Raw genomic sequence first — 223,080 nt, 5'->3', positions numbered from 1 at the left:
CATGAAGCCTGTCCTGCCAAGAGCTCGTGGAGATGCAGAGCCAAGCAGTGCTGAAGTTCTGGTGTTACAAAGCACACAGGAACACCCTCCTGTGTGGCTCTGCCCCAGCCATCTCAAAGCAGCTGAGCCTTTGTGCCTCTGCCACCATCAGAGAGCCCAGGAGCAGCAGAGCAGTGCCTGCCAAGCCTGATGCACTGGCAGCAGCTGCCTGCTTATTAGCAGAGAGGATTAGACTCCTCTCTCTTTCAAAGCCCCCTGGTTGCTCTGCTCCAGCTCCCAGCCATCCTGTTTTCAGATGTCATTATCTGAACACGCTCCTAATCCGACCTTGGAGCGCAGAGGGTTGTTCTCACTGGAGCTCTGCCCACAGCACATGCAATATTTACATGGCCTGTTTCCGGGGGGCACAGGGACAGCAGTGACACGACTTGCTGCTTGAGAGCTCTTGTTGCAACTTGCCTGCTCTCTGTGGAGCTCTGCCTGCACCTCAGAGCAGAATGACTAAGCCAGGGGAGAAGCTGCAGTTGAGCAAGTCAAAGTCTCACTGCCACATTCATTCCAAGCCCTTGCAGCTGGTGATGGTGCAGCCCTGCACCCTCAGCACCCTCAGCACCCTCAGCCCCTGCACCCTCAGCACCCTCAGCCCCTGCACCCTCAGCCCCTGCACCCTCAGCCCCTGCACCCACAGCCCCTGCACCCACAGTCCTGCACTTGGTGAGCCCTGGGAAGCACAGAACACCAGGGGATGCCACTTGTTCTAATGTGAGCACAAAACCTGGGCAGGTTTTGCTGTTGCTGTCCTTTGATACCTCAAGTGTAAGAGCATTTTTGTGAGTGCAGGACTCACAAGTGACACAGCCACAAACCCACACTGCCTGTTCCACACAAGGCACTGGATATCCCCCCTCAGACTCCTGCAGCACCCACAGGGGAGGATCCCTGGGCACCAGCCAAACACAGAACTGAACCAGCAGCACTGCCTTCCCCTCTCCAAACAATTCAAGACTTTAAACCAACAGAGGCAGCAAAAGTTCAATCGCCTCAAACATAAACAAGCAGCATCCAAGGTATTCCAGGACACAGAATGGGAGAGCAGATGGTTCTGCTGCTGCTTTCAATCACTCTGGTTTTCAGATGTCATTAACAAACATGCCTGGGCCAGCCTTGACTCATGGAGACCTGTCCTTGCTGGAGCCAGAAGGGCCAACAAGGACAGAAATAAAGACAGCAGATTACTGGCCAAAAGTTAAGGTAATTGACTGGCCAAAAATGAAGGTAATTGCCATCACTGGTTTAGAAAGACAATCACTGCTGTTCACCCAAGAGCTGCTCACAGGAGGTGCAGCAACAGCACTTCTAGGATCACTAGGAGAGCAGTACTTTGGGTTACCCCTCTCCTTATGTCCCAGGGCCAGGAGGAACTGTTGTTCTCACACTGCACTGGGCACTCATTTCATTTGCAGGACTCTTCCTTACAAGCTCTTCCCAGCTCCAGCCCTGGAGAGGGGCTACAACCAGATCTCTCTCCTCCCCAGCCTGCACACAAGACTGAGGCTCTCACACATGACAGTAACACCACAGCATCATCAGGAGAACATGAACATTAAAGACTTCTCTGGAAGTCACTGAGCAGCTCATTCCTATCCTGAACAAAAACCATGCAGGCTGTTGGGAATCTCTATGGAGTTTCATGTACACTAATAAATAAATAATTTCTGCCTTCAGAAATCAAGGGAGAACTTTGCTTAATATGACCAAACTTGGAAAGAGAAGAGCAGTGTGAATATATCTGTCCACCAGACTTGTACAGGCACAGCTACAGTAAAATACATGGGTTTGCCCCACCCTGGGACAAGGAAAGAGGCCAGTCCCAGGGAAAGCATGTGAAGGAACTGCATGTGTGATTTACTACACCTGGTGCATTTTATGGGTATCTATAAAGAGTAAGGTTAAGCAAGATGCCTTTTGGTCCTCTGTGACAGACAAAGAAATCCAATGTTCAGGCAGGAAGCCCTCACTTTTGGGGTCTCTTTCTGCTGTCTTGAACAAACTTCACCAGTACATGAAAGCTGACAAGACCCAACTCGAGGCAACAATCCCTCCCCAAGGGGTGAGGGCAGAGAGGGCACTAAACAGCATTTGTAGGTACAGGAGGTGCTGGAAGGGATGACAAGTTCTTGGTGCCAGCCCTGGAGCAACAAGTGGGTCACTGGAGTCCCTCAGACACACCTTCCCTCACCAGGGCCAAGCATTGCTCCGATGGGAATCCGTTCCCTGTCCCTGGGGTGGGTTGGGTGCCCTGGCCCCCAGTCCTGCTCTTGCCCCTCAAGTGCCCAGGCCCATCCTGGCTGAGGAGGGGTGGTCAGCAGAGGCAGCTTCCCTCCTTCCTTTTGCTCTTTTTTGGCAGGGAAACTCTTAAACAAACAAATGAAGAAACACTGAGGATTTAAGTAAACAGCTGAAGATTTATCTGACAGGCAGGCTGGGCTGCTCCCTGCCCCTTCCCTTCCCACAAGGCTGGTGCTGCCCCTGCTCTCTGCAGCCCCACGGGCCCTGCTGGCACCCAGGGCACGGCCAAGCTCTGCCTGAGCACCAGAGCTCTGCCCCCAACTCACTGGAGAGGACACAGCAAAGCCTCCTGGTTGGGGCCAGAGCCAGAGAGCCTTTGGAGGGAGGGGAGAGCCTTCCCTGAGGCACCAACACCCCGGGAAGAGCCGGCTGTGCCCGCAGGAGGGAGGGAAGGGCAGCAGCTCTGTGGCTGTGCCCACCATACCCACTGTGTGTGCCCAGGGCACTGACACAGCACCTGTGAGGGTTCCCCAGGGCTGGCAGAGCTGCAGTCCCTCCACATCCCTCTGCACAGAGGAGCAGGCTCTGCCTGTGCGGTTCGGAGTTGGGGAAAAAAGGAGGTAAGAAAGGGATGCAATAATGCTCATTCCAGGGAATGAGGGAGCCCCAAGCTCCATCTCCCACCCAAAACTGCTGCTGGGGAAGTGCTGCTATTACTGCACAGGCACAGAAGCAGCCAGGGAAAGAGTTCCACAGCAATGGGATCTGCTGCAGACATGCTAAGAGGGCAAAGAAGGATTCACCTGCAGCACCCAGCCCTTTGTGCAGACACAGCTCTTGGAACTGCTAAAGGAAAGCAAATCTGTTCAAAGAGATGGAAGAATGTCCACCCCAGAATTTGCTCTGGTTTAATTAAATCAGTTAAAGAAATTCATTTTAAAGAGGTGTTCTGTAGCTGCACACAGACAAAAGCTCAGCAGTAGCTACAGAGGCAGAGGGATGAAGTTGAAAGCAGCCTGTGAGCTGTTAGAGAGGGAAGAGCATGAGGAGACAGGCACGAGGGGAGTGGAAAACCAGCCCCAGGGATGCTGCCCAGAGCAGCCACCCAGGCACAGGGACCCAGACACAGACAGGCTGGCACAGGGACAGGCACAGAAAGGAAAACAGGCAACAAATACACCAGGTCCTCAGAATCAGCCCTACCCAGCCAGTCACCTTCTCACACAGGAGACACAGTCCTAAAGAAAAGCAAGTATTTTACCTAAAACAGAAAAAAATACAGTGTCAACTTCCTCCCCATTCCTCTTCAGGCTGTTTCTGCAGCCAGCATCATAAAACATCTCTCACTATTTGTGCAAATATAGAAAAAATAAAATCCTGAAGGATGAAATCCTTCAGCAGATGCAGGGAAGGAGGGTTTGGTAGGAAAACAGGGGGATCTCTGAAGATGCTCCATCCTGTAAGTAACCCCTGAGCAGTCCCTGCAAAGCATCTGGGGAGATTTTTAGCCTGAAAGGGGCTTTACAAAAATAAATTGTAATTGAGTTTTAATAATCTTCCCCTTTTCAGAAAGGGCCTGACAGATGCTGCCTAGTGCTCACTTCTGCCCCATTTCAAATATTTTTACCTTATTTGGATGAAATATATTATTTTTCTAATGAAAGGAGGTTGGGTTTTTTTTCTTCCAAAGAGCTGGTTTTGCCTTCGTCCAGCTGGTGCCTTTATTAGGTTAGTGCTCGCTCCCTTTTGGGGATGGGATTGTTTTTCTCCCTGAGCTGGGCCAGACCATGCCAGCCCCTCAGTCCACAAGGGCACAGCTCAGAGTTTGTGCTGCACAGCAAGAGGAGGAGGCAGGCCCTGACCCCCATCTGCCCCACACCCCAGCATTCACCTTAGGCACAATTCTAATATTTTATTTCCCTTTTATGAGCATAAACAGTGGCAAGAGCCAGCCCTTCATCAGCAGAGTAGGTGGACACAGCTCCAAAGGTGCCTACCAAGCTGACTCCTGAGGAAGCAGCATAGGCTGGGAACAAGACAATGAAAGGGAAAACGAAGAAAGCTGGAAGGTCTCTCCTGTGCCCTGAGTAAATAACTTCCTGTTTCCCCTCCCAGCATCCCTGTATTTATGTTTCCAATCCCTGCAGGCCAAGCCCTTCTCCTGCTCTGCCCTCACACAGCACCCAGTGGTGGGAGAGGTGCAGTCCAGGCTAAGGCTCCCCAAGCTCAGGTGGCTTTGGAGTGCAGGGCCACCAACAGTTTGTGTTTAATGTAAAGCACCAGCACAGAGGAAGGGCCTTCCACAGCTTCCTGTGCAAAGCCCTTGGCACACACATTCCCCAAGCCAGTTCCCCCACCTACTGAAGACAAAATCAAGGGAGAACATAGCAATAAAAAGCACTTACTTGCCAGAAGAACCCAAGTTGCAGCAAGCAAAGACCAGAGCTGAAGTGTGTCCAGGCTGCTGCAGGTGCTGGGCAGCTCCTCACCCACCTGTGCAGCCCAGCCCTTGGGGGCTCCTCAGGATCAGTGGCCACAGGGTGGGGTGGCCAGAGCAGGGGCTGGGGCTCCTCAGGGTCAGTGGCCACAGGGTGGGGTGGCCAGAGCAGGGGCTGGGGCTCCTCAGGGTCAGTGGCCACAGGGTGGGGTGGCCAGAGCAGGGGCTGGGGCTCCTCAGGGTCAGTGGCCACAGGGTGGGGTGGCCAGAGCAGGGGCTGGGGCTCTCCTTCCAGGACAGAGCTCATGGTGGGGCTGTGTGAGCTGCAGGACCAGCACCACACCTGGTTCCCAAAGTTGGCTTTTTCAGCAACTTGTCTGTGTCACAGCTCTGTATTTACCACACTCTGTATTTGTTACCAACACATGTGAAATCCAAGGCACACTCCTAAGTAAAATACTTTGCAAAGTCATCCTCTTCCTCCTGATCCCAAACACTGTTGGTTACACCCCCAACACACAAAAGGAAATCAAAAAACATTCTTCCTGTTTTTGACAAAGATGTACATAGGACTAATTTGTCACATCTGGGGTGAGGAAGGTTGGACCATGATCAGTTGTCTCTCTTAACCCCTTCCCCTTTGGTCACATTTTTGAGTTGCCCACACTTCTCTTGCAGGTATTGGAAAGGGAACTTTGATATTCTCCAATTACTGGGAAGCACAGGCTGATCTTGTTTCCTCTAGGAGAGAGCAGAGGCCCACAAGGATTCACTGCCATGTGCCCACATGGCACTGCTAGAGGAATCTCCCTTCATCTGCTCTCTGTATGCTCTCAAAAACCTACAGAAACCACGTTATAAACCACTGAACTCACTCCCTGGGGGGTTCTTCTTCCCATATAACATACAGTAAAATAAGAGTTCACAGCAAAACCAAGCACTTGACTAAGCCAAGTGGTGGGAACTGCTGTCTTGTTCTGCAGGAAAAAGGTTCCCTACCTGCTCATCTTTCAGCTAACAGGATGCCTTTCTCAGTGTCAACTGGCCCGTGGGGGAATCATTGCACAGGGCAGCTAAGGAGGTTGTTTCTAGTAAGAAAAAGAGGAAAAAAATTACAAGTTAGCAGTCAGGCTACAAGGACCAAACTCCTCTCCCTACAACTGTTGCTTTGCTGGAAAGACAAGGAGCACAAGACTGAGGAATAAAACTCATGACTCATGACAGTACCTGCTGGAGGGAAGGTCTGGCTTCTTCCAAATTCTCTGCTGGTGGGTTGGGCCCTTCAACAAAGTACACAAACACCCCACCAGCAGCCATGGGCACAGAGTTACATTTTTTGAGCAACAGTGGCCTTGATGGAGTTTTCTGGGATTTATCAGGTTAGGGTAAAAGAGTCATCTATCAAATTGGTAAAGGTGGTAAGAAGGAAACACTAAGGGCTAGAAAAGGGCAGTTAAAGAAAGCTGCCTTTGACCAGAAATCCTGAGGTAAATGAATTGAACACTGGCAATATGGAGGAAAAGGAGGGAAAATGAACCCAGGGATGCCTGTACTGTAAACCTCGTAAGTCACTCTGCAAGGCACATACCTCAGCAACATATTTTCCACATTTCACCAACTGCTGTTGTCCAGGCACTTTCTATTTTCAAAACCTTCTATGTATATAAAATGTACACAGGCAGGACAATACTTTTTCATCACATCCCTGCATTGTCGTGTTTTCTTTTCCCAAAGATTCTTGGCTTGGAGAAATGCAAAGTGCCATCTCTTCAGCAAAGCCTTTCCTTTTAAACACTTTCAAATTTGCCCTGTTTTAGCTAAACGTGACGTTCTTTGTGAACGTTAAACAGTGGAGAGAGAGACTGAGAGGGAGAGGGACACACACACACTCACTCCCTCCTGGGGAAGATATTCGTCCATTTAAGGCATGAGAAATCATCACATCCAGCAGCAGGTCTAAATACAGTAATATGAAGGTCCCTTTCGCTCCCCCAGAGCAGGAAAATGTCACTGTGTACCAGACACCCAAATACTCAGGAATCAAGTAAATCCCTGATTTTTCAGAAGGGAGCCAAATCCTTCTGTTGAACGACGATGGGACTGTAGTAGCTACAAATTACTTGCTGCACTCCCTTTCCTTGAGTAGCTTCTGGCCTGGGATGGCAGGTCAGGCAGTCATGGGACCCAGCACTGCATTCCCTCCTGGCAGACAAGGCCAAGGGCTGGGATGTCACAGCTCCCTTCAGCACCTCCTGCTGCCGGGGTGGAAGGAGCAGGACGAGCCATTCCACACCCTGCAGAGCCTCCTGCTGGGAGCAAAGGCACTGGAATAGCTGCATTCCACCTGCTGGGGATCCATCCATCCCAATCTCTGCCCCATGGGGAGCTGTTCATGGTGCACCTTACACTGCTCCCTGCTCTGCCTCCTGCAGATTCCACCCAGGACTGGGACAGCCACAAACCAGAAACATTTCAGAAAGACCAAGTTTCTGGAACCATCCTGTTTCCTTCCCCTTACCACCCTGCATGCGTATTTCTCCCCAGAATAAGAGCCACAGTAACCCAGTGATAGCCTGGTGTTAAATAGTGGTAACTCATATTTATTACAATTATATACAATCATATTTTATATTTGGAATCTATACATGATCACACAGACGAGCACACTTGCTTGGTGAGGACAGTGAGACTCAGTTGTTACAAGAATTGCTCTGCTAAGAGGCTCTGATGCAGTGAATAATATCATTGGACACCACCACTTTACCAGCTGAGAACACAATGCTGCAAATGAGAGGTTTCAAAATTCACTGGTTTGATTTCTGTATGGCCCCAACGGGGCAAAGAAAGGCTGGACTGGGCAAGAAAGGCCAGTGGTTAAACCTCAGAGCTGGAGCTGTTCTCTCTGCTGCAGAGACTGCTTTGCTGTAGCAGGTGCCTGTCACTGGAGAGATAAAGGTCTGAGCTAACCATTTGAGATTGGTTTTCTTCTCATTTAGGGAGAAAAACAAGCTAAAAACCATTGCAAACTTACAGAATTAACCAATTTCAGGATCTGATATCACTCCATTCATTTATCGATTGATTCATTTGTTCAGGGCAGCTATAAATGAAATATAAGATGTCAAAAACTGATGTGAGCTCCTTGTCTTTGGAGGAGGAGGAGTAAAAATTGGGGTAATTGGAGTCAACTTCTTTTACTGGGGAGCAATCAGCGACAAAGCCACCTGTTCCCATGGGTTTTGCTGTGGCCCTGACACCTGGACTTGGTCCCTAGTGAGAGCCACTCTGCTGAGTGCAAGCACATGGGGTGGAAATAGTGTTCTTTGGATCCCACAGAAATTCAGTGAGTTTGGATGCTGGGTAGCTTCAGGAATTTGAGGCTTGGCAAAAGATTTGGAAGAGCCAAGACTGAGCTCTGGTGAGGAATTCAGGGTTAAAACACTCTTTTTTTTTTTTCCTTTTTTTTGGCAACAGAATATCAAGTAGTTTGAGAAATAAACCAGAGGGTTATTTTGGGAATCAGAGAACTGGTCTGGGCCTTATGTGGGGATTAAAGGCTTGTGAAACCAAGGAGCTCAGGACAGATTTCTGAAGTTGGACAGGAGGGCTCTGGGATGCAGCAAGAGGCCGATTGTTTGAGGAGAGATGGTGTTTCTGTAGGGGTTGTTGTAGCTGTGGTGCATGGTAAGGCGATCGGTCTTCCAGCCCAGCAGTGACCCCAGTGCAGGGCAGAAGGCCTGGGAGGGGACAAGAAGCCACTGCAACCCTGCAAAGCCCTGTGAGGAAACAGGGCCCAGCTTGTCCACCAGGCAATCATGACCCTGCTCGAGGTCAGTCATGGGAGAATCACTGGAGGGGATGGCAGCACTTCTCTCCACAAACAGGAGAGGCTCTGGGGGCAGTGCAGCAGCCAGGGGAGATGGACAGCAGCAGCAGCAGCAGCAGCCAGGGGGGCCTCAGTCAATCTCGTTCTCGTTGCTGGCCCCCTCAGGTCTTCGTAGCTTCTCCACCTGCTCATTAATCTGCCCATCCCCTCCTCGCCGGTCCTCAGTCTGGACCCCCAGACACTCCTCCTCATCCACGTGGCTAACGTCATCATCCTCATCGTCCTCCTCCTCCTCCTCCTCGTTCCTCTGGGTCTCCCTCTTCTCCTCCTCGCCCTGCACCTCCATGCGCACCTGGCCCGTGACATCGATGGTGGCCGCGGTGGCCTCCTCGGGGCCCAGCAGGTGGCAGCTGCCCTGGGCACCCTCGGGGCTGTGACTCTCCTTCACCGGCGACGCCGCGCTCGACTCGTTGCTGACCGGGGAGATGTCGCTGCTGCTGTTGTGGTTGGCGGCCACGGCGCTGGAGGGAGAGCTCGGCTTCACCGGGATCTGCCACGACGGGATCTTGGGGGCCGAAGGGGAGGGAGGGAACTGCCTCCTTGGGGAGGGAAGAGGGGGAGAAAAGGAGAGAAAGGGGCTTTTATTATAAATACTGAGGGGTTATCACTGGTGGCACTTGCGCTGGGGAAGTCACGTAAAGCAGGGCTGAAACTGCAAGTCTCTTTGCCATAAATGAACAAAACCAAGGGTGCTTCATTTCTCCAGCCAGATTCTCCAAGTGCTTTACAAGCACCCAGCAAGTGAGCCTGTACACAGGGAAAATGTCCCAGCTGGGCAGTCTGAAGCACTAAAATGACCTGATTTGGCCAATTTACAGGAATGCTGCCTGCAAAAAGACATGGGTGTCCCTTTATAGAACAATCACTTATTAATTGGTAACAAAAATTCCCACTGGAGCAGGAAGTCAGACACAGCAGGTCCTTGTGCCAAGGAATTTCACCACCTGGCCCTCACCTCCACAGAGATACACCACGATTGCATTCTGGCTCATGCAATGCAGAGCCTTTCTCCCAGTCCCAGCAGGCACTTTGCATGTTTGGGCCAGGCCCTGGCTGCCACAAACTGGTTCTGCTCCTCTGACCTGAATGGAGTCACACCAGCTGGCAAAGCTGCTCCATCTCCGAGTCCTTCCAGGTGGCTCTGTGGGTATGATAGTGGCTAAATAATGCCCAGCCCTAACAGGAGAATCCAGGAAACAGACAGGACAAATCTCAGTGCAAGGGCAGCACTGGTGCCCTCAGAGTCATGAAGAGCAAAGCAAAGAAGCACGCCTGGTCTAGCACTCCCCACACACCTTGCCTGTGTATGTGCAAAGTGGGAGTCATTTGGCCACGCTCTCCCCCCAGCAGTGGGGCTGGCATGGCCCAGCCTAACAGACAGCACCTGAATATGTGCCCTCCTCCTCCACAGCTCCCTGCCAACACTCCTGGGAGGAGCGAGAGGTGCAGCAGGAATTGGAAAGGGTATCAAAGACAATATACTTTTCAGACTTCTGAAAAGCCACTTGCTGAGATCCAGAGCATGTTTAGTTCAATCTTAGACTGACATTTGAGATCTATCTCTCAGGAAAGAGGTGACTTGAGAAGACTTAGTTCCATGCAGAAGGAGGGAAGGGAGTCTCATCTGAGTGAAGGGATCAATAGCTGAAAAGCTGGATAAACTAAAAATTAACATACTTGGAAAAAAGAATTTTCTCAAGAACTGAGATCTGATCCTTGTTCTTATGACTGCCCCACAGGCTGGGACTTCCATCACCTCGTTTCAGAGCTCTGCTGCACTGCAAGATGTCTGTATCTGAGCTATCTGATTGAGAGGAGCAGGGTCTGCTGTGGGGAGACTCTTTCCATCCTGGCTGTGCCCTGACCAGGAACTGCAGCAAAGTGACTCTTCCTACAACAGGATGCAGGTGCAGTCAATGCCTCAGGTGAGGTGAGAGGCATCCTGACTGTGGGCAATGGCTGAGATCCCCTCCATCACAAACAAAAAGGAAAAATCTTATTAATTCTGCCAAGCACTCTGTGATTTAAGGCAAGTTTGAAAAGCATTTTGAGACCTGCAAATAGAAAGTGATAGTGGAGTGCAAAGTGGTATTATTAAAATAGCAGTAACAGGATATAGAGCTGGTTCCTGTTGGAAATGCCTTTCCTCTCCATGACTGAGAGAATCCCAGAAAGCAGCCCCTTTCCCACCACAATGTGCTCTCACATTCTGTCCATACCTGTTCAGGAGAAGTCCTTTCAAAGAGTAGATCTCAGATTTCAACTCATTAATATTCTGTGACTCCAGGATCCAGTTGGTGGAAGTTGTGGCCTGGAACATGAAAAACAAAACATAAAGATCAAAGTCTGAACTGGATGATAGTTCACCAATGTCACTTTTTCCTATGTTATGCTACTTCCACTCCCATCTGGCAATCTCGAGTCCTGTGCATAACATACATAAGCTCTATCATCTAAAATCTCTCAGATCTGAGCAGAACAACTTCCACAAAAAAAGAAGGTCCTCAGCTGATCCCCACAGTGATCAGAAATAATAATTGTCTCAAGGTGCCAAGACTATTCAAATATTTGTTGTCTGTTTGGGGGACTAACTAATCTTGTTTCCAATGCACAACCATTGCTGAAGTATCTCAAGTGGCCATTTCTTTTTCCAGGAGCACTTATGAGAATTCAGACAAAGCTGGGTCCACATGGGATGTTTTCCACCAACATATCAGACAGAGAACAATACACAAAGAGATAAATTAAATCCTTTGGCACTGACCTAACGAATTTCTAGAGAACTGGAATTAAGATCCTGAACAACAGCAGAAGTTGCCCTGAATCATGTCCTTTACTCCTTCCTGACTGCACTTAGCTGAGGCAACAGGTTCAAGTATATACATTAACAACTATTTTAAAACCATTTGTTCATTTCTCCTAAATCATGACAGAAAGAATCGATTATCTGCACTCTGTGGTGTTTAGAGGTGGCTGATCAATCAGTGCTTTGGAAGTGGCACAAACTTTCCCTGCTCAACCTGAAGACTCAGAGCTGTGCTCGAGTCACCAGCTCCTCTCTCCAGGAGCAGCTGGACTGGCCACCACCTCTTGGGTATTCCAAGGCAGTGAATGCAGTTTGGTGGGGAAAGATGGTGAGTAACTGCTGGAAGCCTGTCCAGCTGCTGTCAGCACTGCACCAGAACTGCCATGGGGTATCAGGCAGGAATTAGAGCAAGTAACTGAGGAGAACAGGCTGCAGACAATACTTTTGGCACCTTTTCTTTTAACCCTTTTGGGAACCTGAGAAATGGGAGGGGCTCTTTTAGGATAGATCATGCATGGCCTTGGTTACCCCATCTATTGCTCCAGCAGCTCCCGTAGCTGTGGGACCAGAGCACACTCAGGCCTGGCACTTCCCACAGTAATTCCTGCTAAAAGCCATTTGGAATGAACCCATTTGTGAGCACCACTCCAGAGATACTTCTAATAAATTCCCCACCAAAGGAAGCCAGGACTGGGATAACACAGAACTGCTCCTCAGCAGTTCCCAGGAGATGTAGCCAGAACTGGTTGTCCCTCCTTACTCTTTAACCAGAGCTCAGCTGGTGCTGAGTGACCCTGAGCACCCTCCCAGCCAGCCCTGCTCCCAGTCAGTGCTGGGCTCTGGCCCCAGGAGCTGGGAGAGGCTGTGGGAGCTGAGACACACACAGATGCTTCCCCTGGGAGTCACACTCCCAGCCTCAGACAGCAGGAATCCAGGAGCCACTGTTCTGGCTTTCCAAGACCTTGAAAGCTACGGCAGCACATTAACAAGGGAGTGATTTCCACTCACTGGCCTGCAAAGGACTCAAATTTCCAAAACACATATGGTGCCAGATGCCTAGGATTTAGAAATAAAATCTGACATCTGGGGCTTTTTAGCCAGTCTCTTTAAAAACAGTTGTAGAAAATTCAAGCCTTGAATTTTTATGTACGTTTTTTAATTACTTAAAGTCCCTCTTTTTAATTTTTTACAGCATGCCAGTAGGAGTTTGAAAAGCAGATATAAAAACTTACATTACAGCTGAGAAAACACAGCTTTTATTCCTTGGTTTGTGGGGTTGCCCAAGTTTTTCTTTGTACACATGAGGTTTAGATATCATAACAATGTGTGCTACCATTTCAGTGCAGGGGGTAGAGAGGGGGGAGGAAAGACTTCTTCAAGACTCTCTAAACCACCAAGACTCTTGTGGCCTTTTTCCTTCTTAAAGCTCAACATGTGTTCTTAATCTTAACACTTAAGACCCGAAAACAGTTTTCCAATTTCCGGGCTGGCTCCAGGCCACAGTCAGGCCACAGTTCCCAAGGAAAATTGAAGCAGAGTGTTGTGACCATAAAGTGGCTTTCATGGTTGGGTTTACAGCTGTGCCACTGAGGGATTCCTACTGCACAGAGTGCACAGCACAGTCAGCTGTGGCCCACCAGTGACACACCATCAAAGGGCCTGCAGGAGATTAAAGTGCAGGGAAGGGGAGAAGGCAATTCCTGCTACAGGTAGCAGGCTGCAAGCTTTGCCCAAGGGATCTCACAGGAAAATCTCTCCCTGCACAGAGATGACTGGGCCCTAAATAATCCCAAGTTTATGAGTCAAAGAAGACTTAATCTCCAAGGGACTGGTGCAAATCCACCCCACCTCACAAGTCACCAGCAGTTTCTGCCTGTAGAATGCTTAAGCCAAGGGCTGCAAAGTACTCTGGAGATGCAAAGCACTAATTCTCATTGGCAGAAAGAAAATCAATTTTGGTGAAAAGTGGTTACTTTATTTACACATGTAACAACACAAACTAGTCAGAACTGATGGTTTTATTGCCAGGGTCAAGTCAGGAGTCAAAGGGAATGGGTCACTGTGTGTCACTGATGGGGTTGTGATGTGACTGAGCTGTCCAAGATCATTGACACAAGAACTCAAAAGGAAGAGTATTTGACCATTACCTGGCCTGGATCTGAAAAAGTGACTTAAATACAGTCCTTCAAGTCTATGCTTGTCTGAACAGGACTAAGTATTTGTTTTGACAAATTATGAGAGTAGAGGAGAAATACAAACAGGTAGAATTAGGTATTACACACAAACAAAACCTCTGCACAACTGGTCCCTGCCTCTTTTGGTCTGTGGACTGACAGCACAATTATTCCATCTCCAATGCAGTACAGAAGGTGCAGAGCTGAGAACAGGCCCAAGGCCTCAGCCACATGTGCTGCACCCAAAGCTCCACAGAAAGCCCTCCCCAAAGTCAGATGCACCCACTGAGCACCCAACCCACAGCCAGTGCTTTAACCAGCACCTCTGGACACATCAGATGGAGAGAAACGGGCTGGGGGTATGACAGAGCTGGTGGCTGGGCTGTGAACCCAGGGGGTGCTTTCCAGCTGCCCACAAAAGAAGCCATCAATGTTCCAGGGGTTGTGATGCTCTAGAGGTGAAGCTGGGAGTGGATATACCTTAGAAGCAGCCAGTTCTTGGGTGAGGTCCTGGATTTTCTGCTGTTGCTGGATTAGCAGCTCCTGGACAGCTGCTAAAGTTGTCTGTAACTGAGTCACTGTGAGGGAGAAAGCAGGAGATCAAGCTGAGCTCCCTGCACACACACTCACACAGCCCTTCCTGCTGTCTAGCCACAGAGATGCCTCTATTCCTACTGTATTTAATTTATCTGTGCCCGCCTGCTCACTTTAATCCATGTGATTTATCTGCACTATGGGTAATCTACCTGCACTGCATCTAACCCCCAGTATTTCTAGTTTATCTTTCCATTGTATAGATGTCTATAGCCCACAGTATATCCGTCCAAAACCTCTCCCTTCTAATTATATTGGTTTATGATTTGTACATCTCCCTGAACTTATACAATGTTTGTATCATTTATCTATCTCGGGGCTCTTGCAGGCAAACACTCCAGCCTGGGAGGAGCTGCTCTCAGGACTGACCTCGGGGTATCAGGAGAAATGAAAGGTGCTTTTCTTCTCACCCTTCACTAAAAGGTCTAATTAGCATCCTCCCACTCTCAACCCACCAGCTCCTTCAACCCCAACATCTTTGACAAACTTACTGCTAAAATCACACCTTTTTCCTCCCTACTGAATATACTTTTACTTTCCCCCTTTTATTTGAAGAGGGCACCCTACATTCCCCTCCTACACCCCGGCACACACTGAACAACTTCTGCTGGATTCCATCTCCAGCTGGAGAACTTTTCTACTTTGGTACTTTATCTAAAGCTTCCAGATAGTAAACAAGCTGGTAAAATAAATAAAATTAAAAACTCTATTGGTGTGACAGGTACCAGCTAATCCAGACCATCATTAGGGCGCTGGGTAATGAACAGACACCCAATGGAGTCAATAACAGAGAAGGTGGCCAAGGCCAGGGAGGCACAGTAATTACAGACTCTCCCGACCCTTGCTCGGATTTTCAGATGGAAGGTGGGGGGAAACCACCAAAAAAAAGCCCCTGAAAACATCAGAGAAGCAGAAATTAAAACTGAACTTTACAGCCCTCCAAAAGGCTGTCATTTTATTCCCCTTATTAATATTCTGAGGTTGGGAGCCTTTCCGTAAAAACATAATTAATTGAGGCCGTGCCGACAGTAAACAAGCAATTTCAAATTAAACCGAAATGACGGCGGCTTCATTTGCAAATGTGAACAGATTCTCAGAGCAGATAAATGAAGTCACCACAGAAAGTGGAGATGGAGGGGAAGAAAAGGGTGGGGGTCTTGGCAGAGTGGAGGAGACAGAGAGAAAGGCTTTGAGGGGTGAATTGATGGAGTCATTAATCTTTACCTGTCTGTGTCACACTGCCACTCATCTCAGAAATGTTGGACTCAATCCTCTGAAGTTGTTTCCTGTCTTCTTTGCCTCCCATGATGAGAGGAACCAGGTATTTCTGCATGGAGTACAGAAACTTTTTTAGGAAATAGGGGCATGCAAAGCATTCTTTCTAATCCACCAGAAACATCCTCAAATCCCACTCCCCAAACCTCAGCCTCTATCACAGAACCAGTGATCATTTATTCCCACATGTGGCTGAGAAAAGAAATTCCCTCTGCAGGAGTTGTTACAGCAGCAGCAGCAGCAGCAGCAGCAGCAGCAGCAGCAGCAGCAGCAGCAGCAGCAGAGTGTTGTGGTTACACTTTTCAGGGTGCCAAGAACCAGCTCCTAACTGTGCCCAGCCATGCAATCCACCTCATCCTGCCTTGCAGAGGATGGGCTGGGTCCAACAGGGCACAACTCTCCCCTACTGCCACCGATCCTTCTGCAGCTCTGGGCCCAGGAACTGAGCGTGCTCTTCACCAACAGCACTCACCATGAGAAGGACCTTGTTTGTAGCAGTTTGAGAGTCACAGCTCAAACTGTGACTGGTTTTGTTTGCTTGCCACTTTTCTTTTTGACTCTGCATTTTCATGTAAAGTGTCTGCATTTCTCAAACACAGCAATGGCAGTGCCAGTGAGAAGAGAGATGCTTCCCCAGCTTGGAATCAACACGATGATTTGGACACAAGCAGCACAACACGGTGCTCTCAAACATTACCTTGTAGAGCTGGTGGAATCCAAAGGCAATTCCTGCCATTATGATGGCCAAAGCCCCATAGTCCCGCCATCTGGAGCCAGGGGGACCTAAAAGCCAAAATCAAGAAATACTTACAGTCAGAACTGCAGGTGACAACATTTCTGTACACCCATTTTATCATCAGAGAAAAGAGCAATGAATAACACACAGTGTTATTCTGGCAGGAGGACACAGACACCCGGCCAGACCTCTGGCCCTGCACAAAGTGTCACAGGGACACAAATCACAGCAGCAATTTAAAAGGCTCCATCAGGCTGCTTTGCCCTCCTCTTCCCTTGCAGAGGGCACTGTGAACCCACACAACCATCTAAGGGCTTGGCACCACCTCAGGTGAACTCCTTACCTGAATACCTATTACTGTCCACTATCATAATTGTTGGAAATGGTAACACAGCCAGAGACACAGAGGGGAGCAGGAAAAAGGAAAGAAGGGAGTGTTTTGAGAAAGAAGAGAAATCTATCAGGGCAATAAATGAAAACTGTGTCAGCAATTATGGACCATTTCAATAAGGAAGGATCCAGTGTCTTTCAAGCTTAAATTACAAATAGGGACCAAAGCACACATAAGGAGCAGAAAGAACATATGCAATTAAATATCTACAGAGAGAGGTAAAGAAGTAGATAAAAGCTTGAGATATTTAACACACTGTTCTGCACAGAAGCTCAGAGACTGCACAGAGCAAAGCAAAGGCACAGTGTGCTCTGCTCCTTCCAGCAGAACCAAAGATACCTGGAGTTTGGCATCAGCTTTATCCTTTCACCTCCCTCAGTTCCCTGAATGAATCTTGGACTGCCCCTGGTTTTCTTTAATAATAAAGAGGATGCAGGATGATGTTGCCCAAAGTTCAGTGGCAGGATGTGGGCAGGTCTGATGAGATGGAGGTTGGTGTGGTCTCCAGACAGACAGTCCAACCTGCCTGTGGCTACAGCGCCTCACAAAGGCATCATACTCTCCAAAGTTTCACTGTGGCTTTCACAGGGAGGCTCAGCTGCCTAAAATGGGTGGACACCACTCTCCTCTCTGCTCTGCTCACCTCCTGCCAGCTTGCTTGTTGCCGAGTTCTTCTACAGACACTTCACTGCAAGAGTTACCCCCAGTCCCAGCCCTCAAGGTCCACAGACGGGCACTGACTCCCAAATCCTGGCACTCAGAGCTTCTGACTGTGTTTTAGGAAACAGCTCCTGAAATTATCCACTGACTAGAAATCTGAACAAATTAAAGCATCTCTGTCAGAGCTGGTGAATAGTGTCACCAGGAGTATTTTGGGTTGCTGCAGTTGCAGTTTTGGAGCTTAGGCACATGATCAAATTATCATAACTTTTTAACTTAATGAGTTAACACACGTCAGCTAAGCAGCAGTAACTGGCTGTGTACATGTCAGGATTGAAAATGATCTCTGGCTTATCTGGATGCAAACCCCAGCCACCCACCCCACTTTCCCTCCACACTCTGCTCCCACTGTCATTGCTGCTGTCTGAAGTCTCCTGGTTGTCCAGTTCTCTGCCCTGAACTTCTGACTAAAAATATCTATGGGAACACACCTCGTTCCTGGCTGACCTGCCCAAGGTAAAGGGTTAATGATCCCAGAGGGGCTGTGGGTCCAGCTGGGCCCTGTCCAAGTGTCCTTGAGTGGCTGTCCCAAACCCCCTCCCAGCTGTGCCCTCTGAGCAGGAAGGAGACCCACCTGTAGGAATCTGCCCACTTCGCCCTTTCACCTCCCTCCTCTCTCGCTCCACTCCTGTAAAGCTCCAGCTAAGAACATTTTATTGCCCCCTGGTTTTCATTATTAATGAAAAGGGACCAGAATGATCTTTCCTAAAGTTCAGAGAGTCTATAAAGACAAGAAGCTGAAATGCCATTTTACTCATTTTAGAGATGTGTGAAATAATTCTGTCTTGTGGCAAAAAAAAAAAAAAGTGAGGGGGGTGGAGAGAAGTGAGAGATGCAGTAAAGGCTCTGCACTGACCACAGCAACTTTACAGTTACAGAGAATGTCACAGCTCTGCCTAAAATTCACACTCAACCTTCCTTTTCCTCTGCCATTCTCTAACCTAAAACGTGGGGTGGGAGAGGCTTTGGAGCCTCCCTGTTGTAACCTCTGCTCACACTGATTGCTTCACATACCCTCAATTTCTCCAAATAAAATTCAGGTAAAGTGAAGCAGCACTGACAGCCCAGTCACCCTCCAGTTCAAGCACTGGGGAAGTAACAACCTACATAAGGGACCCTCAAAAGGCAAATGGAAGGGACAGACATTTTCTCCAGCTGGATGTCTTTTTCTATGTTTAATTTTCACAGCAGCAACTGTAAATTGCACTTCCACAGTAAACACCTACTATTTTTAAGATCCCCACTCATCTCAGAATTAACTTCCCTGACTCCAATTAATTAGGCCTTGTGCATCCAAGTTAAGGTCAGCCTCAGCAGAATCCACATTTAAAACTGCAGAAACTGAGGCTGGAAGGGGAGGGAAAAGAAGACCCACATGGCACAAAAAAAGTCACTGGAGCTGATTTTTAAGCAGGTGTAAAATGTGCACAAACCCCCATAAATGGAGCCCATCAGTACCACAGGGGACAACCCAGACAACGCCTGGCTGAGAAGCTGCAGCTTTGCACACCTTGCTTGGAAACTCCCCTGAGTTTGCCTGTAATTATATGGGTTAGAAAGGTAAAAAAACATAAACCCAATTAATCATTTAAATGCTTAAAGTCAGATTTTTGCCCTCACTGCTGGATTAGTGTATTTCATAATGCCATCAGCAGACAGCCCTGGGTTTTTACTGGGGGTTCACTTTAGAGCATGTTTAAACTAGTCAGATTGAGTGATGCTTCCAGCAACTAATCGCATGTCAAATAAAAGATATTTTATGTAATAAATTACTGCTACAAGTAATTCAAATGTCATTTATCAGTTTTATTATCAGTCAGGCAAAGTCTTGTTTCTCTATATTAATCAAATTCAAGCTTTTTTTAAGCTTTTTTTTTAAGCAGTTTTGACACCTCTTGGCAAAAGTACAAACTGGAGGGAAGGAATTGCTCCTCCAGAACAGGGGGAGAAACAGTAGAGATGCCATTGACCTAAAATAGGAGAAACTTCATTCCTGCCTCTTCCCCCAAAAGTTTTTATAGTTTCTCTTGAACCAAACCCAGCAGGAGATCAGTACACAAGGACTGTGTGAGTGAAGGCTCACAGGTCTGCTTCCTTCTGGTTAACTCCTCAAGAACAAGGACGTGTTTGTTCAGGTAACGCCGCTGCCAACAGGACACGAGAACATGAAGTCACAGATACAGCAGCAATTCAGCTGTACAGAAGGAAGAGGGACTTCAGAAACAGCCCAGACTGGGGTGGCAACAGCAGGAGATAAGGAAGTGAAATGCACAGGTGTGCCCAGGGTTTGCTGCAGTGGCTCACAGGAGTGGGCACCTCAGGCTGGCACTGCTGGCAGGATCCCCAGCTCGGCTCTGTCTCATCCCAGCTCGGCTCTTTGCTGCACTGCTGAACAAACCCTGAGATGGTTCTGAACCTCCTGCACTTCTGCACTTGGAGCCCACAGTTTTAACGTAATTTTTAAACATGAAGCAGCAACACCTTGTGAGGAGGAGGGGAGGCAGAGAGGAATTAGGATTTCTCAAACACCTCTGCCTTTCAGCACACAACCCTCCCCTACGGACTCTCCTTTTTGCTCTGGGGGGGTAATTCCTTCTCTCTGTTCTCTCTAGTTTTGTGGGTTTGTGTAGAGGTGTCAAAACTACTCATGAAAAAGCTTAAAAAGAACCAAAAACATCAAACAAAGTGGTTCACAGTCTTCAGGACCTAAACTGGAGCAGATCAGGTGCTGCTTCACAAGCAACTCATGTTTTCTTTGGGAAGGCAAATACAGCTTGCCACGTTTTTCAGTCCAAGCTCCCCAGCATGAGCTGTTCCCACCAACCAGTCGGTGTGCAGGCTCAGCACTCCCCTCTCTCTCTGCTCCTCCAGATATTCTTTCAAACTTCAAACCTTGCAGCATTCCAACACAGTGTCACAAACACTCTGGGAGAAGATAAGCACAACAGACAGACAGAAAAGGAGCATCTGTCTGTCTCTGTACATGACAAGCCCTGACAAACCTGTGAAAGATAAACTGACTTAGTGAACTATCACAGGAACAACTGTCCTGGAGCACATTTGGACCAATTCAGAAATATTCACTCCAGGATTAGCATCCAACTGATGAAACAACCTCCAGCACACAAGACACCTCGAGGAGCACTGAGCCACTGCACAGTCTCACCCACAGCTCTGGGAAATCCACATATTCCTTTTGCAGTTCTGACACCATGGAAAGCACTTTATAGGAAGACACAAAGATGGATCCACCATTACCACCACCAGCCAAGGACAACAGGGCACAGAGGAGAATTAATCCAAACAAGTATTTTGGCCAAACAAATACCATGATGTTCAGCTATTTATTCTTTTTATACTTCCATTTAGAGGTCAAGATTAAATAGAAGGTCCACAAAGAATGGCCAGAGTGGGGGCAAACAATACCTAATGAACTCACTGTCACCTTTCCCCAGTTTTGGGGGCTGCTAAAAAGGACTGGCTCACAGGAAAAAGCTTTGGGTTCACAGTATTTAAAAGAGGCCAACCAGATCACAAAGTTAGAGCACCAATTTAGTTTACAATTATATCCCCTAAAAAGGCTTTACTTTGGTGGTATTTTTAGTCACCTTTGGTTTCTGAGCATCACAGAATGATATTTTCAAAATTCTCTTTGGAGCTGTTACTGAGAACATTCTGATGTTTAAATGGTAGTGGAGAAGTAAGAAGGAATTTGGAACTGGTGCTTTGTGGAAGGCCAAAAGAGTGAAAGGAAAACAACCAGAGAGTGATAAAGCTGCAAGGATTAACAGTGGTGACTGTTTCCTGGGCTGAACTCTGTGTCTCTTCCCTGCCCTACTCATGTTAGTGCAACACTGAAATGAGGGAAGATGAACTCTTCAGTTTTGGCTTCTGGTAAGAGTTTGCTGAATGACCCATGGACAGCACCAGGAGAGCAGATTGTGCTTTCCTGGCATTTCTGTGGGCTGTGTCAGACAGGTATCAGCCCAGGAGGCAGAATCCACCCTGGAGTTCACCTGCACACCCAGCAGAACAGTTAGAAATATTCCACTTCTGAGACCAACTTTATCACAAATGTTCTTCTTCTCAAACTGTGCAAAACCCAGAGCAGTTAAAAACTCATAAAGCAAATCTAGTATTGTCTCCAGCAATAGCAAAACTGTGCCTTAAACCAACAAACACAGCTCTAAGGGAACTGTTTTATCAGTCAGTATCTGACACAGAGCTGTTCAGGAGCCGTAACAGAATCCTATTTTTAATACTTGGCAGGTAAGTGAAGAGATTTTCAAACTGCCAGACACACATGTGAGCTGAACAGCTTCTCTTGATGGATTTTTAATGGTGTATACTTTGGTTTTTATTGTCTGGAGCTTAGATACTTTTTTGTGAGGTTTGTTTTAAAATGCAAATATATATGTAAATTTTGAATCTACACAGATTATGGTGGGACTTTAAAAATTCTTTGAGAGTGTATTTTGTACACAGAAATCACACAATCACATCCACACAGTCTACACAGAATTTCTGCTGTCACATCTCAGATAGTTTAAGATCACAGAGAGAAGTTCCTTAAGTTTTAAAAGGGAAGAGTCCCAGAGAGTGCTAATGTTGACTCAATGCCTTTTTCACATCCTTACAGTGCCTCAGAACCTGATTTGTACTGACTACACACCTTCAGGTCACAATCACACAGACTGTTCTGAGTTGGAAGGGACCCACAAGGTGAGGAGGTGCCACAGGCTGGCCTGGATGCTGTTTGTTTGTGTCTCATCTTCCTCATGCAACACAAACTTGTCTCAGGCACCAACACCCACCAAGTGCATTCGAAGTAACACCAGTGCCCAATTCCGACAGAAAGAATGGCATGAGATCAGCTCAGCTGGTTAAAACTTGGCTGTAATAACACCAAGGTCAGGGGTTCAATCCCCTGTGTGGGCCACTGACTTGAGAGTTGGACTCGATGGTCCTGGTGGGTCCCTCCCAGCTCAGAACAGTCTGTGAGTCTGCGATTTGTGGGTTCCCTCCAGCTCAGAACGGTCTGTGATTCTGTGACTGTGACCAGCTGAGCTGCAGTGCAGGGCCCGTGCAGGTGCTGCAGGGCTCAGGGCAGAGCAGGAGGGGCAGGGCAGGCTGTGCCCGCTGTCACTCACCGTAGGGCGCGGGGTGCGGGGGCTGCGCGGGCAGCGCGTGCGTGGCGGGCACCGACGGCTCCTCCGTGCCCATCCCCGTGCCCGTCCCCGACTGCTGCAGGGCCAGGTCGATCTCCTCATCTGTCAGGCCTGGGGGAGCAGAGCAAACCGAGCAGTTTAGCACCTTGACCCACCTGATGCACACACAATTAAATCCTCGAGGCAGGCAGAACCCTTCCGAGCTGACTCCAGCAGCAATGCCTCCCCAATTTGGGATTCACTGGAATGTCTCCCTCTCTCTTTCTCTGTTGCAATTTAACCTTAAGCGACAGAATATTAGCCTCGACGCTGCTTCCAAATGTGGCTCATTCAATTTCCTTAATTTATCCTTGAGTTTATTGCTGCTTTTGAAGTAGCTTTCTATTGCAATTCTCCATTCTTCCCCCGAAAAAAAGATACCATCAACTGCAAATGTGGCTCATTTTAATCTGTAATGGTGTAAAAAAAAAAAAGAGGGGAAAAAACTAACAATAATGCATGAAAACAGACAGGGAAACAAAAAACTAATTATTGGGTTAGACGACTAATTAGTCTAGATCGTTTCCGAAGACGGGAATAATTTGCTTTATTTTATGACAAATGCAGAAATAAAAAGAAAAAAATCAGGACTGACTGTGATTAGTATGAATGGGACACAGAATGTAAGGAGGAAATAAAACTATAACAAAACAGATCAAAACAAGGCCAAGCCCAAACTTTGAGCTGAGCATTGCCCCGGCCTCGTGCTGCAGGATTAGACTGGATGGCCCCAGGGCAGCCTGGTCTGTGCTCCACACAGGGCTGGGCAGACACTGCACACATGGCACAGGCTGGGCAGGCACTGCTGCCACCAGGAAACGCCAGGACAGCCTTCAGTAATTGGCCACAACACATGGAAAGGATTTGGCCAACAAGGGGGAACAGAAAAGCAGCTCAAGCACTCCCAATGACCAACATCTGTGAAGAGGGAAGCACAGCTGGAATATTTTTTCCAACAACAGGAGAAAACACCCTCCAGAAAAAGAATTTAGTACTGAGATGGCAGCCATGAAGTGGGACCTGGGCAGCTGGGTATTATTATTTGCTGTGTCACTGCCCTGCACAGAGCACACACAACACCAGCCAGTGTCCCTGCCTGAGGAACACCGGGAGGGATTCAGACCCTTCACTGCACATGCAGCGTGTGCAAAAACATTCCAAGCAGCTGGAACTGAGAACGTGCATTCAAGGAATGAGGTTTAGAAGAGGCAGATCCCCTGATTCTCACACCATCGTAGGACATGAGCACAGTGAGGAAAATGGCAGGAATAGGACAGCACTGGGAGAAAAGGGGGGGATACTTTCTCTCCATCACCCCACTCGAGATCCACAAGGCATTGCTGGTAGATAAAATTCCTCAACTTAATCCTTTAAAACACTTCCCTTTTTAACAGCACAGGAAATGGCCAAGCCACTGGGCATATTAGCAAAGTTTGAAGGAAATTTTTCAGGATCTTCAGCTTCACTGCACACTGGGGGTCTGGACAGAGTAATCTGTAGCACAAACAATATTGCCAGAAATAAATACACAAGGCTGCCTCAGAACTGTTAATATCATAAGCACTAACACATTCAGAAGGCTTTATAACTATTAACAGATTCCTGTGAGTTCCTGTGGGACACTGCTCATCAATCCACAGAGCAGATGCTGATGATGCACAGACAAGTTGGGTGATTTCTCCAACAACAGAACACTGTCAGTGTCAGAATCACCATCAGAAATCTGAAGTTCTGATCTTTGCTCCTGAAATCTCAGAGTCACCCCATGAGCTGTAGTTGATGAATGCCTCAAATAGTAAGGAACCAAAACCACACATAACAATAAGGAACAAGACTTCCAGTGAGAGTAATAAACACAACTCAGCCTCCTGCTCTAGTCACAAAAGCAATATTTATGGTGTTTAATCCATGTTAAAAAGCAAAGTCCTAATCAGAAAGAAACTGCTTAAACCAGCTCCTAATTATCCAGTGTAGGAGAACACATAAACAGATGCCAACGCTGCAGATCACCAGCAACTGTGGGATTTCATAAAGATGGAGACAACATTAGCTGCTGGCTGCAACGTGGCTCCCACTGTAACTGGGCATTTTGCTCTATCTCCATGCAAAGACAGCAAATCTGACCATAGTTAACACTTAGAAGCATCAGAAATAACAGAGGATCCTTTACTTCATTCTGCAAAAAGAGCAGAAAACAATGTCTATTGTTTCCTAACCATACTGCCCCTTCTATTCTCATCCTGTTTGAGAAAAAACCCAAAATCTTCTGCAGATAAAATGCACATCTCAGATTATTCTGACCTCACCAACTAGGGACACCCAAGTAACACTGTTTGCATTTAAACCCTGCTGTGCTCTGAAGGAAAAGCTGCTGTGAGTGACAGAAGGATGGGAAACCTTTCACATTGTAATTCCTGGTTTGAACAATGTGCAAAGTAGATAAAATTGGAACTGTTCTAACTTCCCTGGACTGTCCTCCTGCCTGGTGAAGTGGCCCTGGCCCTGGTGCTGGTGGCATTACACAAAGGAGCATCCCAAACTACATCCCTTCTTTCTGATCAGAGAAGAGTGGGAGGGTCACCACCTTGGAACACCTCAGTCCATCTGCACAAGGGGCTTTTGAGGCTCAGCATCTCTGGCCTCCAAACACCTCCCAGGGCTGATTCCTTCAGCACACACATGGAGCAAGTCTGCACTGTGGAGACTCAGCAGTGAGGAGGAGTCCTTGTGCATTCAGGAATCCACCTGTCCCTTCATGCTGGTCATTTTCACACACTGAACAAAAATGGTCAAGATACTCTAAGAGTGTCCTCAGGCAACTACAACCAACTCATCCCAATTCCCTTTGGCCTCAACTGTTTTCTGATTCACCAGCTACACACAAATATGCACACACTGTGAGTCTTCCATGCCCAAATTATTCAACCTCAACATATTAATTACACAGAAAAGTGGGAATTTCCAAACCAGAGGAAAGTGTCATCTGTTCCAATATCTCACCTGGCTTTATTTTATCACAGACATGAAGAAGTGTCCATGGTCACTCATTGCTCTAATCTAGCAGGAAGTTGGCAACCCAAACCCAACACCACTTCCCTTGGAAGCAAAAGCAGCACCACAAAAACTGAACCTTTGTGTCAAACATAACTCTCAAAGTTATGTCAAGAAATTCACCTCAAGTGTGTCAAGAAATTCACCTCAATTCAAAAGAGGAACTGCTCTAAATCCACTTTCCAACACTTTGGAAAACAAACCTTTTTGCTGTTCTGCAGTTGCAGCAAGATCAAGCCCCTGCAGGAAGCAAAAGGTTAAAAGGAACAATAAAGGAAACTGCCAATTGTAAGTGAATTATATTTGGCTTTGAAAGCTGAGCCACGGCTATATTATAAAAGGCATCTCCTTGCGTTGTTTACCATCACCCTGACTAATGCAGACCTTTTTTTTTGTTTTAAATAATCTCATGCAAATTAGACACACACTTCCTTCCAGTTGATTGCTATCTGCAAGGAATAATCTAACTGCAGAGGGTACTGAGCAAGGACTGAGCCGAGGAGGATGCAGGAAACTGCCTCAGAGCCCCACAGAATGCAAACTGCTCCCTTCCCCCAGCCACTGCCTCCTTCCTCCTCAGCCACTGCAAAGAATTAGTCATAATTTTCACAAAGCCTTAAAATTCCCTTTTCAGGCTTCAGGGTGTTGATTTGAATAATCCAGCACCCATGATTGTTTTGCACTCAAAGGTTCCTGCTGACCCTCTTTTGTGACTGTCAGTGCTGCCATTCAGTCTGCAGGGATCACTCAGCCCCTGTAAACTGTAGTCAGACACAGAATCGGAGCAAGCTGGGAAATAAAACAGTTGTCACAAACCCCTCTTGGTGCCTGCACCTCACTCTCCTTTTCCCAAGAACTTTTAGGACTCATCTGTCTGTTTCTGTCCTTCTATAGTATCTGTTCCTGTTTGTTATAAGGACCTCATGGACACCAACACTGCTCCTCTGCTGCCCACTCTGAGGCAGAGCAGCACTGACAGTCCTGGGATCCACTCCCCACGGATGAGGAACAGGTGAGACACACAGATAGGAGAAGTGCTCCAAGGTCAGAACTGAACCTCTGACAGTCAGAAAACAGAACTCAGGAGATGTGAGTCCCAGCCCCTTGTTTAATCTACTCTCTGCCCAAACCCCACAGCAATACTTGCAATGCAAAACCATCGCATGAGCTTAACTAGACAGGCCACCCAGTTTATTCTTCTGACACAGGCTCTGACATTTCAGTGACAACTCTTCCCATCCCAGGCACTAAGGATATATTTTTCTTCATTATATTCCTCTTTCCACTCCTCAATCCAGTAACTCACGCAAGACTTTCACAACCTGAAGGCAGCACCAGTTTTAGGGAGAAAATTTCTGTTTAGGTGAACTTAAGAATTGTGCCATAATAGGAGAAGGTGGTGGAAGGAATTCAGCTCCTTTGTGGGTTTCCAAAGGCAGCTTTACTCCCCCTGAGAGACCACCCCGGAGCAAACCTCCCACCCACCCACCCTGCACAGGGACAAAAGGCAGGGAGGGTGAGGGGCAGGGGGTGGCAGCTGCTGTTGTTTTCCCCACAAACTTTCTATTAAGAAGAAAAAGGAAAAAAAGAAAGGACAAGTTGTTTAGCTACAACAAACTACGTGACCATTGTGTGAGTAAAACGAAGATCTCCTGGCGGGTACCCTGAACTGATGGTGCACTCCTGTTCCTGGAAGCCACTGAGTCAACTCTGCTCAGAAAAAACACGGCCACATTTTAAAAGAACCATCACAAAATCCTTCTGGGATCTGATCCAGTGATGATTCCACCTGTTCAGTCAGTTAAATGCAGTGCTGGGTGACTGTTGTCAGATGTTTGTCCTGTATCCTCCTCTGGGCTTAGCTGAAAGGTCAGAAAGGCAAAGTCTCCTGATCCATTTTCTTTCACAGATGGGTCATTCCTGAAGCTGAGCCCAATCCAACATTTGAACAAACCCCAAGGTTTCAGAAACATCACTCTGATGTTTTTAGCCCTGATTTACACTGAGACACTGCATTTCAATGCAAACATCCTCCTGCTGCACTTCCAGCCCAAACTTCAGCAAAGGAACACACTCATCAAAGGGACATGGGCTGGCTTCAACTGCCAGGCTGAAAAATGCAGAAATAAAAGTAATTTGAAAAGTTGCTGAAAGGGCTTTGGAGTCTCACAGCTTTATTCAGCCACGAGACTGTTAATTATGCAAGAGCAATCTTTAAGAACATGATACACTTTAACCCCTCAGGGTGACTGAGCAGCAATCAGAACTGATAAAGGTGCTCTCACCTCAGCTGCACAGCACTGAAATGAGGAGGGAAAATCCGACCTACAGAACAATGCCAAGAATTACAGGGAGTCAACCAGCACGGAAAAGGTTAAAATAAAAAGTATTTTGGCATAACAAGTATAAATAAATAAATAAACCAGCAGCAGTTTCTCTTCCTGGCCAAGCTTTTTGGAGTCTATAATAAAATGAAGTGTAATGGAGGAGAGGAGGGCAATGTCAGAGGGTGAGGGTTTGGGAGGGAGGTTGTTAAGTATCTCCCTCTCCTCAGCTGTGTTTACTCCATTTACAGGACCTCGGGTGATTGATAGACAGACAAAAGAAAAGCAAGCAGAGAGTAACCCCCCTCTGGGAGCAGCAGCAGAGGGGACAACTCCTGACATCACCCACAGCCCCAAAGTCTCCTCAGCCACTTGTAATTAAAAAGACGGAGCAAGATATGCAAACTGGAGAAAAAGAGGATTTTTTTATTATTTATTATTAACATTTTGTTGGAACAGTGGAGTGCAATAAGGACTCTCAGAGCCGTTAAAAGTCGTCGGGTGACCTGCAGACCCCTATTTCCCAGAGCCTTGTATAAAATTGAATTTTTTAAACATAAATTACACGTAATGACGACACTGTAAAAACTAACAGTAATGGAAAGCTGTGCTGTATTTCATTAGCCTGTATTATTCCGTGCCACCTGATCCAGCCGGGCCTTGTTTATGAGTTAGTGTGTTAGCAGATGCCGATGGAAGCATTTGCTTCGACCTTGCTCTTCTCATTGGGGCATGAAATTACGACGGCAGCACCTTGATATTACAGCCATAAATACAGTAAACTGCAAATTTAAGCCAACGGCTCCTATTGTCTCTGAACATAAAGCTGATCGGTATTTATTTAAAAGGAGAACGAAAAAAAATATTATATATCACCTTGTTTATGGGTCCAGGTCCCCCCCTTCCCCTAATCTGCCTTATTCACTTGGTTAAATACTAAACAAACAAACTAAATCCTCCCTATTTTCTACTGATTAAATATTCTTATGAAATGAGTATTGTCTTCAGAAAACTGGATCAAAGTATTTTCACTCTGAATAAGAAAGGGCAAGTGACTTGCTTAGCATGTCTTGGAAGGGAAAAACAGGAACAAGTACTACAACTTTTCTTCTCAGTTTTCTATACATGAGAAGTTCAAAATGTAAAATGAAAAAGTTGCTTCTGGTCACTCATTCTCACTTGTGTGTAACACGTGTGTGTGCACAGAAAAGAGAAGTAGGTTTTCTTCTATATGTTTTCTATTTAAAAATATCTCCCCTGTTAATACTATTTCAAAACAAGGAGGAAAGAGATAGAACAAAAAAAAAGCAGTAAGATTAAAGGGAGGGGGGAAAAGGAGAGGATTCCTTCTGTGAGGCAGCAAACCCAGGGAGAGTGCCCCACTCTCCTGTGGGCATCCTGGGTGAATACCCCAACCCTGACAACATTCCCACTACAATTTATTGAGGGGGAAAATCAAACACAAAGGCAAAAGGACATTGTAATATCCCAAAGCATATCACAGCATAAATCACAGCATTATAAGCCAGTGTAAAATGTATTTCACTGGTAGTTTCAAGGCAGGGAAAATTCAGTTTCACTTGCATGTACTAAGAGAGGTCAGGTCTTTCTCTTCTAATGTAAACTCCTTGCTTATATGAACTATGTGATCTCTGTTCCACAAAGGGAAAAAAGGAAGGGATACCTTAAGCAAAGGCACACAATAGCAAGCTACACATTTGAGGGGCCAAAGCACTAAGAGGAAAATTCAAGGAACAAATTGCAGGATGAAAATGGGACTCTCACTCTGGACTCAGAAACAGCCCCAGTAGATGGAGGGCTGTCACACCTCAGTGGATTTGGACACCCCATTCTGAGTTAATCCACACCAAACCTGCTGGCAGCAGGCAGCACAGCTCAACAGGCACAGTTTCTGCTTCTCAAGAAGTTCAAAATAGAAAAAAAAGCAGACACCAGCAGGACTCTAAATCAAACAAGATGATCAGGTCCAGATGTCCTGGAATTACAGAACCAGAAGTTTTGTTACAGAGCCCAGTTACATTCCTACACAACGAGTATATGCAAACACACAGCAACAATTCAAGCTTGGGTACCTTCCTCTGAAGACCTTCTATTACAGAATCATTCTCAGAATACCACAGTCAACAAAAAAGACAGAAGAAACAAGTCTTTCTGTAACATAAATAAAAATCTCTCTTTCTAAAAATGGAGGGAGATTTGATTTTCTCATCAATGATGATGATACTTTTATTTTTAGGTCTCTTGCCTCCAGCTTTTCCTTTCTGTTGCCACCCAAGCACAAGCACAGTACCTGATGGAAGCCTCCTTAGAGTGGACACGAGTTGTGTCTGAGTCCCCCGCTTGGCTGGAGGTGCAGAGACAGAGCAGGTGACTAAGCTGGAGCCAGAGTTGTCACACAGGACATCCCAGCCAGCCAGTCAGTGGGAGACACTACAGACAAACAAAAACCTCTGCGTGTGTGAAATTATTTGAAATGAGTATCCACTTGGGGCTTCAGGCTTTGCCAGGATGCCACTTCCAAGGCAGCATGTCAGGAATGGAACACAACCAGGGCTCTGGCATTTGGGCACGAGTCTGCACAGGGCAGAAAATGCAGCCAATGGAAGGGACACTGCTCAGAAACCACAGTGCTTTGGGATTTGTCACCACATCTCACAACCTCCCTAGACAGAGCCCAGGCACTCAGAGAAAACAACTATTAGATACACTAACGGGGGAAGTTTCCAAACACACCCAACCTGTGCCCCACACACTTCAGATCAGTTGTGCTTCAGATCCATCCACTCTGTGTGAACAAAATACATTCTGTTAAACAGCTTGTTGAGCAATAGTAACAAAATGATTGGCCTTTGGCTACTCTTTGATCCGTGATATTATCTTTGGGAGCTTCTGAGGAGAAAGCCAGAGGTTGTCTTAAATTCCAGTAAGGTAAAACACCTTCAGAACTCTGACTTCAAACTGTATTTCCAACCCCCTGAGCCAGCACGACACAAGAACTCCAGCAGCAAAGTGGAAGGAGCTGCCCTGGGGATCTGCAGCCAACCAGACACCTGTAACTCCAACACCTCCTTTGTTAGGGCAGAAAAGCCTCCCCAGGCCCTCCCCGGGTCTGGGCCTGAGCACAGTCTGTGTTAGACCCGACCTGTGTTAGACCCGACCTCCCCTGTGGAGCTCTGGATTAGCAGCCTCTGCTGATCTGCTGTTCCTGCACTGGGCTGGCCTCAACTTCTAGAAAGTGCCTCCCTTTCTGCCCAGCTCTGCATTCAAAAGAAAGGAATTGTGCAAAAAAGGACATCAAACCATTTAAAGAAATTCTTTAAGCAGATTTGTTGGAGTATCTGAAGGATGACTTAGTTTTTACATGTAAGAACAAGAAAGTCTTTCCTGATGCATCATTCTCAGCTCCTTGAGTTGCTCTGGAATCACTGATCTCCCCAAACACACCAGAGCACCTGCCTGTTTTCTGTGTTAGACAACCTGTGACAGAGCAGCCTCTGCAGACTAAGATGATCTGCAATGTAAAGAGCAACTTGCCTCAATGTAATTTATTTCCTCTTTAAACTTTAGAGAGGAATTAAAAAAACCCCTTTGCACAGACTTATCACAGGAAAACCCATATAAAGGGTGTGTAAGTGAAGTCTGAGTGTTTGAGGAACACACAGAACGGAGCCCTGAGCTCTGACAGGGCTCCTCTGTCAGGAGGTGACACGGTGAGCAGGAGCTGCATGTTCCAAGAGAATGTGGAAACACATGGAAACATGCATGGAAAAATGTATGGAAGTGTAAAGAAACCAGCACGGGGTGAGGAACCAAGAACACAGGAGGCTGAGTCCTTTTTTTGACAGGTATTTTCCCACAACCTCACAGAGCATTTGGCTCCTCAAACCCAGTTTCTGTGAAGAGGAATCAGGGGTAGACACCTGGGAGTCAGGTATCATCTCACTGAGAAGATAAGTTGAATTAAGAAAATTACATCTAAATGCTAAATATTTGAGTATTATGGTACAAATGTTTCAGGTAATTCTGGTTTGCTCTTCCCCCAGAAAGACAGAGATGCTCCAGCACTGTTAGAAAAAGACATGTCAGCGTATTCACTGCAGATTATAAATCACCCTCAGTCTTCGTTCTTTTGTTTTAGAGAAATTTTTTTACATGCCATTAAAATATTGTTTGCTGAATGCTACTACAAAGGTAGCCACCTGTAAAATTAAAGGCTGATGCTGCCAATAACAGTGTTGAAATACCTTCTGTTTAAAAGGCAAACCTACTTTGTAATTTTTAACACAAGTATATAAATATTTCTCCACCCACCCTTCACAATTTGTTGGTTACAGTGAGTCCATTTAGACAACAACCACCCATGGCATCACACAGGATGTTAATCTTGGGTGGAGAAGAAAGAAACAACAGTAAATGAACTTTTCAGAAACCAAGATTACACATTCAAGCAGGGTCCTTCATGATAAAAGAATAGCAGAGACAAAAACCATCAGGGGACAAGTCAACAAAACAGCAGAAGTTTTAAAAGATCATTTTTCACCCTTTGATTTGTTTATTGTTATTTTTTTTCTCCCCCTGTGCCGTCAACAGCCCTTCAGAGCTCTGGAGAGAATTAAAGAGCCTGGATTAAACGCCCAAAGGACAACTAATGCTAACAATACTAAAAATAACGAGGTTAAGTGGTGGAAAAACTGTGGTGACCACACAGGGAGAACTGGAGTGGTGAGGCAGAGAAGGAGTTTCATCATTGCTCCCCGGGGCCATGCACAGAACACACGAACTGCTCCTGGTTCTCTGGGGTTCCGATTACCGAGCCAAACACACCTCCAGAGTTTCCTTATTAGTATAATAAAAAGCCTCCACACATTTGTGTTCTATTCCCAGCCTTGCTATTGACCTTGTCTAGGTCATTTAACCTCCATCTGCCTCAGTTTCTACATCTGTAAAACAGGAATATTATTACACAATATTGTTTCTAAAATGTTTCAGACCTCCACAGCCATCATGGACAAAGACTGACTGACAGGTTCAGAATCTGTACATTATACACACTTGAGTTAGGTAAGGCATTTGCAACAATTTATTAAAGCAACATATTTATCCCTTTTTTTGGGTGTAGATCACCCACAGAAATACTTCCAGATTTCTAACTCTCATCCAGGAACTCAAATTCATGCATTGCTTTGATTGGGTGCAAAAATAAATGGCATTTCTCTGGTCTCCATCAGTCAAGTGTTGCCCTTCAAATCCTGTCACTGGGGTTGAAGGTTCAAAGCAGAAATATGGAAAGATCTGTACTTTTAACACTGCCAGTTGTCTTCTAAAAAGAAGTTCCAGCTCAGGAGTTAAGATGGGAGTGGCTACACAGAATTCACACAGAAACCAGAGTGAAGATTAAGAAACATTTATGGGCATGTTCCTGCAATGTAACACAAGTCAGATCAGCAGGTGAGGCAGCTGGAGCAGCTGAAAGGATGAGGATTGCTCCTGGAGTTCCTGGACTAGGAAATATCCCCTGAACACAGAAATCCCCACACAAATAAACAGGGAGTGAATGAAAACAGGAGGTACTCCCTTCTGGGCAGTCCATAAGGTCCTGTCTCCTCTCTGGGATGCCAGAAGGTGAATCAACAGCACCGTGTGGGGCTGCCCAAAGAGCTTTCCAGAGTCAGGGTCAGAAATGAAGGGCCGAGGACACCCCTTGCAGATCCCTCTCTCTCCAGCCAAGCACAGGGATCATGCCAGGCACAGGAACAACACTGCTGAGGGGGGTGTTGCTGTGCTTTTTAAGGGGCAGATCCCTGAGCAGCAGCTCCATCCTTGGTCCCCAGGGATGCCACAGCCCCAATTCCTGAGTGCCACCTGCACGACCCACCCTTTACAGTCACCTCAAGAGATACAGCTCACCACCAAAGAGCTCTGATTCTTTCCTGCCTTCATTTCCTGCCTGGTTTTCTCTCACTGCTAGCCCTGTCTCAGGTGCCCTGGCACAACAAAAGCCCTCCTCTGATGTCATGTGTGTGGCCAGGTGAGGCCCTGGCCCTGCAGACACCCAGCAAAGGGGCAGGAGCAGCTCGTGTTGCTGTTCCCAGAGCACGTGCTGGCAAAGAGCAGCCCCCGGGGCACTGTGAGCACACCCAGAGCCATCCCAGCCCTAAGACACACTCACAGGCACTTGCTCTACCCGACACTGAACTCACACCTCACAAACAAATTATTTAACTGCTCTATCCCCCAAGGAAGACAGTGATCATTTCAAATGCAGCTCCCTGCTCGTCTCTCACATACACGCAACGGCCTGATAGGTTAAATGCTGCCATTTAATTACAGTAATGGAACCTGCTATTTTTTGGTTCCCTTGAATCCTCTCTCGCTCTCTTTTTTAAACACATACAGAGTCATCTTTTAAACATGTGTTTTATATTTTGAGTTTAACAGCTGCATTCTCCTGGTTCCTTGAAGAGCAGGAGTAATGGCATTCTGATATTCCTCTCTGTACCTCTGAGCAGGCAGCCTTTTAAACACTACATAACAAAGACAGGCCAGGGGATGCTGCAAGAAGGGCTCCAGGCCAACACTGCAGAGGCAAATCTGCCCCTCCAGTCACTGAGATGGTTTGTGTTGATTTTATTGAAACCAGCATAACCTCTCCCACCCCCCTGGGGTCTGGAGTGGTGCATAAATATGAAAACATTTTAAGTAGTTTTACTGAAAATGCCATAAACATCAGTACATCACAATGCACAGTATGGTTACAGTTACAGGTCTATGGCTGGCAGTCAGAATTATCTCACAGCCAACAGTTCCTGCCATATCTGCCCTCAGTGCCCCATCCAAAATGGGGATGGTATTTCCTCTTTCCCACTGAAATCTGGAATTTGCAAACCGTTTTGAGAATAGAAATGTCTAATGAAGAAGAAAAAATGTGATCAGAAGTGCCTTAAATTGATCTTCTAATCTTGCCATTTCACAAAAGGTGTCAGAAGTTTAGTCAGTTACTATTTGTAGAGCACTCTGCCTATGCCAAGTGGCACAGAAATCAGGACTGGAGGTGTGTGGAATGCTGGAGGATGGTGCAGAACACTCTTCTCAGGTGAATCTGGGGAGAGGCTGCAGGTCCCAAAGCCCAGCAGGGTTTGCTGTTGGGTGTTACTGAGGGAGGACACAGAACACAGAGCCACAGGGAGCACAGTCACTGCCTGTGGGTCTCACATTTTATACTGCACAGCAGTTAGAAAAAAACAAAAGGCAAAGAGTAAGTACTTCCAAGTCAAAATAAATTCTTACCTTTGCTAAGGCCACAACAGTCCTAGAAAAATACCCATATTACCCCTATCCTCAGCTTTATTTGTCCTCTAAATGTGCAAAGCTTATTTATTTGCTGCGTGGTAGTTGGCTCACAGTCAGCCAGCCAGCCATGCAGGGATATTGCCCATCTTCACTCTCTGGTACAGATACCCACCGGTGTCTCTAAAGGATGGAATCTTAAAAGGTGAGGCAAGGCAGAGACAAAGACAAATTTAATTTTATCACCATAAAAAGGGACATTTCCACATGGGCAGCAAGGACATGAATATCGTGTGCGTGCGGGGGCGGGGGATTATAAACGCATTTTTGGCGAAATTCAATAAAGCTGATTCCACTGCATAAGGTCAGCAATTTACTTTTAAAAAATGATATGATTGCAACTTTTAATATAACCCATGTATTTGCTGCAAGATGCTCTAGAAGATTGTGTAATGTAACCACCCGACCTCTCCACAGGAGCAGAGATCACCCCATTTACCCTTTATTGTCTTGCTAAAAGCAATGCACATTTGCACAGGATGACAAAGTCAACAGCTTCTACCTCAGAGAGCCTCAGATTTCAGGAGAATGAATTCCCTGCTCTGCTCCTGGGGGAGTGGAGTCGCCCGGACCAGGCTCCATCAGACAGAACAGCAAGGAATGCACCCAAATTCCCCCTTTAGCCAAGGAAAGAATGATTGCACTCCAGATCAAAATTAAGAGGGAATAATGTGCAGCAGGAAAGCAAACTGAAGGACTTTCCATTCACAGGTACCAAAGACATTGTTTTAAATGGAGTAGAAACATTGCCTGAGAGATCCTAAAGAATTATCTCATGCAGGAACTTATTTTATCTTCCCTAGCAGAAAGTATCATTAGGTCTGAGATGGATTTCAGCAGAAGAGCAACACAGATTATCCCAATTACACTCCCTGGTTTAGCCCCAGGAGGGAAGGCTGTCTCTTTACACTTAGAGTACCAGGCTCACTAACAGAGCAGGTCAGCAGCTGAATCCCTTCACTTGCTCCAGGAAGACAGTGGAGAAACCCTGGGCTGGATGACCATGAAGAGCAAATTCCTTCTATCACAAAAATATTTTTATACAAACCTACACAGATTTCCTCAACTGTCTCAAGGTGACTCTTGCTTCAAAGGTCAAAGCTGCAGGGCTGGATTAGGATTGCACGCAATCTGCCTGAGCCCTGACACGGTGACATTCTCGGGCTTGCAGCTCTCCCCTCCCAGCCCTCTGATGGAATTCTCAATCTCTCTGCCAGTGTGGCTGTTCCTGCAGCACCAGAGCTCCAAAAACAAGCACACCAGAACAGTTTATAAACATGGCTAATACAAACCTTGCCAATAAGGCAAATTAACCCCATTCCACAGATGGGCAAACTGAGCTCAGGACATGCCCTCAAAGCAAACAAGCATCATGTCTCAGGTCTCCCATGCCTGCTCTTAGTTTGTAACTCCAGAAGTGACTTTCACCTACAAACATGGTAAATAAATGATTACATCTACAACTCAGACTTAGGGACTGTGCCTTTTTTGCCCATCACTGTCTAACAATTTCAGGACTCAGAATATAACTATTGTAGCATTATCTTCTAGAATAGACTTCAACTCCCTCTGCTGTAATCATCTTATTTTCTCAATGCTACCAGGAATGGAAATATTACTCTGTCAGTAAACAAGGCAGATATGACTCAAAGTACACCCAGTGAGCAACAGGAGTTAATTCTGCAAAGCCATTTTTAACGGCTCTTTTACATTACACAGTTACTGTCAGAGAGCCAAGTGGAGAGACATCATTAAACCCATGACATTCCAATTATTTGTTAAAATTAAGCTTACAACCAGTGTTTTGTAGCATGCACAACTTCCTCAGCATCAAACTGGCCTGTTTCAATTTATTGATAATTTTCAAGCTACAAAAACGTGGCAAAGGTGATTCTGGACTCTTTGCTGAAATCCTGAGGAATTTCTTTGGTCCTGCAGAAACAGGAGATGTGGCAACTTTACCCAACACACTCTGAATGAATCACCTCTCTCATTCTGTGCAATATAGATCTAAATGGCTCAAGATCACTGCAGGCTGAGCCTGGGGACAGAGGAAGGATATTACCATTAATTTGACTTGTATCCTCTGTTGTAGAAAACACAAACAGCCATTTAGAGGATGCAAAATTTGAGTCACCTCCTCAACGTTCACAACATCATTAAAAATCAAAGGGGTGCTCTCATACACCTCAACACTTTCCACAGAAACCAAAGAGAAAGTCACTGATATTTTCATGGTTTTAATACTAAATAGCAGGTCTTGTATGGAACTGTCTTGTTTAAACAAACACACTGTGGGGATTAGTGGGGTTTAGGTTTTCCATGATTTTTTCCCTTTAAACAGGGTCAGGCAGGATGTTGTTCCTCACATTCAGCAGCAGAGCAGAGTGTTCAAGCCAAAGGTGAAGTACAAAGCCCTGCACTATGACAAGCTTGTTGGAACTATCCAGTAACAACAATGATAGATTTTACTGCCAGAGAAAAGCATTTCTATGAAAGAGTTCTTTAGTTCCAAGTACAGCTCATCAATAAACTCCTAAACATTGTTTTTTCATACAGAAAATGTTTCTTCAAAAAACCCCAAAATGTTACAGAGAAAAGTAATGATTTTGAAACAATTAAAAAAGCCTTTTTCCAACTGTTTCCACTGTAATATTACTGTACATATTATATTATTCTATTAATCTCTTTGCATTGATTAGACTCCAGTCTAATCAATACAGAGTGATCTGACAGGTCTATAATATTTCATTTTTTAAATATGATTTTAAATGTTAATCCCTTTTTAATACAAACACAACTTTCCAAATCTCAGAATTTCCAGTGGGATGGAAATTTGGTTCAACCCAGCACTAAAACCCAGTTGTTACAGAACAATGAAATGCACACAAGTACAACGTTCCTCTAACCCAGCAAACTCACTGATCAGTAACTACAGTTTCCACCATACACTCTCTTTCCTTCATCACCTGAGTATTAGACATTAAAAGGCAGAAGAAGAAAGAATTGCCTTCCTTTGTCCACTGCATCACATGGTTAGTTATTCCTAACCTGATGTCAGGGGGGTTTCTGCCCTCATGAGCCACTGGGGACTGGGGAGGAGTCCAAGGGGAGCTACTGACTGATTTCTCCATGTGCACAGGGACTAAATAGGTTACTTCTTCCAAACCTCCTTTCAAATCTTGAGGAATGAATCTGCTATTAAGATTTTCTTCCCCAAACCCTGACAACTCTGAAGAAGCACCATATCTGACCTGCAGGATGTTCTAAGGCTGAGCAGTTCATCACATTTTCTTGGCTCTGCTGCAGGTCCCTTCTCACCAAGGAAGCCAAAAAAATCCATGAAGTTCATGACAAGTTCAGACACCACAAACAGGAGTAAAATTGATGGGGGAAAGGAGTCAGGGTGATGAATAGGCTGAACAGCAAGTGGCAGATCTGCACATGGAAGAGTGGCAGGACAGGGAGGCACCTCCTCCCCAGCAGATGGACAGAGACTGTCAATGATTTTCAGGACTAAAAAGAACTAAGACAAAATACACAACAGTGGAACTAACTTCTGGATCACAAACACATCTATTCTTCTGGACCCTGATACTCCAGCAGTGGAATCTCAGCTGCCTGTTGAAGATCATCAGCACTGGGCAAACACAGCAGAGTGCCACAAATGGATGTGACCAGTGCTGACTCAGACTGAGCTGGTGAGGGTTTGTCAGACATGGCAGCCTTCAGTCTCTCCCTCCTTATTCTTCAGGTCCCTGATAAGCAACCTGGGAGAGAACCAACCACATTTCCCCATCTGGGCAGGGTTGTGTAGAGTCACCTAGAGAACAAACTGGTTGTATGAACAGGTGTAGGACATATTTCTGTTTAACCCAGCAGATATTGTAAGGCACATTAGCTGTCTTGTACAGTCATAAACAGAGGCCTAACCATCTTTAGTAATTAAATATCCCATAGTGCTTTTCAAGAATCTTAGTAAATTTTTTACTCAGTAATTACATTCTCTATCCCTAAAGCTCCCTCTGCAAGATCACTTAGATAAAATATTCTTCATTTCCTCTCCTAAAAACCACGTAGTGATGTTGAGCAGCTGCTGTCCTCTGCTCAGAGGTGGATGCTTTTCAGTGGAAAGCACAGTGAGCTCCAGATTGCAGAATCCCAGAGTGATGCTGGTAGTGACAGATAACCCTGGAAGCTGCACCCCCAAACACGCTCCGTGCCACCAGCTGCAGAGTTTCCATGGTTAATGGGACAGTGTGCTCTGTGACCCTCAAATGAAACCACTGTCAACGTGCAGAACACACTTCCTTTAACCTCCCCAGTCATTTCTGTGAGTTTACACAAGCTCCCAGACTTACTTTATGCCACTTGAACACCTGCTGCAAAATTCTTTAGAAAGCAGCAAGCACACCCTCCCTGCCTCCACCTGTCCCAGGGAACTTGTTCTCGTTCTGTGTTGATTTGTTGCAGAAGTTTAAAACACTGAGCATCTTCTTGCCATAAATTTTTGCCATCAGCATCTGAATTCCAGGTCTCACTTGTAGATTTTCAAGTGCAAGTGATGAGGTCTGTGCAGGCATTGGTGCAAAACACAGAGGCAGCAGGTGCTGAACAAGGTACCTGAGCTGCAAGTGCAAAGCAGGACAACCCCACACACAACCAGCTGGGCAGCTGTGCTGGGTTTGGCTGCCGTGGAATGGGGTTTTCACAGGAGCTGGTGTGGGGCTGTGCTTTGGATCTGTGCTAGAACAGTGCACAGATGGTTTGGAACATCCCTTTGGTCAGGTGGGGTCAGCTGGCCCGACTTCTTGTGCCCCCCCAGCCTCCCCAGGGGTTGGTGTGATGAGAGGCAGAAAAGGCCGTGGCTCTGTGTGGGCCCTGCTCAGCCACAGCTAAAACATCTCTGGATTACCCACACTGCCCTCAGCACAAACCCAAACACAGCCCACACCACTGTGGAGAAGCCAATACAGCTGTGAAATAAAGTCCTCACTCCTTTTCTTCTCCATCTCTCAAATCCACATCCCGTCAGGAGTTTGCAGAGAAGGACAAGTCACCCAGCACTCCTCAAAGGGTCACCACATTCACCCTAATCCCACAGCTGGGGATCCAACAAGGCAATTTCTAGAACAGCACAGTGCTTGGGGGGCTGCAGCAGTTTGGCCCAAACAGGTATTTTGACAGCACAGGTTACTAACTCTATTTTTCTGAGCTGGCACTGGACCCTATTGGCTTGCACTGCATTTTCTTCTCAAGAAAAAGCTTTGTAAAAACTGTTCGAGCTTCACTGAGACATGTTAAAGAATTAATTACAAAGTAAAGCTGAAGGAGAAAATTAATTTTGGAAACACAAGAGGTTACTTTTCTTTTCCTCCCTTTTCTGGAAGTGGGGGAGGAAAGGCAGTTATTTTCATCTCCATGCTGGGGCAGGAGCTGGGAGCTGTCCAGTCGATAACCTGGCCATCAGAACAAGGTTTGTAATTAAAAGGTCAGTGACCTGGAAAGCTGGGGCCTCACTCTCAGGGCTTCTCACTAATGACGCCGCTATTAAATTAAGACTGTTATGAAATCAATGCTAAAAAAGCTTTCATGGTAACGAGATTCCATTCAAGGACATGCAAACTGCCTCATGAAATGGACTTAAATTATAAAAAAAGAAAAGTAATGAAAGAGGGTTAAACTGAAATCTGCTGAAGAATTTGCTTCCTTTAAAGCCCTCCAGCAGTGGGCTGTGCTCCCTTCCCTCAGGTCCTCAAGGAGATCCACTTGGGTTTCTTGGGCAGAGGAGAAAAGGCAGGGGTGCAACTTCCCAAAATACAGACTACAGAAAGAGGAAGAAAATGTTCTGCTGCAGATTCTGGGGCTGGCAGCATTGGCATCCAAGGAATCAAGCACTTTAGAGCTCTGACTGGAAAGGGGCATGTAGAATTAAATAATTGTCTCATCTCTTCAGAAATCACCCCAGTCTGGCACCTTGACACCAGCAAAATTTTCTGGAACTCTGAAGCACTGCAAAAAACCTTCTGGGTGGACATTGTCCCAACATAACTTAACAATTATACATTAACTTGCTCTAATGCACTTCTGTTCTCCCATCACCATTATTTCTGAGCTCCTGATATGCTTCTGTCTGTTCCCACAATCCCACTCTGGGAAGGCATTACTGTACTCGTTTTACTGATGAAGAGAACAAGCAACTAAGAGAACAGCTCTGCATCCAAGATGACACAAGTCTGTAACCTGGCAGTGCTTCCCTTCTCTGCCCCCAAAACCCAGAGTGTGCAAACAGCTCCTCGTGTATCGTTCACTTCCACCCCTTTCTCTGGAAGTCAGAGATTCAGAGCACACAAAATGAACAAGCCACATGGGTTACAGGACGGGTAAGTGAGCAGGGCAGGACATCTGAGGCACAACAGTGAGATGACAGCCACATTTCCACAAGGGTTTAAGCCCCACATGCTGTCTAATTACTCCCAAGGCGCCGCTGATTCTGTGGCGTGTCATCAGCAGAATCAGCGGGTTGGACAAAAAACAAACAGCATCTTTTTTTCCTTTCTTTTCTTTCAGATACTCTGAGGGGAAACAGCTGTTTTTTCCCTTCATCTGAAGAAGTTCATGATAAAAAGGAGGAAATGTCATAAATTACACAAAATGCCAGTGTAAGCTTCAAAGAAAATGATAAATGATTCTAATAACTTCATGTTTCTCATTAATGCCTCTGTATATGGGAGTTTAAAAGTGCTTAAGACAACAGAGAAATCTCATCCAACTTTTGAAAGCCTTTTCACAAATCCAGGACACCCTCACTCTCCCAACTGTCAACACAACCACCCCATGTGCCAGAGGAGCAGCTCAGCACCCCCTGACCTGCATGGAACCAGAACCCCCCCTGCTTTCAGCCTCTGCAGCTGCTGCTTCACCACACACCAAACCCAGCCCAGCTGATGATCCTGCACAAACTTTCATTTCCACTGCCCTGAAAGAGATTCACCCAAGTCCAGTTCCTATATTAAATATTAAATAATGCTAAAAGGAAATAAAATTTGGTTGGCCTTTTTTTCAGAAGGAGATTCTTATAGAAAAAGAAGAAAAAATTCTAATTCAAGGTGGAGGCATCTCTGCAAGTCTCAGAAGTGACACTTCCCAGGCAAAGTTGGGATTGCAGGACCTTTTGGACTGGCAGTGAGGATTTCTCTACCAGACAGCCTAAACTGGGGATAAACATCATTTTGGGGAATGGCAGGGGCTGTGTATGAGAGAACAGGGGGCACGACCAACATCATTTTGGGGAATGGCAGGGGCTGTGTATGAGAGAACAGGGGGCACAGCCCACCAAACCTGCCATCCCTCATCTATTGGGACTAAGGCAGCCACGACACCGACGTTTCAGAACAGCTGCCCCATCTGCCCGAGCACAGAGGCACCACAGCAGGTGAACCTCCTGCTCTCCAGCACTGGACAGGTCAGACTCCACACACACCTCTCCAGTGACTGCTGGGTACAGGCACTACTGGACCCTGCTCCTTCCTATCTCCTACTGCTAAGTTTTCAAACAAACAATTAGCACAAAGGGAAGGAGGGCTAATTAACAAACAGGAACAAACAAACAGTTCTACCAAACCGTTTCAGCTCTTTAGTAATTATTAGGCAAGTAATTCATAAGAAGTATTAGTTGGGCCACAGTTTCTCTGTGCCTCCATCTCCCAACCCTTTCTCTTCTCCCAGTCAGGGATTTATTAAAATTAAACAGATTAGATGGAGCTCCTGATACTAAACACTGTTCAGCAAAGCCTGCGGTGGGGAAGTGCAGAGCAAACACCAGAGACATTTGTCTCTAAATTGCTCTAAATACCTTCTGCAAATGAAATTCTAACCCAGCTGAGTTGAGCGAGAAAATGAGGAGTAACTGGTCATTGTCAGCACAGAAGCAGATCAGGCAGTTATAATATTGCACGATATACTGGGGGCTAAGGATCTCTCGGCAACAATAGATTTTGTATCAGGTTACCTCGGGTAATCAGCACGGCTTTTAGGCTCAGCTTTCCCTTGCTTCATTGCTTCCATGATAGAGCTGAAATCCCCAAGCTTTTATGATTAATTACTCCCCGTAGGTCCACATATTTCAAGGAAAACCTCACGGAGCACAGCGACCAACAGGCTCCAAATTTTAATGTCACGCTGCTGGCAGGGCAGGGCAGGGCAGGGCAGGGCAGGGCAGGGCAGGGCAGCAACAACCTCTGTGACTGGAATGTCCTGTTGACTGGCACTGGGACAGGCTGGGAGAGGATCACACTCCAAACCACCTGAACTACTTGCCAGGACATCAGTGCCAAAACACAAGGCTGCCATTCCCTTCCAGGTCCTTTGCTACTCAAGAGGAGCAAAGTGGTGCATAGCCTTGAACTCTCCATCTCATGACATCAGGTCTCAGGCATCTCCATAAACAGTTCTTAACTCCAAACAGAATAATGTATATTCCTTAGGCTTCCCTACTCTTCAAAACTCCAGATCTTTAGCTCCAGAATTTGATGTACCCTAAAGTACTTGTGACCTCAGCATGTAAGTGGGTCACTCCCCTCTGAAGTCTGGAGTTTGTATTTTCAGTATCATTTCAACACTTAAAGTGCTCCACAGTGCATGTAATTAACTCCAAGTTAAAACTGGCCTTCTTACTTCCATCCTGTGGGAAGGATCTAAGCAAGGTGGTCCCAGGAGAGTAGCAAAATATGGAGCGAACTTCACCTGAAATGCACTGCAAGTTGTGGAATAAAAACTTTGGAAAATAATAAAGGAACAAAAGGCAGTTCCACTATGAGACAGAAAGTAAAATAAACTCTCAGTAAGCAGTGGCTGATGTTCCATCTGACTGAGACGATATAGGATTTGTCAGGATCTGTTCTGTCTGTGCTACACAAAAGGGCTAAACTCAGTCAGGAGTTTACCATTTCAGCCTCAAAGTCAGGTTGACCCCAAGCCTGACCTTAACCTGACCTTGTTTACTTCCACCGAGTCCTTTGCCCTTCACTGTTCTCTCTGGCTCTCTTTGGAAACATTTGACCTTTTCACCCACAAGTTGGCCATTCTAAAGCCAGTGCCAGTAAGGCTGGAACTGACCAACCAGTCCACAGCTCTGAACTCTCCTCACTGCAGAAAAGAGTTGATAACAGTTAACCCAAAAGCTCCCCATGTGTCTTTTGTAATCCACAACTCCACATCTGGGGCCAATATTGCTCGAGGCAGTTGGGAAGAGCCTGATACTCCTTAAACACTTCAGATCTCTTTTTTGAGGCAGATTTCTTGCTTTGTCTTTAACATTTAATTTTCCACAGCAAACATTTTGGCTTCACACTACCTCAAGGTGCCTCATTATCACCAAGATCACAAACTCAAGAGTCCATACCTTTTTTCTTCAGGAATGCTCTTCTGGTTGCAAGAGGACTTTGGCGGACCCGTGGATTCTGTAAGAACTTCACTGCTGTCACAATCTGAGGAGGGCAGGAGGGTGGGAGAAAGAGAAAAGACCCAAGTTAGGAATGGCCAACCCCTGTTACACATTATGTACTGCAAGGTAAGGCTTTGCATCCATCACATGGGTGGTCTGGAGCCAAAACCCACCCAGCTTTCAGAAATGGTTCAATGAGTATCAGAGCCTGTGGCTCAAATCTAATCAGACAGAACAATTATGGTGTTTCAACCTACAAGTTCTTGTTGAATTACTCTTGGAGCAGCTCAACCTCTATAAAAAACTCCATTAAGATTCTTCGGGGGTTCTGTCATTTATATGGTGATGTTCTTACCCAGGTTGGCTCCTACAGTTAAGGGCAACCTTGAGTCAATGCACGTGATCTCTAAGAGTTGGCTTACTGTAAAATGCTTCCTTTCTATCTGACTTAAACCTCCCTGGGAATTCTAAGAGATTAAAGCCATTTCTGCCATCATTCTAATTTACTGAAAGCAATAAATAAACCTCAGCCTGTCATGACTACAAAAGAAACAACTTCACATCTTTTGGATCCCATAACAAAAATACCAAAAAGAGTCACTTTTAGTGACATAAATGGGTAGACAGATGACTTTTGTCTGCACTGACTTCTACATCCTTCGTGAAGATGAGAGAGAACCTAAACCAGCACTCAGCCCAACAAAGGGCAGTACCCAATGGCATCAACAACAGCACTAATTTTTACATTTCCACTGAGTGCCAGTGAAAGGTATTTGATTTTTTTCTTCCAATGGTAGTTCCACTTTCCACATACTCTCCCATACCATTACACAGGTTATTACATGTTGCTGTACCACTGATTCACTCTTTTTCTATACAAAGACATCTGTTCCAGACATGGATCAAGAGGAACAAGGTGTTACCAGCACAGGTGATGGACACCTCCATGTGAACCAGTGGAAAACATTATTTCCCTCCTCCAGAGCTGGAAATTACCATCCTAATATGCTAAACCTACATTAGGCAGCTCTTGAAGAGCTTATCTCAAAACACAGTTTCTGGGATTCAGTTCCAAAAAGGTTTCCAAAACTTCCACAGCAGCAAAAGAAGGGAAAATACAGCCCCACTCCTGGAATCACTGAAGTTTCACTTTGTGTTTGAATCAAACGCTTCGAATGTGCATTTCTGGTCAGAGAGCAAAGTTCTGATGGGTTTAATGGCACTTTCAATGTACTCCTCAGTGCATTCCATCAATGTTTTTTTCTTTTAAATTGCATCTCTTATTTCTTTAAATACATTAATCAGGCTGGTGTAGGCAAAACGGATCCATTGGACAATGCAATAAACATGAATTATCATCTATCCAACATGCATAATGGCTTAAAAATACATAATAGCAGGTGTAGTTTAAATGATTAGTTATTACACCTGTGGTGGGTCTGATTCAATTGGGGAAAATCATCTTTAATAGGTTAAAAGGTTTAGATCACCAGGCTTCCCTTAAAGTGGCTGTAGAGAGGGGATGATGGAGTACACTGTCATTACTAATTCATTTAAGAAAAACATGGGGGATACAGCAAAGAACAGCATAAACCAGCGAATCCAATTTAAACCTCAGGTAAAGCAGAAAACACCTTTTAAAAAAGCATGATAAATGAATTTGGAAGGGAGATGAAATTGGCAGATTTATTTTAACGGGAATTTGACAAAGTCCCAGCACACCTCCAAGCTGGGAGGATAAACTGAAGGGGGGATTTTTAATTCTTTCCCTTTTCTTCTCTTCCTGTATTTTTTTCCTTAAGTTTGCATTTGGTAATTTTGAACCATAAAATACCAAAGCAAAACACCCCACATAAAGCACACTTAGGCCTCGTTTATGTGCACTTGATCTGTCTGCAGGTGAAATGCAGGTGACAGGCAAATCACAGGTTTAAACTGTGCTGAGATTGCTGTGCCAGATGCAGAAATGCAAAGAGCCCAAACTAATAACTTCAGATAATCTGCTGAATAAGAAAGATGCCCAGATGAACAGACCAACAGACATGTGAACATATCAACACCACTCTCCTCCTAACAATAACAACTCGTGTCTGCAGAAGCTCCTCAACACTCCCTCCCTCACTGTGAGCCAGAGACACGAAGGGCCTGCAGAGCTGCAGTTCTGAGAGCCCTTATATTGAATTATCCATTTTTAAGCATTGAAAAAACTGTAAAAAACAAGCAGTATTTTTCACTGTGCTATTTCAATCACAACCATGTGAACGTTTCATTGATTCTAACCCTTTACTAAAACTTATTTTTGCCATGTAAAAATGTAAACATTTCAGTAGTAAATTTCACTCCAAAATAAACTTCTGTTTTATCTCTCCCTGCACCATTTCCTCCATTATTCACAACCTTTTTAATCTTAAAACAAAATGAAATTACAAGCAACAGCAAACTCCATAAAAAGAATCCTGTATTCCTCCTCCCAATAATCCCACGTTTCTCATACTTGTGCATGCCTTTGCCTCTGAGCATCCCTCCTATAGGCTGAGCAGGAACATCTTCATTTTTATAATCCATCTTGTATACACCAGCAACTTACAAAGCAATTTTGGGCATGTCAAAATGCCAATATTTTCAGCAAACATACACAAGAACTTCCCTACCTTCTATGGATCATTTTCTTTGCACAAACAAGGGCAACTGCAGTCCATAATTTAAACAAGAGAAAAAGGAAGAGGAAGATGAGAAGACTTGCAGTCCTGTGCATAGCCAAAAACATCATGTGGCAAACAGCTCTCTGACTCAGCTGCTAACATTGTTCCACACTATTTCTGTAGCATTTGTCACACTTATCCAAATTTTTATGGCATTAGGACACTGCCAAACAATGAGCATTGTATCACTGCTCTGGTTCCTGGATTGCCAGCACACACACTGGCTGTGTCCAGTGGGTCAGGTCCATATTTCTGTTAAAGACAGACAGTAAATTTGGCTTTTAGAAGCCAGAGAATTCCTTAAACTTGCTTTCCCACCACCACCTCTCCTGCAGGGACACGATCCACAAAGACACCTTTCTGACTGAGTGGAGATGGGTGGAATCCTGCAGCAGGTCTTGTCCTACAGTTTGATTTTCCCATTAAAAGATGAATGCCACTGTTCATGGATTATATTTGCAACTGGCCAAATTACATAAATTCAGGCCAAATATTCTGTTTCAATGTCAAAGATATAAAACGGAGACAGGAACTTTATTGCAGATGTTGTAGGAGTGCAGCAGGCTGGCAAAATTCTGGGCCAAAGCACAGACCTGGATGTTACTGCCAAGGTCCCTCATTGCTGATTTCCCTCCTCTTTGTGTTAATGGCCAAGATAAGGGCAGCCTTATTTCTTACTGTGCTCAGAGCTGCAGGGTTTCCAATAAAGCAATCTGAACGACTTCATCAGTTATTAGCACTAGAAAAATAAGCCATGAAATTTAAAATACTGTGGCAAATGCCCATTTTCTACCATCTCAAAAGAAAAAAGGAAAAAAAGGGCAACAATTAAATGTAAAAGAAAATGATCTTCATCAATAAAAGTTCCAGAGGATTTGGTAAGAGAGTTGCACGTGGAAAACAGACTCAAAAGCCACCAGCAGTGCAGCCCGTAAGAGCTCTAATAGATTTCCTAATACTGGGAACCCTCTGTAGGTTATTACTAAAGAGCATTTGTTGATAGACTGAGACTTTGAGATGACCTGTGATGTAAAGGTTGGGTCTGAATTATACGTTGCAAGGGCTGGTATTTTGTCTTTCTGAGTGGCTCTGTATCTGTTTAAATGCAACACTTCTTTTCATTAAGCAGAGGCGGCGGGGCCATGAACTGTGCACAGACAGTTTGCATTCCACGTGCGGAAGCAATCAACGCTGGCGAGATCCATGACGTATGTAAAACAAGTTGGGATTCATTTTTTCCCAGTGTATTAAAAAATAATAATATGGCAGTATCAACAAACACTCAGCCTATTTCAGCCAGAGCAGGAGGCCACGGCTACAGGGCAAATGGAACTGATCAATATATTAGCCTACAGCAACACCCCCTCAGTGTACGGCTCTGTGTTTGCAAGGCTCGGGAGATTAAATTGTCTGTGAAAGGTTTCTGCACTCCTACTCCAGAGGAGATACCCAGAATCCTGTTAACAAGCATCAGGCTAAAGCCAACTTACGTTTTAACAAGGGCTGACTTAAAAGCCTGGCACGGCAGAGAACAAGAAAACCCCTTCCAACAGAAACGCCGCGTTTTAGCAAGAAATCAGTGCCCTGCCAGGACTAACTTGACAAATATGGTTATCGGTGGCACACGGAAATAGTTGCAAAGCAGCTGTTAATCAGGGAAACACATCATAGAACGCTGATGCCAGCACTCGGAAAAAATGCACGGGGCTAATTATGAAGCCGTATATCTCGGTAAGGAGGCAGCGCTCCCGCAGCGCTCCCGCCCCGCCGGCCGGGACACGCTCAGCCTCCGCCCAGCACAGCCCGGCCCAATCCACCCCAAACCCTGCAAAACCCACGGAAAACCCTCGCTGTTCCTGCGGGAATTACCTGCAGGGCAGCAGGGCAGGGGGGATGCGTTAAAGCGCCTGTGGTTTCATTGAGGTTTAACATTAAAACAGGCAGAACCCCAGGAATTATTTTGGTTGAGACGTAACCTACAAATCTGCAGTTTGGGGGATCTCGAAGTTGGATGGAGAAAAGTTTGAAAATGGCAGGAACAACAATAACAAAGCCCTCATGTAAAACGGGGAGGGAAAAGTACAATTTAAAGCAAGAGTCACAGGAAGGAGGAGAGCAAGATTCACAGGAACAAAGGCAAGGAAAAAACAGGCTTTGAACCATATCTGAGATTAAGGACCTGGAACTAAGGGAATACAGAATAGCAACCAGGGAAAAGAAAAAAAAAAAAAAAAAAGAAAAAAAAAGATAAAAAATGGTAGTACAAGATGAAAAGGGAAAATCCCAGGTGCTGGGAGCTCTGGCTCCAGATTACAGTGAACTCATCACTCTCAACTACCTGTGAGGACGCTGTACCAGGTGGAACTCGGGCTCTTCTCCCGGAGAACAAGGGACAGGATGAGAGGACAGTCTTAAGCTGCACCAGGGGAGGTTTTGGTGGGACATTAGGAGGAATTTCCTCACAGAAAGCGTGACTACACAGTGGAACAGGCTGTGCAGGGCAGTGGAGTCACCGTCCCTGAGGGTGTTCCAGGACAGCCTCAGTGCCACAGTCTGGCTGACAACGAGTGTTGGGTCAGGGGCTGGACTGGATGATCTCAGAAGTCCTTTTTTCAACCTGGTTCTGTGATTCTGTGAGGGCGAAGCCCCACAGCAACCTCGGGCTCCCCGGGCCTCTCTCAGCGTCTCTGACTCCCTCACTCCCCCTCAGTCCCCTTACTCATCTCGTTCTCCCTCACTCCCCTTCACTCTCCTCACTTTCTCCCAGTCTCCCTCAACTTGTCTCCCTCAGTCTCTCATTTTCCCTCACTCTCACTCTCCCTCACTCCCCTCACGACTCCCCGGCCCGGGGGTCTCTTTCAGTCTCCCTCACTCTCTTCCCCATTCCCCTCACGCTTCCCCGCCTGGGAATCTCCCTCACTCTCCCTCAGCCCGGGGGTCTCTCTGTCCCCCTCATTCCCCTCACTCTCCCCCAGCCCGGGGGTCTCTCTGTGTCCCCCTCACTCTCCCTCAGCCCGGGGGTCTCTCAGTCTCTCCCCTCACTCTCCCTCAGCCCGGGGGTCTCTCTCAGTCTCTCCCCTCACTCTCCCCCAGCCCGGGGGTCTCTCAGTCTCTCCCCCAGCCCGGGGGTCTCTCTCAGTCTCTCCCCTCACTCTCCCCCAGCCCTGGGGTCTCTCTCAGTCTCTCCCCTCACTCTCCCCCAGCCCTGGGGTCTCTCTCAGTCTCTCCCCTCACTCTCCCCCAGCCCGGGGGTCTCTCTCAGTCTCTCCCCCAGCCCGGGGGTCTCTCAGTCTCTCCCCTCACTCTCCCCCAGCCCGGGGGTCTCTCCCCCCCCCCCCCCCCCCCCGCCCGGCGCCGCTCGCAGACCCCGCGCGCCCCCTGCCGGCGCCGCCGCCCGCGCGCCCAAATTAAGTGTTTTCACTCAGTGGAAATGAAATGTTTTGCAAGATGAAACAGAAAGAAAATTGAGGTTTTAGGTAATTACTAGTTGGCATTTACATATCACAGGCTGGTTCAACACCTATTCATTTTCCTCTTTTATTTTCAATTTTTTAAAATTGCTCATTAAAACGAACACATGACAGGGACAGGGGGAAAAAAATTGCTCTCCCTCTTTTTCCTGAGGACTACAAAATCCAGATCTACTTTAAATACATTTATCTATAATTATCACATACAAAAAAGCCTCACTTAATTTACATGAATAGGGTGACCAAAAAAAAAATTTAAAAAATGAAAATTATGAGAGCCAAGAAAAAGCCCCTGTGAGCTGTCAGCGTGTTGTGCCTGCACAGTGCCAGGGCCAGGCTGGGGTGAGCAGAGAGGGAGCAGTGAGATTCCCTGGGTGCTGCCAGCCCAAACCAGCCCAGTGCCATCCCAATGCCAACCCGCTGCTATCCCAATATTGTCCCAATGCCATCCCAAACACCTCCCAAAGCCAACCCAATGCTATCTCAATAGTGTCCCAATGCCTCCCAAACCTGTCCCAATGCCAACTCAATCCCATCCCAATGCCATCCTAAACCTATCCCAATCTCATCCCAATGCCATACTAATGTCATCCCAACCCGACTCCAATGCCATCCCAATGCCACCCATCCCACATTGCTCGGCTGCAGCTCCTCTGCCTTCCTCCCCCACGGCACATCCTCCCCCTCACTTCTCCTGTTCCACTCCAAAGCAGTGGCTCCCCATGGTCCCTGTTCCCAACTCCTTTGTTCAGAGCTGCTTGGGGGCTGTGGCCCTGCCTCTGCCTCCCCCCAGTGCCAGCCCTTCTCCCCAGTGCCAGCCTTTCCCCCCAGTGCCAGCCATTCCCCCCCAGTGCCAGCCTTTCCCCCCAGTGCCAGCCCTTCCTCCCAGTGCCAGCCATTCCCCCTGTGCCAGCCCTTCCTCCCAGTGCCAGCCTTTTCCCCCTGTGCCAGCCTTTCCTCCTAGTGCCAGCCTTTCCCCCCAGTGCCAGCCTTTCCCCCCAGTGCCAGCCTTTCCTCCTAGTGCCAGCCCTTCCTCCCAGTGCCAGCCTTTCCCCCCAGTGCCAGCCCTTCCCCCAGTGCCAGCCTTTCCTCCTAGTGCCAGCCCTTCCTCCCAGTGCCAGCCTTTCCCCCCAGTGCCAGCCCTTCCCCCTGTGCCAGCCTTTCCCCCCTGTGCCAGCCATTCCCCCCCTGTGCCAGCCCTTCCTCCCAGTGCCAGCCTTTCCCCCAGTGCCAGCCTTCCCCCCCCAGTGCCAGCCTTTCCCCCAGTGCCACCCTTTCCCCCCAGTGCCACCCTTTCCCCCCCAGTGCCACCCTTTCCCCCCCAGTGCCAGTCTTCCCCCCCCAGTGCCAGCCTTTCCCCCCCAGTGCCAGCCTTTCCCTCCAGTGCCAGCCCTTCCCCCTGTGCCAGCCCTTCTCCCCCGTGCCAGCCTTTCCCCCTGTGCCAGCCCTTCCTCCCAGTGCCAGCCATTCCCCCCCAGTGCCAGCCTTCCCCCCCCAGTGCCAGCCTTTCCCCCCAGTGCCAGCCCTTCCCCCCAGTGCCAGCCTTTTCCCCCAGTGCCAGCCTTTCCCCTCTGTGCCAGCCTTTCCCCCCAGTGCCAGCCTTTCCCCCCAGTGCCAGCCTTGCCCCCCCAGTGCCAGCCTTGCCTCCCCAGTGCCAGCCTTTCCTCCCCAGTGCCAGCCTTTCCCCCCAGTGCCAGCCTTTCCCCCCAGTGCCAGCCATTCCCCCTGTGCCAGCCTTTCCCCCCAGTGCCAGCCTTGCCCCCCCAGTGCCAGCCCTTCCTCCCAGTGCCAGCCTTTCCCCCTGTGCCAGCCTTTCCCCCCAGTGCCAGCCTTGCCCCCCCAGTGCCAGCCTTTCCCCCCAGTGCCAGCCTTTCCCCCCGTCCCTCCCCATTCAGGGTCCTGGGCTGCAGCTCCAGCCACACTCGGCACATTCTCCATTCCCTTTGCTCACTTACACACACCTGCCCTATGCAAAGCCCTTCATTTCCTGCACCCTTCAGCTTTGCCTAATTTTAACCTTGTGCAAGTCTTGTTTAACCTCACAAGGCATTGTAGGATACAATTTGTATGAAAAATGCTACATAAAATAAAGTTTTATTGTATCATATGTTAGGGGCATAAAACACCCCGGATAGAAGTACAGGAGCTGACATGATAGACTAATATATTTTAAGGTCTATTGTGTAAATATGTATTTAGGGAATTCTAAGGCATGGTATTATTGACCCAAGTCTCTCTTAAAACACATTGATATATGGAATAAAAGCCCTTATGAAAAGTAGCAACTTCGTCTGTGTAGTAGTCACCTTTCAAAGTGAAATATCTCTGTCATCTTCAGTTTTTTATAATTTGATTGAAAACACAGTGGACATCTTGACAAAACTCCTGTCTTTTTAAGAGGAATAATATCCAAGTTAAACTTAAAAAGAACCAGAAACTTTTACATGTTCATTAAAAGAAATGTACAACAGCTATTTCTATTTGCTGAGAAAATGTGCTAGCTATGTAATTTTTTTTATTTCAGGAAGAAATACACCTCCAAAAGAGACTTCATAACATCAGGTTTAACACAATAAAAACTGTTAGGGAGAAGTGATAAATGCCAGAAAAACATCTTACAAGAAATATGAGGAGAGGAGCAAACTAAATGAATTAAACTGATAATGCAGCCATAATAAATTTAACCAGTGAGCAGCATGAACCTTTTTTCTAGAGTTCAAACATTTTAACTTTTCACTGAAATCATCTCACTTTCGGAGGGAAAATAGACTTGAAGAATCCCCTTTCTGCACTTCTGCCTACACTGAGGCTGCAGTGCCAGAACCACCAAAGAAGGAATTGCAGAGGGATGAATGAGCAGGGTGGGGAAGTGCCTGCAAAGCAACAGGCAGCAAAGTGCTGGAAGTTCTGTTTGCACAGAAATGGCAACAACCTGCACAGTGAGTGGATAACCTGAGGGTAACCCATGGACAGCAGCCCAGGGCCTCCTGCCCCAGGTGAGGGATCTGCTCCCACACCAAAGCCAACAAACTGACCCCACAGCAGCCAAGAAAGATGCCAGGCAGAAGGTCAGAGCTCAAAACTTCATAAAAACCCCTGAGTTTTGTAACTTTTCATGACCCAATTTACACACCTTGCTCCTCCCTTCTGGCAGGAGGAAGCTCAGGGATCACTGGGGCTCTGTGTGCAGTAAAATTAATGCAAGTGTCAAGCTGTTGGGCTCAATCACCCCACAGGAATGTCCTGACTCGTGTCCAAGGTGCAGAACCAAGATCAGTGCCTGGCTCCACAGCTGCAAAAATGCACAATCCAGGTGCCAGAGGGGCAGCACCTCCTCTCACCTTCCCCCTCCTCTCTCCACATCACCATCACTGCAGGGCTCAGGCACAGCAGCTCTCAAAGAAACCCCTTTTGCCCTGTTACCTTCTCATGTGTAGAAAGCAAAAACCAACAAGGCTGTAATTGATTTCACTTTCATTCTTTTAACTACAAGGACTGCTGGAGGTTCATTCCCATTCCAGGGAGCTGGAGGAGGAGGATGGAAGGACAGGAAGTCCATGTCACACCCAACAGTTGTGCCTGTTGAGCAGGAGACTGAGTCAATCAGAGGCACCAGAACAGGATCTCTGGTCACACTCAGGTGCTTCTGAGTCCAGTCAAAGGACTGGAAATCCCAGTGACACAAAGGTTTAGATTCAGTGCAAGAGGATTGAAAGTAGAACCTGTCTGTGGAAAATGCTATCAAGTTGTTTCAGACTGAGAAGGCTCCAGTGGACAAGCAAACCCACCAAGTTCAACCTGCTATTTCAAGAACCCCATTTCACAGAATGTTTAATCCATGGGAAACAGAGATTAGAAAATGAGTGTTTTCCTTTCAGCAATAAACCCCCAAACAATTAGTGAAGCCAGGGGGCTGTGATGGCATTATGGCAGAATAAATAGGAAACTATTTGTATCACCAGAATCTGAGAAACAAAAGGTTTCATGTTGGAAACACGAAACAAGCTGGAAATTGTGACAGATGCACAATAAATCATGCAAAACACAACAGTTGGAAAGAAATAGCAAAAAGGGAAGAACTTAAAACACTGGAAGACCTTTTTGTAAATTTAGTATTTTACTCAGAGCTCTTTGGGACCAGAATGGTCCTTTTACTTTGCATGTGCACAGAGCCTGGTGCTGGTCTGCAACTGCCTCCTCACCATTTATTACAACACAAATAATAATAAAGACTGAGCAGACCATGCACTTTGTTCCTGCTGTTAATTGCCCCATTAAGGGAAAAACAAGGTAAGGAGCAAGGAACCTGATTGGCCAGAGCTGCCTCGTCTGTGGGGACTGCGAGTGGAATAATTTTATAGATCCAGAAGCAGCTGCGTCCCTTGTCTTTGTCCAGTTCCCAGAGAAAAGAGCTCCCAGCCCACCATTCCTCCTCCAGAGGGAGGAACCTGCATGACCAGCCTGAAAAGCACCTCAGCTTCCCTGTCAGCTCTCAGGATGCTTCTTCCTCTACAGCAGCAGAGAAACAGTAACAGGGCAAACACAGGAGCATTTCCACAGGAGCTGCCCAGACTGTGCCAACAACGGGTCCACTTCATTCCCTACAGTCACTTTGGTGCTTCTCGTGGATGTGACATCCACTCCTTAAAGACACAAGGCATAGAGGTGTGTCCTAGTTCAGCAGGAGGGACCAGCTAACCCTGTGTCAGGACAAATCCAGGATGCTGCTCCACCAGGACAGTGTCCCCAGAAATCCCAGGCACTCATCACCTACTCCTCCCTCCTGAAACACTTCAGTAGGATGGCACTGCCCTAAACTGAGTTAAAACATCCAAGAGAATTAGTTCTACAGAGAATTAAACTGACACCAGGGTGCTTCTCCCTAATTCCTACACAGAAATTTAGGTCCAAAGCAGGAAGGCCTAAAAAAATCCGAGAAGGTTCAAAATGGCATTTCTACGTTTTTTTATTTTCCTTAAACCTTGGCACAGCCAGTACATGTCAGGGACTATTATAATTATACTCTTTACGTGCTGAAAAATTAATAAACAATTACTCACTTCGGGGAAAAAAAGAAAGCAGCCATTTCCTTGACAAATGCTGCAGAAAGCATCAACAATCTCTCTGAAATCTGGGTCCACAGCAGGGAATGAACACCACGGGAAGAACGGCCGGTGCTGCTGCAGAGCTGGCACCACAGGAAACCTGAGGCTGAAACCCACTTTGCTCAGGACCTGCACCTGATCCAGAGCAGCTACAAAGCACTTTGGTATCTCTGGATAACAGAAAAAAAGTAGATTTGGTTTTTAATGCTGCTTTGGCCCAACCACAGGCTGGTCAATGGATTCCCTCAAGCCACAAGGTCCAAAACTGGGGTAGGTGTTTGGAATGCTCAAGTTTCAGTCCTGGGGCAAAAAGGGTTCCAGGCTGCCCTGGTGGCTGCAAACTGAGGGTCTCCTCTGCTGGGGGAGGAAGGCAAGTTCCCCTTCCCAGGAAAAAGGTAAAATACAGACTTTTCTGAAGAAAGGAACAAGACAGCAAAAATATGAGACCTTGGAAAACTCTTACAGAAATTTATCTGCAGCCTAAATTTTCAGTAAAATCTGCAATTCAGTCAGTTCTGCCCTAAAGTATTGGCAAGTTCTGTATCAACCTTCTTGAGAATACAGAGGCAACTCATGTGCACTTGCACTGAAAGGCTTCCAATACTCTTTAAAAAATTTAATAAAGCCAAATAAATGCTGCGTATCCCTTTCTAAGCAGCCCCACACTGCTTGGTTTTCTCCCCACCTTAAATCAATGGTAACCCAATTCCAATGCCTTGCAGCTCTGTCTGAGAACTGGTGTGGAGATCAACACTTTTTATCTTAAGGGTTCTGGATCACTCCCTGGCACACCCAAACCCATCAGAGCCACCACAGGGTCCCCCTGCTCCTTCTGCCCCCTCTGCCTGGGAGAGCAGCACAGAAACCTCACCCCTCCACGCTGCAGCTCTTGGCCTGCCTGCCTTGTTTCATCCTCTAAACACACCAAGATTTATTAACCTTTACAGTAAAAACAAATAAAATGATGATGAAGTAAAGCCACAGTGATGTCAGGGCTGCAGCTACCACCGTTTATCTGGGGAAATCCAATTAGTGCTCAAGTGGCAGAGATACCTGGAAAAGTGCTCACAATCAAATCAAAAAAAGATACAAAAACATTAACTTGATGGCTAAAAACTCCACATTTAAACATTTAAAGTAATAAAGGTGCTTTTATTGAGTATTTTCTATATTTCATTAGGTCCCAAATGGATGAGGAGACCTAGAGATGCATTTCCTGGGCTTTTGGATCCTCAGACCAAGAGCTTGACTTTGTTGTTGTTGTTGAGAGACACAAAGAGTGTTTCTTGCTAGAATGACAAACTTCTTTCTGCAGCAGCAACTGCACATGCAGGAAATGCTGGGAAGCTTGTGAAGATCCTCTTTGATGTGCCACACTCATTCTGTACTCACCATGACGTGAGCAGAAAGGTTGGGTGAATTGTTTCTGCACAGGAGGGTGTCTGGATTCACCCTCTGTGCTTCACCAGAAACTCCTCTCCACAGCCACGGCCTCCTGTGCCTTGGCTGGGAAAGAACTGGAGATGAGAGGGGTCCCACTGCACCCCCTGCCTCAGAAAGGAAGAAGGGACCCAAATAATGAATGGGATTAGTCCAGCCCCAGCAGCAGGACCCTCAGAATGGGTCTGATTACAAGAGTTCCAGAAAAAGCACCCAGCAAAACATCCCGAGTTCTGAGCCTGCTGCTTGTTGTCAGCATTAAATTCACTTAAATTTATGAAAAGAGGAATCAGTGAACAGAAGAGCAAACTTCTGAATAACAACCTCTGTGAAAGCACAGAACAGGAGACAGCAACACCTCACAGCTTTGGGAGCACCTGACAGAACCTCACCCTCTGGTTTGCTTCCAGCAGAATGGGGCACTCAGCCCCAGTCCCCCTTCTCATGCTGCTTCCAGGCTGTACCCAGAGCAGCTCAATGTACACACACAGAACAGCTGCATTAATGCAAAATAAAATGCACTGAAATCCCACTCCAAGGGTAAAGGAAACAAACTTCCTTAACCACACAGGAAAATTAGTTTTATTTTGTGTTTTTCCATCTGGTTTTAGAAGTTTAAAAGTCTTCACTACCTTTCCAGGGAGAGGATTTCATGACAGTTCAGTCAGGATTTTTACTTGATGCTAATTCTTAACTTCTTTTTTTTTGGACTATGAATCCACTGCTCAGAAATAAATTTAAGACTTAAGAATATCCTATGAATGGTTTGGACTGTGCTGGGTACCAGAAAAATAGTTATTTCCTGCCTTTGCTGTTTCCCTGGGCTGCTCCTCACACTCTCATGCTCTGAAGGGACTGGCCCTACGTGTGGCATTCCCCTTCTGCAGAGAATATTCATGAATTAGATGCCAAAGACTGCAACTTGTCTTCAGGGAGCAATTTCTGCCTCTCTTTAACTTTTGTGCTTGGTATGTAGCAAATTACAAAGAGGAATGTCATACCTTGAATCTGCAAGCTGAAATATAAAGTGTTTAAAATAAAAAAATTAGCCAAAACCCCCCTCTATCAGACAGATTGAACACAGTAATGTTCAGATTCCCCTCCTCTCCACCCCCTGTAACCAACAGGGATGAGCTCAGGGTAAGAATCAGTGGTGAGAGACCTCCTGCTCCTGTCTGGAGTATAAAGAGTCCTGGTTTATTATTCTGCATTTGCATGTGGCAGCAAATGTGTAAATGTTTTAATAATACAAAAATCCCAATAGAGTGGAGGAGGAGGATATGAAAGAAAGAAATACAAGGACATTTACTTTCTTGAGAGTGAGACAGAAAGGAAGAGAGAGCAGGAAGATGACACGATAAGGGACAAAGCTTTCTGGGGTGTATCTGGAAAAAGCTAAAAGAGGAATCATTAGGAAGCCCACAGAGCATCTCTAGTGCAGATCAATTCATTTAACACTGCCCTGTACATTTACAGAAAAGTACTTTTGATATAATAAAGGCTCATAAACACACAGAAATTGGGTTAGACCTGTTTCGAATTCCTGCCAAACAATGGTTCAGAAAAATGAAGCTCTATTTTAATTAGCTGACTCAAGAGTGATTTGATAACAGCAGATGCTGTCTGGATGCTTTCAGCTTGATGGGCTCCACATACATGAACTTCAGAGTGGCTTTGATGCAATTAGGTGTCTCTCTCTGTGTAACATGTGTTAGGCTGAACCAAAGCCTTGTGTCTATTGAGCATCTTGAACCAGGATATCGACACTTCTCAGTGCTCTTCTCCAAATGAGAGGAGCTGAAGAGAAGAGAAGCAGCTTGTTTGGGGCTTCCCCACAGTTCCAACAACCTGAGCACAGAGAGGAACAGGCACCAGCACAGAGCCCACAGCACAATATTAAGGTCTGTTCCTACCACAAACCACATTTCCTGGCATGTCATGTTTACAGGCTTGGTTAGTCCCAGTCAGAAAACTGCCCTGTCAACTGCAGCTGCAATTCATGCCATTTTCTGTAAAACAGGAGGGATTCAGTAATATTTCCACACACCCCCCTCAGTCCTGTATTCCCAGACCCTCCACACACTCTGTTCCATTGGAGGAGCTCCCACTCAGTCATGGTATGACCCACACCTCCCTTCCTTTTAGACACAACTTCTATTCCTGGAAATATTTGTGCATTGACATCTCAGAGATCCCTTTGCCTTTCTGGGAGGATGTGCCCACCTCACTCTGCAGCCAGAAAGCACAGGCATTTGCTAAAGGACACATGCAACATAGGAGCTGTTTAATGCATCAGGGACAAGGCTAATAGGAGGTCTTGATTTGTTAATTATCTGTCAGTTTGTCACAGCTGGGCTGCAAGGAGTGGGTGAGGGGGAATCTTTCTGCTTGGTTCTTTCTCTAAATGCTGAATTAGGCTGTCAAAACCTTCATCCCACCACAAGAGGCTGTGAAAAGAAGAGCCAGACTATCCTTTTCTTCCCCCTTTTCCCAGCAGGATATGCTGCTTCAGATGCCCTACCCTCCCACCACGCCTGCAGAGATGGATATGGCACATATAAAGTGACCTTCACACCACCAGACCGTGCCCAGTTTAGTCAAGGGCCATGAGCAGACCCGAGCAGGATAAACAGAGAGGAAATCCCAGTGCCAGAGGAGCACACAGGAGGCATTTATTCTGTAAGGAGCCCTAAAGTTGCTCCCTGCTTGAATCAGCAGTTTCCAGGCAGGGGTTTGGAAGGCAGGAGAGGCTTGGCCCCTGTGAGAGAGACAGAGAGATGCACATGGAGTTACTGAGATACAAAGGTGGAGTGGTGTCAAGATTCCCTTCCTCCTTACATCTCTGCCCCACGTAAATAGGGGGAAGAGTTCAGGCTGTGAAATGGGATAATGCACAGAATACCCCACAGAGACAAAGCCAGAAAAGCAGAAAGCAGGCTGAGATACAGCCCAGAATTCACCATAAACGCCTGTGCCTCCCCAGTCCAGCCCAACACTGAGCCCCGGCAGCCTGGGGACATCCCACCCACTGCTCTGCTTCCCCTGCAGGTCCAGAGCACCCCATCGCTCCAGTCCTCTCTCCAACAGGCCCTGGATTATGAAAAATCCCCTGCAGGAGCTTCCCACATGCAGGAGACACACCCCTGGCTCCCCCCAGGAGGCTGCGCCGGGCAGGTGTGGGAGGCTCGGGATGTGCTCGGGGCACCGCCTGCTCCCGGTGGGAAAACCCAGGGATTCGGCTGATCTGAGCCAAGGACTCGCCTCAGCTGGGAGAAAGGACCATGAGAAGAGAATTCCTCATCATCACAACCACTAAAAACAGGGCACATGAGCATGTTCTACACTCAGGACAGCCAAGGAGCACAAGGACAGATGCTCAGAGCAGTTTGTTCCGTGGACCATCTTCTCCTCCTCTGGCAAAACTGGAGCTTTGCACCTTTTGACCCCAAATCCTTGGAAATAACATTTCCTTTTCTAGTGTGATCCACCCATACAGCACCCAGCAGTGAGGGCAGTGTAAGACCTACTGTTTCCTAGACTGATTATTTAGTCCTGAGCACTAAAACTAATGATATGTTTTGCACAGACAGTGCTCCCTTCCACAGATGGGGCCTACTGAGAAATCCACTGGGGACAAAATAACTGTCTCTGTCTGTCATCAGGGGAAGTTAATAAATCCATCTGGGGCAGTATTTGCAGAGCTTGTCCCTGGAAGACAAAATTGGCCAAAGCTTCTCAAACTTCATGCAAGCTTGACTCTCTTTTTCACTCATCTGTTGTGGTGGCTCATCCCACATCCCTCAGCTGAGATGGCAGCAAGTTCCTTCAGGAAAAGGAGAAACTGGAATAAATGCTGCCTCCTGAAAGCAGGAGGAGCAGAGCCCCTAACAGCCATCACAGGTACAAAGCTGTTCACTGGTGAGTGACTTGGTGACTTCCTTTGAAGCCCTTTCATCCCTAAGTTTGAGAAATTCTGCTTTAAAGAACTTCCCTGTGAAGAGACCTGGCCCTGTGATGACAGGTGGGGACACAGCACTGTCCCCCACCCCTCCAGCAGAGTGCAGGGGGGTTTCCCCAGCAGGTCCTGGTGGGCTCACCCTGTGCCTTCAGCTCTGCCCCACAGGGATGGGGCAGATTCCTGGAGCTGGGATGGGGCTGGAATAACGACCCAGAGCATTGATAATGCAGCCAGGCAGCATTAATTAGCCCAAACCACCACAGGGCAAGGCCTGTGTCTCTTCAAACATCTGTCTCTCAATCTTCTGGTCTGTAATAAAATCACCCTCCCAGCCACAGGGTGGAACTGGAATGGAACATACACATGTGCATGCAAAAACACAAATGCGTAAGGAGACATCCAGGGCCTCATTAAAAAATGGAATAAATAAGAATTCACCAAGGAATTCTGCCAGAGTCTGATTTTCAGATCTGGTTCTGCTGCATTCTTGCCCACAGCCTGCAGAGCTCTGGGTGCCTCCCTACCCTTCTCCAGCTGCACCATCCTCTTCAAATTCAGACTTCTTGCACCTATAATTACTAGGTGCCCTGTGCCAGGCTCCTTTAATTAACCAACCCAACTCTTCTCCCTTTGGGATCAGACTAAGCTCTTTTTTATTAGTTCCATCATTAGCTCCATCAGTATCTAGGCCTAAGCAGGATCCCTTAAACCACTCCACGAGTGGGGCTGTGGGGTGCAGGTGACCTCCAGAGCACCTGCCTGCAGGAGAGGTGAGGACAGCAGGGCCAAGAACTGAGCACAAGTGGCATCAGGGGTGGAAACACCACCCCTCAAATTTAATCACATCAGCAAAAACACCACAGCTCAAAATCCTCAGGAAAACACCTTGTGTGAGGAGCCCTTTGTGTTCCCCCAGGTGCTGCTACAGTGATTCAATCCAAAGAGGGGCAAAAATTGAATAAACCCCCTTATTTGTCATGACACCAGAGCCAACCCTGTGACTGTCAGGGCTCCAAGAAAGAGCCAAGAGTTCCTGGAGAGCACTGTCTGCCCAGGCCTCACTCTCTCCAACAGCCTCACCAGTTTCCACCCTCTGAAGTTGCTCCACCTGATTTCTGGACAAACTGCAGCCCACAGGGCAAGAATAATGTCCAGAAGCACCGTGGCCCCTGAGACAGATCCTGTGTGTGTGTTCCCACGTGGTGGGGAGAGCAGGGGAGGTGGAGGCAGAGCTGGGGAGTGCCCTGGGATTTCCGAGGACAGGTCACTGCAGTGACACAGCCTGTTGTCCCCTGGGAGTTCTCTCAAGGAGAAACCAGCCATCGATCCTGGGACACACACAACTTCCAGGCCCGTCCCTTATCTCAGAGCAGCTTCTGCCACGGATTCCTGAATGCGCTTTAATGTTTAAATTATTAAATGCATTAATGTATTTACATTATTCAAGTCTTATGTGCATTTTTCTAAGATAATTTATGTATAAGAGCTTGAATGTCCATGACTGTTAATGTCTACAACCCTTCCTGTTCATTATTGATTCTGGAAGGGGAAAAAAAAAAAGGCAGTGTTTTAATGCCTTATTTTTAATGTATTAAGAGTCTGAATAAGTGCATTCTCTTTTTTCTTTTGTAATTTCATAATTTAAGTAGTGCATTTATTAAACTGACACAGTATGAATTGTGGTGAAGGCTGGCACAGGTCCACACTGCCAGCACAGCCCGGCCGACCATCACTCGCTCTGCAAACCCAGCTCAGGCTCAGCTCCCCAGGCTCCCATCCACTCCCCACCCAGAGCTACACAAGCTACAAAGTCTGTTTAAAACACAGTTTCTTTGCTATTTATATATTTTTTCTTTCTCATATCCATTTTAAGCTTTTGATTTTTTTTATGCTATTGATGAACTGTTTGAATGCAAACCTGGTTTTTCAATGAGCTCTGGCACACACACTACAGTTTAAACCTGTGTATGGTACATTTTAGGCCCTGCAGCTCCCAAGCTCTTCAAAAACCTAAACTGAATATTATTTTGCTGTTCCTACACCACAGTTGTTGCATCACAAACCCAAAAATGTGCTCACGGCTTGAAGTGCACAGGAAAATTACAAACAGAAATCAGGTCACCTCCAGAGCAGGATGCAAAGCCACTCAGCAGCAGCTGCCCATCCTGCAGGGAGTCTGGGACACGAATCTGGAGTGGGCACCAGAAACTGCAAAGAAAGATCAGCTCACACACCACAGAGCTACCTCTGCTCACTCCACCCACACTTACTGGTGTGTACGGACATGCACTATATATATAAATTATGTGTAAATGCCTTAGATGTTTATAGCCAAAAATACTACTTCCAAAGTCCAGTTTGAGCTGCCAGACAAACCCCGAGCCGGGCGAGGAGGCTGCACAGAGCAACAGTGACACCCGATGGCCTGGAGCTCATCCCCGGGCCACCTTCCCTGCAGCAGCACAACCGGGGGCTGCTCTGCCAGCCTGGTGGCCCCGGCCCCAATCACACATCACAGCAACTCATCAAGGAGCTGAGCTGCACAGAGATAAAACTTGCTGTACGTAGGCACTGCATGTAATTAAGAGTGTGCATAAGTTTCCCAGTGCATTCTGCATAATTACAGCCCTGCCTGGCACGGCTGCCAGTGCGAGCATGAACACACACGCACACACATAATGTATGCACAATACTGTGCATATGGACTTGGGAAAAGCAGGGAACAGGGAAAGTTGCTGGCTGTTGTTTTAAGAGCTGACTCTGCCATTTCTAAGGTTAAGTTTGTGTTTTTTTGCTTCTCATTACCATTCTTTAACTGTTACAATTTATATCAGCATATAATGTTAAATAATTACAGGGAGCGGAGCTCACTCTAGCGAGGATATAAATGCGCTGTGGGATTCTACAGATTTAAACAAATAACACTCACAGCAGGGGGTGAGCAGATGAATTAGCATTAATATCCTGCCTGGGAGATCCCAGCGCAGTGTTATGGCTTAAATACAGATCTTTTCTGTCCCAGTCAGTGTGACAGCTCCCGGCAATAGCGCCCGGCTCAGCCCCGTCAATATCCAGGGGCAGCCCGAGGAGCGGCCGGAACAGCCCAGTTAACATAAATAACTCCCCTTTAACAGTCTATATCGCAGCCAACTGCATTAAAACCTTCCCTTTTAAGGTCTATACAATAGGCAGCTAAATGGAAAAATTGGCATCCTCCTTGGCAGCTCCAGAGGGAATTCAGGCACCGAGTGGGCGAGAGGCTGAGCCCTCCTCTCCTGGGGGACAGACAGAGGGTCCCTGGAGGGGGAACCCTGCCCTGCTGCTACCTCGGGTTGCACTGAAAGCACAATTTAAGCCTCCAAAGCCATTGCTTCACTACCTTGCACAAGCAAACTTTGGAAAAATAAAGATCAGAACCTATTTCTTTCAAGGTCAGAGTAGAATCCGGCAGCCCAGCAGCGGCCGGCACAGACCCACCCTCCTCTGAGAAAGGCAGGAGCTTCACCACCCCAGAGATGCCCCCTCCCTCCTCTGAGAAAGGCAGGAGCTTTGCCAGCACAGAGATGCCCCATCCCTCCTCTGAGAAAGGCAGCAGCTTTGCCAGCACAGAGATGCCCCCTCCCTCCTCTGAGAAAGGCAGCAGCTTTGCCAGCACAGAGATGCCCCATCCCTCCTCTGAGAAAGGCCATGTGCCTTTTCCAGCAGCTTCACCACCCCAGAGATGCCCCCTCCCTCCTCTGAGAAAGCCAATGTGCCTTTTCCAGCAGCTTCACCACCCCAGAGATGCCCCATCTCAGGCTAAAAGCAGAGCCAAACTTGAACTCTCTGTTTTAAACCAGGAGCTGCTTTTTCACTCTCTAACAAGAAGCAACAGGCTGGGGTAGGTTGGGGATCTGGAGCAGAGCACAGCACCTCGTTGTGCAACAGCAATTGCAACAGCCCCGAATATAAATCAGGGCAGAAATGGTTACAAAGCTCCCCAATTCTGAGAAACAACTGGAGGAAAATCCATGACCACAATGACTTCTGTGCCCAGGTCTCTGCCCACACTTTTCCATCTCTGTTCCCACACACACAGATTTTCTCCAGTGCCCCCCTGTCCAGCCAGGAGGGAGTGGCTGTGAATTCTCACTGTGAAGTCACTGACCTGCAAAACAAACCTGTAGAACTTCCACAAATTACAACAACACTTCTTGAGGCAAATTAGAGAGTAAAACACACAAAAATCTCATAAAGCACTTAATACTGAGCTGAGAGTTTACAAACTGCTGTACAAGCAGTAATAAATCTCTAGAAAATTAAATGTGTAGATATTTTCATATTTTCCATACTGCTACAGGGCTTTATTGATAGGGAATTCTGCCATTAAAATAATACATTTGCTAGCTTCTTACAAAAGAAAGGAGATAGATGACAATTTTGTTAGAAATTGAAATGATAAAGCAGGAATGGCATTTATTCTTTAAAACTCCACAAATTAAAAACATCTGCCTGAGTTCTTTTTAAGAAACCTGTCCCTTTGGGTGTATATTAAAAAGCATAAACATAAACCAGGGGCCTACAATCCCACCAGATGTTTGGCACCTGGAGCCTTTTTGAGTAATTGATCAAGAAAATAAATATTTTTGCAGGTAACAGGAAAAAAAATTATCTCCAGAATCTTTCACACTGTCAGTGCTTTAATTTCTTTTACCTCAGACTTTAAGGGAAGACTCTGCAGCTACAAACACATTCCACAGCCTCCCAAATTAGAAATAAATACACACCAGCCCTGCTCCAGAAGTCATGGTTTGAAGCTTTGACCATATTTTGCAAAATGACAGTTATTAAAAACAACAAACATGCATCTCTGTGAGTCATCTGGTTTCCAAGTCGTGAGTCAAAAGGGGCCGATTCCACCCAAAGTGAAACCTGGCGCTGCGACAGCCGCCGGTTCCACGATGGTATCTCTGCCCCGCAGCCCCGACAGGATGTGGAGGGACAGAGGGAGGAGGACTCGGGACACAGGGGAGGGAGGGGAGCAGAAAAAACCCCTTTTACTGGTCCCAGTGTCGCTGCAAATAAAGAGCATGTCAAGATTTAAACCATAATAATGGAAAGGCTATAAGGTCCCTGCTCTAATGTTTCCTCTGCTATTCCCCTTCATAAATGCTCTTTATGCTGCATGTTTGCAATAACACAGGTAATGTTTGTGCCCCAGCCCCGCTGGGGAAGCTGCAGCCTGAGAAGCCTCACAGAACACACATTACAAGGCAGGCACCTCATTTACCAGTTCCCCAACTTCAGTTTTCCCACCTCCTTCAGGGCAATGCCACAAACCTGAGGAGACAAGTCACCCAAAGCACCTCCAGATCTGCTCAGCTGGGAACAGATCCCTGTGCACCAGCACATGGACATGCCACTGCCTCTTCCTCCAGTGCAACACCTTCCTGGGTGAGACTAAAAGCCTCTTCCCAGATCCTGCAAGTACAAGCAAGAACCTGAACTCGTTCACAGGCTCAGGGATTGGTGGCATCCTCCTGGCAGAGACAGGGAAGGACCTTTCCCTGCAAGGAGCTCAGCTCTGCCTTCCCCCAAGGAACGGCCCTGGCAGCCTGAGGCACCTGCAGGGCTGGCAAGGGCAGCACAGGGAATGCACCAGCTCCATAAGAATTCCGAGTGGAATGCACAGGGTGACTTCCCCAGGTGACCTGACACCACTGCTGAGTCCTACAGTGCCTGGCACTGACCACTGGGCTGCAAACCAAGTCCATCCTCATGGAATTGTGGAAACCTGAGGCTGGAAAAGGGCTTTTCAAAACTCCAGTGTTGGGGGGCAGGGGCAGGCTCGTCTCAGCCCTGTCTGTAATTCTCAATCACTGCACAGAAAGTATTTATATCCTGTTGGCAGCATGTGCAACCAATGTCAGAGCTGTCAATTATGGGCTTGACTTACGAGGAAAGATTAAATGAGCTAAATATGTAGAGCTTGGCTGAGAGACCAGGATGGGGGTGGGGGAAGAGAAATGATGTGATAACTGTCTGCAAACATCTGAGGGGTGCAGATGCTGGAGGAGGAAAGGAACCACTTAGGGTGGCACACAAAACAAACAGAAAACTGGGAGGAAGACACAGGGAATTCTCACTGTAAGCAGGGAAGCTCCATTCCAGCAGGTTGTACTCTGCTGTGGGACTGTATCCCTGGGAACACCATCAGTCAGGCCACTCAGGTGCTCTGAAAACAGCAGAGGAAAATCCTGCTCTGACCAGGAGATGAAACAGATAATGTAAAGAAGTGGGGCATTCTGTGAGAGTGGCTGATGATGTGAAACTCTCTTGCTTCTCTCCAGCTGTAAAATCCTTTTACTACAAATCTCTGCATATGTGCCTTGTTACTTCTCCAGAAAGGCAACTGCCAAGTTGCAGTGGTGTGTTATGGGCTCACAGCTGGGAACAGGACATGGTCTGTACAACCAGAACAAGAAGAGCTGTGGAAACCTGCACTCAAAACCAAAACAAACAGAAAACCCCAACTGTTCAATCTGCTTGGAAGGATTTGCCATGTAAGTGGCACATGGAGAAATACAAGACACAAGGGAAAGTCCCTTCTCCAGTAAGTTTGCCAGAGACTCCAAACCCAAGAATTCCTTGGCAGTTTGGCCAGCCTTGGTTCTGAAGGTGCTGCCATCAGGGGCATCTGAAGGAGACATTCCCGTGCACCGAGGTTGGAGTTTGAACAAGCCACTCTACCTCTTGTGCTCCTGCTACCTCACTTTTAACATGATCATCATATCTGAGGCACCACAAAGATGCCACAGACAGTGCAAACCTTTGCTCATGGCATGATCTCCCAGGTAAAAGCAGGAGGAAGCCAAGAAGTGACGAGAAGTTTTCGGTTCTAACCTCGTGAGGATCACAAGCTGTCAGTAATTGCAGTGACAATGACAGAGGCAGCAGCACCTGGGCAAAGCTGTCCAACTGCTCAGTGGAATTACAGGAATTAATAATCTCTAGCAACGTTTTTCAGAGTAGGAATTTAATAATGTGGAGTCAAGAGGTGCTCCAAAGAACAAGTTCCTGCACAAAGTTATTTCAAGAAGCTAAAAAGGCAGTCAGACACGCGGGTGAAGTTCTTCAGCTGGTCCCTCCTCTCCCAGGCAGGAACTGTGGGCCATTGCTGCCCTCTACAAGCTGCTCTGCACATTGCACAGCCCCACTCACCGAGCTGCAGGATGCCTGTAGCCCACCCTGAGCCCGGAACCAGCTCTGCTCAAGGAGAAAATACCGAGTATTAAGCATTTCCTAACTATGTGCCAGTGTGTTCCTCCAGTGTCTCAAAGCACTGCAACCTCCACTTTACCTTCAGGAGGAGATCTGGGATCTCTGGAAGTCCAACCATGACTCTGACCTAACTCCCTGTGCTTCAGTTTCCTTTTGTAAAGAACAACCTGGAGTGTCCCAACTATTTTAAACCCATCTTGAAAGTCTTCTGACCAGTAATGTTGGTTTGTCTGCAAACAAAGCAGGAATTGCTTTTAGAGCTCTTTTCTGCACAAGTGCACAGAAAATACTGTAACCCACTAACTCACCCCCACTGGTGACACAGGACTGTCCCTGTCCTGGTTGTGCCACCTCACCCACTGCTCTGAAGTGTCATTTAATCTGTCATTTAACCTGTGCATTTTGTACAGACTGAAGGGGTCTTAACCTGCTTTGGTCTGTGACTACTGCAAGTTTCTGACTCTCATGAACATACAGTGCTACAACACAAGTTACATCCCAAACTACTACAGTCCATCCTCTTTTAAAATTGGGATTTAAAGGGAATTCCAAACAAACTTTCCCATTGATCTCAAACAAGCAATTTAACTTGGTCTGATGGTGTTTCTTTCACCACCCTCAGTAAGTAAATTTGCATCTGTGAGCTTTGCACATATTAATATATTTGTCTAAATCAACAGAGTAAAAGGAATTGACAGATTAAGTGAGTGCACTTTGCAGGGGTGACAGAAGTCAATGAACACCCAGAAGAAAGAGAGAAAAACAGGCAAAAAACCAATAATCTCAAACTTATCAGAAGGTCAGACAGAGGAGAGCTCTGCTCAGTGAATCACAGAGCTCCCTGTGCAGCAAACCCAGGGATGGTGTGCAGGGCACAATGAACCAACAAATGGGTTTACTGGGAGCCAACAAACCCCAAAGCTGCTCTGCCACTGCCCTGCTGGCAGCACTGGGAGCCCCAGCAGCACCCACGGGCCCCGCTGGGCAGCACTGGGAGCCCCAGCAGCGCCCACGGGCCCCGCTGGGCAGCACTGGGAGCCCCAGCAGCGCCCACGGGCCCCGCTGGGCAGCACTGGGAGCCCCAGCAGCGCCCACGGGCCCCGCTGGGCAGCACTGGGAGCCCCAGCAGCGCCCACGGGCCCCGCTGGGCAGCACTGGGAGCCCCAGCAGCGCCCACGGGCCCCGCTGGGCAGCACTGGGAGCCCCAGCAGCGCCCACGGGCCCCGCTGGGCAGCACTGGGAGCCCCAGCAGCGCCCACGGGCCCCGCTGGGCAGCACTGGGAGCCCCAGCAGCGCCCACGGGCCCCGCTGGGCAGCACTGGGAGCCCCAGCAGCGCCCACGGGCCCCGCTGGGCAGCACTGGGAGCCCCAGCAGCGCCCACGGGCCCCGCTGGGCAGCACTGGGAGCCCCAGCAGCGCCCACGGGCCCCGCTGGGCAGCACTGGGAGCCCCAGCAGCGCCCACGGGCCCCGCTGGGCAGCACTGGGAGCCCCAGCAGCGCCCACGGGCCCCGCTGGGCAGCACTGGGAGCCCCAGCAGCGCCCACGGGCCCCGCTGGGCAGCACTGGGAGCCCCAGCAGCGCCCACGGGCCCCGCTGGGCAGCACTGGGAGCCCCAGCAGCGCCCACGGGCCCCGCTGGGCAGCACTGGGAGCCCCAGCAGCGCCCACGGGCCCCGCTGGGCAGCACTGGGAGCCCCAGCAGCGCCCACGGGCCCCGCTGGGCAGCACTGGGAGCCCCAGCAGCGCCCACGGGCCCCGCTGGGCAGCACTGGGAGCCCCAGCAGCGCCCACGGGCCCCGCTGGGCAGCACTGGGAGCCCCAGCAGCGCCCACGGGCCCCGCTGGGCAGCACTGGGAGCCCCAGCAGCGCCCACGGGCCCCGCTGGGCAGCACTGGGAGCCCCAGCAGCGCCCACGGGCCCCGCTGGGCAGCACTGGGAGCCCCAGCAGCGCCCACGGGCCCCGCTGGGCAGCACTGGGAGCCCCAGCAGCGCCCACGGGCCCCGCTGGGCAGCACTGGGAGCCCCAGCAGCGCCCACGGGCCCCGCTGGGCAGCACTGGGAGCCCCAGCAGCGCCCACGGGCCCCGCTGGGCAGCACTGGGAGCCCCAGCAGCGCCCACGGGCCCCGCTGGGCAGCACTGGGAGCCCCAGCAGCGCCCACGGGCCCCGCTGGGCAGCACTGGGAGCCCCAGCAGCGCCCACGGGCCCCGCTGGGCAGCACTGGGAGCCCCAGCAGCACCCACGGGACCCGCTGGGCAGCACTGGGACCCCCAGCAGCACCCACGGGACCCGCTGGGCAGCACTGGGAGCCCCAGCAGCACCCACGGGCCCTGCCCAGACCATGAGCAGCCTCATCACACGCAGCTCTCAGCCCTGTCACCAGTTAAGTCAAAAAAGGTGAGGGGGTGCAGAGCAGAATTTGGCCATGAGACTCTTTTCTCCCTCCTCTGGATTCCTCACCTTGTTGAGCCCCACACCTGAAGCCCAGGATGGCACCCCTGAGCTCCCCACACAGACCCCCTGGCAGAGCTCCTGCCAGTTTGCCCTGGAGGCTCCAGGAGCACTTTTATGGCCCAGCACCACCTGCCTACAGGTCTGTTTGGTGGCCCAGGCACTCCTGTGGGTGTGGAAGGCCCCAGGCACAGCCCTGGCCACAGGGAGGGCACAGCAGGATGGGGAGCTCAGCTCCTCTGGCTCCCAGAGCTGCACTGCTCGTTTAACAAGGCACCTACAGAGGAGCAGCTGGGAGCAATAATAACTCCTAAACAAATGTGACAAAGACTGAGAGTTTATTATTAAAAAAAATCCAATTAATGAAAAAATAAGGAGGAAACCTCAACCTTTCAAAGGGCTCTAATTAGCTGACAGGTAAGACTCACCATCGTGGGAGTAAAGTTTACGTTGGAACTCTTAAAGTGTATAAATAATTTTCTGTAGTAAGAATATCCACCCAAACAGAAGCTGCACAACTGCTACACCTGCTCCCTCTGAGCAGCTCTGCAGCCACACACACAGCAAGGAATTAATGAAGTCAAGGGCAATGCAAGAACCTGCCTTGAGGAAGAACAAACTGTTGAGCAGAACAGGTTGTGATGCTCTGCTGCCTCCTGTGACCTTCCCAAGGCAGGATGGGAGGGCAACCAACCCCCCCAGAAACAAACCACCAAATCCATCACAGGGCACAGGGTGTCAATAACAACTCCAGCTAATCTCACCTACAGACAGCCCTGCAATTAAGGATGGCACAGGGTTACCAGACAGGGATTGTCACTGCAGAGCTTCACAGAATTCACAAGCAGTGAATTGTATTGACCTTCCCCAGTTCACAGCCTTGACTCACGTCTCTCTCCTTTAAAACCATCTCCTGAGCTCCCCAGGTGAGAGTTCCCCAGTACAAACACTTTGGTGTGGGCAGTGCCATGAGTGTCCTCCCTGCCAGCAGTTTGTACTCACTGGGAGCAACAAAGGAAAGCCAGGGAAGAAACTCAGAGATTTATACATTGAGGACAATAACACTGGCTAAGAATTTTGGCAAGGTTTTGACTGAGTTATAGATGGCTGAAGAGGAAGGAAAGAAAGAAATTAAAACAAGGTTGTAAAAAACAATATTCTGCAGCTCCAGGACCAGTGGCTCACTGCCCACTCTGTGTCACCACAAAAGAGCAAACAAAACAGGGTTCTCTCAGTTATCATCACAACCAAAAATCCCAGAGCACTTTCCAAAATGCTTCTAGAGCAAAAACATTGGATCACATGCACTTGCAGTTGATAAACACTTCCAAGCTCACTCTGAGGGCCTCTGGACACAAAGACAGCATGAAGGAGGTCTCTGAGCAGCAGAGGGGGATTATTGGACAACAGCATCAAGAATTTCAGTTTCAGTTCTGATGCACGAGGCTTTTCTTTTCTTCAGACTCTTCCCTGAATCAGCCCTGACAGGAGCACCCCCTGCAGCCCCCAGGACAGGCTGCCTGAGCTCCAGCCCAGGGCAGTGGCCCAGGGGTGGCTTTGGGTCACAGCTCCGGGGGAACAGCAGGGCCACCTACGGCCCTTCACACCTTCTCCACAAAGCCCCAGCTCCTCAGGAAAGCCAAACAATGGGTGAAAACTGAGGTGGCAAAGAGAACAGCTCACGAGTATTATGTCATAAACAAGCAATGCTGTGTGGGCTGAGCAGGGACTCACCAGCGGCTCCCGAGACGCGGCGGTGTCAGAGGCGGGGCAGGGGCCGGCCTGGAACACAAACACAGCAATGAGCACACACAGGGACACCCCAGGGACACCCCGGAAACTGCCTGGGAACGGGGCTCTGGGAGCAGCACTGGGGGACAGGCATCTGTCTCTGCCATCAGCAGCACTGCTGGGAAGGACTGAAGACTAAAAGCTCAGAAGCACAGAAAAAATAATGTTAATTCCAGCAGTCCCCATTTAAAACAAGAGGATTCACAGAACTCACTTCAGGAGCCCCCAGTGAGAGCCAGCAACATTCCTGACAGATGCCACATGGTCACCTGAACCCAAATTCTGAAATATTTCAATCACTTCTATGATCTACTAATGCCCCCTTTGTCTTCTGCACTGTCGTTTCAGAGATTTCACACCAGGCAGGATTCACCCAAACCTCCCAAACTGCCCCAGCACCAGGACCATCCCTGCTTCCCACACGGGATCAGGAGGTGGAGTTTTAGGGCAGGTGCTGAACACTGAACCTTGCACAGCAGGAACAGGTGGTGGACAGGAGGAAAGAGAAGCCTTTTGATCAAAGCAGGACAGTCAGCCAAAGCTTGGACTAGACCTGAACTCCCAGAGCCTCCACTCTCCAGGCTCACCTTCGGTTTTGCTCCTGTTCACTCACTTCTCCAGAAGAGGCACAACATTCACCACAGTCCCAGGTCTCACAGAGTGACTCTCTGGGCTTCCCTTCACTGCCAAACCCCCACCAGACTGGTCTGTGTGTAACCAGAATGGACCAGCTCTCACATGGCACAGACATTTCACCATAAAATAAACTCATCCTGGTCAACCAGCTGCTTCCAAAAGGGACCACCCCGGTGTTAGGATGGTCTAAACCACGCTGTCTTCACCTGAGGTGTCCTGTCCTAGCAGGGGTGACACAGTCTGGTGACCTCAGGGGGGAAAAGATGCACTTTGATTAGCAATGAAGGCAAGTTTTGAGGCTCAGTTAGAGGAAAGGGAACCCATTCACCAGGTCCAGCAGCCAGGTCCTTAAATCACCTTTTGTCCTCCAATTCTATTCATCTCTTTTACTCAACACACCAAACCTTCACAGTGTTTCAAGTTTGGGTTTCTTTCCCATCTACAAACTACACCAAAAAAAACGGAGATAAAACCAAGTTTTTACCACAAGAGGGTGCCAGAAACTCAAATATCCTGCACCTCCCTCTGCTCCCAGCCAGGGCCCATCCCCGGGGCACAAGGCAGGGACTGTCACCCTCTGGAACGTGCCAGCCCTGGGACAAGTCAGGGAAGATTCCACCCTTTCCAGCAGTGCCTGTGCTTAAGGAAAACAAGGGACACCCACAGAGCATTTACCTTCATGAAAACCTCCCCTTCAGGCCCAGAATCCAGAGGCTCAACAGCCAAGAAGAGCTACAGGAGGCAAGTGGGGAGGAAAATCCACCTGTGCCTTGGCTAATGATGCAGCTGAGAATTGTCTCTGCAGCAACAAATCAGGCACCTGCCAACACCTGGGAAATTCCCTTTAACTCCTTCCTCACACAAAGGAAACAAACAGCTGGGGGGGACTCAACCCAAAGGGGGCATAATGAAGCTTTGGAAAGAGAAGGGGATTTGGCTCCCCACTCAACTGTGAGACCTTCAGCAGGACAGCAGCTGTTCTGCTCCCAGCTACACCACCATCCTGCCCTCCCCTTTCTTCTACTATAAAGAGCAGTGACAGACAGACAGGGTCTTTTCTTCTGCTTATTTTTAGTAAGGACATTGCTAGAGGCCCAAAGAACATCATTTCTAAACAAAACATTTTAAAATCTCTGGTAAAATGTTTATTGCCTTCAGAACATAATTCTATCCACACAAATGATTCCATTTGAGCTGCAACACTCCCCCCTGGCCACAGTGCTTGAGGCAATGTATTAATTCATGAGAATGAGAAAATTAAACTAAGAAAAACAAGTAATAAGCCATAAGACATCTGACACTCCCTTTTCAGCATCTAAACTAACTCGATTTGGAACAGCAAACACAACGGGACCCAAACATAAACAAGTTAAGTGAGGCAGTGCCACCACTCACAGCCTCCTGCCCAAAGCCTGGCAATAAATACACAAACACCCCCAGGGGCAGAAAGCAAATATTTTATTACATTCTCTGTGCAATGGGCACAGCTTTCTTTTCTACAGGCATTGATAACAGTGTCAAACTGCCAGGGCTGGGTGACAGGAGTGGTGTTTGTCTTCTCTGAGACCAACAGGTGTTTGAGTGCTTTGTTTCATTCCAGAATTGTCCCCTTGGGAATTCATCCACTGCTACACACGGATCAGTCACACCCTTTTTCCAGCCAAAGCTACAAGAGTCTCTCAAATCCCAACCAAGCCCACAGAGCTGGAGGGCACTGAAGTTCCCAGAGGAATGTGCACCAGTGGGAGATGAGAAGAGACCCCACATGTTTCTCAGGCCACCACATTTGCCAGTTAACCTGATTTGTTTCTCAGAAATTGTCAGCCCTGCAGACTGCCCAGGGGGTTTCAGGTCTCCCCTCTCTGAAAGGACTCCCTGGAGTGGGAGGGTGGATTATTGTAACATCTGCCCCACTGTGGGGCTGAGGGGAGCACTGGGGTGATGCAAAGCTGCCCATTCTCTGGGGCTTTGGCAACTCAGCCTTTCCCAACCCACACTGTGCTGGTTACCCAAGTGTGGATTTTGTGTGATTTATTCCCATTCAGTTTAGTTCAAGAGTGTTCCCTCCAAACTCAGCCCGCCCAGTCCCAAACAAAGGCAGAGCAGGAGGCTCCAGTGAGTGGGCACAGCAGGGCAGGCTGGGGGGCTGCACATGGAGCTGTGCCCTGGCACACTCAGTGTCCTGGCACACTCAGTGTCCTGGCACACTCAGCCCTGTGTCCTGGCACACTCAGTGTCCTGGCACACTCAGTGTCCTGGCACACTCAGCTCTGTGCCCTGGCACACTCAGTGTCCTGGCACACTCAGCTCTGTCCTGGCACACTCAGTGTCCTGGCACACTCAGCCCTGTGTCCTGGCACACTCAGTGTCCTGGCACACTCAGCTCAGTGCCCTGGCACACTCAGCTCAGTGTCCTGGCACACTCAGCCCTGTGCCCTGGCACACTCAGTGTCCTGGCACACTCAGCCCTGTGTCCTGGCACACTCAGTGTCCTGGCACACTTAGCTCAGTGCCCTGGCACACTCAGCTCAGTGTCCTGGCACACTCAGCCCTGTGCCCTGGCACACTCAGTGTCCTGGCACACTCAGCTCTGAGTCCTGGCACACTCAGCTCTGAGTCCTGGCAGGCTCTGCCCTGTTCTCCCCCTCCAGCTGCTCACACAGTCAGACCTTTCCCCTCCCTCCTGCAGGCACTGACAGGCCTCTCCCAAGCCCCACCTCTCGGGAGCCTCTCTGGGACACTGGGATTGCTCCAGAGGCCACTGGTTTGAGGTGGGCTGAGTTGGCAGAGGCAGAGAAGTGACCCCGGACCGCGGGCAGGGCGGTGGCAGTGACAGAGCCCCCTCACCCACAGAGGGCAGGGAGGCTGGAGGAGACCTTTCCAAACACAAGAACAGGCACTGAACACAACGCACCGCGTTCCTGCTGCCCTGGGGCTGCCCCGGGGCACAGACAGCTGTGGTGCCCGTCCCTGGTACCCCTGCCCGGGGCACAGACAGCTGTGGTGCCCGTCCCTGGTACCCCTGCCCGGGGCACAGCTGTGGGGCCCGTCCCCGGTACCCCTGCCCGGGGCACAGACAGCTGTGGTGCCCGTCCCTGGTACCCCTGCCCGGGGCACAGACAGCTGTGGTGCCCGTCCCTGGTACCCCTGCCCGGGGCACAGACAGCTGTGGTGCCCGTCCCTGGTACCCCTGCCCGGGGCATAGCTGTGGGGCCATGTCTGGTACCCGGGGCTGTGGGGCCCTCTCAGGGGCGGCAGGGACAGCACTGAGTGCCCAGAGCCTGGGGGGCTCCCTGGCCCGCCGTGCCCCTTCTCCTCAGCTGTATTTGCCTTTATTTCCCCTTTATTCGGGAGCCGCGCGCCTTTCACTCCCACAGCCTCTCCCTGCCCGTGCCCAGGCTCGGCCTGCACCCTGCGCGCTCCGCCGCCGCTCGGGCAGGGCAGGGCAGGACTCTCGGGCGCTGCCCGGACCCCGGGGGTGTGCCCGGACCCCCCTGAGCCCTCCCAGGCCCCCCGATCGGCCCGGCCCGGCCCTGCCCTCACCTGCCCCGGCTGCTCCGCTCGCTCCGCCGCCGCTCGGGCAGGGCAGGGCAGGGCTCTCGGGCGCTGCCCGGACCCCGGGGGTGTGCCCGAACCCTCCCGGCCCCCGCTGAGCCCTCCCAGGCCCCCCGATCGGCCCGGCCCGGCCCGGCCCTGCCCTCACCTGCCCCGGCTGCTCCGCTCGCTCCGCCGCCGCCATCTTCCCAGGCGCGACCAATCCACCGCCGAGCGCGCGGGGCAGCGCCCGCCCCTGCCGCAGGCGCGGCGAACCGAGCGCCGGCGCATCGCTGCGCCCCGAGGGTGTCGCGCGTGAGCTGCGGGTACACCGCGGGGACAGCCCGGGACACCCCCGGGACACCCCCGGCTGCCGTGAGCTGCGGGGACACCGCGGGGACAGCCCGGGACACCCCCGGGACACCCCCGGGACACCCCCGGGACACGCCCGGGACACGCCCGGGACACCCCCGGGACACCCCCGGGACACCCCCGGGACACGCCCGGGACACCCCCGGCTGCCGTGAGCTGCGGGGACACCCCTGAGACGCCCCCGAGTGTCGTGAGCTGCAGGGACACTGCGGGGACACCCACGGGACACCCCCGCGTGTCGGGAGCTGCGGGGACACTGCGGGGACACCCCGGAACGCCCCTGGGACACCCCCGCGTGCCGGGAGCTGCAGGGACACTGCGGGGACACCCCTGGGACACCCCCGGGACACCGCCGCGTGCCGGGAGCTGCGGGGACACCGCCGGGCCCCCCGGGTGTGCCCCTGTCCCGCATCCCCCATGGCCGCGCGCCCCAAGCCGTGCGTGGTGCGGCGCCGGGACGGGCCCGAGCAGCGCGGGGTGGCCGCGTCCTGTCTGCGGGAGCTGCGGGACAAGGGTGCGTGAGCCGCGGGGATGGGGCTGAGCCCCGGGAAGGGCTCCGGGAAGGGCTGCGGGGCCGGCGGGGCGGGGGAACAGCCGCTGTCCCGCAGCCCGACCGGGGGAGCAGCCCCGAAGGGAGACGGGGAGGGTCGGGTGGGGATCAGACCGAAATGAGCCCCAAACTGAGATGGGAGATTCAGGCAGGGATGAAAGAGAAAAAAGTCCGGAAGACCCTCAGATTTTTCCCCAGTCCATGCTCTTCCTGTTTGACCTTCTCAACTTTCTTTCTTAAGTGTCCTTGCCAAAATCTTGTAAAAAATCTTGGCTTTCTACCCTTTCATGCTGTTGATGTGTCTGGGTTACCTCAGTGTGTGACCTCCAGTCCGTGGTACGTTGGGCTCTAACACTTGCCCAGCACTTCATGCTGGTTCTTTACTAACATGAGTTAAACGATTTTGCCATTTCCAGAGGGGAAACCCAAACGTTTGTGCTGACAAAGAGCTGATGTGCAGAGCTGTGAGCAGACAGCTCAGGGCTCCAGCCTGTCCCTCACAGTTGCCTGGCTCTGTGCTGGGGGGAATAAAAGGGCAGTGCTATGTCACTTTTGGCATTTAATTAAGTTTTTCTATTTCTGTTGTGCAGCTTGTGATGTTCTGGCCATTGACAAGGCCAGAGAGCCCATCACCTTGGTGCTGGCAGAGGATGGGACCATTGTGGATGATGAGGATTACTTCTCGTGTTTGCCACCCAACACCAAGTTTGTGGCACTGGCCAAGGATGAGAAATGGCCTGGCAAGAGCTTAGGTGGGCTGTGGGTGAAGGGGAGGGGTGTCTGGGCTGTCTCAGGGGCACCAGGGCTGGCCCAGGACACTGATGGCTCTTGTGTCAGACAGAGGAACATCCTGGCTCTCGGGGGCTGTGGATGAAGTGGACAGTGCTGGGGAGAAGTGGAAGCAGCTGGCCAGGCAGCTGAGGGATGACCTGTCCAGCATCATCCTGGTGTCAGAAGAAGATCTCCAGGTACAGTGGGGAGACCCCCAGTCTCTGTCCTTGGCTTCACACCTTGTCTGTGGGGAGGGATGGCAAGAACTGCCCCTTGTCCTCCTGCAGCTTCCCAGGTGCCTTTCCTTTGAGTATCCTCACCCCTCTGAAGGGCTGGTACCTTGCCAGGAGTTGTCAGGACTTCTGTTAAAACTGCACATGATTCCACAGCTGCCTGGATGGCTTTTGGCTTCTGGTGAAGAAGGGAGTCTTGTCCAGGATCCTTGTGGAACATGCTGGGTGTCAGGAGGGTTTGTCCCTGCCATGGAATGAGCTGCTCAGGAGCACTGTCGTTGCTTTCAGGTGCTCATTGATGTGCCACGTTCAGACCTGGCAGAAGAACTTGGCCAAAGTGAAACCCAAACTCAGGTGCTGCAGGAGACTCTGCAGCAGGTGCTGGACAGGAGGGAGGAGGAGCGACAGTCGAGGCAGCTCCTGCAGCTCTACCTGGAGGCCTTGAAAACTGAGGACAGTGTCCTGAGCAAAGCAGCAGGTAGGGAGCATGGGGATGCTGGAGATCTCCAGAGGTGCCTGAAATAGTTGGGTGGAGTGAAGGACTGGAGTGATCAGTTGCTCAGCAGCTGTTAATGGGGCTGATGGACAAGCTGGTGGTGTGTTTGTATCATGTAAACAGTGTGAGAATTCTCTGGCCAGGTGAGTCCTCTCACTGCTGTGTCACATTTCTAACAGTTCTTGAAAGTAGAATACTGGGAGAAAACTTAAATCATGTTTAGCATTATGGATTTCTTAAGCTAGAGGATGCACCTAAATAGAATGCATATTTTGTTATCTTACAACCATCAGAGCAGTTCAGGTCACTTGTCAGGGACTGTGTTGATTCTGCTCCTTTTCAGAACCTGAGGCTGCACCGAGGAAGGAGGTGGATGTGGTTGACACAGGAACCAGCAGCACAGGCACCCCAGCCAGAACTGCCCTCAGTGAGAAGGTCCTTGCTGCTCTGAGAGGGAAACCTGCCCCAGAGCTCTGCCTGGACAGTCAGGATCTGGAGGTGGGTGAGAATGACACAGCCACATTCAGGGAAATCTCTGCCTCTGGAGAGAGAGGCTGTAGGGGAAGCTGACCTTGCCCTGATGTCAGTAGATCTCAGTCTCAATGGGGTGAGGTTGAATCTCCCTCCCTCAGTAACTGCTCTGGGACTAGCTGATGCTGTTCCACATCTCTGAGAAGCCACAGAATAATCCTGGCTCTGGTCTCTGACCAGTCAGTCAGTTGTCTCACCAGCAGGGTGGAGTTTTGTATGCAGATGCATCAGGCTCTACTTCTTTTAGACATCCCAAATGAACAACTGACTATTTTTGAAAACTGTAAATAAACCCACAGCTGGGGAAGTCCAGCCAAACTGCAACCATTAGAAAGGTGTCCCTTCAAGCTGTGAACTCCTGCCCTTGCTTTTCCCTGATGGAGAAATGAAGTAACTGCTTTCTGTTCCTCTGAACAGAGCAGAGCTTCAGGCTCTGAGTGTTGGCAGAACACTGGGAATCCAGTAGCCCCCAGAGTAGGTGATGGAAGGTGGGAACACAGAATCACAGACAGAATCACAGACTGTTCTGAGCTGGAAGGGACCCACAAGGATCATCGAGTCCAACTCTTAAGTGAATGGCCCACACAGGGGATTGAACCCATGACCTTGGTGTTATTACAACCAAGTTTTAACCAACTGAGCCAATCTCTGGGTCCTTCAGTGCCAAAGAGCCAGTGCTGCACAGGCACCTCGTTCCTGTTAATGAGGGCACAGGGCTGGTGGTGGGGAATCAGTAGCAAAGACTCTCAGGAATCTGTTTTGCTGCAGCTGGTGCTGAAGGAGGAGAGAGCAGCCCTGGCCTGGGCCCTGGGCTGGGACAAGCAGAAGGCTGGAGCTCTGCAGGCTGCCTGTGACCAGGAGCTCTCCAAGCGCCTCCAGCAGGTGCAGACCCTGCAGTCCCTCCGGAGCACGTCCAGGGGCAAGAAAGCCCTGCCCTGGGGGGACTGGCCCAGCTCCAAACGCAGGAAATAACCCTGCACTGCTCTGGGCAGCTCAGCTTTGGCATCACAATCAGGACAGAGACACACCCTGGCAGCCACAGCGTGCTGGGCAGTGTGGTCTGGCCATACACGGGGGAAATGTGGACATTGTCCCGAGGCTTAGGCTCCTGTGATGATTCAGATCATGTGTGACCAAAGGGATTTGGGCTTTTTGCAGCATACTGGAACAATGGTACTGCTAAACACAGCATGCAGAGGTTTAGCTTTGAAAACCTGCTTGGGAGCCAGAAGGTTCCATCTGATACTGGTGGATGCAGCTCCTGGAGCTCACCTTGTTCCCCACCATTTGCAGTGCAAAGGTGGAGGATCTCCAGGAGACACTGAGGCACAGCTCTGGACAGGCAGAGGGTTTAGGCAGCTGCTGCCTGGCTTTAAGCTCCAGCCTGGACCTGGGAACTTGAATTCTCATGATGATTTCAGCAGTTAAAGGAAATTCAAAGTCCTTAAACTTTGGTGCTTTTTCTTGGGTGCTGTGTAAGAACTTGTAAAACCCAACAAAGGTAGAAATAATTGCTTTGTAATGCTGTGGGACAGACTTGTATTGGCCTGCTGTGTTATTCCCCTAATCATTAGTGTGACATCATGATGCATTTGTATTAACTGGCTTACTTTTAAATTTGTTACAGGCTTTTTCTAATACAAATAAAAGCTTTTATCTTGCTGTTGAGCCAGTTTTGATATTTCCACCAGCTGCTGTAATTGAAGGATGTGCTGATTCTTCTCAAAGAAACCTCATCCCTGAAGGGGGAACAGTCTGGGATGGGGAAAGGGAGGGGATTGAAGAGCCACTGTGCAAAGTTTCCCACACAGAGATGGGGATTCCTGGCATTCCTGTTTCTTCTGCACTGCAGCACTTGCTTTTATTTGGTCAGTATTGGATAGTTGCAGCCTACAAAAGGCATGGGGGGGTTTCCTTATCCACTCCTGCTTAGCAGCTCCAATCCAGAGCAGGAATGAAAGGCTGCCTGTGGGCACTGCTCTTTTTCCACTGTCAGGAACAGCCAAGGGACTCAAGTCTAGAAAGTGCACTCCTTTCTTCAAACAAAGTCCACATCTAGAACTTCCTAAGTGCAATCAAAAATATTCTGTCATCTGGTACCTTCTCTATCCTGGGATAGTGTTTAACATACAAGTCTAACTAAAATGAGAACCTGCTGATTCTAAACTTGGTTTGGAAGAACTGCCCTAAGCTGTGTCCTGCAGGAAGGACTAAGTGGCTTCAAGGAAGAGTCTGACTCTTGAATCAAGGGCTGAGCAAGAGAAACATGCTCAAGCCTTCCCTCTCTTGCTGCATGTTTTAGACTGAGCTTGGCAATATTCCTGCTGGATCAAGCTGGCCCAGGCAGCAGCTTGAGCAGCTCCCCATTTCACTGGCTATTTCTGTCTATTCACTTACTTATGTCTTTAAATCTGCTTATTTTGAATCAAATTATTTTGTAATCCTTTTTTACAACTCTTTTGGACCCTGTAAGGCTCTGCCAGCCCAGCAGAGGGCAATGGGGATCCCTGTCTGCCTCTGCTCCAGGGCCACGGTGCTCCCTGGAAATGGGAATGACTGGCAGGAAAGATGGAAGTGTCACACAACATGTTTTGGTTGCCAAGACAACAAATGAGAGATAGGGCTGTAAAAACAAACCCAGAGTATTCAAAATGCCTGAGCAAAAGTATCAAAACTGGAGGCAGGGAGAAAATCAGACAGTTCCTGGAGAAATTAAATAGCAGCACGGAGGGTGTTCCACATACTGAGTTATTATAGTTCAGTGAGAATGCTCTGCTTTAAACTCTTTATTTAAAAAAAAAATCATTTTAGTAACAGTCAGATACTTTTTGTGAGCAATTAAGGCATTTTGGCCACAAGTTTTACTGAATTGTGACAGAGCTTTCATTTTTGGAACAACAAAAATCCAACTAACAGTGCTCACCTACACCCTAAAGATTCATGGCTGGTGTTACCCTGCAAGAGGAATCTTAAACGTGCTAATGGTGGTTCCTTCAGGAAAATAAGAGAAAATGACCTGAGGCATTTCTTGAAAGGTAAATCATGACATGTTGGAATCTTCACTTTCAGTCACAGCTGTTTCTTTTTCCCTGGGAGTTCTCTCCCCCTTGGCTGCACTGGATTTCTTTTTCTTCTTCTCCTTTTGCTCCATGTTACTTGATGCAAGTTCTTCACTCTTCTGGGTGATATATTTTAGCTGAGAACAATAAACTGATCAGTCCTCTACTGAAATTAGAGAGAAATGTTGAACAGAAAGTAACAGGGCAAATTCTTATTACAAGAAAGATGACAGACTCCAAAAAAAAACATTTACTCTGCCTTTTCAGGCAAGTTCATCTTGCATATTTCAAATCACATATGAAAGGGAAAAATCTCCTCACATAAAATTAAATTCAGTATTGGAGGCATTTTTCTCCATGGATCCATGCACAGGATGCCCCAATATTAGTGAGTTCAACCCACTGAACTTCACAGAGATGAGCACAAGGGAGAACACAGTGATTCCATGATCCCTGGATTCATGTCAGGGCACTCAGCACCCCGAGGCAGACTCAAAGTATTCCTGAGATTAGACTAAAACAAAGGCACACAAAGTCAGGAAGAAGCAAAGTGATTCATGTGCAGGATTGATGATGTTTGTTGCACTTTTGTACTTGGAATCTCAGCAACCCTTCTGCAATTCCTGAATTGCAATTAGATCTGTGTTCCCACACTGGGGGGAGTGTCAGCAAGTGAAATAAGATGAAAGTTTAGAAATCACTGGATTGTGCCCATTCAGCATCAGCAGGGCAGTGAAATTGCCTAAACAACAGTTGCTTCACCATCTACATCCTTCATTCAAATGCTCTTAACTGGTTTCAGAATGCTGTGAGAGAGAAAATACAGTGATCTCACCAAAGAACTGCTCCTTCTGGCCAAAAGCTTCACATCTTCTGTGTTGATTGTGCTTCGTTTTGCATGCCTGCAGAAAATTAAACCCAGCCCTTACCATGTTTGTCAGCACTGTCTGTAAGAGGCCACACAGCACCTCACTGAGAGCACTGAATAATTCAGTGACTGAAGGGGCTCAGTGTGGGCCCAGCAAACCACACCTGCCTCTCTTTGCTAACTATGCACAAAGAACTGCCCTATCAAGCTTGTTTGTGTACATCTTCATTCCCACACTTCCTGTGTGAAAATTTAGCAACCAGAACTTCAGGCACCACTGTCCTGTTCCCTCTTACTTGTCAGCAGGTCACTGTGTGAGGTTTGAACCAAAAACAGCCCTTGGAGCAACCAGGTGAAGCACAGACAGGTTGGCAATGCCCTGACAGCCCCAAACCATCCAGCACTAATCCATTTAACAGCTACATACAGTCACTCATCTAAACAAGCACTGGCACCACAGAAATGACCTTCTCAGATCAGAAAATACCTACAGGGAATATCTATTTCTGAACTTCACAGCCACTATTTAAGCAGCCAATGGAGCCCTATAAACCTTGAATTACAAGTTCTAAAAATTATGTAAGAGCTAACACAAAAGAAGAAAGCCTTTGTAACAGGCCATGCCTACCTTGCAAACATTTCCAGGTCTCTTGCAAAGATTTCTAGAGAAAACACAAAGAGGGCACATATTTTACAATGACACAACAGCTGTCACAAAGGTGTAACTGCAGGTCACCCAGGTCGGTTAGAGACTGGTTATGAGGTGCCACCCTCGCACAGGCAGGAACCCACACAATAGTTCCACCTACATTTAAATGCTTTCTCCAAGTCTGAAAAGTAGAAACACTACTTTTTGTGCTTTTAATGCAGTGATGTAGTTCAGTGCTATTATCTTAAAGACCCGCGTCTCCTGCAGTGGCTCCAGGACAGACAGGGAGCATCGCTGTAACCATGGTAACCCAGGTAAGGTAACACCAGGTAATCCAAGTAACCCCAGGTAACCCAAGCAACCCCAGGCGACCCAGGAGGTACCACACTGCCGGAAGGTGATCTCGGAGATGGCCGCGATGCTCTGTTTGCTGAACTGCACGTCCTTGTCCTCCTCCACCTCCTGGCACAGGCACCCCACCGTGTAGTGAACGGCCGCCTTGAGCCTCTGCAGGGAGCAGGGCAGGGGCAGCAGTGACACACTCGCTCTGCCCGAGCCCCGGAGCCCCAGCGGCTCACGGCCCAGCACCCCCCGGTACCTGCGTGAGCAGCTCCCGCTCCTCGCCGCCCGCCTCGGCCGCCATCGCGCCCTCACAGTTCCCGCCCCTCAGTTTCCCGCCCCCCGCCCGGTTCCCGCCCCCCGCCCGGTTCCCGCCCCCCGCCGGGTTCCCGCCCCCCGCCGGGTTCCCGCCCCCCGCCGGGTTCCCGCCCCCCGCCGGGTTCCCGCCCCCCGCCGGGTTCCCGCCCCCCGCCCGGTTCCCGCCCCCCGCCGGGTTCCCGCCCCCCGCCGGTGCCCGCCCCCCGCCCGGTTCCCGCCCCCCGCCGGGTTCCCGCCCCTCGCCGGGTTCCCGCCCCTCGCCGTTCCCGCCCCCCGCCGGGTTCCCGCCCCTCGCCGGGTTCCCGCCCCTCAGCCCTTCATTGCAGGGGGGCTGTAACGCAGAGCCAGCTCTGCGAGCTGCTGCAGGGATCTGTAATTCCCCGTGGGAGGAGGAGACACAGAACGAGGGAGAGTGGGGAAAAACGGCCGAGTGTCTCTGCCAGAGCTCGGAACTGGGAACAGCAGCTGAGGGGAGAACGACATTCCTGTCCCAAACCAGCCCTGTCCCTCTGCAGCCTCCCACAGGGAGCACCCAGAGCTGTAAGAACCAAGTTCCTGCCTGTCACAACCAACCACGGCACCAAAGGGAAGCCTTTACCTCCTGGCCCCTGGGCAGCGGTGCTGGGCTGTGCTGTCTGACACTCCACCTCAGGAAAGACTCAACTCCTCTGCCTCGATCCCTATGGCTCTATGTACTACAATACCACAAAAATGCCATAATTATAAATTGTAGGCTATTAAATACTGCACCAAGACACTCTGGCTAGCAGTAGTGAAAAGAAAATACATCAGTACCTTTATACTAAATTTATTTAGCTTTCATATATGATATATATATATTGAGATATACATTTACATATGAAATATTCCCACAAGTTATTACAAAAGTGTCCAAACACAAGTTCTAGCCCAGTACAGTAAAAAGTGACGTTCTAGGAGAAATCTCTGAGATCTACAGTATCTTGGCTTCCAGTGGCAGGGTCTCCATCACACATTGTAGGCAGAAGAGGACACGTTCCCTCCGTGGCCTGTCCAGTTGGTGTGGACAAAAACCCCAGGCTTGGAGAGCAACTCATATGTGTGTGCACCAAAGTAATCCCTCTGTGCCTGGAGTGAGAGCACACACAGGAATGAGTGTCACAGCCTCAGGAACACAGAGACATGAGTGTCACAGCCTCAGGAGCACAGAGACACGAGTGTCACAGCCTCAGGAGCACAGAGACAGGAGTGTCACAGCCACAGGAACACACAGACACGAGTGTCACAGCCACAGGAGCACAGAGACACGAGTGTCACAGCCTCAGGAGCACAGACACGAGTGTCACAGCCTCAGGAGCACAGAGACACGAGTGTCACAGCCTCAGGAGCACAGACACGAGTGTCACAGCCTCAGGAGCACAGAGACACGAGTGTCACAGCCACAGGAGCACAGAGACACGAGTGTCACAGCCACAGGAGCACAGACACGAGTGTCACAGCCTCAGGAACACAGAGACACGAGTGTCACAGCCTCAGGAGCACAGACACGAGTGTCACAGCCACAGGAGCACAGAGACACGAGTGTCACAGCCACAGGAGCACAGAGACACGAGTGTCACAGCCTCAGGAGCACAGAGACACGAGTGTCACAGCCACAGGAGCACAGAGACACGAGTGTCACAGCCACAGGAGCACAGACACGAGTGTCACAGCCACAGGAGCACAGAGACACGAGTGTCACAGCCACAGGAGCACAGAGACACGAGTGTCACAGCCACAGGAGCACAGAGACACGAGTGTCACAGCCACAGGAGCACAGAGACACGAGTGTCACAGCCACAGGAGCACAGAGACACGAGTGTCACAGCCACAGGAGCACAGAGACACGAGTGTCACAGCCACAGGAGCACAGAGACACGAGTGTCACAGCCACAGGAACACACAGACACGAGTGTCACAGCCACAGGAACACACAGACACGAGTGTCACAGCCACAGGAGCACAGAGACACGAGTGTCACAGCCACAGGAGCACAGAGACACGAGTGTCACAGCCACAGGAGCACAGAGACACGAGTGTCACAGCCACAGGAGCACAGAGACACGAGTGTCACAGCCACAGGAGCACAGAGACACGAGTGTCACAGCCACAGGAGCACAGAGACACGAGTGTCACAGCCACAGGAGCACAGAGACACGAGTGTCACAGCCACAGGAGCACAGAGACACGAGTGTCACAGCCACAGGAACACACAGACACGAGTGTCACAGCCACAGGAACACACAGACACGAGTGTCACAGCCACAGGAGCACAGAGACACGAGTGTCACAGCCACAGGAACACACAGACACGAGTGTCACAGCCACAGGAACACAGAGACACGAGTGTCACAGCCTCAGGAGCACACAGACACGAGTGTCACAGCCACAGGAGCACAGAGACACGAGTGTCACAGCCACAGGAGCACAGACACGAGTGTCACAGCCTCAGGAGCACACAGACACGAGTGTCACAGCCACAGGAGCACAGAGACACGAGTGTCACAGCCACAGGAGCACAGAGACACGAGTGTCACAGCCTCAGGAGCACAGAGACACGAGTGTCACAGCCACAGGAGCACAGAGACACGAGTGTCACAGCCTCAGGAGCACAGACACAAGTGTCACAGCCACAGGAACACAGAGACACGAGTGTCACAGCCTCAGGAGCACAGACACGAGTGTCACAGCCACAGCAGCACTAGGATTGCACCCACTGACACTTGACTGTGGGAGTACTAAAAATAAGTCATAACATTTAAACTTATTTCCTCATTATTAGCAAACTCACTGCAATGAAACATTTACTGCTATCTAGTATTATGAGTTCTGTAGAAACAAAAGTATATTACTTCTGCTTGGTACTAATCTAAAAAGCAAGCACTTACATACATGTAAACATTCAAAGATACTTCTCTTCAAACCACTTTGATTCCAAGGTATCACTACCCCTGGTTCACAGATGGGACACTGACACATGCTGGGCACTGCCACACCAGTATCTCTGGTGTTCTTTATCCAGGTACCTCTAAATGTTTTATTGTGATGAATATCAGGTGTAGCAGAAACATACTGGGCAATCTGTACTGTGAGTGATTAGGCCATACTGGGGCCTTGAAAGCTGTGTTTAAATAACATGAGGATATTGCTCTTTCAGCACCCACCTGAATCAGGTTAGCTGGCAGTACCTCATGCCTGTATCCATCATAAAAAGAAAGTGCTGTGGTGAAGCAGGGCATAGGGATTCCAAGCTGCACTCCAGTACTGATCACACGGCGCCAGGAGTCCTGGGAGAGGGGAAAGGAGGGGGGAAAAAGAGGAAAAACAAACTAATCAGTGCTTGCTCAGAGCTAAGTGCAGGCACAGGAATAATTTTAGTACAACTGCATGTGCTGTCTCATGTTCTGTGAAATCCAATAACCAAGTCTGTGCAAATGCAGCAGGAGATTCCTGATTTTACATGACCAGGTTGATCCAAAATAATGGCAAGTAAGATAAGAGTTACCAACAGGACAAGAAGAGCTGAGGCACACACTGAAACCACAGCCTGGAGCAAGGATGCTGTCCTTTCACATAAACACCATCAGAGCACCCCAAAAGCACAAACCCAGCAGGGAATGTTCTGACCAAACACAGAGGCACTTCCAGGACCTGTCAGCAAGCCCAGGACGAGGCTCACCCAGGGGCATAAGAGGTCAGTGTGATACTTCACACAGACATGGATAATCCTCAGTATGATTGTTCCTCTGATCTAGTAACTTGCATGGACTATTCAGATTCAGTTACAAGAATTATTAATGACAATATATGAGTTCTTTGTTGGCCACATCATCTGGTTTGAATTCTGCCTGTCAGCTCCATCAGAGCCAGGGCACTGTTTGGCCAGACCCAGGCCTAAAGAAGGCTGTTCTGGGGGTGCTGCAAACAATGGTACTGGAACAGAAATCCGTGTGCATCACAATGTTCACACAGGCCAGGCAGTTCTGCCTCATACTGTGGTTCTTCTGAACTGGTAGAGCTCAAGGCTCTTCTGTAACAGTAAAATGGAAACCTTGAGTTTGCAATCACAGCTTGGCCAATTTCAAAGAGAAGAACCACAACAGTCCTCACTGTAAACTATTGTTTTTATGCTCCCCTTTCCTTGGAACTCACCTGGCACTTCTCTACAGCTGTCTTAAAGAAATCATCCAACAGCAAATTCTGGAGGTCGGGGTTCCTATCAAAAGCATCTTTGATTTTTCCCAGGAACACACTAGGCAGAAGGAAACCAGGTATAAATTTCACAGCTTCCAACAAAGGCCCAGAATCCAAAACTTACAGTGCCACATCGTCATTCAGCCAGACAGACTCCAAACATTACAAAGACCAAAGAAAGTCTGCAGCAGATTTTCTAAGCCCCCAGAACAGTGGGTTCATCTGGTCACCTTTAGCACTGTCTCTGTACAGAAACAGCCTCTCAGGATCCCATCAGCAGAGTAACTCCATGGATATTCCAGGGAAATCTCCAGGCTTGTCAGCCAAGCACTGCACAAACTAAACTAAAGAGCCTGATCTTCCCCCCTCAGCCACAAAGCCACCCCTGGCCTGCAGTACCTCCTGATGATGCAGCCGCCCCTCCACATCAGCGCAATGGCCCCATAGTTCAGTGTCCAGCCAAACTCCCTGGCTGCTTGTCTGAGCAGCATGAAGCCTTGAGCATAGGAGATGATCTTGGAGGCATACAGGGCCTAAAAAACCAAATCCACACTCTGAGAGGAGTCCCACGAGGCTGAACAAGAAACTTCACAGCATACATGCTCTGTTTAGTCCATGTCTCATCAGTGATAAGCTATTTGAGAACCAAAACGTCCTTTCTAGTTGTTGGAAGGTTTGGTCTCAGCAGAGAGAGACATCAAGAGACCATACCCACTGCAGAGACAGGAGTGTTGAGGGGTGGAAAAGCTCCTGTGCATGAATTCTGCCCTCTGCACCCCAGGCAGTGACCACTGCCCTCTGTGGCTTAGACCTGAACTCCCTCAGGACTATTCTTTGGTCAGGAACAGGCCACACGATGCTTTGTGGGCATCACTAGACAATGCACAACACTGAAATTCAGGAAGCAGCTGGTCTGAAACAGCAGGAGCTGCTCCCCAGGGCCCACAGCATCCCACCCTGCTCTGGGGCAGCTCAAACCACCCAGGCTCACCTTGCGGATGTCCTCCAGGAAGGCCTTCTTGTCCCCACTGAACTGGGCCAGCCTGGGCCCAGCCAGCAGCTGGCTGGCCTGCACTCTCTCCTCCTTGAGGGACGACAGGCACCGTGCAAACACAGCCTCACCTGGGGGCAGAGTTAGAGAGCTGAGCACCACTGGCAGTGTCTGAGATGCTCAGCACACAGTCAGTGCCTCTGGGTGATGAGCCACACACAGGGAAACACAGTCACAATGGCAAAAAAATCAAATAAATCAGCAGGTTAACTTACAAAAGGAAATAAGATTCACATTCTGGTGGGGCCCTATCACTAGTGTTCAGAAGCCCATAGGAAAGTTTTATAACATCACTAAGCAGGTTAATCAATGTGGTTTGCCAGGGCTAAAAGGAGAAAGCCTAACTGACAATCTCTTGATCTGGCTCAGGCAATTCCTAATCATGCTGGTCTAAGTTGAAGTTATTTGCAATTGATGACAGTATTGTAAAATTGGAGAGGAAAAGAAGTTTCCCTATCAGGGTCTGGGAGAAGGAAAGGAAGCAAGTCCTAATCTGTGCTTCTGTTCCAGTTTCAAGTGAGTTGTGAATTACCAAAGGAAAAAAAAAACACACCCCAAAATCAAATCAACAACAATAAAAAAAGAAGAATGAGTAATGTTTTCACAGGATTCTGGATCCTCCCTGCAGCAGGATTGACATATCACATCTAACTCACAACTGGCTCCTTTCCATTTCTGCAGAAACTTCCTTCTGCCCTGGGGAGGAGCAGCATGGAAGAGCAGGAACAGCGTGACTGTGCAGGAGTTTGCCAAGTCATGCTTATGTAGTAAAACCCCACAGAGCCACTGCCCTGGGAGCAGCCACGTTTGCACAAGGGCCATGGCACACACCTCCCTATCAGCTCATCATCCCTCAGAGGCTCCTGGAACTGCAGAGCACCAATCAGGGTGTGTCTCCTCCACCCTCGATCTCTGCAGGACCCCCAAACAGGAGAGCATTACCAGCACAAGCAAGAAACACTGTTTCAAGTCTAGAACTGAAAGGCTACAGCTGCAGCAGAGTATTAAAACCATTTACAGAACTTGCTTTGTTGCTGGAATGCAACCATGTTTCCTTGATAGCTACACTGCAGTTACACTTTTACCTACTGAATATAATTCTTATCTTCAGGATATGACCAGCCAAGGCAAAGGAAAAGCAGTGGAGAAAGCATGAAAATGAAAGCAATTCTAGGAGCAAAGCACCTGGTGAGTCATTGAATTACTGAATGGGAAGCCCACACTGGACCTGTGGTATTATTAGGGCACTGTAACTGTGCTGCAGGTGTGTTACAGCTCCTGTGTCCCAGCACTGCCAGCACAGCATGACGTGTCCACCTGTCCCCCCAGTGCTCACAGCACCCTGGGGACACCACGGACACAGGGGTGACAACTGTACCACCAGCAAAGGAACAAGGTCAAACCAAGCCCAGCAGCCACAATCAGCAAGGGCAGAAAGGCTGCAACAGCTACACCCAGAAAAGCCTCTTGTGTGAGCCAAGCCCTGCAGTGGGAGAGCTGGAGAACACTCACCTATGAGTGTGACAGGGACTCCATACTCCAGGGCAGAAATGGCTGTCCACTTCCCTGTGCCTTTTTGTCCTGCACTGTCCCTGATCTTTGGGAGGAGGAATTTGCCATCACTGTCTTTGAATTTGAGAATATTGGCTGTGATTTCAATCAGGAAAGAGTCCAACTCTGTCTTATTCCATTCCTGAAACACCTGGAAAAGGAGAAAAAATGTTTATGCATATATATATACACACACACTCATACACACACACCAATCTGCTACACATCTACAATATATATCAAATGATTTATTGATTTATGTATCCATTTGCCTGTTTGATTATAATGCTCAGTGCTTCACCAGCTCTTTTCAGGTAAGGTAACTGATAACTCCACACAAGCAGGTGGTTCTGGGGAGGAATCAGCTGTAAAATCGAGAGTTTAGACACCTCCTCTAATGTTCAGCTGTACGTGCTTGCTGCTCCCTCCCTCCTGGGAAGCTCGGGAATGTGCTCTGCCCTTGCAGGAGGCAGGTCAGGAGGATCCCTGACATGATGTGCAGCAGATTTACCCCCCCAGGGCAGACAGCCCAGGGCACAGGGCAAGGCAAGGCCCCAGACATGCAGCTCACCTTTGCCATCTCGTCGTGCTCCATGCCCACCACGTCCTTCATCAGGTGATAGGCCTCGCAGATCAGCTGCATGTCCCCATACTCTATGCCATTGTGCACCATCTTCACAAAGTGTCCAGCACCTTCATCTCCCACCTGCCAGGGAACATCCCCCAGGCCCATCAGCACCAGCACCACTCCCAGGGCCTGGCACTGCCCACGGCCTCCTTGGCCTGAGGGAAGGCAGCAAACCCACTGCTAACCCAAACCAGGGGGGCACAGGCCCACTGAGCTCCCCCAACCATAAAACTTTGTCTTCCCTTGGCATGGTGTGAGTTATCAGAGATGGCAGACTGGAAACAAACCCAGTGAGCCAGGAAATCAACCTGAGGGCACTGGGTTTGTTATGGACAAACATCTGAGCCTCAGCACCCAAACTCCCTAAGCAGGGATGTAACCCCAGGTTAAGGTCAGTGTCAAAGGAATATTTACCCAGTCACAACAGGGCTCCCCAGATCCCACTTTAGCAGCAATGCTCTGAAAGATGGTCTTGATGTGGGGCCTGTGGGGAGAAACAACACACCTCAGCACACAGGCAGGGGGCACAAACACCACGAAAGAAAAGCATAATATCCATCAGTATGGATGGGATTCCTCCTCCTGTAACCTGCCAGAAGGCAGTCTGGGCTGAGGGCAGCTGGCAGGCTGAGAACACACCACACAGACATGTCAATATATGGCTCTCAAAAAAAGACAGTTTATGCAAGACATTGGGACAATCAAGTCACGTTTGCAACACTTAACGGACTCAAATATCTTCTCCCTTTGGAAACAGAAGCTGTCCTTGCTGAGCTGTTCGTGGCAAAAAGATGATCAGGCAGCAAATTACTGTTGTTGATGGCTTTGTGCCATCAGATTTGAACAGGCTGACACAGGTATGAAACACTAATGCAAATGGACAGGGACTCAAGAGATTCTAAAGCTCAGGTAGAGCCTGGACACACCTTTTCTTTCTGTACTTCCAGAGAGAATGGGCACCCAGGGATAAAGTGATATGAGCACTGGTGCACAGTCCCTGACAGCACCACGAGCACAAAGCATGCAGGAACTTGCAATGAACTGATGTGTTCAACACTCAGAGCAAACATGTACTGGAGCCTCCTTTCACAATGTGTCACTGCAGGACTTGTGCTGCTGCCCAGTTCATGGTTAGCAGCTTCCCCAGTGCACAGGGCCTCAAAAGAGAAAAATAAACATGAAACTGTACTTGTTTCAAATTCAAACAAAATTCCTTTCTCCCCAGGCACACATTTCTCCCTGCAGATTTCTGTAGGTCCTGCTTTTGCCTGTGAAAGAAAAACCTGCCTTTGTTCTGCTTGCCATGAAGGCTCAGCTTTGCCCCATGACCCAGGACTTCTCTAGGTTGAGAAATCTCAAGCCTTGAGGAAGTGAGATGGCAACATATCTTGTTCCCTCCACACCCACACCCTGCTCCTTCCCTCCCTCAGATCTCGTTGGGAAGAGATGATTATTGCATTCTGAAGAAGGAAATACAGCAGCTCCTGCTTACCAGGCTTCTTTGGCTCCTCCTGGCATGAGTGAAGGTCCATACCTGGCACCCTCCTCCCCACCACTGACGCCACTTCCCACAAATAAGATGCCCTTTGCCTGCAGTTCCTTACAACGTCTCTGGAACAAAGAGCAGAGCAGCATTATTTAGTTTTGTTTAATACCAGAGCTTTACCAACAAAGGTTAGCAATTCACACCTAAAAATAATTTTCCAGTTCTGCTTTGGACATGTGAGGAGCCAACCTTGAGAAAGCCTGTGCAGACACCAAAGTGAGCATTGGGAAACTTCCTGTGGCTTTGAGGGGGATCCCTGCAAAAGGGACTGGCTGAGAAAACAAGTCCTTAAGCACCAGAGAGAAGAGAGCAGCACTGAGGCTGGAAAAGGCTCAGAATTAGGTGTCAGGTGGCACCTGTTGTGTGTAAAGGTGTGGGGGAGGCAGATTAGGCCCAAGGTGGAGCTGCAGAACTCATGGCAGAGTGAAGGTGGAAGCACAGGCAACCACAAGACAGATAATTCCCTCAGAGAGAGGCACAGGCTGAGATCACTCAGGAGAGCTGCAAGATCCCCAGGGATTAATCCTCACTGGCACAGCCAACTCACTGATCCAAGATCAGGATGTCAAAGCAGAAAGATGAACACCAGCAGCCCTTACCAGATGTAGAAATACCAATCTGAATGCAGTATTTTCCTGTGAGCATCCCAGATATCTAAGTGTAGCTTCTGTAACCACCACAGTGACAGCCTGATCACAAGCAGATAATTACTCTGCTGCTTCCATCAACCAAGACAGCCAAACCAGCAGTTCTGTCCTACTGGATTGTCCTGTGACCATGTAGGACTGAGAAATAACAACAAAACCACAAAGCCTTCACTCTTTAAAAGATGTCAATAAAAATATTCTCTAATTATTTAAATAACTTCTTTAAAATATTCCTGTAGAACAGCCCATAACTACTGTAACAATTGCTTTTTAATGATCTAATTTTGCAGAAATAATTCAGTTTGGCTTTCCCTGACCAGAGAGGTGATGGCATCTTTTTGACTGACTCTTCTGATGATCAGAGGAGAAAGAACTGTGTGTGTTTGACTCCCTCACTCTGGGCAGCAAACAGGCCTACCGTGGTGTCTCTGTACTCAGAATTCCCACCATCAATTATGATGTCTCCAGTCTCCAACAAAGGCACCTGCAAAAAATAAACCAGCATTTTGATTTTCTCCATGTATTCAAAATCTAATTAATGATGAACAAGTGAGAGCTTCCAGAGGAAACTCCTCTAAAAGACAGCAAGCAGGCCCAGGCAGAAGGAATGTTTGGCTCACCAGTTTATTGATGAAATCATCCACTGCACTCCCAGCCTTCACCAGCAAGATAACTCGACGGGGCTTCTTCAGCTTGGAGACCATCTCCTGCAGGCTGTGAGCCCCAATCACTTGGGTGCCCTTGGCCTCGTTGGCCAGGAAATCATCCACTTTGGAGACAGTCCTGTTAAAAGCACAGACCTGGGAGAGGAGGAAAACACGTTAATAAAAGCTGCCAACAGAACAGTTGCTTTAGCTCAGAATACAAATCATACAAGCAAAGATCAACATTTTGTGCTCTCCCAGTTCCACCTTCCCTGCAGAGACAGAGCAGGGATGAAGCTGAGCATGTCCCTGCAGGTGCCTTGGGAAGCCCAAGGCAAACGTCAGGAAAATTCATGCCTAACAAACATATCGGGGCCAGCTGAGTGCAGGCCTGCACTGCTGCTCTTCCCTGCCACAGGGCAAAGGGCAGCACAGGTTAGAGCTGCAAGGAGGAAACAGCACCTGTTAGATCATCACACAAGAAGGGAAAAAGTACCCACAAAATGTTCAGCTCCAATCCCAAGGGCTACTGAGTCAGCTTTTCTGAGCAAGGTTTCCTTTGCTTACCACGAAGCCGTGGTCATTCATGTTCAGAATCAGGTTCTGCCCCATCACAGCCAGTCCAATCAAAGCAATGTCAGCTCTGGAATGTGGAACAAAAAGGCCAGGTTAGTCCCATTAGCAGTGACCCAGCAGCAGCAGCCAACGCTCTGTCAGGCTGTTCTGCCCCTGCCAGCCCAGCCCAGCCCCTCCTAAACGCTGTGCCTGGAGCTGATCCTGACAGACAGGACTGCGAGAGAGCACAGAGTCAATCACAGAGCACCCCGAGCTGGAAGGGACCCACCGAGAACACCCAGGCCAAGCCCTGGCCCTGCACAGACTCGCAGAGAACCCAACCTGTCCCCTCCGGGCCTGGGCTCACAGCACCTTCCTGCTCCCGGCTCTGACATAGACACAGACTCACACACGGCCTCACACACGGCCCCACAGACTCACACACAGCCCCACAGCCCCACAGACTCACACACAGCCCCACAGACTCACACACAGCCCCACAGACTCACAGACTCACACACAGCCCCACAGACACACATACACAGCCCCACACCTCACACACGGCCCCACAGACACACATACACAGCCCCACAGACACACATACACAGCCCCACAGACACACATACACAGCCCCACAGACACACATACACAGCCCCACACCTCACACACGGCCCCACACACAGCCCCACACCTCACACACAGCCCCACAGACTCACGGCCCCACAGTTCCATAACCTCACAGTCCTACATCCCCCCACACAGCCACACGGCCTCACATACAGGCCCACACTCGCCTCACAGCCCTACGATCTCACAGTCCCACGGCCCCACAGCCTCCCGCCCACCGGTGTGGTCCCCGCTCGGGCCCTGCCCGCCCCTTCCCTCTCCCCACCGCGGCCCTCGCCACGCAGGACAGCGAGCCCACGGCAGATCCCACGGCAGCACCCGCTGCCGGCCCGCACTCACTCGGCCATGGCTGCGGCTCCGCCGGGGTTCTCTCGGTGCTCTCAGGACTCTCTGGGTTCCCTCTCTCGGTGCTCTCAGGACTCTCTGGGTTCCCTCTCTCGGTGCTCTCAGGGCTCTCTGTTCTCTCTCTGGGGCTCTCAGGACTCTCTGGGTTCTCTCTCTGGGGCTCCTTCGGTCCCCCCTCAGCCGCGTGGGCGGGGCCGAGCGCGCCCATTGGCTGTCCCGGCAAGCCCCGCCCCACGCCCATGGGCCGATGGCGCGAGAGCCACGCCCCCTTAAAGGGGCAACGCCGGGGGGGGGGGGGGGGGGCGGCACCGGGATGGTCCTGCCTGTCCCCCCAGATTGTCCCTCCCTGTCCCCCCGGGGATGTCCCTCCCTGTCCCCCGGATGTCCCGCACTGTCCCCCAGGATGGCCCTCCCTGTCCCCCCGGATGTCCCGCATTGACCCCCAGGATGTCCCTCCCTGTCCCCCGGGATGTCCCTCCCTGTCCCCCCGGATGTCCCGCACTGTCCCCCAGGATGGCCCTCCCTGTCCCCCCGGATGTCCCGCACTGTCCCCCAGGATGGCCCTCCCTGTCTCCCCGGATGGCCCTCCCTGTCCCCCCGGATGGCCCTCCCTGTCCCCCCGGATGTCCCGCACTGTCCCCCCGGATGACCCTCCCTGTCCCCCGGGATGTCATTCCACAGGGACTCCCCGACACCGCAGGGCTGGTGCCTCAGACTTTGCTGTTGTGTTTGGGTGGTTCGATTTCACCCATTCCCCCTCATTTTTAACCATCACCCCCAGATAAGCGAGTTCAGTGCTGGCAGCTGTGACAAGATTAATCTTTCAAGCAAAAGAGTCCTTTGAAGCAGCCACAAAGTACTCAGAAATGCTGTGTAAGACACGAGAGGGGAAAGGATGAACCCCAAGAAGGGCTTCCCATCTTTCTCTAACAAATCTTCTCATCAAAGCATCAGCTTGTTCAGGACAGGTTCTGTAAACAGGTAACCAAGGTAAGACACCAGCAGTGAACCCGCAGTGAAGGAGCACACACCATACCTGCTGATGCACTGGTTGTACCTTTATTGTTTCACCTCGTTCACTAACAGTTCAGTGGTGCAAGGTTACCATACACAGTTAGATATCTGCATTGCACACCTAAGGCTATACAGCAAATGGATCAGAATTAGTACAAATACATGAACTGTATTTACATTTTGTATACTCAAGCTCCAAATATCAGATATATTTACAAAATAAAATAAGAAAATGAAAACCTGAAATTAATGTACAGTGTTGCTGATACACTCCTTCGCTGGGATGAAATCAGTTTGCAGAGAGTTGTTCGAGAAGGCCACTTATACAGCAAGTACCTCGAAGAGCTGTGTACAGAGATGACAGGACAGGGCCCTGCAGGGCAGGGTGCAGGGCAGAGCACAGCAGGGCTGGTGTCACACCGGGGAGCCACAGCCAACTGCACGGGAAGGAGGGACAGGCAGCTGGGAATTAACGCTGGTCCTGGGCAGTGCTGGGCACTCAGGACTCCCTCCCTCTGCTGCCAGGCTGGTTCCCACCAAGCAGGAGGCCAAGCACTGCCCAGGCTCAGCCATTCACTGGGACAGTCGGGAACTGAAGGCTCAGGAGCTCCACCCGCTCAGCTTTCTGAATGCACAGCCACTGAAATGGCCATTGAAAACCTGTTCCCACAACACTGACACAACCACCTGCTTGGTGCTGGACTGGTTCTGGTTTCCAACACTCCAAACGCATAAATGGCCTTCTGAACAAAAACAAGTCAGTCCTGTTCTTGAACAGCTGATTTTTTTTTAAACAAGGAAGCACAAAGTTAATACATTCCTGCTACAGACAGCACAGCCAGACCACGACTGGGTTGGGAACTACAACAGGGAGATGTGACACACACGGAACACCCAGTCCAAGGGACACCCAGTCCAAGGGACACCCAGCAAACCTTCCGAAACAGCAGCAGCAGGACCCTCCTCCTTCCCCCTGCAGGACCCATCTTCTTCCACCTGCAGGACCCTCCCTGCTCCTTCCACCTGCAGGACCCTCCTCTTTCCTCCTGCAGGACCCCCCTCCTCCTCCTTCCCCCTGCAGGTCCCTCCTCCTTCCCCCTGCAGGTCCCTCCTCTTTCCCCCTGCAGGACCCTCCCTGCTCCTTCCACCTGCAGGACCCTCCCTGCTCCTTCCACCTGCAGGACCCTCCCTGCTCCTTCCACCTGCAGGACCCTCCCTTCTCCTTCCACCTGCAGGACCCTCCTCCTCCTTCCCCCTGCAGGACCCTCCCTGCTCCTCCCAGCTGCAGGGCAAGAGCTGCACCTCCCACAAAGAGCCACCAGAGCCCCAAGGACACGGCTCAGGCTGTGCAGCAGACCCAGACAGAGGTGTGTGCATGGGCAGTTATTTGTGTGGTACCAGGGGGTGTTAGATCCTCTTTGTTATCTAATGTGCAATTATTACAGATGTATAAATATACAATACATTACATAAAATTAAATCCCTGTAAATTAGATAACAAGCAGCAAAAAGTAAAGTCTTTGCTTTGAAATACCTTGCTAATTAGTCATCAGGATTATTAGATATTGACAAGAAAACCTTTCTCAGCAGTCTGGAAATAGGACTCCCTTCACTTCTGCATCCCAGAATAGAGGAATCTTCTTTAGAAAGGGGTATAAAGTGCATTTCTAAAATACAGTATAGGTTTAGCTTAGTTTTAAAATATCCAGGCAGCTTCAACAGCGTAATTTTCAATGGACCAAAAGCACAGTTTTCTCCTTCCCTGCAGAGGACATAAAGACCCAAACCCAGCAGTTTCTCCCCACAGGAGCCCACCAGGCTCAGGCTGTGGTGCCCCCTGGGCTGGCAGGCCCAGAGCAGGTGCCTCGTGCCAGAGGCTGAGCCCAAGAGCTGTTTGACTCTGGACTCCACACACACAGCCAGAGTGGGCTGGGCAGTGGCAGGAGAAAACAGCTCAGCACACGTTCCCCTCCTGGCTCTGTTTCCAAAGAGACATTTCTGATATGATGGGCTAAGCTTGTAAGTGAATGGAAATTCACTTTTGGGTTTTTTTGCTTTGTTATCTTTGCAAAGAAAACTTGGATTGATTTCAGTCCACCTTTAAGTAGGGGAACTCAACTAAATGCCTCAGAGCAGGATTCAGTAACTGGAGAAAAACTTTGTTAGCCTTTATGTCAGACTAGAAAACAGTAAAGCCCATTGGAACTCCACACAACAGGACCTGTTTTGCCACAGGTTGTGCAGCTTTACAAGCAACTGATGCTCAAAACCAGAATTCTGCTCCTCTGATGATCTGTTGTCCACACAGACATCCAGTCACCAGAAGCTGCTTGGTGGGTTTGGATAGAAGAGCAACATTTGTGCAGCACAGCTGTAACATTTCAGCTCTGCACAAAGGAGGCATCAGCCTCTTTCTTTCCTGCTTTCAAGGGGAGATCCTTCATCAGCATTCTGTGCAATGCCTACATCCACTTGGTTCACTCTCTGGCTCATCCAAAGCAAAGACTTAGCAAACTAGTTTTCTTCTAGTTAAAAAAAGAAAAAGATAAACGTTAAAATGCTCTCGTTGTGTCACAACCCACCACCACCTAAACCACTCTGCTCTCCAACTGGTGCCACTTCCATCATAAACAGCAGTGGTGGCAGCAACAACTTAATGCTCAGAATTAACCCAGTTCTTGAGATCAGCTCCAGTGTGAGGAGCCCTCCTGCAGGACAGTCTTATCCACACACTGGAAGTGCTTTATCATCCTTGCATAACAAAGGAATCTCATCACTGTATTTAGAGTCACACACAGTTAAACAAGACAAAAAACAGAAGGGAAAAAGTGGAAAAAACGCCAAACCAACAAACCATCCCTACCACACTCCTGGGTCCCCAGGATGCTCCCCCACTCTGGCTTCCAGTTCTGAGATAAAGCTGAGGACCACAGAGGCAGCAGAGAGTGGGATTCAGCTTGAGAACCACCTCGAGATACACAAAGAGAGATCCCAGCAGGTGCCAGGCTGCCCTCCCTGCTGGCAGGAGGTCTCACTGATTTGCTCTCCACTGACCAACGGACACCCCACACTGCCAAAACCTGCTCAGGGGATTCCAGTCCCACAGACACTTGGCCACAGAACTCCCAAAGCACAGCATGACCAGCTGAGGTGTGACCTGAATCTAAAGGACCCTCTGGAGCTGGATTGTGCAAGATGTGCCCACTGGAACAGTGGAACAAAGCCCTTTTACCTCTCCCTTGAGATGCTGGAACCTCTGGGTGGAATTCCTGCACATCCCTGGGCTCACAGCCCTCCCAGAGCCCAGGGAAGCAGAACACAACAGTCTGAAACACAGAAAAAAACACACACAGCCCCAACCTCCGTCAAACGCTGGCAGGGAGAGGAGTTCACTCCTCTGAAAGGAAATCTCTTCTCTTTTCCTTTCTTGGGGCAAAGGCCAAAGCTTTGGCCACGAGGAGAACTTAAAACTGTAGGTCAAGAACTGACCCCACCCAGCTGATGTCCAGGAAGCCAATTATGCCACTCCACTGACCAGGACCAGGGGCCACTGATCTGTCCTCCAGGAAGGATTAACTCTGGAGCTCCAATTCACCAGTGGGTTCAGCTGATGAAAACTGAGGGAAATGAGGAGAGCTGTTCCAAAAGGAACTGGGGATGTCCTGCTGCTCCCTGGAGCTGCCTGGGTGTGCTGGGAGTGGGAAGGGCCCCCAAGGCCAAGGGTGCTCCCCACGGGCAGGTGGGGTCACAGCTGAGTGTTACAGGTGAGGGAGGCACCACCAGGCCACGGTTCCAGCCCCCCCTGACACAGCAGGGACAGCCCTGAACCTCCTCCCCGGGAGGTGAGAACTGTTCCTGCACAACTCAGGAGGACCAGGAGCAGCAGGAGGAGCCCTGGGGATCTCCTGCTCCAGGGAACATCCACACTTCCATTCCTATTTAACCCTCTCCAGCTGTTAAATTCAAGGCTGAGCATCTCAAACCAGGGGGATTTTATCTCATACTTCAGCCACATGACCTATTTCTCCTCACAGCAGCACAGTCTGCTCAGCTTAACCAGAAGCAGAGGAGTGTTGGTGGAAACTCTTCTGAGAAAGAGTTCATCTGCAACCCCACAGCAAGAGTTTCAAGGCAGATTTTTTGAGCCAGTCCTTCCTGGTTTGTTCTTTATCTTTTTCCAGCTCATCCCTTTGCCTGTTGGACCCTGGAAACCCAAAAACTTGCACAAATTCCAAAATCCAGTCTGCCCAGACAGATTTGTCTAATACCAGCTTTCAATAGAGTTTAAATCAGAGGCTGGATCCAGAAAGCCTGAGGAGCTATTGCAGTTCCTGGCTGGGTAATGTCTACATTGAAGAATTTCTCTTTCCCTGGCACTGGAACTTTGCCCTGAGGGAACAATGACCATGCCAAGTCCCAGAGTGAATGAAAACCCTGCAGCAGTCCAGGCAGACAACAACAGACAGTGGGACAGACACCAAAAGGTCAGTTGAGATGGGAAAACAACTGTTATAAGAAAAAATAAATATTTTTTTTTCTTTTTAGAGTCGTGCATTATCACTCCTTTTTTGATTTTTTTTTTCTTTCTCTTTTTGTTTGGCCACATGCTACGAGTACAGTTCTGGTACAGGTGAAAAGAAACAAGGGGGGGTTAGAATACCTAGAAAATGTGCTGAAGGAGTGGGCAGGGGGTGTTAAGCCACAGGATTACATACAAGAGAACTGTCAAGAATCACAAAGAGGAATGAGGGGGAACACTGTGTGTGCCAGGGCTGGGCAGGGACAGGTGACACCCCCCATGGCCTCAGTACTTCATCTGCCCCGTGCGCCTCCGGGCCAGCTTGGACCTGCACAGAGAGAAGAGGAAAGGAGCTGGTGAGTCCTGGAAGGTTATTTTGCTTCCCTCCCCACAGTTTGTCCACCTTTTTTAAAAAATCTCTTCCTACAGTCCTGGTTTACTCTATATATTAAGAAAGTAAAACTTCTCCAGGGCTACAACGAGAGCAAATTGTCACTGCTCTGCTGTGCTCCTTTAAAGGGAGACAGAATCTTTCCAGGGCTACACTGCTCAAGAATTATTTGGTGCTGGACAGTGACAGCTTAGTTTTCAGGTTTTTCTAATTGAAGGAAGAGTTACTGCAATGGATTAATATCTATCCAGCAATCAGGGGCTGTGTGGGGCCTGTGTTAATGGGGAAGCTGCTGGAGAAGCTCAAAAAAGGGAAGGAAATGAGAATTTGTGCTTTAGCTCATCACCAGGAGCCTGCAGAGGCAGAGCAGACCTGGATGCACAGAGACAGCAGGAAACTGCAATACAAGGAAACCATTCTGTGGCCTCCACATGGAGCATCCCACCCATGCCCAGACTGGGTGTTCAGAACGTCACAAGGCAGAGCAGCAGCCCCTGCAACCCAGGGCTTGTTTTCTGCTTGTTTGGGGGTTTTGCCTACTCTCCTCCCTCCTTCAGTCCCTCAATTCTTCCAAACAAGATCAAACCCTGTGGCCTGCCCTGTGCTGGTGGTGTGTCCCCCTCCCTGTCTCCCCTGTGCCCAGACCCCTGCCCGTGGTGCGTCCCCCTCCCTGCCCCAGTGGTGTGCCCCCCTCCCTGCACCTGTGCCCAGCCCTGTGCTGGTGGTGTGCCCATTCCCTGCCTCTGCCCTGCCCAGCCAGAGCTCTGCTCATGCTGTGTCCCCTCCTTGTCCCCACTGTGCCCAGCCCTCTGCTCATGGAGTGTCCACTCCCTGCCCCGGTGTCCCCTCCCTGCCCCTGTGCCCCCCCTGTCCCCTCCCTGCCCCTGTGCCCCCCTGTGCCCCCTCCCTGCCCCTGTGCCCCCCTGTGCCCCCCCGCCCCTGCCCCTGTGCCCCCCTGTGCCCCCTCCCTGCCCCTGTGCCCCCCTGTGCCCCCTCCCTGCCCCTGCCCCTGTGCCCCCCCTGCCCCTGCCCCTGTGCCCCCCCTGCCCCTGCCCCTGTGCCCCCCCGCCCCTGCCCCTGTGCCCCTCTCACCGGATGGTGCCCGCCAGCAGCGGGTTGAACGCGTACAGCCAGTCGTTCATGTCCCTGTCGTGCAGCGCCTGCAGCAGCACCCCCCGGTACCTCGTGCACACCCCGAACGTGTTGGGCGTCTGAGGGGAGAGATTGGGGCATGGAGGGCTCAGCTCAGAGCCTGAGGCACCAGAGGGTTCCCAGAGCCTGAGGCACCATCAGTTCCCCTCTGGCAGACTCTGCCCTGCCACCCTCCTCAGCCCCACAAGACCTACTGTCTTTCTTTTAAGTTTCTCTGGTCATTTCCAGAACATTATTGGTCATTAACTTCTACACAATGTTGTTTTAACTTGTGAGTGTGGACTTGGATGGAGCAGTGTTTGTGTGTCTTGTTCCGTGGCTTTGTCTTTAAATAAACACAACACACAACCCAAAACACCACACAGAGGAAGCTCCACAAACCAAACACAGGGTGATGATACCAACAGACGCTGCTCAAAGCTGATCTGATGTGTAAGAGCAGTCAGGTTCAGGCCCTGGCTGTGTCCAACACACAAGAAACCCAGAAATCCCAGAATCAGCAGATGCCAAACATCCTCCAAGCTGCATTTTCCTTGGCCCAGAGATGACACACCTGACATTAAGGATCCACTACCTGTAATGTTCCTGCTCTGTGGGAAAGCCAACAACAGCTCTCAGACTGACCTTCACCATGGCCTGCTGATCCTCACTGTATTCCACCTGGGCCGTGGATAAGTTGATGATTCCCCTTTCTACAGGATCTTTGTCACTGTTGTAAATAAAAACGTAGGGACGGCGAACCACCACGAAGTGCTTGGCCCAGGAGCTGGACAGAGGCTCCTTGAAGTGCAGGTATCCTTTCTTGGAGACCACAGAGCTGAAAAAACAAACCCACAGATTAACAGGAAGAGATTTCCCCCTAAATCAGGCACCTACTGAGTATCCCTATTCACTGCAAACACTGTGTAAGGCATTGGGTCTTTAGGATGCTTTGCCTGCAACAGGACTCAGAGAAAGCTCTTCTAGAACAAGCTGAATTGTGTCTTCAATCTTTATGCAAAAGTCTGGCAGAAACAAGGACCCTAAAGATCTTTCAGTGAACTTCAGCCATGGTTTGATAACAAACATCCTATTTAAGTCGCTGGAATTGCTGCTCTTTAAGAAGATGCAGAGGAGGAAACCTGCAGAGATCAAACCCCAACAGAGGCTCCCCCAGTCCTGCCTCTTCCACACAGGGCTCTGCAGCTTTGTCATCACCTGCTCATCCTCCTCCTCTAAGGGGGCACAGAACCCACAGGAAGCCCCTGAGACAGCTCAGGGAGCCACAGCCACACAGTGGCAACACTTACCCTGGTCTGATCTCCTCAATATCAGGAACCAGGTTGAGGAACTCATTCTTCCCAGCTCTGGCCAGGTAGGAAGTTTCTACTGCAGGAATTATCTGGAACTGTTCCACCTCATGGCAGGGACTGGAGGCACGAGAATTTGCTTCTGGTGTCCTTTAAAAAACGTGGAAAAGGAAAAGTAAATCCCAAGAAAGCAACTGAATGTGACAGTGGAATTCAAGGTGCCTTTACAGCACAGCCTGACTTAGGAGTTCCATCCTCCAGCCCAGAATTTTTGTAGGACATTGGGATCCTTTTGCATAACATCAAATAGCCTTTTTTCTTGGTATGTGTGGAATACAACTTACAATAACACAGACTATTGTTTGAGGTGAAATCTCTGAGGGATGTTAAACTGAGAAGGTGCAAACTGCATGTCTTTCACTAAGTTGTTATTCCCAACTCAACAAAAAATATCTGCTATAGATGCAACTGAGAAAGATAAACAGAGATTACTGGCCAAACTGGTTGATTTGGGTTGTTATAACAGACATCTGAAAAAACTTGTGGACTCTGCACACTGCAGATGCACTGGCCACTGGAATGACAAGCATCTGAGTGTTCCTCCAGCACAGAGGGGAAAAAAGCACTTCAAAAGAACAAAACGGGGCAAAATAATTGTGCAGAGGGACTGGAGAAGTGAGGCAAGGGGGGGCTGTACAGAGAAGGGCCTGAAAGCAGGGAAAGGAAGGAAAGAGGAGGGAAAAATCAGCAAACAGCCAAGAGGTCTGTGAAGCACCAAAAAGTGGTGTTTTCCTGTTAATACACTGCACTTACTTCTGATCAATGGAATTGCATCTGGAGTCCACCAGAGAGGGGCAGGTGGAGGAAGGGGTGAGGGTGGCACTGCTGAAACTGGACACTGACGGGTCGCGCCCGATGGGAGAGATGTCTGAGAGCTGCAGGGACAGAGAGGGGACAGTCACAGGGACAGTCACAGGGACAGTCTCAGCAGATTCCAGGACCCACAAACACAGTGTATGTCCCACAGGGAACCCTCACCTTGCAGTCACTGATGCTGTTGTACACCTGGTTGAACTCTCGGTTGAAGGTGTGAGTCAGAAGCTGCAGACACTGCAGAGAGGCAGAAACAAAGGAGAGACAAGAAAGAATTGTACAGTCAGGTTTTCAGGGCAATCTGAACACAACAGGCAACTTGCTAAGACACACTTGGCAGCTCATGAAAGAATAAGGAAATTCTAAACTGCTGTGGAAAATCCCAGGAGAAGAGAGGAATAATCACTTCCCCTGATAACATGAGGAAGAAGAGGAGGGGAATAATCACTTCCCCTGGAAATATTAGGAAGAAGAAGAGGGGAATAATCACTTCCCCTGGAAATATTAGGAAGAAGAAGAGGGGAATAATCACTTCTCTTGATAAAATTAGGAAGTTTCATTGACAGAATTGTTCATGAAGGGGGATGAGCTGAGTGAACAGCCAGAGCACAACCTTCCCAGCAGCAGTGGCTGGTGGGAATGGATGATTTCACTGCAGAGCACATTAACCTGAGGCTCTCACAGCCCTGGGTGTTCACTGTGCCACCTGAGCAGCTGAGCAGTGCTCTGCAGTGCCTCGTGGCAGCCCGGGGAGGCCTGCCCTGCCCTGCCCTGCCCTGCCCTGCCAGGCCCACCTTGGTGGCCAGCTCCTTCTCACGGTCCACCAGGCTCTCGATGTCGGCCGAGTCGTAGCCGCTGCTCTCGCTGGGCGTCACGGCGCTCTCGAAGGTCGTGGTGGACATCTGGGAGGAGATGCTGGTGGAGGTGCTGAGGGTGCCACTGCTCAGGCTGGGGGACAGTGAGTCACTCAGGGACTTGGGGATGCTGTCCCCGAGCTTCTCCCGCAGCAGCAGGAAGTGCCGCGTCTTCTCCACCTGGTGAGAGAAGCCATCAGTGTCCTCTGCTCCGGGGTGGGGCCTGTTCTGCACACACTGAATTCTCAGTCACTCCTTCCATTGGCACCTGAGAGCCCAAGGCTGCCACCTTTTATCTTCCCAGGGAAGGGAGTTGATAATGGCACTAGAAATTGAATCTGCCTTTGTTGAATACACTGAGACAGAGCTGAAGATTTGACTCAGCAGTCACACACTTTGGATCTTCTCTGCTGGGAGAATTCATTCCAGTCTTGACTTTGATCCCTTTACTTACCTCGTGCAGCAGCTCCAGTTTCTCCAGTTCCCACTGATGCTCCAGGATGAGGCTGTCACCCCTTGGCCTCCAGCCTGCCAGGTTCTCTTCTCCCCTCACATAAGCCACAGATGTATCCAGGACTTTCCTCCTCCTCCTCTGCATTCCTGAGCAGGGCAAACCAACATGAGACACATTAAAATCACAGCCAGGGGGATGTCACTGAGAAACAATCAGCAACCTGCAAAGAACCAACACTGCTGCTCTTTGGCTGGAAATGCACAAGGCAAGGATTTCACTTGCTGCAATTACACATTCCAAAGATACTTGGTTTAGTCTTTCTTGCTTCATTCAGATGTTTTCTATTGACCAAGACACAATGAAAGCTCCTGGCCAGTCTAATTCAACACAAGGACTTGCCACATTTTGGAAGAGCAACACTCCAACACTGCATGAACTACATTCCTTTCAAGCTATGAATCTTTGCAGCAGGTCCCAGCAACACCTTCCAAAGGCCAAGAGAGAACTCCCCTGCTGCCAAACCCAGTCTCCACTTCAGTGAAGGGCCAGCAATTGTGCCCCTAAGTGTAAGACTCGGGTCCATGCCCAGTTTCCTGAGTACCCACATCAGAAATGCCAAGTTCTCAGTAAATCCTCCTTCACACAAACCTGAGCCTGAAGTAAAAGCCTGAGTCAGTTTTTTTCAAGTTGCAATGTTCCCTTCCTCCTGTGAAACACCAGAGCTGCTTCCCACTAGGACAGAAGTGTTCCCTCTGTTCTGCCTGTGATTCTTTGCAGTGTTTCAGACCCACACCTGAGCCCCAGCCAGGCTTACCTGGACTGCCTGTGTCTGCCATCTTGCACAAACTGAGCTCATAGATCCCCGTTACTCGGTTGCTGTTCACAGGAGAGCAGAAGGAAAGAAAAACACACCATTATCTTCAGAAAGAAAGTGCATCAGCTCTGATTCAGTGAGCCCCAAAGCAGAAGTTTAAGAATAGATGTTAGTTAGAACTGGATCTGAATTGTAATGTTTCATAAAACAGACAGGACAGACTCCAGGATCTCTAAAATGTTCCCCCCACCCTGCACTGGACTCAGAGAGCAGCTGCTGCAGTGAATTCCAGCTCAGCATCAGGGTCATCTACATGCAAGCTTGACAAATGGAACTCTCTTCCCAACTGTCAGTCTGGAAAAGAGGTCAGTAAAGAGAGAAACCATCAGAGTTTCACTGAAATAAAGGCAAGAGAGAATGTTCAAAATCAGACTGGAGAGCCCATGAGTGGGTAGAGTTTCAAGGAAGAAACAAAGCAAACTAAGCTACACCCTCCCCATGCCCTCTGAGAAGAAAAGCCCCCATGTAGCAATGCATTCTCAATACATGGCTTGGAGAATGTCATGTCAGAAATGGGCTGATGAAGAAAATACACCAGCCACTGAGAATGCTTTAACAACTTATGTTTTTAATGTGGTTTGAATGTACTGAATGTAAAAACTGCATTGTCAGGCCAGGGGGCTGGGAGAAGGACTGTGACCTTGTATTTCCTGTAACCTTCTCCCATTGAATGTAAATCCCCTTACTCCTATTGGCACAAATCCAGACTCCCCTCTTGTCCCTTATTGGTGAATTTGTATCCTTCCAAAGTCCATATAAACCTGTACCCCTGATTAAACCTCCTCTTTGTTCCTGCCTTCACTGGTGGTCCCTGCGTGTCCTTTCTGGGGGCTCTCAGAGACCGCATGGTCGGGGTGAGCAGAGAGCACACACTTCTCCCGGGTTAATGGACTAATGATCCAGGACCAGGAGATTCCATATCGTTGCATATTTCCTTCAGCACACAACACAACGAGGCTACAAGAAGCCAACCCTCACACCCCCAGCCATGGAACCCTGAGGGCAGAGTGGGAGCAGCACTCACGAGTCGGGGCACTTGGCGTAGCCGCTGCCGAAGAGGCTGCGCAGGGAGCGCGGCGGGGAGATCTTGGCGTCGCGCGAGTAGAACACCATGCACACGTCCTTGGTGATGACGGCGGGCTGGATGCAGTGGTCCAGCTGAGGGCACAGCACACAGAGTGAGGCAGGGGCTGCAGCAGCTGTGCCAGCCACGCTGCTGCCCTCTGAGTGGGGCAGCTCTGAGAGCTGCTCGTGTTGGGGCGTTCGGTGGAAGGGTTTTGGTGGAAAGGTTTTGTTTGTGGTGCTGGGACAGAGAACAGCCACGTTTCCTGAGGCAGCTCTGGGTGGAATAATTAATTGCACTACACAAAGCAAAGTGCCTGGCACACAGGGCAGTGTTGGTAACACCAGGGGCACTGCCACAGCACCCTCCTCTGATCTCAGAGGATTTTCAGATACATAGAGGGTACAACGAGGCACAGAAAGGGAAAGCCCCAGTTTCACATCACGTGTGTTGCCAGGCAGGAATACCCTGAAATTAAGACCTTAACTGTGAATAGTTTTTCCACCCAGTTCTCAGCACATGAATGAAGACTTGGCCTGGCTGCTGGGCTGGAGTGGCTCAGCCCAGCCAGGTTTATCTGGGGCACACACCATGCCCTGCCTCAAATGGCACAGGAGGGCACAGGGTCTCACCTCCAGGTAAGCAGAGAGGGTCATGTAGATCTTCTCTCCATATGGTGTCACCCTGTTGAGGAGGAGGGAGTTGTGCAGGGAACTGTCCCAAACTGCTTCAAACCGGTAGAAGGTCCTGGAAAAAAGGAGAGGAGAAGCTCAATAGTAAAAGTTCCTTTGCATTCCTCCCATCACTCAGTGTAAGTGATTCAGACAACAAATACTTGAAGCAAAAACCTTCTTTTCCAAGATTATTTATGTCTGCCTCAAATAGTTTGTTGCCTGTTATGGAAAAGACTCCTCTAAAAGAGAAAAGGGAATGCAGAAGAGAACAAAAGCTGTCATAGCACTACAGAGAAGTGGGCACTGAAGAACAGTGTTCCTGAACAGACAGGATTCATCTCTTATTGCTCCAGGTGCAGTTCAGCCCAGCTGGACCTTCAAAGTGCATGGGAAGGTCCATTTTTATAAGCAACTCTCATTCTACACCACATTTTAGGACTAACACATGGCAACAGAGGAGATCCCTCAAATACTTAGTCTTATAAAACCAGCAGTTTCTGACAGCAAATCAGGATGATTCAGACAGGGCTCATCCTATATCCAAGTGATAAATATTTCCTTCTATGCTGCAATAGCTTCAAGAGAAAACTTGCAGCTCTAACACAAACTTCTTACAGAAGTTTCCTCAGTTTGGAACACAGAAAGAAAGGAGCTGAAGACTCCCACAATTCCACCCCACCAAGGAAGGTTCTTCTGTTGAAGCAAAAAGTGAGAGACAGCACAGCTAAAGCACCAGATCCAGAGGATTGTTACACTCCTCCCTCTCTGTGAGCTCAGGGAAATGAGCTCCCTCCTTTCCCACTGGCTGATCTCAGGCAGGTCCCTTTGGAAAGAAGAGCTGTGCCCTCATCCAGGAGCTCAGAATGCCTTTTCACCACAGAAACAGAACATACCCTTTCTTCATCACCTCTATAGAATTTCCCCCCTATATCCCATTGCTGTTGAGGTTTCTCATCCCATTCTGAGTCCAAATGATGTGCTAAAAGCAAGAAAGCATTTCATGTATATTATTTTTTAAAAGTAATTCTATCTCCAAAGAGTTTCTGTACTAATGCCCAAGGCCAACTTGGAAAAACAGAAAATCAAACTAAAGACAAAGGACATGAAGTAGGGTGGAGGCAGAAGAAATAGCAAAACACAAAGCAAAACAAGACACATGAAACAGCCTAAGAGCAGGCATGTCAGAAACAGAGAGTGCTGGTCTCAAACAGAGCTCCCAAGAATCCCCTTTTCCTGATACCACTTACACAGTTCCAAGCTAATAAAGACAGCAGGAGCTGTGCAGTCAGGTGCTGAACACTGTCTGCATCTGAAGCAGCACACTTAGGAATTAGTCCTAAATACCTTGTGTCTGTTAAAAATGGTACAGAGAAACTTATTCTACAGGCCAAGTAATCCTGGTCCTCACTGGGGTTGGACTGGGCAAACAGCACAGGTTGTCCTCTAACCCTTCACACACCTGTGTCAAATCCTTGTGTTTTAAACTTTCATCACGACTGAGTTATTACAGCAACTTTTTGAACTTCCAGCAAGTTCCAGATCTGCTGTCAGGGTGGGAGAGAAAGCAGTGAAACCTGGTTGTGCACACGTGGGCAAAGCAGTGCAGGAGCCTCTGCATCAGCCCTGCCCCTTGTGCCAACCGTGACGTGTCCCCCACGGGGACAGAACGTGGGGACGAATGTCCATCAGGGCAGAGCCACCACCACCCCTGGGCAGGACTGGGCAGCTCTGGGACTCACTCCAGCTCTGAGGCTCTGCCTGCAGGGTTTGTGCAGCCAGGAGTGACTGATCCCAGCCCTGCCTGCCCCAGGCAGTGGACACCACAGTGAGACAGGGAGAAACAACCAGCAGGGAGCAAACCCCGCTCAGCAGCACAAGGGGACAGGGGGCAGGACAAGCCAAGCACAGGAAACAGGAGAAACAGGTTAAAAGTGTGTTAGAACTGCCCCTTCAGTGGGTTTTGGAGTCAGGGAGAGGGGGTGAACTGAGAGCACTGCAGGGAGGGGCAGAGCAGTGCAAAGTGCCCACTGTGGCCAACTCTCACCCCACCTGAAGGGAGGCACCAACCCAGCCTGGGCAGCTCCTCTGCCAGCTGGAACTGAGCAGCAGCAACCACAGGGTGACATTTCAGATGCAAATCCAGCCCAGAACAGAGGCTGAAAGGCCCTCACATGGCAGCCACTGCTTTTTGTTCAGTGCAACTCTGAGCTGGAATTTCAAGTAACCTCATCATTCAGTCCTTGATACTTCAAACACATCCCAGACTCTGAGACAGTGAGAGATTCCAAATTTAGTTCTCTGATACAGAACAAAGGAAGAAAATAGCAAGGACCACAAATAGGGGCTATATTTGATGGCACATTTAGAGACTCAGAAAGACTGAAGGAGGGAAAGTTCTCTTACATGTGAAGGAAATTTCACCTCACAAGATCCCCTGTGAACTGCACCTGAATAAACCCCTGACACAGAGGAGGAGGAAGAGGAGGAGGAGGAGGAGGAGGGGGAATACTAGTTCTGGGAGAGCTAAGAGATGTGCTAATGGAACTCCACAAAAGCCAAGAGAGAGGTGGCAGCAACACAACCAGGACATAAAGCATTCTATTTTCAAGAATCTTTATGCACAAAGGAAGCAAACAGAAATACCTAGGCATATCCTTATCAAGAAAGAGCCTGTAAAAACATAGAGAGAGCTCCAGTTAGTGCAGCCAAAAGCACAACAGAAAAGCAACAGCTCAGAGGAACAGAACATGTGGACTTCAAAAACAAAACAAAGCAAAAAACCCCAGAGGAAGCAGAAAAGAGTGTGCAGACAATGAGCAAACACCAGACACATGGAATCCTACATTTAATATTAACCACAGTCCCAACTTCCCAAACATCCTGCCAGCAGCTCAGAGGTTGAATGAATGTCAGATTCCTGTTCCCACCTGTTGGAGCTGTGAGAGGACTTCAGGTACTTTGCAGAGATGATATTCAAGGACAGAATGGCATCCACAGCAGCTTCATCTACCTCTGCTTTATTCCTTATACGCCCTGGAAAGGGGAGGAGGAATCAATTAGAACTCAACCTGCAACACAACAGGAATTTGTTTTCCCAAACATCCTTTCAAGACTAACAAGCAGCTCCAAGTGGAAGCTGCAAAACTTGAGTTTTTCCTCTGGGCCTTTTTCAAAATCCTCTCACCAGCAACACTCATAGAAATGACAGAATCTCATACAAAGAGAAATCACCATTAATAGTTTTTCTTCCTTACAGAGTAAGATGCCCAAAAATGCACTCACCCACAACCAGCTCTCTGACATCCTTCCAGTGCAGCTCACTGCCCTTCTCGTGGATGATGGTGACTGTGATCCTCCTCTGGATCCCCTGGAGAGTTCCAAACAAAGCTCTGCTGAAGGATTCATCCCCCCAGCTGTCTGGCACTTACATTGCCAAAGGGAGGCAAATTAGCTCATTTAAACTAGGCAGTAATGGAACTTCTGTATTTCAGGGCCCTAAAATCAACTTCAAAGGGATGTTAAATTCTCATATGTAACAGAAATGAAACGATTCCCTCTCCTCACTCCACAAAGGCAGAGGTATTTTAACTAAAAATAGTCCTGAAACTGTTGCTCTGCTCTCAAAGATAGGGATGAGGACACTGGTAAAGCCAGGACTGAGTAATTTTAGTTTTCAAGGGAATTACTGGAATATGACCATTATGCCTAAGCTCTAAGAACTATTCCCATTATTTTAAGAACAGGAGGAAATTCAAGTCACTGGTAAACTCCATGAAAAGGAACTGAGAATTTGGGAGTAGAAAAGCTGTAACTTTAAACCTATAAAGCACATTTAACCAGGATTATCTTCAGAATCCAGCTGAAGACAAACAGTTCTGAAGAATTTTAAGAGGCATTTCCAGTGCACTGAGATATGGGCAGTTGGTGGATCTGTCTCAGCCATGAGCAGTGAGAGGGAGAATGGAAGGTGGGTCCTCATGACCCTTCTGTGTCCTTGGCAGAGATCTGGAGAACACTGAGGGCACAAACCTGGGCCCAAAGGTTCCTGCTTTTCAAGAGGCTTTCACCTCTCTGAGTGGGATTCACCCTGATAAGCACCAGGAACAGGAACATCCTGGGGCCAAACCTGCTCTCCTGGTACCCTAAGGCACCAGACTGAGAGGAGACTGCCCTGCAGCTGCCAGGACAGGACAGGAGAGATGCCAGTGCCAGCCACCTGTGCCCCTGCAGAGAGGAAACCTGCTGTGCCACAGCTTTGGCAGTACCTGGTGCAGCAGGAAGGTCCCCTGGCAGGGCAGGCCCCCGGTGTGATCCACAATGGCAGGGATGTACCTGTGGGAGACAGGGGGGTCAGAGGGGAAGGTCCCCAGCACACACTCACCCCCCACAGAGCACCTGAACACAAAGAAGGTTTCCTTCTGCCTACTCAGCCTCCTCAGGGCTCCTAAAGGCACCACAGCATCAGTGAAATACAGAAATACTGTTTGTTGTACTTCCAGTACTTCTGGAAATCCCTGTGGAACTAAAGAGCCCAAACCTATCAGGGGAAACCCTTCTTTGTGTCAGACATGAACAGGAAACAGGACCTGCCAGATGATTTCTGGAGCATAAAGTCTCTGGTGACCCAAGGAATAAAAGACTCATGGCCCACACAGACTAAGTTCTCACAGTGCCTGTTCTGCTCATGTTCTCAGGAGTTCTCAGTTGAAAGACCACTTAAGTGTGAAAAAATATCATTATAACTCTTCAGTCCTTTTCAATGGGGGTGACAGAATGTCATTCTGTGTCCTTGGTCCTTTCCACTGAAGACAACTAATGCCAGCACTGTTTATACCCCACCACTACAAACCAGCCAGGCCCCCACCCAATGGCAACTGCCAAACATCAACCTGCTCTGAACAGAACAAAAAGGGAAAAAAACCCCAAAACTCCCCTGAGCCCGTTCTCAAAACATGAAATAGGAATGCAGGACTTACTCCCCTGTTGGCTCCAACTCACTGATCTCAAACCACACCAGGAGGTCGTATTTGCTCACACTCTGGCCCAGGCTGGGCTTGCTCATGGTGTTCAGCTTTGTGGCTGGCACTTAAAGACAGAAAAGAGAGAAAGGAGGAAAACCAGAGTGGTTTACAAAGCCTGAGCAGGTAAAGCTCCCTCAGGGCTCAGGGAACGTGCCCTCTGAGTGGCCCCACATGTTGCAGGCAGAGCACAGCTCTCTCCATGAAAATCAGGGTGTTCACACACCCCTTAGTTCTCAAAGGGCTGTCTTTTAAATCCAGGTCACTGGAATAACAGAAGGTTAAATAATGAAACAGAAGTGTGTCCAAAGAGCTTGGGAGGATGTGCAGCCTCTCCAGATCCACAGAAGATTCCTCAAAGGTGCAGCAGTTCCTTTATGGCTTCACACTCTGTGCTTTAGAATTGCTCAGGCCTGTTCACCTGCAGCTTTACTCACTCAAAAAGTACATTTCCCCTTCCCCACACAAGAGGAAAAATAAAGAACTTAAAACTTCAGTCTTCACTTCTTCCTCTCCCAAACTGCCAGACTCTGCACACTTGGATGAGACACTGTATGTGTGAAAAGGCTGAACAAGAGCTATTGCAGAGCCTTAATCCTGCCCAAGGATGTTTCTGAGCTCCTTATCTCTCACTATTAGTGATTATTACTGGCAGATCCTCTCTAATTCCTTTCATACAAATGTAGGGATAAAGCATGATAAAAAATAATGGGATAACTGGAATTCTGGAAATAACCTGATGCTCCCTTACACACACTCACACCACTCCTTCTATCATTGCATCAATCTCTTACCTGTTCACTCATTACATTTTTGCAAATGGGAACATTTAAAAGCTCAGTTCCTGTGTCCTCTGACAGGGATTTTTGCATCTCTGTGACTGCTTTTCCATTTTCTCTCTTTTCACATACTAACCTCACTGTTTCATTAGGCCAAATAATTATTCTCCCTTCTGGCCTCTCCAACCCATTCTTCCCTTGCTCCTCTTTAGGTTCTCCCACCTCCACACCTCTGTGTATCCTTCAACATCCACCATGACTAAACTTCCCAAGAGCTGGAAGGGCACAGCAGCCCCCAGGTAAGGAATGGCCCCTCCAGGTGTGGCTGTGTGGCCTCAGCTCTGTGTGTGTGTCCTGGGTGGGACAGCAGAACCTCAGAGGGACACACTGCACAGGGATCAGTCACTGCCAGCACAGCTCCATCCTGTGGGGCAGCAACACCAGGGCCCATCATTTCCTCTTCCATTCACTCCTCAGGGAGGTAACTGTTGGACCCACCACACCTGAAGCTGCCCATGAGCTCCTCACAGAGGACTGAGCCCTGGTGGCAGCAGAAGAACATGAGGAACATGAAACAGTCACAGAGGACTGAGCCCTGGTGGCAGCAGAGGAACATGAGGAACACTCCAGGCACTTCACTTGGTTGCTGAGCAGAGAAACTCAAAAGCACCAGAAGAGACAAACAACAGAAAGACACATTTCACTAAACATGAAAGCTGGTTCTAGACATTCTCACAGACTTGCTCTGGCACAATCAATAACCAGCATGCCTCTTTTTTTTAGTAAAACAGAACACAAATGGCAGTGAGGAACAGCACTGTTAGAGGAAGGTGAGCAAGAAGGAAAGCTCTCTAGAACACAGCAGAGTGTTTCCTCAACAACTGGCTGTGTTTTCATTTGCATCTCTCATCCCAGGATCACAAAACTATGTGTAGAACACAGAAAAAGAATCACAGGCCCCAGGAAGTTTCAGGAAATAAATGCAGTGCCAGAGAAAAATCTGTGACTGGAGTCTACAGACTGTCCACATGGCTCTCTCTAAAACAGCCCTAAACTTCAGCACAGCATCATCTTTCCATGACCACAACCATGGCAGCTTCTAAGTGCTAAGAACACTACAAGAGAAGGGGGAAAAAGGAGTTCTGGAGCACATTTTGGAACTACTTCTACCTCTACCACAGATGCAGTTTGGCTACTAACCATCTCTCCTGGGAGCCCTCTCGCTCTGGCAAGGGGGCACGGGCAGGAGGAGGAAGGGGGGCAGCTGCTCTGCCCCGTCCTGGAAGGCAGCCCTGGCAGAGGAGGCCAGCAGGGTGGCGTGTGCCGACAGCGCGTCCAGCACGGGCACGCTGACATAGCCCGACATCAGGTACCTGAGCAACTCAATTTTCCTCTCATGGTCTGCAGAGGCAACAGACACACACACAGGGAGGAGGATGGTGGGAATGGGCGGGTGGGACACACAGAGAAGGAGGAAATTAAAAGGGGAAATGGAAAAAGAAAATCGCAGCAGAGTTCAGTGTGTGTTAGTCAAAGGAAAGTGAGGATGGTTCCAATGAGACTGACTCACTAAATGGGAATGGGAGACAGCAGGGACATGGAGTGGTTAATGAACAAGCAAATCTCCAGTCAAGTGCTCAGTAAGCACAGGAAGAGCCACAGGCAGATCTCCTGGAATATGGGCAACCCTCAGGAATGGAATTCTACCCTCTAAGGAACTGAGCAGCACTTCCTGCACAGGAGGGAGGAAAGAAATGAAAGTAAAACACACAAAGAGGAAGAGAGCCAGAGGCAGCTCCAAAGCCCTTCCCAACACTCACTCCACTCCACTGCACTCCTGGGTGTCCTGCACACCTCAGGAACACACTCAGCCTCAGGCAGAGCAGACTGTGATGTGCAGAACAAGAGCTGTGCTCACCTGGCTTGGACAGTGGCATTGGGGGAGGGAAGAACCTTCTGGAAGGCTGTGGAGGGCTAGAGAGGAATGGAAAGAGTTGTCAGTACAGAGGCAGCTGAACATAAAAACCATGTTTTATTTAAACACACACACCTGCATTTTTGTAGGCACACAACCATTTTTGTCTCTAAAAACTCTCCCAGAGTTTTTTGTCTCTAAAAACACCCTTCCAGTTCTATGAAGGCAGGTGAGTATCACCTGTCAGGAAAAGCAGGGGACTCAGCACACAGGCATATCCCAAAATAATTTGAAAAGCAACAAGCCTCACTTGCCATTTCCTCTAAAAATCAGCTTCTTCAACAGCCACTCCCCTACAAAGACAGGGATGAACAAGGTCCTTTCCCTCACTCCAAAACTTCAAATGCTTGGCAGCTTCGGCACTGACATGTCAAAGGGTTGAGAACCTTCTGTTTTCCCTCAATATCATCTCTCCTTTTGTCACCCCACCCTTGTGCATGAGGGAACTCTGCCCTTGGAGCACTGAGGTTATTCCAGAGCTCACAGACCACAGCTTGAGGTCCCGGCACAACATTCCACCAGCACAAGATGTTCAGGGTGATTGATGCAGGTGGATTGGCAGAACAGCCTTCCAGACTTGAGGTGGGAGAGCAGTTCCAGCAATTACCACACTGGGTCTCTCTCCCTCACTCACCTCCACCAGGAATTCTGCCTGGGAGGGTGTGGGGACAATTCCAGGAGCATGGAAAACTGCAGAGCTAACCTGGCCATGATCCCAAACTGCCTTTGTGCCAGAACAGTGAGCAGTACCTGCTGAGATCCTGTCCCTGCAGGTGAAGAGGATGCTGCTGGTAATGCCCAAAGACTTCAAAGACAATGGGCTTTGTTTTGATGTACTCCACGAAGGATTCCGTCACTTCCACAGCAATCTGGAGGCAAAGGGAGGGAAGAAAACGAGACACTCAGAAAGGAAATATTTCTCATACCCCTTTGTGTCACTCACAATAAAAGCAACTGCATTGCTTTTTGGTTTAGGCATTAATTCTGCTCTCTGATGAAGGAGAAAACGAAAGCCCAGGTATCAAATGGGAGAAGAGGAGGCTGCAGGTGACCAAAGATAACACAGTTCATAGAAACAGATATATCCAGTTCATCTGAGATCATGGGCACTGCTGTTCACACATGGGTCTTATTTCCTGAACTCCAGACTGTTTTCACTGCACAGCCTGGACAGGAAACAGAGATTTCAATGGCAGGAAGAAGAGGTGACAAAGGGAGTTAAATCTGCCCCACTGAGTCGTTCTGTACTTTGTTTTCCACTGGGGATTAAATCATTCACCTGAGCTCTGCTCTTACTGTCTGCTCTGAATAATTCCCTTGCCTTGAAGGGTACAACCAACTGCACAGGGACTGTCCATGCCCAGCTGCACTCACATTCTGGACGTGGTAGAAGCCCAGGGGAGTCCCTCGGCCGTTGTTCTTGAGAGGTTCTGTCGAGAAAGCCTCGTCGTGCCGATGCAAAAAGCTTTGAAAGGAGAGAAAACCAACCAGAAATCAGCAACCCTGCAATGGTGTCATGAAGATTGCTGTGCTCTGAACCCAACCCTGAAAGGAAACCCTAAAATAAATCTGTTGTGGTGGAACTTCACCGGGAACTGAGGGATGGCCTGGAGCTGGGACTACCCAAGTCTTGCAGAACGAGAGTTCCTGCACTTGTTTTATGTCTTTATTACTCCCATTCTTTACTCTCTTTCTTAAGAATCTAAGCCAAAGAACAGTTTTACTCCAGAGCTACTGATCTACTCAAGGGTCATGCAGCTTCATTCCAGCTGAGCTTATGGACCATCCAGTACTGAACTTTTCACAGAAAAAGCTTAAAACCTTAAGATATCTCTAAACTAATAATTTCAGAGTCCACTTGGATTCCCAATTCCTTCCTGCAAGGCTTTATTCTCAACACCTGCTCACACAAAGCAGGGACTGGGACTGTGCAGTGACAAGCTCTCCCTCAGCCCCTGCCCACTGCTGTGCCCCTCCAGCCCCTGCCCGGTGCCAGCAGGGCCAGGCTCTTACTTGAACTGGCAGAAGATGTCGGCGTACTCGGGCAGGATGCCGCTGGCCTGCAGCACCGTCACGCGGAAGGTGAACACGCTGCCCAGCTTCAGGTGGCCCCCCAGCTCCTCACCCAGGCCCTCCAGGGCTAGCTTGCCATCCAGGGTGGCTGACTTCAGGTCTTGGGGAGACACAAACACATAAATTCACTTCGTTATTCTTTTTTCTTTCCTTTCTTTTCTTAAAATACTTCTTTATTCCCATCCCATGTATTTCCCCTTTTGAACCCAAATTATCTGCTGATAATCAAAAGATCCAAACAGCTGTGCTCTGTTTTTCAGCACAGTTCCTCAAATTAGTAACTCCAGGACCTCATACACAACCCACAGGTTACACCTCTCCCCTGCTGTACTTCTGAAGGACACTCCAACCCCCTTCCTGTCACTGACTCAAAGTGTCCCAGATTTCCCTTAACTTCTCCAAAACTCCTGTCTGTTTCTTGCTTACCCAGCTCATTGATTCTGTTGATCTCCTCAGGAGGAGTGGTAACCTCTGAATTCTGGCCTTGCCCTTCCACAATTCTCAGCTCCTCCAGCGACAGCCCTGACCGAGTCATGGCAACTGAAGAAAAATCACTCTGAAAAATTAAATGAAGTGGCTTTTAACAGACTCCTGCAGTTCCTGGGTGTGCCACCCCCTTCCTCCTCTACAATACTGATTCTTTATTTAGAAGCATAAGTTACTACCCTGAAAGACACCAACTCAATTTTAAGCCTTCTCACCTTATCAAAGTACTCATTGTCAAAGGAAATTTTAGCTGTGCCAGACTGTCGGATCCCAGATCCATAATCTGGGGCTTCTTCATCAGCTGAAAAAACAGGGGGAAAAAGGATCAGCAAGTGATGAGGAGCAAAGGGAAAATCTCTCAGAGTTATCTAAATGGAAATTCTCATTACAATGGAAATCAGCCCAGAAAGCAGGGGAGTTTTCCAACAACAGGCTGGAGTAAGTGATGGAAAAACTCCCGTCAGAATCTTCCCATCATCAGCTCAATGTGGGAACACAACAAGACAGGCTATGAAGTTTCATTATGAGTATACTTAACTTCAGAGAATTTTATATTAAAAACAACTTTAGTACTCATTTTGATTACTTATTTACTTCTGATTATTATCCTGAGGTAAACTAACTTCAGCAGCTCCCTCACATGCTCTTGTCAGGCACTGGAGGAGCACATTTCAGAGCAGTATTTTAAGGGGTGATTTGAGCACAGCAAGAACTTGGTGCCCTTGCCCACTGTTTATACTGGTGCTGGAAAGCAGAGTCTGTTTTACTGTCAGTTTTCAGACTCATTGACACTACTTAGCTCTTTCAGTGTTGCATTAGTTGCCAGCTACAAATTGCAGTGGTCAACTGGTCAACCACTTTAAAACCCCCTGGTGAGCAGCATTAGCTCAGTTGGTTAAAACTTGGCTGTAATAATGCCAAGGTCATGAGTTCAATCCCCTGTGTCGGCCATTGACTTAAGAGTTGGACTCGCTGATCCTTGTGGGTCCTTCCAACTCAGAAGAGTCTGTGATTCTGTGATTAGTCCAGTATTCACTCATGCTTGGCCCAACAAACGAAACCATTCCCAAAGCAAGTGAACAGCAGCAGAGAGCAGGTGCTCAGTGCAGCCCCAGCCCCCGTGTGGGAGGTGTGGGAGGGGTGTGTGGGAGGTGTGGTGGGGTGTGTGGGTGCCCTGGCAGTGCCTCACCCGTGATGGCCTGCACCGCCACGCGCAGGAAGCCCCAACCCCGGGTGTGGGAGGTGTGGGGTTTGTGTGGGAGGTGTGGTGGGGTGTGTGGGAGGTGTGGGTGCCCCTGCAGTGCCTCACCCATGATGGCCTGCACCACCATGTACAGGAAGCTCCAGCCCCTGGTGTGGGAGGTGTGGGGTTTGTGTGGGAGGTGTGGGAGGTGTATGTGGGAGGTGTGGTGGGGTGTGTGGGAGGTGTGGGAGGTGTGGGTGCCCCGGCAGTGCCTCACCCGCGATGGCCTGCACCGCCACACGCAGGAAGCCCCAACCCCGGCTGTGGGAGGTGTGTGGTGGGAGGTGTGGGGTTTGTGTGGGAGGTGTGGTGGGGTGTGTGGGAGGTGTGGGAGGTGTGGGTGCCCCGGCAGTGCCTCACCCGCGATGGCCTGCACCGCCACGCGCAGGAAGTCCCAACCCCGGGTGTGGGAGGTGTGGGGTTTGTGTGGGAGGTGTGGGGTTTGTGTGGGAGGTGTGGTGGGGTGTGTGGGAGGTGTGGGAGGTGTGGTGGGGTGTGTGGGAGGTGTGGGTGCCCCAGCAGTGCCTCACCCGCGATGGCCTGCACCGCCACGCGCAGGAAGCCGCGCACGTCGCCCTTCTCGCTCACCACGGGCACCCTGTGCAGCAGTGGCACCGGGAACAGCAGGTTGCTCAGGTACACGAAGGCCCTGCAGGGAGGAGAACACGGTCAGGCAGTGCTGGGCCCACCCAGGACCTGCTGGGCACCCCCAGCCCCGGGCACTGCCCGCATGGCACAGCCCTGGGTCCATCTGCCCTCGCAGGGCACACAGCGATGGGAGACAAACACATGGAGGACACAGGGTGAGGTGATGGCTGCATGGGAGGGATCTGGAGATGCACCACGGCTGGGATGGAGCTGTTAACAAGATGGGAGAATCTATGAGGGAGCTACTGACTATGTTATACTGTACACTGTATTATATGTGCATATATGTATTGTACATTGTATTACGAATGTGCTATACATTGTATTATATATTATATATACATACATGTATTATATACTGTATTAAATATGTGTTATATATCGCATTATATATTATATATACATAAATGTATTTTATATTACATATGTGCTATATATTGTATTATACATTATATATACATACATGTATCATATATTGTACTATACATGTGCTATATCTTGTATTATAAAGAATTTTCCACCTCCTGATGTAGCTTATAATGATAAATTAAAAGAGAATTGACCTGCTGTGCTCACACAGCCTCTGATTTCTCCTGAATATATAAAACCACTCCTTTATAAACAGCCTGACAATGTTTTCTCTGTTCTGCACTCCCCTGGTTCCACTGCATGCAGAATAACCAGAATCCCCCAACAAACCAGGAGTCCTCCCTCAGGTTTCTTGGGAGAGCCACTGAGTGCACAGAGAGTGGAGACTCTCACAGCTGAACCTCTATGAGAATTGCATTTATTCCTTTCAAACCGACCCAACACAACCCCCAGAGCAGCACAGCAGAGCCTGGAGCAGCAATTTGGACACTGCCCTTACAAAGGGAGAAGCAGCTCTTGGCTCAGCAGTGGCTGATCCTCCAGCACTGACTTTAAAGTTCCCTGCAAGTGGGGTTTGTTCTGGAACAGAAAGTTAACCGGTTTCATTGTATCATTTTAATAGAAAGTCAGACTAATGTTACTATTTTATGTTTCTCCAATGCACTCCAGAGGTTTTTAAAGGGCCACACTTCAGTGGGATTAGTTTGAGCAAAACATTAAGTGTTGAGAGGCCCAACAGGTCAGGTAAGAACAGCTCTCAACAGGGGGAAATGAAGCCTTCATTTATCAAGTGACCTGTTTCAGGGTTCAGGAAAATACTGAGAGGCAGAAGAGTTTTAATGAATAGTTTTACCAGTCATTAAATTGAAAGTGACCAACTAATGATATAATTTTAATCAATTTATGCACATTAAATTATACTAAGCAACAGTAATTTTTTCAACTAATTTCCTTCTTGCAGTTCTTTTTATTAGTCTTTAGTGTTGTATATAATTAACTCCTCTAATTTATAACTGTTACTGTTTAACATCCCTAGGACAACCCTGCCTGGCCAAAGGGAAGTGCTGCCCCCCTTGGAATGGATTCCCTTGGAATGACAAGGTGGTCAAACAGGTGTCAGGTGTGAACCAAAGACACAGAATAATGCTACTAAAAAACAAGGTGATGACAAAATGCAAGAGAGAAGAGAATGATTAATAAGGCTATAAAAGTAGCAAAACAAAGAACCAAAGAAAACCATACAACAAAAAACTGCAACGTAACATTTCACTGAGATTAGGATTTGATTCCTTTTCAGTCTGCTCCAAAGTGAGGTGAGCACTGACAAAGCAGGGCAAGGGAGAAGAGACTAAATTTAAAGCAGTGAAATAAGAAATTTAATTTAATTTTTTTTTCTCTAAGGTGACCTTTTTATTTTAAGCATTGAATTTTCTTGTCTCATCTGAGAAAGCAGCATCCAACCATACCAGAGAATAGTCCCTGGCCCTGGAATTGCTCCCTGGGACTGAGCAGGGATGGAGTCCAGGAGGGCAGGTGGTTACAGGCTCAACACAAAAATCACACCCTGTTTGAAAACCACATTTCAAGGCAGGGAGAACAGACACTCCCCAGGAGAAAGGAATCCAGGGAGCCTTGCACTGATGTGCAGTCAAAGGAGTCTCAGTAACTCCAAGAGTTGGGCATTACAGATTCCCATTTCAAAGCCAAACCAAAGGGAAGTGAAAGCACTACCTGCATGAAAAATAAAATACAAGTTTATTTGCATGGCTGAAGTTCTGAAGCTGCTGCTCAACATGTGACAGCCAAAGGACTCAGCTGGAGTAACAACTGCAACATGACCATCTCAAGGAAAAAAATCTGCTTCTCCTCTCCCTTAACCTCTTTCCATCCTAAGGCTCTCCTCCTCCTCTTCCCACAGCCAGGAGAATTCCCACTCCTCAGACATGCCCTAAGTGTCCCCTGCACCTCAGCCCAGCAGACTGAAAGGGGGAGCTGGATTAGCAGAAAGATTGGTGAGGTAGAATGGCATACTCACAACAGAACTAGAAATTAAATTTAACAAACACAACTTCTAAAAGAACCAAAACAAAACCAACAGAACTCAGAATGATGGCAGGTATTTTGAAAATAAACACAGGAAGATTTAAATAAAATGTCCCACAGTCCTCTCCCACCTCCCTTAAAAACAGAGCAAATGTTTCATGTCACACCATGAATAGAACCAGCCTTAAAGACAGCCCAGCATGCCAGAAGAGATGGCTAAAGGGACCAGCTCTTTTTTTCCTTTTCTTTAAATGTTACAAATAAAAGACAGTCATAGCACAGAGAGAGGGGAAAAAAGCTGATGGCCAAGGAGCTGATTAACTACAGGATCCATTCCTCCTCCTCTCCCTCATGACCTTGTTATTGCTGATGAACCCCCTAAACATTGAAACTTATCTGTCCTACACACTCTACAACACATGGACCAACACACAGTTGGCAGTGATGAGGAATTCTGGTTCTGTTACACACTGAACACCACCCAGAGCTCAAGACAAGACCTGTGTGGATGGACAAACCCCTGGTACTTGTAAGTCACTGTTCAAAAGCAGGATTCCCACAGTGGAGGACACTGAGGACTCAAAATAGTTCCTATTCAGTGGTGCTGGACAGCCTAATAACAGCTTTCTGCTGATAGACAGGGCACAATAGAAGATAAAACAGGAAAAGAAATAAAATAAAAGCCAACAATGGGGGAAAAGTCACTCAGGTCTTTGCCCAGATTATACAAACTCGGTTTCACTCCTCAACACAACTCCCAGCTCAGGCAGAGCCCAGAACTGCTGCAGCTCCCTGTGTCTGTCCAGACAGAGCTCAGAATTCCCTGGAAACACGGCCTGGGAAGTGCCCTGTGCCCCTGCCAGGGAGCACAACTGCCCTCCCTCTGCACTGTGTGAGCTCAGCTTGTGCTTCCTGAGGAGCCTGAGAGAGGAGGATGAAGAGCCAGGCTCTGTGCCCAGCTCTGACTGAGGGAGCTCCAGGAGCACAGGCTGTGAATGCCCAGCAGGGGCAGGGAAAGGGGCAGGGAAAGGGGCAGGGAGAAGGACAGGGGCAGGGGCAGGGGCAGGGACAAGGAGCTGCCAGCCACTCGACACAGCTCAGATGGCCTTCCCAAGGTGACTAACCTGGAAGAATTAAGTTCCATCAAACATGTTATCAGGCATTGCACAGAGGGGCACAAATTCAGAGAGCACTAATGCAACTTCTTGCAGCTTCAGCAACTTTTGTTTCAAAAACTACATCAAGGAAGCTCCAAGCTCCACTCCAAAGACTCTTTGGCATCACAGCTGCACTGACCTACAGGCTTGATAAAGACCAGCAAACTCAGTCCCCCCTTCTCACTAATAATCCAACTGAGTTTCCTGCATTTGAGGAAGCTGCATAAAGATCCCACCTCCTTTCTGACCATGCAGTGTCTCTTGCTCACAGGCACAGAGAAGGGTCAAGCCAAGCTCTGCCCCTTCCCTTGTTCCTCCCTTCCAATGGCCACGCAGCCTCTTCTCTGTGCCACACCTGTGGCAAACACCCCCTCCCTGCTCCAAGCAGGACTTGGCTCACAAGGGTGAGCAAGGAGGCTCAAAAGCATCCCTGGGAGAGGGGGAAGCAGCAGAGAGGGGAGCCAGGACACTACATACAAACATTCCTGTTTCTTGGAATGAGGAACGTTTTAGCAAGACTATTAATGAAGAAACAGAGCAAAGTGCTACATTTTTTAACACAGCTTGTTGTTCTGGGGGTCTGCACCACAGACTGAGGTCTGATAATGCCCTCATTGTTTCTAGACTGGCAAACTGGACAATACCCTGAAATACAGGAATGAACTTGTTTCAGAAATGCAAGAATAATTGCCTGGGGAAAGTGCTGCTAAACACTCCCAGGCAGTGAATTTCAGTGATGATGCCCCTTCACAAGGCAATGCTGGCTACAGAGAGTCAAACACAATCTGGAAAGCCAAACCATCTCAGAGAACACTCCTGTCCTCATCCAGGAAGGACCATTCTTCTTTCTCCTCATGTCAGCTTTTCTCTTCATACGCAGAGGATGTTAAAGGAGTTTTCAAAAAAATCTGGATTTATTGGATTGGACTTAAAGACTTTCCACCACACTCAGATTCTCTTCCACAGGAGAAAATTCCATACTAAATTCCATCTTAGTGATCCTGCAGTGGCTTAGTAGAGAATTCTATAAACTGTTTAAATCCTGCACACAAGCAAAGCCACAGACATCCTACTATGCAACAGTTCCCCAGAAACAGATTTACTCACATTGTAACATCTCAGGGTTGTTTTCTCAATTATCCATTAGGCCTTCATGGGACAGGGGAATTTCAAAGTGGGGACATGGGAATTTCAAAGTGGGGACATGGGATTTTCAAAGTGGGGACATGGGAATTTCAAACTGACGACATGAGGATTGGATGACGTGACATGGGAATTTAAAACGTAACGTTGAACTCCACTCACTCTCTGCAATTCCAATTGATGGATAGGGATATTTTGGCCAGACTGACAGTCTGTGCAGCACAAGGCAAAGCCACTGCAGTCCTACAGCAAGAGCTGGTCCCTTTTGGCCACTCCCACAGGACCCTCACCAACCTTCCCACTAAAATGAACCAGGGGGACCGGTCGTAAAAGGGGTCGCGCCCGTCAGTGAAGAGCTCGGCTCCCTCCTCGGTGCCCACGTCGGAGCCCGTGTCATCCCCAAAGGCCTCCTCGTCCAGGTCCTCCAGCTCGTCCTGCTGCTCGTCCGCCAGCTCGGTGACGTCGGAGTCGGCCGTGGAGAAGGTGGGCGAGGGCGTGCGGTCGGCAAGGCGCTCGTTCACGCAGCCGTGGAAAATGGGGGAGCTGGGGCAGCCCAGGGCAGGGGAGAGAACAAGGGGTGTTTAACAGCTGTTGGTGCCACCAGCACAGAGCCCCTGAGCCACAGGCAGAGGCCACAAAGCGCCTGTGGAGCACCAGGGAGGGCATCGGCGGGACAAGAGGGGCCTCGGACGGAGCAGGAGGCAAAGGGAAAAGGAGAGTCAACACAGAGGTCTGGAGAGCACAGCCATTTAAAGAGCTACAGTTCTAATGTCCAACACTGCAGTTCTGTAAATAAAAACACTGTCAAGGTGCAGCCAACACCAGGAAATCAAAGAATCCCATCAGATACTTCCTTGGGAAATGACCAAACTATCCGAACCACACGTGCAAGTGAGACCATGGGCCACCTTCCCAGTGCTACTCAAATTCTCACAGCTCTGCTCCAGTGACTTTGGACAGAACTCAGCTGGCTACACTCCTTTAAATAAACTAGTAACTTACTAAGGGTTCACTCAAACCAGAATCCATCAGTTTACACCAGCACTGGCAACATTCCAAAGAGCACCTTCTACTCTCCACTGTGCCTCAGGTCTGTCAGAAACCTCTGAAGGACACGACACACCAGTGACACCAGTTTGTAGCCATGTGCCCAGGCAGAGCTCAGGCAGCACGGGAGGAGCCCTCAGGGCAGCAGCAGAGAGGGTGGCACGTACCTGCCCACCAGCTTGAACCAGTGGAAACGGTCGTAGAAGGGGTCACTGCCCGTCATGGTGCCCTCGGCCTCGTCCTGGGCACTCGACGCCATCTCCCCTGCCCGGTCGTACATCTCCCGCATCAGCTCCAGCCTCTGCCTGCACAGGGCACAGAGACACTCAGGGCAGAACAACACAGGGGCCAAGAACAATTCTGTACAGAGAGAGTGCTCAGGCATTGCAGTGGTGGTGGATTCTCTGACCCTGGAGGTGTTTAAGATGAGACTGGACATGGCACTGAGTGCCATGATCTGGTAATCACAGTGGGGTTGGATCAAGGGTTAGACTTGATGACCTCAGGGGTCTCTTCCAACCCAACTGGTTCTGTGATTCTATGAACACAAGGTGAGGTGGCACCAACTCCACCTGTGCCAGGCAGAGGAGGCTGCACCCCAGTCTGGAGCTGCACCCTCTCTGAGATGTTACAGATTTGGGCACACATTTTGTAGGCAAGGTCACTGCAGAGCTTACAAAACTCATGGAGTTCAACCCAACTTCTAAATATTCATCTTTCACATCTAATTCTGGCATGTTTTTTGCTTCCTTTTCTGCATCAGACCATGCTGCTAAGTAATTTTGGCAGCTCTTTGTATTCCACTCTAGAAATTCAGACATTTTGATTCAAAACTGAATGGATCCCATTACACACTTTGATTTATTTAATTTACTGAAGAAAACAAGTGTTTCACACTGCAAGACCATTTGTCTGGAAGTTGTTAGTAGAAAAGAAGTTCTTCAGCCAGTGTAAAAAGAACAGGGAAAGACAATTGTCCTTTGCATGTGATGAAAATAATTCAGATTAAAGTCACAATTTGTGCTGCTTCCATAGAAATAGAATCTCCTTTGTGCAAGCTTGTTATGATAAATTGTGCCCTATACCACCAGGTAACATATAAAGCAGGTGGTAAGGATATTACTGAAGGAAAAGGACTGTGAAAAGAGAATTAATGCAGAGAGATGAGCTATGATGAGCCTTATTAGATCTAAAAAATAAAATCCAACCTCAAATTACAGAAATTAAATGTGAAGGTGAGGTGAGAGGCTGGAGGACAAGAACACAGAAAGCTGGTATTTGAGACACCCCACACTGCCTACAAGTTGGAATTTGGGAGGATACAGAGGGAAACAGCAAGGGGGGGTATTTTTCAGTGAAGTTCCTGGGACATCAGGAGTTTAGTCGTGCAGGAATATTTACATACTTGAGTTTCTCCAAGGACCAGTAGTGAGTTGCTCCATTCTTCAGGTCCTGCACCTCCACTGCCACCACGGTGCGAGGGAAGGGCCGCTGGGCCTGGCTCTTCTCCTGCTCCGAGGGCAGCAGCTCCGGGGGCAGCGGCGAGTACAGCGTGTCTGTCAGCAGCACAAACTGGAACTGCACCTGGGGGCAAACAGCACTGCCTGCTCAGAATTCAAAAAACCTACGTAATCCTCACAGTCAAATATTGCCACTAAAACAGGGACAGACACCCAATACAAGGCCACATATGGAGCCAGTTTGACTTGCAACTCTGGGAACAGATCCAAGGGGGTTACAGCACATTTTTTTGGCTCAGAATAGCACAAATCATATTTTTTCAGCTGAGGACACATATCTTGCCTTTATTACCAGAGGTTGGGCAAACTATGGACCCAGCTCATCCTGCAGCACCCACCGCTCTGGGAGAGGGGAATGAGCACAGGAAGGCAAAGGGGCAGGAGGCAAAGAGAGGGCCCAGGGGAGACAAACATGAATGTGTGTTTGTGGCTCTGACAGAACAGTGTGAGGGACAGGAGGCAGAGGAGAAAGTATCAGCCAGAGTGGCATGGATGTTCTCTCAGCCACGAGTCTGAACCAGAGACTCACCCATTTCTGAACCCTTTCACAGCCCCAATTAATAAGCAAGAGACACAAAAAGAGCACAAGGAACTCAGAGCATCTGAGGCAGGATTATACATCAACCCTGCTGAGTTGGAAAATTCCAACAGCTGCTCTGCATGTCCCTACCTTTTTCTTCAGCTCCACACTGATTGCATTGGCTTCTTTCAGGTACACTGCATTTCCCCAGAGCTGGTCCCTCAGGGAAGTGAACTGATGGAATTTCCACTTCCTGAAGGCCCACTGGGCCAGTTCGTACTCGTGGCGTGTCCAGGGCACTGGGGAGAGCAAAGAGACAGAAATCACCACTGGGGCTCCTGCTCAAACCCACCACAGGCAGCATCCAACACTCCTGTGCCTGGGGCTGCAAGTTCTCAGCACCTTTTCTGGAAGAACAGAGAACAAAACCCCCCATTTTCATTATTCAGTGAGGAAAAACTGGACTCAAACTTCCCAACATTAGCAGTGGAGATCAAGGATCAAGTAAAGGATATTTGGAACAGAGGAAACAAAATGAATTCTTCTGCTATGATTTTAACTAATTTAAGAATTATTAAAGCCACATTCTGAGACAGTGGAATGAAAGCAAGTATTATGGGAATAATAAACTATCTATTGTCCAGAAGTGGAGTTATACAGAAATGTCAGAGCTCACTAAGAATTCCTGCAAAGGAGGAAAAAGAAACTTTAAAATCAAAACAAGGAAACAAAGGCAACAGTGTTACTTTGGTGTAAGACATCTGAACTCTGTCAGTGCCAAGAAGAGAGAGATTCCATCAAATTCACCCTCACCAAATCAAAGCTTGAGGTTAAACTAATCCAGTTCACACATCCAGTGAATTTGGGGATGTATCTCCACTCTTTATGTGGAGCTCCTCCCATAAATTGGTGTTTTACACCTTTATGCTGTGAGCATTATGGATCAAGAAGTTCCAAAGCCTTTTGCAGCTTCCAAAGCAAGTTTTTTTTACCTATTGCAGGAGATGGTACAGCAATTGCTCCTTTAGGCTGGGCCTTATCCAAACTATTTTCAGCTTCAAACTCACCTTCCTCTTCCTCCTCCTCCTCCTCCGTGGTCTCAGCAGCCAAGGACCGGGTCTCCACCTGCCTCTGCAGGGCCTGCAGTTTGCTCTCATAGTCCTGTGGGGAGAGGAGAGGCCGTGGAGGGACAGACAGAGCCAGGAGGGAGCTGAGAGAGGGACAGCACGGGGCAGAGACAGACACAGACATAGAGACAGAGACAGACCCTGCCCTGCCCTGCCCAGGGCAGTTCAGCACCTCCTGCCCAGCTCAGCACCCACTCCCTGCCCAGGGCAGCTCAGCACCTCCTGCCCAGCTCAGCACCCACTCCCTGCCCAGGGCAGCTCAGCACTCAGACTCTCAGCACCCAGACCCTGCCCAGGGCACTCAGCACCCCCTGCCCAGGGCACTCAGCACCCCCTGCCCTGGGCAGCTCAGCACTCACACCCTGCCCTGGGCACCTCAGCACCCCTGCCCTGCCCAGGGCACTCAGCACCCTCTGCCCTGCTCAGTACCCCCTGCCCAGGGTACCTCAGCACTCCCTGCCCTGCCCTGGGCACTCAGCACCCCTTGCCCAGCTCAGCACCCCCTGCCCTGGTGCCCTCCCTGCAGGGCACAGACCAGTGCAGTGAAAAGTGGAGTGTTGCTTTCTAAGATTCACAAGCTCACTGTGGAAGAGGGAAAGGTTTAGGGGTTTGGGGGGATTTTTTGCTAAAGATTGGAAAAAAGGGGATTTTTGGGGAAGCTGCTTTGCTGCTTTCAGGGAGGTGGGAAAGGCAGAAACACAGAAAAGCACAGAAATGAGTTTAAAAGGGGAGGATTATTCACCTTCATTTTCTCAAACAGAAGGATGAACAGCACCACTGCTTTGGCTTTTTATATAAAACAATTTCAGATGGAGTCAGGGCAGACATTTTGCTGCAAATCAGATTTTCCCCTTGGCATGTAAGTACCACTGTCTCACATGTGTATTCAACATAGCAGAAGATAAAATGCCACCACTGCCCTGGCAGACAAGTCTCTGCAGTGGCTTCCCCACAAGGAACACTTCAGCAATACCTTCTGGTGCAAGAGCATTTTCCTCCTGTTCAGCTTTATCATGCCTTGAAATAAATGCTGCTAAAATCTAATGAGTCTTTTATGATTTGCTGGTAAAACAAACACAAATTAGAACAGACACAGACCATGCTCCTGGTCTCAAAACTATCTCACTACTGTACTTTAGTTTTGTAAGAGAAACCTTTGGCATATATTAGACCATTTAAACTGGTTTCTCAAGATTCTTACACAAGAGTTGCAACAACAATTCACTAAGAGTTTTACAGAGTCCTTAAGGAGAATTCTTGAAGCCACTCCTCGTCTCCAACCTTCTCTCTTCCACAGCCCCAAATCCCACAGTCCTTCTCCAACAAGAGAATTGCAGCAACACATCCCCCAGTGTGAGAGCCCCAAAGTGCAGCTTTCCCTTCCCCTCCCACCCCACCTGAGCAGCTGCAGCACTTGATTTGTGCAGCAAGGGCAGTGTCAGACTCAGCCACGATGTGACTGCAGCAAATCCCCCCCCGCCCCCGGGGCAGGCAGGAGGGCACAGACTGCAGCTGGCAAGGAGATAAAGCTCAAGCACATTCCCTAATGAAAGCAAGAAACAGGTCCCATTTCCCTGACTGAGGGTGTCTCCTGGCACTCCACACTGGGTGCTAGTTAAGAATAATTGGCCCTGAGCAAGAGCTGAAGGCTGAATTTGGGGCTGGGTCACCCAGGAGGTGCTTTGCTCCCATCTCCAGGGGAGTTTTTCTGATGGGCCAGAGCACACACGTCATTGAGTTGGTGCCACCTCAAGGTGCCTCCACTGCTGGAAAAGGCACAAACTGCCCCAGCAGCTGCCCTGGAGGTCCCTGTCCAGACCCCCCAGCACCAAAGGCAGATTGTTGGGCAGCTCCAGCATCTCCAGCAGTGTGGGAAAAGGGAATGCAAATACCAGGGGCATGGAAATACCTCAAGCCACAACAATCACAGATTTTGAGAAAACAGCGAAAAAAGAATTCGAAAAAAGACCCCAAACAACAAACAAATAAAACCAAACCCCCCATACAGTGGGACTAAGCAAAAGCTTTGTAAGGCCAGGCTGGAGCAGCTGCTACAGCAGAACACTGAGGGTAACAACTGAGTTCCTCTGGATCTATGTGATGTCTGCCAAGGTACTGCTGTGTGTGATTCCCTCCTGTATTTGAGGTGCACAAAAAAGGCCATTTCTTCTGCCTTCAATGAGCCAAGAGATGGAGAACAGCCAGCTCTGCCTTTCCTCCCAGAATGTAAATACACAGCACAAGGGCTACAATGGGCCAGCACTGGAGAGGAGTCAGGCTTGTAGTCCCCTGTGCTATAAAAAGCTGGTTTTTCCTTTTATATTTATTTTAAATAAGCTGTGAGAGCAGACACAGATCTGTGGGGGCTGCTTTCCACACAGCAGCTGAGAAACCACTTACAAGAATGAGACTGAGGAACAATTAAAGAAACCTTTTTAACTCTGCTAAAACAACCCCAAGCCCAAGATAAAAAATCAAAGCAGGACAAGGCTGCAGCCAAGTTTCATTTCCATTTCACTGAGACAAGTCTGACACTTACAAGAGTATTTCATAGTTTATTGAAAGAGCACTTGTTACAATACAAACCAGTTCTGCTTTTCACAAGGCAGATGCTTGCTCTTAAGACAACCCAAAATTTGTTTTTTTCTTAAACAATAGACAGATCTGAAAATCCCATTTCATTCAAAGGCAGCTCACTGCTTTCCTTACAGTACAAATGGTTACACAGCATTGATTTCTCCTGTGGCAGCTCCTGGAGTGAGTCAATGGGAAGTAGCCCAGAAAAAATTCAACATATAAAGAACAAATTTCAACATATAAAGGATAAAGGACAAACAGTGAGGGAGATACTGAAACTATGCTGAATGAACTGTTAAAAACAGCATCCCCCAATTTGGCAGATCCCTCAATTCAGATTGCTTGAGAAAGGAGATCAATCTGAGGGCACTAGAGACAGGCATTTCACCCACCCCCAGATCCATGTCCTGAGTGAGTCCTGAAGGCTGTTCAGAGCCACCACCAAGGCACAAGAGGAGCCAGGCCAAGTGCCAGGGCACAGACACCTGGCAGGGCAGCCCAGCCCAGGGAACTGCCCTTCCACCCTGGGTGCCACATCCCCACTGACCTGAGAGCCTTTCCACAGAGACTCGGATGGAGCAGCTCCCTCACCGTTCATTAACTCCATTAACACAGGATTTGGAGGGAGAGTTGTGTATTCCTGAATAGTGCAAGTTCTCCCACTGCTTCCCTTACCAGATGAGGCACTGCACTGCTAATTGGAAGTAAATTCTTAAATATCCTCCTAAAATCAGGAAAAAGCTGCGCCCTCGGAGCAGACTGGACTCTGTCCTGACACTGAGAGTCCCTCCCTGTGCTGTCCACTCACACGGCAGAGTGAACGGGGCTGTTCTCCCAGCGCTGCACTAGAACTGGGGTGGGACAGACTGGTGGCATCCTCCTGCTGCCCAGCACCACCCAGGCCCTCACAGAGAGCAGCCTGCACATTGTTAAGCTGAAATAAGTTGGCACAAACATTTTAGTGTCGAGCATTAAGGCAGGAGGCAGCAGGAGTTTTAATCTCATGCCAGTACATGAAGTTCCACGGATTTCAGGATCCCTCCATGCTCAGTCACGTGGTGATTTCACCCAGGCAGCCCCAGCCCTCCCCAAATGGGACACGAGAGAACACTCACTGCCTTGATCTCCTCCCACAGCCTGTCCTGGGCTTGGCTCTTGTATTCCTATAGAATCCAGAGGCTTTTCCAAGCCCTTCTGAGGATATAGAAGAACTCATTACCCTTGACATGCACAAAGCCAGAGTGCAATGCACCACTAAACCAAGATTCTAAAATAGAGGCAACAGCAGAGTATTATTTGCAGCCCCAAACTCATTTTGCAGTTCTGACTCAAGCTCAGAGAAAGTCCTGCTCACTTACAAGCCTTCATTTCTTTAAGAATCAAGACACTTCTGGACATGGTGCTTTATTTCCTTTGTTCAAGTAGCCCAAAGCATGAGACAAGTGCAAGTTACAAAGCCAGACTGGGACACAAAATTAAACCTGCTGAAAAAAACCTCCCAAGTTTGGGACCAGTTTGTTCTTTTAGGAGCTGGAGGGCTGACTTTGTGTCTCCTGCATCAGGGGCCAGGATAAAACATGCAGAGCACTGAGAGCTGACACTTGATTAATGGATATGTGAACAGGGTGTGGCTGCCAAGGACCAACCAACCCCTCCAAGGGGCACAGCAGAGGCAGGGAAAGCAGGACAGGACAAAAGGCAGGATGGAGAACAAGCTCAAGGCACTTGCCACTCACCTACAGCTATGCTGAACCACACACAGGTAACAGTTACCAGAAGGGCTTATATCTCATACAAAAATAAGCAACCTCAAGTAAATTCAGGATACTTGTGCAAAACAGCACAAATACTCTGCAAAGTGGACCCACCTTACCAAAGGTAAGGGGGCAACTGTGGTTTTAAAATCTCATTCAAGTTAAATTTAATAGCTAAAGAAGTCCTCAAAGATTTAGACTGGCTGGTAGTTAAGGCCACAGATTTTCAGAAGTAAGTGCAATTTTGTCTTGCACTTTAAAAAACCTGGATAATTAGGATTGGGACTCTCCAAATGACACAAAACCCCAAAGCCTATTCCTTAATCACTCATTTTTCAGTAACTTGCATTTTGAGTGTGGGGAGAAGGAAAATTAATCTCATTTTCTCCTCAAAGCGACCTTCTCCTTTATTAAACAAGTCTTGAATTTGGGTTTAATCCAAGACCAGAGGCACTAATATGAGGTATCACATTAAGATGAAACAGTTCCATTCTCCCACCTTACAGGAGAATTCAGCCAATACAAAGTAGTGATCTATAAATCTTCATAACTATTTCAAAAACACCTCCCAGACTCATGCCCGAGAAAGCTGAAAACATACAATAAAAGAATTAGCTTTCTGAGTGCACCAGAGTGTTGAAAAATCCTAGTTCCTTTCCACAGTCTCAGTATAACAATTAAAAACTATTATATTTAGAGATACAATGGGAATTAGAAAAAGCTTATTTCCAAAATATTGCTTCAGCAATATATATATATTCTGACAAACTTCCATTCAGGCAGGTTTAACTGTCACAGCAATTTCATACCAATAATTATGAACTTAAGCAGAAGGAGAAGAGACATCTACTCAGGGAGTAGGACCTGTTGTGACCCAGCAGCTCTTCTTAATTTCTCTTTAAAAAAAGCCACATATCTTGTCAGCCGACAACTTTTGGTTTATAGATATTATTACTATTAAGAATTTGAGTTAAGAGTGGAAAATGCTGTTCTGAAGAGCCAGATCAATTTAAAACCAGATGGACAGTTTTCCTTATCGCTCAGAAAAAGGTCACAAGAAACATTCAATCCTAGAAACTAAACTCCTCTGTTGATTGTCTACATATGACACAGGAGGAAGGAAGCACTTTGTGAGTTCCAGACAATACTTTCAGCATTAGAAAAATACTTCAAGACACACACAAGAAATCGGTAAATGAGCCAGCAGGGAAGTTTTCTCCCCTCCACATCCCTCCCTCCACGTCTTCTAGTCTATGACACGGACAGTTCTTACAACGTTTATCAGGATACTCTTCCAAGCAGAGCTGTTACCCACGAGGCGAGAGGGGCCGTGGGCAGTGCCTGGCGCTGAGCGCCCCGAGCTCTCCCTGCCCCACCGAGCCCAGCCCAGGGGGCAGTCCTGGCTGTCCCTGGTGCCCAGCCAGCACTGCCCCCGCTGCCAGCCCTGCCCCTGGTCATACAGTGGTCTCTCTGCCCGCCTTGAGGTTGGGAGCCGAGCACTGGCGCCGCATGCGCGGGGGCGTCGCGAACGGGGCGCAGTGGCCGTGGCGCTCACGGGGTGGGTTGTTCCCCTCGCAGGGCTGGCGCTGCTGGGGCAGGTGCCGCCTGTGCTGCCCCCCCTGGGGGTCCTGCTGCCCCCCAGGCACGTGCAGAGCCTCTGCAGAGCCCGAGGCCTGGCGCCGCAGCCCCCTCTGCGCCCCACTGCCCAGCGAGCTGCTCCTCCAGCGTGGCGGCTGCTGCTGCTGCTGGCTGGGCTGGGGCTGCGAGCTCAGCTGCTGCCTGTTCACCTGGATGCTCTCCTGGCTCCTCTGCGGCCCATACAGACCCCACAGCTGCTGCGGGTCTTTGGGAGCACCTTTGCTCTCCTTCTCTTTGCCTTCCTCTCTGCTCTTGTCGTCCTCCTTGGGGATGCGCACCTCGATGACCTCGTCCTCGGTGATGATGATGTGTGTGCCGGGGCTCCACGAGTTCCTGTGCTTGGGGTTGCTCTTGAAGGGGAAGCGAGGCTTGCGGTTCTCGGGGGGGATGAAGCGGTGGGGCATGTTCTGCCGCCGCAGCTGCTTGGCTATTTCCTGCTGCTGCAGGTTCTTGAAGCGGATCTGCTCCTGCCGCATCCAGCGCAGGCGGCCCCGTCGGAAGGCCGGGTCCCCTGCCATCAGCTGGGACACGCGCTCCTCCTTGGCCAGGTCATCGCTCTCGCTTCTCCTCAGCTCATCCCCGGGCTTCTTATCCACATCCCCCGCACTGGCAGGGGCTGGAGACTTGGCATTGGCTACAGCTGACTGAGCTTTCTCCGGAGTCCCTATCAGGGGTAAAACCTTCTCCATTTTTAGCATCTTATTTCTGAGAACTTTGATCTCTTCGTCCTTCATGTTGTTCTGTTTCTTCACCTCTTGCAAAATATCTTCCAACTTGTCTATGTGCACCTTCAGGTCGTCCACATCAGTTATTCCTTTCCCATTGGCCATCACATCCTCGATCTTCTCATCTCCAACTCCCACAGTATCCCAGACATCCCGAGCCACCGCTCGCCACGACTCGCGCTCGTTGGGATCTTTTTTCCCATACATGGCACAAAGCTCCTTCATTTTAACAATGGCCAGGGCCTCAATCTCCTGCCTAGTGTGCCTGAAGTCATTGAGTGCTACCTCATAGCAAATCTCCTTCACAGCCTGAATCTTTAGGTCTGAGATGGTGACCCATTTGGAGTCTTTGCTAAGGCGTCGGCGTTGGGGTATCTGGTACATTTTAATGGGTTCTCGTTTCTTCCCACTGCTGGGGAGGCCACACTTTTTTACAATGGTTTGGAGCTTGCTGGGGGGCAGCTTCTCTCTCAGGGAAGTGATCAGTCTCCAACTCTCCTCACACGATCTCTTGTCCGAATCATCCCCACTATCAGAGTCTGCATCCTTTGGAAAAACAAAAATCAAGAAGTGGCCCCAAAATAACCAAAATTAAAATTGTAAGAAAATGGAAAAGCTAAACAAGAAGTAGCAGGCAAAGAAAACTAAATCAAAAATCAAAATAGAACAAGTGATAAGGAAGTCCCTGAGGACTGAGCGTTAGGGCATTAAAATGTATCTTCAAGAGTCATGGACTGTCAAAATTGGAGCCCTTCGCTAAATTAAGATTAACATTATATTTAAAAGTCTTGTCATCTCAAACCAGCAGATAATCTAAACTCTTCCCTCCCAATCCCTTCCAAAAAAAATCTTTAAACAGACCAACTAGAACCAGGTTCCTGATTGTAAAAAATTAACAACCAAGTGTAGACTGCACTTCACACATGCTACAGAGACATGCAAATCCCACACACATTTGCCTTGGTGACTGCTGTGCTTCCTTCAGCAAATCCTCCCCAGCAGGTGAACACCACAGCCCTCAGAGAAGGTGGCCTGGGCAGCCAGGGTGAGTCGGGTTAACACTGTTAGTAACGTTGCACGTGGTTGCAGGCTCAGGTTTAGATCCACTTCACTACAACAGCAGCCAGAGAAGTGTTAGACCACAAGGAAAATGAAACAGAAGCAGCCGAGAGGTTCAGTGTTAAAAGGACTGTGAGTGCCACTATGACAGGTGAAGACAGTGGTTCATACTCCAAGACTTGCTACAAGCTAAAAGGATATCCAGAATGAGAGTTTCAGAGGTGGGTTGTGGTTTGGTTTTGGGGTTTTTTTTCCCATTTGGCACCTTGTTGCTTAGTTTAAAGAAAAAACCATTATCAGTCTTGTCTGTCCGGAGGATGAATTTCAGCAGAATGCAGAGTAAGGACTTTTGGTTTTCAATTATTTTAATATGAATTCTCTATTTGATATCTTTGACTTGTCTTCTTGTCACACCCTACAGCCTGGAGCTTCCACACACTTGCTAAGCATTATGAGTGTTTTGCTTCTTCATTACAAGTTTTCCACCTTTTGCTAAATGGCTTTTACTGAGCAGCACTTCAGGTTTCCACATTTTAGGAATGTCTGTTCAGGTAAACTGCCACCACAAGTTAAGGATCCCCATTACTGCTTTCTGCAGCCAGGAATTAAAGCCAGAGCACTTCTCTTTAAAGGATGAGCAAGTTAAGACATCTCTTTAACAAGCACAGAGTCCTATGGATTGCTGTGACCCAAAGATGTCCAACCAAAGAGCCGCCGGTGCCTAACGAGCCTCTGTCTACCATCCCTGCTGTGGAGATTTACAGTACAAGGAAAGCAGGAGCAGAACAGGCAGTTCCTCCAAACCCAAAGGACACCCAGGTTGCTCACTCAGCACCACAAGTGTCCAGGGTTTGGACTTTGGGTAGATGATCACAGAGAACGGGGAGCACAATGTGATTTGTTTGGGGAATGATGGGAGGGGGGTAAAGGAAATACTGCTCTGCCCTATGGTCAAGGTTCATATTATTTGAGCTTCTTGTGACTTTTTGTGGTTTTTAGAACAGTACTGGACAATCAACTTCTGGGTTAGGTCAAAATATAAGCAAAGGACGGGTTTAGAAACAGAACATAAACTCTTAGTGAGTTTACAGCTGACAAAATTTGTGGCCTAAGGGAAGAGCCTCTCCCAAAGTGCAGACTGAGGGGAAACCAGAGGTGCCCTGGAGGAAGACACTGTGCAGTCTGACCACTCAGGGACACAACCACAAAGGCAAAACAAGAACTGCTCCAACATGAACCCCCAAGTTCCACAGGACTCTGACAGGTTACAGAACTGCCTCAGAACTACTCCTGGATAGGGTGTCCTGGCACCAAAAGCTGATGCAGAGACACTGGGTCATTGCCCTGAGTGCACCAGAGGTGACCCAGAGCAATGAGCACAGCTGTGACCCAGAGTCCAGCATCAATGGTCACTGCACAGCCATGATGGCCAGAAAACCAGGAAGACCATCTGAGCTCTACTAAACACATTTTCACACTCAATCTGTAAAATGGAGAACAACTATTTCTATTCCCTAGCAATACCAGCAAGGCAAATATAATTTAGTTGAGAATTCTGGGGGGCAAGAGCTGTTTTTTATCTTTTTTTGTACAGCACATCTAGCAAATAAACACCCAGACTGGTTGGAATCTCAGCATAAAACCAAAACAATCTGGTGAACAGGATGAGCCAGTTTCTTACAACCAACATTACACTCCAGTTTAGACCAAGGAGAGTATTCCTGTTTCAATATCAGTGTCACACAGCAGTAAGTGAGAGACCCTGATATTGCAGCTGGACATGGCAGCAATGGGAATACCTTTTTTAAGGTCCACAAACTGAAATGCCCTCCCAGATGTCCCACTCAGGGCTCAGCTGCTGCTGCACCACTAACCCTGCCCCTCCCAGCCCTGCACAGCCACCCAGACAGGACCAGCTGTGCCAGGAGTTCTGCTGCCACCTGAACATCCTGCTGAGCATTGGGACAGGCAGGACTCTGCTCCATCACCAAGGATCTCTCCTGGTATGATCCCTCACAACTACCAAAGGAAGCCCTCAGGAGCTGCTGCTGATGTAGGACAGAATTCCACCTTTGCCCACTGACTGAAAGCAGCAGGAACAAAACCAGCTTGAAGAAACTGCACCTCTATTAGAGAATTAACCAACCCCTCTCTAAGGAGCCTTCCCTTCATCTCAAGTATCTGGGGAAACAAATTCCCTTCACAGCACTTTATAAATGCAGCCTTATTGGGAGCAGCTTCCCAGACAGCCAATCCCACATCTTTAATTCATACAATAGCTTTGCTTGTGCCTCACAGCTAAAAGTTAAGTGAGGGAATTCCATTACTTGCATCTCATTTTCTCATTGCCAGAAGAGACTCAATACTCAAACTGTTTTTATTTTCACACTGAACTGATTTTAACTATAAAATTTCAGAGATGAAACATTATATTAGTCACATCTAAACTTCCTTTCTGACCTAAGGGTTGCTTTGGTTCAAAGTCTGCAGCCACTCCTCTCCATCCAAGAAATTAGTCCCTTGAGATGAAATAATTAGAGATGCAGAAGTCTTTAAGTGTGTAATATAAATTTAAAAAAAAATTAAGTAGCTTCTTCCTATGAAAGCCACAATACTTTACTCCATTCTGGTTTGGGGAGAAGGGGAAAAGCTTTATGGTTTAAAGTTCAGCATGAATTAAACCCACACTTTTCAGTGGTCTCAACCTCATACTACAAACAAAGGAATCTTGAGTTTGAAATGTTATCAGAATTCAGGCACAACTACATCTGTGTTCTGGGTAAGGACAATCAGCCAAAGCAGAACCAGGAGACTCAGGTTTCTTAAGGAAATCTACATTTCACTCCTGGGCTTGGTCTTGCCTTTAAACACCACAGAATGCCTGAAGGTGCAGCAATTGCTGCTTGTAATGCACCTCAGAGAAACTTGCTGTGAGGAGCCTGAACTCTGCCTGGATCAGACCTTGTTCTCAGCCTCCCTGCTTTGGGAACATGTGGAATGGTGGAATTCCCAGTGTTCTGGCTGAGCTACCACTCCCTTTGCACCCTGTTCCCCAGGCAGGACCCCACCAGGACCCTCACAAGGAACTCCATGCAGGGGAGGGAGAAGGGTTAAAACATGCACAATGCAGCAAAATTTTCAGTCATCATTCAAAAAATAAACCTGGTGTATCAACGCTCTGGGAATCTCTTTGGCAGCACAAAATTAGTATGTTCTGGTGATCCAAGACAAAAATAAAGGCAAACATCCCAAAGAGGAGCTGTTTACAGACTACTGAAAAGGAGCTTCAAAGAACACGAGAGCACAAAAATGCCCTTCTTTCAGGTTAACTTGCAAGAAATCCAAACTAGCCCAACAAGAATTGATTAAAGCCTCTTCATTGTCAATCACAGTCTCTGAATTAACATGAAGGAGCTCACTCACACTGCTAAAAATTCACTGTAGACACAAAGAATTTGAAAGCAGAGGGAGAACTGCATTGTGCAGACAACCCAAGCAGGTTTCCTAAACTTTCAGATAAGCGAGGACAGGAATTACTGTTTGCCAAAGGTGTAGTTAATCAGAAGTGAGGACACATACCAGTCTTTGCTGCTCCAACAAGAGATCAGCTTCCTCCTTCTCCTTCTTATATAAAATCTCCATTTCTTGTAACCTGAAGATGAACAAAAGAACAGAAGTGGTCAGAGGTCATTATGTTCATGCTGGTGTTTCTTTACACACACAGTGCCCTGAATTTCAGCCACAGGAGTAAAAATCTTTGCCCTAAAAAGCAGCTGCTCCCTGTCAGTTCAAGCACCACAGAAGTGCCACCCCCTGTGAGCTGCAGCTCACCCAAAGGTCTGCAGGGTGGGTGGCAGGTGCCCACCACTGATTTTAAGGGAGGCAGAGCACTAAAACCTCACAGGAACACAAGGAGGGACCTGCTGCACTTCCACAGGGGGTGGCAGAGGTCTGTGTGGCAGAGCCTGCTGACCTGCAGCTGACCCCTCATTTCAGGTAGGGATTTTGAGTTGTTTTGTTACCTTTTCTCCATCTCCTGCTTCATGTCAATGCCCTGCTTCTCCAGGAGCTCCCTCTGGGCAAATGTCCAGTCAACTGGCTCCGAGGGAGTCTCAGCTGAGGGAGTTTTCTCCCTTTCTGCCCGTGCTTGCTCTGGGTGGTTGAACCTGAAGACGTGATTCTTGCCCATGATGATCCGGTTTCCTACAAACAGCAACAGAAGTTTTGCTCCTTCAGCTGAGAAGCATCACTGGATGGTTCATCCTTCCCCCCACTGGGTGACAGCACGTGAAAGGATTGCCCTGCAAGGATTTCTGGGGATGTGCAGGTGAAGAGGGTGACCAGAAAGGAGAGTGGTTTGTACAGAAGTCCCTGCTGGTGAGAAGCAGAGCCCCCACAGCACATCACCACCCTCGGGGCCCATCTGATACCCCAGCAGAGTCCATAAAATATTCAAGGGCAAACCTGGGAGAGGGACCAAGATCTGCAGTGAATCAAACATATCACTACATCCCATTCCTCTCCTCCAGTGCCAAAACACAGGCAGAAGCCACTTAAGTAGAACTTCCAGCTTGAAAAGCCTGACTTCAAACACTGGAATACATGGTGCTTACTCTTCTTTAACATGTCTTTGTAAGTAGTGATTTTATTGGAGTCCTAACCAGGGGCATTTAGGGAAGGATTTCACAGCTTCTTTTATACTTATGAAAAGAGCTGAAGAAATCTAACACTGTTAAGTTTTCTGGTTAAATCCTACAGTTACCAGATGTCCACATGTGCATGTGGAAGACAGTAAAATGCCTCTGCTCTTCCAAAGAGTTAATAGAGTTCAAATTTCAACCAGGCATCTTAGAAATAGACTTCCAAAGTAACCTAAATTGTCCTTATCAATAGATTACTAAAACAGAGGCTCTTTAAGATGTCAGAGACCATGTCTATATTCCTCTAGTAACTCAATTTTCTAGATGCAGAAGGGAAAAATGTACTTCTTTAAAGAGGAAATAACTTGTCCAGTCATGGTATTCAATATGAACCATATGCAGGCACAAAACAACAAAAACTGTTCCTCCTTTATTGTCCAGACTTGAACTGAAGCCACTGCAACTGGTTCCATGACAATACTCACTTATAACTTGGTACAAGGAACTTGGGTTTGTTTGCCTGATTTTAGGAGGTTTTGACCAGTAGGAAAATGGGGAAGGGACCCAGAAAGCAGCAGAACTTGAAAGAGACCCCACAATTTAGGGAAGTGTTTCTAGTGTTTCCCCTCATGCACTTCTCAAGAAATGTGGGGGCTGAGGGGGAAATCGAAGGAGAGCAAAGAGGAGCTGTTGGGCTCCTGCAAAGGGTCAGAGCTCAGCTTTGCCAGGAAACTGGGAATTTTCCATCAGCAACTGGCAGTCTGTCTGCTGTGTCTCACTGAGACTGCCAAGGGCAATAGGCTTGGGCAAAAATGTATTTGAATAATATCAGGGTAAGCAGCAGGACAAGCAGGATGCTGCGTGGCAGGGAATATTTAAAAGCACTCGGAGCTGGAGCCGCAAAGGATGAAAGCAAATGAACTGCAGCTGAGAGCAGAATGGTACCAACTGCAGCTTGAAAGCCCCACTCCAGAGAGGTGACAGTGCCCTTGAACAGCCCCCAGCAAGCCCCACACCCCCAGGATGGCAGTGCCACACCTGGGGATGCAGAGAAATGCAGGGCAGTGTCTCACCCGAGCGCAGCTGCACAGGCTGCACCACCCTCTTGCCGTTCACGTAGGTCTCCGAGCGCTCACAGGGCTCCAGAGTCACAATCACTGCAAGGAAAACCACGTGGTGAGTGAGACTGCTCAGAAACACAACTGTGCAAGCCCCCCAGGCCCCTCATTTCCTGCCCATCTTCACACCAACACCATGAAGTGAATCCCTCCTGGGTGTCACACTGGTTAAAAACACAGCCCCATGAGGAAATCAGTACCACTGACATCTCCACATACTGCAGCTGGAAATCAGTATTTTTCATGACTGTAGTTGACCAAGGTCAGAATTTAACTGCTGAACTGGCTGCAGCCTGCAATGTGAAGCTATTAGCACAATTTGAAGCTATTAGCACAACTTCAAGCCATTATCACTTAAATAGATATTATTTGCTTCCCCTAAGACTTGAGAAAACAGTGAGTCAAAGCTGACTGTTTCCTTGAGGTAAGAGAACCCCTCAAACCGCAGTACTCCCTGCCAGGCAGTGAGAGGGGAGGCTCATTCCCCCTGGCAGGAACCCCTCAAACCCCAGTACTCCCTGGGCAGGCAGTGAGGAGCAGCTCAGCCCCCTGGGAGGAGCCCCTCAAACCCCAGTGTTACTGCCAGGCAGTGAGGGGGGAAGATAATTCCCCCTGGGAGGAGCCCCTCAAATCCTGGACAGCAGTGAGGGGCCAGCCCAACCCCCCTGGAGCAGCTCAGCTCCCCAGGAGGAGCCCCTCAGCCCCTGGACAGCAGCGAGGGGCCAGCCCAGCCCCCCTGGAGCAGCTCAGCTCCCCAGGAGGAGCCCCTCAGCCCCTGGACAGCAGTGAGGGGTCAGCCCAGCCCCCCTGGAGCAGCTCAGCTCCCCAGGAGGAGCCCCTCAGCCCCTGGGCAGCAGTGAGGGGCCAGCCCAGCCCCCCTGGAGCAGCTCAGCTCCCCAGGAGGAGCCCCTCAGCCCCTGGACAGCAGTGAGGGGCCAGCCCAGCCCCCCTGGAGCAGCTCAGCTCCCCAGGAGGAGCCCCTCAGCCCCTGGGCAGCAGTGAGGGGCCAGCCCAGCCCTCACCTTCGCCGTGGTGGCTCCTCTCACTGCGGAACACACAGTGCTCCTCCTTGATGTGGGCTCCGCTCAGCACGATGTCCTGGCGCCGCTCGGCATCGGCCTGGCCCACCCTGGCACCAACACAGCACAGGTCAGGAGCAACCAAACACATCCCACAGCCCAGGAACAGCCAGGGGAAAGTCTAAACTATTGAGATTGTCCTTCACATTTAAAGATCTGGACTGGTGTTTGATTCTGCACTGCAAAGGACCTGCCAGGTTTACCATGGATTGGAGGAGAAAGCTTCACAAAGGAAAGAGAAGTCTTCCCTTTCTTAAAGCATGGAACTTAGAGAGAATTGAAATGTTAAACACCTCTGGATTTACTGAAACTCCTTCCCTCTTGTGCATCTCCTTCTTCCTTTGAGAAAGGATGCAAAAGGAAGGAAAAAAAAGAGCCCAGAACTTGCAGTGGTGTGTTCTCAGCTGGCAGACAGGGATCTTCCCTCCCAGTAATCACCATCTGCACTTGAACAAAGCAGCAGAAGTGGCTCAGGAGACTCTTGCTGAGTCATGTGATGCCACAAGCTGTCTCATCCAGCTCCAGACAGGAGAGCTTGGCTGCATCCCTGCAGCAGGAACATTTATGCCCATCCCAGCTCAAGTACTCGAGCAATGTTAGACACAGACAACTTAATTTCCAATCCTAATGTTTGTGAACTTGCTCTGTTTATTACTTTACACATTTCTGATGTCAGCAAGCCAGGCTTAGAATTTATTTTTTCAGCCCTAAGCTACTCTATTCATCATTCTGTGCTGAATCCTCTACAATCTGATGTTCCTTTCAGCAGGGCCAATGCATATCAGAGCAGCAGCACAGCCCAGCCCAGCCTGTGTACTCTGCTCCATTTGTTCCCCAGGAATCTACAGACTAAGCAACCACACACAGCTTGGGGCTCCAAAGATAATAAAAACTACCTCTCTCCTTCCAGCTGTCTTTAAAACAAGTTTTGGAATTTTAAATTTAAATGTGGCAATTAAATTTGGTCTCATATATGTGAGTGCAGAACACACTTATTGTGCAGAGTCACAGACAACCCTTAATTTAAATAATAAAGTGAACATTCATCCATATTCCAGTTGCTATGGTTTTCAATCCTGCACCCACCAAAACCTCTCAGGCATTTCTTGCTTTTGTTTTCCTACAGCTCAGAGGGGATGTCATCCTTTCTTTTCCTGCCCAGGTGCAGTAACAACTTCTTACAGCCCAGAGACTGCACACATTGCTTTTCAAACACCAAATCAACTTAAAAGAAAATGCCTTTCTGTCCTTTTCTCCACCTACAACAATCTCACGTTCTGTTTGTGCCTGCAAGTGGCACAGCTCAAGGCACAGCTGTTAAACTAAGGAGTCTCCAGCCCAGGGATTTAGGGAAGCAAAGGGGAGTGTCACAGCAACCCCCACCTGGTGATGCCATCCTTGATGTAGTACAGCAGACACTCAGACATGAGGGGATCTTCATTCAGGTTTACCAGATGAGGAGTCTGAAAGAACAAAAAAGAAAAAGTTAATTAAGAACTGAGATGCTGCTTTCAGGCTCCTTCCTGCAGCTGTGGAGGATGAATAACAACCCAGCAGTTTTGCCATGTTGGAGGTTATTCCATAATGTATTTTTTCCAACATAACTTCTTTCAGCCCTGAAAAGCATCACAAAGCACCAGCAGAAACACAGCTCAGATTGCTCAGTTACCCAACACACCAATGCACAGAGGGAACAAAGGCTTCAGCTGGAGGAAAAAAATCCTTGTAAAGTTTCTGTGAACCTTGAAAAGGGAACTCCAACAGCAGAAAAGGTTGTTACAGGAAAACTTTGACGTGGAATCAACTTTGGCTTTTCTTGGGCAACACCACTCAGGTGCTTATTTGGCAAAGTCTGACAACATCAAAACTAAATCTAAAACTACCAACACTCTCTGATACAAACAGCTAAAAAGCTCTTCATCTAAAGTTCTTCTAAGTGTAACTCCACTACAGGCACCAAACCAACCTTCTTTGGTGAAAAAACCCCATTGGAATCAGCAAACAAGTCACAAGGCCTTGGTGTGAAAATCTGGCCAGGGAGAGGTCAGTAAGCACAAGAGAAAAGGCAAAAATGGTTAAACACAAGTAATGAAAAGAAAGATGACAGAAGAGAAAAAACCTGTTAATGAGCCACTTGGTCCTTTCTTAACCTAAAACTGAGTGAATTTAGATAAAAGAAATAAATGTGGCTAAAATTCCTCAGGACACTCTGCTTCCAACAAGTTATTGTAGCTGCAGGAAAGTTCATTTCAGAGAGATGTTAACAGCACTCAGGCTCCAGAGGTCAAAAATGACTGGATGTTCATGGTGGGATTTGTATTTGAATGAAGAAATCTGGTTGTCAACTGGAAAATGTCACTATGAAGACAGAAAGGGGGGAAAGCAGAACAGCTTTTTCCCCCAAAAAAATACAGAGGTGACTCCAAACTGCAGCTGAAGATACTTCCTGCTGCCATCACTGGTCACTGCATCCAAACCAGCACTGGGGGCTGCACAGAGCTCTTAATCAAGAGGAAAATGGGCAGAAGCCAAAGCCCAGACACAGCCAACTGCTGGAACACCTCCAGGACTTGAACACTTGAACACCTTGTAAGAAATAAAGCTCAATAACTTGGGGAATGGTGCTGGCAAACCCAGCTACTCACTGCATGTGGTTAGACACATACTGGTACCTCAGAAGTGTAAAGTCTTTGTAAAAAAAAAAAAAAAACCTTCACATTTTCTATCTAAATTTTCATCTGCTAAATTTTCACAACAGCAGCCACAGTTACTGGAAGGAGAACTAATGGAACTGTAAGGACAGCAGGGAGCAGAAGCAGACAGGACTAGGCTGGGAGTTTTACTTCTCCTAGTAAATCCTATGTGGGTAGAAATAAACACTATCTATTACCAAAGCAACTACTTAATCCAGGTGGGATTTATCCACAAACCTGATCAGCTGAAAATGCACCAAAAGAATCATCAAAAAGAGCTGATGAACTCTGAGGGAGAATCTAAAAGGAGATGAGGATCCATAAGGTGAGAGAAAGAAACGCAAAGAACACTCAGTGAAACAGCCTCTTTGCACAGCTCAGGCACTTCTGGAGCAGATTCCAAAAGCAAACTGGAGTTCCACCTACTGCAAACACCACAGTCCAGCACTGATTAAAGTGAAGGACTAAGTGTTTTAACCAATTCTGCTGTTCTACATTTCTGAACAAAGCCTCTACACAGGTCCCTGTTTAAACTTAGATCCAGTTTGTAACACACTTTATTACAATAAACTGACAAGTTACCCCATGCTCCCTGTTCAAAGATTCTTGGGATAAAGTTCTTTTCCTTGTACTTCCTCAGTAATTCTGCTTTACCTGCAGAGACAGTCTCTCTGCTAACTTAACCACGTTACAGTTGTAGCAGATTTAGGCCCTTTCCCTGCAGTTCTTCCAAATTTCAGGAAACAGAACTCCTGCCAAGTATTGAAAGGAATATTCCCCTGCCTCCCCTATGGCCAGGGGTTGACTGGAGCACAGTCCCTTCCTCCAAGGGGAAGGAGGATGAACAAATTCAAGGAGAGGCACCTAAACAGGAGTTTATGTATCTCAGAGCACAGGAGGGTCAGGCACAGCCACTGCAGGAACTGCCCAACTGCAGAGGCAGCACCTCTGATTTCCACCAACCCAAGGCTTGCAAGGAGCTGCAAACTCCTCCCTGAGCACAGAACCCTCTGAAGGAAGATGCAGAAAAGTTCAGCCCTCCTCTCCCTCTCCTCTCAGGTCAATCAGCCTCTGGGAGACAGGATGCAACAGTCCCCAACTTGCTCTACCTTTTTGGGTGAGAAGACTCCCAGTGTTCCTCCATCCTCCCGAATGGCAACTCCCATTTCTGCCAGCAAGGCCTCCCTGAGAGAGAAAGAACAAGGTATAGGTTGTATTTTAGGCTTCTTAGACAAGTAAGGCCTAATGAAAGGAATGAAACAAAGACATCAGACTTGGAACCAGCCCTTCCAGGACTGTCACCACCTCAGAGCACAACAGCTTTGGGAACTTCAGCCCCAGAGCTGCCAGGCCTGAGGAACTTTAACTGGAAGAAACCCAGGGAAGAGCAGGGCTGTCCCCCAGCAGTGCCCCTGCTGCTACACAGCTCCCCACCACAGAGACCCCCAAGAACCATCCTGCTGCTCCCCTGGCTCTGAACAGGGGGAGAAGCTCCATTTTCCACACTTTTCCATTTTCCACAGACCATCCACATTTACAGCCCTTCCAATTCCTGACCTTTCCATCCTGATGGCCTCAGTTTTCCTCAGCTTCTCCTCCCATGTTTCATTCAGCTCTGCAATGATCTTCTCAGATTCCTGTGGGAAAACACCAGGAGCTGTTTCACAATTCTCCCCCAAGTTCTCCACATTAGACACAAAGCAACTGACGTTTGTGCTCAGTTTAGGCCTCAAAATAATTTCATACATAAAAAGCACTCTTGGCACTTTAAAAAACTCTTATTTATTTCCCTTCAATTTTAAAAGGATAAACAGCCCTGAAGGCAAGCTGAGAAGGAAGGATGACTTCACATCTAACCACAGTCAGACTTCATTTTGAACCACCTAAATTTCCTTTAAAAAAAAAATCTGATTTACAGCCATTATTCAGTGACTGGATGCCAGGGAAGTGCAGAGAGCACACTGTGACTGCCATGGCAACAGCAGGGCCCCAGAGGGACAGGGCTGAGCAGTGTGGGCTCCACTCTGTGGCAGAGGCTCCTGGACAGAAGGGAGCACAGATGACACCAGCAGCTCTCCCCACTCACCACCCCAGAGATGGAGCTGCCCAGAGATCAAGAAGCCTCCACTGTGTGCACTTGTGCAGCAGGTCAGGCTGGGCAGGAGGGGACAAGGCTGCCATTGTCTGGGGCAGGCACTGCCATTCTGTGCTGCACATTTCAATCTCTGGGGGCTGGGCCACCACAACACTGGCAGGATTATTCTCCCTCCCTCTTTCAGCTCTGGGCTAATTTGGTTTTCTGAAAGCTGAGTGCATTTGCAAGTCAGACCTGGCCCACACTGGTGCTGAGCAGCCTCCTGGAGTCTGCACTTAGCAGCACATTGTCCAGAGCTACCACTGCACCAGAGCACCAGGAATGGAACCCCAGAATTCAATTTATGATTCATAATTAATTGTAGCTCCAACCTACAATTAAACCTAAATAATCCTAACAGCAAAGGCTGTGCATGGAGCCAGTTTCTAGCCCAGCACTAAGTGCCCTTTTGAAGAGGCACAAAACTTCTATGGAAACAGGATATATTTAGGAAGGGAAGTTCTCCCACATTCACTGTCATTTACCCACCTTCAGCCGCTCAATGGCCTCCTCTCCTCCAGGTGTGGACATGATCCTTTCCTGTATACTGGACACAGATGTTAAGCCCACCTGACTACTGAGAGAGCAGGAGGATGGAGAGGCAGTGAGGGACCCCATGGAGGCTGTGGAAAAATTGCCAGGACGTTGATTCTCGGAGGCAAGCAAGTATCTATGCTTATTGTTCTGAAAATCTTTCAGATCTGGGAGAGAGACACACAGACAGAGGGAGGCAGGGAGAGGGGGACAAGGAGAAGAGGAGGGGGGAAGGAAGAGGAAAAAGGAAAGGAAGGAAATACCAGTGTAAGAGGAAAGCATTTAAGCAGCAACAAGACAAGTTTTGTAATTTTTAGATGGCAGTTCTGAAACAAATCTTTTAATACTAGTGACCATAACAAAGTAACTCAGCTCAGACCCTGAGTTTACTGGGAAGGACTGCAGCATAAACCTCTCTGATCCAAAACCCCTGAGAAAACAAATTACATGCCTGGCCAAACCAAAGCACTCTACTCCTGAGTAACACTGAGCTGAGCAGGACAGAGCTCAGAGCAGGACCAGGGGCACATCCTCTGAGATCAGTGACACTGTGGGCTGAAGAGACACCAACCCCTTCAACTCTGCAAAATATTCTCTTCCAGAGTGTTTAATCTGAAATGATGATCAGGTAAACCTTTATCACAGCAGTGGTTCTGCTGCCCAAGCAGCACAGCACAAAGAACTGCCCCTCCTTCAGTGCTCTCTGGGGAGGATGTGAATCATCTGGGCACAGGGAACTCGAGTGCTCAACAACAGCATTAAGCTGCTTCTTGGCCTTCCTCATTTGAAAAGAGGGACTTGAACATACCTGAGTGAAGTATCTGACAGTGCTCTTATACTTCAGAAGGTGCTTTAAAGCTTTTTGGTTGTTAGTTTAAATAAGAAAGGCCTTAAAAAAATTTAATAAGGCAGCTTTTGTAGCCTGAAAACCTGGAGGCCTGAGAGATGCCACTGATAGACAGAGAACAGGGAAAAGCTGCCTGAATGATTTAAGAACAAATATCTAGCAGAAACTTATTTTAATTTGTCTTCTTGGGTATGTCTGTAAACCATATCCTCAGAATAACCACACACCAAAAGACAAATGCTGCAACATGAAAATATCAGGCAACTGAATAGCTCTGTTTCAATATTTTAGTAGTTTTAAATTCTATTTCAATGACAAAATAAGTAACTCCAGGAAAGAAACAGGTCAAATGGGACCATGAAAGTTACAAACATGGGCATCACACTGTGAAAATGAGCTGCTCAGACACTGCAGAGCTTCCCTGCCCTCCTGCCCTGCACACCCCACTGCCCTGCCAGCCCCAGGGATGCCCCAGGGCAGCCTGAGAACCACCATCTGCAGACACAGGGGCAGGTGGGAGCTGAGCAGGGAGAAGCATTAGGGGAGGGGATGCTGCAGGGGTGGGGGAGCAGCCATGCCAGGGCAGGGCAGGGCAGGAAGGGGGCTCAGGGGCCATGCACACCTGCAGAGAGGAGGAGGAGGAGGAAGAGGAGGAGGAGGCCCCAGCAGCAGCAGGGCTGGCCCCCTGGCACAGAGGGCTGGCACCTGCACACCATGCACAGCCCCACACACAGCACAGCTCCCAGGGCCAGCACCAGCCTGGCCACCACAGTGGCTGCAACTCAGGAAATCTCAGACAGATCTTCCAGCTGACACTGAGTGAGGGCAAAGGAGGCTGACAGAGGGTTACAAAGGCTGCCAACCCCAAACTGACTGGGAATACAGGACTGCATCCATCCCCTTCCACAGAAGCAAACCCCAACAGAAATAAAATGCTCCTTGCTGACTGCTTAACTATTAAGCTAATCCCCTGCAACCAAGTATTGCACCTCAAGCAACAGACCTTCATCTAAGATATTCAACTACTTTTTTCTTTCTTTTAAAAAAGGACTACACAAAATAAATCAAACTCAGTGTCCAGGAGGAACTGATAACATTTTATCTTGAGTTCATCACCTGACACATTTAAAACAAATACTTCTAGTTGGAAAAGCACCATTAAAATGCCAGCAGGAAGGGCTGAACTGAGTAACTGGGAAAAGATTTGAGGAAAAGATTTTCTAGTTCAAATCTAAACTGTTCCCTGTTATGAAACCACACTAAAGAACTACCACTCAGCCTTCCCTATTCTGCCAGAAAACAAGCAATGAACACAAGCTGCATTTTAAACTCTGCACCAAGAAGTGCTGGTGAGGCTGGTTTTCATGGGGCTGCACTGCATTCCCCTGAGTGTTCTGTCTGGGATTTCCCTGTGAGAAATGCTGGCATGCAAAGCTCTGTTAAAAGCTGACCCAGAGAAAGCAGGTTAAAAAGAGAACCACACAATACACACATTTGCCTCCACTTCCAGAGTATTCATCTCCCATTGGATCAACTGAAAGGAAGCAGGAGGGAAAATACAAGAAGGATCAAAATTGAAGGTTCACTAGTGGCACAGGAAGGGAAGAGAATTCTACTGGATATTTAAAGGAACAAAACACAGTTTTCAGTAACACAGTTTCTTCAGTTTGGATTTGGAACCAAAACCCACAGACTGCACCAAGCATGAAAACACTTGTATTTCTTTGTCTTCTGGCCCCATCCTCTTGAAAATAAGCAAACAAAGAGGTAAATACATGTTGTTACATGTCTATAACCAGCCTGTGACTAATTTGGGACTTCTCTACAGACACAAAGCTCTGATCAGAAACTGGTGCAACATTCTGGGGTGGGGTTTTTTTTAAGTCAAAGAATCTTTTAATCCACTGTGTGTTCTTATGGGCATTTCCTTCACTAGGAATTAATTCACTGTTCATATTATAGAGTAATGAAGCTGCTGAAATTCCAGTTCATTTGCCTTGTTTAGAATGGGGACAAGGAAACTGGGCACAAGTGTGCTCTGGTGCTTTAAGAGGTTGCTGGCAAAGCAGCTCAGTACAACAGTGCTCTGCCAACCCAACTCAGAGTGCCCAGAAGGACTTGTTAGTTATTCCCAAGCAGCTGTTTCGGAGCTTTTTCAAGATGACAAATGATTTGTCACTCAGGACATTGTCTAACACGAGCCACTGCTTCCTCTTCTGAGCAAGGGTGGCACTGAAGCCAGGTATCAACCCACAGCCCTGCCCCTTTAGGGAGGAAGAAAAGATGCTTTTCATTCTCAGTGTGGGACTGAGTTCCTGTCTCTCAGCTCCTTTTATTGGCAGCCAGACAAAAAGCCCCCCCTGGCCCCCAGGGAACTGCTGAATGGGTAAGTTCTGTTACACAGAAGCATTTCCACAGCAATAGGAAATTCCAGCTCTCAGAGTCTGAAGGTGGCAACCCCACGGACAATCCTGGTTGTTTAAAGACAGAAGGGGCTGCCATTTCTAAAATGACATTTAAAACTTAAACATCAGCACCTCAAGTTAAACTCTGTGGTTTAAATCCCTTCCTCTGCCAGGCCCAGCTCTCCCTGCTGTGCTGGGGGGGCCGAGCTCAGCGTGGTCAGGTGTGTTTAACCCACTCACTGTCAATGATGTCTCCCAGCCCCTGGGCACGCAGCAGGTCCTTCAGCCTGGTCACCTCCTCCTTCAGCTCCCTCACCAGCTTGGCATTGGGGTCCTCGTTGATGACGGCGTTGCACTTGATCTGCTTGGCACGGTCAGCGTACCTGGGGGCACCAGAGCAGCACCCTGAGCACCCTGCCAGGGCTCCAGGGGGCACAGCTACACACAGCACAGGCCTTTGGCTGGCACTCCAGGTCAGCAGAGCCCTGGGTTATAGTCAGTCATGTGTCTGAGTTTGTGTTTAGTACAGGGTATTGCAGCAAAAAACACAATTCTGTTCAAGGTGGATTAACAATGTGTGTGACAGACAACTTCTCTTTGCCTTTACTCAGTGCTTTGCAGCCCCAGCTTGACCAATGTGCTCAGTTTGAGGGACAACACTACATAAGAACACCCCAAGACAACAAGATGAGTTTGATTTTCCCAGTTAAGAGCAGGCAATAAATGCCTGGCTCCCTCTTCACCTACAATAGATTGGGTTTCCTCTTTAGAGCACTTGAGTTAGAGCATAGTCTTCTTCCCCACAGATGTTCTCAAAGTACAATAACCCAAAGGTTTGAAAGGCAAAATATGGCCATTAGAGCAAAGAGTTACCCACATCCAGCTCAGAGAGAAAAGCAAGTACCTTAAAGTGCTCAAAGTTTCATCGTAGTTTATGTCTGCTGGACTGAGGGCAGCAACCATGGCAGTCCTGGAGTTCCCACCTGCAAGAACAGGCACCATCTCAGATGACATCCCAGTGCACCATCCAGGCATTAATTACCCACTCAATAGCAGGATTTTCAATGAGTTACAGAATTCAGCCATATTCTCCATTGCCAAGGAACATACAGGAATCACGGGAAGGAATTGGAACATGAACACAAGGTGGGCCTATGACAACTCAGATCTGACTACTAAAAACATTTAACATCATATTCCATACAAATCTAAGTGAGCTAAAGGCAGTCAGGAAACTCAGAGAGCCTTCCTTTCCACGCTGGCACAGACAGATCAGCCATACCCAGATTCTCTCGGAGAAGCCACGTCAGCACAGAATCCCTGTAGGGTATAAAGTCTGTCTTCTTCTTTTTTTTACTCTACAAAGAAATGACACAATATGAAAAACAGACACTGAACAGAAAAAGAATATTTAGGACATAAAACTCATAGTATGGGTATTAAAAGAACTATGAGAATATACACATATTCTACCTACACACGGGTGGCCCACCCTTGGCTGTACAAGTGATAGCTCAGTTTGGTACCAGATAACCTGCACCATATTCTGGAATCTACACAGACCATGGTAAGCAGTTCAGAGAATTCCCTCAATGTTCTACCTTCAGAAAGGTTGTTCTGTGCATGAGGAGCATCTTCCTGACATTTAAATTTTGTTCTAACACCACCCCAAGAAAATTTAAGCAGCAAACCTTCCAATTAGGCAAAAAACCCCATCTATCACTACTCAGACCATCCTACCTTGCTGGTGCAGTTATCCTAAGTTGGAAGCATTAAAGAAAGAGCAAGAAGATACAGGATGAGCTTCTCAATAGAGCTTTATATACCATTTCCATGTTAGCATGAACAGTACTTCTCTTCCTGAGAACCCAAATGAATGAGATTTGTTCCAATTAAAAATCTAAAAAGCACTAGAATATATTCAGCCTGTTCAAGGTGGTGCAAATTCACTTTTAAAAGGAACAACAATAATTTATTTGTTTAGTTTAGTTGGCTTTTTTTTAATAGTTGAGTATCAAAGTAAAAGACACAGTACTTTCCTAAACCAACAAACTTATGCTTGGATCAAAACATGCTCACTTAACACATGATTAAGTCTTGTCATTGCAAAAAAAAAGAGCCAATATTAATATTATACTGGTGTTTCTACAATTTTTAACAACAAAGCTGCACTTTGGTTTCTAAAATTATTCTTTCAAATAAAAATACAATTACTGCTGAGCCCTTTCACCCCTCCAAACACACACAGAGCTGAGCAGGCTGAGCCTTCTCACCCCCCCAAACACCCAGAGCTAACAGGGCTGTGAGGCCAAGAGCAGAGCATGGCTCTGCTGCACCCCATGGCTTGTGCTGCCTCAGTTTTCCCAGCCACACAAAGGTTGTTGCAGGAAGGAAATGCTGCACTTACCACTTCAGCCAATGCTGAAATAACTTTGCCCAGAGTCGTGAGTGATTTGTTTATATTTGCTCCCTCCTGAGAAAACACAAGGCAATATTAGATGTATTTATACTTGTAAAGCAAAGGGTCCCCATGATGCTTGTGCAGCCACTGCCCAGCCCTGCAGTACCTTTAGCCTGGTTCCTTTGGCCCCAGTGGAGTCAGCTCTCTCACTCCCAGCCAGATCCACCAGGCTGATCTTGCTCACCTGGCCAGGGAAAGCAAAGGAACATGAGAATCGCAGAATTCCAAAGATTTCCATGGCATTAAAACAACTCTAATAATTAAAGAACCACCATAGTTTGCTTAAAGCTGCAGGCAAAGAGCTTTCACAAGCAATTAGCTTGATGCTGTTATCTGAGGGATAAGAAGTGTCTGGGATTATGTTCTGGTTTAAGTATCACTATACCTAAAAGGGAATGAGGTCTCACATGAACAGGGCAGAAGTCAAAGGAAATTAAGTATTACTGCTGCAGACAACACAAGAACCTCAAAAGGAAGAGAAACTAAACTTCATCCTGACTCTGGTGACACCACCAATAAAGCACTGGCAGTTTGTGGCTTCAGGCAGGCAGGTCAGTAAATGGTAATTTTATAGGGGGGTTTCTTCATAAATAACTTTTTTCAGATCTGAGCACAGTAGCCAGTTCTGAAATGTGAACATTACCTGTATTTCAGCTCCTTTTCTGCATGTAGAACCTCTGTCTCAGAGTGGTAAAAGCCAAAGATCTGTTCCATGCTGAACAGTGTACTTCTTTCTGACATGCTAATTGCAGAAGGTGCCCAAGTCTCCCTCATCCCAAACCCCGAGCCCAAATGAAAGAACTAACAAGGCAAATATTTTGCAGTGACAAGCAAAAAAAAAAAGTTCTGGGAACAGGACTGGGGAAAACCAACTTATTTTATTTCACATATCCATCCCCATAAAACCAAGTCCTTAAGGCCATATTTTTCACATACCTATATATTCTCCTCCTGCACACAGTCCCCATTTAGTCGTTTTTAGAATTACAATAAAACAAAATCCCACAGGAAATAAAAGGGGTCTGTCAAAGCCAAATCACCACGAAAACCCCCAATTCTCATTTTCTCATCATCCTGCCAGTAAGAGCCAGTCCCTGCAGGGAAGCTCAGGGGAGAACAGGCAGAGCCACTGGTGTGCCACACACCTTCTCCGTGGAGAGATCCGTCTCCGTGTCGTGTTTCTTCTGCGTGAAGACGATGGTGAACACGGCGTGGGAGCGGCTGCTGGTCTCGTTCATGTTGGTGGCTGCCACAGTCCTGACAGGGCACAGGGGCACAAGGTTAGGGAACAAAACTGCTGCAGGGCTGCAAGGCAGCTGCAGAGGAGGGGGTACAGCTGATGGTCTGCCCTGTGAGCAGGACCAAGCCACACCTGGTACCACCAATAATCCTTTGATTTTTCACTCCTAACTGTTCCCATCTTTCTCACAGTTCAAACAGAGAATTCCCAGTCTGGGTACTCGATAATTTACCTTCCATGCAAACCCCCAGGAGAACATGAGCAGCATTTCTGTGAGGCTTTCCCACACATTGCTCAGTGGAGCCAACAGCTGACATGGAAACAACCCCTAACGAACCAGAAACAGCTGGAATGCCATCCTTAGCCCTGACCACTTGAATGCAGGGAAGAGGAGACTGAGTTCACATGGTTATTTATACCAGGACAGTGATACAGTACACAGCAAAGGCAGAACTAGATGCCAGTATAATTATTTAGATACTTCACCTCAAGTCACTACCCTTTAAATGTGATTTTGCAGCACTGTTTCACCACACAAATCAATACCAGCCTTTTATTAGCATTGATAGCCTATTTCAATAGCATATTAACGTATTTCAGTAACACTCCTCATGTACATGAGGTTTTTTCACAGTGCCAAAAGCACAAGGCAGGCTGCCCCCACTGACCTGGCTTTGTTGCCAGCATCCATGAGGTCTGCAATGTCTGTGTAGGATGTCACTGCCAGCTTGGACAGGTCCTCCACGTAGGGCCCAAGCAGGGGATGTTCTCGCACCCGCAGATTCCCCTTGTTCTTCGGGTTCAGCAGGTCCCTGACTCTCTCACAGTAGATCTCCATGTAACTCACCTGAAAACAGGAATTTGCACGGAGAATTCAGAGGTTGTTAAGGCTTCCTGTGCAGCATTTCAGAGTGCCAGTGGCAGAGATTCCCCAGTCCCCCACGGCAGAGCTGTGGGTGGGTGTCTCAGCTCAGTTCACAGCTCAGACATGGACAGAGGAAACAAGAGGCACAAGTCTCAGGCATCAGATCTCTAACAGAAGCTGCTGGCCCTGCATCCATGCACAGATCCCTCACCCCCTTCAGAAAAGATTGGTGTGTAATGAAAAACTATGCACTGGAGTCCACAATCATCCCAACAGCTTTAATGACACAGCAGCAAATGTGCTTCCTGGAGCAGCACACAAGGCATGGCAGGAGGACTCTGCTGCTTCCAGGGGATCTCTGATGCACCTCCCAGGCAAACTTCAGAAGGAAAAAACTTCATTTCTCTGTATGCAGAAGCAAATTTGGATTCTAAAAATTACAGCTATAGCCTTTGCAATGAACATTCAGGTTTTACAGCCCATCATTTCTTCCAGAATTACTGAACAGGTAAAGGTAAACGAGTTTTCTGGCAGGGGTAAAAAAAGAGTCACACAAAGGTTTTGCTTACATTTGCCTCGAACATGAAACAGAGAAAAGACACAAAGATTAAAAAAATTAAAAAAGAAATCCATCAAAAATCAGCACCTTAATGCAACGTCAGTAACCCAAGCTCAGCTTGATGTCCAGCACACAGACATCCTTTGATCCCTCACCACACTCACCTCCACAGAGTAGGACATCTCCTCATTGCTGTTGTCATTGATTTTCTCAAACAGCTCCTCACATAGCTGGGGAGAGATTAAACCTGAATCAGAAACGAGGCTTTTCTGAGGAGTAACAAACAACTACTATGGATGTCACTGAAATGGCTTTAGAATGAGGGCAGGGCAAGAAACAGAACCTGATGCATCAACCTCATGCAGCCTGACTGGGAAGACAATTAATCTCAATTCTACATCAACTATCAACCTGATTTTATCTGGTATCTCAACCATTGCTCTGGGTTTCACCAACACTGTTATTCTGTGCTATAAAATAAACAGTAAGCTGCAGTTCTGTTAATTCCTGCAACACAAAACTGGCACATCAGCAGGAGTGTGCCTGAAGATGCTGTGAAAACCACCCAAGCCCTCTCTGTGGGCTCTGCCCCACCTGGGGGATGATGCCTGCTTGGCTCTCCTCCTGCTTGGCCATGAAAACCACCCAAGCCCCCTCTGTGGGCTCTGCCCCACCTGGGGGATGATGCCTGCTTGGCTCTCCTCCTGCTTGCCCATGAAAACCACCCAAGCCCCCTCTGTGGGCTCTGCCCCACCTGGGGGATGATGCCTGCTTGGCTCTCCTCCTGCTTGCCCATGAAAACCACCCAAGCCCCCTCTGCGGGCTCTGCCCCACCTGGGGGATGATGCCTGCTTGGCTCTCCTCCTGCTTGCCCATGAAAACCCCCCAAGCCCCCTCTGTGGGCTCTGCCCCACCTGGGGGATGATGCCTGCTTGGCTCTCCTCCTGCTTGCCCATCATGGTGTAGGACTTGCCGGCCCCGGTCTGGCCGTAGGCGAAGATGCAGACGTTGTAGCCCTCGAAGGCGTGGAGCAGCATCTCCTTCCCGATGTCATTGTACACGCGGCTCTGGGACGCAAAGCACGGATCCTCGGGCTGCAGGGACAGGGCACACACATCAACACAGCCCCAGCCACCCCTCCAGCACCTCTGCAAAGCCAGCTGGGGGGTTTCCTCTTCTATCCTGGGGTGAATCCCTCAGGAAGAGGCCAATTGGCCCAATTCTACACAGCTTTTTTCCAGGGTGCAGCTCAAGCCCCTCCAGCACCTCTGCAAAGCCCACTAGGGGGGTTCCACTTCTATCCTGGGGTGAATCCCTCAGGAAAAGGCCAATTGGCCCAATTCTCCACACAGCTTTTTTCCAGGGCAGCTCAGGCTGGGGAAGGATGACAATGACCATGTCACTGCATTGTTTGTGAGTGTATCTTACTCCAAATCTACCATTCCCTTGCTTCCTGAAATGTTGGATTTTAACATCACCTGCTCCTGAAATCAGGACAAATTTAGCTGTTCTAACATTCTGATGTTGGGACCAAGATTTTATCAGCCCTCCTCTGTTCCCTGATGCTGCTTATCTGCTGATTTTCTGGCATTTAGTTCAAAATGTTCCTGTGACTGGTCTGTGATCAACTTGCATGTCTGTTCTCTGGAGGATTCAGTTAAGGGAGAGAGGGGTTTTTGTCTTGAAAACAATCTCATTGGCCACAGATTCACTCAGAAATACCAAGTCTTATTTCACCAACCAAATTACTAAAATTAATCTCAGAGAAATGCATTATCCCTTCTTTATATATCTTTTAGAAAACAGGGCAGGGGAGGAGTAGGTGGCAGAACAACACAGTTCTGCAGGGGAACAATTACTGGAAGTCAGCAAGAGCTTAGCAGGGATTCACGGGAGGGTGGGGCAGGGCAGCCAGTGAGAATTTATTGCTTTTGCAGCTCTTGGAAACGTGGATCACAACACTGCCTTTTCCAGACAGAACCCAGGCCACAACTGGAAGAACTCAAGCAACTGCCACTGTCCAGGAGGACAACTGGATTCACTGTGGCTCACACTCACCCCCAAAATATTTAGAACACAACATTGTTGGAGAACATTTTCAGCAATTTCATGTATTTACACCTTGTTTCAGCCTTCTGCTCTCCCCAAACAGGAAAACACAACCTACAATTACAAGGTTTTAACCTGAATGTGGGACAGTGCAGAGACACCTGACAGGGCTGGTGTGATCAGAGGGAATGCAGTTGCATCAAACCAAACAACAGCAGCAAAACCAGGTCTTGTAAAAACACTCACCGAGGTGTGGGACCAGTAAGAGTAGTCAAAGCTGAAGGACTTTGGTGCTTCCTTGGGATTCTTTGGGTTGATAATACCTACAGGAAATAAAATTCAAACTCTTAGCTATCTTTGTTATTTAGGAGCACAGTTAATGAGCTTGCTGAGCCCCAGGCTGTGCCTCTGAGTATTCAGGGCTGCCACATGGCACAGGACACTGAAGGAACAGACCCTCAGCTTCCTCACTCTGTATTTCTGGAGACATTATTTCAAATAAGGCAGGAAAAAATTTCCACAAGGAATAAGCTGTTGCTAAACAAAAGTCAGTGCATTCCCCACTATTCAGGGAAGCTTTGCCAGATACCTTTAGGTTGGTGATTTGGGGTGTTTTCAGTGGTTTTTTTCCCTTCCCAGCTACAAGACACCTTCCTATAATCTTTGCCTCTAGGGGAGCAATACACAATGGATCCAGCTGTCATTTTTCATGTATTCCAAGGAGGGTAATTTATAAGCACAACCCTTGTTGCAGAAGTGAATCTCTCTCTACTGCTTCCTTCTTGTCAGTGCTGGAAATCCTTAAATCTGGTATTTCCAGCAGCTGTTTCCAACACCATCTGTGTAAGGACTGTAAAAAGGCACAGTCCTGAGGGTACCAAAATGAGATAAAGCACCTTAGATTTACACACCAAAAGCAGCAATCTGCCTTCAGGAATGAGACACTAATTATGACATGTGCAAATAAAGTTCACAAAGAGAGAGCCCCACAAAGGTGTCAGCAGCCTTGCTGGGGGTGATTTACATCCTGCCACCAGTCACCCCAAACAGGAGGTGCTTATTTCTCACACAGTCAGGTTGGTCAGGCCACTCTGGGAAATGGGGGCTTCTCCCTTTCCTTCTGTGACAAATAAAAATTTTATCACCCACATTTCTTACCATCCCAAACATGAACTTAACATCTTCTTTCACCAAAATCTCTGAAAATGTGGTTGCAGGATTGCCATTAAAATGAAACCACTCCTGTACCAGAAGCTGAGCCCTGAGCAGGGCTGTGCTCCAAGGTGAGTGTGGGGAAAAGATCCCTGTCTGCACCGCAAACAGCAACAGTTGCTACTCCGTTTCTCGGGGCCAACTCCATTTCACTTGGATGCACCTCGTGCTGACATTCTTGCCTCAGAAAAGCTGACACAGACATGCAGAGCCAAGGAAGAAAATGCACCAGCAGAGTATCAGCTTGCAGAAATGCTTGTGGCTTTGGATAGCAACGTGGGTACCAACACAGAATAAACCATAACCTGAATCATGTGTGGCTGTAACTTCCCTTTCCTGGCTTTGCCCAAACTGCAGCACAGCTACAGCTCCCACAACTCCACCAGTTCTAAAGGGAACAAACCCCAAACCCCACGAGGCAACTCCCTGCCCCAAACTTAAATCAGTTCTCTCCTTGCAGTGCATTCCAGACTGCTCCAATTCAACAACTTCTCATTTGATAATTCAACATCAAAGCTCTGAAAGGCAAGGAAGAGCTAATGCCTTGAACCTGGGAGTTCCTACCCAAAAGAGGAGTACAAATGAAAAACAATCTCCAATTTATGTCTGCAAAGGCACTACAGGCTTGCCATTACTTCACCCCCCTTGCTTCCAGCTTAAATTTGATCCATCACATTTGTGAAGGGTAAAGTTCAGGCTCTGTGACTTATGCAAGTCATTCCACTCTGCCTCACTTTTAAAAAATCATTATTTATTACTATTATTCTTTTATTAGACAGGCTTTCCTCAGCTCTTCACACAAAGCTCCACGTCCAGCTCACTGTTCCGCAAACCACTCTCCAGGATGCAAAGCAAATCTTGAGAAGTGCACCAGGAAAGGGAGTTTAAGTGTGAGCAGCAGCTGTGTCAGAGGCTGGGAATGCACTGCCTGCCCAAACCCTCCCCCTGCAGCAGGAATGCCTGAGAACACCCCCCTGCTGCCAGAACCCTGCAGGCTGCCCCTCAGCTCTGAGATCCTCTCAGCCTCTTCCCTGAGCCCCTGGGCCAAGCCTGGAGTCTGCTCATCCCCCACTGTGCTCCCTGCACAGTTTGCATCCCCCACTCTCACCAGCTCTGGTTCCACAGAACTCCCAGGGCACAAACAAATCCAGCAGAGCTGAGTGAGGGAGAGGATACGAGGTGATGGTCTCAAGAAACTGCAGCTGGACTGAACCCTCCCCATGTGGGACAGTCCCTGGGGCTGTGCCAAGAGCAGGGAGGTCTCCCGTGGTCCCAGTGTGAACACAGTGCTCAGGTGTGCCCTGGTGTGAGATGGGACACCTGGAGAAGGTGGCGAGGCAGTTCAGAAGGCAGGAATTCCAACTGGAGTGACTGACCTAATCTGGAGGTGTCTGTGGCACTGAGCATCTCCTTTGGAGGGGCAACCAAGCCCTGAAATCCAGCCACTGTTAAAGGAAGCTCATGGATATGGCTGAAGAGCTGTAAAGGCTTCTGACAGCACAGGTAAGCTCTATCCTAAAAGTTCATAAGCCAAATTGGAGGGGAAAAAATAAATGATAATGCAGAAATGAGATTGAGTTGGCAACAGTGATTTCATGTCCTGTGTTTCCAGCTGAGCAAGGAAACCAACAGAACCAGAAGAGAAGGGACTGTTTCCAGTGTCTCTGAGACCCACAAGAACATTAAAAGCTTCTCAGCTCCTTTGTCTGGTTTTGCAGCCACACAAGGCTGAGATGAGCTGTGCTGGTGACTCGTGGAGCAGGTCCTGTGTCTGTGCTCTCCTCTTCCTCTCCTCTCCCCTCTCCTCTCCTGCAGCAGCTCCTGCTCAGCCCTCGCACTGGCACTTTAATTACAGAGCCCCAGGAAACGGGACGGGCACTAAGGCAGAGGATCACAGCAGGAACACAGGAATGGGCTTTTTATCTCACAGAATATATTTGTTTATCTGCCATTTCCAAGGTCCAACGTGGCAATTAACTGCTGTGTGTGCAAACTGACACCACGGCTTTGTGCTGCCGCTGTAATTGGTAATTGAGAATTGATAATTGCCATGGGACACCCTGTCCCTTCTGTCACCAGGAGCCAGGGATCAGCTCCGGGGGAACCTCTCAGCTTTCCATGGGGCAAGTTTGCTGCACTGAACCTGTAACTACAAACGTGAGTTTTGTGTCTCACTGACCACACGGTAAGGAAATGAACAGTTTTAAAACAAATTTATTCACACCAAATAATCTAAATTTTAAAAGTATTACGTAAGACAGAAATACTTTAACTAATTAGTCCCTACACATAGCAGGAGCAGTACAGCCTAATCAAAGGAGAAAGCAGGAGCACAATCAATGAAAATGGTAATTTTAGATGTGCTGCACCAACAGTAATAGATAGACCAAGCTCCACAAAACATTTGGATTTTAACATGCCCTCACCTAAACAGGCAACTTCATTTCTTGGCATTTTTACTGCCACAGTCCATCCCACTTGTTCCTTAATTAACATTTTATATACCATCCACCATCTGCTTTATCAGCTGGCACAAAAATAACATACACTTTCAACCTTTCCAGTCTATGAGCTCAAATTCATCCCTGGATTTTAATTTTAGCAAAACCTGTAGCAATCCTGGAAGAATCACTACTGAAACAGTCCCCATGTATTTTGTAGCATGTATTATTTTGCATTCTTATTGTTATTTTGGATGTCTAAATTTTTTGCCTTGGAATCCAATCTTGATTTTCTGAAGCTGAAATTTAAAAAGCACAGGTCAAATGTGCACTTTATTTTACAATTAAAATCAGAGTGTGGAGAGCAACTGAGAGCTGATGCAAAGGTAAAGTCTCCCAGGGTATTTCTACCTGGCAGCACCAATCTCTGTGTTCTCACCCCTTCCTGAACACAAACACAAACACATTCCCAGTTCAAGCCTTCATTTCTGGACTTACACTTCCATTTTTCATTGAAACTAACCAAGCAAACAGTGGGAAGCCTAAAGAGAGGAGAGGAAAAAAAAAAACAAAAGCAAGGAAACTTAGCCAAGATCAGCCCCCTCATTCCATTCCATCTACTCAGCCACATAAATATTTTTGCAGGCACAAAGAATGACTAAAAGTGCTTCTTAACCACTCAAACCCCTCTCAGATTCTGACAGTGGATTTTCAGTCCAAGCCTGATCTGTTTTCATCCCAGTCTCAGAGACTGGGCAGATCAGAAATCATCAAAGTGGGGCTGGATCAAGGGTTGGACTTGATGAACTCAGAGGTCTCTTCCAACCCAAGTGATTCTGTGATTCTGTGTTTCTATGATGTGCAGCTCAGGATCTGGGATCCACACGATTCCTCCTGGGAACAGAGAGGGGCAGGAGCTGGCACGGTTCTCCAGTCCCTCAGTGCATTCAGAGTCTGTCCCTGGAGCACCAGCTCCGCCCCTGCCGTGCCCAGTCACCCCGCAGGGCACTCTGCCACCAGACATGCCAGGCTTAGTCACCGCGGGCAGCTCCACCGGAGCTGCAGCGCTGCGGTTTGCCCTTCACAGCAACACCAGCAGGCAGAATTAACTCGGGCTAAATCCCGGGATTAGCTGGGCCACGGGCTGTGCTGGGAGGGGGGGCTGAGGGGCAGACTGGTTTTTAAATAAAAATCCTGAACAAACAAACTATCGATTGCCAATCAGAACTAAAACCCAGTTATGATGAAAGTCAGGTGTGGAACTGGAAAAACTGACCTTCCTGGAATTGTCAGGTGCATCTGCCACTCCCACAGTGCCACCACACCTGGCACTGCTGGGGGCACAGAGCTTCTGGAATTCCCACATATGAAATAAAATCAGATTTCATCTCACGAAAAGAGGCTTCACCCCAGGCTGGACAATCCCCCTGTGGCAGTGGCAGCTTTGACCCACCCCAGCACACACTCAGAGGGAACAGCAGCAGGACCAGCACTGTCCTCTCTCCAGCAGTAAAGGAACAGGCAGAGATTTCCCAAAATCATGATGGTCCAGACAGAACTTTAGAAGGGGTAATGTGGGGGGAAATAAACACTCAATAATTAAATTCTGAATTTGAACTCTATTGAATTCTTCCAACTCTATTTGAATCATCATAAGCAGTAGCTTTATTTTATGATGACTGAAAAAACAATTTAACCAATATAAAGAATCTGGGGCTTTCAGAATTGACTCCACAAGACCAAACTGACATTAAGTATAAAAAACACGGGCCTGGAAAACATATCTGCGCCATCTGTGGACTGGAATGACAACAATGGGCCGTGTTCCTCACGGAGAGAGGGTGGAGCAGCCATTCTTTATGTGCTGCAACGTGAATAACCCCACAAAGACACGGTTAATTCAGGCTTCTTATGCTGCAATTACATCCACGGCCAGAGCCCTTCTCTAGGACACACTTTCAGGGCTGTTATTACAAGAGATAAATGAGGGGAAATGGACACTTCCACTGCTGAAGCAGTGCCTGCTTTTCAAAGCATTGTTTGCATTTTTCAAATCATTAAAAGGGAAGGAAACCGAGGAGAAGCTCAGAACAGCTCATTGGGAATTCCACCGGATTCTGTACCCACTGTGGAATTCCAGCCCTGCACTGGGAGAAAGGGTGGCTGGGCAGGGAGGGAGGGAGGGAGGGAGGGAGGGAGGGAGGGAGGCTCAGCAGCATCAGGGCAGGCAAACACTCCCCGAAGCTGCTGGAAAGCCTCTCTCATCCTCAGCTGCTCCTCCAGATCCCAGAGCTATAAATACCACCCTACAGCTGGTGCTCTGGGAGGTGCCAGCAGGCTCTGCACCAGCACACTGCCCTCCCTCAGCTGAGAACCTGACCCAAACCAGCCCAAAGCTCCCAGTACTGCCAAAGGGTCACTGGGAATGTCCTGCAGCCAAAGCAGCTCCCCAGGGCTGTGCAGCCACCCAGGGAAGTGCTCAGCTGAATCCTTTGCTCACAGTTTCTGCTCCAAGGCAGGTAAAACAACACCTCCCTTCACCCCCTGCTTTGGTTTGACATGTCCAAGAGCCAAAGGCCTCTCCAAAGACCATCCTGACCTTCAGACACAAGCCAGCACTACATTAAAAGCAGCACTGGAGTCCTGGGCAGTCAGTTCTTAGGCAGTTGAGTTCAGTCAGTTCAATCTAAGACAGTATCTGAAAATACTTGTGTAGTGAAAACACCCAATTCCAAAAGGGCTTTCTGTTAACAATTTGCATTCCCTTTACTCGACTTGCCTGCCCAAAGGTGGCAGGTTGTTCAAGGTTTGATGAAAAGAATCCCCTCTGAAGGCCCATTCTGTGCCAGTGGCACTGACTGAGTGGCAAGAATTTCACGTGGTGAACTCACCACTGACACAAACTGTTCAGGGGTCACAGCAACAGCATCTCTGCTACAGTTCTACACTAACTCCACAACATAATGTGGGGTCCAACTGTACTGAGCATCAGCTGGAACATCCCAGTCAGCCCCCAGTCTTGCTCCAGGCCCAGTATTTGCATCTCTAACATTTAAAGATCATTAAATGTGCATCTTCCCCCATCTCCCCAAAGTCATGTTCCAAAGTTCTCTTTTTTTCTTAAGAGCCAAATTAACACTTCAAACTATTTTTATACCATCACGAGAAAGGCTTGAGAAGGCAAATCAAGCACTTTAAAAGTTCCACATTTTTATTTCCTCTCCAAAAAAATATTCAAGACTTGCAGTAAAACATCTGAGCTGTCAATATTGCAGGGCATTCAGAGACAGTGACTACGAGGAGACTTAAGGGCAAGCCACAGAAATCCCCAATGCTGCAAAACACAGAGGGCTCCAATGCTCATACTGGGAACAGCACAGCCAGTACAAGAGTTTGGGCAACCTCTGCTATTGTGACCTCTCTGAGCTGTCTTTCAAACCTCAACCACAAGGCCATTCCTGCCCCCTCCACGTGCCACGATTCACCTCCCCATAAACAGCCTGTTTTGGTAACACCCCCACAGGAATGCAGGGCACTCACCCTGGCCAAGCACTCACCGAGGTTGCACCACTGACAGGGATTTCCAAACCAGGAAAATCAGGGCCAGGGTTAAGTGGCATTCCTGCATTGCTGGTTATTTTCCCAACCTCATCGTGCAAGACACAAGTATGAAACACTAGAAACACTTAAAAGAGAGAAAACCAAGAAAAACAAGGTGAATGCTTGAAGAGCCAACACCTTCTTGGCAGGCACAAGTCCTCAGAAATGGGGGATTGCTTATTCTGAGACATCTAAAATCACTCTTTTCAGAAGACAGATTGAGAGTCAAGATTGAAGTCTATCTGTGAAAATTAATCACCCACCTATTCTATATTTCCACTGAAAATGTCTCATCACAAGAGAAAAACAGTAAATTATTGTGTCAGACAAATGAACTCCTTTGCTCCCTTTTTCTACCTGTGTAGCAGATGCAATTTTTCCCACACATAATTTATACAATTTTTCCCACACATAATTTATACAATTTTTCCCACACATAATTTCTACCTGTTCCTTTTCCAGGTTAGCTGAACGTGGCCCTTGGTCAAAAATCAGTAAAATTTTGTCCCACCACTTCACTTTCTACATGTGCTCAGTCACAGCCTAAATAAAAGCCAGTTTCTTGAATTTATTTCATAGTTATTTAAACATTCAACTTTAGACCAGAGGTTTAGAAACCTTATGGAGAAAAAAGAAACCAAGCCTTTTAAAAAAATATTTTTTTCCCTTCACACTGCACAAGTGAAGTCCAGAATGCCTTCCCAAGTTCCTGTGAGGCCAAGGATGCCTGGCTGAGACCTGAGGGCCAAGTGGCCACAGCTGGGGGTGCTGGGACACCCCACTGAGCTGCTTTTATTGAACACCCAACACCTCCAGCAGCCACACAAGAGCCTTCCAACACCCCACAGACACCATGGCTGGCAACTCTCAGCACTAACCTGAGGATCCAGTGGCACAAACACCTCCCAGGATAATCTGCACTGTGCATTCCCACACTACTATGGCTTATGGCAAACCAGAAAATCCAATAATCACACATGACTTACAGTCTGAGAACTTGGGTTTAGTCTCACTGGCACACACGAGATGCTAAACCCCATTTTCAGTCATCTCTTCAGTCCTGCACATTTAATGCAACATCAGTTGCAGAGGACACATTCCAAGTAGGACATTTCCTTATTCCCCTGCTTCATTAGTTCAGTTTTCTCCATATTTCTTTGGCTTTTTAACAAAGCAGCTGACAGGGCTCCCTGCTAGTGATTCATATCTACAGGCCATCCTGCAGTGACCAGCTTGAGCCTCTGCTTCCTTCTCCTTTGGGTTTATTGATGCCTTATTTATTTACAGACAGGATTATCAAATCACTTCCACCAAAAAAAAACAAAACCCAAACCCTCAAACAAACAAAAAACAAGCCAGAAAAAGCACAACACTGAGGGAGTCTTTGGGCACAGAAGAGCTTTGCTTTCCAGCTCCATAACCCAAGGCAGCAGCTGCCAACGTTGTTTATATTTGTTATGTTTGAAAAGCCCATACAAGAACCAGCACAAGAACTACTGACACACAAACAGTCTTGGATCTACAGCTCAGCTTTCATCCCACCTACTACACAGCAGAATCTTCTCTCCACTCACCATAAAACCAGCAATTAATTAACAGGACAGGCAATAAGTCATTAATACATTGTGGGCAAGATGCATTGGTGGAAACCATCGTCAACAAAACTGGGAAAAAGCAGGAGCTAAAGACAAAACATATTCAATTAAGATACACTGAAAACCATATTCTAAACCAAACTGTTCTTGAATCCTTAATTTCAAAGAGCTCCCCGTGAGTTGGGCCATGATAAATCACCTGTTCTGTACTTTAAAGAATATCCTCTCAGAGCAGAACTCCAAATGAAAACAAAGCAGTTCAGTGAGTGGAATCCACTTGCAGAGCAGGTGCTTTTGAAAACAAACCTCATGTTTCTTAAGATGGTTTCTAAATGATAATTACAAAAAAAGATGGCCTTTTCTTAAACTCATCCCACTCAGTTACTGTTTTGATACAGTTTTATGGACACTAATTTGATGGTGACACTACGTCTTCTTTAGAAAGTATTTTGCATTCCCAAATTAACTCAAACAGCAGAATTTTGCAGCTTCCAATTTCTCCTGCCTTTAGGAACTCCTCCATCAGTCTCTGCTCTCCCAAGCCCACTGAGAACTCCTGGCAGCCTCACTCACTCCAGGCATCCCATCTGCAACCAGACCTGCCCCAGCAGCACAAACCTCCTCCAACCCAGCCCCTCCCGTGACTCCAGCTGGGCTGCACCACCCCAGCCCTCAACAGGGGTTTGGAACACAAGGACTGACAATCCTGTAAGTTCAAGGTGCTCTATTACTGCAGATAAATCCCTTTGCAACCATAAAGGGGAAAAAATAATAGTTTTGTCACGTTAGAACAGACAAATAATATGTTTCAAGTACTGGTTTCAAAATTGCCATGTTTTGCCTCCTTCCAGAAGAAAAAGAGAAGTCCCAGTTACTCCCAGTAAGTGCTCTTAACACTGTGGGGTGAAGACCTTTGTAAGAACTCTCCTTTCCTGAGATTAAGACATTTACAGGACTGTGTTCAGCCACACTGTCACTTCTCAACACTGAGAATGATAAAGATGGAGATGGTCATTAAGGGCCTTGATCTCCTGCCAGGAAATGCCCTCAAAGGCAGGCAGGACACCAAGCAGAGTCTGCAGCAGCCACAATGCAACATGTTGTGCTTCTGAGGCACTTAAACTGTGTCACAGAATTGAGTGTAACCTTCTCAAACCAGGAGGATGTTTTGCTTTGCTGGCAACAACACCCTGAACGACCCCAAAGCTGAGAACAGCCAAACTCACCCAAAACTGCCACACAAAAGCAGGGCAGGCAACACCCCTGGGGGGACTCTCTGCTGGAAATGCCAAAAAAATACTCCCTTTTTTAATATATTCATTGAAGGTTCTGTACAAACAGAGCCCAACTGTGACACTCTTTGCTGGAAATGTCCAAAAACTCCCTTTTTTAATATATCATTAAAAGTTCTGTACAAACAGAGCACACCTGTGACACTCTGGGTCATCTGTCTCTGTGCTGTTTCCCTCCCAACCCCCTGAGCACTTGGCCTCAGTTTCACTCCAGTGAATTGGTCTCTCCCAACACATTTACAAAACTCAGACTGGCACAAAGTTTAAACTCAGGACCCACAGAGGATTTGCAGGACAGCCTGGCCAGTCAATTCCTACAGAATTCAAGTTCAAGGAACAGCCAAAATCCCTTCTCAGCTACCCCACTTCACACTGTCTCATCAACCCTGTATCACAACAGCCCATTAGGCTTTAATTCCAAGATAAGGGAACTTTAACTGTCTTGGAGGCTTAAAATAGTCCCTGCTCAGCCCATCACCAGCCTCTCTCTCAGGTTTGCCTCCTGCCAGCTCGATTAGTGCCCAAATGACAAAACAACCTTTGCAAGGGCAGCATATCTAAGCCTTGATCATTTTGTTGGCACATGGAAAGGCAGGAAGCAGGAACTTTAGTCTGTAATTACGACTGAATTCCCTTTATTTTGAAATTGCTGCATCAGATATGAGTCTCAGATACACTAATAGCACTTTATGTGCTCAGCTTTCAGTCAACAAGTTCAGACCTTAAAAATCAGGAGTTCAGTAGCACAATTTTGAGGTTGCAAAAAAGCTGAGCATTGTGAAAATGAAAGCATTTTTGGCAGAAAAATTCACCTATTCCCCTAAATCTTACATGTAGCCTAAAAGCTTGCCAGAAGAATTTCAGTTGGAAGTTATGTGTGTCAGACAACTTTAGGAAGATTCTCTGAAGCAAAGATTTCTGCTCAGTTTTTTTTCCCACCCAACAATGCCTGATCATATCCTTTATTATACAATCTTCTTCTGGTCAAACCACTCCTCTGTCTATTGCTTGCTGTGCCTCTCCTCTGAGAGGGAAATACAGGTAAAAAACATCCCACAGATGATAACAAGGTGTAACTATTGCAGTTGGTGTTTCCTTCCCCACAGCCTGAGATGGCCCTGATGACTTAACCCTGACCATCTGTCCCATCACCCAGCCTGTGCTGGAGCCACAGCACTCAGAGCAGAGCATTTCCAGAGCACAAAATAGATCCCAAACTGTACAGAAATCACCAACTAGATAAATCAGGAAGCACTTTTCTTCCTTGGAAGGCTGATGCAGTTCCTTGGAAATGTGTCACTGCCGTGCAGCTCTGGGATTCAGAACAGGACTGGTGTCTGTGCCACATCTCAAACCCAAATTGCCACAGATTGACTTGTCACCCTTGTTGTTGCATCACAGACAAGATTTTCCCACAGGCTCCTGCAATTCAAACACCTCAAGCTCCTAAAATTATTGCTGCAAGCTCTGCAGCAGGCACAGCCCTTGCAGAGGCTCCCAGTGGTGCTGCTGAGCCCAGAGCTGGGTGGCATTTCCATAACAAGTGGCCTCTGATGGAGTCTACAGCTCTTCCATTCCACTCTGGGATCCAGCCATGGGTTACAAGCACCTGGTGTACATGAGGTGACTCCAAACAGCCTCTTCCCACCTGTATTTAAATTGAAATTTTGAAATCCAACCCCCAAAAAGTTGCTTTTAGTATCTCACATGAAGTCTGAAGGTAAGAGTTCACTGCACTAAACCCAAGCTCTTTTCCATATGACACCACTCTTCCAGTGAAACCATAAACACTGTACGTAATTTAAGCAGCCAAACCAGGACTTAAATTCCATTGCAGGAGCAGCTGACGTGTTGCCTTGGCTGAGACAAAAAAGGGAGAGGCCTGTATGAAACCTCCTTTGTGTTCCCAGGCATGAGTAAATACTCCAGTAATCAGAGAGCAAAACAACTCCGTGCTCTTGGGGAGCTGCTTTGCACAGCTGCAGACAAGGAGACTCCACTTGATTACCCAAAAATTAAAAACTCCCCCAAGAGGAGCAGTTTGGAGGCAGAGCTGTTGGTGCACAGGAGGAACAACCTGCAGCAAGTGCTGCCAACACTGCCCTGGCCTCAGCTATGCAAATACAACCAACCAACCAACAGGTAAGGTGTGCCCATGCTCAGCCTCCCACAGAACAGTCCTCTCCTCCAAATTAGACCCACAATAATTACTGAAGAAGGCCAACACTTCTAAGTGGTTAGAAAAGAGGATGACTTTCTGTAGTCTGTTATTTTGCTGTTGTTTAGACACCTACTCTGGAGAGCATAAACTTGACATTCTTTTCCCTTCAGCTTTCTCACCCCAATTATGCCCCTCACCAAAGGCACAGTCTGCAGAACAAGCACATCAAGAACTAAAGCACCAAGACAAGCAGGACTCACACCATGAGCTGCTCTGCAGTGTGTCCCTGGGGCTGTCAGTCCACTTGATATTCCCACACCCTGAAGCCAACAGAAAGGTTTTCACTTTGGTATTCCTGTATTTCCTGCAGAATTTCCAGCCCACCACAAGCAAACAGCACAAACAACTGCATCAAACCCAAGATACTCCTGATTGAATGAGAGACAACCTAGTTTGTAACAACAGCCTGAGAAAAGCAGGATCCCCAGAGGATTAACTCTAGATGATACAATGTACAGAGAGAAAAGAAGGCAGCAGGAAGGGTGTGAGAGGGGAACACTCCCTTAGTAAGGAGGATGAGAACACACTCACTGGTTGAGTTGCCCTGCATCTGGATGATGCATTTGGACTCCTTGCTGGTCTCCCGCGAGTTGAAGGGCCGCACACGCACAGCCACCTTCACCGAGGCCCCCGACATCCTGCCTGGGGCTGGCTCTGCCAGGGGCTGGGACGGGGCAGCAGCCTCTCAGTGATCCTTCTGCCTGCTGTTTCCTGAGGAGAAAAGCATCATTTAGTTATTTACAGCTCTGCATTCCAGATGTTGATTCAAGTTATTTGCTAACTCCAATCTCTGCTCTGCGATCCCCGTCCCTGAATCCCCCAAAAGGTGGCACTTCAAAGCCAGGGCTGGAAACACTCACCAGCACCTGCTCACTGTTCCCCCAGTCAAAAGCTTCTGTCACCTGAAGCAGCTTTCAAGTGTACAAATATTTGTTTTCATCGCTTGGTTTTCTTCCCAGAAAGTAGGGATGCCAGTACCAAAATAAGGATCTGGTTGCAGCAAATGTTGGGCTTAACCTGGCAAAGATAATTTTAGCAGTACAGGCACAGCTACTTGGATTTCAGCATGAGGCAGTGACCAGCTACCCACACCCAGGCCCCCTGGCTGCCAACCCTTGCTGCACGAGGCATTAGCAACAGGATTAAAACTAACACAAGTGTCATGGGCCATGTCACACTGACTTTCAGTCCACAGGACTCCAGAGAAAAAGGTGTACCCTTAAAGAACCCTTTGCAGTCCTGGGAAAGTCCTGAAAGGAAGTAACAACTCAACAACTGCTTGTGTATCTACTGATTAAAGGACACATTGCAAGGAAGAAGAGGAATCAAGAATTATTGCCTTTGGGGTAAATATTACTATCCATCTTCAGGCAAATGTCCACCATTAAATTCAACTTCATTATCAAAATACTTGTTCTAATCCTACCACATCCAAATGATGGAGCACTTTGGTTGGCAGGAAACTACTCCTGATACCACTGTCCAAACTTCAAGGCTGAGACAGCACTCAAACCCAGGGCTAATAAAGGTTGAGTCAGCTGCATTTCCCTCAGCCAGCCTCTTGCACTGGAAGGTTCTCAGTGGGTCCACAATGAGCAATTTACTTTATTGCCACAGGACACTGCGAGGGCTCAAAAAGCAGGAAGGGAGATCCAAAGAAAGGCATCAAGGCTCACTAGAAAGCTACTGCCCTTGGCTGGGAAAGCCTCCATGGCACTGACACTGGAGGGCTACAGAGATAAAATACACTCCCACAGTTGATTTATCCTTATATTCTAATTATCTGCTATGGGCACTGCTGAGGGCAGGACCCAGGGCTGGGGGAGCCCTTGGTCTGGCTCAGTGCAGCCCTTTCTGTCTGCAAGCTGAGTTACCACAGCCAGAACTCGACCCTGCACAGTCACCACACGTGGCCCAGGAATCCTGACATCTCCCTTCTGGTTATCAATACCCCACATAGCCAAAGAAATGCTCATTTCAGGGCTGTGACCACAGCACCACAAAAGCACAAAGTTTCCTCAGAGCCAAAGCAGAAGCAATTCAGCTCTAAAGTAAGTTCTACAGCTGGCAAAAATACTCATACATGCCTAATTCAATTTATGACACATCTTCACACAGCACAAGCAGTTTTTAATAAAACTGTGTTGCTTCATTAATGCCATCACATGGTGAAGGGAGACATTAAATTACTGCACCAAGCAGAAGTAATTTAAAGCACTCCCTGTTTCCACAGGTACCTGAGGTATCTCCCCAGACTAGAAGAATGTCTTTAGGAACAAGCCAAGTGAATCTCAGTGCCAGCAAACTGGGAGAACAGTGATTAATGAGACAGACACACAGTCAGCCTTGGGTTAGGATGGAATCTTAAGAAGTCTCACTAAAAACTTGAACATGGAACAGAGCAGAGAACTCCTGAGAGTGAATTCCCACCCAAGGTTCTGGGTAGTCTGGGGGCACTGCTCCATTCCCTCTCGCTCCTCTTGTGTTTAACAGAGTATCAAACATGCAGCTCCATTACAAACTTCCTCCCCCAGTATCCCCTCTGTGGATTTTCACCCTCCCTCCCTCACACAACCCTTGCATAAGAACCTGTGCCCTCACACCAAAGCCAAGAGACAAGACTAATCCTGACACATCCCAGAGCAATTATCCAACTGACCCTGGAGATGCTGCTGGAACAGGAATGTCACTGCACGTGGCCACTCAGCACTTTGCTTCTGAAATACAACTTCAAAAATCGAGCAAAAATGTCTATTTCTATCAAGTTCACAGCAACACAATTTACTTTAACTGATTTGTTCTTATTGTTTATGAAATGCAGGGAGCTCATTTTTACTTCTTACTGTAGAGTCCCACAAATATTTTTTTCTGGTGTTTTCATAGAAACACCCCTGAGAACACTGCACTAACTTCTGCATCTGGGAAACTTGGCAAACAGAGGGTGGGATGAAAGAACCATCTACTTTAAAAAATATATATATATTCTCAAGTACCTCTGAACATCATATTCACAACAAGAAAGCATGAAAATCCCACCTCCAGAGCCTCCAAATGCACCACTGACTGACAGCCTTGTTTGAAACATGGCTGTGAACAAATTCTCACAGAACAGGTCATAAAATCACCTACAACACCATGAAAATTGAACTGCCAGACTCCTGCAATTAAAGGCTTTTCCAAACTCCAACTTTTGTGCTGATGGAACATTAAATGTGTTGTAATTTTCAATCCCATTTGTTCTCAGCTCTGCTCCTTTTCATAGCTGAAGTGTAAGCAAAACACCCACTTGGAGCTGCACATGGATTTCAGCTGTTATGAACACCAATTCCCTATGCATGATTTCATTTTCATTAATGAGAAAATTAAGCAAAACCAATATATTTTGCCAAGCTTCCCACAGGTTGAAGCTGTTGGGGCTTTGAGGGGTTTTTCCCACTTCCCATCAACTTTAACTGGTCATAACATTTTACAAAGGCAGCTTTGCCCTCATCACACAGAATGCTAAAATAAGGCAAAATGAGCCCAAGTTGCACAGCACCAGAGATAACAAATTGCAACTGGTTTGCCAGGGTTCACATCTCCCTGTAGTATCACTTCCTACTACAAAACACTGACTGCAGAGTGGAGACAGAACTCAAAAAAGAGCAAGACAAAATATGCAAGTCAGTCTGTGGAGCAGATTTAGAAGAACAATATTCATAAAATAAAAGACAGCTTTTTTGCTGTGTTCATTACAGGCTCAGGAGGCTGCTGGAATGAATCACTGCCCAATGTCTCCAATCTCTGAGCTGAGCTCTCTGAATGCTCTGTGTGAGCCCAGGCAGGACTCGGGCAGGGACAGCCAGTCAGTCACTCAGGCCTTGATGTGACACCCAGAGCAGGTGGCAGAGGAGACCTGAGCTGTTCAGGGAGCTCCTCCAGCACACAAGCAAATCCCACCCTCCAGCTTTACACTTATTTTAAACTGTGATCAAAAGATACCCACACTAAGACACACAGTGAGACTGTAATATTAACTAATGTCATCAAGCAAATCATCTAAATATCTGGTCTGCTTCCTGGCATCAAACTGACAAAGCCAATGACGTTGATCAATCACCCTTCACTGGACTTGGACTTTCACACAAATATTTGAAGAAACATTAAGGCTTGAATCCTGGATGTATTTGAAATTTTCAGCTGAACAGTTTTTATGCAATGTCAAAATACAAACATATCAGAGTTTGGGGGTTTTTTAAGTAAAGTTACAAGCTGAGCAGGGGTTTAGAGTAAAATTATTATTTCTATCTTCAGAGCAGTTTGCTTTTGCAATCCCTTTGAGCTTCCTGCAATGTCCAGAATCTGTATCTCTGCATTCAGATAAAAATAGGAAACCCCACCACACATCACAAATGAAGAAGAATCATTTTATTTACAAAACCCAACCATTGTGTCCTATTTGCACAGGTTTTGCCTAGCAGAGAATGTGCTAACTTTTAAGTAAAAAACTGCTTAACTCAATCAGTCCAACAGCTCTACAGAAATCAAACAAGGACAGGGATTAGCACATGGAAAGTTTGCAAAACAGCTGTTCGGGGCAGCAGAGGTTTAGGAACAAGAGGTCCCCAGCACAGCCAATTTTAGGTGCTGCTCTGAGGCTCAGGCAGTGGTGACACTGATCCCTGGGCTGAGCTCACGCCATCCCTGCTATCTTTGGAGCAGGTGAAGCTGCCAGCCCAAGCTGTGCCCTGACAGCGATCACATGAACACATGGCTATTTACCAACACAGCACAGCGCCCGGTGCCACAGCAGACACCGCTGAGCTAAGAAGGCGCTGGAAGTGGCGAGAAACGGCCTTTGAAATTCGGAATGAAGGCATTTTCACACTCCGGAAAGCAGCTGTAAATCCATCATCTGCTTCTGGCGACTTCTCCACCCTCCACCGAACACCCGCGTTGTGCCAGCGACCCCAAACCCACCAGGCCTGCCATCCCTGCTATTCCTCCCTTCCATCCCTGCCATCCCTCCATCTCTGCCATACCTGCTATCCCTGCCATCCTTGCCGTCCCTCCATCCCTATCATCCCTCCATTTTTGCTATCCCTCCATCTCTGCCATTCCTGCCATCACTCCATCCCTCTCTCCCTGCCGTCCCTTCATCCCTGCCGTCCCTTCATCCCTGTCCCTCTGCCATCTCTGCCGTCCCGCCATCCTTGCCGTCCCTCCATCCCTGTCATCCCTCCATTTCTGCTATCCCTCCATCTCTGCCATTCCTGCCATCACTCCATCCTTCTCTCCCTGCCGTCCCTTCATCCCTGCCGTCCCTCTCTCCCTGCCGTCCCTCTCTCCCTGCCGTCCCTCCATCCCTGCCGTCCCTCCATCCCTGTCTCTTTGCCATCTCTGCCGTCCCTCCATCCCTGCATCCCTGCCGTCCCTCCATCCCTGCCGTCCCTCCATCCCTGTCGGCCCTCCATCCCTGCCGTCCCTCCATCCCTGTCTCTCTGCCATCCCTGTCGGCCCTCCATCCCTGCCGGCCCTCCATCCCTGTCTCTCGGCCATCTCTGCCATCCCTCCATCCCTCCCCCTTCCCCGGGATTGTCAGCCCGTCATCCCAACATGGCTGCCTCGGGAATGGGGCCGGGCCGGGCCTGGCCACGGACGCGCCGCTCGCGGGGCCGCGAAACCCGCGCTGGAAGCGGCGGCCCCGCAAGTCCCGCATGTCCCGCATCTCCCGGTGCGGAAAGGGCCGCGCCTCCCCCGCAGCCGCCGCCGCCTCATCCCAGCTGGGAACGGGGGGGAAAGGGATCGGGCCGAGGGAGAGACCGGGAGCGGCCGCCCCGAGGGGAAGGAAGGAAGGAGGGGAGAAAAGGGAAGGGAAGGAGGAGAGGGAAAAAAGGAGGCGTCGCGGGGGACAAGGAGCTGCATCGGGCTGATGGCAAGGCCGAGCGCGGCCCCCACGCCCTTGCGCCACTGCCCTGACAGCTGCGGGCACCCCGCGCTCCGCACCGTCCGTCCGTCCGTCTGTCCATCCCTCTATCCATCTATCCATCCATCCCTCCCTCCCTGCATCCCTCCCTCCGCGGGCCCCACCGCTGCCTCCCGCTCCGCATTACGGCATCGCCCGCCCCCGCCCGCTCCAGCCCCCGCTGCCCTCACCTGGCGCGGCGTCCGCGGGGCGCGGGCGGTGCGGGGTCAGCAGCCGGCGCGGCAGCGCAGCGACAACAACGCGGCCATGGCCACCGCCGCCTCCGCCGAGGCCGGGAGAGCCCCCCGGGGCCGGGCAGGGCGCGGGCAGGGCGGGAGGGCCGGCGGGAGAGAGAGAGGGAGGGAGGGGAGAAGGGGCGGGCGGGCAGCGCGGCCGCAGCTCCGAATCCGCGCTCGGCCAGCGCCGCTCCCGCACTGAGGGGCCGCGCCCGCCCCGCGCGAGGGGCGCGCCCGCTCCGCCAATCGCCGCGCGCCGCCACGCCCCCCGCGCCAAATCTCACCAATGGCGTGGTGCAGCGGCAGCCAGAGCCCGCCCCCCGCGCTGTCAATCACAGCCTCACAGCACCGCCCCCCCGGCGGATCCGTCCGCGCTGACCGCAGCACCGCCGCGCTGAGCCGCAGCACCGCCAGCACCGCCGTGTCCGTGCGCGCCGAGAGGCGCTCCCAGCGCGGGGGGGACGCGTCATTCCCAGAGCCGTGAGGGGAAAACGCGGCTGGAAACAGCGGGAATGCGGCGTAATGTGCGGGGAGCCGGCCCCGGGGCTGGCAGAGGCGGGGCTGCGGTGTGATGAGTGCGAGGAAAGCGGCTCTGGGGCTCACAAAGGCCGGGATGCGGCCCGAGGGGCGGTGTGAGGGTCCGGGCAGCGCTGGAGGCCTGAGCTGGGCCTGAGGCTGGCACCTCACACCGACGGGTTTATTTACCCCGTCCGCCCCTTCAAAGCCTTTCTAGCACACCCTAAGTTATTGCTGTAGACCTCATAATGTATTTTTCAGTAAATTATTACTCTTAGTCAATGGTGCTGTATTAGCGGCCGTCCTTGCTGGCAGCTCACACGGACTGGGTGGTTCATTATCCCCCGCCCTCCCTTCAAAGCGTTTCTAGTGCACCATAAGTTATTTTTGTAGACCTCATAATGTATTTTTCACTAAATTATTACATTTAGTCAATAGGGCTGTATTAGTGCCCCTCCCTGCAATAATTTCATGCATATTCACATAGTAAAATTTTATTTTTGTGGCAATTATTGGCTGTAAAGGTTTTCCATTCCAGTAGTACTTTGATAATTTCAGCTATTAGAAATCAGCTCGTCTTTTAAGCTTATAAGCATTTTAATGGAAATAATGTTACATTAAACACCTTAATTGCATGTTTTTCCTACACTCTCACATACAAGTTGGATTTAAGCTGTTGGAACATCCAGGAGCTGAGATTTCGTTTCAGAACAAGGTTTCTTTTTGTTCACATGCCCCAGGCTATGGCTGTGTTCATGTTCATGTCCCTTGTGTGCCCCTTAAGTTTCAGACTTTTGGGAGAATGATTGTTACTTTTTTAGGTGAAAAGTGACTATTTCCCCTTTCCATCTCATCTGCAGTCGTGCCAACAAATGCAAAAGCCAAACAAGAAATGGCTGAGCAGGGGCTTTAGGGAAATACTGCCACAGAAACAACACAGCAAAAAGAGGTGGCTTTCCTGTGTCCTACAAAACACTATATTTGAACTTTGGGACACTTCCCATTACCCAGAGAGATGATTTAGTTTGTTTTTAGTGTGGTGTAACTGTGCTGACTTTCACCCAGGGCTATGCAGAATTAGGTCAGCTATATATTCCCTGAAAAAAAAGGGCAAAAACACCTCAAGAAACCCAGAACCTGTTTCACAATGGCCTGCAATGTGTTCAGATCCCAGGTGTGTGCTGGAGCCCTGACTGATTTTCCCTCAGCAGTTTGTGCAGGGTCTCCTGGGAGCAGCAGCTCCTGCTCAGCCTCATGCCCAGGTTTGGGGAGAGCTCACACAGACCTGCCCCAGGACTTTAATTCAGTTACTCAATCAAAGGGCTTGAAAAATCTGCCAGAACAGTCAGAGAAAGTCAAGGCAAGTGCTGAAAACCAGAAAAGGGGCAGGACATGCTGGGTGGCACCTGGGAGGTCATTCCCTGCAAAGGGAGAGGAGGAAAATGCCTCTTAAATATTCAAGGCCAGAGTTGAAAGGTGGCCAAGTATTTATCTGGTTGTGATGCCTTTTTAATTATAGAATTTGGAATTTTAGCTCAATGTAGTTACAGTGGCCTTCTCAACATCTTTTCTGAAAATCAGGTATATTTGGGTAATTAAGAATTAGCAAAAAGATTTACTGAAGGGGAATTCTACTGCATCATTCTGGGAATCCTGTTTAAAAACTTCCTGTCCATTTTCTTACAGGAAAGGGACCATCCTGACTCCTTTTATATTTCTGACACCACCACCCAACCCTGAAAAGAGCAGGAACATCCAGTTATCTCCAGCAGGTGTGTGCTTGAATTTAAGATATTCCTGTTCAAGAAAAGTCACACCATGAAGGTCCCCAGCCAAGAAAAGTGATCTTGAGCATTACTATACCAGAAAAATGAGAGTAAGTAGTAATTTCTTGCATTTATTAGTATAAAGAAATATATTTGGTTACTCAAATGATGAAGATTTGCTACCTGTAAGGGGGAAGGCTGTTCAGGTACAGGCAGGAGGGAGGTCTGAGCTGAGTGATGAAGCAAAGGAAGAGCTCCTGGGGCTGGGGAGTGACTCTGGGGGTGGCTGTGACATCAGGGCTGTCCCCCTGCCAGTACCAGCAGGGCAGAGCTGACACACGGGTGAACTGGGCCATCACATAAGGATTAATTGGGATATAATTGGATCAATTGTGCTGAACTGCAGTGCTGTGACATCAGACTTGCCCCAGGAGGGTCTCTAGTCCAGGGCTTGGGGACAAGTAGAGACCAGTGACACCATCTTACAACTTATTTTTCCATGAAAAACACACTTTGCAACATTTGTAGAAGTTCCCCCTTGCTGGGCTGAGCCCTTCCCAGCCCAGAGATCTGACTCTGCAGACACAGGTAAAGGGCAGCTCCAGCTCAGTCAGGGAAGTTTCTGTGATCTCTAATACCCAATCTGTTATTGCCCTGAGGTTACAGTTGGATAGAAAAGGCAAATGAGATGTGAGCAGGGGGAAGGGAAATCACACAAAACTTCAGGTAGTGTTAAATCAATTAAACTAAGAATTGTCACACAACTGACACACTTCTGTGGGAGATTTCTTTTTAATCCAACTCCAGCTTTGCTTTTCAGTTCCTCCAATGTCCACCATCCCCTGAAAAAGAGGGTTTGAGTCACTTTTGTGCCTGGACAGCAATAAAATGGCACTTCCAGCTGCTCCTGTCAAATACATTTCATTATTCTGCCCCTGAGAGCTGAAGTTGGGAGAGCACTTGTCTGAGCTCACACCTCTGAAACACTTGATAGGAGTTCTCCAGATAAAATTGTTTTGGCCACTTGTGTCAAGCCTTTGTGTCCTGTGCAGTATCTGCACTGACATGTTTTCAAATGATAGATGTGTGCCATAATTAGCCAAAACATCTCAGTAATGCACTTTGTTATTTATATTCCTCAGGTCAGTCTTGGCAGAGTGAATATAAATTCAGAATCTGAAGGGCATTGTCTTGATTAATACATTTCACACCAAAAGTAAATATTTCTATTTCCTCCTGTTCAAAATAAACATACAGAATTTTCATTTTATACTTGCATTGAGAACATTGAACACAGAATTCCTGGTAAAACATTTAAATTCACAAACCTCTTTGATATTGGTTACAACACTTCAAATGTAAAATATCAAGCACTCTCAGAGCAGCAGACAAGCTCTGGGTACACCAACCCAACCAGTTGGGTTTAATTTAAGGGTGGATTATTTCTGCTTGTGCTCTTCTCATCTTGTTAAAGTGCTCCTTATTCACCAGAGGTGCTGCTGTGTCTGATCTGTGAGAGCTGAAGAAAATTAGAGAAGAAAGCCTTTCTTCCATCTCTTCAGCACATCCACAGTCTGTCAATGGAAGTTATAGATGGCATGAACTTGCAGAAGAAAGGCCATAATGTGAAACCACAGCAGTTTAATCATCCTCCAGTAAAACAAATATACACTGCTCAAGAGTTGTCCTCCATCAAAGAACAAATTTTGGGAACTTTCAAGAGATTTCATTCAATAATCCTTAATATAAGGGGACAGTGAAACACATTAAGAGTTTTTCTTTATGTAGAAAGGAATTACCTCCACTAAAGGTGAACACACAGCTCAGCACACCCACAGCACACGTCACAGTCCCTGCTGGGTTTGGGAGCACAGAGAGCCTGCAAGTGAACCAGAGCAGGCTCTTCTGCCTCTGCTGCAGAGGGAACAAGAGGGGATTTGGGTTTGTGGAAGGAGTGATGGTTAGAACTATAAAACCAGCCACCAAACAAGCCTCTCTGTTCCAACACTCCATGCAGACACAAGCTCTGGAATCCTCCTCCCAGCCGTGGAGAAAAGAAACATCCACACTCTGTAAGGGGAAGCACCACGAGAAAAAAAATCCACAAACAAACCAACCCACCCCTGCCCAAACCAACCCCACCACTGTATCCTCACATTTAATAATTCAGTTACTTGCACACCTCAGAGGTCACTCTGCATTATAAATAACCCCCCAGGCTCCCCCTGGGGCTGTCACCAGCTGTCCTGGCTATGAATAGGTGTTCAGTGTCACCTGCTGGGAACATTCTGGAGCTCCAAGTGTTCTGATATCCCTGTGCACAGACATTTGTCACATCTGAGTTATCTCCAATCCTAAATTGCATCAGCAAACGTGGACAAAGCCACCCAACCATCTGCAGTTCTTATATTTTCCCTGACACAAGAAAGACCAAGGGAACACTCTGTGTGAGTGTGTATCATTTATTGTAGTTCAAGAGTCAGGAACTGAACAGAAGACACGGCGAAAAACAAATAAAAGAAAAACAACCTTTTTTCAGACTTAATTTTAAAACACTGCGGTTTCAAATCCTTTTTAAAAAGGAAATTCAAGTATTATATGCAGGGGGCAGTAATACAAAAATGTTTGTGAATATTTTTTTTTTTACATTTTTTTTTAAAAACGTAATTCTACATTTCCTGCACCCTTTCTGCTTTGGTAAGGCCAAGCCATGGATACAAATTGGTATGCAACATAAAAAATGACCCCTGCCCCAAACTGCAGCCTCCAAGGATAAAACCTCTGCTCTCTGCAGACAAGCTGGAATGGCTCAGCACTGTCATTCAGCATAGATCGAATCTGCAGCATTGAAAGGATGTATTTCATTTGTTAAAAGTCACAGAAATCCTGGTGCTCCCGAGCACCTCTCTCACAGCAGCTGTTCTAACACATTCCTATCTCGAGGCTTCTCACAAATACCAGAGCATCTTGATCAACACAAAGGAAAGGGACATTTCAAGGAATGGAAATTAAAATCCACGTGTGAAGTCTTGGCTTCTTTTGAATTTCTCCTTGTGTCTAACACCAATCAGAACCCAAACAGGCAAATATGTGTCATATAAAAATACGATCCCAAGATGAACACTTTGTTGCAGGCACAGTTATCGCACAGAGAATGTTCTTTTGAGGGCAGGGGAATGAGTTTCATTTTCACAGGGTCTGTTGGGGTTTTTTGCATCACCAAAAAAAAAGAGACAGCAGTGCAGGTTTGTTGGGTGGAACAGAAAGAAGGGAGGGAAAGAGGAAAACGTTACTTTAGCAGCAAAATGTCCAAGGTTCTAACCACAATCAAATTAACGGATACCTGGTGGTAAAAAACAAGGTCGAAGGGATGCTGCCCTGATCCATTCATCTTTGCTAAAATAATTCAGCTGTAAAAACTCCAAAATGTGACATACTGAAGGACAGTTTTGTAACATAAGCAACTTCCTAGCTTGTCCTCCATGTTATTGACCATCGTTATCACTTAAATATATGTACAAGAATTAAGCTGCTTTGCTCCTGGGCCACATGCTCCTGGTCACTACTGCGAGTCGACGCCGTGGGTGCCAATGCCACCGACAGCGTCCCAGGTCTCTGCTCCAGCACTGCCACACAGCCCCGCCCTGCTCCTCCCACTGCCGGCGGCGTGCACTGCAAGGGACTCCTAATGCTCGTTCTGCTTCTCTCGCATCCAGGCTTGGATCTGCTCTTTAAGTTCTGGCACTAACAGGGCGAAAAAGGAAAAAGAATGATTAAATTATTTAGCAATAGTACTAAAAGAAAGCTCCTCGTGACCAACAGCAATTTTTTCTCTAGAAACCTGATCAGGAATATTTGCTGCTATTCCCTTCTCTCTCAATGCAGTTTCAGCACAGCTTTGGGTAAATGAATGGCTCATTTATAGATCATAACAATTTTCAACCCAGTGGTTATGCAGAAAAGGGAAGGAGGGTTTTTTCCCCCCAGAAAACAGGGAAAGTAGAAAGAATGAACTTTTCTGTGCAAGGTGAAAGAACTGTTGCCTCTGCTGAGGCCTCCCCTCTGTGCTCTGAAGTGCAGACCTGCCCACAAACTGCTGCCCAGCCCAGTCTGTGCCACAGTACCTGGTTCCAGCATATTTTCCGTCAGAGTCTGACGATTGAAGGGGTCGGTGGACGAGTTCAACAGATGCCTCAGGATGACTGACCTGTCCATAATGGTCCCAGATGGCAACCTCACAGGGTCAGTCATCAGAGTGTCCATCAGTGGATCTGAGGGCACAAGTGTCTCCTCATTAGCTATTTCCACTTATTTTCAATTAGTTTTTTTTTTTACTGTTCTAAATCACACGTAAGCAAAGTATGGGTAGACTGGGCAATCCCAGGAAAAACAAAGCAACTCTCAGCAATTTGCATTTACTTACCTATTTAAATAGAGCAGGATGCAAGGTTTGATAAAAAATACATAGTTTCTATTAACATAGAGACTCAAAGAAACAAACCAAATCCCTCTTCTAGACAGTCAGCACTGAGGAACTCCACTTGCCTCTGAATTCATCAGGGGCATCGCTGTAATCAATCTCTGCTCGGGCATTCTTGGCAACAATTTCCTCCACTTTCTCTGCCAGCAGTTTGAATTTCTCTATTGCTATGGTGGACTTGATTCCAGCCTTCCTCATCTTGGAGATAACCTCCTCAAAGAGCTCTTTACTGTAGGACCTCTACAAGAAAAGCACAAAAAGACAACTTTGCTGAGTTGTCATATCCTTAAAAATGCTAAAGATATTTTGATGCATTTTTAGAACTGCAGAAGGATCAATGAAACCTCAGCCTTACATCAGCTGAACAGGAGTATGTGATAACATTTCCTCTGGCACCAAATGTCAGCTTTGGGGTAGATTTATGATTTTTTTTTGACTAGTCATCACCACTGTAGGGCTGTTCAGGACCAAAAAAAAGGCAACATTGCCCAAAGAAAATGAGGAAGTCACTCAGAGGGGCTGACTAATTATTAGGACTGTTCCTTAGACAAAACATGTCTTGCCACTCTCCTCTCTGTATCATTGTTCTCACAAGTCTTGGCTGAAAATACAGCACAAAATGATTTTCAAAAATTTCTTATCTTTGATAATGTGCAAGGCAGTAGCAAGAAAGAAGGGATTCTTCTAATCCAAACAAGAACTAACAAAAAGCCCACCCCATGATGTTGCAAAAATAGTAAGGCAGCTCAGAGGGAGTGAATGCTGGAAATGTGCCACCTGATGCAGCAGGAGGACCCAGAGACACAAATGCATATCCTGTAGTTCCCACAAAGCAAGGGAAGGACTTCTGTGGCTGCTTGTGTTCTATAGACACCATTTTAACGTCACAATGTCATGTTTTGACACAAACCTTTTAATAAAAAACGCTGTTTACACTGCAGTGCAAAGCTGAATTACATGACAAAACAAAACACACTGAGTCTCACAGATTCCTGTTTCCCTTGGGATTTTTGAAGTGTTCAACACAGCTTTACTTCTTTCATCTACACCACATGGCACCAAGAAATGCCATTCAGTAGCCAGGACACACAGTGCCCACCCAAACTCCTTTCCAGTGCAGAGAGAGCAGAGCTGTGGCAACATGCCCAGGGCTGCACAAACGTTTGCAGATTCCCTCTCAGACGTGCTGGGATTTGCAAATGGGGCTTGTCTCAAACTGCTTTAGAGAGACCCTGCCATGATCAAGCAACTTTTTGTTTGTTTTGTTTTTTCCTTCCAATCCCAGCAGCCATTAACCAACCCCACATTTCCCTGGTGTTCCTTTCCTGTCAGTGACAGTTTCCAAGACACTGGTCACTCCCCCCACTGGTTTTGATGAAGGGCCACTTTGTTAATGAAGCTTTTTCCCAGTTCCCACACCCGCAGCCGTCTGTTTTTTGAGTCCCTGCATCAGTCTGAGCGTTTGGGCTGCCGTGGATGAATGATGGATCACATCCTCACTTTCACATGTGCTGAACAGCATAAAACACACCCCATGCTCTTTCTATACACATGCAAATGCATCAGGGCTGTTTCAGAAGAGTTCCTCATATTATCTGCAATTATCAGAACTTCAATAATTACAGAAAAGCGATCCTGAGTCAGCCCAACCCCTCTGCTTCACTAGACATGCAGCCTCATGTGCTGCAAACCAGCCTCCACTAGAGCTTCAAGCAGCCACTGAGAACAATTTTTCCCCTCTACATTTTGAGAAGTTTGTATTTTAAGACACAGACATGGACAGATGTGATTCAGTAGTCTGACAACTTTACAAGAACACAGAGGTGAGGGAGAGTTTATCTTGCTCTGAATACAACCATGAGGAGTTCAAAGGTGTCCTTAATTGGCTCATACATGCTGTGCTCTCTCACTTTATTATACAGCCATTTAATAAAGTGGTATCAGAGAGGATCCAATTTGGGACCTGTTAATCTAGACAATGAACTTTGATTGTTACATGAGGCTCTTTGCCCCAGCTCTGCCTGTTTTCATGAGGAAGAGGGGAGGGAGCCACAACTCTGTGTGCCTCAGTTCTCCCACATGCAAAGGGACAAAGTACTGCTAATTTATGAGGCTGTAGCTAATAAGCATCTAATGCTCAGGAAACTTCCTCTGTGTGTGAATTGCCACAGATATTTATGTATGTTTACAAGTTTGCAAAACACGGGGAACACCCACCTACAGAGAGCAGACAGAACATGAACTGCTGAAAGAAAACAAACTGCAGGTACAGCAGACAAGCTGTTTGGCAGCACACAAGATGAAACACCTGTAGGATACTCTGCAAAGCCCTCTTTGGCCACAGGGCTTTTGCCCTTCCCACATCTCTGTGGAGCCCACCTGATCATCAGCAATTGCTTTAGCAAAGCGAGCACAATCCAGCTGCAGGTAAATGTCAGTCAGTTGGTCCAACAGCTTCTTTGGTTCAAACCCGTATTTCTCTGGGTTTTCCACTTTCAGGTCACGGCACTTGGGGCCACAGAGCTGCTGTAAGTTGAAGTTCAGCATTGCAGCCAGTCGTGGCCCGAGCTCCTGCAAAGGCACAGCAAAACACATCAGAGCTGAGGATGGAACGAAGATCATCACAGATTTGCACACAGCAAGATCAGAATTATTCACTAACACAACTTTCATTTGGGAGGCTTGCAGGAAGTGTCTGCTCCTTATGCATATTTGCCACTAAAAATGCCATGCAAAGAGCTTCTGCCTGGAAGGATCTCACCACCTCAGTGACTCAGGGAATGCTCTCAACATAAAATAACATCAACAGCAATTAGATTTTCATGAGTAGGAGAAAGGGGAGGAGAACAGAGACCAAGTGCCACCAAACAGTTCCAGGTTATCATCCAGGGATGTCAGAGAAGCAAGAAACCAGCTTAAATCTGAGAAGGACTTACAGGTCTGAGAAAAGGCTTTTGGACCTGCTTGGTGAGTATATGGAACATATCAACAGTTTCTGTTGCCAGGGCGAGGTATGACCGGGACACGCGCTCGTCCTGCGCCAGCTGCGACTGCCGCGCCTGCTGCTGGTCCTGCAACAACACCAGGGTCACAACACCCTCACCCCAGAGCTCCCCCAGCAGCACCACCAGCCCCTCACAGCCCCCAGCTAACGGCAGCTGGGCAGCAGAACACACAGCAACCCCAACACACGTGAGAGGCACCTTTAACCTCAGGTACAGCTGCTCAGTCACCACCCAAGCCCAGGGTCTGCACCAACCTCCCCGAGTCCTGCAGCCCTGAAGAGGGAATGCAAATGCCATCACAAGCCCCCTTGGTTATGGAGTCTGTTTACATTCTCTAACTGCTCCTCACAGCTGCAGAACTGGGTTGTGCTTCCTTTCCAGCCAAATGCCAATAACTTCAAAACCAGGCTGGGATCTGAGAGTCAAACAAGGTTCTGTCTAATTTATGCACCATCATAAATAATGAACACTCCCCCGTGGAACAATCTGTAGCTGATGTACCAGCTCATTTTGTAACTACAGGAATGGCTTTACCTTGCTGGTAGGCACAGGCAGGAAGAAAGGCTTCAGAAAAGCAAACCAGAATATGTTTAACAAACAAAATTTTATAGCTTTTCCTTTTGTAATTTTTGGTTTTTTAAATCAATAACCTTAAAATAGAAATACCCAATATTGGTGGGTCAACACACACAATTCTTGTTTAATCAAGCCAAGCTCTGAGGTACAGGACTATAATTGTCTGCATCGAACCCACCAAGGATCAATGCATAACAAAATAAAAGCTTCTACTCCTTGAAGTCATTTCAACTGGCAAGCATCTTCCCAAACCTCCTTCAGGAAGGTTAAAGTCTCTGTTTCTGCACTTACAATTAAGTGCAGAGTAATTTGAAACTTTATACTATTTCCACTTCACACCTCTCTCTTTGCCAGGCACAGCATAACCAGGCAGGATGATGGTGTTTGGCAGAATGTCATCCAGAGTGACCATGATCATACTGGCAGCAAGAAAATCATTGAGAGCTGCTTCTCCTGAGCAGCTCTCTGGTGCTGCCCCTTATTAAAAAGGATTTTTAATGGTCTTGTATTAAAAATTTAAAAATAAGTAAAGGGCATTTTGAAAAACAGCTCTGTTCACCCTGGGCAGCAGGTCCCATTGCTCTTTATTCTTCATCTCCTCTTGCACTTCATGGATACGTTTTAGGGACTCCAGACTCTCATCCAGCAAGAAAGTTGTGTCATTGATCAGCATGTTGATGTAGCGAACAAACTGCTTCCCAGAGCTGCAAACAGTGAGACAAACAGGTATCACAGCAGAGCAGGAGGGTGTGCAGGGCAACACTGAGCACTGCCCACAGTGCTCCCACTCCCCAGGCCAAGGGGCTGTGGTGCCCAGAGCTCAGCTCAGAAACACTCCAGCTCCACAGGAAGGGGTTGCCACGTAAAACAGAATGGAAAGCAGCATCACCCACTCCCCTGGCAGTGCCTGCACAGGTCCCTGCCCAAGCACAGGAGCAGCACTGCACACCATCCCTTACTCACTTGAACTCCTCCATAAATGTACCATGGTGGGCTATGTTCTGCCAGAGGCTTTTGAAAATGGTGCTGATGTGGTAGCGGATGGTGAACTTGTCATAGAACTCGCTGGTGGCCCCCGTGTGTTCCACGTCTGCAAGAGAGCACAGACCCAGGGCTGGAGCCAGAGCCTCCCAGCAGGGCCACTGCAGCCCCCACTGCAGGCCCCCACTGCAGGCCACCCACTGCCAGGCCACCCACTGCCAGGCCACCCACTGCCAGGCCACCCACTGCCAGGCCACCCACTGCCAGGCCACCCACTGCCAGGCCACCCACTGCCAGGCCACCCACTGCCAGGCCACCCACTGCCAGGCCCCCACTGCCAGGCCCCCACTGCCAGGCCCCCACTGCCAGGCCCCCACTGCCAGCCCCCACTGCCAGCCCCCACTGCCAGCCCCCAGCTCCAAGAGAGGAATCCAATTCCCATTCACACTTCTCCACCTTAACCCCCATTAAAAGAAGCCTCACTGTACATTTTCTAATCAAGTCCCAACCTCATTTCTGAAGAAAAACCCTCAGAACCCAAAACTTTCTGCTCTGCTCTTCACCCCCCAGTCTAAAGTGTCACTAAGAAAACTGTGGGAACACTACAAAGATAGTTGGTTTTACAGGTGCAAAAACTCTCCTGAAGCATCTGAACCTACAGGACTAGCAAAACTACAACAAGGAGTTCTAAAATCCCAATACTCCCTTACAAGCAAAGCAAACAGCTTTAATTTTGGAATCTAAACAGCACAAAACTGACTGCCACATCAATGTACAGTGCTGGAGTTGTCAGAGCACATCACCTCGTGGAAGGCAGGGAATTCTCAAGGCTCCATCCAATCCTATTGCCCCTAATTCCTCAGCAATGAAGCCTCATCTACACAGGGCCCAAGACCCACCAAGGTTTTTGGGGGTTTTGATGGTCACAACACCTGACACAGCCCTTGGCCTCAGAACCCTCCTCACTGTGCACTCAGTGAGCTACAAAGCACTTACCTGTGTAGAACTTCATCAGGGAGGGCACTAACAATTTGGTGGAGAGAGGGTGGTTCTCAATCATCTCAAAGAACTTCTGAGTGCGGGGCTGGACCGCTGGGTTGGTCATGAACATCACCTCCACCAGCTTGGCCACCAGGTAGGGGTTTCGGATGTAGTTCTGGTTGCACAGCATCACAACGAGGAACATCACGATGTCCTGAGTGCAGGGCTCGTACAGCACCTGAGGAGCATATCTGCAAAAACAGCAGAGCACCAAAACTCAAGGGAAGAGCCCAACCCTCAGGTTCCACTCATTTTAAAAATACTATTCTAGTGATGGTTTAACATATCACAAGATCAAAAGGTCTCGCTGCAAACCATAAAGAAAACTCCTGGAGAGGGAACCCAAATTTTTTTCCAGAAAACTTTAGGTTAGAAGGGACTCTGGAGCTCCCCCAGGCATTGCAGCTGCAGCTCCATTGCTATAATCTTATGGCTGCTGTCAAAACCCAGAACATTAACTACAGAATAGTTATAAATGCACTTTTGCACCCTACATTTGTGCATGTGCCACCTGTTACAGGGGAGGTGGGAGCAGCAGATTCCTTCAGGTGTAACTTTACTTACTGTACAATAAAAAATAAAAATTCAGCAACATCTTCCACGTAAAACTCTGGCAATGCTGCAAATACCTTCGGAACCTCAGGAGTTAAAGGCAATTTTATGCTGTAGAATGAGAGAGACAACAAAGAGAACAGCAAATCAGTGGGTTGAGCAGAAAGTGTCCTGTGGTGTCTTATGGAATTCTCCTATTGAAACATTTCACAACAGCCCTGAAAGTGAGTTTTTAAAACTCCACGTCAGTGTGTCAAGGGTACCAAACACACCTGAGGGTGCTCCCCCAGGCCCAACTGAACATTAAATAACACACTGATTCCATGCAAACATGGATGTCACTGACATAAATAAAATAACAACAACATAACAACGCAGACACTGCAAGTGAAAATCATTCCACAACTGCTCAATTCTGAGAGCAATCCAAGGTGAAGTGCAACGTCTCTGACACAACTCCCAGATGGCCCTGGCACTCACTTGGGATAGGCAGGGTCAAGGATGCGCAGCATCAGCTGGATCACCATGCCATAGAAGTTCAGGCACCTCCTGAGAAAGTTTTCGTCCAGCAAACCGGCGTCGGCACAAGCCTTGCACCTCACCAGTTTCTGCAGAACATGCACAGGGAGAGACAACACCAAGGCAGGTCAGGCCTCTCCCAGCTAATCAATGTGTCTGTGAATCATGACAATTACACAACGGTCCCTGCTGGCAACACACTCTCGTTTCAGGAGAACAGACACACAAGCCCCAGCACAGCAAGTAAAACGCACATGATTCAGAGCTGCAGGACAGAGGTGCCTTTTACAAGCTTTATGGGAACAATGAAAGAGGTAACAAAGCATTCAAAGTGGGGAAATGTGCAATTAAAGTCATTTTGGTGCTACAGCTCAGAAAATTTGTGCCAATTTGTACTTGAAGATCCAAGCAAGACAGACCTTCAAGAAAGAGCCCCTCAGCTTACTCATCTTTGCAGGAATTCTGTGTGAGATTAGGGACTGCAGAGTTCCTCCTTGGGCATGGACTGTTCAGCTACCCCTGATCAAAGCACAACCCCTTTGCTTGCTCTCTCTCCAATAAAAACCAGAGTTTTCTTCTTTCTGAGGAATACTGAGTTGATCTGGTGTTACTCTGAATCTTGAGTTCCCCACTGATGTGCTGTGGCACCAGGGCCACCCTCCAGTGCAGCACCCACGGGGGGCACAGGTTCAACCCACCACTCCAGCAGCATCAGGAGAAGTTGCACTTAAACAGTGGGACACAAAGTCAACCCACAACAGGCTACAAAGGCTTTTAGTCAGAACTGAATCACTTACAGACCTTGAGCTGTGTCTTGCACCGTTTCAGCATCTCTCGGTGCCGGGTGGCCAGGGGGGAATCCTTCCACTGACTTTCATTGTTTTTCAGATCTTCCACAGTCCTGAAAGCCAGAGGGGAAATGTGCTGCATTAACAGGCATTTAACCCACTTATCTGCTAAATACAACAAAAATAAATCTGCACAGCTGCACTCAGAGGCAGGACATGCACTGTGCCTGTCAGACACTCCAGAGGGTGGGACACACAAGGGCTCCATCCTGCCTCACAAGCCCTTTTTCTGTACTAAAAGAAAGAAAAAAAGCTTTTCTTTTTCCCACTAAAGTCTCTGGTCACTCTAAAGGAAGGTTAAAAGGATGTCATCAAAATTTACCCCAAAATTTGCCCTAAAACAAGGAAAAGCTGATCCAGTTAATAATGAGATATGTAGAGATTTCATTCATCTTCTGGTATCAGAAAGGAAAATGGAAAACAAATCAGCTAAGGAAGAAAGAGGTGGCCAACAGCAGGTGTTGCTGGAAACAAGGAAGGTCCAAGTCTGCATCTTGTGTATCTTCCCACTTTCTGGGATTGCAAATGGCTCTCTGGAGTTTTGTTCCACCCCTCTCATGTCCCACTTCCCAGAAAATTCAGGCTTGCAGAGTACAGGACACGAACAGTTTACAGTCTCCCTGCCCCTGCAAGGACCAGGAAATCAAGAGAGTTGATGCTCCTCCCTTTCCTTACCCATCTCCTCACTCTGCCCCACAGAAGAGAGAACTTTAATGTACATTACACACACCAGTTACATTAAAAAATTCCTACAAATTCCCATATCAGAATTCCTTTTGGGAAGGGCAGCTGGTTAGAACAGAGCTCATACACTGAACTGCACAAACACAGCCCCTTCTCATCCCAATCTGTGCCCACAGCACACAAATATCCAGGGAAATTTCTTTATTAACAACACCTAAAGACGTTGCCCAGTGAGGCAACGAAGCAGCCCAAGGGACATGCTGAGCCCTGGGCTGTGAGTGGAGCCAAGAGCTCCTCACCCTGCTCTGCTGCATCAGCAGCTCCTGGGCCACAGTTCTAAATAAGGGAAAAGCAGCAATTCCTTTTCCAAGCCAACATATGGCTTTTTTACAAGTAATCCACAGGCTGTTTATAGGAAAATACTTTTTCCTTCAAGATACACTGAGTCTTCCACCCTGCTCTCTGCAGCTTCCCAGGTTCTTGGCCTCCATGTGCTTTAAAAATGAAATCACTTGGAATGCAGTCCAAAAACCCTGCCATGAACTCATGGCATTGCTGCCAAGGAACAGCTACCAAAATGCAACCAGTGCAATTATAAACAATGGAAAATACTGATGATGCAAAAACCTGTTCTAATTTTAACAGCCACTACAAAGGTCTATTTGATTTCATGTGAAGAGAAGGGGAAAACAGGAGTATGTTCATGTCAACCTCATGATGTATTTACCATTTTTAACACAGTAAACCATATGCTGAATTCTGTGTACACCAACAATATTGTGAGGTTACTGCTGAAGGCTCCTCTGCCCCTTAATGAGCTCCCCCACCCCTAAATAACTTTTGGGACATTTGAAACAGCTCAGGCACAACTGCCAAGGTGTTGTTTCTGGGATCACATCAGACATGCACCTTCACATCACTGCTCCAGCCCTGCCAGAGCCTGAGGCTCTGGTGGCCACACCCCAACACACCACAGACTCTTGTCATAAACAGTGTTGTGTCATGTCAGGAACCCTCAAATGCTCTGAGGAGAGTTATCTCCCAATTGGAATGGTCTTGTAGGGAGTGACAGTGTGTGTGTGGATCTCCCAAGGTCTGAGGTAATTAATGAGTGCACCCTTAAGGAGCAGAGAACCACCAGTACAATGTGGGATACCTTGTAACCAGTAAGATACTTCCATGTATGTTGGGTGAACTGACTAACCAGCAGTGTCATGACATATTAGATATGAGTATATAAAAAGTGTAGCTGTAACTAAAAATAAACTCTTAGTTGTAAGCCTTCTGATCAAGCCTGTGATGCTGCTGTGCCTGAGCTCTTCTGGCCATCATTACTGCACCCCCTTAACCCTGCAAAGGGTGACTCCAACACTTTCTCACCAAACTGAGCTGCCTGTGGTACCCAGTGCCCTCCACCTCCCCATCACTGAACTCCTGACCAGAGCCACAGCCCCTCAGCACACCCAGAGATCCCCAGAGATCCCCAGGGGCCAAAGGCAGCAGAGCAGCCAACAGAGCTGAGGTTACGGTGCCCAGTTCTACCCAAACTGCCACTCTAACCCCATCCAGCTGAGTGGCCTTGCTGGGAGCAGCAGCAGGCCCTGGGGAGCAGCACCCAGGCCCCAGGGAGCAGCAGGCAGCCCCCTGGGAGCAGCAGCAGCAGGCAGGGGCAGCAGGCAAGCCCCTGGGGGCAGGGGCAGGGCAGGGCAGGGCAGACCTGTTGAGCTCCCGGATGGCGCGGAGCCTGCGGATGTAGCGCCGGCAGCTGGGCAGCACCGACAGGTGGTGGCTGTGCAGAGTCAGGAAGAAACACTCCGTGGGGAACTTGGGCTCACTGAACGGACACGGATCCCTGTCTGGAAAACAAACCAAGAAGGGAGCAGCAGAGGTGAGCAGATTGAAAAATGAACTGCCTTATCTAGGGGGGAACTCGGCTCTCTTTAAAACCAGGAAGAGCAGACAGCAGCAAGAAAAGGGATTCAGAAACATGGGAATTGTTTGCTGGATTCAAGTGCTTCCATGTAGCAGAAGGCACAGGAATGCTCAGGAAGTACTCACAGAGTTCAGCAACCCAGGCTGCAACATCCTCCATGGTCGCCTTCACCCTGGTCTCGTCCGCAGGGAGCTCGATGCGGCACCGGGGGTGGAAGATGTACATGGGATCCACCGTCTCCAGCTTGATCTTGGTGCTCAGCTGCTGCAGCACCCACAGGAAGTTGAGCATGAAGCCATCTGTGGACACCAGACGGTCGTCTGTCTGTGGGGGAGAAAGCAAAGGGCTGAGGGCAGGCTGAGGCACCAGGGCACAGACTGCAACAGCAATGAGGGGTGCAGGTTCAAGAGCAGGGAGCAGTGAAGAACATGACTCTGCCAGGACACTGCTGTGATGATGGGAAGGTCAGTTACCAGCTCACAGATCTCCCTTCTCTGGGGTTCAGTAGTCACTCTCAAGGCCATTAAAAGACACATAAAATGAAGCAGAAAATGATCTAAGAAATTAAAAGGGCTTAAAAGGGCCTCTTTGGAGAATGGTTTGCCACAGATAAAAAGAGCAATAGAAAAGCTTCAAACAGGTGCTGAGCTTCAGTTCCTAAGCTTTATCTTTATCTTGTACTTTCTGTTACTTCTTCACTGGGATTTCACAGAAAATTCCTAGTAATACTTTACAGAAATATTCCCAGTAATGGTTCCACATGTCTGCTTTTGAAACAGAGACATGAGACAACAATGAACAGCTTCAGCTGTTCAGGACCCACACACAGATTTTATCCCAGGAAACCTGTGCAATGCATTAATTAAAAAATGGCAAAATCCCCTCCCTGGTTGTATCTGCACTGCTCCTCTTGCAGACTCCACACCAAGCCCAGCCCCTGACCAGCTGGGAAGGCTGTTTGTTACACACACTCAGCTGGGCTGAAACCTCAGAGGTGGGGCAGGGGGGGCACATCTCATACAGAGCCCCTGGTAAAGAAGTGACCCCTCAGCCCTAACTGATCAAACAGATCATTCCAGCAATGAAGGATGTATTGAAAGAGACAAAGACTGAGGACAGGGCTGCACTCAGAACTCTTCTGTGCTCCTTCTAGACCACCATTGCATGAGCCTTGCAGTGCTATTTGTGGGCAGGGGAGGCCCAAGAGTCACAGGAAGAGCATTTCCTTTTACCCACCTGCATTTGGGCCTTCTTCATGTTGGCATTGACCACAGCAGCCATGTAGGACAGAGCTGCTTCCCGGGTCTCCCCATTCAGCAGGATGCTGTGCAGGATCTTGAACAGCTCTTGCTGCAATTGCAAACAAACATCCTGTCAGGCATCACACTCCTGCCTTCTGCTCTGTGTTTTTATGCTCTACAAATTCCACAAGACTCCCCAGAACTTCTCTTATGGTCTTCTTGTCCACTTTCTGTGCATGTGTTAGTCATGACATCAGTCACACAGGAGCTGTAAACACAGGCCCAGTGTAGTGACACACTCTCCTACCACAGTGTTTGTTTACTCAGCCCTCAACCCCAACTGTGACCCCTGACTTAACTGAGCTGATATTTTCTGCATTGCCTTACAGCCTTAGAGAAATATTTGTAGCACTGTATTTTTTCCCCAATTCCTTTCAGCCACATGCTAAAGGATCTGTGGTTTAACACAGAAGCTCATTTTTTACATTGTATTCATCTCTGGCAAGAGCCAAAGGCCACAGACTGTGCATTCCTGTAAGAACTGAGATCACTCACCCTTGCCAACTCCAGGTAGTGCTGCAAGGACTGGCTGACAACACGGGTGTTTTCAAGAGTAATGGCAGGCCCTGAGAAGTACTTTTCAACTACTTTGTTCTGGAAGGAAGATGGATATTGGGAAATGCATCAAATGCACTGGGGCAGCAAAAAACCCTCACAACACAAACCCCACCATGCTACTCCCAACCCCCTTCTGTGACACTCACATCGTCCTCAGCAAACACAGAGAGACTGAAGAAGGCTCCAAGGTAGGAAAGTCTTTGCAATTCTCTTCCTGCACCTGTGCTTAAAGATTTAGGCAACCACAAGGGCAAGGACACAACCTAAAAATAGGAGAAACAGCAAGTTCTTCAAGGCTGCTGTGCCAGCCCTGCTGCTGCCACCCTGCAGTGTCTGCCACACACCCCCAGCTCTGCCACACTCAGTGCTGTGAGGGCACCAGGAGACACCTCCTCAGCACTGCAGCCACCCAACCAACTCCTGCTTGTCCTACTTTTCCCAAATTCTCAGGGAACAGCAGTCCCTTTCCCAGCTGAATTCCATCTGCTGTTTCTCCAGCAGCCCTTGCCTGGAGTTCTGGGAATGCTGGGACTGCACCCACCACCAGACATGGTCCTCTGAACTTGGCATACTTACCAAACTGCACATGGGGTGTGTTTTCCCAAACTTGATTTCACAAAGTTCACATAGTGCCTATAAAGAAATCCCAGCAAAAATTACTTTTGTGAGTAATTCCTTGGTAACCTGTCTGCAAAAACAAGCTTGATGTGGCAACTGCTAAAGAGCCAGACCTTCTTCCCTTGACCTGTGGAAAAACTTCACTCTCATGGTGAGGAGAGTGAGAGCACACCCTGCTCTCATTTCAGCTCTTACATCTGCTCCAAGTTGTCTCAAAAAAGCCAACACATCTCCCAGAATAATAAACTATTGCACTTATTTCAAAAATTAGCTGTGCAAATTGTTGTTTGCTCAGAACATGACAATGCCTGTGCTGGACTCCTGACCCACCACATTAAACCAGCAACAATAATAAACAGAGCAATTGTTCTCTCCATACACCAAGGCCTTTGTCTTCTCAATCAGAGTGGAAAAATGTCAACTGAACAGAGGGCCCAGGAACAAAGAATCCTATCCAGGATCTCTAACCCACTTCCAACTGCAGCACAGAAAAAAGAAAGCAGTTGTAACAGAGACTTCTGGAACACAAAAATACTGTTGGCTTTCCCACTTCTCCTGTGTTACATGTTCCCATTCTTCAGTTACACTCCAGCTAGCAGTGCTACTCCATCCTGTGCCAGACAGAGACAATGAAAACAGACTCATTTCCAAGCAGCCCTTCCTTGTAGCCAACAGCCAAACTTGCACCAGTTCACAGTTTAAACTGGGGGAGTAACAGCAGGGCAGGGAAACACAGAACCAGCAAAAATTACTGTTCTCTGCAGAGTTAATTGATTTGCTTTGCAGCACTCCAGTCCAGCTGAGTGCAAGTTAAAGCTGAGGTGTAGGAGCCTTTTCTGCCTCACACACTGAGGGTGCTGCAAGGGGAAGGTGTGGCCTGACAGTGCCCCAGTTACCAACCCCAGACTGCTCTGGGGAGGCCAAACACACCTGGCAGGAGAGTGGTTTGGTCTGTCAGTAAAAGCAGATCTGGGACTGAGAATGCACTTTAAAATCCTAAAATAAACCCTTCAACTTTTCAGCCAGGGAATATTATGGTATTCCCTCATTAAAGTCTCCAGTTCAAACATTTTGGGTTTAATGCAATAGGTCTGAGCTTCCCACATACAAAAGTGGGTCCAACATACACTGGGTGTTATTTTCCAGACTTAAACCAGGATTTATAACCATGCACAGTATTATAATTAGGAGGGAATCCATACATTTGATTAACCTCTTATGAAGCAATGCACACAAATATTTGAGTAGAGCACCAGACAAAGTGTTCACTAAGCTTAAGCCATTGTTGGCCTCACACTCTACAGATTTTTAATGGCCTTTTACACATCTTGCACCACATTAAGCTTCTGACAGAGTTGAACAGCAACCCACTCATCCAAAAATCCCCAAAATGTTGAAGTACATTATCTTGGATAGAACTGGCATGTTGTCAGTGATGATAAAGAACTTGCTCCTAGAAATGGCCAGTCCTTACCATAAGGGGATATTTAAAATTGTCACTGTCCAGGGAGCTCTCTTTGGAAGCTGCAGCCAGGCCTTGTAGGATGGGAATAAAGATCTGTGAAAACACAAGTGGATCACTTTATTGAAAAACAGGAAACAATCCAATGCCTCTATTGCTGACCACAGCATGAAGTGCCTGTTCCCCCTCCAAATACTGACACTTACACCAAAGCAAAACTAAGACATTTTCTTTAAATAACCAGTTAAGCCTGAAGGCTTAAGAGATTACTCAAAGCTGAAAACCAACTTGTTTGCTTTGTGCCAGTGCTCAGGTGCCCTCCAGCTCTCTGCAGGAAGGTGTCACACACAAACCAGGGCCCTGCACAGGTGCCCAAAGCCTGAGTGCCCAGGGGGTAATTCCCTCCCTGAGCACTTGGGGTGATGACACAGCCCCCACCTGGCAGGATGGGTAAGATGGTACAGAAAATGAGCAGCACTCAAGGATTGTTGGGAAAGAGGAAGTGGCTTGACAGGAACTTATTAATCAGAAGTAATTAAACCCATTTAGTAAGTCCCAATCACACTGTACCCTCATAAAAGAAACCAACAATAGTTTTGGAACAGCAACAAGAGATGCCACTGAATTTTAAAGTGTTTTCTGTTGCTTCTATGAAGAGACTCCCATTGCTCAGCAGGTGATGGCCCCAAGGATAAATCTGGGAATGCTGCCCCTGGACACTGCCAGTAACAATCACAGGCTGCAACTCTTGTTTTTACCCATGCCTTACCTGTTTGAACACCTCTTCATCCTGATAAGTTGTTCTCACCAGTTCTTGGATGAAGCCAAATGGGAGATTCCTACACAGCATGTATGGTACCAGCAGAGACTGCTGCTGCAACGACCTTTAGTTGCATTGAAAAAGAGTAAAAATCCAAAACTACTGATTATTTGCAGCAGTATTTGCAAAAACATCAGACAATCACAGGTCAGGAGGTGTCTGAAAGCACATTATCAACCTATTCCCTTCAGAAGGGACTGATCTTGTCTGCTCAAGTCACTTGGGGAGGGGTTTTTCTGACCCAGATGCTGCTGCCAAGCCCACCCTGTGCTGATGAGGCTGGAAGGAAGAGCAGCCTCTGTGCAGTAACTGGTTGCCCCTGTCTAGTGACAAACCCCTTTATAAGGCTCAACTAGTGAAGGAACAACCTTCTTTACCTGTGCTTTTCCACATTAGTCTTTCCTGAATTAATACAATCAGGACTTTTAACTGCTCCCTATGATTTTTGAAGAAGTATCTTTTATTTCTCTTATTACATATATAATACTTACTCTAATGCCAGCCCTGGTTCATGCAGACAAAACTAATCTCAAGCACAATTAGTAACTGCTGCACCTCTAAAGATTACAGAAGTGTTCTCTGGGGACACAAATATAAAATCATGCAGATTCTAGTAAAAGTCATATATCCTGTTTTTAAATCTTTTTTGCTGGTCCAGCTAAACTGGCTGCTGGTTCAACAGCTGCCCCTGCAGTCCCAGAGTGGTGATTCAGTGCAGGAGGCCCCAGACAGCCTTCCATGACCAAACAGATGCTCCATCCCTTTAGCAGCTTTCCCTACACACTTTAAGGCTGTCTGTAAGATGCAGCTCTGCTGGGCACCACAGGAGCAGGGCCCCAGAGTCTGTAAGTACAACAGTTCAGGCAGAAGGCAAGGCAAACACCAGCTTAGTCAGCTCAGATCCCATTGAAACTGGTCACAAAACTGGGCAATTTCACCCAGACATGATCAGAAAACACTCAAACTCCTTTCCACCAACACATCAGTTGTAAAGCAACAAACTATTGCTCTGGCACATAAATCTCCTGCTCTAACAACTGACTTAGTTTGCTCTCTCACCCCCAGGGTTAACCCACCCCTGCCTGGTGTGTCAGTAACATCAGCTTTACTGTTTGCTCTCTCACCCTCAAGGTTAACCCACCCCTCCCTGGTGTTTCCCTGCACATCAACCTTACTTAGTTTCCCATCTCACCCCAGGGTTAACCCACTCCTGGCCTGTTTCCCTGCACATCAGCTTTACTTAGTTTGCTATTTCAGCCTCAGGATTAACCCATCCCTGCCTGGTGTGTCAGTAACATCAGCTTTACTTAGTTTCCCACCTCCCCCCAGGGTTACCCCACCCCAGCTGTGCCCAGTTTCCCACCTGCCCCCAGGGTTACCCCACCCCAGCTGTGCCCAGTTTCCCATCTCACCCCAGGGTTACCCCACCCCAGCTGTGCCCAGTTTCCCATCTCACCCCAGGGTTACCCCACCCCAGCTGTGCCCAGTTTCCCATCTCACCCCCAGGGTTAACCCACTCCTGGCCTGTTTCCCTGCACATCAGCTTTACTTAGTTTGCTATTTCAGCCTCAGGATTAACCCATCCCTGCCTGGTGTGTCAGTAACATCAGCTTTACTTAGTTTCCCACCTCCCCCCAGGGTTACCCCACCCCAGCTGTGCCCAGTTTCCCATCTCACCCCAGGGTTACCCCACCCCAGCTGTGCCCAGTTTCCCACCTCCCCCCAGGGTTACCCCACCCCAGCTGTGCCCAGTTTCCCACCTCCCCCCAGGGTTACCCCACCCCAGCTGTGCCCAGTTTCCCACCTCCCCCCAGGGTTACCCCACCCCAGCTGTGCCCAGTTTCCCACCTCCCCCCAGGGTTACCCCACCCCAGCTGTGCCCAGTTTCCCACCTCCCCCCAGGGTTACCCCACCCCAGCTGTGCCCAGTTTCCCACCTCCCCCCAGGGTTACCCCACCCCAGCTGTGCCCAGTTTCCCACCTCCCCCCAGGGTTACCCCACCCCAGCTGTGCCCAGTTTCCCACCTCCCCCCAGGGTTACCCCACCCCAGCCCTGCTTACCTGGGCTGTGTCAGGGACCCCTGGAGCACCAGAGCCGCGTGGGAAATGCACTGGGAGCGGATGTTGCTCAGTAACTGGCTCACTGTGGGCAGGCTACACATCTGAGAAAAACAGCTCCACTTTAATGCAGGACACAATTTGGATACAGCACAGACAGGAACTATGATACATTCCTTTATTTGGGCAGTATAAATGCAATATGCAAACTGGGTTTAGCTCTTCTCCAGTTAAACCCTGCCAGGTTATAGATAAGGAGTGTTGGTGGGTTGTTTTTAACCCAGAAGGAAAAGCTCAGAGCAGAATATACAACACTGACAGGGAGCTGGTCTCATAAAAATGTGTTTTACATGGAATATACTTGGATAAAAAGCAGTAGATCAAAAGGGGAAGGATCATTTCTAACACAGTGCTTATTTAAGAGATAAGAAATATATATGTGATTCAAATATGACAAATTAACGAGTCAAAGGGACCTAATAAATTCTATAAATCTATTTCTACAACTAAACCATAGAGAATAAACTCTCAATCCCCACCAAGGAGCAAGAGGAGCTTCCCTCCTCTGCAATGTACCTTTGGTGCTTTTCTCTCCTCTATTCCAACTCTGTCAAAACACTCAATGAGGTAGTTCAGCATCTCTGTCTCCTTGCAGTTCTCAATGGTGAAGTGGTCACTGCAGGACTCGGACACACTGGAGCTGCCAGAGCCTCCCATGCTTCAAACACAAGAGGCAGAAACAAGGCATTAGGGACAGTTCTTGCCCTGTGCACACTCAAACCATTCACCAGCTCTTCCTCTGCCAGTGCCCTGGACACTCCACCCCAGCCCACTCACGGCTCACCAGTCGCAGTTTCTGAGCTGGGTGAGCTCTCCATGCACCATGTCCAGCCCTGGGCACTCAGAGCTGAAACACAACTGGAGAATCAATTCCTTATCACAGAATCAGCATCAGCTGGGCTGGTGGAGACCTCTGAGACCAGGGAGCCCAACCCATGGCCCAACACCACCTGGTCACCCAGAACATGGCACTCAGTGCCACGTCCAGTTTCTTCTGAAACCCCTCCAGGGACAGCGACTCCACCAGGTCCCTGGACAGCCCCTTCCCATGTCTCAGCACCCTCTCTGTTACTAACTAAGGATCTGACAGACAGAACAAGGTGCATAGCTTTGAAGGGCATCACTGAATCCCTCAATTCTCACCTGACAATGCCAAAAAGGAGCAGGGTTTGAGCTCTGCCTGAGCTGGGACACTCAGGACACCCCAACACTCCCATACTGTGGTGCAGCCCCTGCACAGGCCCCACTGCTGGCACTGAAAGTGGCAGAAATGTCCCTGTTCTGTTACCACCACCCAGCCATGGAGGGCAGGAGCCTCCCAGGGCCAAGAGGAGACCTGAGTTGACAGACACCTGATGTGCTCCAAGGAAGGAGAACAAACCAACCAGGAGGCACATCCAGCTCCTCTGAACACTCCCTCATTCAAGAGCATTTCATTCCAACTCAAGCATTTCAGTTCCCTCACAGCAAACCACACCATTCCATTAAGTGGCACAGCACTGGGGGGAAAGCCCACTGATGCTGTGAACACAAAAACTGAACCTACAAAACCAAAACCATCCCTGAGACTGCAGAGAAGTGGAAACGAGTGAGAACAGCCCCACAACTCAATCTCAGACTTGTTATCTCAACAGAATTCTTCTCTACACAACAGCTTGGCAGAGCTAATTAAAAGCAAAATCCTCATTTTGCAGAAGAGAATTAAGACATGATATACTCACTTTATGTAAATGAAATTTTAAAAATAGCAATTACAAGGCTGGTCTGCTGCAATTCTCACAGAAAAGTCTGTGTACAGTCAGAGTGGATTGAAATGAAGACCAATTTATAAGTCCCAAATCTTAAACTGGAAAATAAGAGTATTTGTTTCCTTAAATGCAGCTTTCTAAAAACCACGTTTAAACCCACAAACTGCCAAAGCTGGAATTTCCTTTAAACTGTAAAATAATTTACATTTTTCTAATGGAGCTGCACAAATCTGTTGTGCAAACTCTGCAGCCCAACCAATAAATCAGGGAGAGGTTATTGCTGCTCAGCATCTGGTAGCTCAGCTTGTTAAGAAACAACATTCCAACAGCAGCAATCCCTGTTTGCAGAGAGATGTTTCCAGTTACTCAATTAAAACTAACCCATGTAAAACACAGATCTATTGAAACACTCCTCACTAACCACAAAATTATGCTGTTTTTTTCTACAGTCTCTCTTTTTAACCTCTTGACTTCTCACATTCAGCTTAAAAATAGTCTGTTAAGAAAGTAAACTTAGATGAAACCTTACTAGTTCTATCGTGAGGGATTCTGTTAATGACTTCACTGCAGCAGCAACACGAGGCTCACACCTCCCTCACACACTGAAGGCCTCAAAATGCAAGTTGTTGCATAATTGTTTGTAATTTAACCAACGACTCACTGCTGGCTGCAAAATGCCAGGACAGAATAAACAAACTAAACCCCAGGAGCACAGCAGAAATCCTCCCCAAAGCCTGGCACTCAGTCCAACAGTTGGGTTCACTCACAATTAAACACAACAGTGGGGGAAATAACCCTGAATTCCACATACACAACCCCCTACACGAGTGTTACCAGTTCCCTCCCTGAAACCAGACTGGGATGGGAAACAGGAGATGCTGCTTGGAAGGTGTTCCAGGTACCAGCAGCTGTAACATCTCTTAGGAAAGTATTTCTGTATCAGAAAATGTATCTGTAACCACTGAGGGATTACTCTGCAAAGGAATGTAAAACCTGACAAGATCTCACCCTGCACTTGTATTTCCAAGAGCTGTTTTTCCCTTGGCAGGTTTTTCCAGCACCTCACCAGCTCCAGCACAGATCTCCCCAATACCAGTTCTCATTCTGTTTCCACATGTCTTGATGTCACACCAATGAAAGGCCTTTGCCACATCATTCACAAACCTCTGCTTTCCAGTGGAATAGTCAACTCTTGACCCTCCTGTCTTGGCTGTTCCAGCTACATCAGCCTCTGCTACAGCCCTGCCAAGCACCAGTCTGAGCTCTCAGGTGTATTTTGTCACAGGCTACAGGGCTGATCCTCAGCTGTGCAACAGCCAGGAAGCTTCAGAGTCACCCTGTTGGCATCAGCTGGTTCTTTGTCACTGTATCTTTTTCTACATGTTACCCCTTGGCCTCAATTTCCAGTTTTTCACAGGAAAACACGCAGGTGATGTACCAGTGACTTAAAATTACAGCCAGGGGTGAATGCTGTTCCTCCTACTCACACAGCCTGAGTTCCCCTCAAACAGCACTGCAGGAGCCATGCTCATTAAGCCTAAAGACAGTACAATTAACATTTACCTTAGTCAACTCTTCCAAAAGAGCTGACTAACTGCCCTCATTACACTTGTTTACACTCCCCGACCAGGCAGCCCAGTCAGGTTCTTCCCCACCTCGCTTCGAGGATGACTTGACACTACCCAGACTGTTAGTGCCTAAACAACCAAACATGCAGGTTACATTCTCTTTCTCAGATACCTGGACCCAAACTGGACACAAGAAAAATCATCATCTTCATTTTCTTCATCACTACTGTCCTCAGACACATCAGAAACGGCAAGAAGGAGGAGGGAGAAAGGGTTGTCGTGTAAACTACCACAACAGAAATGGAAAAGGCCATCAGATTTTTTTAAGCCAGAAGAAAGAGTAAATGGCAGCTTTTCTTTTTAAGTCTCTCAAAAACCATCCTCTGTAAACATGCAGACAAAAGGTAACTCTGTTAGTAAAACCAAGGCCATACTAACATGCTCTGTTACACTCCCACAGCTATTCAGGTACCAAAACCACCACACATTTGCAACCCAGGAACTGAAAAAGCATTTTTGAGACCCTGTGAAAATTATGGCTGAAGTGGAATGTTTAGACATGACTGAATAGTAAGTATTACAATTCTAAGCTTTAAAGCAATGGTCTCAAAACCCTGTGTGCTGCTTTCTCCCTCCTGCAGGGACAAGGGATTCCAGGAGCAGCCAACAGAGGAAATGCAGTGGTACTTGGCATGACACTCTGAAATAGGCTGATCTGTAATTTGAATCAGTGCACCAGGGAATCAGACCTAACCCAGTCCAGCAAGTGACAGCTTTCAACAAATTAACTAAAGCCCTACTGAGAAAACTGATGTCAGAACAGGAGGTTTGTTTGGTTTACTGTCCAGCAGCAGTGACTGGCAGAAAAGCTCCCAGTTTAACTGCAATGGATGTAGGAAGGGGAGGAAATTCAACCCCCACTGCTGCTTTTAAAGCAATCCCATCACAGCTGAGACACCGCAAAAGGCTGAACGACTTGGCACAGACAGTGGTTAGCAAGTCACGGGATTAGAGCAAACCCAGAAACCAGCTGGGGGTGAGTAGGGTGAGCTCAGCACACACAGAGGTTCCCCCAGCCTGCACAGCACACAGCACTCTGCCCTGGCAGTACCTAGGAGGGCTCCTGCCCTGCAGGGACAGCTGCCTGTGCCGTGCCCCGGGCGATGCCACCGGCCAGGGCGGGCCCGTGGCCGTGGGACGCGGGCGGGAGGTGGAGACTGGCACGGCTGCAGGGCCAGCAGCCACAGCTGGAGGGCTGGCTGGGATAGGTGGCATGGAAACACCCAAGGAACGTGGGGTGGAAGAAGCAGAAAAGCCTCCAGGGTGGGCCACAGTGTATGGCCGGTACCTCGGAGACGGCGGCTGCGTCCAGGAGGGGCTGGTCACTGGGAGGTGGGAGCTGCCAGGAAGGGGAGGCACAGCTGAGCTGGCAACTGAGCTGGCTGGTGGGGCAAGAGATGAACCAGTCATTGGTACATAGCTTGTGAAATTGGTAGGAGGAGCTGGACTAGTCCCATAGAGACTAAACCAGTTACAGGGGAAAAAGAAAAAAAAAAAAGCAATGATTTAGGATATGCAGAAAAAAAGAGTGAAAAAGATAAAATGAGCAAGAGAAGTCCTTGCCCTTCTGCTGACTCTTCAGCAATAGTTCTGCAGCTCACACACATTATTCCTTTCTACTGTTGTTGAATAAAACTACATCACAACCCACACACTTTTAGGAGTCACTTGTCATGCAAGTTGGGGATACTTCTCAGCAGGAAACAGTTACATGGCTTCAATCTATCAAATACACCTCTAGCCATGGCTTGTAATCAAAAATGGTGAAATGGAGGCACGTTCACATGAAGAAGAGAGAAAAACTTTAAAAATGGATTCTACTTCTCATTCTTGGGACACTTCTACACTCCTCCCTCTCTTCTAGTCTACCAATGACTACTCAAGTGAAATGAGCATTCAGTTACACTCAGAAGTCACCTGGACAATGAGCTGGCACCAAAGGAGCCCACGTTACAGAACATGGGGCTGCCCCCCGGGGTGGAGCCCACGCTGAGCAGGAGGCTCCTGTCGGGGGAGCGCGCGGCGGCCGCGATGGGCTGCGACGTCGCCGTCAGGCTGGCAAAGGGGTTCTCGTCCCGGGCCTGGGTGGACATCATCAGCACCTCCATCAAAATCTGCCCAATCAAGTCCTTAAAATCTGAAAACACTGGGAACAAGAAGAGAGTCAGTGTCCTCATCCACATGGGCCAAGAGATGTAAACATTAGCAGAGAATTCAACTAAAAAGGACAGAACAGACTTCTGTGAATTAAGTGCTGCTTTTGGCAAAAACAACACACTGACACATCTATAATTATCACTGTCTGTATTAACTGGGATCTGGAGTTAGAGCTACACAAAAATACAGCTTTTAATGGAAAATGCAGAGGATCAGAGATGACCTAATGCTGCTACTGTTGGTTATCACAGTTGTTCCACTCGTATTTTCCCACCCTGCAGTTGAGTTGGGCAAGTTGTGTCATAAAGAAAGGAAAAAACCCTCATGCATACACAGCCCATACATAAAATAACAATTTTTAATTTGGTCATATCTTACACCTAACATAGAAAACACAGTTTGTTACATGAAATTATCAGGAATTCTTGGCTTATCAAATTAACTGCTGGATGTCTGTTATGATGCAAACCAACCATTAATTCAGTAAAAGGCTTCTCACTAAAATAAATACAACCAGCAACCCTGGCTGAGCACATCAGCTTGAGGAGAGAAAACACAACCAACAGGAGCAGAGTGGAACAGGAGCTCCCACCCACCAGCCCCATGTCCTTGCTCCAACATCTGCTGACAGCAGACCTGAAACTGGGCAAAGACCACAAGCAGGTGGCTCTGGTATTGCAGCAAAGAGAGAAAAAGGTGAAACAAAGAGACTGGAACGTGCCACTCAAGTGAAACCACCCGCAGCAGTGCCAGCTGCCCAGGTGCCCACCCACCTTCCTTTGGGTTCTGCTTGAACTGGGCAGAGAGGGAGTTGAGGAAGATCACGTCTCTGTCTCGGTCCTTCCAGGACACTCTGAAGATCTTACAGACCAGCTGCAGAGCTTGTTCCTCAGACACCTCCGACCCAGACAGAGGCTCCTGGGGGCAACAACACCAAATCAGCACCTCCCTTGCATTGCGTTGTCAGGTCACAACCAGTGGATCTTATTCTTCAGACAATAATACCCTTTTCCTTTAGGAAAAGTAAGTCAGTGAGGAAGAACAAAACAGATTGAAGAAAACCAAGGTTGCCACTAAAAATCTCCCCTTTTCTTCTGAGTTTGACCCCAGGATGGCTCCCACCCCACCCTGAAGGCTGTGCTTGCCTGCAGGCTGTTCATTCCCAGCACACACTGCAGGCTGTTCATTCCCAGCACTCTTCAGGCTGTCCCTGTGCCTGGGACAGGATCCTGGGCAGGTTCTTGCTCCATGGATTTGGGCCAGGCTTTTACCCACAGCCCTTTTTACTGACAGTGCAGGAATAAACAGAGACATCAAATGAGCACTGCAAGGACTGCTGCAGAACTTTCCCTCCACTAAACTGATGTGCCATTTCTTTATTGGTTCTATTTCACATGGGCCTTAAAATCAAATGACAAAGAGGACAATTCCAGGAGTGGATTAGGGCTTTGTAGTTGCTTTCTTTTTTCTTGTACTTTAAAGGGTTCTACCAGCTCTCTAAAGCTAGATAGCTAAATCTTCTTATGTATTCTCTTCTAATGTCTGAGGAAAACCTTATTACACAGCATTACTCCAGCACACACAACATCTGAAGCAGCACTTTGGGAACAGACCACAGAGTGCTATACAAATACAATGCACAATCCTCAGTCTCTTCAGAAATGGTTCTTCAGGCCTACAGTGTGTTAAAAAATAGATGTGGGCATTAATAGCTCACTTTGTTGTAGGTTACAGAACAAAACATTTTCCTCAGGGGTTTCAAATATCAATTTAAACCAATCTGGGACATCAAAATGCAGCTTTGATAGTGGAAGTTTTGACTTGTTTCTCCTTCACACGGATTTTAAGGAGCAAATGCAGTGAAGAGGTTGTTTAGAGATGCCCTGAGGGCTGGTTCCATCCTCACACTGGAGAGGACTGAGCTGTCCCTGCTCCAGGCCCACCCAGCCCACACTGACCTTGTCTGTCAGACTCCTCTTCTCCCTGCGATCGTTCTCGTCCACCTCCATGTTCTCAATCCCTGAATCCACATCGACCTGGGACATGCTGCAAGTGCACACAAGAGAAGCCTGTGAACTTGTGGGAAGCTGCAGACAGTCCTCTGGAAGGTGCTCACTGAAGGAGAGTCCCCTTAAGCAGGAGCAGCAGAGACCCCACTGCACCAACAGCAATTAAAATCACTGGTTGATAAAGCTTCTCATGTTACATTTATCTGAGCTCAAAATTCTAATTCCTTTAGCAGGCAATACACAGCCATCACATCCATAACCCCTTCTTTTTTTGAGAGAATTATCCCACCAGACCACTCACCACTCAAGGTCTAAGACACTGCTTTGTCTTTTACCACTTTAGGTCAGGAATTCCCATTAAAGCCAGACTAGAAGAAGCATTACAGTGGCCTGAGCAGGGGGTGATTCTGAGGCATTAATCCCTGCAATGCTAACACAGCTGGGAGGGGGAAAGGGCAGAGCTCTGCCACCAGCACTGTGCAGTGCTTGCTGCCTTGGTTACCTTTTCTCACAGGAGACACTGTCAATGTCCATGCTCTGAGACCGAGACAGAGACTGGGACTGGGTTTCAAGGCTGTTGGATGGAGAACTGCTGAGGGAACTCACTCCTTCGCTGCTCTGGCTTCGGTGAGCCACTCCTAAAGGGAAGGCACCACCAAGGGGTTACCACACACACAGCTGAGAAGGCACCACAGTTATTTGGATGTAAAAGCAGAGGAAATGCTGTTTTTCAATCCAGCTCTTCAGTGTTCTTAGCAATGTATTAGGAAATAAATGTTAACAATATCCACAGCTGACTACACATAGGAATGCTTACCTGCATTCAGCACAAAGCTCAATTTGCATCCAGGAGAGCTCAGAGACTCATTTCCATAAAATCTGATCTTGTAAAGGGTTGCTCTATTACCTTAAGACCTTGTCAAAGCCCTCTGAACTCAGTCCCATCAGAACAGAATTTCCCACTGGGCCGTTTCAGTGGAATTAACTTGGGTGAGGGTACAGGACACACTCCCACAATTTACTGGGAAATTATCAGTGCCTTTCCTTCTGTACAAGACCAAAATAAGCATCCAAGAAGTCCTAACAACATGTACCAAGTGTAACACCATCACCATCCTGCCTTTGGAGGAGGGCTGATGTGTGTCAGGGTAGAACAGATGGGCTCCCTTTGCAAAGGACACTCCTGTAGGGAGGTGTCAGACACCAGCAAGGGAGGAGGAAAGTTCTCTCTGTAACTCCAAATAAAGCAGAACAAGCCTTGCACTCAACAAGGGTTAGTGGTGAGTAACTGTGGGGCCATAGCTGGGTATTACCATTCATAAACAACACTCACACCAAGGGCAGTGCCTGAGCTGAGAAGGCTGCCCAGGTCAGCCAGTTAAATGAAAGCAGCTCCCAACAGCAGAACTGCAAGGCTGCAGATTCCCCAGGAACAACCCCCAGGGCAAACACTGCCGTGGCAGGGAAGGCCAGGGCAGCAGGGACTTCCAGCAGGCAGCTGAGACAAGGTATTCCTGCTACAGCCTTGTCTTACTGCAGTACATCATCCACTTAAAAGGGGCAATATTCCTTGAGTTCTTCATCTCTCCTCCTCCCTTTTCCCAAAGAAAATCTGGCTAAACCAGTGGACAGAGACCAGAGCAAACATGGCTTCCAGGGCACAGGACTGCATTGTTCTGCATTCCCTTGGGGACTGACTCTCACTGCCAGGAAATTGTACAGTAACAGTGATGCTGCAGCTCTCACTAACAGGCTCCTCAGTCCTGCCACCTTTCCACACAAATCTGCCAGAATCTGCTTGCATCTGTACTTTGCTGGATCAGGTACACCACGAAATGCCTGGCACCTAAAGTTCCAGTTGGCACTGACACACTGGTTTTAGGTTCTACAAAGTATTTTCAAAATACATACAAAATAATGATCATATTTTCCATTAAATTGGTGCCTAAGTCTGATCTCAGCATGACAGGCAGTTCTTGAGAACAATGGATGCTTACAAGGACACCATTCTGCTGGGGCTGCTCTGTATGTCCACATGAATTAAAATCCTCTGCAGTCACTTTCTGCTGCTGAGAGGAACTGCTGCAAACCACACAGCATTAGCTGAGTCTTCATTTATGCTACACAAACACAGCAGAGAATCTTTTTTCCTGATCCATTCTCCAGTTTAACCACATCTCACCCTGGTGTGGAAAAGGCACACATTAAACAGCTGCAATGAAGGCACTGTAGGAAACAAAACCTGTAACTTCTGTTTCTGGCATCAGCCAACCTGCCCTGCACAGTCAGGAACTGCCCAGATGGTTCCTGCAAGAGAAACCTCCAAGGTCTTCACCACCCAACCCCTTCAAACCAGGACAGCCCAGCCTGCCACTGCCTGGGCACTGCTCCCTTCAGGGACACATTCCCACACCTCCTGCTCTGGTGGCACCAGGAAGGATCAGGATCTCATCTATTTGAAGACTAAACATTTATTTTCCCTGGGTTAGTTTTCACCTGGATTAAGTCCATGACCCACCTCACCACACATCTGCTACAGACAGCAGGGCAAGAAATTCTCCTTTCAGCAGGAGAGAGACCTCAGATGGGTTAAAACAGTCATGTAACCACAGGCTGAGGGAACACAGGGAGTGAACCCTGCACTGCTCTTAAAAAAAAGTCACCTCTGTTTCTGGGTTGCTGCCTCTAATCAGGAGGACAATACAGAGTGTTAAATTCCATCTGCAATGAGATTTTCCCAGGAAAAGCTTTTGACAGCTTTTCTCTGTCCTCCTTTGGATAGAAGGCAACAAAACAAGCAGGAAAGAGTCACTCCTGTATTTCTGAACAGCACTGCCATTAAACTACAAGATTTGAGCTTGTAAAATACACTACTTGCCAAAGGGAAACATTTCAGAGAGCAAAGAGGTAAATGATAAAGAATTCTGCAAGGAATTATCAAGGAACATTGGAAAAATGTTACTTAAATTATTAGAAATCATACAGAAAACCTGGTTAGAACAATGGTGACATTTGCTTTGGGATTGGCTTTGTGAAGCTCTGCACTGAGAAAGACAAGAGGCAACGCAATTCAAGTTTTCAGATAAATATCACAATACTGGCAAACATGACAGTTTGTTCTGATTTTCAAGACAGAAAACTTGAAATCAAAATTCATTTTTTAGGTGAAATGTGGTATAAATATAAGCATACTGTCTTCACCTCTCTGTAGAGCAACCCTCCCAACTTCCCCTGCTTGTTGCATTTGTCTGATTTTAACACACCAGCTCCCATTTGCACCTTCTGAAATAAGTCCCATTTGTAAGCATTCTGCCTGTATTCCCCCCAGTAAACACACTGGCAGAGCAACACAGAGCAGAAAGCAAACACTTCACTCTTGCACTGGCAATGCACAGTCACAACCTGCTGCTTTTAATTGTGCCGAATGCTCGTAATTGAAGATCCCAAATGAACTTGGGACTGATGCTAAAATGGACCCAGAAACTAATCAATGAAAACTGTGTTGCAAGACTGGAAAGGGATTTTTCCTGTCTCCTTGACAGATCTTTTCCAGAATATTGTGCAATATTAAACTACATCACAAGTTCTTCAAGCTTTGGTAACCCATATTTTAAATGCCTGAGTTCACTCATGTCTCAGGCAACCAACAGTGGGACAAGGGGGCACAGCTTAAGCTCTGCCAGGAGAGGTTTAGGTTGGATATCAGGAAGAAATTCTTTACAGAGAGAGTGGTCAGACATTGGAATGGGCTTCCCAGAGAGGGGGTGGATTCCCCATCCCTGGAGGTTTTAAGGATGAGACTGGATGTGCCACTGAGTGCCATGATCTGGTAAAGGGACTGGAGTTGGCCCAAGGGTTGGACTTGATGATCTCAGAGGTCTCTTCCAACCCAACTGATTCTGTGATTCTGTGATCTGGAAAACAACTGTAAATGGTACAAATGGAAAACCACTCATTACTCAGAAAATGAAAATAAAAAGCACCTTCTACCACTGTTTTGTAACATTTCTGAGAACCACCTTTGTTGACAGCAGGAGTAACACCCAGACAGGGTTTGTTCCCAGGAGAGGAGGTGTGTGATGGTGTGAACACCTGTGGGAGAGCAGCACCCACCTGAAGCCCCAATGGGGGAGGTAGCTGGGGTCATGCTGTGCACACCGAGGCCCAGGCTGTGCGAGGGCCCCGGCGCTGCTGCCACCACGGCGGGGCCCGGCGGGGTCTCCCTCTGCGGCGACGTCAGCGGCGTGGGGGGCTGAGACAGAGACTCTCCTGCCAACCGCGCCAGGCGGCGCCGCCGGATCTGGGGGGACAACGGAGAGTGAGCACCTCTGGGGGATGGGGACAGCACAGAGGGAGCACCTCTGGGGGACGGGGACAGCACAGAGGGAGCACCTCTGGGGGACGGGGACAGCACAGAGGGAGCACCTCTGGGGGACGGGGACAGCGGAGAGGGAGCACCTCTGGGGGACGGGGACAGCGGAGAGGGAGCACCTCTGGGGGACGGGGACAGCACAGAGGGAGCACCTCTGGGGGACGGGGACAGCACAGAGGGAGCACCTCTGGGGGACGGGGACAGCGGAGAGGGAGCACCTCTGGGGGACGGGGACAGCGGAGAGGGAGCACCTCTGGGGGACGGGGACAGCGGAGAGGGAGCACCTCTGGGGGACGGGGACAGCAGAGTGAGGTAGGGACAGGGACAATGGAGAGTGAGCACCTCTGGTGCACCTGCACAGGGAGAGGGACAGAACAAACTGCATTAACACCTTGGTTTGTACCTGCATCTGTACAGGGACAGAGAACAAACCAAATGAGCACCTTTGGCTGCACCTGCTTGTGCACACACTCCCCAGGCTGCCCTTTGCCCTCCCTCCCAGCAGGGTATTGACTCCTGGAAAGGCAAATATTGAAGCTGTCCCTGTTACCTGCTCAGTGGGCTCAGTGCTGTGTCCCAACCCTACAATGCCCTCAATGCTGAAATTGTGTATTTGCTGCCTTGGGAAACCGTTTGCACAGGAGAAGGCTCTGCTTGTCCCTCCAGGGTTGTGTAAGACACGTTTAACACTCACTGCCACCACATTCAAACCCTGCAGGCTCCTCCTCATTTATTCTGGCATTTGACAAACTGCACTGGTGGGATAAAAGGGACAATTATGGACCTTTGCTTTAACTCCAGCTGGTGCCAACACACCCGTGCTAAAGGAGGGCCAGTGGAACGTTTTTCAGGACCACCATGTCCAAATTAACCCAAAACAGAACTGCAACACCAAAGCACATGCCCTGTGTGCTGGGCAGCAGCACCTTGAGAATAAAAGATCCTCTCATCACCCAGAGACATCCCACCACACAGAATCCAAACCACGGGGTTTTATGTTCCTTTTAAGACAGAGAAGCATCCCCTTCAAAGTCCACCTGCAGAAAAGTGCCATGAACCTGTTTACTAAAACATGGACATGACCACAGAACACTAAGAGTATACATGAGGAATAAATGGACAAAATAAAACTTAATAAAACTCAGGTTTTAAGTGCTTCAGGTTTCTCACAAATGAAAAAGAGGATCTGTTCCCAAAGCTTCCACCTTCAGCTTGAAACAGGCCCAAAATCAAGTATCATATTGGAGGGTGTCAGCTCCCTGCAGAAATGAGCAATTCCTGTTATTCTCTTTGTATTATGACAGTCAAGCATTGCACACAACTGAACAGTTTGCATTTCTGCTCATAATCCTAAAGAACTGCCAAGCAAGTGAAAGACTGAACAAAAGATTTGTGTCAAGTCAATGTCTGTGTAACATTCCTGTACCATTTAATGGCCTGTGAAACCTCCTCCACCAGGAAGAAAAACAGATCAAATTAAATCAGACTTCAAAAACTGTGGGAAAACAGTGTCTGGAACTGCATCTCCTCCACGACAGGTGTCACCACATGAACGTGGAAGGCACAGCTACAATTTTTTTTAATTTAAGACCAAAAAAAAAAAAGAAAAATAAAAATCTATTAATAGAATCTCCTAATCCTTCTCCCTTGTCAAGCAAAACAGAGGAGCTTTCATAGGGGAGCATAAATTGTTCAGCTTTGCCTCAGGTAAAAGAAATACATGTTAGAGTCTTTCTCTTCTCCACTTGTACCTTACAGCTTCATTTCTCAGCTGTTCATCCACCTGTTTATCTGAAAAAATTACAGAACCCCCTCAGCCCCCAGAGGTATAACTGAGAAAATGTCATCCCCAGGTCTGCCTTCCCTCCTCTGAATCCAAATGAAGCGTTCACAGCTCACAAAATACCAAAATACCATTAGCAAAACAACCCCCCTGAACTGAAAGCTCTTTCAACTGGGGGTTGATTTAAAACTTTAAAAGCTCTTTCCTCTCCCTTAAACAGACCCATAACTACACATTTCACATAATGGAAAAAATACAAACACACCAGAGAAGTGCACAGACACTGAGCTCCCTCCAGGTAACACACACTGCAACTGAAACTAATCCAATGTTTTTCCCTATCACTTTAAGGATGGTAAATTTTATTTACCTTCCTTACTGCTGAACAAAGTAACATTAAAATATAAATAAACTCTGAATACTTTTTCCACTGACAGAGACAGCTTTTACAACTGAGCAAATAAGGACCAGACCTGGTGCCTGGATACCCTGAGCTGTCCTATTCCTTTAGGTTTATATAAAATTATCATGGGAATCTGAAGATTGGGAAGTTTTAAGCAAACAAAAAAAAAAGACAAAGGGAGAAACAAAGATACCACTCTAGAAAGGCAAAAGCACAGGCTGAAAAGAAGCTGGAAAATGCAGAAAGCATGAAATTGGTGGACACACTTCATGCAGTTAATTCCCTGTGTCTTCAGAGCAAAGAGCACAGGGAGGAGGAAGGTGGGCTCCGTGCTGAGGGTCCAACACAAGGCACAGGGCAGAGCCCAACCTGCTGCCCTCACACCAGCCCAGTGCCAGCCAGGGCTGGGGCACCCCTGGCACCTGCTCCCTCCCCTGAATCACTCCCCACATCAGCACAAAGCAGCTCAGAGCTGGGTTTGAAAGCACTTTCTTCGGGAAGTTCAGGCTGTTGGATAATCCCCCACGCCTGATTTCAGCAATAAACACCTGCAGCAGTGACATGACAAGGCTGTTCTGTGTCACTGTTACCCAACAGGGAGCAGTTCTTTGGTGCTCACCATCACACAGCCCCACAGCACACCCCTTAAAATCTTAATTGAAAATAAATATAATGGCTTGAGTGGCTTTCAACTAGCACAGACTTTGCCAGACACATCTGGACTTTGTCTTTGCACAGCAGTTTTCAGAGATACATTTGTGATCTTAGTGGACTTCTTAAAAGCTGTTCTCAGGATGCACCACAACAAAGAATGTAAAAACAGCCCCCTGACAAAGCTGGTTAACTGGTAATGTGATTCTGCAGCAGGTCAGTAAGACACAACCAGGAATGTTGTGCCTTTACAGGTCCCTCAGGCTCACACACTCCCAGTTAAAATAATTCTGCATCAGCATCTGCTTTCATGGCAAATCCTCACTGAGAATCTGAAGACATTTCTTATTCCACCATAACCACAGAAGAGTTCCAAATGTGTCCAGTAAAGGGTGATTTGAGTGGATAAGTTTATTTTTCTTGTCTCCATTAGAGCACATTAAACTGGTTTAAGAAATGCCTCACTCTCTGGTGCCACTGGGCACGTTCTGTGCTCAGAAAATGCTACTCAAAAACCTTGGAGATGTTGAAGATGATAAACTCACATCTTTCTTTCCCACTTTCTGCCACACTTTGCTTGACTCTGCTTTCTATCTGGGTAGTCCCTGTTCTCATCCTGGGCTACCCACTGTGCTGAAAATCACACACTAAAAAGAAAGTTTCATTTCTCCCCTCCTAAGAATTTTACTGGTCTGCAGAGAATGAAAACTTCTGGTGCTTTAACAAAGCAATCACTGAGAAAATGTCAGACAATGTTGACAGCAATGGCAAATACCTTCTTGAGGCCACAATACACCTGCAATCCCAAAGCCACTGTCAACTGGAGCCATCTCTCTTGAGTTGTCATTCATTAGTTATAATTAATAATGGTTTGATGTGAGAGGATGATGTGATCTGGAAGAGGCTTCCAGTTACTTTAAACTTCTGGTTTTTTCACCTTTAGTCACAGCTTGATAAAAGGTTGGAATTCAAGAAAGTCACAGTAAGGTATTTTAGAAGGAGATTTTTCCACACAGGCCCCACTGCACCAAAGAACAGCAAAGTGGAGAAGTGGAGGAATATTAAAATAGACTTGGCTCTGGCTTTCCAGCCAGGGATCCATTAATAACAAGAAGTGACACAGAGGCTCCCTTAAAATGATACAGGAGTGTCTCAAGCAATCACCTAAAGTGCCAGCCAGGCTGGTCCCTGCTGAACTGGACAAGGAAGACATGGAAAATTTTGAGTCACTGGAGACAAATGTTTTGCCAGAAAGGTGGCTGAGTTCCCCCTGGAGAACTCCTGCCCTGCAGAGGTTTGATGATGGCAGGGACACAAACAACCTTCCAGAGGTTAAATAATTCTGAAATTAATCACAAAACACCTCACCAGCAGGGCAGCTCAGCAAGGAGAGGAACTGTATGTAAACAAAGCACTCACAACATACACCTGTAAAACTGGAGATCCCTTTCCACAGCAGAAATTGCACCCCATGCCCTGTGCCATCCTGCCCAAGGTGGGAATTGCAATCCCTCCCTCAGGGCTCCCCCAGACTATGAGGATGTTCATCAACTAAAGAGCACAAAGTATTTTCTCGTGATGCAACCCAGGGGATTGCTAAATCATGACACACAACACAATCCAAAACATCTCAACTTCATGGAATGCCAATCCCAGGGACAGCCACTGCTCCACAGCCCACCACAAGACTTGGTACAGACCAAAAATAACACCTCTTGTTCCTCCCTGAACACACTGAGCACTGAGCCTGGACTGCAGCTGGCCCAACACATCTTATATGCATCCAATACACATCAATATTAAACTATTTTATGAGAGATTTCAGGTCTCATGATCTGGGCATCACACTGGGACTGTGGGAAACTCCCCCAACCTGAGCAGTACCAGGACACAACCCCTTTGGCAAGTCCTCTAATACACGGGCAAAACATAACACCTTAGTCCACATTAAAAAACAAAACCAAACATCATCCTTTAAAAGGAAGAAACAACAAACAGTTCAAGTTATTCCATGCCAGGGGTTTGTCCATTACAACTTAATGCCACAAAGCTCCAGGGAAAGAACAAGAGGTTGAATGAACAGAGACAAGGCAATCAAAGGGAGCGCTGGGAAACTGGCAGGTTGTTTGCAGCAGCACTGACACCAAACACCAGGGCCACAACCACGTCCATCTTGCTGCTCAGCACAGTCTGAGGCAGAGACCAGAAGTTATTACTGTGCTAAAAGGCTGAGTGTCTCGGCTCACACTCAGCGCACACACGGACACCCAGCGCGGGCACAGCCAGGGCACCGCGGCACACAAAGGCCACCTGGCAGCGGGAGAGCAAAATAAACCATTAACCCGGAGAGCAGCGACCCGAGCCCGGGGGCAGGGGCAGTGCGGGGCCAGAGAAACCCCCGAGCGGGGCCGGGCCGAGGGCAGAGCCCCCCGGGCCGAGGGCAGGCCCAAGGCAGAACCCCCCAGGTCCCGGGCAGAGCCCCCCGGGCCGAGGGCAGGCCCAAGGCAGAGCCCCCCGGGCCGAGGGCAGGCCCAGGGCAGAGCCCCCCGGGCCGAGGGCAGGCCCAGGGCAGAGCCCCCCGGGCCGAGGGCAGGCCCAGGGCAGAGCCCCCCGGGCCGAGGGCAGGCCCAGGGCAGAGCCCCCCGGGCCGAGGGCAGGCCCAGGGCAGAGCCCCCGGGCCCCGGGCAGTGCCCCCGAGCAAGGCCAGGCCCCGGCCAGAGCCCCCCGGCATCGCCCCCTCCCCGGGCCCGCCCGCCCCTCAGGCCCCAGCCCCGCGCACTCGCCTCGTCCGCGCTCAGCTCCTCCATCGCCTTCCTCTTAATGGTGCCCGGAGGGAGTGAGGGCTCGCTGCTCCTGCCCGCCGTGGGGCCGCTCCCAGCCCGCGCTCCGCCGCCGCCGCCTCACAAGGGCATCTCCGGGGCGGCCGCCGCCAGCACAGCCCGCCGCCCCCGGCCCGCCGCCCGCCCGCGCCTCGCTGCTGCTGCTGCCGCCGCGGCCGAGGGGGAGCCGCGCCCCGCTGTCCCCGGTTCCCCCGAGCCCGCGGTGCCCCCCGAGCCCCTCAGCGCCCGCCCCGCCCGCCCGTGGCCGCTGCCCCGCGCGGGGATTATTCATCAAAACAACAGGGCGGCGGCGGCCATCTTGGGGGGCGCGGTCACGTGACCCCCCCGCAACACCGGGGCGGGGCCGCGCCGGGGCCGCGCGCGCGCCGGGACAGCCAATGGGAGCGCGGCCTAGGGGCGGGGCCTGGGGGGAGAGGCGGGGCGCGAGGGGACCGTGAGGGGACCATGAGGGAACATGGGGGGGACATGGGGGGACATGGAGGGGACATGGGGGGGACATGGGGGGACATGGAGGGGACATGGGGGGACATGGGGGGGACATGGGGGGGAAAATGGAGGGGACATGGGGGGACCGTGAGGGAACATGGGGGGGACATGGGGGGACATGGAGGTGTCATGGGGGGGACACGGGGGGACATAGGGGGGACATGGGGGGGAAAATGGAGGGGACATGGGGGGACCGTGAGGGGACATGGGGGGACCGAGAGGGGACCGTGACGGGACATGGAGGAACCATGAGGGGACGTGGGGCGCTGAGGAGGGCGGGAGAAGGACCGTGAGGGGACACGGGGGGGACAAGGAAGGCGAGCTCGGGGGTCTGAGGAGTGTAAGGAAGGTGGGCTGGGGGTACCTGAGGGTCTGAGGAAGGCGAGCTCGGGGTCCATGAGGGGTGTAAGGAAGGTGGGCTGGGGGTACCTGAGGGTCTGAGGAAGGCGAGCTCGGGGTCCATGAGGGGTGTAAGGAAGGTGGGCTGGGGGTCCATGAGGGGTATAAGGAAGGTGGGCTCGGGGTGCCTGAGGGTCTGAGGAAGGCGAGCTCGGGGTCCATGAGGGGTGTAAGGAAGGTGGGCTCGGGGTCCATGAGGGGTGTAAGGAAGGTGGGCTCGGGATCCATGAGGGGTGTAAGGAAGGTGGGCTCGGGGTCCATGAGGGGTGTAAGGAAGGTGGGCTCGGGGTACCTGAGGGTCTGAGGAAGGCAAGCTCGGGGTCCATGAGGGTTGTAAGGAAGGTGGGCTCGGGGTCCATGAGGGGTGTAAGGAAGGTGGGCTCGGGGTCCATGAGGGGTGTAAGGAAGGTGGGCTCGGGGTCCATGAGGGATCTGGGGCAGGGAAGGGAACAAGCAGGGCCGGGCCAGCCCCTCAGGGTTTTCCCAGGTGAAGTTTGAACCTGCAGTGTTCTTTTCTTTATTACGAACTTTTCTGACAAGGTCCTTTCATTATACCACAAAA

General features: G+C 48.4%; 6 protein-coding genes across 20 annotated transcripts; 1 reads left to right on the top strand and 5 right to left on the bottom strand.

Annotated features, from left to right (window-relative positions):
• Positions 1-7,310: 7,310 nt before the first annotated feature.
• PEX14 (peroxisomal biogenesis factor 14) lies at positions 7,311-77,293 on the bottom strand. Of its 4 annotated transcripts, XM_071575739.1 has the most exons (9): positions 77,220-77,293; positions 72,824-72,871; positions 44,662-44,746; positions 22,459-22,587; positions 16,159-16,244; positions 15,411-15,513; positions 14,073-14,170; positions 10,832-10,923; positions 7,311-9,151 (listed from the first exon to the last, which is right to left on the bottom strand). In XM_071575739.1, the coding sequence occupies exons 1-9, from the start codon at positions 77,253-77,255 to the stop codon at positions 8,683-8,685; spliced, it is 1,146 nt and encodes a 381-aa protein (XP_071431840.1). In that variant the 5' UTR covers positions 77,256-77,293; the 3' UTR covers positions 7,311-8,682. The 4 variants fall into 4 exon arrangements, with proteins under 4 accessions (XP_071431840.1, XP_071431842.1, XP_071431841.1 ...); XM_071575741.1 differs by lacking the exon at positions 72,824-72,871 and having other exon boundaries at positions 77,220-77,265; XM_071575740.1 differs by lacking the exons at positions 72,824-72,871; positions 77,220-77,293 and adding an exon at positions 66,698-66,799.
• Positions 77,294-77,343: 50 nt separating this feature from the next.
• On the top strand, positions 77,344-81,671 carry DFFA (DNA fragmentation factor subunit alpha). Its single transcript, XM_071575743.1, has 6 exons — positions 77,344-77,936; positions 78,563-78,724; positions 78,810-78,940; positions 79,265-79,454; positions 79,816-79,970; positions 80,772-81,671. The coding sequence occupies exons 1-6, from the start codon at positions 77,840-77,842 to the stop codon at positions 80,973-80,975; spliced, it is 939 nt and encodes a 312-aa protein (XP_071431844.1). The 5' UTR covers positions 77,344-77,839; the 3' UTR covers positions 80,976-81,671.
• A 1,103-nt stretch (positions 81,672-82,774) lies between these two features.
• Positions 82,775-85,242, bottom strand: CENPS (centromere protein S). The gene is made up of 5 exons (XM_071575968.1): positions 85,178-85,242; positions 84,963-85,086; positions 84,559-84,592; positions 83,898-83,964; positions 82,775-83,199 (listed from the first exon to the last, which is right to left on the bottom strand). Exons 1-5 carry the CDS (start codon positions 85,220-85,222, stop codon positions 83,044-83,046), a joined length of 426 nt encoding a protein of 141 aa, XP_071432069.1. The 5' UTR covers positions 85,223-85,242; the 3' UTR covers positions 82,775-83,043.
• Positions 85,243-86,028: 786 nt separating this feature from the next.
• PGD (phosphogluconate dehydrogenase) lies at positions 86,029-97,231 on the bottom strand. The gene is made up of 14 exons (XM_071575967.1): positions 97,097-97,231; positions 97,037-97,063; positions 96,083-96,158; positions 95,492-95,671; positions 95,290-95,355; positions 94,171-94,289; positions 93,093-93,162; positions 92,622-92,756; positions 92,012-92,201; positions 90,440-90,570; positions 89,848-89,981; positions 89,407-89,506; positions 88,419-88,541; positions 86,029-86,343 (listed from the first exon to the last, which is right to left on the bottom strand). The coding sequence occupies exons 2-14, from the start codon at positions 97,042-97,044 to the stop codon at positions 86,224-86,226; spliced, it is 1,452 nt and encodes a 483-aa protein (XP_071432068.1). The 5' UTR covers positions 97,045-97,063; positions 97,097-97,231; the 3' UTR covers positions 86,029-86,223.
• An 853-nt stretch (positions 97,232-98,084) lies between these two features.
• Positions 98,085-180,452, bottom strand: KIF1B (kinesin family member 1B). 11 transcript variants are annotated; one of them, XR_011699587.1, is made up of 50 exons: positions 180,221-180,452; positions 174,617-174,796; positions 161,971-162,047; positions 160,590-160,769; positions 159,840-159,905; positions 158,920-159,098; positions 158,157-158,268; positions 157,118-157,195; positions 156,958-157,023; positions 156,291-156,308; positions 155,833-155,908; positions 155,455-155,533; positions 154,791-154,933; positions 153,638-153,679; positions 151,254-151,465; positions 150,188-150,267; positions 149,740-149,815; positions 147,321-147,400; positions 145,881-145,987; positions 144,814-144,897; positions 143,123-143,303; positions 142,680-142,752; positions 131,288-131,381; positions 130,371-130,519; positions 129,586-129,764; positions 128,348-128,485; positions 127,428-127,676; positions 122,304-122,422; positions 120,746-120,831; positions 120,471-120,600; positions 119,985-120,144; positions 119,346-119,436; positions 118,722-118,840; positions 117,915-117,970; positions 115,176-115,284; positions 114,465-114,531; positions 113,482-113,566; positions 113,127-113,232; positions 110,158-110,272; positions 109,487-109,620; positions 108,403-108,464; positions 107,589-107,734; positions 107,075-107,314; positions 106,446-106,517; positions 106,221-106,342; positions 105,408-105,557; positions 104,743-104,935; positions 104,059-104,177; positions 99,259-102,903; positions 98,085-99,102 (listed from the first exon to the last, which is right to left on the bottom strand). XR_011699587.1 is itself a non-coding variant. In XM_071575956.1 (49 exons), the coding sequence occupies exons 2-49, from the start codon at positions 174,720-174,722 to the stop codon at positions 102,861-102,863; spliced, it is 5,448 nt and encodes a 1,815-aa protein (XP_071432057.1). In that variant the 5' UTR covers positions 174,723-174,796; positions 180,221-180,452; the 3' UTR covers positions 98,085-102,860. The 11 variants fall into 11 exon arrangements, 10 of the variants coding, with proteins under 10 accessions (XP_071432057.1, XP_071432060.1, XP_071432063.1 ...); XM_071575956.1 differs by having other exon boundaries at positions 98,085-102,903; XM_071575959.1 differs by having other exon boundaries at positions 98,085-102,903; positions 151,254-151,387.
• A 4,541-nt stretch (positions 180,453-184,993) lies between these two features.
• UBE4B (ubiquitination factor E4B) lies at positions 184,994-221,892 on the bottom strand. 2 transcript variants are annotated; one of them, XM_071575435.1, is made up of 29 exons: positions 221,577-221,892; positions 215,698-215,884; positions 212,087-212,222; positions 211,534-211,621; positions 210,349-210,493; positions 209,336-209,564; positions 208,470-208,880; positions 207,531-207,644; positions 204,559-204,700; positions 203,986-204,086; positions 201,875-201,989; positions 201,118-201,201; positions 199,602-199,658; positions 199,172-199,288; positions 198,963-199,061; positions 198,403-198,516; positions 197,292-197,490; positions 196,951-197,089; positions 194,503-194,602; positions 193,663-193,790; positions 193,195-193,293; positions 192,586-192,821; positions 191,572-191,698; positions 191,168-191,312; positions 189,964-190,098; positions 189,407-189,598; positions 187,093-187,267; positions 186,672-186,818; positions 184,994-186,291 (listed from the first exon to the last, which is right to left on the bottom strand). In XM_071575435.1, the coding sequence occupies exons 1-29, from the start codon at positions 221,598-221,600 to the stop codon at positions 186,233-186,235; spliced, it is 4,044 nt and encodes a 1,347-aa protein (XP_071431536.1). In that variant the 5' UTR covers positions 221,601-221,892; the 3' UTR covers positions 184,994-186,232. The 2 variants fall into 2 exon arrangements, with proteins under 2 accessions (XP_071431536.1, XP_071431535.1); XM_071575434.1 differs by lacking the exons at positions 207,531-207,644; positions 208,470-208,880 and having other exon boundaries at positions 221,577-221,883.
• Positions 221,893-223,080: the final 1,188 nt, after the last annotated feature.

Source organism: Pithys albifrons, chromosome 22, assembly GCF_047495875.1.
Source record: "Pithys albifrons albifrons isolate INPA30051 chromosome 22, PitAlb_v1, whole genome shotgun sequence".
In the NCBI taxonomy this organism is placed as follows: Eukaryota; Metazoa; Chordata; class Aves; order Passeriformes; family Thamnophilidae; genus Pithys; species Pithys albifrons.
The sequence above is the reverse complement of the archived record's forward strand: the minus strand, read 5'-3'. Positions and strand labels throughout refer to the sequence as shown.

Bases quoted from the DNA above. Each gene is read 5' to 3' on its own strand.
- UBE4B (XM_071575435.1), bottom strand. From the start codon at position 221,600: ATGGAGGAGCTGAGCGCGGACGAG. The intron at 207,645-208,469 runs GTACTGCCAGGG...CTGTTGTGGTAG, and splicing joins CAGGGCAGGAGCCCTCCTAG to TTTACACGACAACCCTTTCT. The intron at 201,990-203,985 runs GTAAGCAGGGCT...ATGCAACTAAAG, and splicing joins GGGTCCCTGACACAGCCCAG to GTCGTTGCAGCAGCAGTCTC.
- PEX14 (XM_071575739.1), bottom strand. From the start codon at position 77,255: ATGGCGGCGGCGGAGCGAGCGGAGCAGCCGGGGCAG. The intron at 72,872-77,219 runs GTGAGGGCAGGG...TTTGTGTTCCAG, and splicing joins GAGCGGAGCAGCCGGGGCAG to GCCGGCCCCTGCCCCGCCTC. The intron at 10,924-14,072 runs GTATATCCACTC...TTCATGTTCCAG, and splicing joins AAGAACTGGCTGCTTCTAAG to GCCACAACTTCCACCAACTG.
- DFFA (XM_071575743.1), top strand. From the start codon at position 77,840: ATGGCCGCGCGCCCCAAGCCGTGCGTGGTGCGGCGCCGGGACGGGCCC. The intron at 78,941-79,264 runs GTACAGTGGGGA...CGTTGCTTTCAG, and splicing joins TGTCAGAAGAAGATCTCCAG to GTGCTCATTGATGTGCCACG. The intron at 79,971-80,771 runs GTGGGTGAGAAT...GTTTTGCTGCAG, and splicing joins TGGACAGTCAGGATCTGGAG to CTGGTGCTGAAGGAGGAGAG.
- PGD (XM_071575967.1), bottom strand. The intron at 93,163-94,170 runs GTAAGCAGGAGC...TTCTCCCCACAG, and splicing joins GGAGGAGCCAAAGAAGCCTG to GCCCCACATCAAGACCATCT. The intron at 92,202-92,621 runs GTGAGCTGCATG...CTCCTTTTCCAG, and splicing joins AGCACGACGAGATGGCAAAG to GTGTTTCAGGAATGGAATAA.
- CENPS (XM_071575968.1), bottom strand. From the start codon at position 85,222: ATGGCGGCCGAGGCGGGCGGCGAGGAGCGGGAGCTGCTCACGCAG. The intron at 84,593-84,962 runs GTACCTCCTGGG...TGTTTTCTCTAG, and splicing joins GATCACCTTCCGGCAGTGTG to AAATCTTTGCAAGAGACCTG. The intron at 83,965-84,558 runs GTAGGCATGGCC...AATTTTCTGCAG, and splicing joins GACCTGGAAATGTTTGCAAG to GCATGCAAAACGAAGCACAA.
- KIF1B (XM_071575956.1), bottom strand. From the start codon at position 174,722: ATGTCGGGGGCCTCGGTGAAGGTGGCTGTGCGTGTGCGGCCCTTCAAC. The intron at 117,971-118,721 runs GTACTGCTCACT...ATTCCTCTCTAG, and splicing joins CAGGGACAGGATCTCAGCAG to CCCTCCACAGCCTTCCAGAA. The intron at 109,621-110,157 runs GTGAGACCCTGT...CTGTGCCCTCAG, and splicing joins CCCTCTCTGCTTACCTGGAG to CTGGACCACTGCATCCAGCC.